The sequence below is a fragment of the Pinus tabuliformis genome, chromosome 2_1 (assembly GCF_031772625.1).
Source record: "Pinus tabuliformis cultivar Carrire ecotype Pingquan chromosome 2_1, CPIR1, whole genome shotgun sequence".
Classification (NCBI taxonomy): Eukaryota; Viridiplantae; Streptophyta; class Pinopsida; order Pinales; family Pinaceae; genus Pinus; species Pinus tabuliformis.
In genome coordinates, this window is record NC_142299.1 from 440,159,165 (window position 1) to 440,447,522 (window position 288,358).

Here is a 288,358-nt window from a genome sequence, read left to right on the forward strand (position 1 = left end):
AGATTAGAGTAGTTAGAAGTAGTGCAGATAGTATTTAATACATAGAGGTTAGCTATTTTATTTTGTTGATTTAATTGAAGTCTTCCTCCCGAAAGCAATCTATCAATGCATTTAACAATTTACGAGGTCCCTTAAAACCCATTGGAACTAGCCATTCCAAACGAAAGTAGGTCTAATTGGGGCTTGCAATCGTGTTAGTTCCCGTTGTTGGTATAGCGAACATTCGCCATGTCAATAGGAATGTTACAATTAAGCTACTTGCCAAAATTTCCAAAGTTCTAACCTACTCCACCACTCTTAACAAATATTCATTAATCATATAAAAAAATTCTATATTAAAATTCCATTGACCATCCATATGGTCCAAGACTCTTATCCTTCTTAAAAGACTGTAAAATAATAATCAACTCCTCCTTAGTCATAAGATTGTATAATTTCTCATCAAGTCCTCATTTATCATTCTCAAGAAATAGGAAATGACTTTCAAAATCTTAGCCAAATCCACCCTTTGAAGTTCCTATTACACGCTTTCAAATGTTGAACCCTTAATTTCGACAAACCTTTAAAAACTCTTAATTAGTGCCCCTAGTCTTGTAGCTAGCATATAGTGTCTTAGATGATTTGGAAAGGAATGAAAAAACTTCGCATTATTATCCCCTAACTTAATCTAGGAAACATGGCTCTTAATTTTCCAATTTGTCTCTTTGTCCAACAATAGTTTTCTCTTATGTGCCTCAAGTTTCTTTAATATAGGTGCCTAATTTTCTTCAGGAGGACCATCACCAAGTCTAGTTACCACCTCCTCCACTTCTCTTTCAAATTCAACTAGCTTAATATCATTAGACTTATTCCTCTCCCTTGCTTGAGATGCTACTACCTTATCACTTTTGAGAGTCATCAAAAATTGTTCTTCGATGGAAATATTCTAAGAAGGATCAAACACCTTCCAATTTTCTTTGAAAAAACAAGTAAATACCTCTTATTTTAGGCACCTTAGGTAAGGACTTTTATGCCTGGATTTGTCCAAGTTAAGCTCTAGGAAAATGGGGAAATGATCCAGGCATGTGTTCATATCAACCCATGTTCTATACCATGAACTTGTTGGAAGACCAAATTATGTATGATAAATCTATCAAACTTTTAAGCATCCCTATGGGCTTGTTATTACTTCAGTGGGATTGAGTTTGAGAGAAGCTCCATCAATTAGTCCACCACATTCCAGATAATTACCAAAATATTTTGCAAGACAATCAACCCTTGTTCAACAATAGTAGAGCAAGCAGAGGTGATAATGGATTGGTAAGGGTAGAAGAAGCAATAGGAAAGGCAATGGACCCCATTCTCCCTAGACTTCCCTTATACTTAGTGAAACTCAAATTTACCCTGGAATTAGGTTTTCATATTTCAAGCAATGGAATTTTAGAATCTTATTGCAGTATTGTTTCCTTTCTCCACACGACCCATAAACATTGGTCACTGAAAAAGTCAGCCCCAAACTTTTGCTACACAATTTTGTACACAAATCCAATGAGAAAAAAAAGAGTTCATTAGTTAAATCTTATGATTCCAAGCATTTCTCAGACCTCCTAACTACGTGTCATACTTAACCACTAAAAATCCAAATTAGAAAGGATATTCCTTGACATAGGTATCAAAAGACCCCGCCTTAAATAGTTTCTTATGTCAATAGAGTGTTGAGACGATTGAACTCCACCAATCTCTTTATAACAATTTTTTTTTTTTTTTTTTTAATATTGGTCTCACAGTCTAAGAATATTCAAAGAGAGGAGCTTCATGGTGGACTCAGACATGGAGTTTGCCTTGTTCTAAGGCCCTAATAATATTTTTTTTCTTCCTTGATTTATCTTTCACTTATTTAAGAGTAGATTCCTACCTATAGAATACATACCTAAGTCCTTCAGTGAGTCAAACCCTAGGCACCCAACATTATCTACGTTGAACGAAAAAGGAACTATGTAACATTGAAGCTGATAGTGTCCTCCCCCTTTGGAGTTTGAGGATGAAGAATATGTCAATGGCATCACTTTAAACAAATGATTAATGAAGAAGGAATATGAATTCCATGACAGATCCAATGAAGCCACCAATAATGGGAAAGGTAGGAGATTGCAAAGGAGATGAAGATGTTGATTTTTGGGTAGCTGTAGTCCGTTTTCCCCATCTACAAGTTGGCCCATGAAAAGGAGGGAAAATTAAATTTTAATAGTTGAATTTAAATGGTCAGGTCAACACCAAAGTACAGGTTAGCCTAGCACAAGGAGACATGCCCCTTGGGCACCACTATATCACTATAAATACAAACTTGGGCTCCCTCATTTGGACATAAAAATTCAAACCACCACACAATTTGATCTTCTATTCACATGTGCAAAGGAGAGAGAGAGAGAGAATAAGAAGACCAAATTTTTACCAACTTTGTTTTTCCTTCTTGACTGCAACTATGTGCAGTTTGACCAAAATACTTTTGGTCTGTTTGACAGAAATACTTCTGGGAAGTTTGACCCAATTTTGGGAAAAGTTGACTAAGGTTATGGGTAGTTGTAGGAGGTTGAATTTTGGCCATGTTGAATACTGGTTGAGTATGTTCAAATTTGAGTCAAAACAAATGAATTTGGGCTTTTATCCAACCATATTGGGCACTACAATCCGAGTAAAAACAGCTTGATTTATGCACCAATGTGAACGGAGGAAGGAATTTCAAGGACGTTGGTAGTGATGGGAGTGTGTCATCCGCATACGCTCCACAGTCAAAATCACGTGTGATCAGTGAGGTGAGTCGACATCGTCGTTATTTGCCGAAAAGGAAGCTACTCGCCTCTTCGATTCTTGTGTAGATTATCCCCAACCTGCTGTGCTGTGGATAACTACCAGTACTAGGTCAAACCAAAATTTGCAAAATCAAACAATCATATGCGCATGCAATTAATTTATTTAAATATGATGTGAATTTAAATAGAAAATTAAATTGTTGCAGCAAATTGATATCTTAATCTTGCATTTCAATTTCAAAGTTCAACTCTCTAACCTTGGTTTAAATATTTTGCTAGTTATAAAAGCCAAGGCCGGAGTAGTGGCTTGAATCTCAATCTGAATCTGAAACTAAGTGCTGTTGAATTGGTTGCGCGTTTTTTATTTATTATTATCTAATTGCTTGCTGCAGGTTTTAGTATGGCCAGAAAATGAAATCAATTGCAATCGAGAGACACTTTCATCTACAAATGATTTGCAAATTAACAATAAACCCGAAATTTTGTAGCTGAAACATTTTGGGGAGGAATTGGGTATGGAAAAAAATTGGAATGGGAAAGCAGAAATATGTAATGTGGAGAAGTAGAAAAGCACAATGAATGTAAAGAAAAACCGTTTTTATTCACGCAGTTATCAAAATAGGGTCCCGAAGAACCACGATTTACTCTTAGACCGTTAGGAATTTAAGCAACTATTTCTGGGTTATATAATTCATTCTATTGTGGAAAAAACCCATGTCTTCGTTTGTCCAGATTTTCCCTAGTTGGATCACAAACCGCTTTTCAAAACTGACGTTTTTAAGGGGTTGCGTTTTGAAGATGATCTTTTTCTCATTCACAAAATTCTTTATTGTCGCATTGCAGATTAGTTCTCCAGCAAGAGTAGTTTTATTTGAACAAAATCAATAGACTTTCTGATCTTCCTGATCGCACGAAGCGCAGGAAGAGAGCATACTTATCGATTGATTTGTTTTTATTCATGCAGGGGGGGGTGTTTTTGAAAAGACAAAATTTAAAACTAGCTAAACACTAAACCATCAGAAAACTCAAACTTAAACTTCTTTGTGAAGATCCTGCTGTCACCAGGTCTCACAAGTTATTTTGTCTAAAGAAAAATAATAGTATTAAACTAAGTTTCTAATGCCTAATCCCTTAGCACCATCCCCGACAACGGCGCCAAAATGTTGGGCAATTTATTGGGCTTAAATTGCTGCATTAAATTATCAACCAGGGAAACTCGTAAGCTTGTGATGATGCTAGCACAATATATGCAGGAGTAGGCAACTAACTCTATGTCTAACTAAATTATTTAAGATTCAATACAATATGTAAGGGAAGAGGCTCCTAACTAAGGAGGTCCTGGTTGTCCTTCCCTACAGTATCATAAAGAAATCATTGATTACATGAAACTAAAAACTTGAAATGAAGACAAGAGAATGAACTTAATTATTGTTCGGATTCAGGTAGAGAGAGAGACTAACTTAGTCTCTTGATTGTCCTCTCATGTACTAATCCAAACTAAACTAAGATTCATTCATAAGCATGAGAAATGAAATGAATTGAAACATAAAAGCACAAAAGAATGAATTTCAATTATCATATAAATCAATGGAGAGAGAGCCTAAATTAGACTCGTGGTTATCTCCTCATATGATACTTGAAACATAAAAACAAAAGAATGAATTTCAATTATCATGCAAATCAAATGGAGAGAGAGTCTAACTTAGACCCTTGGTCATCCTCCCATATGTTGATAAGATTCTAATTTAAAACTCATCCATCAATCATAAACAAATCCTCAAACATCAAACATCTAAGCAATTAAATGAAATAATATCTAATATGAAATAACATGTTTCTCTCATCCTTTTAGAGTGAGCTCAATTCTCTTAAGAACAAGACAAATTATTCCATATACTACATTAAGGAAACTTATATCTAAAAACTACATAATGGAAATGTATGAAAAATGAAGCTTTATTCTATGCCATCATGTTACACTAAAAAATGTCACCTTGACTACTTACAGTTAGTATGGCTCAAATCAACAGTCATGCTACCCTCTTAGGCAAGTCTCATGCCTCTGTTATCCATCTCAAACTCAAAGAAGAGAGAAAGTCTTGTAAAAACTATGTTTATCTCTGGGGTCGCAGGTTCTCTCTAGCCTTACCTGCGGGGACGCTGACCATGTTCACAAAATCTGCGTCCATGGACGCTCTGTATGTTAAGGGACAGGTGCGTCCCTCTGTAAAAGGCAAAATGCGCGAGTTTTATCTTGAAAAAGTTACTTGTGGTTACTTCTAGAACATTCTAGAGGTCGGTTTGATGAAATGGATGCGCCTCCAGTTGGTTCATGTATCTCTATTAAGGGGGAACTTATCCCATCAATAAGGGAGCTATCCCACCCATAGAGGGGGATGATCCCATTGATAGTGGACCTGAATAACCTCTTTACAGCACTATAAATAAAGGCATTGAGCCAGAAGGAGAGGAGGTTGGAGCTATACATTTTCTTTGGGTAAATGCTGCAGGATTTAGGTCTTCCATTAGAGCCTTTGTGAGGAGAGATTGTCTTCACTTGATTCTACTTGGGAGAGGGTGAGCTTTGTCAAAGTAGAGGAAAACCCTTGATGGACCCTGGGAGGAACTTGCACAACACCAAGGCCAGGTTGTAAGAGTTTCTTTGTTTCGTTATTAATACAAACTGGTTTATTTTTCTCAATAGCTTGTGTTAATGAGTTATTTCATGTGTTCCTTGGTCTGCATGTTGAATATATGTTTTATTATATGAAATGCAAGTGCTTGGTAATTGTTTGATTGTTTGTGGTTGCAGGAATTGACTTGAAGGAGGAGCTCATCCGGATCGTCAAGAACGGACTTCAACAACAGCGTTTTGGAATAAGGTAAGCCTAAACACTTGTAGTTTTCATGTTGTAAAAGGTGTATTTAGAGAAAGATCACTCCATTTTGTCTTGTTTGTCATTAGAATGTCTTAGACTTCTAGGAAGGTCAGTCGTGTCCGCACCCTTGACAAATTCCATGTGACAAATTGGCGACTCCGCTGGGGAATCCATTAATGTGAAAGTCTTTTCCTTTGTGTGAACTTTGCTCTGAGAAAATCATTTTTATTTTCTGGTTTTTGACTGTGAGAATTAGTATTTGGGTGGCTTAGCTTTAGATTTAGTTAGATTTGGTTTTTCTTAACTTTTCCAGAAGGACGCACCCTCTGAGTACTGCACAGTGCGTCTTTGGACGCGCTGTTGCCGTTTGCACAGAGCGGGCCCGCGCCTGTTCTAACGGGTTGCCTGCGTCTTCCTGTAAAAATTTAGGAAAACTCCATTTTTGCTTTAATTGCTTTTAGATTTTGGTTTTTCTTAGTGTTTTCTGCCCAGATCCTTTAGTACCCTGTCAAAAATTTTCACCTGAACTTGTTTCATTAGCATTCCTGCTTTTAGCTTTCATCAATTGGGTGTTTTGAGTCTCTTTTTTGAGAAATTCTTAATTTGATTTCCTTTGGTCATTACTTGGAGGTTTCTCTCAGTCTTTTCACAATTTTGCATCTTTTTGCTTTTGTTTTTGCAAAAAAAAAAATTTCCCCCTCATTCGCCGGGGGGGGCTAAATTGTGTATGAGTGTTAATCGCCTTTGAGTGTTTTTATGTTTTGATCTTTGGAACCCTCACCCAATTTTCTCGACTTGCACTTGATTGGTTCTTAGATTACATTAGAATCATCTTGTGTTTGAGAATTCTCTTGCATAGATCACATTTGCATAATTAGAATTCTCCTTTTCAGAATATGAATGAAAAATGTGCATAGATTACATTTGCATACTTTTCATGTGAATTGTGCATAGATTACAATTGCATAGTTTACATTCTGAAAAATCAATCGTAGATTTAGATCAGCTTTCTTTGATTTGAATTTACACAAAAATAAAAATAAAAAAATGGTTTGGAATTGATTTGCATTAGTTTTTCTTGATAAAATTATTGCATCAATTTTTTGCATTGTTGGAAGTGAATGGAAACTCTCTCCTTACTTTAGTTAGGATTCATCGAATTGAAAGGATTGCATTATCATATTCGATTGCATTCAGTTGAGTCGGGTCATAACACCATTGGTTTCATCTACATTTACCCATTTGAGTAATAACAGCCTTAATAACACAACGCTTAATTAAAATTCATCTAGTAATTTTTACATTTCTAGGGCTCTGAAACACCAACATAGCTCAGGCTAGGGTCTTGGAGTAGGTGAGTACTTAACTCTCCAAGACTACAAAACCGAACAAATAGTTTATCTTGAGTAGAATAAATCCAATTGTTTCAATTGCACTCTGGGAAAGCTCCTCTTAAAGGAGAAGCACGAGCTCGTGTCCGAACCAGTGAGGGGATCATTCCCCCCTCGTTGGGAACGACGCCAGACAGTACGTATTACAAACGGTAAACCTCGGATTAACCATTGTCGAGGAGCCAGGGGTCACTTATCGGTAAACCTTGGATTGTTGTCAAGGAGCCGGTAAGGGGATTGAGCTTGCTACTCTGCCCTTGCGTGCTGTCGGAGTTTAGACTGTTCCCCCAGGTGTATTTGTTACTGTTGGTGACCTTAGTGACCATAATCTTTAGGGTTCTACCGAGGTGACGGTGGAGGGAAGGTCCCACTGTACCTGGAGCAGACGTCGGTTATACTCACTTGGATTTTCCGGGGGGTTCACTTCACTTCGAGACGGTTAAAGTGGAGGAACTTGTGCCAGTCTATTCATTAAGCAGGTTGCCGGGGTAACTGTTCCACCCGCCATTTCTGTACTGAATTCTGCGAGGTTGGGCTTCATCACCAACTAGTGTTTTCGGTCCGGAGAGCTTACTGTTTGTGTGTGGTTTGACTCCTAGATTTGATAGCGCGTGTTAATTTGTTTGTTTTTACTTTTAGAGACCATAGGTGTGAATTGTGAATTTTAGTTGTTAAGTGTGAATTGTAAATTGTTAATTTTAGTTTTAAATTGTTAATAAAATTCACTGAAGTTGAATATAATGGCAAATGTTCCGGAATTTATCAACCTAGGAACCCCTCCTAATGAGAATCCTAGTACTTTTCCTTACTTTGGAAATGTTGGTCCTCCTTATATGGCTACTTTGTCATTACCTGGATTTACAATAGGTTTACCGATATGGTTATTTTCAACTTCGTTGGCCCAAAATACTCCAATTGTTCCATCTCAACCGGATGCTTCACCTCAACAGAGTTCACCATCTCAACATCACCAACCTTCTGTTGACCCTTTACCTTCTTCGCCTAATTTTTCTTCCTCCATTTCTTCCTCTTCGCCTGGTAAAAGCCTTGATGCTAGTAACCAGGAGGCTAAGAAGAAGAAGAAAGGGAAGAAGAAGAAGAAGAAGAAGAAGAAGAAGAAGCAAGATAAGAAAGAAGTCAACCAACCAACCATGGCTGTAAGTGTTAGTTGTGTTGAGGAAAACTCCGACATGCATCGTAAACCCAAATACCCTTGCAGGCTTTGTAAGGGTGACCACTTCCTTGTCAATTGTCATGGCATTCCAAAGGTCTTGGAAGTATGGTCAGAAAAATCCCATCAACTTTCCGTTGATCCATCAACCAGTGATAGTCAGGTTTCTGGGAAAAAGGGTAAAGTTAGGTTTCCTTGTAAGTTATGCAAAGGGAGTCATCAAACTCACATTTGCCCTCACATGGATGAAGCCTCAACATTGTTGGAAAAACTTACTGTTCCACAGCAAGAATTTCCAACTGGTTACCGTAAACTTTCTCCCAACCTACCGTCAACTGACGGAGTGATTGATTTAAATTCAAGTACAGTCGATCACACTCTCCCATTGGAGAGTGAAACTCATGTCACTCAGGTTGATCAAGTGGTCGATTCAATTTCACATTCGGTCGATCACACTTTCCCTTTCGAGAGTCAATTTCATACCGCTCAGGTTCTTCTTGTTACATCAGATTCTTCTATGCCGGGGGGCATTTCACCTGTCTCTACAGAACCCCCTCCAAGTACTGAGGTCTTTTCCTTTGATTGGAATAGACTGACAGAACCTCGTCTTCCTTCCTCCATCCCTTTCCAAATCATTGTCAAGGCTGGTGGTAGGGACATACATCGTACTCAGGTAGATGAAGGTGCTTCTGTTAGTATTTTATCCTCAGCTGTTTGGAAAGCTTTGGGTTCCCCTCAGCTTGCGCCTATTACGCAGAATTTGAAAGATTTTAACAGAACAATTAGTGAACCTTTAGGGATCCTTCCTAAGTTTTCTATTACCTTGGAAGGTAAAACTGTTTGTGTTGATCTTATGGTAGTTCGAGGTCCCTTGGATTTCAATTTACTCCTTGGGCGAGACTATGTTTATGCAATGAAAGCGGTCGTATCGACACTCTTTCGCGTGATGTCTTTCCCTCACAATGGCAGTATTGTGACTGTAGACCAGCTTTCGTTCCCTAGTCTTTTTTCAACTACCAATAATATGACACCCCTAAATGTTCCTGATTCTAAAGTGGTATCTACCCTGCCACGGGTTAATTATGTGGCAACCGGTCCCATGATTTCAGTTACCGATGTAAGTGAGCCTCTCACTGTTTGCTCATCTTCCTTTGATTTAGCTCCGGTAATTGACATGGAAAACTCTATGGGATTACTTGAACACGATGTTCTTATCCCTTTTGAGTCCCTTGACATGTGTTCCTTCCCAAGAAGTATTCTTCCTTCGGATGAAGACCTCTTGGAAGCCATGATCAAGGTGTGTCCATTGACATGTCTTTCCTCCAGTTGGAAACCATGATCAATGTTACGAGGAGAGTTTTTCCTGTATCAACCTCGTTAAAAAATGAAATAGGCTGTTACGAGGATAGTTTGTTCCTCTCTCAACCTCGTTAAAAAATGAAACTGGATGGTACGAGGAAAGTTCCTGTTACTGAGTCAACCTCATTAAAAAATGAATCAGGTAGATAGTAGGTTATATAGGAAAGTAGATTTAGCGAGGAAAGTTCCTTTTACTGTGTCAACCTCGTTAAAAAATGAATCAGTCTGTCTGAGGAAAGTTCCTTTTACTGTGTCAACCTCGTTAAAAAATGAATCAGTGAGTACGAGGATAGTTTTTTCTTGTATCAACCTCGTTAAAAAATGAAACAGGCTGTCATGAGGACAGTTCTTTTACTGAGTCAACCTCATTAAAAAATGAATCAGCTAGTTTTTAGGTCATATAGATAGTTAGAAATTAGGATGTAATGAGGAAAGTTCCTTTTACTGTGTCGACCTCGTTAAAAAATGAATCAGTGAGTACGAGGATAGTTTTTTCCTGTATCAACCTCGTTAAAAAATGAAATAGGCTAGCATGAGGACAGTTCTTTTACTGAGTCAACCTCATTAAAAAATGAATCAGCTAGATTTTAGGATATGTAGGTAGATTGTAGAAAGTAGGGTTTGAGGACAGTTCCTGTTACTGAGTCAACCTCATTAAAAAATGAATCAGGTTTGAGGACAGTTCCTGTTACTGAGTCAACCTCATTAAAAAAATGAATCAGGTTTCAGGATAGTTCCTGTTACTGAGTCAACCTCGTTAAAAAATGAATCAGGTATGAGGATAGTTCTTTTCTTGTGTCAACCTCTTTAAAAATGAAACAACTCCCTTTTCAAGTTAAATATTGAAAGTAAACCTTCATTTCATCCAGCCGGTTGAATGCAATGAAGCCTGGGGGGCATGTACCTCGCTTTGCATCATTATGCTGGGGGCATGCGAACTTTTTGAGCATAGTTCCTTGTCTTGTGTCAAGCTCGTTAAAAAATGAAACAAGGGTAGGTTAAGTAGGTAGATTGTAGAGAGTAGTCATGAGCATAGTTCTTTGTCTTGTGTCAAGCTCGTTAAAAAATGAAACAAGGATTTTAGAGCATAGTTCCTTGTCTTGTGTCAAGCTCATTAAAAAATGAATCAAGGTTTTTAGAGCACAGTTCCTTGTCTTGTGTCAAGCTCGTTAAAAAATGAATCAAGGTTTTTTAGAGTATAGTTTTTTGTTAGGTAGATCGTAGAGAGTAGTTATGAGCATGGTTCTTTGTCTTGTGTCAAGCTCGTTAAAAAATGAAACAACTCCCTTTTCAAGTCTTTACAAGATCTTGAAAGTAAAGCTCCATTCCATCCAGCTGGTTGAATGAAATGAAGCTTGGGGGGCATGTACCTCGTTTTGCATCATTATGCTGGGGGCATGCGAACTTATAACAAGCATAGTTTTTTGTTTCAAGCTTGCGTAAACATGAAACCGAATCCGAGCATAGTTCTTTTCCTGTGTCAAGCTCGTTAAAAAATGAAACAAATCCTCCTCTACTTAAGTTGAGAGATTGACGAGATCTTATAAATGTTAAGTTTTTAGGTTAGTTATTTCAGTTTTTGCATACTTTTCTTATAGTTTTAGGTCGAGTCTTTCAAATGATCTCGTACTTGAACCTTCATTTCATCCAACCAATTGAATGAAATGAAGCTGGGGGGCATGCACTCTAGCAGTTATGCTTAGGGGGCATCAAGCACAGTTTTCTCTCTGTTTCAAGCTTGTGAAAAAATGAAACTACTTTGAAGCATAGTTTTTATCTGTTTCAAGCTTTTGTAAAAATGAAACCTATCTCGAGTCAATTTCAGTTATTTTCAAGACTCGTTAAACTCATGAAAATCCCGAGATTATTTTGCTATCTTTCATTCTCGTAAAACAAACGAAAATGCCGAGTTCTTTCCGTCTTTTCCTGCTCGTAAATTAAATTGAAAGTCGGCCATATGAGTACATTTTTATCATTTTTTCGAACTCATTAAAATTTATGAAAAAGTGAAAACCATGAGTACATTTTTATCCCTTTTTCGAACTCATTAAAACTTATGAAAAAGTGAAACCTCAGAGTCATCTTTTAAGCCCTTTTCTGACTCCTAAAACATGAAAAGATTGCCGAGCGTTTCTTTTACACTCGTTAAAATGGAATTAAGAGACGGTCCCCTTATAGCTCTTTTCTGACCGCAAAATCAGGAAAAGATTGCCGGGTTTTTGTCGTTTCAAACTCGATAAGGAAATAAAACGACGTGTCCTTGATCGCTTTTTACTTTTCAGGTCAACGGCACTATTATGAAAGTACTCCTTGGTCGCAAGATCAAGCGGTTCCCCCAGGTATTATTTTATACTTTTTCGGGCTTGAGGGACACAAATATACGAAAAAGTTCAACGTGGAGTCTCCTTTAGTTTTTTCAGACTCTCTAAAATTGAAAAACGCCGAGTTTCTCCTATACTGGGCTCGTTAAACATTTTACAGTAGAGGACCTGTTCAATTACAAACAGGAACGAACCACTCCTTCCTAGGGTTCGAATTTAAACTAGGTTGGACTCGTCCGAAGGATGAGCTTATAATCAAGCATATGTTATCCTCCTCAAGCTTGTTAAAAATAAAGAGGTACTTGCCAGAAATGGTGGGGGAAAAGAGAGAAGAATGAACCTGTTTGTTACCTTTTGTCTCAGAAGAAACTTTATTACTGCTCTTGAACACGACATTTTTCATTCACCTGGGTTGGGAAATCTTTTACCTCACAGTTGACCAAACCACTTTGAAAGTCTTTAACCGGGTTCCGGGGATAGTTTTTTCTTGTATAGCATTTACCCAAAGAAAATGTATAGCTCCAACCTCCCGTTTAGAACCTTGTGAGGAGAGATTGTCTTTGCTTGATTCTACTTGGAAGTGGGTGAGCTTTGTCAAAGTAGAGGAAAACCCTTGATGGACCCTGGGAGGAACTTGCACAACACCAAGGCCAGGTTGTAAGAGTTTCTTTGTTTCGTTATTAATACAAACTGGTTTATTTTTCTCAATAGCTTGTGTTAATGAGTTATTTCATGTGTTCCTTGGTCTGCATGTTGAATATATGTTTTATTATATGAGATGCAAGTGCTTGGTAATTGTTTGATTGTTTGTGGTTGCAGGAATTGACTTGAAGGAGGAGCTCATCCGGATCGTCAAGAACGGACTTCAACAACAGCGTTTTGGAATAAGGTAAGCCTAAACACTTGTAGTTTTCATGTTGTAAAAGGTGTATTTAGAGAAAGATTACTCCATTTTGTCTTGTTTGTCATTAGAATGTCTTAGACTTCTAGGAAGGTCAGTCGTGTCCGCACCCTTGACAGATTCCGTGTGACAAATTGGCGACTCCGCTGGGGAATCCATTAATGTGAAAGTCTTTTCCTTTGTGTGAACTTTGCTCTGAGAAAATCATTTTTATTTTCTGGTTTTTGACTGTGAGAATTAGTATTTGGGTGGCTTAGCTTTAGATTTAGTTAGATTTGGTTTTTCTTAACTTTTCCAGAAGGACGCACCCTCTGAGTACTGCACAGTGCGTCTTTGGACGCGCTGTTGCCGTTTGCACAGAGCGGGCCCGTGCCTGTTCTAACGGGTTGTCTGCGTCTTCCTGTAAAAATTTAGGAAAACTCCATTTTTGCTTTAATTGCTTTTAGATTTTGGTTTTTCTTAGTGTTTTCTGCCCAGATCCTTTAGTACCCTGTCAAAAATTTTCACCTGAACTTGTTTCATTAGCATTCCTGCTTTTAGCTTTCATCAATTGGGTGTTTTGAGTCTCTTTTTTGAGAAATTCTTAATTTGATTTCCTTTGGTCATTACTTGGAGGTTTCTCTCAGTCTTTTCACAATTTTGCATGTTTTTGCTTCTGTTTTGGGGATTACAAAGTGTGTGCGAGGATAGTTTTTTCTTGTATCAACCTCGTTAAAAAATGAAACAAGGAGAACGAGGAAAGTTCCTTTTACTGTGTCAACCTCGTTAAAAAATGAATCAGTTCGTGAGGATAGTTTCTTCTAGTCTCAACCTCATTAACAAATGAAACTGGAAGTCATGAGCATAGTTTCTTGTCTTGTGTCAAGCTCATTAAAAAATGAAACAAGGAGTTACGAGGAAAGTTCCTTTTACTGTGTCAACCTCGTTAAAAAATGAATCAGTTAGTTTGAGGATAGTTCCTTGTCTTGTGTCAACCTCATTAAAACAATGAAACAAGGATAGGTTATATAGGAAAGTAAGATTAGAGAGGAAAGTTCCTTTTACTGTGTCAACCTCGTTAAAAAATGAATCAGTGAATCGAGGAAAGTTCCTTTTACTGTGTCGACCTCGTTAAAAAATGAATCAGTGTGTTCGAGGAAAGTTCCTTTTACTGTGTCAACCTCGTTAAAAAATGAATCAGTGTGTACGAGGATAGTTTTTTCCTGTATCAACCTCGTTAAAAAATGAATCAGTAGTGCGAGGATAGTTTGTTCCCGTCTCAACCTCGTTAAAAAATGAAACTGGATGTAGTGAGGAAAGTTCCTTTTACTGTGTCAACCTCGTTAAAAAATGAATCAGTATGTCACGAGGATAGTTTTTTCCCTGTATCAACCTCGTTAAAAAATGAAATAGGCTAGCATGAGGACAGTTCTTTTACTGAGTCAACCTCATTAAAAAATGAATCAGCTAGATTTTAGGATATGTAGGTAGATTGTAGAAAGTAGTTATGAGCATAGTTCCTCGTCTTGTGTCAAGCTCACTAAACAATGAAACAACTCCCACGAGTCTTTCCAAGATTTTGAAAGTAAAGCTTCATTCCATCCACCTCATTGAATGCAATGAAGCTTGGGGGGCATGTACCTTGATTTGCATCATTATGCTAGGGGCATGTGAACTTATAACAAGCATAGTTTTTCGTTTCAAGCTTGCATAAACATGAAACTGAATCCGAGCATAGTTCTTTTCCTGTGTCAAGCTCGTTAAAAAATGAAACAAATCCTCCTCTAATTAAGTCGAGAGTTTGACTAGACCTCATAGATGTTAGGTTGTACGTTTAGGTTAGTTATTTCAGTTTTTGCATAATTTTCTTACAGTTTTAGGTCGAGTCTTTCAAATGATCTCGTTCTTGAACCTTCATTTCATCCACCTTAGTTGAATGAAATGAAGCTGGGGGGCATGCGCTCTAACAGTTATGCTTAGGGGGCATCAAGCACAGTTTTATCTCTGTTTCAAGCTTGTGTAAAAATGAAACTAATTTGAAGCATAGTTTTTATCTGTTTCAAGCTTTTGTAAAAATGAAACCTATCTCGAGTCAATTTCAGTTATTTTCAAGACTCGTTAAACTCATGAAAATCCCGAGATTATTTTGCTATTTTTCATTCTCGTAAAACAAATGAAAATGCCGAGTTCTTTCCGTCTTTTCCTGCTCGTAAATTAAATTGAAAGTCGGCCATATGAGTACATTTTTATCATTTTTTCGAACTCGTTAAAACTTACGAAAAAGTGAAAACCATGAGTACATTTTTATCCCTTTTTCGAACTCGTTAAAACTTACGAAAAAGTGAAACCTCAGAGTCATCTTTTAAGCCCTTTTCTGACTCCTAAAACATGAAAAGATTGCCGAGCGTTTCTTTTACACTCGTTAAAACGGAATTAAAAGACGGTCCCCTTATAGCTCTTTTCTGACCGTAAAATCAGGAAAAGATTGCCGGGTTTTTGTCGTTTCAAACTCGATACGGAAATAAAACGACGTGTCCTTGATCGCTTTTTACTTTTCAGGTCAGTGGCACTAATCATGAAAGTACTCCTTGGTCGCAAGATCAAGCGGTTCCCCCAGGTATTATTTTATACTTTTTCGGGCTTGAGGGACACAAATATACGAAAAAGTTCAACGTGGAGTCTCCTTTAGTTTTTTCAGACTCTCTAAAATTGAAAAACGCCGAGTTTCTCCTATACTGGGCTCGTTAAACTTTTACAGTAGAGGACCTGTTCAATTACAAACAGGAACGAACCACTCCTTCCTAGGGTTCGAATTTAAACTAGGTTGGACTCGTCCGAAGGATGAGCTTATAATCAAGCATATGTTATCCTCCTCAAGCTTGTTAAAAATAAAGAGGTACTTGCCAGAAATGGTGGGGGAAAAAAGAGAAGAATGAACCTATTTGTCACCTTTTGTCTCAGAAGAAACTTTATTACCGCTCTTGAACACGACACTTTTCATTCACCTGGGTTGGGAAATCTTTTACCTCACAGTTGACCAAATCACTTTGAAAGTCTTTAACCGGGTTCCAGGGGTTAACTTTGAGTTATTCGTCACCAAGCCATCTGTTGTGTCGTTATGTGTTCAAGAGGTCTGCAAGCAAAACTTTCATCTGCAAAATACTTGTCATCCATTTGACCATCCCTGAGTCAGTCCTTACAGCAACATTTCTTCAACTTGAACAATGATTTCGTGTTGCGGGCTTGCCTGCAACGGGTCGCTTTCTATCGACATCGACACATTATCTAGAAAGATGACTTAGGAATCGACAGTACCTTGAAGTCTGCATGCATCAATGGCAGGTTTCTCGCCCTTGACGTCAGTTTACATCATTGACTTTCGATCAAAGGATTCCGTGAAGTGTTTGACATCAAAACATCTATTCACATTTCACGGGTTGTGCTTGGTACTTTGAGAACCATTGAAATTACTGGTGGTCTCTCTCACGCTTGTTAACAGTTTACATCATCGACTGGTAATCAAGTGGTTTCTAACATGTTCGACATCGAATCATTTAATCACATGGCTAGAATCGTACCAATTCGGGAAGTAGAAGTGAAGACCCTGGATCTAGTTTCTACCATCCAGGCTGCGAGGAGTTTTGTATTCATTATCTATGTAGACTAATCATAAACAGATGGCTGCGTCCATACTGTCTACAAAAGTCTATAAAAATGATGTACTGCAAGATCATTCCTGTATCAGAATAGTTAGCCCATTAGTTAAAGTTTTGAATCTGAGTATAGGAATGCCTACCTCAGTGATGATATAATCTTATCCATGTATTTTGTGTTGAAAATTGCAGGTTCCAACCAGGCCATCCACAAGGCAATCCTTGAAATGATAAAGCGCTTCACCCTTCCTAGAATTACAAAACCCTATTCTATTCCAGGCTTCGCACTTTAGGGGGCAATCTGTTACACTAAAAAATGTCACCTTGAATACTTACAGTTAGTATGGCTCAAATCAACAGTCATGCTACCCTCTTAGGCAAGTCTTATGCCTCTGTTATCCATCTCAAACTCAAAGAAGAGAGAAAGTCTTGTAAAAACTATGTTTATCTCTGGGGTCGCAGGTTCTCTCTAGCCTTACCTGCGGGGACGCTGACCTTGTTCACAAAATATGCGTCCATGGACGCTCTGTATGTTAAGGGACAGGTGCGTCCCTCTGTAAAAGGCAAAATGCGCGAGTTTTATCTTGAAAAAGTTACTTGTGGTTACTTCTAGAACATTCTAGAGGTCGGTTTGATGAAATGGATGCGCCTCCAGTTGGTTCATGTATCTCTATTAAGGGGGAACTTATCCCATCAATAAGGGAGCTATCCCACCCATAGAGGGGGATGATCCCATTGATAGTGGACCTGAATAACCTCTTTACAACACTATAAATAAAGGCATTGAGCCAGAAGGAGAGGAGGTTGAAAGCTATAGATTTCTTTGGGTAAATGCTGCAGGATTTAGGACTCCCATTTAGAACCTTGTGAGGAGAGATTGTCTTTGCTTGATTCTACTTGGAAGTGGGTGAGCTTTGTCAAAGTAGAGGAAAACCCTTGATGGACCCTGGGAGGAACTTGCACAACACCAAGGCCAGGTTGTAAGAGTTTCTTTGTTTCGTTATTAATACAAACTGGTTTATTTTTCTCAATAGCTTGTGTTAATGAGTTATTTCATGTGTTCCTTGGTCTGCATGTTGGATATATGTTTTATTATATGAAATGCAAGTGCTTGGTAATTGTTTGATTGTTTGTGGTTGCAGGAATTGACTTGAAGGAGGAGCTCATCCGGATCGTCAAGAACGGACTTCAACAACAGCGTTTTGGAATAAGGTAAGCCTAAACACTTGTAGTTTTCATGTTGTAAAAGGTGTATTTAGAGAAAGATTACTCCATTTTGTCTTGTTTGTCATTAGAGTATAGTTTTTTGTTAGGTAGATCGTAGAGAGTAGTTATGAGCATGGTTCTTTGTCTTGTGTCAAGCTCGTTAAAAAATGAAACAACTCCCTTTTCAAGTCTTTACAAGATCTTGAAAGTAAAGCTCCATTCCATCCAGCTGGTTGAATGAAATGAAGCTTGGGGGGCATGTACCTCGTTTTGCATCATTATGCTGGGGGCATGCGAACTTATAACAAGCATAGTTTTTTGTTTCAAGCTTGCGTAAACATGAAACCGAATCCGAGCATAGTTCTTTTCCTGTGTCAAGCTCGTTAAAAAATGAAACAAATCCTCCTCTACTTAAGTTGAGAGATTGACGAGATCTTATAAATGTTAAGTTTTTAGGTTAGTTATTTCAGTTTTTGCATACTTTTCTTATAGTTTTAGGTCGAGTCTTTCAAATGATCTCGTACTTGAACCTTCATTTCATCCAACCAATTGAATGAAATGAAGCTGGGGGGCATGCGCTCTAGCAGTTATGCTTAGGGGGCATCAAGCACAGTTTTCTCTCTGTTTCAAGCTTGTGAAAAAATGAAACTACTTTGAAGCATAGTTTTTATCTGTTTCAAGCTTTTGTAAAAATGAAACCTATCTCGAGTCAATTTCAGTTATTTTCAAGACTCGTTAAACTCATGAAAATCCCGAGATTATTTTGCTATCTTTCATTCTCGTAAAACAAACGAAAATGCCGAGTTCTTTCCGTCTTTTCCTGCTCGTAAATTAAATTGAAAGTCGGCCATATGAGTACATTTTTATCATTTTTTCGAACTCATTAAAATTTATGAAAAAGTGAAAACCATGAGTACATTTTTATCCCTTTTTCGAACTCATTAAAACTTATGAAAAAGTGAAACCTCAGAGTCATCTTTTAAGCCCTTTTCTGACTCCTAAAACATGAAAAGATTGCCGAGCGTTTCTTTTACACTCGTTAAAATGGAATTAAGAGACGGTCCCCTTATAGCTCTTTTCTGACCGCAAAATCAGGAAAAGATTGCCGGGTTTTTGTCGTTTCAAACTCGATAAGGAAATAAAACGACGTGTCCTTGATCGCTTTTTACTTTTCAGGTCAACGGCACTATTATGAAAGTACTCCTTGGTCGCAAGATCAAGCGGTTCCCCCAGGTATTATTTTATACTTTTTCGGGCTTGAGGGACACAAATATACGAAAAAGTTCAACGTGGAGTCTCCTTTAGTTTTTTCAGACTCTCTAAAATTGAAAAACGCCGAGTTTCTCCTATACTGGGCTCGTTAAACATTTTACAGTAGAGGACCTGTTCAATTACAAACAGGAACGAACCACTCCTTCCTAGGGTTCGAATTTAAACTAGGTTGGACTCGTCCGAAGGATGAGCTTATAATCAAGCATATGTTATCCTCCTCAAGCTTGTTAAAAATAAAGAGGTACTTGCCAGAAATGGTGGGGGAAAAGAGAGAAGAATGAACCTGTTTGTTACCTTTTGTCTCAGAAGAAACTTTATTACCGCTCTTGAACACGACACTTTTCATTCACCTGGGTTGGGAAATCTTTTACCTCACAGTTGACCAAACCACTTTGAAAGTCTTTAACCGGGTTCCGGGGATTAACTTTGAGTTATTCGTCACCAAGCCATCTGTTGTGTCGTTATGTGTTCAAGAGGTCTGCAAGAAAAACTTTCATCTGCAAAATACTTGTCATCCATTTGACCATCCCTGAGTCAGTCCTTACAGCAACATTTCTTCAACTTGAACAATGATTTCGTGTTGTGGGCTTGCCTGCAACGGGTCGCTTTCTATCGACATCGACACATTATCTAGAAAGATGACTTAGGAATCGACAGTACCTTGAAGTCTGCATGCATCAATGGCAGGTTTCTCGCCTTTGACGTCAGTTTACATCATTGACTTTCGATCAAAGGATTCCGTGAAGTGTTCGACATCAAAACATCTATTCACATTTCACGGGTTGTGCTTGGTACTTTGAGGACCATTGACATTACTGGTGGTTTCTCTCACGCTTGTTAACAGTTTACATCATCGACTGGTAATCAAGTGGTTTCTAACATGTTCGACATCAAATCATTTAATCACATGGCTAGAATCGTACCAATTCGGGAAGTAGAAGTGAAGACCCTGGATCTAGTTTCTACCATCCAGGCTGCGAGGAGTTTTGTATTCATTATCTATGTAGACTAATCATAAACCGATGGCTGCGTCCATACTGTGTCTACAAAAGTCTATAAAAATGATGTACTGCAAGATCATTCCTGTATCAGAGTAGTTAGTCCATTAGTTAAAGTTTTGAATCTGAGTATGGGAATGCCTACCTCAGTGATGATATAATCTTATACATGTATTTTGTGTTGAAAATTGCAGGTTCCAACCAGGCCATCCACAAGACAATCCTTGAAATGATAAAGCGCTTCACCCTTCCTAGAATTACAAAACCCTATTCTATTCCAGGCTTCGCACTTTAGGGGGCAATTTGTTACACTAAAAAATGTCACCTTGACTACTTACAGTTAGTATGGCTCAAATCAACAGTCATGCTACCCTCTTAGGCAAGTCTCATGCCTCTGTTATCCATCTCAAACTCAAAGAAGAGAGAAAGTCTTGTAAAAACTATGTTTATCTCTGGGGTCGCAGGTTCTCTCTAGCCTTACCTGCGGGGACGTTGACCATGTTCACAAAATCTGCGTCCATGGACGCTCTGTATGTTAAGGGACAGGTGCGTCCCTCTGTAAAAGGCAAAATGCGCGAGTTTTATCTTGAAAAAGTTACTTGTGGTTACTTCTAGAACATTCTAGAGGTCGGTTTGATGAAATGGATGCGCCTCCAGTTGGTTCATGTATCTCTATTAAGGGGGAACTTATCCCATCAATAAGGGAGCTATCCCACCCATAGAGGGGGATGATCCCATTGATAGTGGACCTGAATAACCTCTTTACAGCACTATAAATAAAGGCATTGAGCCAGAAGGAGAGGAGGTTGGAGCTATACATTTTCTTTGGGTAAATGCTGCAGGATTTAGGTCTTCCATTAGAGCCTTTGTGAGGAGAGATTGTCTTCACTTGATTCTACTTGGGAGAGGGTGAGCTTTGTCAAAGTAGAGGAAAACCCTTGATGGACCCTGGGAGGAACTTGCACAACACCAAGGCCAGGTTGTAAGAGTTTCTTTGTTTCGTTATTAATACAAACTGGTTTATTTTTCTCAATAGCTTGTGTTAATGAGTTATTTCATGTGTTCCTTGGTCTGCATGTTGAATATATGTTTTATTATATGAAATGCAAGTGCTTGGTAATTGTTTGATTGTTTGTGGTTGCAGGAATTGACTTGAAGGAGGAGCTCATCCGGATCGTCAAGAACGGACTTCAACAACAGCGTTTTGGAATAAGGTAAGCCTAAACACTTGTAGTTTTCATGTTGTAAAAGGTGTATTTAGAGAAAGATCACTCCATTTTGTCTTGTTTGTCATTAGAATGTCTTACACTTCTAGGAAGGTCAGTCGTGTCCGCACCCTTGACAAATTCCATGTGACACATCATAAGTTGGATACAATGCTCCAAGAGTCCTCCCTTTGGAATGGAGGAGGTACTCCTATTTATACAATGAGAGGAGATAACAAACTCATAATGATGATCCATTAATCTCTCTTTTAGTTCCATACATTTCTCAACCATCTAGACACATAACCCTATCCTCCATGATTTCCTCCATGAGGTCCATGATCTTCTCCATGATCTTTTCCATGAGGTTTATCTTATCAAATTCGAATTTGATCATTCAAGGCCACATAAAGATGTCTTGGAAGCTTCCTTGCAACCTACACATGTCACCAAAACAACCCACTTTCCATATATAAAGTAGAATATATTATTTTCTAATATTTAATCAAGAATTTCTCTCAAAAATGCTTAAAAATAAACAATATTTGGAAAATATAAATGAGACCCATTAATGGTGAATAGTAGGGAAAATGGAGTGACAAGGTGATGAATAGTGAGCGAAATAATGGAAGCATAGGTGAAAAATGTATGGTAATGAGTGCCATTTTTGGAGCCCAACACCCAACATTCTCCCACTTGTTGTTTTATTTTCCACACAAAAAGTCACATGAGAGCTTAGTCATTGGTCCAACCCTACAATGCCCATTGTTTCTCTACACAGAAAAAATCTCAGTGCTCACAAAATTTGTCAATGCATCTGAAACATTCTTCAAAGTGTCCACCTTTACCAACAACACCTTTTTGTCCTCAATCATATCCCTCACAAAGTGATATTGAACATCAATGTGCTTTGTCTTTGAATGATAAGTAGGATTCTTTTCCAAGAAAACACTTTGGTCGTCACAGTCTATCCTTATATCTCGTTATACCAAACCCATACTTAAACACAATCTCTGCAACCAAATTAATTCCTTGCTTGCATGAGTGGCTGCCATGTATTCAACCTCTGTAGTTGAAAGAGCCACTATAGAATACCTCTTACTCATACAATTGACTACTCCTCCAAATAGGTTAAGCACATTCCCACTTATAGATCTTCTTTGATCCAGATCTCCAGCCTAGTCTGCATCAACAAAGCCACGGATGTCCAAAACTATGTATAATCTTAGTCTTCCTTGGTAGCACAAACCATAACCACTAGTTCCACGCAAATACCTGAAGACCCACTTCATTGTTGTCCAATGCTCCTTCCCTGGTTTTGATATAAACCTGCTCAATACTCCCACTGCATGTGTAATGTCTGGTCTAGTACAAACCATTGCATACATCAGGCTACCGACTGCACTTGCATATGGAATATGGGACATGTCCTCTTCCTCTTCTTGAGTCTTGGGACATTGTTCAACATATAAATTTACACCTACAGGAATAGGAACCTTCACCGATTTACTATCCTGCATATTAAACCTATGCAATATTGTTTCAACATACTTCATCTAGTTTAACCAGAGCTTCCTTTTTGCTCGATCTTGTTTAATTTCCATGCCCAAAATATAGTTTGCAACACCAAGATACTTCATGTCGAATTTGGAGGACAATTGGGTCTTCAAACCCTAGACAATTTCTTTGTCATTTTTGAATCCGCAACATATCATCCACATACACACAAAATAAATAACATGGTCGCCAATTAATTTAAAATACACACAGTGATCCGATTTGCCTCTGATGAAGCCAAGTACCCATATATATGTATCAAATTTATGATACCATATCCTTGGTGACTGTTTTAACCCATAAATAGACTTTTTTAACCTACATACCAATTCTTTCTTACCCTTCACCACAAAGCCTTCAGGTTGCTTCATGTAGATCTCTTCTTCCAGATCCTTGTGAAGAAATGTTGTCTTCACATCCATCTATTCTACCTCAAGATCAAAAGAAGAAACAACATATAAAATTAATATAGAAGATAAATTGGCAATAGGAGAAAAAATATCACCAAAATCAATTCCCGACACCTGGGAAAAACCTTTCGCTACCAATCGAGCTTTGTATTTCTCCACCTTGCCTTCTGCATTCATCTTCTTCTTAAACACCCATTTGTTGCCAATGGGTTTCCTTCCAACCGACAACTCGACCAAATCCCAAGCCTAATTTTTGTCCAGATATGCCATTTCATTAACCATGGCCTCCTTCACGAGTTTTCCATCCTATAAATCCACTGCCTCCCTGATAGTTATGGGATCATCATTAGTATTGCATAAAGTAAAATTTAAACAAAAATAAGATGGACTATACCTTTATGGCTGCCTTCTTTCTTGAACTGTTCTTCTCAACACTGGAGTTTGTGGCTCTTCCTCTTCTAATTCTTGTTCTATTGTAGAGCTTGATTCTTCCTCCTTTAGCTCAAACTATATCTTTTCATGTTCCTTTGGTAGGAATTCATGTTTAATAACATCTTTCACCTCTCTAAACACCACATCTTGGTTGTACACAACCGTCCTTATTTATGGGTTCCAAAGCTTATAACCTTTTAAACCATCCTTATGCCCAATAAAGATGCACCTTTCAAATTTACTATCCAACTTTGCTCTTTTCTCCTTTGGAACATGTACATATGCATCACAGCCAAATACCCTCAGATGTGAAAGGGATGGTTTCTTACTAGTCCATACGTCATGTGGATTCTTATCCTCCAACGCTGATGAAGGTGAACTATTAACCAGGTAACATGCAGTCTCCACCGCCTCTACCCAGAATTCTTGTCCTAATCCGACACCATTGAGCATGTTCATTCTTTCTGCAACTCCATTTTGCTGAGGTGTGTCTGGAGTAGTATGTTGTCATGTTATACCACACTTATTACATAACTCTTCAAATTCCTTCTTGCAGAATTCTCCACCATTATCTGTCCTCGACACCTTGATCTTCTTCTCTATTTGATTTTCCACTAGAGCCTTAAATTATTTAAACCTGTCAAAGACTTCAAATTTTATTTATGAGTAAATATATCCATGTATTCCTTGAGAAGTCATCTATAATTGAGACATAGTACACAGACTTACATAATGATGGAACCGATATAGGTGTAAAAACATCATTGTGCACAAGCTCTAATATCCCTTTTTTCCTCTTAGCGCTAGAGGGGAAACTCACCTGATTCTGCTTCCCATATAAACAATGTTCAAATAAATCGAAATCAAGAGAGAAATTAGGCATACCTTCTACCATACCATTACCATGCAGTATTCAAAGGCCCTTCTCTCCAATATGTCAAAGCTTTTGATTCCATAGCATGGTCTTTTCTCCAGAGACCAATAGGTTTTCTGCTCCACTTTTAGGAACCACATAATTGTTGCACCCATTAATAATAATGCTACCCAGAATCTTGTACAGAGTTCTAATCCGAACTCCCCACATCAATACTAGTGCTCCCCAAACCATCTTGTATATATGTTTCTTGAACATTGTTTTTTCACCTGCATCATCCATCTTGCTTGCAAAAATTAGATTTCTAGCCAATGTAGGAATATGCAGAACACCAGGGAGTGTTCTAATCCTTCCACCTTGCAACTACAGCTTTAATTTTCCACATCCGATGATTCTAGCCTTCCTGTCATCCCCTAAGAAGACATCACCACCATCATATTTCTCATACTCACATAACCACTCCCTATGGCCCGTAGTGAAGTGAAAGGATGCACTTGAGTCAATCAACCATTCCTCATGATCTACATGTGTACTTGAAGAAGAAGACAAGTACACATGCCCACCTTCATCTCAGGTGGTTTTTGCCTCTGTATAAGGAGCATCATTAGATCCCTTTCCTTTCTCAGGAGCTTTATATCTATAGTCCTTTTTATAGTGCCCTTCCTTTCCGCATTTCCAGCACACCTTTACAGGTTTTCTTGGAGATTTAGATCTCCCTCTAGATTTAGATCTCCCTACCATCCTCATACATACAAGGAATCTCCATAATGACTCTCCATATTTTTCCGTCTCATCTCCTTCAAAAATGAGGATGAGACTATTTCATCAAACTTCAAGGTAGTTATATTGCTACATATTGCAACAACCAGACTATCCCACAAATTTGGTAGATAACACAACAAATTGATGCACTTATCTTCATCTAAATTTTTAATATCAATAGATAACAAGTATCTTGCCACAATATTAAAATCATTCAAATGCTCTATGATCGAGTCTCCATCCTTCATCCTCAGGTTATACAGTTTTTTTTTTTTTTCTTTTTTTCTTTTTTTCTGTAGAAATGGTTTGTTCACCAAAGACTTAAATTGGTACAAAACCCCTAACTTATCCCACAAATCATTCATCGTAGCTTCCCATGATATATTCAACAATATTGAATCTGAGAGACATAATCATATTATTCTCTTTTCCTTCCGATTTAACTTCGCCAAATCTTCTACTGACATTCTTGTCAGTGTTGTGTCTATATCTATAACAATCCAATGATCTCGATCCACCAGCAGATCCTCCATCTTGATATTCCAATACTCAAAACTCTGACCATTAAATTTCTTGATCTCTATCTTTCCATTGCTTGCCATCTCCTTTCATCACAAGAATCTATGCCACAAATCTCTTACTGAACAAGATCTACCACAGGCCCGAGCAAAACCCCTTAGCAACAAAGGCATCCCCTTGAAACCGAATCAACTCTGATACCAAATGTAGGTTTTTAACCCTATACAAAAATTACCTGCAAATAAATTCTTAAAATAGAAAATAAATAATGGCACGAACATAAAACATAAAACAAATATACACAGAGATTTTTCCCTGGATCCCAAAACTAGGACTACCAGATTTATTTTTTTCATTGTTTCCTTTCAATGTTACAATACATATATATATACATGTCGAAGCATCATAAACCCCAATCCATTAACCCTATATTAGAACATAACTGTAGTTCCCTTAACTGTATCTACAAAATACCATGGGCAGAAAACCATCATGCCCAAAACCATGTGCAAAACCCATGCACAAAACCATGACTAGTCATGGAAAGACTATAACACACACCCAACATTGGATTTGGAGAAAGAAGGAAAAGGAAAGAAGGAAAGCGCAAGGGAACCAGTGGATCAACGGCTACAACTGGATTTCTTTGCAGGTATCAAGTTGCGTATATGATTTCCTTGCTAGTTTTGGAATGCATGCTACATGCATGCATATTTTTTGTATTTGTTATCATTGGCATGGAGATTTGCCTAGATTGACAGAGGTTTTAACCTTACCTTGTCATTTCCTAGATAAACATGGTGTTGTGGGTTTTTCCACATTTTTTTTTGGTGGTAAAGTTCCTTATGGTTGTGGGTTGAGTTACTAGATCATGGAGTCACTGGTTGGAACAAATGCTCGAGAAACCTTGAAACAACTTTGATTGAGTTACTAGTCCTGGAGCCTTGGTTGGACAAATGCTCTGGAGCCCTTGGTGGGATGAGATACTAGTCCTAGAGCCTTGGTTGGAAAAATGCTCTGGAGCCCTTGGTGGGATGAGATACTAGTCCTAGAGCCTTGTTGGAAAAATGCTCTAGAGCCCTTGGTGGGTTGAGTTACTAGTCCTGGAGCCTTGGCTGGAAAACCGCTCTAGAGCCTTGGAAGGTTGTGGGTTGAGTTATTAGTTCCTAGAGCCGCGGTTGGGACAAATTATCTAGATCCCTAGATAGCTTGGGCAGAAACCGATCTAGTTTGTGTTAGCAATGTCTAACCGTGAGGTGGAATCATTGGTTTAGGGTTGAGGTGGTTTGGCCTCTTGAAGACTTGGTTTGGTTTTGTTTGGTTTATTCCATGAGATCCCGCATTCATGCTTGGAATATGGCGCGAGGAAGATTAGCTGAAAGAAAGATTTGGTTCAGCCCAATCTATGGTCAGGTGGCACGTGGAAGTCCTTGATTTGGTTAGCATTTTCATATGTTAATATGAGGTGTTTTCTATTATGATTTATGAGCATATGTATTTATTATTTTGGTGATATATCATTGAGTTGCCATGGTTTATATGTTGGTTATATGATGTATATTATCTATGGATCTTAACATATTTGATGAATATATGAATGGTTGATGAATGCGTGGAATAATAAGTGTTGTTGCAGCTATGTGGAGAGGGCATATGACCTTCTTGGGGATTCTCAGGCAAATCTCATATTATTATGATTGAATATGCATTCATGATATGTAGCTTACATGTTCGCCATATGTTTGATGAAATGATTGTCATGGTTAGGCTTGGTTAGGTCAAGTACTTCATCAAGTTTTTGTATGAGTGGATTTGTCTTGATGTCATTTATCATTCTAGAAAGTCTCATTGAGTTTGGGCAATGGTCTGGAGGTTGACCTAGAATTTAGGCTGAGAATCTGGGACCGCACCCTCTTAACTAGAAAAGTTAGGTTGCAACTGCATGGACGCAGGCTTGTACATACGGTTGGAGGCTCCCAACTACATGGATGCCTTGTTGTGGGAGAAATTAACATCCCAGGGCAAGGAAAAGGCGGTACAACTTAGGTTTTGGCCACCTGGGGTGGTTACTCAGCCTCTGAGTGACCTGTAGCCCCTGTAGAATGTTATGAGATTTCAGTTTGTCTTCCATGGTCAGCCCCACTTCCTTAATGGAACCTAGGAGGTCGAGTCATGTCATAGTAGCTCCTCTCATGTTTACCCGAGCAGGATGGTGAAAATATGTAAATGTGAGAGGGGTGGTTACACTCCATGTCTATAGCAAGATAATTTGCACATGAAATTTTTTTTGGACTTGTAAAGGGTGGCTATGAAATTTGAAGGTCTAAGGGTTTATGAAACCTTAGAATGAGACCTAGAGTATTGAATGCCAATGAAGTACTTGGTTCATGTTTCTGTTAGCATCAAAATATCTTAGCTTGTAGTTGAGATTTTGGTATGGCTACATAACTCAAGGATGCAACTCATATAATTCATGCAAGGAAGGAAAAGAAAGCTACATGCATCAGTAGCTTATGATGAAGACAAGGATGAGCATTTATAACTTAAAGATATTGCAAATGGATTTCAATGATTTTCGCGAGAAGGCAAGGATCAAGAGGGAGTTGAAAGTTCCCTACAATCATTAGATCAAAATATAAGTACTTCACATCTTTCCTCCTTGATTATTATTACCTTATTATTGGTTAGCCTCTTGTCTTTGTAACTTTTTTTGCTTGATTATAATCGTTTCTTCCATGGCCTCCTAATGAGGCTTGTAGGTACATCGTGAAGGTTTCTAAGGTTTTGGAAGCAGATTGAAGCACTGTTTGAATGAAGCAAAGTTTGTGAGAAGAGGATTATCTCAGGATCAAGCATAAAATCATCAAGAGTGATTTGCGTTCAAGAGGGAGAAATTGTAATAACATCTATAACCATGACAGATGTCCAAAAAAGCTTCTAGTTCTGTGGCAATAGGTGTTGAACCTCCAATTTGTCCTCTTTTTGATAGTTTATCTTCCTTTTTTTCACTTATTTTGTCACATATTTCCATTTCATTTCATCTTCTCCATGGATTAAGAGTCATCTAGGTCATACAATTACATTGAAAAGGTAAATTTCCATCATCAACTCAAATCTATACATTTTTCTTTGTGAAATTGTTTTAACTATACAATAGCTACTGAAATGTACATTTTCTGTAGCTAACATAATATTCCATAGCTAGATCCAAAGTTCTATAGGTTCACATGTGCTAGAAATCAATGAAATCATATGGGAAACTACCAAATGTTGTCAATATAGAGGCCCACCTATTGGTTACAGATGGAAGTTCACAGGTTGGGCGTATCTCGTTGGTCAAACCTATGGTCAATGTGGCTATGGCACACATGTAATACACAAAATATCAAGTGACTGGTTCTACAATCAAGCAAGCGAGGATTATCAGTAAGTGAGCGAGTTATGAATGCACAATTGAAGTTGATGATGTGTCAAGAAGTGTCTTCGCATGATTCGCTCCTTCGGTGGCAAATCATGAGAATAAAAACTCATATTTAAATTTAGAGACTTAGATGTTGATTTCAAATATAGTTTCTAGGCAACAACTTCTCAAGTTGTTTAATTTTGAAACATTATAAAAACACTTCTTTGTAAGTGAAACATAGTTCAAAGATTATTATTATTTTTGAAGTTTATTGTTGTGAAGACTCTGTTTACACGTTGCGAATAATATAAACTTTGTTCATGGCATTCTCGTAATTGTTGTTGGTGATTTTATTCTTGTGATTCAAGCTTTCAATACCTTGCACTCCTCAGGAGGGCCCCCTGAAGACGTGTGAGAACAATGTAGATGTTTTTCATTCTTTCCATTTAATTTCTTTATGCTCTGTGTTTAGATTAAAAATATGTTTAATTTAGATGCTCTGTTCTTAGTTAGAATTTATCTTGCCTTTTACTCATTTTCCTTTGCTTTTCTACAAGTCAAGCGCTTGGTAAAATATCAAAAACAACAAAAAATATTTACTTTTATTTTATTTTCTAGTTTATTCTCAAATTTATGTTTGATAATTAAGATATGGTTCTCGTATGCACACACTAGTAATCTCTTAGGCTTTCAATTCATGCTCCTGCTTTCCATTTTCGTATAAATTTCATCACTCCCGTGTTGAAACTAACAACAAGAAATGTTAAAAATAGAATCCAGAAATTCCAATTTAATTTGCCCTTGAATTAAATTGTGAATTAAAATTATAATTCTTTTCTCATAGAAACTTGTAATAGTTAACTAAGTTAATTTGACTTATTTAACTTAGGAATTTCAAGTTGGAAGTCATGTATATGTTCTCCCTATGTGTTAGGGGTCCAGGATGAGTTTAATTATGAGTTGTAATTTGATAACTCAGGTTATTGAGTTATGGCCAGTTAAATTAGTTCTAACTATTTGTGGAACTAATAGATGATTAGCAGTTAGTTGGTGCACTAGTGCATCCACAAGTGTTACTTCAGTTAACTAAAGATTCCCTCATCAGAAACTCATGCATGTCAGTTCAGAGAAAGACCCAGTTGAGACTAGAGTGCAAGGACAATGTACTATCAGTTGTATGATTTATGGAGTTGCAAATATCATGCATGCAATAAGAGAAGGACCTAATTTTGGATTGCGTAGTTATGGGTGAGGAGTTTCCCTTTAAATACAAGCTAATTCTCTTAGGAATTATGCAAAGAATTAGAAGCTTGGAGGCTTGGAAATTTGGCTAAGTATTGGCCAAAGGAAGTCATCAGGCGAAGGATAGGAAATACTTGTGTAGGTTAAGCTCAAGGTTGAGCAGAGCATATTGTATTCACCCAAATTCTTTGACCAAGGGCACAAGGAATTAGGGACTTAGAGAGCAGCAGAAGAGGCTAGAGATTGGCTTGAGCTTGCTTATGAGCAGGGAGATTGATCATATTGAGTGTTGGGATTGTTCTTGTGAGAACAAGCATTGCATTATCATCTATGATTTCTGATTTTATGCAATACAGATAGCGGGGTTTTGAGTAGTGGCTTTCCCCATATACATCTTGTGTTATGTGCCATTGATTTATCTTCTTCTTGTTCATATTGTTTTCATCGATCTATTGGCTTCTGCTAGTTGAAAGTATAAATAGATTCTTGTCTTGTACCTTAGTACATTGCACGAGCTTGTGAATATACATGATTTTCTACATCCTGCACTCTAGAATAATTTTTGTTTCACAAGTATGATAATCTAGATTTACTTTCAAAGCCTCGTACGTTAGACTTGTCTTTAATTCGTAGATTAAGATTGTTTTTTTTCAATAGATTAATATTGTCTTTAAATTCAATAGATTAGATTTGGTTTCAAGCACAATAGATTAAAATTAATTTCAAGATTCATAGATTAAGAATAGATTTATTTTCAAAGTCTTGTAGATTATAATTTTCCTTTATGTTTAATAACATAGAATTAAAAAAAACTTCCATAGTTCAAAATTATAATATTTTGCTTTGAATTCCTTTGTATTTCAAGTCTTGCATTTGATGTTTTCTTAGATAGGATATTTGAGAAAGAACATGTGTGTGTGCTCAACAATATATTTTCATAAATAATTTTTATTTTCAAATTGCAATTTATTTCCGTAGAATAGTTTTCTTAAAAAGTTGATAACCTACCATATATAGTGCAAGTATACTTCGCAAGTTCGTGAACCCTAGATTGATAATTTAATGCAAGTAATTTAACCAACAATTAAATTAAACAACAATAGGCCAACAAGTTTGAAGGATGCCATGGTGGAGGGAATTGGGCCAAGACCTAAAGGAAAGCGAGTATTGACTTCCAAGTGGATCTACAAGATCAAGCATGTGATAGATGGTAGCTTAGAGAAGTACAAAGCGAGATTTGTGGCAAGAGAGTTCTCCCAGAAACCAGGAGAGGACTGTGAAAAGACATTTTCCCCAGTTTCTAAGTACACTTCAATTGGAATTATTATTTATATTGTTATGGATTGGAGGATACATCAAATGGGTGTGAAAATTTCCTTTCGTGGTGGAGTATTTGAGGAAGAAGAATTGTACATAAAGATACCTCAGGGATTTGAGGTAGATCAAAGGGAATCTCATGTTTTCAGACTGAATAAGACTTTATACAGACTCAAGTAGGCACCTCAAACATGGTATTATTGGATTGATGGATACCCAATGAGTCTTGGTTTCACCAGTGTAATGTTGATCCCAACCTTTACTATAAGGTTTATATTGTGATTATATGAATTTTTTCTAATGGGAATAAAAGGAATGACTTGACAAAGGAAGCAATGGTGGTAGAGGGAGCTACCAAGATTTCTACAACAAGATTTGTTTCAGTGTAAGAGGGAACACCTACTTAGGGTGACCGAAAAGTAGTTGTGGTGATGGATCCAGTGAAGGAAGTCAATTAGTTTATGGTTGAGCCAAGGCATGCGGCACAACATTTGTTAAGGTACCAATACGGTACAGTTGGATATGGATGGAGATATGTCTAAAATGATGAAGTACAACTATAGGAATATACAAATTCAAATTGAGCAGAGAGTGTCGAAGAAAGAAAGAGCACATTAGGATGTTGATTTAGTTTGGGTTATGCTATGATATCCTAGATGAGTAAGAAGCAGACATTTGTAGCACTTAACACTATAGAGGATGAGTATATTGCAACTACTTTGGTGAGTTGTGAAATAGTGTGGCTTCAAAATCTGCTCGTAGGATTGTTTGACTTAGTGTTGGAAACAACCATGATGACAGGTAGAATCACATTGAGATCAAGTACCGAGACATGGTACATAAGGAATTAGTGAGGCTCTAGTACATTTCTATAGACAAGAAAGTTGCTGACATTCTCACAAAGCTTTTGTCCCAAATGAAGTTTACTTACTTCATGGAAGAGCTTGGAGTGGTTGAGAATGCTTCCCTCGGTTAGAGGAAGTGTTGGTGTTGTACAATCAAGGGCAAATATTCTCCATGGTTCAAGGGTATTGACCACAAGCCATGTAATGTGGTTAGGGTGATTGGCCAACGAGTGTCAAGGCCCAAAATTATCCCCCATGTTGAAGAATGTAACTAGGTTTGGTCTTCATAATTGTATTTGAGTCATAATGAAATATATTTATCAAAAAAAAGAAAAAGGGATTATTATTATTATTATGACTTATTAAATCATGGGTTTCATGCTTGGGTCATCATGTTTTAGGTTAAAGTCCCCATTGAGGTCTTCTATGTTTTGTGTTGAGTCATTAGAGTCATTGTCCATTAAAAGAGACCCTTATTGGGCTTTTGAATCATGTAAAAATATTTATTATTGAGTAAAATAAGCTATTTGTCACCTCCACACCAAGTTGGCCTCAAGGAGACCAAGTCGGCCTCAAATAGGGTAATTCGACCTCACCAGAAGCCTATATATTGAGAAGTTCGATTCATTTGAAGGACACACTCTCACTCACTAGTTCGATATCCAAGAGAAGGAGAAGAAAAAAGTGCGAAGTTACAGAAGAAGGAGAAGAATTGTTGGAAGGTCAAATTTCTCGAACATCTCTCTCACATGTGTGGATTTGTTGGGTTAGTTCTGGAAGATCAAAATTTTTGTTGGGTCGAAGATTTTGCTGGGCTAACTGTTGGGTTAAAGATTTTTCTAGGCTACTACTGGGTCAAAGTTCTATTGCTGCTAGGTCGAAGTTATTATTGAAAGGGTTATCATATAAAAAAGGAAGAAAGGGTTGACTTTGTGTGGTGGAAGTTTGTGTCTAGGTCAAGACTCTTGGATTATCTCGTGAAACTATTAAGGAAGAGTTGTTGACTGGGTTTTCTCCTAAATAGGGGTTTTTCCCTAGCTATCCACCTACATCTGGTGTCTGTGATATTTGTGTTATTGTTTTGGTAATTGCTTGAAGAACTAAAGATAAAAGAAGAACATAAGATTATCACAAGTAATTATCAACATACACAAAAATTTTTTGCCTTTCTGATTTTCTAACACCCGAGTTAGAAGGTTTTGACAATATTATCACTGGTTACTTGGCTAGTGGGTAGAGTGAGTGCCCCATAGCATCGAGCAAGTGTTTTACCATTCAAGTATCATGTGACAACATTAAGGAATGGTAAATTGGGTCAGGTTTCACCATTTGTCAAGGATAATGGCCTGGTTCCAAGCGATGACTTGGATAGTTGGTGACCTAGGACTAGTCTTGTGTTAACTCTGGTTAAGGGGTACCTGACCATATCGCCAAAGGGTATTTGTCTAGTGGGTGAATAGATCCTTTGCAAAGGATATTTGACTAGTGGGTAACTATATCATTTTCATGATGTTGATATAAGATAACAATGTAAAATTTGAAACGGGAACTATAAACTCAAAACGGGAAATCTGGCCAAAAAAGGCCAAAAAACATCAAAAACAGTGTTAAAAACGAAAAGTGTGTATACTATAACGATGGTATTTTCTTTTAGGGACAATTTTGAACATGTTTTAGAAATGGAAGTGAAAACAAAATTTTTGTGCAAAATATACCTTGAAAACGAAAAAGTGATTATACTGGAACGATGATTTTTTTTTTAGGGTCAATCTTCAAAATTTAAAAAAAATGCTAGTAAAATGATCCAACAACATAAAAATGACTCATAACTTTTCATTAAACACCATATGGAAATAAAAAATTTTATTTCAAGATACGATGCATACATCAGTTAGATAAACTGTCTTAAACAATTATTCAAAATCAGTCATATTTTCTTGCACACCATCAGAATTCACATCTTCAGATGAGTGACTGGATGTTGACGAAGATGTTCCATATTCTTCTCTTTCATCAACTAGTGCCCCATCTGAGTCCACATGCATGCCCATCATTTCAGGTTTCAAAATTCTTCTTGATCTACGACTGGTTTCAGCAGACTTCCATCTCAACACTGTTCCTTCTGGTAACAACCTTTTTAGAATCTCTATCATCTTGAAGCGAAGAGTTCCTCTCTTTGTCAAATTGAAGTCATAAACAAGTATGTCAACATCCTCCAATTTCAATATTTCTTTGCGGCGACGATGTATATTCGTACCCTGTCCTTTTCTCTTTCTGCCATTTTTTTTGTCAACTACCGTGTGTGGCTTATACACACCATTGAATGGGTGTGTATTTGTGGCATACCAATGTACTTCAACACTTGTAACATCCTCGTTTTCTGTAAAGACCTTTATAACTTTAGCAACCCAGAATGGATAGCCATTGGGATCTCCATCTGCTAGCACTGCGATTATGCAACCCTCCTTAATATCCTGTACTGAACCCCTGTAAAGGTCTTCCATGGCTTCACGTTGTGCGCGAGATCTTCTAGAACCAATATACATCTCTCTTTCCTCTGCTTGTGAAGAATTAATAATACCTTGAGATTGTTGTTGTTCAACAATGCTTATTTCCTCATGTGCATTCGACACATTTTGTGGCCAAACAAATGGATTTTTTAAAGGTATATCTTCATTTGTTCTTGTTGAAATGATATCACTTTGATTATTGAAAAATGACTCCCACCAAACTGAATCAGCAATGTCAAAGTACTCATATGTATATCTAATACATTTTTTAGTTTCTTCTAGGCAATTAGAATAATTTATATCTCTATTTTGTTTGCGTGCATTATGAACTTCACCAACTGATTGTAATAACAATATTTTTTATGCAAATATTGGATGATCTGGAATGAACTTCAAAAATTGCAAACCTGATGACGGTGCCCATTCTGCAGTGGTTGAATACTTCTTGCCGCATATTAGTGTTTTCCCATCAATTTTTTTGATACGAAGTTGATGTTGGAAGCTAATGTCATTAAGTTGTTCAATGCATTTCCCCTCACCATATGATCCCATAATAAACCTTCGCATGTCAATAGTTTATTCCAACACATCAAAAGTAGGCTCTGGCATGTATGATTTCTTAATACATTCAATTAATGATGGCAAGCTCCCAGCTTCCTTCCTCCTCAATGTGACTGAAAAACAACTGAACATCTGATCAATATGGTCATGAGTGTGCCCAACAAGAAGGAAACCAGCCTTTACCTTCTGAAAATTTCTCAATTCAACAAGCATGTTTAGATATCCAAAAAAAACCTGATTTTTGTTTTCACGGCAAGTGTTGTCCAATTGTAGATACAAAACTTCAAGAAGATTACGAGACCAATGAGAAATCACATCATGAATTATGGTTATGGTCATATTTGCATAATTATGAATATTTGGAGCTGTGAAGTACACCTTTGTCAACATTTTCCCATTGAAGACCGTACAATCGACCAAGTGATACTCAATAAAATTTTCCTCATATAAATTTTTGGGTGTGCGAACAAAATGTGGTAAAAGTGTTTTCTTCTGGTCCATACCATCAATTATCAAACCCAAATATTTATTTGGATTATCATAACACTTCTTTCGATGCTTGTACAAATTTTTCCTTTCATTTGTTTGTTGTTCGCGATGCTCCTGAAGTTCTTTGACAATTGAATCTACACAACATAAAAGAAAGCCATTAAGAAATATGTTTTCATACTTGATGAATATACAATTTAAAAAGTTAAAGTTATGAATGCCTACCTCTTTCTGACCCTTCACATTTTTCCCTTTTTGATTTAAGAGAAGCACATGTACTACAAATCCCCATCCTTGTCTTCTTAGGAATACAGACATTGTTGAATTCTTTCTTCCATACCTTCACAAAATATTGATATGTAATAAACCGGCCATGTCCCTCAGCACCTTCTGCATATTCTTTGTATAAGTTGTAGATTTCGCATCTTGAAAAATTATCTGGAATATGTATTGTCTCTCCATTTGGCATACACTCTCCATGCTTTGAAAATAAATCTTTCATCCATGACATTGCAATATTTGATAACGACCCAAACTGTCTTTTATGACGTACTTTAGAATAAAATGTCGGATCCTTTTCCAAATTTTCTTGAATTCTTGAGAGACGAAAATTCCCAATCGAATGAAACATTTTGAAAGCTTTTCTACAGATAAATAAAGTCTTAATATGATAATCATAACCTGACAATGTAGATTGCATGCACCCAACTAAATGTGAATTTTGCATGCTTTTATTCATTGACAAATATCTCTTCCTACTCTCTAATGCAAATTTGAAATCCATATGTTTCAAGCTATCTTTTTGGAAACATTCACTTGAAATGAGTGTGCTGATAAAACTTCTTCTCGTCAGATATTCTAATCTACACCTTGTAGAGCTAGAACATCTTGCATTGATACGAAAAGGTCTGCTCCTACTCCTCGATACAATATTTCTTGGCAACATCTCCATCATTGGATCATCATTTGTACAAGGATTTTCATCATCATTAAGAGGAATGTTATCCACACTATGATCAACTGTGCTTTTCAAATACTTACGTAGAGGATATTCTTCATCTTCCCCTTCTTCAGTGCTACTGTCATAGTCCATAGAATTCAGACTCAATGGAAAATTTGACTCAATGTTTATTGGATATTTTTCCTCATGTGCATTTTTAGTGTTGCTCTCATAGTCCATAGAATTAGGACTAAGTGTATCATCCTGTCCTTCATCACTGCTACCTTTATACTCATTAGAATTAGGACTAAGTGCATCATCCTGCCCTTCATCATTGTTTCTCTCATAGTCCTTAGAATTAGGACTAAGTGGACACCGTGACACTCCATTCTTTTTAAATTCATCATCCCGCTCTTCATCACTGCTGCTGTCATAGTCCTTAGAATTAGGACTAACTGGACATTGTGGCACTCCATACTTTTGAAATTCATCATCCCGCTATTCATCAAAGCTACTCTCATAGTCCTTAGAATTAGGACTAACTGGACACCGTGGCACTCCATAATTTTGAAATTCATCATCCCGCTCTTCATCAAAGCTGCTCTCATAGTCCTTAGAATTAGGACTATCTGGACACCGTGACACTCCATACTTTTGAAATTCATCATCATGCACTTCATCGCTGCTGCTCTCATAGTCCTTAGAATTATGACTAAGTGGACACTTTGACACTCCATTCTTTTCAAATTTGTTATCACGCTCTTCAACACTGTTGCTCTCATAGTCCTTAGAATTAGGACTAAGTGGACACCGTGAAGCTACATTCTTTTGAACTTCACCATCATGCTCTTCATCACTGCTGCTTTCATAGTCCATAGAATTAGGACTAAGTTTACACCGTGAGACTCCATTCTTTTGAAATTTGTCATCAAGCTCATCATCACTACTGCTTTCATAGTCCTTCGAATTCGGACTAAGTGGAATCTGTGACTCTTTATTTATTTGAAATTCTCCATCCCCTCTTTCATCAGTGCTGCTCTTATAGTCCTTAGAATCAGGACTAAGTGGAAGAATTGACTTTCTATTCATAGTGGAAGAATTCCCACTATATTCATCCATATGAATAGAGTTGTTATGCGATGAAGATGTTGATGCTGTATAAATCGAAACTTTACTATTAGGACAATCCATCCCTTTCAAATAGAAGATGTTGAATGATACAAATGGAGAGTCTCCTAGAGGTATTATATAGCTTAGAGAATGAAATTTTCCCTCCAAAATTCCCCCCCCCCCCCCCAAAAAAAAAAATTCGCGAAAAATATTTCCCTCCAAAAATTTTCCTCCTAAAAGTTTGTGAGATTTATTTCACTTCATTATTTTATTCTGCAATTTAATGAAAAATGTAAACTAATTTTTTTTTTATGAAATAAATCATTAAAGTTAAAATTGTAAACTACAACTTCTACCTAAATTATTTTAATAGTCAAAGTATATAATATTTACTAAATAATTGAATGTTTTTTAAAAATTTTATAATACATTCTGAAACAAATTAATCCCACATTCACCCCGCTGTAAAACAATTCCATACTATTCGCTTTATCATATTTTCATTAATCACCATAAAAAAATTAACATGTTAAAATTTATTAAAACTAATTAATCCCGCATTCATAGTACGGTAAAACATCTCCGTAATTTCACCTATATATTCCATTATCACTATTAATCACATTACATCAAGATTTTCTAAGGTTCGTTGAGAGACTTTGAGTGAATTTGTGGAGCAACTACATTGGTATCAACAACATATTCAACGAAGAATTCTCACAATTGACAGGTCAGTTAAATTTTTTTCCTTGAAAATTCTCATATTAAATTAGTTCAACGAAGTAAATTTTTTTCTTCTTCTAAACTTAATATTTTTTATCAACCAAATTAACCAATATTTCCGCCGTGAGCATGGTGGGCCTGCGGAACCCCCATTCTGTAATCTGCCGACCACCCTTCTGGCCCCCTCCGCAAACTCAACCACCCCTTCCCCCCACGTCCTCCCCCCTATGCCACGCCTACCCCCCTAAACACCCATCTCACTACATCACTCTACTTCCCCCCTCAACCCTCATCCCACTCCACCCCGCTAACTCTCCCCCTGCCCCTCAACCCCTGTCCCACCGTACCCCTTACCCCGCACGGCCCCCTCACCCCTACCCGGCCCCACTACCCTTCGCCGCCCCACACTAAACTCTACCCCTGACCCAACTCCTGCCATGTCCTCCAGCCCCCTCGTTCCCCCCTGTAGTGGCCAATCTAGGGTGCTAGATTAGACTATATTTATTATCAACCAGGGTCAGTAAACTTCGAGGCATGCGTCTATAGTCTATATACATAAAGGATCCCTAACTAAGTGTTTATTGTGATGGGTCACAGTACTTCTTTACAGAAGGTTAAAATATGTTTCCTCTCACCTTAACACTCAGATCATCTAACTTGTCTAACTGTCCTAAGGATGTAGCGTATCACTAGACTAAGGTTTTGATCCCCTTACAAGGATGCTATGCACAAAAACTCTGTCTAGTTAACACGTGAGCATTCATGACGAATTAAAAGCACACTGAAATCAAAAGCACACTAAAATTTAAATGCATGGAAAGTAGAGTCTATGGAGATGCTTCAAAATACAACGATGGATCAAATCTCTTACAAGATATGGTTCAATGATCTTAACGATGAAATCTTCAAGCTATCACCATAAATACCATTTGTGAGAATTCCAAATCAAATCGACAAAATCATAAGCATGGAAAGAACATTAAACACTATGCGTTCTATTTAAATTCAAAAACTACTAAGGAAATGAAAATGACAGTATACCAGCTCCACGCAGGGCCCATCCGCATTTCAATGGTACTCTGAAGTAAACTCAAGCGATGAGAATATTAACGCGTAAACAATTCTGGAGTAAAGCCGTGACTATATTCAAGTGTTGTAGATTGCAATTACATGCCAAAGTTCTGTTCTCAAACGATATACAGAGATAGTAATCGTAACTGTAATGTTAACAAAATAATACACAGTCTTATCTGCCTGTCCCTATCGGGATCGAATGTACATTCATTGAGAAGTTGTTTCCGCTTTTACAAAGGAATGGTTTTTGATCATTTCTAAACTAAACCGATTTCCAAAAAGAAACAAAACAAAACCGGTTTTGGAAAACTGTGGATTTTACTTCCTTTGTAACCAAAACGCTGAGGTTTGACCAGTGTGGACCGCGTAACTAGGAGCTTTTGAATTGCTGTAGAATCGATTTTTCACCATGCTTGTACATTCCAGTTTTCGTCCCTATCCATTGCTTTGGCTTGCTTATCATGCCACGTGTCAGATGATAAACCATTTAAAGGATGTTGTGACTTCATGTAAACTTTTTATTGAAAATTTCTAATTTCTAACATAAAAACTCATAAATTAACTTTAATGCAAACTAACAACTATAATGCTATTAATTAATCAATTTCAAGGAATATAAGGGATCTATGGAGGAGAAAGGTAGACAAATGGTGATGTTTTTAGAAGGAAAAGATGGTAGTGGAATGGTACCAACATCTCCCCCAAGCTTAATGAATTAGCATGTCCTCATGCTAATCCTGATGTGCTGCCTCTAAACTCTGTCCCTGCCTGCACCTCTACTGCTTTCAATAATGCATCTATGTTCTTCTTAGCTTGGGCATCTTTCTGAATGTGGAGCTCATGCTTTAAACTCTTGTATTTCTCCTTGAGGGCTTTCTTTTGGTTATACCCTTTGGTTGCCCACTTGCAAATGTCAGTTTGTTCAGCCTCAAGTTCCTTGATTTTCTCCCTCAACTTCTCATTTTTCTGTTGAGTCTCTTTACTCTGTGCTCTTAGCATTTCATTCTCTTTCTTGATGAATTTTTCCAGCATGTTGGCCTCCATCAATTCTTCTTTTAACTTTTCAATTTGCTTTTCCAACCTCCTTTGTTTCTTAATTGCGGGTGGTGACTCTTTTTCTTGCCTATTGTTTCTCTCAACCTCCATATCGGTTTCTGGTCCAGGTTGTGAGTGAGAACTGCTCTCAATGTCCATCGATGCAGGTGCATTCGATTATGGTTGGTCTTCTTGTGGCTGGGTCTTTTGTGCTCTCCTGGATCTTCTTGTATAGGTAGTAAAATTTTTATCTTGCTCCGTTTTCTAGGCATCCTCTTGTCTCATTTTTCTCGTCCTCACACTACTAATGGGTGGAGGTACATTGCTTGATTTGCGCACAGGAATCCCTTCATCAATGTCATGCATAAATCATGAGTGCTCTTGATGTTCTTGCTCATCCTCTTCATCTTTGATTTGGTTGGCATCCAAGAATTCCTTCCACGTTTTTCCCCTTCTCTGTAATTCAAATTCGATGAGGATTTTAATTAACCCAAAATGACATAAGATTTTGTCTTCATTACCCTTTCTCTTTTGGATAGTTTTTGACATCTTGGTCAAGCTCTGCAAGAGGAAATATGGTAAACTAATGGTGCACTGCCCTTTTAAATGTAACAATATTTTGATATGGTATAAAAATACTATGCTGTAGCGACCCTCACACGTAATTTTTTTTTGGATGATATACACCATTTCGTCACATGGATGCATCAGCCAGCTCCTAGGGACAAGTAAAAGTGGTTTTGTCCTGGTCCTCTAAGGCTATCCTGATCTGGTTGTAGCCACTGAAACCATCAAGAAAAGAGAATGATGATTTCCCAGCTAGTGTGTCTAGCACTTGGTCAATAAATGGTAGTGGGAAATAATCTTTGAGCGTTGCTTTGTTTAATTGTCGGTAATCAACACAAATCCACCACTTACCATTTTTCTTGGGCACTACTACCAATGGGGATACCCACTAACTGTCAAAGATAGGATAGATAAAATTGACTTTCAACAGTTTTTGTAACTCCTCTCTAACAATATCCTGAAGCATGGGGTTCATTCATCTTTGCGGTTGCCTCACTGGTTTGATATTACTATCGATATAAATATGGTGAGTGCATGTTTCAGGGTGAATCCTGTGCATATCGGTGTAGTCCCAAGCAAATGCTTTCTGGTATTTTCTCAATAATTGAGTCAATTTCTCTTCCCGAGATGAGTCTAGGTGAGTGCCAATATTCAAAGTTTTTCCTGGACTAATCTCTATGGTCTTACTCTGTGTGTTTGTGATAGATTGAATGGGAAAAATGTTGTGAAATGTTGTTTGCAAAGATTGAATGGTGCATGTTTCCTGAAAATTTTGTGCTAAAAGTTCATCTGCAGCATGATATTGGTCATTTCTCAAATTTTCGGAAACATCAGGCTGAGAAAGGAACAACTCTACCAAATCATCATTATTATGTTCTTGAAAATCATAGATTTGGTTGATGCTAAAAACAGATTGAACTTCTTCTTTGTCATTGTATTTATCGTCAAGCCATAAATTGTGTGCTACTGCTGGTGATTGTGCTGATGGGTAAAGAGTGAGTTGTTTTCTTTTAGTTCCTCGTGAAATGATCATATTACCCGATCGACATCCTATGAATGCATCAGCAGTTGCTAACCATGGTCTACCAAGAATGATAGGGTGTCCTCCTAAATTGGATTTGGGTTGAAGAACTAAAAATTCTACTAGATACTCCCAAGAGTCCAGCGAAACAATTATGTCCTCCAAAATCCCTTCAGGAATCACTTTAGACCTATCAGTGAGTTCTAGAACAATTGTTGTGTGTTGCAAATTTGTGAGCTGGAGTGTTTTCATGGTTTCAAGAGTCATGACATTTATTGTGGCCCCAAGATCAATTAAGGTGTTTGGAATATGTATGTTGTTAATTATTGTAGTGACTCTGTGAATACCAGGATAAACATACTTTTCCATTGAGATGGTGTTTGTCATAAGGCCATCTAAGTGTCCAATAACATGAATGGTCTGTGGATCAACTCTTTTCCTAGTGGGCTTCTTAAGGCACAGTTCTTTGATGGCTTTAATATATATGGGAATGTCTTTTATGGCTTGTAGTAGTGGAATTTTTATATAGACATTCTTTAGCTCATCTAAAACATCAAACTGTGGTATAGACATTGGAAGTTTTGTTTGGACCAATCGATCTGGAAAAGGTGGTGGATGCAATGATTGTATATGTTTATTTTTGGTGTCATCGTTTTGTTTTCTTTGATTTGAAGTTTCATTTTCATTTTCTTCATTTTATTCTTGTTTATCAGCTGTTGGAGATTCTTTGTGAAGTACCTTACCAGACCTCAAATTGATATTTTGCAAGGGTAATGTGGGATATGAGGTTCCCTCATCTACATTGTAGGCTGGTCTCTCTGCCCTGTTATTTGGATTTGATACAAGTTGAGCAGGGATTTGAGTAGGGCTGGGAGGTTGTGAGTTAGATGGAAGTTGTAATTGTGGTGGATTTATTGGTGGAGGAGCAGGCAATGCTTGTTGAGTGGGTTGAGGTTGATGTGGGTAAACAACTTGCTGCTGAGGATATTGCTGATATGATTGAGGATATGGCGAGTATGGCTGATGATATTGTTGATATGGCTGCGAATATGGTTGGTATGGTTGAGGATATGAATGATATTGTTGAGAGTATTGCTGAGATGGTCTCCATTGTTGTTGTGGGTAATTTTGGTGCTGCCATGGCATGGGTACATTCCATGAATTCTGAGCATACATCTGATCATGTACAGGAAATTGCAAATTCTGGTTTGGGAACATACCTTGAGGTGCTGGTTTTGGCTGCCATGGTCTCTTTGCGCCCATGTAATACACATTTTCCATATCTGCATTAGCTACCACATTACAATTCTGCAAAAACTCGACTTTAGAGCAATGAAATATATCATGATTTTCAGTACAAAAGGCACAAACTTGAATGTTTTCTAATGGGTAGTCTTTTAAGGCATGTTTCTTCCGACATTTTGGGCAAAAGATAGCCATCATCTGATCTTCCTCTTCTTGTCTCTTCTTAGCTTTTAGAGTGTCAATTTGGGTTCCTAAGGTACTTAACAGATCTATTTTGAATTCCTCTAACATGTTCCCTATTTCAGCCCTTGTGACACTTGCTGAAGCAGATTTTTTGGCTTTGGATGATATGGTTCTTTTTCCAATTTTGGCTTTGCTCCTAGAATACTTTTCACATAACTCAGCAATTTCCTCAAAAGGTAAAGTAGAAATATCACCTTTGCCCATCAAATTAAGATCATCTAAGTATTCCTCTCGAATTCCTTTCAAGAATATTGTTCGAATCAAATCAAGGGGCATGGTTCGGTGTTTTGATTTTTGTAAATTGTAAACAAACCGCTCTAAGTACTCCTCTAAATTTTCATCTTCTTGTTGGTTCATCCTAAAGATATCATATTTGGAATCTTTCGATCTACAATAAGGCTGGTATCTCTTTAGGAATATTCTTCTCATGCCATCCCAATCAGTTAATGCATGTTCACCAAGCCCCATGAACCATATTAATGCTGATGCTTTTAATGTTGTTGGGAAGAGTCTAAGCCTATGGGCATCATCTGTGTAACCATATGTTCGACATACAATGTCAAACTCGAACAAGAATGAATCTGGGTCTTCTGAAGCCATGCCATAAACGTTTGGTAGCACAGATGGAGGTATGTTTTTCATTTTTATTTCATTATCTTCTTGTGGTTCTTGAATAGGAAATTTAAAGGTTGACTATTCCTCGTCTCTTCGACCTTGATTTGGTACTGATCCATCTCCTTCCTCAGCCATTTTGATAGGTTCCTCTGTTGATTTAATTTCTTGTTCAGTGTCACTTGTTTCAAAGAGAAGATTAAAGAAAGATTGTATGAGTTACTGTGTTGCTTTCTCCTTTTATAGAGGATTCAGGAAAATGTTTCTTCTGTGATTTGTGTGCTAATAGAATTTGCCTCTCGATGAGTGTGAATCTTTGCCCTGATTTCTGTTTATCCTCTAATTCTTGTATGGTGAATTCCTCAGCTGGTGTTGTGTGTTCAACGTTTCCTAAAGGGTCTGCTCCTGATGGTAGGTTAGTTTTTGGATGGGGGGTTTTTATGAATCTACCTTTATTATCTCTAGATCTAGGCATAAGTAAACATGACTTCTAAATCTATGTTTTTGCTTGTTTTTGTTTATTATTATTATTTTTTATTATTATCGAAATCCTCTAACTACGCCTCCCTGGCAACGGCGCCAAAATGTAGTGGCCAATCTAGGGTGCTAGATTAGACTATATTTATTATCAATCAGGGTCAGTAAACTTCGAGGCATGCGTCTACAGTCTATAGACATAAAGGATCCCTAACTAAGTGTTTATTGTGATGGGTCACAATACTTCTTTACAGGAGGTTAAGATATGTTTCCTCTCACCTTAACACTCAGATCATCTAACTTTTCTAACTGTCCTGAGGATACAATGTATCACTAGACTGAGGTTTTGATCCCCTTACAAGGATGCTATGCACAAAAACTCTATCTAGTTAACACTTGAGCATTCACGACGAATTAAAAGCACACTGAAATCAAAAGCACACTAAAATTTAAATGCATGGAAAATGGAGTCTATGGAGATGCTTCAAAATACAACGATGGATCAAATCTCTTACAAGATATGGTTCAATGATCTTAAAGATGAAATCTTCAAGCTATCACCATAAATACCATTTGTGAGAGTTCCAAATCAAATCGACAAAATCATAAGCATGGAAAGAAAATTAAATACTATGCGTTCTATTTAAATTGAAAAACTACTAAGGAAATGAAAATGACAGTATACCAGCTCCACGCAGGGCCCGTCCGCGTTTCAATGGTACACTGAAGTAAACTCAAGCGATGAGAATATTAACGCGTAAACAATTCTGGAGTAAAGTCGTGACTATATTCAAGTGCTGTAGATTGCAATTACATGCCAAAGTTCTATTCTCAAACGATATACAGAGATAGTAATCATAACTGTAATGTTAACAAAAAAATACACAATCTTATTTGCCTGTCCCTATCGGGATCGAATGTACATTCATTGAGCAGTTGTTTCCGCTTTTACAAAGGAATGATTTTTGATCATTTCTAATCTAAACCGATTTCCAAAAAGAAACAAAACGAAACCGGTTTTGGGAAATTGTGGCTTTTACTGCCTTTGTAACCAAAACGTTGAGGTTTGACCAGCGTGGATCGCGTAACTAGGAGCTTTTGATTTGTTGTAGAATCGATTTTTCACCATGCTTGTACATTCCAGTTTTCATCCCTATCCATTGCTTTGGCTTGCCTGTCATGCCACGTGTCATATGATAAACCATTTACAGGATGTTGTGACTTCCTGTAACCTTTTTATTGAAAATTCCTAATTTCTAACATAAAAACTCATAAATTAACTTTAATGCAAACTAACAACTATAATGCTATTAATTAATCAATTTCAAGGAATATAAGGGATCTATGGAGGAAAAAGGTAGACAAATGATGATGTTTTTAGAAGGAAAAGATGGTAATGGAATGGTACCAACACCCCCTCCACTTACCACTCTACCCCCCTCACCCCCCTCCCCTTACCCCTCTACCCTCCCCTTACCCCACCCCTTACTGCCCCCTACCCCACCCTTACGCCACCCCTTACCGCCCCCCTTCGGCCCCCTCCCCTTACCCCTCTACCCCCCCCTTACCTGAACTATTACCCCCCCTAACCCCCCCACCTCGGCCCCCTCCCCTTACCCCTACCCGCCCCCACCCCCTCCATCTGCCCCACGCCCTCCCTCCGCCTTCGACCTCCCCCGCCCGCCCCTCCTCCCTCCGCCCTCGACCTCCCTCCGCCCGCCCCTCCTCCCTCCGCCCTCACCCCCTCCCTCCGCCCTCGGCCTCCCCTGCCCACTTCCCCCCTTCTCCCGCCCTCCCTCCGCCCACGGCCTCCCCCGCCCGCCCCTCCTCCCTCCATGATCAGCCTCTGCCACGCGCTCTCCCCTTCTCCCGCCCTCGACCTCCCCCGCCTGCCCCTCCGCCCTTAGCCTCTACCACCCGCACCCCCTCCCTCCCCGTCCCCCAACCCCTCCCTCTGCCCTCGGCCTCCCCCGCCCACTCCTCCCGCTCCCTCGCCCTCCCTCCGCCCTTGGCCTCCCCCATCCACCCCTCCTCCCTCTGCCCTTCCTCCCTCTGCCCTCGGCCTCCCCCGCCCACTCCTCCCGCTCCCCCACCCTCCCTCCGCCCTCGGCTTCCCCCATTCGCCCCTCCTCCCTCCACCCTCGACCTCCCCCACCCGCCCCCTCTCCCTCCCCCTCCCCCACCCCCACCCCCGCCTCCCGCCTTCCACCCCCTCGACCGGCCGCGCCAAGCCGGCGGGCTGCCGGGGTGGCGAGGGGAGGGGCGCGGCCGGCCGAGGGTGCGGAGGGCGGGAGGCTAGGGTGGGGGAGGGGGAAGGGAGGCAGGGCAGATGGGGGAGGAGGAGGGAGGAGGGGCGGGCGGGCGAGGGAGGTCGAGGGCGGAGGGGCAGGCGGGTGAGGGAGGCCGAGGGCGGAGGGAGGTGGGGCCGAGGGGGAGGGGGAGAGCGAGGGAGGCCGAGGGCAGAGGGAGGTGGGGCTGAGTGGGAGGGGGATGAAGGAGGGGTGGGTGAGGGAGAGGGGTGCGACTGAGGGGGGATAGGGAGGAAGGAGGGTGGGTGGGGGTAAGGTGAGGGCGCAGGTAGGGGTAAGGGGGGCGCCTGGGTAGGGGCTCGGGGGGGGGGGGTAAGGGGGAGGGGTCCGGGTAAGGGTTAGGGGGCGGAGGGGTAGGGATAAGGGTGGTAGGTAACGAGGGGGTGCGGGTAGGGAAGGGTGGCGCCTGGGTAGGGGTAAGGGTGAGGGGTTAAGGGGGTCGCCCAGGTAACAGTAAGGGTGAGGGGTTGAGGGGGGCACCTGGGTAGCGGTAATGGTGGGGGGTTAAAGGGTGCGGGTAGGGTAAGGAGACGACACGGGTAGGGGTAAGGGGGGAGCCCAAGTAGGGGCTCGGGTAGGGCTCGGGTGGGGGGTTAAGGGGGGAGTGCGGGTAGGGGTAAGAGTGGGGGATTAAGGGGGGAGCCCTGATAGGGGTAGGATGGGGGCGTAAGAGTGGGGGGCAACGCCAGGTAAGGGTGAGGGGGGGTCAGTTAAGGGGGGAGCCTGAGTAGGGGTGGGAGGTAAGGGGATGACCCGGGTAGGGGTAAGGGGGAGGGGTCTAAGGGGAGGGTAAGAGGGGGACCTGGGTAGGGGTAAGGGTTGGGGGCTGAGGAGGGAGGAGGGGGGGAAGGTCGGGTAGGGGGAAGGGAGGGGGTCAGATGGGGGTGCCGAGGGGGGTAAGGGGGAGGGGAAGGGGGTGGAGTGGGAGGGTAGGGGGAAAGGGGTGCGGTGCGGGTAAGGGTCGGGTAGGGGGGTAGAGGGGCGAAGTGGAGGGGCCAAGGGGGTTGGGAGAAGAGGTGGGTGGGGGTGCCGAGGGGTTGAGGGGTGAGGGGAGGGTAGGGCAGGGAGATGGGAGGGAGGGCCGAGGGAGAGGGGGGTAGGTTAGGGGGGTAAGAGGGAGGGTCGAGGGAGAGGGGGTAGGGCCAGGGGGGTTGAGTGGGTAGGGGGGTTTGGAGGGAGGGCCGAGAGAGGGGGGGGGTTAGGTAGGCTGGCGTGGCCGTCCGATTGCGGGGTGGGGTGGCTCTGTTGGGGGGAAGAGGGGGTAGGTTGTAGGGGGTTGGGGGATGGCAAGGGGGTGGAGTGGCGTTGGGGGTTGGGGGCCAGGGGGTAGAGGGTGGTGGGGGGGAAGTGGTTTGGGGGAGGGGTGGCGTGGGGGTAGGGGCGAGGGTTGGAAGGGGGTTAAGGGTGGGGTTGGATGGCCATCCGATTGTAGGGTGGGTGGCGTAGCGTGGCATGGGTCGGTTGAGGGGGAAGAGGGGTAGGGGGCGTGGGGGGTAGGGAGTGGGGAATCGCCCGCCATTCCGCGGATGGACGGGGTGGTGTGAATGGGCTTCTGCTATTTCTTAGTGTTAATATTTTTTTAATTTCAATTATCTAATTATACAAATTAAAAATTTATGATATATTTTTGTTGTGGATTTAAGTTAATATGTTTTCGTTATTTACTTATTTATGTGTTTCTATAAACACTTCACAATCCAATGTTGTCACTCTCTTCCCACCGGGGGTAAAACCCTTGCTTTCCCAACGTCAAGCAAGCAATAAATTTCAATTTACTTATTGGGTGGGGGGGCGTTGTTCGAGCCCCTACCGGTCCTCTCCCAGTGGTCGAGCAACTAAAGTTTCAATTTACTTAGGCAACTGGATCCACTCGGGAAACTAATAGAGAAACTGATATTGAAATTGGTAGGAAAATGGAATCAAAGAAGATTTCTGTGAATATGTCTGGACCAAAGACACTTAAAGGTGCATCTTCAAAAAACATTGGTGAACGAACTCCACCTGAGCTCATGGCTACAAATCTTTCAAGTGCCTCAAATGATAAGAAGATGATTTCAGACTGGAAGAATTCAAAAGAGATGAAATTCCCATCAAGAATCTGGTATGTGAAAGAAAAAGAAAGCCAAAATGTGAACATATATCTATATCTTGATATACCGAATGAAAATGGAATTTTTGAGCTGATGGGAAGAGTCATAGATATGTGTTCGGTACTGGACACTAAAGTTGTTTACATACTTACAAAAGCTCCCAAGTCACATGAAAGGGTTAAATATCGACTAACATATTCATTGTATGACACGAGAGAGGTATCTACAAAGTTGTGTAAACAAATCGTAAATGAGATGAAACAAAACATCGTAAGTATTGTTATTTATATTTGTATTTTGCTTTCTTGAAAGTGTCTCGCTATATTTTTTTAATTTTGTTTTTATTGACATATGATATTTTGTTTGGCAGAATTTTGTTGAAAGTTGTTCAATTAGGTTGGGAGGCATTCATTTCATAGAGCATGATATCATGAAAGTTGTCAGCAATTTTTACTCAGTGTTAGAAGAAGATATGGAAAACAAGCAAAATGTAGTAATTGATGATGCTACAAAACTACATCCAAAGGATCAGAAAAAAAGGCCTCTAGCGGATAAATCTAGCAAGGGTAGACAAGTTACTTTTGAGGGCGATGAAGTTGAAACTGACAGTGAAGCATATGTTGTCGTTACTGAAGATGACATTGGAACTGAGAAGAGTCGTAAAAGACCAAAAGTAACAATGCCCAAGAATAAATCTGTTGAGAATGTTATGACGAAGAAAAGTAAAGTTGAAGATTTTGAAGTAGTCATTACCAGCAGTCAAGAACCTAGTGAAACTTCCAAAAAAGCAGAGAAATCATTACACGAGGAGATGATTTAGAGGATGGCATTATCAAAACAAAACAAAATGCCATTCGACATAATTTGACAAAGAAAAACTTAATTGATGGTGGTCGTACATTTCAGGTTAATATCAGACAAACCTATAAGGCAAGTGAAGGACAATGTCAATATCAAGTCAGAAAGCCACACCATCTGCATGTTCACAACTTGAAGACATTTATGAGGTATAATCCATATGCTCATGTGGTTAATTATGTGCTTCTTGTTGATCCAGTTCAAGTTCCCAACAAAGAAGCATTTGATAAGTCAAAATGTTTTGAATACAATTATTATGTGCTTAGGGGGAACCATTTTGTAGAAGCTCAAAGAAAATTGATGGAGGAATATCCCAATAACCCACGTTTTGAAACAATGAAATTTATCATTTATGTTGGTTTATCGGATATAGAAGCAAAGTTAGTGGCATGGGATCATAATTCAGATAATGAATATAGGATGTCTATGACTTTCATCCAAAGGGTTAGATTTATTCATAGTGAATTTCAAGAAAAATGTGGTGGGGATAGGATTAATGTTACTGCAGATTTTCGAAAAGAATGTTGTATGGAAATAGGCTATCAAATTGAAGAGAAACCCAATTCAAAAGGTGGAAAACACAACCTTCCTAGTGATATATTCAGAGGTGTTGATAACATTTTCCAATTGGCATTTAGAACTGGAGATCTTTGGAAGTTGATTGATGAGATTTTTAGCATGTGGGAAAACATTGGCATTAAAAACCAGAAGGTCAAAAAGTTTAAGCCATTGATATGTGGCGGCAGTAAATCAGGTCCTGAATTGAAGCAGCTTCTAGAAGATATGACTATCACACCTTGGAGAGCAATGCAAGGAGTGAAAGATGAAAAAATTGTCAAAACAATATTATCTCGTGTGAAGTCAGTGGAATTATCATTGGAGGAAATGTTTGAGGAATTTCAGAAGTAAGTTTGTTGAATTATTTTTATTTATTTCTAGATTATAATTTTATTTTAAATAAAACATGTTGTTCTTGGTAGTATTTGTTATACATATCATTATATTGACTTTTTGTTGCTTTATCTATGCAGTCACAAAGTTTACATGAAAATTTAAGAACAAATGGTTAGATTGTTGAATGAAGATAGTTGGGATGATGTTGTACGCAACTATCCAGATTCAAGTTCTACATCAACATTAAAAGCTTTTTATCTTGCATTTAAAAAGGTATCTTGATTTACACATTCATTTTTATTCATCTGTGTACTATTTTTAATTTATAACTTACACATATATTTGTTTATTTTATAAAAGATGAAGAAGGATGATAATGGAGCGCCAACTAGCTTCAGAACCTTTATTGAAAAAATAAATACCGAAATACTGAGGAAGCAACGTGCTAAGAATGTTGAACTTGATCCAACTCTTACACATTTCATTTGGAATGGGCTAGAAACTGTTCAATATCAAGTAATACAAGGCGACTATGAAGACATTGCTAAACTCATACCTAAAAGGGAGTATGCCCTAGTTATTGCAGATATTCCCCATGGTTTCAATATTCCAAATATTGACTATGATAGTGACCCTTATACTTATCAAGCTCTTAGTAAAGTGGTTGCGGGATTTGTAGAAGTCACATCATCACCATTATGGAGATTTGTGACATTTCATTCAGACACACAATTGGCAATGATATTGTCAAGCTTCAAAGGGAAAACAAATTCAAGGATGCAACTTACATGGTAAGACGTTTAAAATGTATATTTGATTAATGTTGAAAAATTCATTTATGTACAAGTTGATTGAACTTTTACTATTTCATGTTACAGGCAAAAGTCAAATCTTCTTAATCGTGACGATCAAGTATTTATAAATGATTGTGAGTTCATTCATATTGATAGTTGGGCAAAAGATGATAGCTATATGTCTATGATTTTTAATCGGGTGGACGGAAAGAGTCATAGCCAAATACTGACTTATGATGCTGTTGTGAGAAAACTAACATATGAAGACAAAGAAGCAAAAGGAGAGATAGTTAACATTTATCAAAAACCACAATTATTGATTAACTATCTTATAGACATATGTTCAAATGAAGGAGATTGGGTTTTGGATTTATTTTTTGGGTCAGGTAAGTTTTATTATATAAAATTGAATTTCAATATGTTATTTTTTTAATTAATATGTCATTGTACTAATTTACTTCATTATTTCTTTTGTGCTTGATAATTAGGTACAACACTAGCATGCTGCCTTCAAAAAGGAAGAAATTGCATTGCAATTGAAAAAGATCCATTACAATGCAATTTCATTCAGTAAAGAATTAATGTTCTTCAATTTCTTCCAGATGCAATGCAAGAAATTGGGTTGAAGAAAGGGGACTTTAGTGAATCACGTGTGGCAAAAAAGGCAAAGGAACCTCAACCACCATTACATGGGATGTTTGGAAAGACATACATTGGGAGATTCGCAAACATCAAAGATCCATTAGAAGACGAAAATGAGCAAAAGGAAGCAGAAAATATTGTGGAAGAAGACAATGATGAAACTCTAGAGGACGAAGAGTTTGGATTACGTGACATTGTTGATTAAATTTAAGTTATGCTTGGAAATCAAGCTCATTTTTTTGTAACTTTTAAGTAGTTATACTTGCAATGTTTTGACTTTGACATTTTATGAGAAGAATATACACTCAATTAAGGTTGTTATGCGTTCAATATTTGTAATATGTGATTTTCGCATTAATTTTTAAGTTAAGCATTATTTTTTGAAAAAAAAAAGTGATTATTATTATTTTTTTGACATGAAATTCATAAAAAAAACTATTATTTAACTATTTTTAGTTAAAATTTTCGTATAAAAATTGTGATTTTCGCATGTCAATTGTAGCAAAAAATGATCAAAACGTGTAGTTTTTTAATTATATTTATGTTAAAAATGGTTATTTTTATGTCCATTGTTAAAAAATATTGTTTTTTAGAAACAATTATTTCTTGTGGATTGAAAAATTAATTAACGATGTATAAATATGTAGAATATCGAAAATTCAAAATATCGAACTTCTTATTTAAATATGCGAAACAATAAAAACCTCACTACAAAAAAATAAAATAAAATAAAAACAAGAAAATATGAAGAAAAAGACCACTTCAAAAATTATTAAATTTACAAAATAATTATTTACATTTCATACATTAGAAAATAAAAATAAAAAACCTTTTAAAAAAAGGGCCTGGTGTAGAATTACCACGTTTTTAAATCAGCATAAAAAACACTACCATTATAAAACGCAATGTACATAAAAAAAATTATAGTGCCAAAAACTAAGCTTTAAAAAACACGTGTGTTCTGCATAACCCATTTTCAAAATCGGGTCACTTTTTTGCTATCTCTACAAAACGGGTAACAATATGGGTTCCTGTTTCAAAGTTTACATTGTTAGATGCTTTCCACATGGTTATGGAATAGAACATGAAGTGGATGGATACATTAACATAGCAGGCTCATTCAATCATTTATTTTAATGGAGGAATTATTCAACAAAGAGGACTTCTAAGGAATTCAAGGTGAATACCTATGTAACTAAGAGGGAGTGTTGATTTTTGGGTAGTTACGGTTGGTATTCCCTAGCTACAAGTTGACCCATGAAAAGGAGGGAAAATTAAAAATCTTAATATTTGAATTCAAATCATGTTAGTCCTAAAGTATAGGTCGGTTCAGTACAAGGAAACTTGGTCTCCCTCATTTGGAAACATAAATGTGTGGATAATCACACAATATGATCTTCTAGAGAGAGAGAGAGAGGGAAAGAGAGAGAGAGAGAGAGAGAGTCACACAATGATCTTCTAAAGAGAGAGAGAGAGAGAGAATCACACAATATGATCTTCTAGAGAGAGAGAGAGAGAATCACACAATACGATCTTCTATTGAGAGAGAGAGAATCACACAATATGAACTTCTATTGAGAGTGAGAGAGAATCACACAGTGATCTTCTAAAGAGAGAGAGAGAGAGAGAGAGAGAGAATCACACAATATGATCTTCTAGAGAGAGAGAGAGAGAGAGAGAGAGAATCACACAATATGATCTTCTATTAAGAGAGAGAGAGAGAGAGAAAGAGAGAGATAATCACACAATATGATCTTCGAGAGAGAGAGAATCACACAATATGATCTTCTATTAAGAGAGAGAGAGATTTGGGTAGTTACGGTTGGTATCCCATAGCTATAAGTTGAACCATGAAAAGGAGGGAAAATTAAATTTTTAATATTTGAATTCAAAAGGTTAGGTCAGTCCTAAAGTATAGGTCGGCCTAGAACAAGGAAATGTGCCCCTTGGGCACCACTACACCATTATAAATACAAACTTCGTCTCCCTCATTTGGAAATAGAAATTTGGATAATCACACAATCCGATCTTCTATACGAAGAGAGAGAGAGAGAATACCGAAGTTTTAACAATGCATAGAGAGAGAGAGAGAGAGAATATTGAAGTTTTAACAATGCACAAAGAGAGAGAGAGAGAGGACCAAAGTTTGAACAGTGTAGAGAGAGAGAGAGAGAGAGAGAGAGAGAGAGAAGACCGAAGTTTGAACAACTTAGAGAGAGAGAGAGAGAGAAGACCAAAGTTTGAACACTGTAGCGAGAGAGAGAGAGAGGAAGAATACTGAAGTTTGAACAATGCTTGACCAAATTTGACTGAAATACTTCTGCTTAGTTAGACGGAATTTTGGGCAAAGTTGACTAAGGTTTTGGGAAATTGTAGGAGGCTAAACTTTATCTCGTTGACTAAGTTTGACCAAAATTATGGTCAGGAGCAGGAAGGTTGAATTTCATCTTGTTTGACGAGGTTTCACCTATATTGATTATGTGGTCTATTTGACCAAGTTTGACTAGAAAAATCACTTACTTTGTTGAATTGAAAACTTCTCCTGGGAAAAGATTGTTGGGTTTTTCGCGAGGTCATGTTTTCCCAAGGTAAATTTGTGTCTCTTTTTGTGCTTGGCTATCTCTTTATGATCCTATTGTCATTAATGCATCAATGTTGAGTTTTTTCTATGTATAATTACTTAGATGTATGTGACATAAGTTAACTTGTTTAAGAAATCACTAGAAAGTAATTATCAGATTAGAAGATCACATTTCTCAATATATTCAACAAAATAAAGTTGGGATCACCGTTATCTAACCATATGTGTATAGCTAAGAACCATCCCAAGTAATTTAAATAAGTAAGCAAGTGCGAGAAGTACTAAACTTACCCAATGTGTGATCCTTCAGTCATTTTGATGCACAAATATTCACAATATTTGGTCATAAATAACTGAGGGACAAGCATCCACCTCTCATTAATTGTCCTCTCCACTTGAGACTTGGAAATGTCTAGTCCCCAAGCCTTCGATGAGTGGGATTGAAATGTATTCAATCACAATGTGCCTGCGTGTTGAAGAGGTAACCTTCACCTAACATCCTTTTATCTACATACCTTTGGATACTTAATCAATGGAACTATATGTAAAAAAAAAAGAGGTATTTAACCTATAGGAGAAAAAACCCTAAAATCCCCAACCAAGCTCATGACATTGTGTACACTAAAGTGGAATGTTTTGGTAATCTGGAACCTGACTATGTCTCTTCCCATCCTTAATCAAATTCATGGATTTAAAGAAACCCTTTCTCATATCTATCTCTACTAAAACCCTCACTACAAGGTCTGATATTGACATCAAGAATTTCTCATCCACCAAGAATATATTCCCTATCACATCTTCAATAACTCTAATTGCTAGCTTGGATGAAAGTTCCATTGGTATATTAGAAAATTTAACTGACACTGGTGTACTCTTATAGAAATAATTCTTTCAAACAAGTAACAAAATCCATGGTTTCCAAGAGAGAATAATAGCATCCAAGAAATATGATTCCTTTAGTACAATATTTGTATCCTCAACATATCGAAAAATGAAGCCTAACTAACGTCTAGATAAACCAAGGTACATTAGTCCATATCCAGGAGATGGGAACCAATGCTCCATCACCCACTTCTGAAGATGCTCCATGCCTATCCTTATGCCCATAAAATTCCCAATAATTTTACTTTATATATCAGGAACTTGTTATATGTGAACACCATCGCCCACTATCAAAGAAGCCCCACTTGTGTGGCTCTTCGCAACCTTTTCTTTCCTCTTATTAATTCCCCCCTCACGATTCGACAAAGAACCTCCTTATTGAAGTGCATGGTTAAGTATATCATTGATAAATCCCACCCTTCCCAACTTTGGGACTAGATCACAAACCTTTAAATCAAACTGATAAATCACTCCCTAATCTTTTGCACATGTACTAAAAGCCCCTGATTGCACGAGCTTTAGAGAAGGCAAGTGTTAATGTATCTATCCTAGGGGTGGCATGAGGAAGAGGGTTGTTATATGGCCTCGAGGAAGACAAAGTATTGAAGTTTTCATGAGGTTTAGGAGATATTATGAACAACCAAGTTTAAGCTCATAGTCTTTACCAATGTCTTCAATTGCTAAAGAAAATCAACTAGCTTTACTCATTATTTTGGGATACTCTCTACCAATTATTCAAAATTTGGTGAAAGGTTCCTTTTGAGGGATAAAACTATAGAAAACCTTAGAAAAGGATTAGAAAGGCAACAAAGGGGATCCCTACAATCACTTCCATGTCCTTAGAGACCACAAGAAAGAGGTAGACTTGTGTGCTAACATAGGGTGTAATTTGTGGTTGGGAGAATTGTTATAGCACCATTTACCACTCTTGGTAGATTTGATGCCCTGATTATGGCCTAGGGTAACCCTTCCTTTCTAGACTTGGTCCAAATTCTAAAAAATAGTGTTTTAATTCCCATACGCTATTTTACCCTGTATAAAAAGCGTGTACACGCGGGTCTATCTATACCCAACCCGCATATATGTGTTAAAACACTAAAAACTATATAATATCCTTAAATTCGAGCTGAGTTTACGGGTTTTACCTGTTACTCACCTACTATAGCACGTGGCCCAACTGTTTCCCAACTAAAAAAACTAATTTGGAGAAGTATAAATAAACCTACATGGGAAGGCCTAAAGGGGAGAGAGATGAGATATTGATATTATAGTTGATTACATCCCTAAGCAAGTTTGAATAAATCCCTGTGCCTCCTGCTCTCCCAAGTTATAGGAAACCTTTGTTTCCTTCTTTGAGGTGTCCATCATCTTTGTATGACATCGTGGTGTACCTTTACGGAGGAGGACTGTGAGGCCTAGGCAGGACGAATCCGAAGGATGGTTCTGCTTGGAGCTGGAGGAAGACTCAACTTGTATTTTTTCACATTCCATTTAGCTTACATCAATAAATAAATGTTGTTTTGTTCTTGATATTTATTGTGTTTATGAATTAATCTATGTTATGATTTACATATGAAATCTTATGTTAATGCTCATTTGCTTACATGCTTATATCATTTAACACCTATATCATGAACATGCTTTCTATTACTGTTTTTGTATATGCTTTGCTTGGATAAGTTGTAGGTTCTAAAGGCATTGGAAGGAGCAGAGGGTTTGGACCTTGCGAGATCAACCTCAAACGTAGGACCTTCGGGTAATACCTCTTCTTCCTACTTCAGTAGTTTAATCATTTAGACTGTTTGTCTGCGTGTTTCTTTATGCTATATGCCCTTCGATCTGTTGGGGTTTTCAACCCAAGACCCTAGGGTGTTTCCACCTGCAACAAAATTGGTGACTCCACTAGGGAAAACATTCTTGTTTTTCCTAGTTTGGGTTGTTTTTTCTTGATCAGGGTTTGTTTTCTTGATTTCTTGTTTTTACAGTGTCAGTGACTTATTGGATTCCCAGGTGTCAAGTCTGATCTTTTGGATCAGGCCTTGATTTTTTATTTTTTCTTAATTGAGCTTTTTATACACGTTTTTTAGGGATATAGAAGCGTATACATGCTTGTTTCCTCAAATATACTTGCGTATACGTGAGTTTCCTGTGTTTGAAATGCATGTACATGCCTCTGTGCCTTTACACAGTCGTGTATACCTAATTTTGAATTAATTTTTCAAAATCTTTTGCCCAGTTAAGTCTGTTGCCTGGTGACTTTTGCTATTTTCTGGTCATTCACTGTCATTAAAGCTCTGCTTTCTTGCAAGTTTTCAATTTTGAATCTTCTTCTCGGTGAAAAACCTAGTTGACCTAGGATTTCTTTTTGAGTAAGGTTTCAGTTTGCATTTTGGGTTCAAGGCTTTTGTCAGAAGTTCTTGGTTGTTCTAGCTTTCCAGAACAAGAAATTGGTTTTAGTTTCATTTATAACCCAACTTTCAGATTGCTTTGCTTTGCTTTCCTTTTTGGTTGACCTATTTTGTTTTTCATGGTTTTTGAGTGTCTCTTTGGCAATCTTGAGAGTCTTTCTTGACATTTTGTTGGTTTGCTGAAGTCTTTTATACTGCTATTCAGATCAATTAATGCAAGTTTGTAGTCCTTTCTTGTTTCAAGTTTCATTTTATTAATGAGTTGCATAACTTGCGAAGTTTAGGGACTCTTTATGCTTGTTTCTTGATCTTTGAAGTTTAGTAGTCTTTTGTTACCTCAAAAAATTATTTGGGTTTTTAAAATAAAAAGACAAAAAAACATAGATTTTTCCATTCTTTTTCTTTTCAACATCTTGTTTTTGGTTTCTTTTGTTTTGTTTTTGAGCAATTGTGAACTTTTTCATTTGGTTTTGCTTGGTTTTGAGGGAAGTTTGTCTTTGGATTTGTGCCCTCTTTGTAGTCAAGTTGAACTATTGATCTTGTGCAGGAACGCATTTTCTTCTTTTATGAGCATCCATGCACCATCATTATAGTTTTCATTGCAGGAATTTTAGTATTTTTGTTAGATTTTGAGTGTGTGGAGTGTGTTTTTTGGAAAAAGGAAAAAATTGCTTGTACAAGTTTATTAGTAGAACTTTATAGAAATCCATTTTCATCAAAGAAAAATAGTTTCATTTGCATATATCTAAGTTTCTAGTGATTTATTTTGCATCAAAACATCATAAGTTTCACTCTCATTTTACCCATGACTTAAAGAACAACATCTTAAAATCAAGTGCTTAAATAAAAAGGAATACACCTTTTTTAATTTGTCATTAATTTACACCAACTAGTTCTTTAGGGCCTTGTAATGGGTGAGTTGAGAGTTAACTCTCCAAGGCCACTCAAACTATCAAGCATAGATGTTGAATAATGAGTGAAATCCACTGTCGTTAGAAAGACCGGGAAAGTTCCGTGACTGGGAGTCAAGCACGAGGGAGAGTGAAGGCAAGGAAGAGATACCCCCTCTCCTACTTGTTGGATCCTGCCCCGAGACTGTTCCACCCGGATTTTGATACGAATTGGTTCCCATAGTTGTTATTTGTAGGGATCACATAGGTGGCTACGGAGTGGAATCCCATGACACCTGAGGCAGATGTTGCATCACATTCATTAGTACTTCTGGTGGGTACCCTTGTGAAGCTTGGGTGCTTGAACCGACAAAGGCTTTTGCCTGGAGGTCAACGTAACTGTTTCTGTTACATTTTCTGGTAGGTTTGGGCCGTTATTATCCCAAGCTATCTTCAAAAGGTCCCTTCACTTTCTTGTATTTTGGTGTCTGGTCCACTTCACCCGGAGCAGAAATACTTGGAAGTTGCTTGATTGGTTGCATCTTTAGGGACTTTATAGTCGAGTGCTCTTTGCTCTTTGTATTTAGTTGGCTTCAGGTGGATTTATCTTGTCACTTTTGGACCTTATATTATGAGTGATTGACTTACCACTTCACTGATCTTGAAAGGCTTTTGATATTTCTTTTTCAAATTTGTGGAGTTGCCTCCTTAAGGGAAAAGATTTTGATTGTGCATCTCTCTTCCTTCAAAAGTAATTTGTACATTCTTGCAAGGGAAGGATCTGCGAATAAGTTAGGTATGGGAAATATTCCTATGGAGACCAACCAAGGTACCCTTCCAAAAGGGGATCCTTGTGCTTTTCCTTTCTTTAGAAACGTTGGTAGCCCCTTGATGGCCACTTTGAATATTCTTGGATTGAATGTTGCACTACTAGTTTGGATGTGGTCCAGTTCGAATATTCCAGATGTTCTTGAAGCTTCTCAGATGAATGATTTATTTCAAGTGTATCAAATGGGCGTTAATTGTTCATCTTCTTCAAAAGAGAAGTATAGATTCCTCTTTCTCCTCCCTCTTATATTAAGAGATCTAAAAAGAAGAGAAAGAGGAATACGAAGAAGAAGAATAGTTCTATCCATGAATCATCATCAACCTCTGCTAGTCATGTTGGAGATGAGCTTTCAGCACTGCAAGTCATACTAGAAATGAATCATCATCAACCTCTACTAGTAATGTTGGAGATCAAATTTCATCCACTGCAAGTCACACTGGGGGCATAAGTCTAGTCATACTAGCAATGAATCATCATCAACCTCTGCTAGTCATGTTGGAGATGAGATTTCAGTCGCTGCAAGTCACGCTGGGGGCATAAGTCTAGTCACTGCAAGTGATACTAGAAATGGGTCACCTGCCTCTGTGAGTCATATTTCTTTTGACTCACCTGCTTCTGTGAGTAGGGCTGGGGGCACAAGTCCTATCTCTCTTGGGAAAGAGTCACTAACCTCTGTGAGTCATGTTAGGTACATTCCATCAACCACGTCTAGTCATGTTGGCAGAATGAATGTTGATCAGAAACCTAAGAGTAGAAGTTTTAAACGTAAGTCCCCTTATAAGATATGTAAGGGAGACCATCTTACTCATTTGTGACCTGATATTCCATAGGTAAAAAGGATATGGTATGAGTTTGAAGGTTATTCTACTCCTGAATCTGTTGTGGTTTCTCAACAGTCTCATCAATCATTGGTTGATAAAGTGGTCAAGATAGTGCAATATCTAGCTGATTACTCTCCTCTTTTGGGGGGTGAGGTTCCTAACAATAAAGTCTTCTTGATTTCTAGTACAAAGTATTCTAGTATTTGGGGCATTTCGGTTTCTTTAAATGTACCCCCTCCAAGTTCTAGGAGTGTCTCCTTTGATTGGGATAACCTTGTCGAGCCTCGTCTTCCTTCTGCTGCACCTTTCCAAATAAAGGTTAGAGTTAATTCCACAAACGTCTATCAATGTATGGTGGATGAAGGATCCTCTGCAAGTATTATATGTTCCTTGACTTGGAAAGCTTTGGGTTCTCCAAAGTTGTTGACATCTGATAATTAGTTGTTAACCTATATAGAAGACCTGGTGAATCTATGGGTGTTCTTCCTTAATTTCCTATTACTTTAGGTGGGAAGATTGGTTTTATCGATATGATGGTGGTTGACGCCCTTTAGACTTTAATATCCTACTTGGGTGTGATTTTGTTTATGCTATGAATGTTGTGGTGTCTTCACTCTTTCGAGTGATGTGTTTTCCTCATAACAAAAATATTGTCACTATTGATTAGCTTGCATCTGATAATAACCACCCTAATTCGAATTTACTAAAGAATACCCCTTAGTTTGTTCCAAGTGTCCAAGTAGAATCTACCCAGCCACAGGTGAACTATGTGGCATTGAATCCTCAATGTTCAATTATTTCTAAGAAGGATCATTTGAACTATTATTTTCCTTCTCGGGACTTGGTCCCGGCAGTTGACCGAGTGATTTCGCATATGGGGGCATGGGACCCCTTAATTCCCTCTTTTGATTCTTCTAGTTCTCATGATTTCTTGGAGTTTGATTTGCCTTCACAGGAGGAACTTTTTGAAGCCATGAGTTTTAGCTACCAAAGGAGTCCTTAGCTTGAGCCCTGCAAGGGGTTTGTCCAGAAGAGCTCTTATGCATAGGCCGCAAGGCTGCATGGTTCCCTATACCATATTGTACATATGAGGTATGCATTTTCAAGTTTTGTATTCTATAACACAAGATTTTATCTGAAGTTTATAAATGGGATATATTAAATTCTTGTCTAGTGTTCCTATTTATGTCTATAGAACTTGGAAGAATTCCCCTTTCGAAATTTTTATGGTTGATCGACTCTAACAGGTATTGGTTCTCAAAACTGGCATAGAGGACTAGGCTTTTCACCTACATTATGCATTTATCAGTTTCCTTTCCCATTTTGGCCTTAGGATCGACCCCACCAAGATATGACGCAAAACCTTCTCATTGCTTAGAAGTGTCATAACTTGTGCAGTAGAGCCTACCTTATCATGGGCGCCCTATATAGTACCTTGTTGTCACTCGGAACCCATGCTGAACTTTTGTTCTTAGGCTCGGGAGTCCTCTTTAGTCCCGCCATGAGTTTTGCGATGAAGCTTCATTCTCTTACTTCTTCGTTATTTTTTTGGCTTTATACCCTAGAGGCTCCTTTGTGTTGAGTTGTACTACTACATTGCATGTTGACCATTTGTACCTTTTGGCCTTAAGCCGACTTCACTTGGACTCATGTTTAAGCCACCTTTTGACCAAGTCTTTTGTGAAATCAACCTTGCAATCACCTAGCCTCTGCAACTTGACACCTTTTCACCCACGGAAAGAACATTCCTTTGAGTGTCATTGACCAGTTTCGTCACCTTGCATTGAGCATAGGAATGTTCCCCTCCCAGGAACTAGTGCATCTGTATTTGGACACTCATTCTTTCCACTGTACTATAGGAATTCATTTTCAGGCTTTCTAAATATGAAAAAGACAAAAAAAAAAAAAAATATTCCAAGAAGAGCGGGAATGGAACATAATTTCCATAATTTATGGCAGTGAGAGTCAGTTGTGTTGCCCTTGAACAAAGAACTAATAATAAGTCTTTCCTCCATTGGGATGGGCTTTAGTTTGACTTAGGAGATCCTTAACCTTGTTATTGAGTCAGTACTCCTCTGACTGGTTATCTCTTCCAATCATATGGAGAGTTTGTTTATGCCTCCTGCATGACAAGCTTATATAAAGTCATCATATGCTACCATGTAGTCACATTTGAGTCGTGTTGTTGTTCAAGGGAAGTAAACCTGAATCAACCTTTCTGCAGTGTCTCTTGACCTATTTTTAGCCGGCAATCCCTGGTTTCCAAAGTCATGTTCATTATCAGATTAGCTATTTGGTCCTTTGCTCGTGCTGGTTTGAGAAGGTCTCCACTAACTTCTTGCTAGCAGGTCTTTCTCTTATCGACTACGACAAATTTCTCTGAGAGCAAATCGAGAGATGCACCCTGGACCTATTTTCATTATTGATAGGTCACCTTGTGCTTAGCATCGATCAGTATCATGGGTCTTTGATTGAGTGGTTTCCCTTGTGTTCAACATCAGATTTCATTATCACACATTGGGATTCGTGTAGTACCTTGGTTTCCATTTGACTCTATTGGTGGATTCCTTGCCTTTGTGTCAGCTTTCATTATTGGTTAGTTCATAGGGTTTCTATCGTGTGCTAACTACATCTTGTGTACGCTGGAAATGTGCTTCGGTTTGGTTACTACATCTTTCTTCTTCTGATTCCTTCCACATTATTGGCCTATGGGTTACACTCGTGCTAGATTGATGAAGGATGCCTTAATGCCTTCCTTCCAGCGGATATTTTCCCATCAACTTCAACTCATTGCTTTGGGAACAAGGTCTAGAGTCCATTTGGTAGTGTTAGCGCTTGAAATTTCACCTCAGGCTGAGAAAGGTAAACCTCAAGGCTACATCAAACCATTTAGCCTCGTAGCTAGCCCTACGGGGCAGGAGAAGGCTCTCTCCGGTCAATCTCGGCAGATCTTCAATGGGATGAGATGACCAACAAGGTAACACTGATATTAGGCTAGTAAACTGATTAAAAAGGTTGATTTGGGGTTTTTTGGGTTTTTGGTGGCAATTTGAGGAATTGCAATTTTGGGTGCGGGGATTGGACACAGTTTCTGCAGGGGGTTCCTTGGGGCGAGGTAGGAAACAGTATTGATGCCTTAAATCGAGATGGATGATCAGGAAGGAAAGATGAGGAGCTAAAGAGAGCAAAAAATGACTTTGAATTCCCTTTAGACAGTAGAAAACATTGAAATTAAACAAATTTAAAAGCAGAGCATGGCTAGCATGAATTCATACTTTAACACTTCATTTGTTTAATGTACAGCAGTAAAGAAAGGAAATGAATCACATAACAAAGCTTACAAGAACATTGAGAAAACACACCATCAACACATGAGTCCACAAGAATCCCAAAGAGGACTGCAAAACCCTGGTCTTCCTTAGCCAAAAATTGCAGAGATACAGTGAAATAATACAATGATAGCTTCTCCCTCAAGAGTCCAACCATGAAAATGAGCAAGAAAGTACATAATACATATGATCTAACCTCTTTCCCTGCCTCTATGGGTCGAGCTCACTATCCTAGGAGCTGTTTCAACCACTTCTAAACTAGGCAGTCAAAACAACTTGCCTCTATAAACTTGGAAACCAATTCATACATCACATATTTACCCATTACATGAATGAATCTTCTAGAAGTGTTAAACAAGAGTAAAAGTGTCTTATAGTTACAAAAATTACATCCAAGATAATCATATTCAACCCCAAAAAGTCAAACTGAGTCAAAACTGTGCTTTTCCGAGCTGTACAGTGAAATCTGGCAAAGTTTGCCTGACGGGTCGCGCCCCTTTGGAGCCCTGTTTGAGGCACTTTCAGGTGTCAGAATTGGGTGCAGGATAGCTCGTTGGAAAGGTCTGTGAGTCTAATTTCTAACCCAACTGGAATTTTTGAATTTTGAGGTCATTTTCCCTATCAAAAATTAATTCTCCCAAGACTGATTTCTGCAACTCAAAAAAGGGGCAGAAAGTCAAATTTTGCATGTATTTTGACCTTCTGGAGGCCCAAAACTCCATAAAAACTCAAGTCCATCCATAGGCATAAGTAACTTTGCATGGAAAATCTAGAAATTCTGATTTTTTGCAAAAAGGAGCTGCCATGACAAAGTGTCTCACCAGGGGTGAGACCCGTTGAAGAGCCAAAACCTGTAAATTGCCAAAAATTGCCAAAATTACCCAAAATTTTCAGAATTTTTTGGGATTTGAGCTGTGGCTAGGCTAATGAGTGCCATGATCCTTGAGTGAAGCCTCAGCCAAGATACGGAGGGGATTTGGCTTCTTTCTCCGTTTTTGAACCTCGGTCAACCTCCTTTGAAACACTTTCATTTTGGCTTTGCATACATGCACCCTTGCCCAATAATGATTTTTCATATTCCTCAACAGCTTTTTCTCTTGGTTGGCCTTAGCCAATAGCCTCTCTAAGTATGCATTCACCTGGATGAGCATAGACTCTCGGTCAGCAGGCAATGGATCACCAGGTCTTCTTCGGTTCAAGACTCGATCACTACGAATCCTCCATAGCTCATCAAGTACTTTCTCCTCCTCCAGCTGTTTGTTGCGCTGCTCCAGGTAAGTGATGGTCCATTGGGCACCCTCAATTCTCTTCTGCAAAGCATCATTTTCAGCTCTGAGATGTTGAATGATCTCCTTTGCCTCTCGGCTAGGAGAACTGGCCTCAAGATCAATGACCTCGGTGTTTGGGACTCCTGATGGACCCTCATGGATCATGTGCTGTTTGCCCCTCTGTGCTGCCTGTGCTGATGAAGAAAGCGAGGCCCTTTCCACCTGATGTGGAGATAACACTCGCTGAGCTGATGATGAAGGCGAGACCCCTTCCACCTGCTGTGGAGATAGTACTCGCCTGGCTGCTGCAAATAAGGCCCTTGGGCCTTTCTGATAGGTGAACAGAGGTGTGGAGCTGACATGTCGAGTGACCGGAATATCAAGCTGCTGAGATGGTCCTCCCTCCTCCTGAATGACCTCAGGATGTGGCTGAGGTGGTGCTGTGAAAAACTCACGAGAGATGAACTCCTCCCATGAGATGCCCTGCTGAGTCAACTGATGTAAAACTATGAGCTGAATCAAACCATAATGACATAGGCTCCTGTACTGCTGGGTCGGGGTCTTCCTCTGCAACATGGGCACCATCTTCTGAATGTTCTGAAAGAAGAAAACCTGGATGTTCATCATCCTCACTCGGGTGAAGTGCATCAAAAGGCGAATGTGATATGAGTACACCTGTGAAAATCTACCCTCACAGGTAAAATAGTGCATAATAAGCCTCATGATGGGAGCATACTCGCTCTGGAGAAATATGAATGGAAAAACACCCGCCAAATGTCTCATGAATGGTGGCCGGACATAGGGCTCAAAGTGAACATTATCTAGCAACTTGCGCTTAGGCCACACCTCACCGACATTCGGTATCCCTGTAGCATTTGAGATCACCTCGGGTGTCAATGTAAAATCTACCCCTGCTAGATTGACATGTCCATCATGCAAATGTAAAACAAAGAGGCGGGCCAACTCTCTGTGATGTTGAATCCGAGAGATCCTCTCACAAAACTGATAACAAGACATGTACTAAAAACAAGTAACTGCCATAGGACAGGCCTGTAATTCTGCCAAAGAGGTGGGCTCCTCTCGCTTATGATGTCCACCCTTACCCCCCTTACGAGGCCTCCTCTGTACCTCAACCTCTGTAGATGATGAATGGTCATCACTTTGCTCATAAGTTTCGGTTTCTGACATGGTTTAGGAGCAAAGTGGACAAGCTGAACTGTTGTCTCTGCCTGCAAAAAGTGCTGAACTCTATGCTGTTTCAAGGGGAAAAAGACATGAGGGAAATGTTAGGGGAGGGATCTTTTAACAAGGAATGGGAATATATAAATATAACAGGGAATTTTTAAGGGAAATGTTGCAAATCATTATGCATATAGGAATATATATTTATAATTGGGAAATCATTTGCAAATATCATTGCATATGGGAAAAAACATGTATGAAAGTAAACATGGGAATGTGCATACATGTATTAATAGGGGAAATAGGGAAACCATGCAAAAAACATGCTGACATATTTACCAACATTTTTTTTGTTATTTACACATGCATATGGTGGAGGAGAACTAGGGTTTTGAATTTTGTTTTTTTTTTTATGCTTTGGGAGAGGGGTAGGGTTTTCATTTTTAGTGATTAGGGATGGGGAAAGATTTGCATTTCATTTGTAAAATAATATGGGAAAAGAGATGAACATATAAGTGTGAGTGAAAGGGAAAGGAGGGAAACAAACCAAAGGGAAAAATAGCTTGAAACAACACAAACCCTAGCACAGTTTGCTCATTAACATTGCAGCCATATAATGTCCTTTCACTTGCATGATTTGAGGTTAAAATACAAGCATGAGGGCTTACATTCATCACCAACCACAAAAATGATGTGTAAAGAGCCTACCTCGAACAAATTTGATGACTTGGAGGAAGATTGGGTAATTTGTTTGAAGTTTGCAGCAAGACAGTTCAATGGGTCGCGCACCACGCCCAACGGGTTGAGCCCCTCTGACGGGTCGTGCCCGTTGTTTTTCTGAACTGTGGGAGGCCCTCTGACGGGTCGCGCGCACCTGGCTCGACGGGTCGCGCCCCTCTCTGCTGCCTGAAATCGCTCTGCCTTTGCTCCTTTCTCTCAATCACTCTCTCAAACCTCTCTTGCAAGCGTTAGGATGCACAATGAGAGTGAAAGGAGGGAATTTGGGCTTTTATAAGCTTCATTTGAAAAAATTTCATTCACAAACCCACTTTCTAATGTTTTCTTTTTGACACTTTATAACACTGATTTTTGGTTTCTTTTATCCTGAATTTGACTCATTGAGTGCTTTGACTTGATTCTTTTTGCAGGTAGATCATTTGAGGGATCTTGGCAAGGGGACCATGGTTGCATTTTGTCCGCTGAAGGCTTTTGAAATTTCATCACTTATTTACAAAAACTGAGAAAATGACCTTGGCTTTAAAAAACAGAGTTTTTAAATCCAAGGTGAAAGTTCACTGTACAAGATAAAAATATCGAAGAAACATGTTTACAATCCTCCCTCTGGCTTGCTGAGTACTCATGGATTTTCAAAGACATGACCTTGCAGAGATAAATGACCAAAACCCTAGACCTAGGACTTTGACCTCAAGACAAATCAAGACAAGCTTGAAAAACTTAATGACTGATATGACCTGATCCAACAAATCCAAGAGGGGTATAAATAGACCAGCTCCTCCATCAAGGTTATGGCATGCCTAACGGGATGCAAAATTTGACACTGATGAGACACCTACTAATGCAAATGCAAAAGGCTTTGATCGTTGATGGAGGGCTTTCAAGACCGACACTAACAGGTAGTATCTTAGGGTTTGCAGTCATCAGTGGCAGACTCCTTCGCTATCGATAGTGGGAAAACATCATTATCTATTGATTGATAGATTCTTCCAAGTGTTTGACTTCAACTCATTTATTCGCACTTGTTAGATTGTATTGGGTACCTTGGCTCTATTCATCATTATCGGTGAGTAGTATCGTGTTTGTTAATGGTATACATCAATGACCTGTAATCAAATGATTTCTCACATGGTCGACTTCAGATCATTTATTCCCATTGTGTAGAAATCTATCACGGTGGTCGGTGAAGACCTCGTGTTTGCATCAACATTTCTTGGTTCACTTGTCAATTGCTCCTATTTATGCTAATTGACACCATACACCTTATATGTTTCACTTTATTACAGCAACATCCTATATGTTGGCACCCGAGTTGCGTGTAGTACCATTTGTTCCATTATTTGACTTGGTACTTTTTGGATCAACTTTATGACTTCAGTGGTCAGCTTTCTACTTCAACGTCATTGATCAGTTCTTTATATGTGATATTGAGACATCTACTTCTATGGATATGATCAGATGATCCAATATGTATTTTTAGTTCCTTTATACTTGTATACATATTGGATCTGTTTTTGTACTTGAGATGCAGACATGCTTTATTATCTCTAAGCATGGGTATGCCCACCTCAGACAACAACTTTCTTTATGATCTCTTTCACTAGCTTGGCAAGTTGAATTCTGGTGAACTCCTCTCAGGTCTTGGCAGGATTCCTTCTATACACTTAATACATTTCGACCATCACGTACCCCTTCTGACTCCATACATTAGGGGGCATCTGTTATAGCACCATTTACCACTCTTGGTATATTTGATGCTTTGGTTATGGCCTAGGGCAACCCTTCCTTTCCAAACTTGGTCCAAATTCTAAAAAATAGTGTTTTAATTCATATACGCTATTTTTCCCTATATAAAAAGCTTGTACACATTGGTCAATCTATACCCAACCCGCGTATATGTGTTAAAACACTAAAAATATATATAATCTCCTTAAATTTGGGTGAAGTTTATGGATTTTACCTCTTACTTACCTACTATAGCCCATGGCCCAACTCTTTCCTATCTTAAAAAACTAATTTGGAGAAGTATAAATAAACATCCATGGGAAGGTCTAAAGGGGAGAGAGATGAGATATTGATATTATAGTTGATTACATCCCTGATCAAGTCTGAAGAAATCCCTGTGCCTCCTGCACTCCCAAGTTATAGGAAACCTTTGTTTCCTTCTTTGAGGTGTCCATCATCTTTGTATGACATCCTAGTGTACCTTTACGAAGGAGGACTGTTGAGGCCTGGGCAGGACGGATCTGGAGGACGGTTCCACTTGGAGCTAGAGGAAGACTCAAGTTGTAGTTTTTCACATTTCATTTAGCTTACATCAATAAATAAATGTTGCTCTGTTCTTGATATTTATTATGTTTATGCATTAATCTATGTCATGATTTACATATGAAATCTTATGTTAATGCTCATTTTCTCACATGCTTATATGATTTAACACCTATATCATGAACATGCTTTCTATTACTGCTGTTGTATATGCTTTGCTTGGATAAGTTGCAGGTTCTAAAGGCATTGGAAGGAGCAGAGGGTTTTGACCCTACGGGATCGACCTCAAACGTAGGACCTCCAAGTAATACCTCTTATTCCTAGTTTAGTAGTTTAAACATTTAGACTGCTTGTATGTGTGTTTCTTTATGTTGTATGCCCTCCGCTTTGTTGGGTTTTTCAACCCAAGACCCTAGGGTGTTTCCACCCGCAACAAATGGGATCCCTATTATTTGGGAGACTCTCTGCCAATTATTTAGCATTTAGTGAAAGGCTCATTTTGAGGGATAAAACTATAGAAAACCTTAGAAAAGGATTAGAAAAGCAACAAAGGGGATCCTTACAATCACTTACTTTCATGTCCTTAGAGACCACAAGAAAGAGGTAGACTTTTGTGCTAACATAGGGTGTAATTTGTGGTTGGGAGAACTAAAAATTAATGGATATATCAGCCCGTCTAACATTCCTGAGTTTGGATGAGAGGGAATGGTAATTTTATAATAAAAAAACTTCAAGTGAAATGATTAAAAAAAAGGATTTTGGTAATAAAATCTTGGAGGACGTATGGATGATTGTGGCCTTGCCATGGAGGATTAAGCATGTAAGTAAATTGAATAATAAATTCCAAATCAAGTCACAAATTATGGTGCATAGGAAGGTCATACTTCACAGACATCACATTATAATGTTCCATACATTTAGGAACATGCTTCCGTGGGATGGAATAATGTGGGAAGGTGGATTCATAATTAAGTATAAAATAGAACGATTTTGTACTGAGTTGTGGATTTTTATAATGGGATGGATTGAGCCATTCCCATAGCCATCCATTCTTGAGCATTGGTGTTTTGGGTATTTTATGTTGAGGATGAGGCATGAATGACAGATTTTAGTCTTAATTTAAAAAAAAAATCCTCTGCAAGAGTTGCTTTTTGGAGGCAAGGAGGGTAGTTTCCATACGATTTGGGGATGTATCAAAGTAACTAACATGGGATTGGCATATCATCATTGTTCAACTTTCCATAGCTTGGTGAGGGCATTAATCAGGTCATTGTGGTGAATGGAATTTTGATGTCTAGTCTAATTCAATGGTCCTCCGTGGGCCCTATATGAGAAATTGTCATTTTCTTTGTGGGTACCATGATAGTTTCAAGGTGATTTGTCATTATGGGGTTGATATAAGGGGGTGTAAACAAAAAGATCTATTTTCCCAACTAGCAAAGAGGATGGACTCCTTGCAGTTGGATGTCCTTTCTCTACAATTGAAATATAATGAACATGTAACCGGATACTTCACATGTAATGGAGTAGATGTAGAAGGTGGAAGTGAAATCCGAGAAGCAGGAAGACGAAGTGGATGCACTTAAAAGGCAAATTAAGGAGCTCAAAGCACATGTTAACAATTTGACAATTAGCTTGAATGACATAACAAATTCAAATAATCAAGTGAAATGTCCATACTTGAATGAACTCGCTCGGGATATGAACAAGTTCATTATTATGAAAAAATATATCATTAATCAATAGTATTATGATATGTTTATTTTTTGGTGAGGCATTTTTTTAAGGTATATACCTAAAAAAACCCCTCTTTTTGTTGCTCAATATAGTGTCCCTTGGGAAAATATTGTAGCTTTGTTGGATAAGAGGGAACAAGATAATATTTTGATGATATTTCCATGTACTAGTTAAGTATTTGCTACAGTACAGGCACAGACTTGAATATATACAAATTATCATTATGGTTAAAAAATACCTCTTCATTGACTTCCAAATGTTTTATAAAACCCAAAAACCTCTTAAGAGTGCCTTTTGGATCATGATAGGATCTAGTTCTACTAATCTCACCTAATTAGGCTAAAATAACTTTACCTCGTCCCTAAACTTGAACTCCCTGCAATTTCAACTCATCATAATAGGATATTCGAAGTAAGCAGGAAATATTTAAAGATTGTGCAAAAATAACATTATCCAACAACATATCATCGTATAGTCCACCAACTCGATATTAGCCTCCATGATTTTGTTTGAATCTCTTCAAGACCCTGAATACTAGCTCTAAAGCCTTATGAATCCTCTTTGAAACCGTAGTCGCAAACTTCATTCCGAACCCCTATCCCTCACATGTAAAAAATAGGAAATAATATTGGTCATTGTGTGTGTGTGTGCAGTGAGGGATTGTTTATTGTATTTAGTCATTTTTTTATATGTATTACAATTGTATAATACACGAATCTTTTGTTTTTACTATAATTTTTTATTGCCTTGACAAGTGCATAAGTACAAACAAAATCCTACAAACTATAAATATAAGTTGATTAACTAACTAACTAACTATATATATATATGTATATATTTATATGTATATATATATATATATATATATATATATATATATATATATATATATATATATATATATATATATATATATATATATATATATATATAAGATCGATTATCTTATATTCATTCAAGAAAGGATGGTGGTATGCCTTGATACAATACTTCTTGTTGATAAGGAGAGGATTCCAAAGCTAGATCATCTATACTTATAGTTCCTACTTATACATAATCTAAACTATATCCTATTACATTGCTCACATAAACTCTTATAAATTGTTCCAGAAGATAAATACATTTACATTTCATTAGATGTCTATTGATATACAAAACCAACAAGGTAAGACAATCGATTTATATGAGAAGAGCACTCATTGGTTCCTGTTGAGATGAGCAAAAAATCATCCATGTTCTTGGTTGATAAATATCTCTTCCTTATGGTTGGGAGATTTGTTATGGATATTGGAACTAGAGTTGTATGCAATCTTCTTCTCCACCATTTCACACAAGGAGGATAATGCATGTTCAAAATGTGATCAACAATTGCTGATCTTGTTGAGCGGTTCTTTAATTGTTGTTGACTGATAGTATATAAATATAATTTATGAGGAGCATCTACCATTCCATTTATCCTACAATTGTTTGACCTGGTCCAATTCATTTCTAAGAGTTTTGTAGTGAGGGCATTCAGGAGGTGATGCCATGGAGAAAGGGAGGGATGAGGATAAGGGAAGGAGAGAAGAGAAGCGATGTGGGGAGGGGGGGGGAGGATGAGAGGGATAGCACTGAAAGGGACACAAGATATGACGAGTAGTAGGGAGGAGAATACACAATGGAAAATGGAGGGGAAGATCGATTTATAATTATGAATTTGGGGATAAGAAGATCGAGTCACTAGCTCGTGAACTCTAGAGAATATTCAGCGAGAAGATGCTAAGAGAAAAAGGATCATACGAAGGGGATACATAAAGATATGTTGTTGTGCATAATAGAGACCACTCTATCCTTCGAGGACACTCATTTGATCAGGAGCAGAGATTCTTCTAATAGCTTGAAGGGATTGTTTTAGATAGGCTTAGGCTATAGTCGTGATGAGTCTTTAGATGCATGATATTTTATGAGATATTCTTGATATTGACTTCACGGTTGACCCGGACTTCACCTTGAGATACACAACATGCATTGTTAGCTAATGTATTAGCTTTATTGTTATTTTCTCTCAAGGCATGAAAGTATGATACGTTACCCAAATTTTTTATATGATGTTAGATACGGATGATGATTTGCTCCAGGTTAGCATTGGTAGGTTTGGAGTTCTTTTCCATGTGTTTAATGAGGATAAAGAAATCCCAAATTACTATTGGGTTCTTGAGATTGCAATCACGAAGAAGTTGAGCTCCTAGAACAAAATCATAGGCCTCAACCTTGTTTGTTTCACTTCCCAAGCCCCATTAATAAGTGATTGATTTCTTGCCCTTGTGGTCCATAATTAAACTCCCTGCTCTCGCACGAGAAAGGTTAAATTTAGATGCCCCATCAAAGAACATACATGGATGATTAAGTTCTTTAAGCCAAGCACTTAATTCTTATCCTTTTAGTCTGACCTTCTAGTTGAATGTTGTAATTCGACTTCTTACTGAGGAATGTGTGTTGGGGGAGAGTCTATCCAGTACGAAGTTGAACCATAGTCGTTCATTAGGTTGCAGAAGATAACTGTTGATTTTGCAGTTTCCTTTAATGTGAATAGCTTCTATGGATAGAATCCAAACCTTAACCATAATTTTCCTATTGTCTGGTTTTTTGTTCTGAAATACATACTTGCTTCTGGCGAGCCATAGTTTCCAGCAGAGGAATGATGGGAGACTAGACCAAATCATTTAATTAGATTCTTGTTTTTGAAGGAATTGGAATAAATGGATTTACATTTACCAAAGAACTCTGAAATATCAATATCTACATTTACTTGGGTATGGAGATGGTTCACTAATGCTTGCCAACAACCTTTTAAAAATTCACATGATAAGAAGAGATGTTGGATTGTTTCCTCATTTCTCAAGTAGAATGGGCAGATTGAGGGCCCTTGGGTGCCTCTCATTTTCAAATTTTCTGATGTGAGAATTTTTCCTTTAAGTAACGTCCATGTAAAAAGCTTGATTTTAGGTAGGCTTTCATTTTTCCAGACAATTTTCCATAGAGGTCAGATAGACTGTTGTTCCTGGTCTCCCTGAAGTTTTTCATATCCACTTTTTACTAAATAATCCTTTCCAATAGGATTCCACACGAAACTATAAATTTTTTTATAGTGGATTGGAGCTTTTCCTGTGAGATATTGAAGAATAAGGAGCCATTGAGGATTCAAATCTGGGTGAATTGTCGGTTTTTTCCAACCCTTCCATGAATTTTTATACTGATTCCAATACGAAATTTGGTCAATATTTGTTATGACTTTTCTAAGGAACTCGTTCTTAAGGAGATGAAGATCTGGAAAAGAAGAGAGACTAGGCTTACCCATTATATTTTCTTCCCACATATTAATATATTTCCCTCCCTCAGGATTCTAGACATATTGGCTTGGATGAAAGGTAATTCTTTTTTACAAATCTTCCAAATTTGAGAGCCAGGTCTACTAGGGATCTAAGTTTGGATGAGTTGGAAACAAGGGGCGCTTATGTATTTCTGCTCTAAGACCTTTTTCCACCATGATTATTCCACGGATATTAATAACCATATAATTTTTGCTCTGAACGCTAAATTAATTACGCTCGGCTGTCTTATGGTGATCCCCCCCCTATCATAAGGCATAATCACCTTTTTCCAACTTATCAAGCTATTTTTTTTTTGGTCTTACCTCCCTGCCATAGAAACTTCCAAATTATTAACTCAATTTTCTTTTGTATTGATGCTAGAGCCTGCACTATTTTGAATTGGTATAAAGTCAGGGCTAGCAATACTGATTTGATTAAATTTACCCTGCCTGCCAAATTGAGACATTGCATTCCCCTTTTTTCGAATTTTTCCTTCATTTTGTCTATCACCTGTATCCAGCCTTTGATTTCATTGGGTTTTCAGATATTGGCATGCCCGGATATTTGAAAAAAGATCAGTCCAATTTAAAGGGGATGCCAAAAATTTGAGAAATTCGTTGGAGAGTTGTGATTGGTGTATTCCAACCATCTATGTTGCTTTTCAAATTATTGAGAAGGCCGCCAAAGGCTTCCAAAAATTGATCTAAAACAGTTTTGAATATTCTAGTGGCAATATAAGGGGCTCCTCTAATAAATAATGTGTCATTGGCAAACTAAGAGTGATTCATGCTTTTAATTCTTCTATTGAATTGAATTCATGTAAGAAGTCCACTTTTCCTTTCTTTCCCTTGCTTCCTGCTGAGGATTTTAGCCATTATAATGAATAGGAAAGGTGATATTGGGTAGCCTTGTCTAAGACCCCTAATTCTTTGAAAAAATTGACGAGGTCTTCCATTGATTAAGGGAGAAATCTAGGGCTTATGGATGCAAGCTCTAATGAGGTCAATGAAGTTTTTGTCAGAACCCAATTTGTCTATAACAACAAAAAGAAAGGAGTGCCTAAGTTTATCAATTGCATTTTCCATATCTAACTTTAGGATGAATCCTTGATCTTCTTGGGAAATGCTCGAATGAATGGATTCTTGGACTAAGATAATGGTGTCTACAATTTGTTGATTAGGAAAAAACCCCCCTTGATTTTCAGAGATTATATGAGGAAGGAGTCTTTTAAGACAATTTTCAAGAGTCTTGGTTACGATTTTGTAGGAAGCATTGCTTAAAGAAATTGGCCTGAAGCGATTAAAGGACGTAGGCCTAGTATATTTTGGTATAAGATTAAAAAAGGTGGAAATTGTATTACCTCCAATTTTGTGCTTGAATTGAACCCATCAAATCATCTTGAGCATATATTTCTTGATGAGGTCCCAGAATGAACGGTAAAAGGCAATGGTGAATCTGTCTAGTCCTGGTTCTTTATCAGGATGCAGGCTCCCTATTGTTTTTTTCAATTCCTCTTCCTCCATTCGTTTGAGTAAGGTTTCATTTTCCTCTGGGACCATTTTTGGTGTGGCTCTCAAAATATAATTGAAATTATTTGAATTCAGATCTGTTGTTAGCAATCTTTTGAAATGTTGATGTGTCTCTTCCTTGATCTCTACTTGCCCTTCAATTATTTCATTTCCTTCTCTATTAATCACTTCTATCCAGTTCTTTATTCCTCTCACTTTAATTTGATTATGGAAAAAAATTGTGTTCTTGTCAACCATAAACTCATTTGTTTAATCCTCAATTTTTTTTTTGGTATAGTTACCAATCTATTTCTTTCTCCTTGATTTGTATCTCTCTGGTGTCTTCTTCATTCTCAATTTTAACCTAAGCTTGATCCAATTATCTTTGCAACTCAAATTTTCTATGTAATGGCTCCTTGAAGCATGCTTTAGCCCACCCTTTGAGAGTTATTCTGACCAACATTAGTTTGGACTCCCATATGTATCTAGCAGAGCCATTAATTCTCATTTTCCAAGCGGACTACACCAATTGTCTCCCCTCTTATATTTCTACCCATTGAGGATTGAAATGAAATGGAAGAGGTCTGAAATTGACACTCTCCTCGAATGTTAACGAAATTGGATTGTGATCAGATGTTGCAGATGGAATAATTTTTGAAGTCATTGATGTTTTTCCTGTTGTGAGGCTTACATGGATTACAAAATGATCTAATCTTTCCTTAATGTTGTAAGGGCATGTCCTTCTATTGCTCCACATGAATTCGTTGTTCTTTAGAAGAATTTCTAGTAGATTCTGCTCCTCTATTATGGATTCTAGTTTATCTCTGCTTGGATCTGGGAGGAGGCGCCCCCACACTTTTCTCCTGCATTCATTACCAAGTTAAAATATCCTCTAATAATAACATTTTGGTTGTCTTTTGATGCTAACTGATCCGCTAGAGATTGCCAACAAATCTCTTTATCTCTATAGTGCATAGGAGCGTAAACATTGTTTATTGTTGTGGATTTCTGTAATTTTGTTTGAATAATTTGTTTTGATCTAATGGTGATTTTTTTAAGCTCCTTTGAGCTCCATAGTTGTATGGAAGTCCTTTACCCAGATCAACTTCCACACAAATTTGAGTGTATGCATGAAAGTTTTCTCTTGGTTCGCTTCTATCTATATACTTGTCGAATGCGTTGTCAATTGCTTTGACAAGGTCATATCCCCAGTAATGTAGAGGGAGATGAGGAAGACGCACCCACACTAGAACTACACTGGGAATGTTAAGTTCTAGATCGAAGTCTGACGTCCATCTATTTAAATATAAACCCCTTGAATCCATAAAGTATGGACCATTTATGAAGAGCATATCTCAATCTTCCTTGGATTTGAAGTAGCATGTGAAGAATCCCCTTCCACAAAATCCAATGGAGATCTGAGGTTTTTGTAGCCCAATTTTGCTCAACCCATTTTCTAAACAGTTTTTGGAGAAGGCCAGAGGCCAATGAATTGACCCACTAGGCCTCACTTTTCCAAAGAGAGAGTGACTTTACGAGGGATTGAAGGGGGGAGCTCGATTTCTAGGATTGCGTCCAGTTTCTTGAAAATTTTGTAGATGGAAGGGCACTCCTAGGGAGGCCCAAGAGAGCTAATCAGGCTCTTGAAAGCCTGAGCAGTGGGATTGCAGGGATTGGGATGATAGGGAGGATAAACTCCCTCCGAATTTTCCTTTGGAGGGGCCATTATGAAGATTAATCAGAGGGAGGCTTCAACGCATGTAGCAGTGCAACACAACCTCAGAGAACTGGGAGAAGTTGATTAACTATATTAAGCCACGAAATTATGTAAAGTTTAGTTTTTTGTTTTTTGTTTTGTTTTTTTTTTTTTTTTGAAAATTGAAAATGGTTATGTTTGTCTTATAAAAATTTTGTTGATGAATTGTATAAGATGTGAATACATATAATGAAATTATTCAACAAAATAGTCTTAAGTATGTCCAAAACTTGAATTTGACATTTTGAGGCTACATAACTCTCCTTCAAAATGTATTCTTGAAAACCATTGCAAGTATAAATTCTCAAAAAGAATCCTAACAACAAACAAACTTTAAAAGGCTTTCAAACCATGGGGCCAAGTCATCCATAAACCTTTATTTTAAAAATCCTCAGCTTCCAACTCATCATCCTTGAATTTGTGAAGCAAGAAGGAAATATCCAAATATTGTACAAAAATAAGATCCTCCAACAATATATCATCCATATAGTCCACCAACTGGACATTGACCTTCGTAATTTGTTCCTAGTCTTCCCGTCACACATGAAACTAGCCTCCACACCCTAAGGCGTCCTCGCCAAAACCCTAGCCACATACTTTATTTCAGACCTGTGACACACACACATACACATATTGAGAGAGAGAGAGAGTATTGTTCATTATTTAATTTTTATTTTTAGTTGTATCGTAATTCTAAAATAAATAGGTCTTTTGTTGCTACTACAATTTTTGTTACCTCATCCTTCTAGGCAACAAATTATATGGTGCATAAGTACAAACAAAAATCTACAAAATATTAAAAATAAGTTGATTGACTATGTTAAGATCCTTGAACCCAATCTTAAGGTTTAACCTCATAATTTCATGGCTTAAGTTACCAAATGTGTGTGTGCTTTAAAATGGAAATGGTTATATTTGTGTTTAAAAAATGTCATAGGTGTTTTATATAGCATGTGAATACATATAATGAAATTATCCAACAAAATTAAATCAAGTATGTCCAAAACTCAAGTTTAATAATGTGAGACTACATAACTTCCCTTCAAAAAAGTATTTATGAAAATCATTACAAGTATACACCCACATAAAGAATCCTATCAACAAATAGACTTAAAAAGGCTTACAACAACATTTTACAGGGCCAAGTTGCCCATGAGCCTTGTCCCATAGTATTTCATTAGTTACGTAATTTTGGTTTGCATTCTCCATCTTTGTATCCTCTAGCTTTGTTGAATAGTTTCATCCTCTTTGTCCTTTGTGGTTCAATGGATAACTTGGCAATTGAGTGGCCATGGAGTTAGTGCTAATTGATCCAACGACTATTTTTTTTAGAGTTACAAATTCAACCTTGCTCCATAAATGTTGCCTCCCACTTCATAAATATTGGAATCGCCTCGAAATTCCCTATTCAAATAGCCCAAATATGCTATGTTATCTATATTTGGAGCTTTATGTATTATGCGTCTCTTTTCCCTTGATAGGTGCCATATACCTCTGTATGCATAACTAATCAAATTACAAACATGAATATGCATACATCTTTGTTTTGAAATGTTATTTCATATCCTGTGAGAGAAATTGTCCACATTATTGTATAAGGAAAAGACTTGTAGCTCTAACAAACCTATCCTTATACCATTTAGAACAACATTCATGTAATGAATCCCTTTCCATTTACCTCAACCATCCAATAATTTCAAAGCCTCCTCTTGTATTTCTTTTTGAATGAGAAACAAACAAACAAATGATTGACCAACTTATCTTATTTTTTACATAAGATGCTCCATCCTAAACCTTACAAGACACTTTTCATTCAATGCTTTATTGGAAAAAACTAACCATTTGAACTGGTTTTATCTTGAGTATGCATGTATGCTTATGTAATGCTTTCCACCACAACAAATTCCCTTCACCTTCACCATATTTCATCAAATCATAACCTAATTTTGCATTATATGCCCCCATAGTTTGTTTTTGTCCACATAGTTCCATTTACTTTTCTATTTAATCTAATAACACAATACTTTATATTTAGATATATATTATTTCCATTCCTTTGCTAACTCTACTCCAATACCCCAAAACCCTTTTAAATTCTAACCTTGATTCCACAATGAGTAATTTTACTATCAACTGCCTCTATTGGGCTTTTAACATCCTTATCTGTTGTACATTTTTATTCTGTTGAAACCTATAGTTTCCAATGCTCAACATCGAAAGGTATCCTTTTTTTTTTTAAATGACTACTGGAATTACAATCGAGAAATATCGTACTCACATGAAATAGGATCAATTCCATCCACTACCATTATAACCACTAGGTTCACTACACCTACCCCTAACATGGACACAAGTTACTCAAGGTTTGAATTGAGGGCCTCGTAATCTCAACAATAACATGCCTTGTCAAGTTATCTACACCCTCGAGGCTCAAAGGTGTTCTCCTATTATGATCCCATCACATCTACCAACTTTCTACGCCAACCATATTTTTATCAAAATAAATTCCTTGACTACAACCTTCCATATTGCCATTACAAATATATGCTCTTTATGTTCCTTCTAATCCAGTCCTTGATTGCAATGGGGGCTATGTAATTTTCAATCATAACTTTCTATTGTGACCCTTTAGTCTTCAAAATCCTCCATAAGTTATTTTCTTCTAGAGCATGTCTAGATAAATAGATATTTTTTAAGCCTCGCCCTCCCTAGTCTCGAGGTTTCCCATTTCACTAGATGAAGTCCATTTTTTCCCCTTTTGTTTTTCGAAGGAATTTTTTTTTTTATTCAATTTATTTCGAGAATGCTTGTTGGAATGTAAGCTATATCATGCCAATACAATAGGATTCCCTAAAATATCAATTCAATTAATGCTATTTTTCCTCCCTTGGATAACCATATACAACACCAATTGGTCACCTTGCTTCCAATTCTTTCTTAAATCTATTTCCTCTCTTTGACCTTACAATCAATAATTTTAATATTAAAGCTAGTATATTTTAAAGCTCTCTCAATACAATGAAGAAAAAAATTGTAAAATGCTAGAGTACACGTCATCCCCTTTTCATTTGATCTACAAACAACAAAACATTATTTACAAACATTAAATGAGAAAAATTCAAGTAACTCAGTCCTCTTATGCCTCTCAAAACCTCTTCTCTTCTTCTTTCTCTTACAATCCCATTTAATCCCACTGCAATAGGTAAAAATAGATGGAGATATGAGACAACATTACCTAAGTCTCCTTTGTGGAAAGAAGAGAGCCTTGGAGGCCAACCTATTTATCAACACTACAAAGGAAGTTCAAGATACATATCCCGTTATCCAAATCACAGTCATAACCTTTCATATCAAACTAAATCCATACCATTTTGAGATATAACCAACTTATCTTGACAATGGCTTTTGCCAGGTCTAAGGTGATTGCCTTTGCTTTGATATTAGTGAAGACCACCTCGTGCTATCCCACTTACATCATGAATTAGACAATTAAAGGGAAGGTTAAACTATTCACATGATATATAATTAGATATTGTTCATTTTAATTTACTACGCATGATCTTTGCTATTACCTTATGAATTGAATTGCACAAAGATATTGGTTTGTAACCATCTAAATCCATTGGCTCCTTTTTCTTTGCTATATTCTTTATTATGAATGGAAAGTGCTTATTTATTACATGAGAAGGTTTTCTAGCATCATTAGCCAAACAACCTTTTCTCTCTAAGTCTTCTTTTAGAGTTTTTTCCTTTTGTGGCCTTGTTGTCGCTATGACAACAACCCTCCAATTTTTTTTCCTAAGTGAATTTTGGAGCCTACATTAACTATCATTTCAATCCCCCTAGTGTCGTCAAGTTGTTTGATTTGTTATTTGTGTGTTTTTATCCTAGCGTCACATCCTCCTAATTCAAAGTTTCTTAAGCATCATCACTTAACCATTAGAAGTGATTGAGTTAGTTAGTCCATGGTTGGGTGAACTCATCACTTATCTTGACTTATAAACTTTCCTGGTCGTAATGTGCACACTTGAAAAACACTCAAAAGCATAGAAAAAGCAAAAAAAAGAAAGAAAATCACTTATAAAAACAAAAGCGCACCCCAAGTTGATGAAGCATGCGCTCAACATAAGCACACTCCTTCGAGATGAAGAAGTGTGCCCTCCTTGAGTGCACTCCTTCATGCTGATAAAGTGTGCCCCGCTTTGAGCGCACTTCTTCGTGTCGAAGACATGCACTCTTCTTGGTGCATGCATGAGCCCTCTTGTTGCATGTGGGTGCACTCCTATAAAATAGGAGCCCACTTAACTTCTCTTAACTAACCCTTTCATGTGACAACAAGTGGAAATCATGCATGAATCAGTTTTGCATGTAAACTTCTTTAAATCAACCTAGTTAATCATTCATTTACATAATCATTCTCATATGAGTTGGGCACATAGTTGTGGATCAAGAAACTCTTCATCAACCAGTGCTACAAGTAAGTTTTGCATGTCGAATCTTTTCATGATTTCAGTGTCGTTCTTGATTTTCTTGTTGTCATTTCTTCATTTTTTTAGTTTGTTTGCTCGCCTTTATGTTCAATCTTCATCCTATAAGTGTTAATCTGTTGTCGCATGAAAAAACTCTTCACATTCTTCAACCTTTCATATTCCACCGTGAATGCGACAACATCTATATAACCTTGCATATCTTTATTCTTCTCAATTTAGCATCAAATATTTCCGTTAAAACTTGTTTTTGAGCTTCCAATAGGTAAAGCACACTTCTAGAACTCGAAACCTGATCAACCTTGAAAATTGCGCCCAAAATGACAAAGTTTTACTTTTGAGCGCACTTCTTCACCATGAAGAATTGCGCCCTCCCTTTAGCACACCACAAATATTCGAAGCATATTCCTTCATCCCTTCAGAGTGCACCAATGCACCCACCGTTCCTTTGAGTGCATGAGCACATTTTGAAGGCCTAAAGGTTGGTCAACCCATTCCTTCGTCTCTTTGGAGTGCGACAGTGCGCCCTCTTTCTCCCCTTGAGCACATGAACACAATATGAAGGTCTAAAGGCCCAAAAATTCAGCCATTTGACCCTTCGAAGTGCGCCAATGCGCCCTTGATAGTTTTATTCACTTGCTTGAGTGCATGAGCGCACTACAAAGCCCTGAGTGACCCCTTACATTCCTTCGAGATTTGAAAGTGTGCCCTCCTAGTTTGCATGCTTATTTTCTCATGCATGCAAGTGGTTTTATGTTGTCGTTCATTGATTTTCATGTCCAATTACATGTGATGCCTCTTTGTACATGATTTACAAGTATTGTTGGATAGATAGGTTGATTTAAACTGGTGTTCGTGCTGCAAGTATTGTCACCATTTTGTCATTTGTTGGAGCCATGCCTCCCCGTAAACTGGCCTCCAAAGAAGTCGCATAAGTAAGCACTGAGGAACCTATTGAAGTTACCAAGCCAACCATTCTAATATATGCATATACATAGTGCTTTATTGATAAGACTACAAAGGTCACATGGAGAAAGATATACAACAAATTCATGCAGGATAAGTTTGCTAAGAACTTAGAAGATGTGCATGCATACATCAATATCAAGAGGTCCAAAATACACAGGGTTGCATGCATATTTCTTGTCATCCCTTGTGCATAAGTGATTGAGTCGATCATTACACACATGGATGACTCTTATCTTGTGCTTCATAGTGAGAGTGGCGGTCATCTTGCCACTTATTATGGATAAGAAATGCAAACGTACTACAAGATTATTAGACCCACAAAATATGAAAATAATGACTTCTACATCAAATGGGCTAACCTTGACACAAGTGACATTATCAGATCTTGGTGTCAAGAACCTGCTAAGTTTTACCATCGCCCATCTGCAGTCTATCCAACAGAGATCATCAGAGATGGATATCAATATCTGATAGCCATGTTGATGAGCCCCAATTTTTGGTATAATTTGGGCTCATTTGGCCTACTGGTTTTGCTCAAACTATTCACTTTTTACTGCTTATGCATGCATTTCTTATTTTATTCGTGTTGTTTGTAGGAAGAAGGGTAGACATTTTATCTACGTGACTAATGCATTATGATTTCAGGTTTTTGCATTAAAAGGGAGAAAAGACCACGTGAAAAGGAGACAAGGAGACAATGAGGTGGCACTGCTGGTTTTTAGGAGAGGATGTCCACAGTCTTGGGACCCTCCTCGTGATCCCCACCATAGCTCCGAGCTCCAATCCATCTCCCCACCGAGCTTAGAAGCAGCCAGCTGTTCTACAGGAACATCAGTTATAACTGTTCTACACGAACATCAATTATGACTGTCCTACAGGATCAGCAGTTTAAACTTCAGTTGGACAGCCGAGCTCCTAAAATCAAGGACACCTGTTGGATGATCATTTTTGCATAAGTATGGAGGCCGTAGCCTTTGATAGGTTGTTGAAACTTTCGCATTACTATTGTAATTTTGGAGCACAGCTCGGTGTAGTTCTTTTTGTAAGCCAAGTTTGGCATGACATCAGATTATGAATAAAGAAGGCAGATTTTGATCTAGTTCTGAGTTTTCTCAAGGAGCTATAGCTCTCAGGTTAGGGCCCAACCTGAGAGCAATAGATCTCCTCAGTGTTGTAATGTGTTTGCATTTTGTTCCAGCACTTTGAGTTTGTTTATTTTCACATGCAGTTCGAATTCACAGTTTGGTAATTTAGTCATTTTCATGAGCATAGATAGGACTAGTTTATGGTGATTTGCTTTCAGTTGCTTAAGTTTGATAGGAGGATAGATATAATCTCTTGGAGCTCTAGCAAAAAAGGTTGAGAAAGTCTCCACTGCCATCTCTGTTTGGAGATTGGAGTGTAGCCTATACCAGCCACAAAAATACGCAGTTCTTCACTTTATACATGCTGCAACATAGTCTCGTTTATGATAGATCTTTCCATGCACTTCACTCTTGCACCATACACCTTCATCACCGCTTCATGCACATTCCTCTACACGCTTTATCTTGTTGTTCATTGAGTTCAGGTAGCTTAGGTTAATGAATTTTCATCTTGGTGACAGTCATAATCCATTTGTTTCATTTACACTTCTTTTCATCATTTTATTACCTCCTTCTTCGTCTTGATCACGCATACAACCACATCCTCGACCTCTGCTCTGCTCTGTTATCTCCCAAACTCCTCCACTCCTCACGTAACTTCATTCTTTAGACATTTCGTTGTTATAACTCTCCATCCATCAACCCACTTCATACACTCGTTCTCCATCCTACTTCTCCACTCCTGAGCCATCACCAGCCTTATTCCTACCATACACATCTCCCCCTACCATTCCATCACTCCACCATCACTTCAAACACCCACGGTAGGTCATCCTGTAGCAATTTGTAGACTTCCTGTAGAAACCCCTGCGTTTCCTGTAGAATCCCCTGCAGACATCCTGTAGGAGGCCACTCACTCGGTTGTTGAGCCTCTGAACGTGAGGAACCTCTGTGGACTGATGCTAAGGATCTCTGGGAACCTCTCCTAGCCTCCCCAACCTTTCCCAAGCTTTCCTTCCTTCCGCATCACATCTGCACAACCAAACCCTAATAAGCACAAAATCACAATCACTCCATCCACTTAAAGAAAAAATACAAAAACATGTCTTTTAAGATGCAAGTAGATTAGATTCATGCATTTTCACTTATTAGAAGTAATGGCATCATTGGTAGAAGTTTCCTTCACATCCTTTGCATCATAGAGGTTAGACTAGTTAAATTAGGGTTTCCTAGGGTTTCCATGTTTCGATTTGCTTTCAGTTCATTTTTGCCAAGTAGATTAGTCTTCTTTGAGCTAGCTTTCGTCCATCATTTAACAAGCTTCTTCTAAGAGCCTATAGAAGTTGGCTTGAGCCCTAGCGGACTTGTGCCAGCTGACCAAGTGACAGCTGCGACAAGAGCTAGTACTTGTGCATACAGCACCGTCGCTTCCAAGTTTGTACGAACTACCGGGTTGATAAAATCAAGAGACAGGAAGCCCCAGGAGTTGTAGCATTATTTCTACAATACTGGAGCTCACCACATGTGCTGTGGAGTGCACGGGCACAAGAATGTTGAGGTGTTTGAGGAAAATTGGATATATATGCTCCATATTGTGGTATCCCATGGTAAAGCTTTCAATTGGGCAGATATATTGTCATTTGATTTGGAGTGTCACACGGGGCAGGCGAAAGCATCTTTGAGGGTGAACTAGGCACCATAATTTTATATGTTTGCATTTCTTCTAGATGGAATCTGTGCACAGTATGCGTTCCTAGGAATGTATTGGAACTGGACACCTAAGAACAAGTTCCTAGTTTACTTTCATTGCAGAGTGTTATCAAAATCAATATTTAGAGGCACATATGACAAATTTCCCGAGCACTTCTTTGCATTTATCTTTCATATGATATTCAAGATCGATCCTCCCTGCATGACTGATCAAGTGAAGGAGTCACTACAGGATATCGCGGATTGGTTTGAAACACCCGAGGGGACATACATCAAATGTTTTGGTTTTCATATATCCCCTCATCTCATGCCACAATATGTGACCAATAAGGTGGTTATGCAGGAAGTGGAAAATCAGTTGGACAAGGGATTGTCAAGAATTCTTCACATGAGGAAGAAAGCCCCTTGTCCCACCTTCCCGTTGAGGATCAGATTATATGAGTTGAAGAGCCATAAGGCAGAAACAAAAAATATATAAGAGTTGGATCGCCTACACTTCGCCACTAAGTATTTTCATGGATATGATATTCCAAGGAGAATATGCAGGCAACATTATGAAAGGATGGGTCACAATACGAGGTATTCTTCGATATCTAAAGTAGAAGATGAGAAGATAAAGAATTGGCACAATGCAAACATGAAGGCACATCCAAGGATGGAAACCAGTTCACCCTAATATCCACCAGCTCAAGACTTGCAAGCATATAAGGAAGAACATATAACTCCTCGAGTAAGGAAAGTAGCTCCCTAGAAGAGGATCAAATATGATTGAATAGGCAAAAGCAACAAAAATTAAAAAGTTGATCCTTTGAACATAGGAGCTATTCAAACAGAACCCGAGAGGAGAGAAGAATAAGAAGAATAGGAAAAGAGGCAGCATGATGAGTTGCTTCAAAAGAAACAAGAAGAAGAATAAGAGAGGAGAAGAATATAAGAATAATAACGGAGGCAGTCCTAAGAGGAAGAAGCAGCACATAGATTGGAATAAGAACATTTGACTCAAGATATAGAAGAGGAAGAGTTGGAGGAAGAAGATACCATTCAGCCCATGGATAATGAGCCAAGTACTCTAGAGGAAACTCCCTTCACAGTTGTCATCTTCCATTTGGAGAGATGTGGATCACACCTCCATTGGAAAACAAATTCATGGATGTATGCAGTGTAATGCTCAATCAGCTTAAGTAGAGGATCATGCAACAGATGCATAGATACTTTCCGAATTATCCACAAAATCTAGTCTCAGTTGCTACAAAGAAGGTGATAACTGGCAACACTAGAAGGAATACTATGGAAGTCATGGCGACAAATGTTGCATTCGCTACAACGAAAAAATATAATTTTGAGTACTTGTAAAATGACAATGTCAGGCTAAGAAGAGAACTTGTTGTGTTGAAGCAACAGGGAGAACATCTTGGGGCGAAGAATCAACGGTTTTCATCACAAAGTTTCAACACCACAAATTGGTAGTCAGTCATGCAGGAAGAACTAGGGCCAATGTAGGACACCATGGCACGAATATATGACGAGGTGATATTTATACAACATGTGGCGGCTCCTCTCGTTAGCATTCAGAAGAAAGTGCAAGAAGTGGTAAAACTCCTAAAAGTAGCAAACAGAACAGTCGACCAAATTCAAGAGTGGGCTGCCAAATATCTAGATGTTCCACAACATTTGGAAAGGAAGGACAAGATTGTCACAAAGATGGAAAAATTTTAGTTGAGACTCCGTCTGAAAAACTATTCACATCTTGGAGCATATTCGGTTAGTACTATTCCTACATATAATCGATTGCATAATGGTTTTGAGCCGTTAACACAGAAGCACAAGATGCCCACAATAGTATCACTTGAACAAATCAGAGGCAAAGAAATCATCTTCTAGGAGATCAGCAAATACATTGAAAAGGTCAAGTAGGCAACAGAGCATGAAGGCTTAGAGGTTACTAAAGACGTTATTCTACAATACACCTTTGCACCAGTCAAATACCATATGAAATTGTCATGGCTCTGGAATAATGTATAGTCAAGATCCAAGACCATACTGATTAAGGCATTAGAGGTGAAGATGCAGCATATAGGAGACTTGCTAGTTCGGGTCAAAAGCATCTCAACAAATTTTAAGGCATGGAACACTTACATTACAATTGAGCTCCATGAGGAAGCAAATGATTTATCCATTTGATGAGCATTTGTCCCATTATCAGTTTTCTCTTATTAGGCCATCATCTCATGTGTAATTTGTCTCATGTAATAAATGATATGTAATGAAGCCCAAAGGACACATTTGGAATGTAATAAGTCATAAATAGAATATGAATAATCATATAATTCAAAGAGTCATCTTATTTTTTATAAATAAATCCTCATAACACAAGCTAGGGGCTTGGATTCTTGGAGTCTTGCCTTGGCTTCTCTTGTATCACATAAGAGATAGATCATTCTTTGGAGAAGAAAGTTCTAGCTTCATGTTCCACTATTGATATATTGTTTCATTCATGTAATAATTTCTTTGGGACCTTTCACTCTTAATCAGAAGCTCGATGAGCCAACACTTCTTCATACATGTATCGTAGACATAGTTGGGCTATTTTGGTTACGTTTATGGTATATGTTGCTTTAATTACATATTAAGTGAATGAACTAATTCATTGCTTAGTTATGGTTGTTATTGAATGAGTGTTGTTATTTCTTTAATGATTGTTGTTTATTATGTGGACTAATCTAAAGGTATTCAACAAGTATTTTTCTTCCTTCATGGGTCCCCTTTTAGGATAGTATTATGACTTTTCTAATGGTGGCTCGTTTTCCCTGCCAACCATGGGTGTTCCCTCGTGCACCTCACATCAGGCGTCTCACAAAGCTCACATACTTGCTACCCTAAAGAGGTGTTTTGTTCTCTTGTGTGTAATCATAACTAAGGCATATCTGTGAAACCTTTCCAATGGTGCTTGGAGCGTATGACCGAATGGGACTTCTACGCCAAACAATGTGAGGTATAATTGGGGCTTCACATCAGGGAGATCCCCTTACAATGTTGGCGGCATCCAGCACTGTCAACAAGCCTTTATTTATATATGTAAACCCATTTATTAGAATATTCTACACGTAGACCCTCAATAACTTGTAAACTCGTCCCTAAGCTCTTAACTACATCCTCTTCAAGGGCTAAACCATAATAATTTTATGTTATGACTAGTAGGTTAGGACATTCCTTTATTTTTCATTTATCCAAAGGAACCCCATTTTCATCAAGGTATTGATGGGAATTTCCTATTCCTTCAAAGACTTTCCCCTCACTAGACTTCATCAAATTAACTCCCCCACCCTTATCTTGACCCAAAAAATATAGTGAGATAAGATAGAGATAGTGGTCACATGGAAATATGCCAACGACCCAAAAATCCTAAAGTGACCAACATTTAGCCTCTTATCGGAATAATCCTCCTTTGGTGTCTTCATCTCAAGTAACCAATGTGGGCTACGGTTCTGAACATAAACCGATGTGTTGCATGCCTCAAACCACAAGTGTAGTGGTAGGCCTTGATCATGCAACATCACCCTCACTGCCCCTACTATGCTTATGTTCTTCCTCTCAGTGATCCGAATTGGATCCATGAATAATTATCAGAGAATCATGATTGTATCAGATCGGGACAAGAACTTCGAATCAAGAGCACAGAGTGATCAGAAAAACCTCTGAACAGTGGCAGTTGGAAACCAGCATGGAACGACAAGGACCTCGATCAAAGCACGCTGACCGAGGCCCATGGAGATTGCGCAGGAGGCGAAATTGGCACCTGGGAAGCCCGAATTAGGAAAAGGAATTTGTTTCTGATGCAAGCAAAACCCCTCGATAAGGAAAGCCCCGAAGCACTCGGTCACATGGAAGCTGGGAAAATTGTGGGGAAAATGCTAAAGGCCAAAGGCGGGACCCACGCTCCAAAACCGACGGTATTTATCGGGGGCACCCTTAGGCAGTAAGCAGATTTGGAGAAAAACGAGCGATTCCACTCACAGCCCGACGCGTGGCAAGCGGAGGAGAGAGAAAACCATCGCTCATCGCGCGCTAACCGTCGAGCAAGTCAACTGCGTGAAATGATCAAATGGCGTCAGATCTGTAGGCTCCAGATCTAACGGCTGAGAACGTGCTTGATGAAAGAACCATATTTGACAGGGGATTAAGCCGTGATCTATAAGGATTTGAGGTCCGATTTGACTGCTGAGGTGGTGGATGAGTCATTTCCCGACGTAACCAAAGAACCGAATCGATGGGGATGAGCTGGCGCAGTTCGCAAAAGGACAAGTGGCCACCCCCTATGAGCCGATGACCATGACGCAAAGACAGGGAATTCTAAGTGAACAACAACAGGCTATCCGACGGAGGTGGAAGGGGAATCGAACAATCATGAGATCGACTAGCTTTAAAGCCATGAACAGACAGAGCAGGAGACACCGAAGACAGAGAAGAAAGAGAAAATAAGGAAACAAAGACACATAGAGCAAAAGCAAATAAGACAGTGAAGCAAAGAGCATAAAGACAGAGAGTCGAACTGACCTGCAGCATAAGGCAACATCGAGCAATCCCTGAGAGGATCTGTCAGGAACTGAGCACCACATTAGGCTCCTTCCATTGTAGACCAGAGAGGTCAAGAGCTGGCAAGGAAAAGAGTTTATGCACTTTAGTGGCTTGGGGAATCCAAGAACCACCTTGCCAAGCAATTCTGTTTCAGGAGAATCAAATTGAGCTCCTCATTGTAATTCTCTGCTTTAAAGTCACAATCAAAGAATATCACCATTGAAAGCTGGACCGGAGACGTAGCCCTAGAAAATAGGGTGAACTCCTTATTAATTGTTGTGTTCTTGTATTTGCTTATTGTGTTTCTCTGTTATTTTCCATTTCAAGTGTCTGTGTGTTTTTCAATTTGAACGATCTGTTGCCAAAAATAACATGGACACACACCAGCACATGAGTCTGTAATACATTCAATTAATAATTCTTTAACTGAGATCACTCATAGGGTTATTTCCAAATCAAGTGGTATCAGAGCTTTAGGCTGTAAGGTTAGACAAGCTTGTGTTGGTTTAGCTGTGAATGCTCACTAGATCAAAGCTCAAATTAGGAGAAGGAGAGTTGGTTGAAACTAATCCTGAAATTGGGAGAGTCTATCCTCGGAAGACAATGTCAGAGGAAGGTTCTGTGGGGCTAGACCCTCAATTCATAGAATGTTTCCTAGCCATAAAGTCCATGGTAGAAGAAATGTTTAGGGACTTTAGAAAACACAAAGATGAAGATTTATCAGGCTCTAAACAAGACAAAGGAGAAGATGAGTCTCACTACCATGACCACTCCAAAGGAAAAGGGAAAGAGGAAAGCTTTCTCACACCTCCTAACAACCCTAAAAACAAAAAGAAAGCATCTTTGATCAAGCTAGATGTTAAATTTGATCTACCTATATATGATGGAGAGTTAAACACAAAAAAGTTTGACAATTGGATTAGACAAATTGATGTGTATTGCAGAGTACAGAACATCGACTCAGACAAGAGAAAGATTCAATTGGCAAGCCTATGCCTAGGAGGCACTGCCTTGGTTTGGTGGGAAGGCAGAACCCAAGCTGATATGAAAAGAAATGGTAAGACCATCTCTGTCTGGAGTGAATTTGTTTCTGCAATCAAAAAGAAATTCTATCCATTGGCCTACATGCAACAAGCCATGATGAGTTGGCAGACTCTTCGATAGTTGAAAGGGAAAAATGTGCAAGGGTACACTCAAGAATTTAGAAAGAGAGCATTGATTCTAGGAATCTCATTAGACTCACCAGAGACTTTGTTGAAGTGCATTGGTGGTCTACACAGCTACATGAGGCACACCATCCTCATGTTTAATCCCACTAGTATAGATGAGGTATCTGTACAAGCTACTCATCTAGAAGCTAGAGGAAAGAATGGAAATCCAGAAGTTGGGGGACCATCCCAACCCACTGCAAGCAAGAGCAAGGAGAAAATAAAGCAGAAGGGGAAGGCAAGGAAGGCTAACACTACACAGAAAAGCAAAGCTTCATGCACTCACTGTAAAAAGGATGGGCATGATGATGAGCATTGTTGGATTCTGCATCAAGAGCTGAGACCTAAGAAGTTTGAGGGCAAGAAGAAGAAGACTGTTGCAGCTATTCAAAAAGATTTGGGGTCAGACTCGAGAGATGAAACAACCATTGCAGCCACGTGTATAAAAGGTAAGAATTCTGAAGCATCTACTAGTAATTCTGCTCAATCTATTACTGATGAAGAAAATGAGAGAAAAAGACATGAGTTTTTCCATATTCGAGTTATTTCCAAACATCAAAAGATTGATACTTTGTTTGATAGTGGCTCACAAGTAAATTTGATTTCTTAAGCAATTGTAAAGAAATTGGGATTAGCAACTACACCTCACAAGAAATCATACCCATTAGGATGGTTGAATGATAAAGCACAACTACAAGTGACTAGACAGTGCAAACTCAAGTTTTCTTTTGGGTCAGCATTTGTAGATGAGGTTGAGTTAGACATAGTTCCTTTGGATATATGTGGAATTGTTTTAGGAAGTCCTTACTTGTATGATAGGAAAGCTATTCTCTATAGATCTGAGAACAAGTATCTACTTCTGAAAAATGGAATCGAATACTTTGTAAGAGCTCATAAGCTCAAGAATAATTATACTCTCATAAACTCAGGGCAGATGAAAAGAATGATAAATTCATGCAAACAATTCTTACTGATGGTTGTAAAGGAAAAGAAACCTGATAAAACCAATGTATTTGAGAGTTGTAATGCTAAACAGCAAGTTGATATAGAAAAGGTTGTTTCAGAGTATGATATCTTGTTTCAAGAACCTAAAGGTCTGCCACCCAAAAAGGAAATAGTACATGATATTATTTTGCAGCAAGATGCTCCATTGCCTAACATTGGAATGTACAGGTTGTCTGCTTTATAGAATGTTGAAATCAAGAAGCAGGTGTAGGATTTGCTCGAGAAATGGTTCATCAGACCTAGCACATCACCATGTGGGTCACCAATTGTTTTGGTGAGAAAGAAGGATGGCTCGTGGAGAATGTGCATTGATTACCGAGCACTCAATAAGATAACAATCAAAAATCATTATCCCCTTCCTCGCATAGATGATCTTTTAGATCAATTGAAGGAAGTTGTTTATTTCACCAAGCTAGACTTGCACAGTGGATACCATCAGGTTAGAGTTACAGAACAAGATGCATGGAAGACTGCTTTCAAAACGAAGCAGGGATTGTATGAGAGGCTAGTTATGCCTTTTGGCTTAACTAATGCTCCTGCTACTTTCATGAGATTAATGAATGATGTACTCAGACCTTTTCTTGATGGTTTTGTTATTGTGTATCTGGATGACATTTTGATTTTTAGTAAAATGTGGGAAGAACACTTGAAGCATGTTAAGTAGACATTAGATGTTTTGAAAAGAGAAAAACTTCATGTTAAACTCTCAAAATGTGAATTTGGCAAAACATCTCTAAATTATTTGGGTCATATAGTAGGGGGTGGTGAATTGAAAATAGATCCCTCTAAGGTGGCAGTCATTGTGAACTGGCCTAAACCCAAGTCTGCTACAGAAGTGAGAAGCTTCTTAGGGGTAGCACAGTATTGGAGGAAGTTCATTTCTAACTTTTCCTCAATCGCAACTCCCTTACATGCTTTAACAGGATTGAACAAGGTGTTTCAGTGGGGAGGCAAACATCAGAAAGCCTTCAACACCTTGAAAGAAAAGATTAGTACAACACCTATACTAGCACTGCCTGATCTTCAAAGACCATTTGAGATCCAAACAGATTCCAGTGACTATGCCATGGGAACAGTGTTGACACAACATGGTAAACCCATATGTTATCATTATGAGACCTTTAATCCTGCAGTAGTTAACTATCCTACTTACGATAAAGAATTGTATGCATTAGTTCCGAGTGTGAAAAAGTGGAAATATTACTTAATGGGAAAAGAGACAGTAATACATACTGATCATCAACCACTTCAATATCTACACTCCCAAACTAAGTTGCAGCAATCAAGACACTACAGATGGATGGGTTTTCTACAACAGTTTCATTTAGTCATCAGATATAAAAAGGGCATACATAACAAAGTTGCAGACATGTTATCTAGACCCATTATAAATGCATCTACTATACTTAAGCATAATTATGTGCTACATGAAAGCTACATTGAACAATATGCTCAAGATATAGACTTTAAAGATGTATATGCAACTTTGAGTCAAGGTAAACGAGTAGAAGAATTGGATTATCATGTAAGGGACCGTCTCTTATACCATTGTGGGAAACTCTGCATTCCACAAATTGAGAGAATAAAGATAATTAGAGAAGCACACACTTCTCTGATATCAGGTCACTTTGGGGTAAGTAAAACAGTTGCACAAGTACAAAGATTTTGTTATTGGCCAAAAATGAACGAGATAGTTTCTAGATATGTAAGAGGGTGTACTATGTGTGCTAAAAGCAAGCCCAGCAATAGAAAACTAGGCTTTTACACTCCATTACCAGTTCCTTCTCACCCTTGGGAAAGTGTTTCCATGGATTTTGTTGGAGGACTACCTAAATCTAGGAAAGGTCATGATTATCTATATGTTGTTGTGGATAGGTTCAGTAAAATTTGTATTTTGATACCTTGTAATAAACAGATTACAGCCGAACAAACTACAAAACTGTTCTTTGAACATGTATGGGTTCATTTTGGATTACCCACTTCCATTGTATCTGATTGAGACACCAAATTTGTGGGGAAGTTTTGGTCAAGTCTGTGGGAACTGATGGACACCAAATTAAAGAAGAGCACAACTTTTCATCCACAAACTAATGGCCAGATAGAAGTAGTTAATAGGACAGTGATCCAGTTACTCAGAGGATATTGCAGCAAACATCCTAAGCTTTGGGATGAACATTTGTGTTATGTGCAACATGCTTACAACAGAGCAAAACAATCTTCTACATAGAGATCTCCTTTTGAGATATGTTTTGGTTTCACACCAAGGTCTCCTTTGGATTTTGTCTTTGGTAAAGATACCACAGTTGAGGGACACATTACTGGGGACAGGGCAACTAGGTTCATTGAACAAATCCAGGAGATCCACCAGGCAGTACAGGAATAGGTGGAAAAGAGCCAAGACAAATACAAGGCAAGGCATGACAAGCATCGGATGGAGCATAGTTTCCAAGTTGGTGACCAAGTCTGGTTGTATATCAGCAAGGACAGGATGCAAGGTGAAGATAAGAAGCTAAAGCCTATCAGGTATGGACCTTTCAAGATACTTGAGAAGATTGGTGAGAATGCTTTTCGCCTTGGTCTACCAACTTACATGCATATCTACTCAGTCGTAAATGAAAATTGCTTGAGATTGTTTGAACCTTCTCTAATTGATGATATCGAAGAGCAGAGTCAATTCCCTTCTATTGATGACCTGCTACCTGAATATCTTAATGAATTGTAGGAAGACACAGTTTTAGACAGGAAGGTGAGGGTGACACGCAGGGGAGATGTTCAGTACCTCATAATTGGGCTCAAAGGTTCAAAGCCGAGCAATGCAAAGTGGATAGAGATTAGACAAGTGAGACAATTGTATCCTCACTTAGTCGATGCTTAAAAACCAACTTTTGGTCGTCCAAAATATTTTTCAGTGGGGAGTCCATGATCCGAATTAGATCCATGAAGAATTATCATAGAATCATGATTGTATCAGATCAGGACAAGAACTTCGAATTAAGAGCACAGAACGATCAGAAAAACCTCTGAACAGTGGAAGTTGGCAGCCAGCATGGAACAACAAGGACCTCGGTCAAAGCGCGCTGACCGAGGCCCATGGAGACTGCGCAGGAGGCGAAACTATCACCTGGGAAGCCCAAATCAGGAAAAGGAGGTTGTTTCTTATGTGCGATTAGCACTCGCTGGGAAAAACCCCTCGAGAAGGAAAGCCCCGAAGCGCTCGGTCGCATGGAAGCTGGGAAAACCGTGGGGAAAATGCTAAAGGCTAAAGGCGGGACCCGCACTCCAAAACCGGCGGTATTTATCGGGGGCACCCTTGGGCGGTAAGCGGATTTGGAGAAAAACGAGTGATTCCACTCAGCGCCCGACGCATGGCAAGTGGAGGAGAGAGAAAACCACTGCTCATGGCGCGCTAATAGTCGAGCAAGTCAACTGCGCGAAATGAGTGAATGATATCGAATCTGGAGGCTCCAGATCTAACGGCTGAGAATGCGCCCGATGAAAGAACCAGATTAAACAGGGGATTAAGTCGCAATCTATAAGGATTTGAGGTCTGATTTGACCACTGAGGTGGCGGATGAGTCATTTCCCTGCATAACCAAAGAACCGAACCGACGGGGACGATCTGGCGCAGTTCGCGAAAGGACAAGTGGCCATTCCCTGTGAGCCGATGACCATGATGCAGAGACAGGGAATTCCAAGTGAATAGCAGTAAGCGATCTGACGGAGGTGGAAGGGGAATCGAACAGTCATGACATTAGCTAGATTTAAAGCCATGAACAGACAAAGCAGGAGACACCGAAGACGGAGAAGAAAGAGAAAAGAAGGAAACAAAGACACAGAGAGAAAAAGCGAAGAAGAAAGTGAAGCAAAGAGAAAAAATACAGAGAGCCGAGCTGACCTGCAGCATAAGGTAGCATCGAGCAATCCCTGAGAGGATCAGTCGGGAACTAAACACCACATTGGGTTCCTTCCATTGTAGACCAGAGAGTTCAAGAGCTGGCAAGGAAAAGAGTATGTGCACTCTAGTGGCTTGGGAAATCCAAGAACCACCCTTCCAAGCAATTTTGTTTCAAGAGACTCAGATTGAGCTCCTCATTGTAATTCTCTACTTTAAAGACATAATAAAAGAAGGCCACCACTGAAAACTGGACCAGAGACATAGCCCTGGAGAATAGGGTGAACTCCTTATTAATTCTTGTGTTCTTGTATTTGCTTACTGTGTTTCTCTGTTGTTTTCCATTTCAAGTGTCTGTGTATTTGGCAATTTGGTCGATCTGTTGCCTAAAATAACATGGACACACACCAGCACATGAGTCTGTAATACCTTCAATTAATAATTCTTTAACTGAGATCACTCATAGGGTGATTTCCAGATCACTCAGCCACCCCATTTTGTTGAGGTTTATGGGATGTTGTCAACTCTCATTTAATCCCTTTCGCTGCACATAAGTTCTTAAACTCATTTGAGACATACTCACCACTATTATCACTCCATATAGATTTAACCTTCTTTCCCAAATATTTCTCCACCAATGCTTTAAACTCACAAAACTTTGTGAAAGTTTTATCGTTTTTTTTGCATGAAAAATATCCAACATTTACGAGAATAGTCATCAACAAATATAACATAATACTTGTGTTTGGTCGTGGATGTTATCGAGAATGGTCCACACACATTTGAATGGACTTGCTCTAGAATAGCCTCTACTCCACTGTCTCTATCGTGAAAGGAAAATTTGGTGTATTTTCCCAAAGTACCCCCCTTGCATGTATCAACTTGCTCAAGCGTACCTTTGGGAAGACCGGTAGAGTTCTGTTCCAATATCTTCAAAGCCCCATGATGCAAGTGGCCCAATCACTTGTGCCACAACTCGCGAACGTCTCAGCTCTGAATCCTTTCTTCTTTTGTGCTCAAAGCAACACACTCCTCTACCTCCAGCTTATAGAGATTATTCACCCAAATCGCTATCTTCTTTACTTGACCCGTGGTTATGTGTCAAAGGAACACCTTTCCTTTCTAGAAGATCACATCATAGCCTCTATCCTTAAGCATCATAATGGATACCAAGTTCTTCTTCAGACACATAAATAACATTCTTCAAGGTGATTGGAGCCTCATGCTCCCTCTAAAAATTAATCATGCCCAATCTATTAACACTATACTTCCCGTCGTCACCCATCTCGATATGCATCTAGAGACCTTTCTCCTCCAGGTCACTGAATAACTCTTTGTCGCCAATCATGTGGAATGAAGCTCCACTATCTAACTACCGTAAACTTCCCATCATTGATGACACCATGTATGAAATGAGGGAAAAGTCCAATTCGAATTGAGAGGCCAAAGCCTCACCCACTACTCCTCCTAAGGACTTCTTCTTGGATTTCTTGAGCGGACAATTTGTAGCAAAATGGCCCATCTCATGACAATGAAAGCACTTAATTGTCATCATGTCTTTCTTCTTACCTCCATGATAAGAATTTGATTTGGAATGGGAAGCTTTTCGTTTCCCCTTCATCACCTTAATCACTAAGTCACAATTCTCTTCATCGCCAGCCTTTGATGAAGAGCCATCCACGGTGTTCCTCTTTATCTCCTCTTGCATCAAATCTAGCCATAAGCGTTCCTAATCTGGCAGCTTCTCTCGACCATTGACAAAGTCCTGATAACTATGCCAACTCTTTGAGAGTCCTAGAAGAGCAAGACTCACCATATCATCCTCGGAAACTGTGATTCCAACACTTCCAAGTTCATCACGACATTGAGAGAACTTGATCATGTATTTTGGAATAGTCTCACCTTTCTCCATTTTGATTTTTTGAAATTTGTCCTTCAGTGCTAATTTCCTTTGGTCACTGTTGTTCTTATACAAGTTCGAAAATTCTTTCCACATAGCATGCAGAGTTTCCTTGCCATGGAGACTCGATACAATGTGGTCTAGAACTCCCTAAAGGATTATCCACCTCACCTTCACCACACACTTCTTCCATTCGACCAAATTATGTGCATCTGATGTTGTTGGCTTAGGAATTTATTGATCAACGAATTCCTTCAAGTCGTTATCCTCTGGCACATCCTCCATTATGTCCCTCTAGGCTATAAAATTCGAGTTTCCTTCCAAGGCATACTCGAGCTGCAAACTGTAGAACACCATCTGTCAATCTTGAAGTATGTATTGCAAATTCGAATTTCACCTGTAAACCAAAACTCAAAACTTTGAAATCTCCTCTAGTATATTGTCTTTAGCTCCGATACCATGTAGAAAATCTTTTAGATTCACAAGCTCATGCAATGTACTAAAGCACGGGACAAGAATCTACTTCTACTTTCAACTAGCAAAAGCCAATAGATTGATGAAAACAATATGAATAAGAAGAAGATAAATCAATGGCACATAACACAAGATGTATTTGGGGAAAGCCACTACTCAAAGCCTCGTTATCTGTATTCCATATATAAAAAATATGAGTGAAGATACAAAGCTTTCTCACTAGAACAATTCCACACAAGTATGCTCAACTCTCTCAGCTCAAAAGCTAGCTCTTGGCTAACACTTAGCCAATTATGCAGCTCTCTAAGCCCCTAATATCTTGCCTAATTCCTAGGATGAATAGCCTGTATTTAAAGGGAATTCATGCTTCCAAAACTTCGCAATCCAAACATAGGATCAATCTTTGATGCATGCATGATATTTACACTCCAGTAAATAAAATCATTGATAGTACATTGTCCGTGCACTCTAGTCTCAACTGGGTTTTTCTCTGAACTAATATGCATGAGTTTCTCATGACAGAATATTTAGTTAACTAGAGTAGCACTAGTGGATGCATTAGTGCACCAACTGACTGTTAGTCCTCTATTAGTTCCAAAAACAATTTAGAACTAATTTAACTGAACTTAACTCAGTAAACTGAGTGATCTAATTTCAAACTCAATTTAAACTCATATTGGACCCCTAAAACTTAGGGAGAACATATACATGACTACATAAATACTTCCAACTCAAAATTCCTAATCTAATTAAGTTAATTAAACTTAATTAACTATTTACAAATTGCTATGAGAATATAATTTGATTTTAATTCTCAGTTTAATTCAAGGACAAATTAAACTGGAATTTCTTGTTGCCATTTCTCAACATTCCCTCTCAACAAGAAAGAGATTATCAGCTACCACGATCCTATCTTTGTGAAACTCAAATTTACATATTGACAATGCCTTTTTCAAAATGTCAGCATCTTTCTCCTCTGTGGGAATGTACTCTAACAACATAATTCGCCTCAATACAAAATCTCTGAGATGATGATATCGGATATCAGTATGCTTAGAACGATCATGAAAAACTATATTTTTAGAGAGTTTGATACAACTCTAATTATCGCAGTAAATCATAATTGGATCCATCCGTTGACCAAACAAACCAACCAGGATCTTCCGCATCCAGATGGCTCCACTTGTTGCCTGACTCGCAGCCATGTACTCTGCCTCTGCCGAACTGAGTGCAACAGATCTCTATTACTTGTTGTACCAAGAAACTCTTGCTGACCCAATATTGAAGTTCCCTCCTGATGTGCTCTTCCTGGTGGATGGACTCCCTGCCCAATCTGCATCAGTGAAGCCTTGAAAATTTACTCCCTCTATCCTTCTGTACCATAATCCATACTGAGAAGTATCCAAGAGGTATCTCAACACATGATTTTTCGCCTTCCAATACATCTTGGTAGGCTTAACCATTGCTTGACTAAGTTGGTTAACTGCAAAGCACATATCCGATCATGTGTTCACCAAGTACATGAATGAACCCACAAGTTGCCTGTAAGCAGTAGCCCTGACTACTTCTCCCGAAATAGCATCCTCCTTCCTCCAATTACCTTCTAGAGGAGTCTCCATGGGTTTGTTGCTCTCCATGTGGAATCTTCTTAGTATCTCGTTGGCATACTTTCCTTGAAACACAAACAACTCCCCATCTCTTTGCCATACCCCCATGCCAAGAAATTAATGCACGATCCCCATGCCTTTCATCTCAAACTCTCTTGCAAGGTCCTCCTTGCAAGATTTGTTCAACTGATCATGACCTGTCATTATGAGATCATCAACATAGAGTACAATGTGTTGGGTGTGGAGCCTGATTATCTTCTCTATTCAAAGGTTTTCAGCCAGATGTATACCCCAGGAAGACTGTACACCCCTCCACGCGGGGGGGACTTGTCCCCCCCCCCCCCCCCCCCGCGGGGACCGAGGGGGCTAATCCCCCCCCCCGCTTGGGGGTCCGGGGGAAGCGCCCCCGAAGCTAAAAATAGATGTAAAACTGCCTTGTAAAAGTCTAGTAATTTCTAGTCAATCTAGGCCATTCATTAGGCGGATGATCTGAAGGTAGAAGTTATGTTTAATTTATGGTTTTTTACCCTAGAAGGTGGTTCACTATATATGAGGGAATTGTATTGCGTCTATATTATATCTATATTCTGAGTGAGGAAGAGAGAGGAGATTGAGAGCGAAGAGGGTGTTACAACGAATCTGTTGTAGGTTGTATCTCTATATTTTGTTGGATAATATAATAAAAGAAGGATTGGTTGTTTCTTTGTGGACGTAGCCCAAACTGGGTGAACGACGTATATCTGTGTCTCTCTTGTTTTATGCATTTTCTGTGTTTATATTTCTGCAATATTTTATGTGTTCCATTGCTCCATAATATATAATTTTCTAACACAATGATCAATAGTTTACCTTCCACCACTATGTGGTACAGGTTGGCATTTGCTTCACTCTTCGTGAAGCCCAACCTGGTGAAGTAGCTATTTATACTAGTGTACCAAGTACGGGGTGCTTGCTTCAGCCCATACAACGCTCTCTTGATCTGGCACATGGTAAAAGGTTTCAAAACCTTCAGGTTGCTTTATGTACACCTCTTCCTCAATCATGCCATTATGGAAGATTGTCTTCACATCTATTTGATGTATCTTCCAACCCATTTGTGCTGATAGTGCCAATATAGATCTGATCGATGAGTACCTTGCAACAGGAGCAAAGGTCTCATCATAGTCAATCCCCTCTACCCGTGAAAAGCCATGGGCCACAAATCTAGCCTCATGCTTCTCCACACTACCATATGTAGATTTCTTTACTTTGTAAAGCCAACGGGAGCTCACCAATGACTTGTCCTCCGGTCTCGGGTACCACATCCCGAAAACTCTTGCGGACTATGGAGTCATCCTCCTCCACCATGGCATCAACCCAAACTGGCTGCTACATTGCTTCCTTAAAGGAAGCTAGCTCTGTCACAACGCATTCGCCCATAATAACCATGTATCCAGTGTACCTCTCAGGTGACCTCTTCTCCCTGCACTGAGAATTAGGTGCTCCCACATTCTCCCGTGCATCATCCAATAATTTGTCAGCCTCTCTAGTGCGCTTTCTTCCCTCTCTGGAAGACTTTGCCTCAGTGGATGTCTCCACTCCCGGATCCTCTGCATGTGGCTTCTCCACATCAATCTGAGGCTCCTCAACCTTAGGAGCTAAAATTTCCTCATCCGCATGTAGCTCAAGCTCCCTCTCAAGGAAAAATTGCATGGCCTTCTCCTCATCGAAGCTGACATCCCTCCAAACCAATGTCATCCTGTTGGTCGGCAATTACACCCGATAGTTGTGAGGTGTATCAGTGTACCCCACAAATATCCCCAACTATGCTATTGTCTCAAGCTTATTCCATGCATCTTTAGTCACATGGCAATATATCAATGACCCAAAAATCCTAAAGTGACCAACATCTGGCCTCTTACTGGAATAAGCCTCCTCTAGTGTCTTCATCTGAGGTATCCGTTGTGGGCTACGGTTTTGAACATAAACTGTTGTGTTGCATGCCTCAGCCCACAAGTGTGGTGGTAAGCCTTGATCATGCAACATTGCCCTCACTACCGCTACTATGCTTCTATTCTTCCTCTCAGCCACCCCATTTTGCTGAGGGTTATGGGGTGTTGTCAACTCGCATTTAATCCCTTCCACTGCACATAAGTTCTTAAACTCATTTGAGACAAACTCACCACCGTTATCACTCTGTAGAGCTTTAGCCTTCTTGCACAACTCTTTCTCCACCAATGCTTTAAACTCACAAAACTTTTTGAAAGTTTGATCATTTTTCTACATGAAAAATATCCAGCATTTACGAGAATAGTCATCAACAAATATAAATATAATACTTGTTGTTAGGGTCCTATAATAATAGGATTCATAATTTTGAATTGGATATGGTTAGTCTTGTAATATTGTACATACTTTTTCTTTTTGCAAAATGTTTTCCATATTAAAAATTAAAAAATGTAAAGAGGGTATGTCCTAAAAGAATAATCAAAGGACAAAAACAAATAAAAAAGATCAAAAAAGTGAAAATATGAACCCCAAAAAGAAATAAAAATAGATCATGAAAGTGTGCAAATTTAAATGCCACTGCCATTGCTTTACTTCGTAAAATAAGATTTTGTACAGCCTGTCAGAAATGCCACAATCCATGATGGTCAAATAGCTTAATCTTGACTCATTCATGTTTTAAATTTCATGTTAATAGATAGAGAATGAAGATCTAGCCAAATTGTTTAACCTTGGCAGATCAGTAGTTAGGTAGAGAATAAAAATGAGCTCATCAATTTAATCTGAGCCATTGGAAGTTATAAGGTTAGAATTAGATAGTTTTCTTGTCAAAAGAAAAGGAAATAAAGGGTCAGCAAGCTCAAATGCACCCAATGAAATGAAGAAAAAATGTTAGGATAAATAAAGGGTAGGTAGAAGAAAGGTTGCAAATGCACAAGGTTGCTGAGTCAAAAGCACATTTATCATGCTTAATCCTATGTTTCATGTGCAAGAGGAAATGTGAGAAAGAAAGGATATTCACAAGCTTGTTTAACTAATTTCCCCTCATTTCACTATACCCCCACATGCTTATTTGCTAATTTCCCCATTATCCATTCATCACTTATAAATACCATTTTCCCCTCATTTTGACCTTTACCCCTTGGTTTCACACATTTCCCTAGAAATTACCCTTCAAAAATCATCCCCCCTTCCCAAAACCCCTTTCCCTAGTGTGAAACCCATTCCCCATTACAAATATCACTTCCCCCCTTATTAATTTCTCTTTTCCCTTGGAAAACCCACAAAAACCCCCTTATCTTAAGTTTTTATGCCCCCGCATTATATTATTAATGACCCCGCTTCATATTTTCCCTGATACCCTTATTAACCCACCAACCCTGGTGCAGTTAAAAAACCCCGCCACAGAACCCATGGTCCCACCTTATTTACCCGCTACTCATACTAAAAAAACCCCGACATTATGCGCCAATTAATTACAATTATCTGTAATTAAATCCTGGGCCCCGCCAAATCACTTTCTCGATTCCATCCGTGCAAATCAAATGCACGATAACCCTCCAATATCCTGCCCCCAGATCCGACAGTGTACAGCCATATCATGCGGATTCATTATCCAACTGATAACAGCCCAAGAGCATGTGAGATTTGTGGTTTTTCTTGGGCACTATTCTGCTATGTGGCGACACCAAGCTAGATTGTGTGCTCGCAAAAAATACCACCCTCCCTCCAAAAGCGGTGTGATGGCCCCAGAAAACCACCTCCCCGCCTAAACCGAAAACTGCCCATTGTTCATTTATAATTTCCACACCAAAATGTGACCGTTACCCATTAAAAGGTCGAAAAAAACCCCAATTGGCTCTTTTCTTGCATTTTCACTGTAAATCGCTGCTAAGCCATTTGCGACACCCTGAACCTCTGTGACCAATTTGACCACCCTCTGCCACCTGAAGACGCTCCGGATACCCAATTGAAGCAACCAGTTGATAGTTGAAAGCCACAGTACCTTCTGCATTCTCCACTAAACCCAGTCTGCACGCCAAACCATCAATTTCCAGGTATTCTTGGAAAAACTAGAACGGCCCTGTGAATTTGAAAACGCACAATTAAAATTGAACAGTTAATTAATTGAAATTAATTAAGAAACTTGCCTGAATTGAAGAGAAACTTATTTGTATACCCCAAACCCTTCTTTTACAGACTGTAACTACCCTCCCACTCTACCAGAGCTTCTAAACCTCACTCCTGAAACCACTACAAGCCTAATTCAAATCTGTAAACCCAATTATGGCTTCCCAAACCTCTCTGGATGTGAGACCTCTGCAAACCCCTCACCTGGACATTGACCACCTTGCATTAGCAGACAAAGACTTCCAAATAAAGGATATTGCTTCCCCTGCCTACCTTCTAAATCTCCACTGCTAGAGTAAGGAAAAATTCTTGAACCAGAATGATGACATTCACCTTTGGGAGTCTAATTTTCCCAAGTATTTGTTTCCAAAAGTACACCCATTCCTAGAAATCATCCACTTATGTCATGCTTGCTACATTCCTAGCCAAAGAGCCATTTTCACCCCTGACCAACAAGTTTTGTTTACCATCACTACAAAATCCATTAACCAAATGTTGAAAGTCCAGCCAAGCCCAACTGAGACCCCACTTTCTATTGGAGGCTTGCTGGACCTCTATACCAAGTTAGACCTTCCCAGAATAGCCCAAATTTTCCAAACTTTCATCATATAGGAGTGTCATACTCCTACAGAAAGTCCTCCATATGTTGCCACCATTTTTTCTGAGAGAGGCAGACAAATCATAACCATGCTCTCCTGCATTCTAGGATACACTACAGATGAACATGTGGATGAGGTTGTCCTTGCTTTCCTTTCCATATTTAGCCCAGGCAAGCCTCCTGCTGTAATTTACAACTATGCTCAATTCATAGCAGATAGGATGCATGAACAATTCATTAGACTACCTACTGAGAGAGTCTTCAAGTACTCATCTATATTGTTCCACATGTTTTTATACTATCAGTCAGACAAATTCCCTGTCAACATTCAGAAATTGGACACCAAAGGCAATCCAAGATCAGTCATATATTGGACACCCTTGATCCAAAATTACTCCACTGTATTCACTTACAAGGACTTCATTGATTCATTTGTCCATCCAGTTATGAATATGCTAACCAATAGCCCTCAGCCCAGAATCAGTCAAGAGATCAAAAGAGCTTTATAGTTGGAAAATAACAGTAAAGTGGGAGATTGGTATCTGTACCAGAACCACATAGAAATAAGAATATATGGATGCCAACTTGCCCCTTACAAACTGCCCAAATACCTCCCCATGAGGATATTTGCACTAGAATACTTTAGGCAGATTATAAATTCTAATGAAGTAAATTTCCTAGCAGCTAGGAAGAAAACCCAATTCAAAATGAAAAATCAATTGGGCCCCTTCATTTGTAATACCAGAGAAGCTGGACCAGAGGCAGATAATATTTTGCAACAAATGAAATTCAAGAACAGCTTTATATGGTAGTATGACCCTCATGGAGTCATAAATAAGCTAAGGCTCAAGGTCAAATTGGGACCTTTCATCCATCATCCCAGACCAGACATTGAGAGGTTTGCCAACCAATTAGAATGGTTGGAAAACACTCTAATAGACATGGACAATACTGTAGTTGATGTAGAGAATACATTGATTGATGTAGAGAAACATATTGATACAAGTTCCTTCCTGCAGGTTCCAGAATTAGGAGAACTAATGAATAGTCCTCCTATTTTATGAACTCCGGAAAATGAAGATAGAAATGCAAAGAGAACCAGGGAAGAAGGTTATAGTTCAACTATGGAAACCAAAGGTGAACAATTTGAGATCAGTTACAAGAAGAGGCCCAAGCTTAATCCTGTAACTGAATAGGAAGACACCATTGACTCAGTGGAAATCACTGACACTAACACAGTGATGGAAAGGAGCAAAGTAACAACAGCTTCAGGAGAAACACACCAGCCCTCAACATCAAACACTCAACTTATTGATAGACAAATCAGTGTTGAGGTTTCTTCATTCACGAGGCCTGTGGATAAAGAAAAGGATATCAAAGATATATATAAGGAAATTAATTTGAGGAATGAGAACTTGAAGGCTGAGACTCATGCCCAATACATAAAACAGAACTTGCAAATCAAAACAGGTTGATGTCAACCTTTTGCATAAAAACAGAAAAAATGCAGATGTCATTCATGCAACCTACATTCCAGCAGCCAAAAACTTCAGCAAAGTATAGGAAAATAGATTTCGAGGTTTTGGCCAAGGATGTTCATCCCATTGATCAAATTGAGTTCGACAAGCAGGCATGTGAGATGATCTATTCCACCTTGATAGGTAAAGCTTTTGCTGCACATAAGTTGCAAATTTCATTAGATAATATTACAACACAATACAAATTGGAAAAGGCCCCCTCAAAGGCCAAGGAAAACAGGATCAAGTCACTGGAGGACTTGGTAATTGAGCTAGGACATGATCCCAATGATATCAAGGTTGTTGATAAGTTAATAAAGAAAAATAATGAGGACATTGTTGCTCTAAAACAAAACTCAAATTGCCTCATTCAGAGCACCTACAGAAAAAAGAGGTCATTGAGAGCCAAATTCATCAAGAGGAGATGATGGACCTTGTTTTACAACTTAATGATCAACTGAAGGAAATGGAGAAGGAGTTAGACAACTTGATACAGTTAAAACAAGCTAGTCTTGAGACTGCCACTGCCACTATTATCCCAACAGTCACTACTGCAGTACCATCCACCTTGGCAGCTTCATTGGCTCCTATAGCTCCACTAGCTACAGCACTACTAGTTGCCACAGCATCTACATCAACAACAGGGTCAACAACAACAGCAGCTCAGCCAGGTGATGAGGCAAGTAAGTTGGTCAAGGCAATGGAAGACATGTCCATTCAGACCACAAAGATGAACAAGCTTAAGGAAAAGATAACCAGTCTAGAGAATGACAATAAGCTTGCCCAGATTATGCACAAAGAAGAAGTACAAAAGGCAACTAGAATGAATGAAAGGATAAAGAGCTTAGAGAAAGAGCTGACATTAAAGGAGCCACTTGGCCAAGCTAAGGAACAATTATGGGCCAATATCATTGACTCTGTCAATGATATTTGGCCATCCATTCAAGTAATTTTTGAACAAAGTGACTTAGTGAAAGAAGCTACAGAAGCCATTCAGAGGGTTAAGGTTGAACTGGGAGACATGCCAGAAGAAGCCACTAGAATCATCCATTTCCTAAACTCCAAAAACAAATATGAATTGCAGGAATTGGACATAGCTGACAGGACAGGTACAATATTGGAAGTTAAGAAGGTGCTCACCAAGAGAAATTTGATGATGAACCTTGAGGATAAGTGCCAAACCATGCAGCTGGCTATAGACAAGTTCATGGTGAAGTTTGATGTTTTGAGGCAGAAAGGTCTGCCCAATCCCTTGGTAATAAATGATAAATTAATGCCACAGGAGGATTATAACAGGAGAATAAGACAGGTAGCAAGGGATCGGGTAAATACTTCCTCTATGAAGGGGATGCCTACTGGAAAGGTCCTATATCAGACCTTTGAGAACTTTTTTTACCTCCAGCATGAGGTAAAACACTTTTTTGTAAATAAACCCACTTTTACCAAGTACACAGAGGCAGATGAAATCTACAGGAAGATGGTAAATATCCAATTACCAGATGCAGACACGTGGGAGAAATTGAATGACTTACTGTAAAAATACACAGTCAAAATGTAAAAATATACAGTAAGGGTGAAAATAGCACAATAAAAGGATAATGATAGATCAACCAGATAAAAGTAGATTAGCCAGGTAAAAGAGTATCAGTTGAAAGGTCAGAGTGAAAATAACATCCAGTGTCAAGGCAAACAGCAAGGCAGAGAATAAAAAACAAAATATCAGAGCATAAAGACAACACAACCAAATAAACAGGGACAACATACAGCAGTTGAACATCTATCTCTATCTTCTTGCATGAAGATATTTCTTTCTCCTAGATTAATTCCCAAGACAGTTTGGGATATTTTGTAAATTATTTTTGTATAAATACTTCATAATTCGAAGTATTGGGTGTGGATTGCTATACATTTGTAGAGTTGTATTGATCATAAACCTAAGGGTTATTGTACCAATTTTTTCAAGTCAGCAGACTGGACTGAGTAATAAAGAGATTGCATTACAGGATTCATGTGTTGAGCTATTACAGTGAAGTATTTTCTTTGTCAAATTTGTTATTTTCTTATGTATCTCACAAACTTAAATGTTATCTAAAGTGAATGAATTAACTGGAAATTTATTTCAGAATTTGTTTAAGTACACTTTGTCTTGAACAGTTAATCATTTTTATGTTTTCTTCTGATATCCAGATCTGAGAATCCTTAATTTCTCTCCCATCCCGGTTGACCTCTTTCACTTCATTCAAAATCCGGTCTAAGGAACCCTTAATTGCTCCTTGGATCCGATTGAAAACCACTTCACCATCCAGCCTTGAGATCTGAAGTAACTCAGCTACCTTGCCCTATAGACACTATTTTTAGAACTTGATCCAATCTTGTTTGCTTGACATTTGACCCCATAGCCCAATGGTAAAAGACATCCCTCTATCCATATACGCAAGTGATCCCACCACCAAATCCAAATCAAAGCCCAAGTATAATCATAACTAGCCTAAAATCAATTAAGATTTAAATCATAAAGAGAGAGCCCTCTCTAAGCATTAGGAAGGCTATATCCTAATCTCCAAAGTTGGTTTGTGGTTACCTCTAATCATTTCTTTCTTAACAACTCTAGAGAAATATTGGAGTGATAACACCTTTGTTTGGTCGTGGATTCTATCAAGAATGGTCCACACAAATCTGAATGGAGTTGCTCTAGAATAGCCTCTGCTCGACTATCTCTATCGTGAAAGGAAGACTTGGTGTATTTTCCCAAAGTACACCCCTTGCATGTATCAACTTGCTCATGCACACTTTTGGGTAGACTGGTAGTGATCTGCGGCAATATCTTCAAAGCCCCATGATGAAAGTGGCCCAATCACCTATGCCACTACTCACCAACGTCTCTGCTCCGCACCCTTTCTGCTTTTTTGCTCAAAGCAGCACACTCCTCTACCTCTGTCTTATAGATATTCTTCACTTGAATCTGTATCTTCTTTACTTGACCCATGGCTATGTTTCGAAGGAACACCTTTCCTTTCGAGAAGATCACATCATAGCCTCTATCCTCAAGCATGGAAATGGATACCAAGTTCTTCTTCAGCCCAGGTGCATACATACCATTCTTCAAGGTGAGTGGAGCCCCATTCTCCCTCTGAAAAGTAATCGTGCCCAATCCAGTAACACTATACTTCTCGTCGTCACCCATCTCGATATGCATCTGGAGATCTTTCTCCTCCAGGTCACTGAATAACTCTTTGTCGCCAGTCATGTGGAATGAAGCTCCACTATCTAAGTACCATACACTTCCCATCATTGATGACACCATGCATGCAATGAGGGAAAAGTCCAATTCGAATTGAGAAGCCAAAGCCTCACTCGCCACTCCTCCTGAGGACTTCTTCTTGAGTGGAAAATTTGTATCAAAATGGCCCAGCTCATGGCAATGAAAGCACTTAACTTTCCGCATATCTTTCTTCTTACCTCCATGATAAGAATCTGATTTGGAATGGGAAGCCTTCCCTTTCCCCTTCTTACCTTAATCGCTAAGGCATAGTTCTCTTTATCATCAATCTTTGATGAAGAGGCATCCTTGGTGTTCCTCCTGATCTCCTCCTACATCAAATATGACCACAGTCATTCCCAATCCACCGGCTTCTCGCTACCATTGACAGAGTCCTGATAACTATGCCAACTCTTTGGGAGTCCCAGAAGAGAAAGACTCACCATATCATCCTTGGAAACTGTGATTCCAACTCTTCCAAGTTCATCGCAACATTGACTGAACTTGATCAAGTATTTTGGAAAAGTCTCACCTTTCCCCATTTTTATTTTTCAAAATTTGTCCTTCAGTGCCAATTTCATTTGGTCATTGTTGGTATGATACAATTTTGGAAATTCTTTCTGCATAGCATACAAATTTTCCTTGCCATGGAGACTCGAGACAATGTGGTATCGAACTCCCTTAAGGATTATCTCCCTCGCCTTCACCACACACTTCTTCCATTCGACCAAATTCTATGCATTTGATGTTTTTGGCTTAGGAATTTGTTGATCAATGAATTCCTTCAAGCCGTTATCCTCTAGCACATCCTCCATTATGTCCCTCTAGGCTATAAAATTCGAGTTGCCTTCCAAGGGATACTCAAGCCGCAAACCGTAGAACACCATCTGTCGATCCTAAAGTATGTATTGAAAATTTGAATTTCACCTATAACCCAAAACCCAAAACTTCGAAATATCCTCTACTATATTGTCTTCTGCTTTGATACCAATCATGTAGATTCACAAGCTCGTGCAATGTACTAAAGCATAGGATAAGAATCTACTTCTAGTTTCAACGAGCGGAAGCTAATAGATCGATGAAAACAATATGAACAAGAAGAAGATAAATCAATGGCACATAACACAAGATGTACCTGGGGAAAGCCAGTGCTAAAAACCCCGCTATCTGTATTGATATATCAGAAATATGAGTGAAGATACAAATCTTGTTCTCACTAGAACAATTCCGCACAACTATGCTCAACTCTCTTAGTTCACAAGCTAGCTCTTGGCCAACACTTATACAATTCTGCAGCTCTTCGAGCCCCTAATCTCTTGTGTAATTCCTAGGATGAATAGCCTATATTTAAAGAGAATTCATGCTTCCAAAACTGAGTAATCCAAACATAGGATCAATCTTTGATGCATGCATGACATTTACACTTTAGTAAATAATAGTATTGATAATACATTGTCCTTGCACTCTAGTCAACTGGGTTTTTCTCTAAACTGGCATGCATGATTTTCTCATGAGGGAATCTTCCGTTAACTGGAGTAGCACTAGTGGATGCATTAGTGCACCAACTGACTGTTAGTCCTCTATTAGTTCCAAAAATAATTTAGAACTAATTTAATTGTACTTAACTCAATAAACTGAGTGATCTAATTTCCAACTCAATTTAAACTCACACTAGATCCCTAAAACTTAGGGAGAACATATACATGACTACATAAATACTTCCAACTCGAAATTCCTAAGCTAATTAAACTTAATTAACTATTTACAAGTTGCTATGAGAATATAATTCGATTTTTAATTCTCAGTTTAATTCAAGGACAAATTAAACTAGAATTTCTTTTATCATTTCTCAACAAAGTCATCATATGCCACATCATTATTGTGGATTATGTAATTACCTATTCAAAATTTATTGTAAAGTGGAAGTCCAAAGGACACATTCAAAATATGTAGAGTCGTGTAAAGTTGAAAATTCATAGGAATTTGAACAATCATGAGGGTAGTTAAAGAGTCACAAGGAAGCTGAAGTGTTAGCTCTTGGTTATATATACACCCTCATTGTATGAGCAAATGACTTTCACCTTGGCTCCTCCCGCAAGGCATTAGAGAGATTAGCTAGCTCTTTTGAGGAGCAAGGAATGGCTCCAATGCTCCACTGTTGGAACTAATGATGTTCATTGTATACACGTGTCTTTGAATTTTTCCTTAATAACAAAAGCCTTCATGGCCAACATGTTATTCATGCATGGATTATGAATATTTGTGAGACTATTTTGCATATGTTTATATTTCATGTTTGCTTTCATCTCTGCTAAAGTATTTGAACTATTTCAATTATTTTAGTACTTATCATATTGAGAATGTGTTGTAATGGTTGTCAATATTGTCCCATCCTTGTGGAATATTCCATGTTATATTGGACAAATCTTTCTCATTCATTGGTTGTAAGGACCATCACATCTTTTGTGGACTATTCCGGAGGATGTCAAACGGATCCTTCTTGTTTACGTGAGTTTCTACTTGGGTTGTACTATTACCTCCCTCTTAGAGGCTCACTTTACTCTTTTCCTCCACAGTAGAATAACTTTGACACACTTACGATTGGACACTCACCAGGCACACTCACTTGCTTTCAGAAGGCACACACACATTCCTCTCTCTTACTGACAGTTAAAGCCAAGGATAATCTATAAGAATATATGGAAACCAGGCCGATACTTCAGATGGGGCTCCTATTCCAAACAGTGTGAGGTCTAATAGAGGTTCCAAATCAGGGAGACCCCTTGGTTAACGAATTTCTAGCACCATCAACAATGGTGCTAGAAGGAGGGACAGATGACAAGTTGTTCCCATATTATCTCAAATGGTTCATCCTAAAATCTTACTCCTGGGGTGTTTCTCTAATTTATCCATTTATCATTTTTCAATCCTAAATGATCATATCTATCACTTGTCTTAGTTAAATTTTGATGGTGAGGATGGAACATCTATAACCGCGCACATTTATGATTTTCTTAAATTTTGTGAATCTTGTGAAATCGATGATGAAGAGTTTGCTTGTGTGATTTTCGTCCTCACCCTTGAAGGTAGTGTTAATCAATGGTGTCATACCCTACCACCCGCATCCATCCATTCTTTCCATCATTTCCTCAAGGAGCTTTATCAAGCCTTTGATAGGTATGATTACCAAAATGTTTATTAAAGAATTAATCAATTAAGAATGAAGCCTAATGAATCAGTTGAAGGTTTCTCTAAACGATTCCTTCACATATGTTATGAATTTCATGAAGAAGATGTGGATTGGGATTTCTTTAAACAAAAGTTTCAGCATTTGGTTCATGTCTCTTTGCATGGTGAACCTTAACCCCCTGATGTTTCTACCTCTCCATCTCTTATGAATCATGAGACACCTCTAATTTAAGAGGAGGAATTTACTGGTACTTTTGTTCTTTGTTCTCCTCCTTTTCAAGTTACGATGAGGGTGTCTCTGTGTGATGATAATAAAGTTGGGAAATCTTCAAATCAAATTCCTAATCCATCTTCTCATTCTTCTTCTGCTTGTCATGACTCAGATTCAATGGAGGAAATCCCATAATGGCCAATAAGCCCCATGGTGAAGACTACCTCCATTATGCAAGATGATGTTATTATTCATAACTCTAGTCTCGAATTTGATCTGGATTTTTGTTATCCTCTATCATCTACATGCCATGACTCTTTGTATCGTGACCCGCCTGATCAACCTGCTCCACTAGCTAGTTTTTCACACTCTCTCAATTTTCAAGTTGTTGGTTCAAATTGCAATCAGGTACAAGGAAGTCATTTTACACACTTAAGGGAACAAGAAGGTGAATATGCTTTCAATATTTCTTCTATTTTTCGAAGTCCTCCATGTATGATGCACTTCCATTCTTGGATGATTTTCAATATGTTAATCTCGGTAGTGAATCAAATGCAATCAATTATTTCATTCAATCTATAGCCTTGGGAACCAATCATTGTGATGATGATGACTTTGTTGATGTATGTGATCATAAATGCCCAGGTGCATATTTTTATCTTTTAGTTTCTCATGAATATGTTACTTTAGATCTAGAATTTTATTTGGTCAAATAAGATGTGCTTATCGAAACCTCCTTTTCATCTCACTAACCCTTGTGCTCTATAGTTGGCAATGATTTTACTCGCAGCGGAGATACTCCACGCTCTTCAAGTCCTTCATCTGATGAGTTAATATCTCAATTGGCACAATGTGATGATATTATCCATGATGAAAATGAAAACAATCAGATCATTGAGTACTCTTCCCATCCCTCATCATCTCTTCTCTTGCGTAAAGACAACTCTTCAAATCAGCTTGCTCACGAAATTTCCCTGATTCATTCATCTTCAAATTTGCGATCAGAATAATCTTTCGACTTGAGTAATCTAGTTGATGAAGATGAACAATCCGGTAAAATCAGTGACAAAGATGGTTGCCATCCGATGAGTAGTGGCCTTATTGAAACTAGTGGTAGCAGTTATCCTCAAACCATGCATGATCTAGTTCAATCTTCAAAATGCGATTTTACAATCCTAGAAAGTTCTGAGACCTGCTAGAGAGTCAAGGCACTTCAACTTCCATTGATGGTTAGGTCAGGATCTCACGACTCTCCCCGAACTAACTTAGATATGGTTTCTCTCCCACGATCCTTCTCTTTGCATGGCTTAACTCGATGTAAATCTATTTCTGAAATATGTTTGGTATTTCAGATGTAATCTTTCGAAATTTAGAGATTTGGTTTCTAATCGAATTACAAAATATTCTTTAGTTGATTCATCTTCATGCAAATTTCTTGCATCAAACTTGGTTTTGGAATGTGTATCTCTCATAGAGTCGTGGAATTGAAAATATGATCATTTAAAATACTATCTTTGGCTAAAGGAATCTTGCCTATCATATTCATTTCTTAGTGATAAGCTCTTGGTTTTCCTTGTGAATGTTGTATTGCAAATATTTACCTTCATCGCACTTGAAATCGTCTTGAGTGATAATGAATGCACGAGTTATCATGCAAATCAAATCCTTTTCTTCTCATTATGTCCAGACTGGTCTCATGTGTTTGTTGTGCTAGAATCCCTTTTAAATTCTTTCGATGATTACGATGCTTGTACAGTTCATCACCAGTTCTAGGAAAATGATTTGTCACATTCGCCTTGCGAGGAAGTTGGTTCGATTATTCAGAGCATTCGTAGAGTTGTTCAAATTGGTTTATCTTTTTTAATTACAAACTGGGAATCTGTTGCTTTAACCAACCCATTTGATCATGATTATGTCTCTCATGATTGTCATTCAACTTACTATTTTCCCATCAGCGCATCCAATGAAAGTTTTTCTACATTTATTGATCTTTATGATACTAGTTGAGCAGTTGAGGCGCTTCAGCCTTCGTTGTTGGTTATGTCAGGTCCTCACTATCTTGACATGATTGTTGAATACGATCATATCTATATTCCGTCACTAGATTCTCATCGTAATCCCCTGCCTCACGTTGAAAATTCATCTTTTCAAATATTTCGAGGTTTTCAAGAGGATTATCATGAATTTTATGATCCAATAATTGAATGGTTGGAACAATATTATCTGGAAAGGTCCATCTCAAATAACAAGTTTCGATATTTCCTCACACTTGCTAAGGATTTTGGTGCAGATGGAGACACATTCGTGGGAAGATGGTTCTCATAAAAAAGGTAAGGATGTGAACTGGTTAGAAGTAGTGGCTATGGCCTATCTTTCTGTTGACAGGCAAGACCTTCACTTTTTGTGCAAGCTATTCAAGTTCTTATATTTTCTATTGCACATTGTTTTACATATGTTGTAATTGATCGCATCTTTGTGATTGCAGGTCGGAAACAATTGCGGTGGCTACATTGGAAATTCCATTATACGTGAACCCGGACTTCTAGCAAGTTAGGTTAGGAGTAGGTCTACTCACATTTTAGTTTACTTTCATATCCATCATCCATCTATTTCCTGTAGGTTGTTTTTTGTTTTTTGGTTTTTGTTTCACATCATGCTTTGGTTTATCCATTTTTTGTCTTGTCTTTTGGTTTTGTTTCCTTGTTGTGTATTTTCTTTCCTTTCGTTTTATGAGATTGTGCATGAATATGATTTGTTGGCTCAAAGGGAATGTGGGAAAATAGAAAAGGACTTTGTAATACTACAACATTTAGATAACTCTATCCCCTTCTTCCTTGTCTTGGTTACATTTGTTTGGTAAATGATGTTCTGACAGAAAATACGATCCTTGCGTTAAGAATTCCTTGTGTCGAACCATGACCTCCATGCATATTCTAGAAACCTCATCGCTGCACTCGAGTTTTTTATGTTTCGATTTTTTCAAGATAATCCAATCAAGTAAAGAGGGACAAGAGGAAAATCTAAATGAACAAACTAATATCAAGGTCTTATATATGTTTCTCTGAAGGGAAAATTTCTCCTACTCTCAATAAGTCGGTATCCCTCTTTCTTCCATGAAATAAATAAGTTTTGATGCATAATCCTATATAAATAGATAAATAAAGGCGAAACAAGAGAAAGGCTTCTTACACAGAGAGGTGAAGCAAGCAACTCCGTCGGGGTATTGTCCAAGCTCGCTGGCAGCGGAGCAATGTTGTGTTCCTGAAGTGGCTTTTCCAGGGTACTATCCGGGCCTATTGGAAGCGGAGCAACACAACGATGAAAAATTATACTCTGAAAACATAAAGCTCACGAACTTCATTACCCTATCATGATTCGAAACATTATGTAGTTATTGATCTTATGTTTTTGTTCAACCGAGTAAAAGAATGAAGGGGATTATGTTTATGCATGGGGTAAGTAGGGAAGCCATGGTAATATAAACGATGAATCAATACTTCCTAAAGGACTAGACCTTGCATGAAATAATTCAAAATGGCAGAGAAATTGAAGTTCTACTAGTGTGTGACCAAGTGTCATCGTTGTGACAAACACACTCCAAAAATTTGCATATAGTTGGATTTTGGAGCCTACGGTAGATCTTGCAATCGGTCGTTCTATAGTCACTTCTTGTTTAGCTGATGCTTTTGAGCTCCCTTCTTGGATCGAAGGTGTTGAACCCACTTGCTCACACATGCCCAATCTGTAACAAGTGCATGACTGCATTCTTTTACACAAGCTTGAAAAATCATAGCAAGGTCCATCAAGACTATGCCTATGTGATGTCCAATCTATGTCGACAGCCAGTGCCCACTGAGAATGACAATTTCTTGCATTCTAGATGTGTCTTTTCTTCCATTTCGATGAGTTTTGAAAAATATCTCTTCCGTGCACTGTTTTTTCTGCGAGTGTCATTTTCATGTTTTTGGTTGTCGCTTTCGTCTTATTTCACTTTAATTAGTGTCATTTTCATATTTTCTTTGCTCCGGCATGTGTTACTTTCATTGTCGTTCGCATATCGTAAGAGTCGTTTTCACTTTAGCAATTGTCGTCTCTTCGCATCTTAAGTGTCGTACAATGTACATAAGCTTGTTTTGGTGGTTTCAAGAGGTTATATTTTTGCAAATGAGTTGATCTTACCATGAAGACATCTGTCGCACTCATTTCAAAAGTTTTAAGCATTGTCGCACAAGTGTCATCACGGTCATTGCAAAGTGTACCTTTAGTTTCACACTTGTCATAAAATCATCACAAAGTTGTCACATTTAGGGAAATATGTTTTAAACATGTTCCAAATTAGCTATGTTGTTTTGTCGTCAAAGTGTTTCAAGTGTGTGATCACATTCAAGTCATATCATTGTTCACATTAGTCTCTTCGGTCCCACACTTAACCAATTTTCTGAAATTCCCAGCAACCCAGCCTCACTTGGCCTTCCTCAACTGCGCACATATCAACCATATGTCAAATGAATCCTTCTTGTTTGCGTGTGTCTATAGTTGGATGTACTATTAACTCCCTCTTAGAGGCTCACTTTACTCTTTTCCTCTGAAGTCGAAGAGCTTTGACACACTTACAACCGAACACTCACTAGGCACACTTACTTGCTTTTCAAAGGCACACACGTGTTCCTCTCTCTTGCTTACAGCTAGAGCCAAGGAAAATCTATAAGAATACATGAAAACCAGGTCGATACTCCTTATGGGGCTCCTATTCCAAACAGTGTGAACTCTAATTGGAACTTCACATCGGGGAGACCCCTTGGTTGATATACTTCCAACACTGTCAACAATGGCACTAGAAGGAGGGCTAGATGACAAGATGTGTCCATTGAGTATGTTTTTAACCTCTTACCTCAATTGGCTCATCCTCAAATATTACTCCATGGGTGTTTCTCTAATTTATCCATTTATCAATTTCCAATCGTCAATGGGCCTCTCTATCACTTATCTCAATTAAATTTTGGTGGTGACAATGGAATATCCATAACCGTGCACATTTATGATTCTCTTAAATTTTGTGAATCTTACGAAATCGATGATGAAGAATTACTTTCGTGATTTTATTCCTTAACCTTGAAGGTCGTGTTAATCAATGGTGCCATACCTTACCACCCGCCTCCATCCATTCTTTCCATCATTTCCTCAAGCTGCTTTATCAAGCCTTTGATAGGTATGATTACAAAAATGTTTATAAAACAATTAATCAATTAAGAATTAATCTTGATGAACTATTTGAGGATTTGTCTAATTGATTCCTTCACCTTTGTTATGAATTTCCTGAAGAAGATTCGGATTGGGATTTCTTTAAACAAAAGTTTCAGTGTTTGGTTTCTGTCTCTTTATACGGTGAACCTGAACCCCCTGATGTTTCTACATCCCCAACTCTTGTGAATCATGAGACACCTCTAATTTTAGAGGAGGAATTTACTGATCTTTTTTTTCTTTTTCCTCCTCCTTTTCTAGCTCCGATGAGGATGTCTTCGTGCGATGATAATAAAGTTAGTAAATCTACAAATCAAATTCCTAATCCATCTTCTCATTCTTCTTATGCTTGTCATGACACAGATTTAATGGATGAAATCCCAAAATGGCTCATAAAGCCCATGGTGAAGACTAACTCTTGTTGAAGGAAAGGTAGCTAGGTTCGGTCTTCATAAACGTATTTTTTATATTTGTACTTATTCAAGAAAAGAAATATTATTTTTTTATAATACATGCCAATGAGTTGCTTGCTCATTGAAATAGGTCTAACACTAATTAAAGTTCTATAGGTGAGTCAAACAGTCAAAATAAAAGGTTGAAGACCTTAAGGGCATGTTACACCTTGTATGAATATGTATTAGGGTCATAATAAATTCTCCAAGCAAAGTCACGAGAATCCTCCAAGCAACGACATCCTAAAAGGAAGAAATTTGACACATAAAAGTTAAGTCAACCTCAAGTCATCTAGTCGGCCTCAAGTCAGCCTAAAAGAAGGAGTGAACTCCTATATATAAGATTCATTTCACCCTCCAAGAAAAGGAATCTATCTTTGAAATCATCGCATAAAAGAAGGAAGGAAAAAGGTGATGAAGTGACAAGAAAGGGAGCCTCTAGTGCAGCGAAGTAGGGGAAATCAAGACCGAATATTAGAAGATTGTTCTTAGGATCAAATAAAGCCACACGTGTGAAGGAAGGAGGCCTCTCTACGGCCCTAACAACAACAGAACATCAATTCAAGTCTTATCATTGTTTGGTCTATAACTTAAGGTATACAAGCCCTCCCTCTAAAAGCGAAGGAGAAACCCTCACAAACGAAGGAAGAAAAGATAAAGTCGAGGAAGAAGAGGACTATTTTTAGGGCTAGAAACAGTCACACATGAAAAAAGAAGAGGATGAATCTGCATTTGGTAAACAGTCCATGACACATCATTGTTTGGGTGAAAATTTCAATCCTACAAGGACTCCCAAACCTAGTAAATGATCAGAAAATGATCATCGATGACTTTTGTTTAAAATATTCAAAAATGAAAGTCATTGGATGCTTCTGGAAATAGTCTCATTACGTATATTTCTTCATTTTGAATCCAACACAATTTGAATGGGCTAAAATGGACTCCGGACGAAGGAGATATTGTAAAATGAAAATTGCCCAATGTCCTTAGAAAAAGAGGCAATTTCATTAACCTTCAAACTATATTGAAAAATGTTGATTTTTGGTATAGGCCCACAGGCCAATCCACAGTTTCCACGTGGCAGGCCGGAATTGGGCCATGTGGCCTATTCGGATTAGTCAAAGAGGAAATATCGCATCGGAGAAAGCCAAATGGTGAGTTATCGGAGCAGCCTTTGAAATAGTGCGATTGTGATGGTGCGATCAAACGTCAGCCATTGGATCAGGTGTGCAGATCAACGATCAGGATCTAATCGGAGATCACCGATGGGAAAAGTTAAGGACCATGGAACTAGCGATATGCCAACCGCCGATATGCCGACTTGCCGATGGGTCGATTGCGATGAAAGCTTTTTAGTTGTCGGATCGGAAAAGGAATGGACGGTCGAGATGCGATCGGTGATCGCTAATCGAGGGATCTTAAGGGATGCGGACCATGGAAGCAGCGACCACCGATACTCTGATACGCTGATATGCGATAGCACCGATCGGAGCGATCGGGGGAAAGCAAAGCCAAAAGAGAGCATTGGGTCGTTAGACCAAGCGATTGCGATATGCGATAAAGGCACAGACCCGAAAGGCTTATGGACACGATTTAATTTCGTTAGAGATCTGAATTTGCGTTCAAACATCAGATTTCTTTATATTTCTCGTGTATTGACTAATTCATGTTCTGTTCGAGGTTTAGCCTTACACAATGCGACATGCGACATGCGATAAGGAAACAGACCCGAAATATTATAGATGTGGGTTGATAATCTTTAAGATCTGGCTTAGTCTGTTTAGTCGAGTTTTCAATGTATTTTCGCATTTTTCTATGTAGTGCCATACATTTATGTGTATTATTAAAATATGCTCTATTTCGGGATTTAGTTCCAGAGAAAGGCCAAACGGTCGGGATTGCCCGTGCCCGCTGTTCCTTTCATTTGTAAATTGTTTCTATTGTGAGAGTAGTCTGTTTCCACACAAAAAGGGAACTGTAACCAGAGGTAAAGGGTTCTCAGCTTCTCGGAGGATTCTCAGATTCTTAGAGGCAGCGTGAGAGGGATTCTTAGTAAAGGCCATTGAGAGGGATTCTCAACAGAGGCTCGAGAGGATAGCCACCAGAGGTTGGAGAGGCAGAGCCATAGTGCTTAACAGAGTGAAGTCACTAGAGGTTGGAGAGGCAGAGGCAGAGTGCTTAACAGATAGAAGTCACCAGAGGTTGGAGGCAACACGTAAATGCTGCAGTGAAGTATCAAACAGCAAAGATAATGAAGGATCAAGTTGTTGCTATTTTCTATTGTGCAGAAGGCACAAGAAGGAATTCCAGAGACATTGCAAAATTCCAAGGGAGTCAGAGAAGCCAGAAGCTCAAAGCATTGACTGAAAGAATTAGTCCAGAGAAGCCTAGATCTGTCTGTAGCTAAAGGACAGCCAGGGGTAAGATGGCATTCTAATCCCATTGGTTTAGTTGTAAACCACTGGAGTTGAGTGTGGAACTTGTAAAAGAATTCAAGCCATAATCCCAAAGAGCCTAATCGAGTTGATTAGAGCTCAAGGAGACGTAGCCCAAGATATCAGGGTGAACTCCATATTATATTGTTGTCTTTTGTGATTTCTTATTGCTGCATTGCATTTACTGTTATATGTTTAAATATCAGTTTAAGCAAATGGACTCAAGCACTTGAATAGTTAAAGGCAAACAAAACATACACCTATTTCAAGTTCTTTTAATTCCGCAAATTGACAATCATAAGCATAGATATTGGGAATATATATGCTTTGGAGTGGGAGAGGTTCTTGTAAGTTGACAAGAAGCCTTTTAGTGCCCCATTTCAGATCAAGTGGTATCAGAGCAAGATGCTTGTTTAACTTGAAAGGTGTTCAAACAGTAGAAAGAATTATGTTGTTTGATTGTTTGTAAACTTACTGTTGTGTGAATTTGCAGAAGTGAAAACTATTGATAGCTAAGTCTAGAAGAGGAAAAGAAGGAAAAAGAGTTGAAGGCATTTTCCTTATCCCAAAGGACCTCAAGACAACCCTTGAAGCACAAGAGGTTTTTTGCAAAAGGTTGCTTGAATAAGAGCTTGACTCTGAAGTCATTTAATTCAGAATCTATTGAATTGTATTGAAGTTCTATTTTGAATTTTGTTGAAGTTCTTTTGTTCATTTTGATAATGACAACTTCTACAAGTGAGTCCTCAAAATCTTCCTCTTTCACAAGATTCTTTGATGAAGACTTGAAGAGAGATTTTTCCACCATGATGGATATGGTGAGAGAAATGAGCACTACACTTCGAGAGCAGTTGAATTCCATGAAGGAAGAGAAGCAGTTGCTTTCTAACAAATTGCAGGAAGTGGAGAGACAAATTCATATTGCAAATATGGATCTAGAAAAGATGCATGGGTTGGAGACACAGCTCCTTGTTGCCAAAGAGGCCTTAGTCAAATATCAGCTTGAAGAAGAGGTAAACAATTCTAGTTTTTCCTCAAATTCCTCTGAGAATGCTTATGTTGGTTCTTTTGAAAAACATACCAGAGGCATAGGATCTAAGTTAATGTCCAAAATGGGCTTTGAAGGAAAAGGATTAGGCAAAAATCACAGGGTATTGTTGAGCCAATAATGGTTGAGGAAAGGCCTAAGTATTTGGGTCTTGGCTATGGACAATCTTATGGATAAAGTTCCAAAGCTACCATGAAGGCAATTGAAGCAGTTCCTAGAGGGAGTTTCATGTCAGGTCTTCTACCTCAAGAATGTAAAGATTGTATTCATGGGGAATGCAATAGCTTGAAACATCATTTGCAGGAGGAAGGTGTTCATAAGCATACACTTGAACCAAAGAGTTGTGGAAACTCTAAAGGCATTGAAGAGATGGATGGTGTTCCAAAGGGAGCCACTTCTTCATTCGATTCACCTCCTCATGAAGGTAACAAAGGTGAAAAAGAAAGGTATAAATCTGATTTTAATCATATTTCTTTCGATTATGTAAAGCATGGTAAATTTCCATATAAGCATGGGAAAAGAATTACATGTTCCTTTTGTGGTTTGGATAACCATAATGTTTCTAGATGTTGGAAGAGAATGGCCACATACAGGAAAATTTTGAAGGAAAAGAAGTAAGAAGCCAAAGTTCCACTGGACAAGGAAAATCATGCTGTCAAGAAGATGTACATGTGTTGCACTTACTGCCATAAGCAAGGACATATTGTTGAAAAGTGTTGGACTCTGAATCCAACAATGCTTCCATGAAATTTGAAGAAGGTGGAAAGAAAGAATGGCAAGAATGGAAAGGAAGTTTCCATAATTGATGTGTTTCAAGATGATTCACATGCTGATGTGCAGACAAAGGAAGAACCTTTGAAATGGATTGGTAAGAAATGGTTAGAATTCTTATCCAATTGAAAAGAAATGCATCATATCTATATTTCTTTGCTAATGAAATGCAAGTTGCAGGGTTTTACCAAGAAGATGAATGGCAAAGTTGAGTATGTAAACTCACTTTATTGTAGCTAAATCATTTTCATTTCATCTTTGAAAGTACAGTGTACTTAAGAGAATGTTGAAGGATGAAGTACATGCATAAGCATGATATGCATGAACACAGGGATGTTGACAATTTCCTGGTATTTGAACATGTATGTGTGATTAACTTGAAGGGTTGATTACTTTGTTTTTAAACATGCATGTAATGTTGACTTGGAAAAAGTTGATTTGGTCTCCAAGATTGTAAAAGGGAGATAAGGATGAAGTGTTTCATCTTTGTAAAAGAATTCTTAAGTTCTTTTTCTATATGTCTGACTTGAAGGGTCAATTTCTTGTAGAGACATGTTTTATTGGCTTGTTACCAGATGTAAAGACATGGAGGTAATTCACAAGATGTGAAATCTGTTTCTTTGTTGAAGCAAGAGTTTAGGCCATCCAGTTGTTGTCTGTAATTCTGTTGTTCTTGACAAGATGTCAATAGAACATATTTGTAACAGGTACAAATGTAAATCTTTGTGAAAAATGCAATTTCACATTTGTTGAGCCACATTGGATCAATGATCAAGGCAGAAAGGTTCAAGCTACCTACTGTAACCTTCTCAGCAGGAGTTCTGCATGAAGTCAAGAAGGAAGACAGTTCTTAACTAGAGAACAAGCACATCCAGGAAGGAAAGTGTTGACTATCTTCAAGTTTTGGTTCAAAAGCACTAGCTATGCAAGGCAAGTGTATGGAGGCTGAAAGAAGAGGGTGTTGTTACTCTCATCTACTGTACAGATCAATATATCAGTCTTTTGGGGTCCAAAAGATTCCCAATGGGGAGGAGTGATCAGAAAATGATCATCGATGACTTTTGTTTAAAATCTTCAAAAATGAAAGTCATTAGATGCTTCTGGAAATAGTCTCATTGCGTAGATTTCTTCATTTTGAATCCAACGCAATTTTAACGGGCTAAAATGGACTCCGGACGAAGGAGATATTGTAAAATGAAAATTGCCCAATGTCCTTAGAAAAGGAGGCAATTTCATTAACCTTCAAACTATATTGAAAAATGTTGATTTTTGGTATAGGCCCACGGGCCAATCCATAGTTGCCACGTGGCAGGCCGGAATTGGGCCACGTGGCCTATTCGGATTAGTCAAAGAGGAAATATCGCATCGGAGAAAGCCAAACAGTGAGTTATCAAAGCCGACCTTTGAAATAGTGCGATTGCAATGGTGCGATCAAACGTCAGTCGTTGGATTGGGTGTGCAAATCAATGGTCAAGTGTTAATTTTTGGTATGTTCTATGCTAGAGCAATTTATTTAAATTTTTTCAGTTAGCAATCACATCAGAATTACGATAAACTGCAGATAGAACATAAATATAATATGCAGAAGACAAGCCAAGACAGGAGGACACAAGATATGGCGCAAGCCAGGGACAAACCCCACAATGCGTGGGGAAACCCTTGATCAATTCTTCTTTTATTTTCTTCAAAGTTCAGCAGAGAAAGAGAGAGAGAGAGATAGTACATTTACAACATAAGTCAACACTTTGACTTATCTAGATCTAGCATCAGATCATTTCGTATAACGATGAGATCAATTGAAGACATTTTTCTTCAACTGATTCTCAAGATGATGGCTTCTATCCATTTTATTCATTTGTGGCACCTTACCGTGTAGCATGTATCATCATGTTTCTCATGATCTCATCACTATGCTGCCCATACGTCATGTTGTACTTCAAGTCACTACTGCATGTCACAGAGATCCATGTAACAATCTCTAATCCTCTTTTTCATCGCTGCTGAGATCCTCCTTATTTCAGCACCATTGGAGCCATTATTACGAAGATCTTCATATCAACGTGTTCCACTCATTGTGATATCTATGATGTCATTGATGCACTTAGACAGTTATTATTGAAGTCGTCATTATGTGGACTGTTGCAATATATCTTTGTCATCACTGTATATTTGTTGAGACAGTGAGTCTCATTACTGCTTTATTATGCAACCCTTGTCACTGTTATACATCCTCAAAGACCAAGACATCAATCCTCTTTCTTGAGCACTGCTGAGATCATCATCTTGCTGCTCCTCTAACATCATTGCATCACCAAGAACTTCATTGTTGTCGCAATATCATTTAGTGTATCATTGTTACGCCATGGTTGCCCTTAGGATCTCTGCACCATAAAGACCACGACAACACTTCATTGTACTGCTTCTTTCATTATACTTAAACTGTAATAATCATGTTACTACTTCTTGTGATCCTTGTCATTGTGACTGCTTCTGAGATCATATTCATGTCGAGATCACTAGATCCGAATACAATGGAGACTATTGATATGGTATATATCCTTTTTTAGGGATGCCGAGAATCAATGTCATCACTGAAACATACTTCATTAATCTGGTTATCCTGAGACAGTAATATATATGAAATGGAGATAATATTCAACATGACCTTCGTTGATCCGAGAGAGTAGATCCATCACTGCTCCCTTTGAGTATACCGAGACTGCAGCTCTTGATTTGATTGTCACTGCTTAGATTGCAGTAGACACAGTCATCATTGAAATTCTCTTCAACGAGATTATATGCCGAGACTGAGATAGTATCTTCAGGATCACTGTGATCTCTATTAGGCCGTGAATATGATTAGCCCAGACTTTATGCCAAAACTGCATCCTCATCTGAGATCTTCTCTGGTCCATCTATCCGAGATTTGCACCTGCAATTTGAGAATGTATTTAGCCCAGAACTTACCTCATTGTTGCGTCCTCATTGAAGTCATTACTACTCCATACAGCCGAGATCATAACTGTATAGCGTATATATGTATCCCAAGTTCACGTAGAATGGCAGAGAGGAATGCGAAGTTCTGTTGCGTGAACAGGTCTCGTTGACTACGTTTTATTGACCCATTGATTGCGTTTATATTTCTTCATAAGCCTGCTGCTTACTGTGGCTAGGGCATCACTGCATCTAGGGTATCACCTATGGCTAGGTATCTACAGTTGGGGCAACGTAAAGTAGCGAGGGCATTACTTGAGTGACCAGCGTATCATTCATGATGTCTCTCACCTTCACCAAAAACCCAGACGTGGAGAGGAGGAGACTACTCAAGAATGTGTTGTACTAATGACTCCAAATCCTCTCTTATTTATACTAAAGGCAGATGATTGAATAGACATGACGTTTTGGCTTCTAGAGCCTACATAAGAGTTGGTCGACTTGATAATAATTATATAAACAAAATAAATTCATATCTCCATAAATACTTATCGGAATCGGATGATCTTTGGATCAATCCTAAACCTCTCGACGAGAGGGATCCAATAAAAATATCAGCTGCCATAAATAAGCTGACCCATATGGAGTTTTGCCCTAGTTTCCAATTTAACACTCCCTCTCAACTAGGGGGAACTCCATATGCTGATCCATATGTCCGATTGTATTATCTCTGCCATCAGTGCCCTGCACTGCTCTGCCCATCTTTGCCTAGCTCTGCTGGCTCTGCTCTACTCTACTCATCTCTGCTGGCTTTGCTTAGCTCTGCTCAGCTTTGCTGGCTCTTCTAGCTCTGCTCTGCTCAACTCTGTTGGCTCTGCTAGCTCTGCTCTGCTTTGCTCAGCTCTGCTGGCTCTGCTCAATTCTGCTAGCTCTGCTCTGCTGAACTATGAAGAAGAAGAATTGATCGAGAATGTCTCATACCATTCTCCACTAACCCGAAGTCAGACTCAGAGTACGTACCACTGGTTCCAGACCAGTCTCAACTAACCCAAAGTCAGCGTCATAGAAGGTACCACTCCTATCACTGTGTTGGCATTATGGCTAAAGTGTTGTCCTTGATGGCAACCCATTCAGGTGATAGATCACAGTACTTCAAGTCAGCAGCAGAGATTGATGATCAGCTATCAAATATTGAAGAAAATAAGGGGTACGCAGGTACACCTTACATAAGGTGCGTACACGCAGGTCAGTGTTACATAAAGTGCGTACATACCCGCAGTTATCCCGTTCAAGAGGTGCGTACCCCCATTGCACACATTTCAAGGCAAAGAAATTCACATGTGGGGTTTTCTTATGTTTTACTCTTGGTATTTAGCCGACGGTATTGGGTTATTATGGTGTCGGCTCGTGGTATTGATCCATGTTTTAAGGAAGAGCTTTCCTATATAAAGCAAAGGAGATCATTTGGCTTGAGCATGTTTTGGGTTGAATATCTTACGAGGGCTAGATCTGGTCTAGATCTAAATAAGGCGAATCTATTCATGGACTGAGATCTCTTCGGCGCATGTTCAGATCTGTAGATCTGACTGTCTAGGTTATTTCTGAAGTCTTGAAATCATCTATGCCCGAAGGTACGCAGGTACAGTGAAAGAAAAGTGCGTACGTACGCAGGAACGAAGCGTTTCAGGTGCGCCAGTACGCAGGCACAGAAGGGTTGCAGGTGCGAAGGTACGCAGGCACAGAAGGGTTGAAGGTGCGGAGGTACGCAGGCACAGAAGGGCTGCAGGTGCGTGCATACGCAGGCACAGAAGGGTTGAAGGTGCTGAGGTACGCAGGCACAGAAGGGCTGCAGGTGCGTACATACGCAGGCACAGAAGGGTTGCAGGTGCGGAGGTCCGCAGGCAGTTCAATGGACTCAGAGCGAGGTACGCAGGCTAGCAGTTGAGCAGGGTGCGTACATAAGCAGGCTAGTAGTTGAGCAGGGTGCGTACTGTAAGCAGGCAAGCAGTTGAGCAGGGTGAGTACAGTAAGCAGGCCAGCAGTTGAGTAGGGTGCTTACGTAAGCAGGCGAGCAGTTGAGCAGGGTGCTTACTTCTCTTAAGATCTTTGTTTATCATTGTTGTGTTCTGGGTTTGGTCCTATTATTGTTGATCTGGTTACTACAGTTGATTGGGTGATTCTCTTATACTTGATGATCATTTGATGCTTATGGATCCAGTTTGAAAATTTATGAAAAGTGGTCCTTGTAAGAAAAGAAGTAGGGGGTTGTAGCTCCCTTCCAGGAGAGACTGGAAAACGAGAGAGAGAGTTGTAGCTCTTTGCAAGTTGCAGCCTGCGTACTGGTAAAGGACTGCACCAGTACAAAACCATTGTAAAAGGAGTTTCTAATTTGAAAGAAGATAGAGACATATTGCAGCAGGTGGTTTTCACCCACATTGGGTTTCCACCTTACATCTTGTGTTCTTTGGTGTGACTATCTGTTTTCTTTTGTTCATGCTCATTATTTTATGGTACTGACATGCAAAAATAATTCAAAGAACAAATAAAGAAGATTTATTAAAAGAATTAGATAATACTGATTCACCCCCCCCTCTCAGTATTATTTCCAACACACTGGTCCCAGACCAGTATCGCAGTCTTAGAGAGTGTACCACTAGTCCCAGACCAGTATCGCAGTCTTAGAGAGTGTACCACTGGTCCCAGACCAGTCTCAACCAACCCGAAGTCAGCGTCATAGTATGTACCACTCTCACTGGTCCCAGACCAGTACTGCACTGACTCGAAGTTAGTCTCGGAGTATGTACCACTGGTCCCAGACCAGCCTCAGCCGACCCGAAGTCAGCATCATAGCATGTACAACTCCTACCACTGGTCCCAGACCAGTATCATTGATCCCAGATCAATGGAGGACATCCTAGCATAGGGGGTACGGTAGATACAACGATGCGTCCATCAGTACTACTATGGTCCCTAACTTCATTTCCCAGCTCATTGATCAGATGAGAGGTACTTCCCATGAGTCCCAGACTACATGGGTAGGATGCCTTGACAGGAGAACTTAATCAATCCTGTCCTCACAAGAGAACACATCAATCCTGCTACAATCGCCATGGAGAACACATCAATCCAGGCTGCCATGGAGAACACATCAATCCAGGCCTCACAAGATAACACATCAATCCAGGCCTCACAGGAGAACACATCAATCCTGCTACAATCGCCATGGAGAACACATCAATCCAGGCCTCACAGGAGAACACATCAATCTTGCTACAATCGCCATGGAGAACACATCAATCCAGGCCTCACAGGAGAACTAATCATCCTGCTACACAAGAAAGCGAATCATCTTGTCCCACAAGAGAGCGAATCATCTTGTTCCAGTGCACACCACCAGGGGAGGGTGAGTCACCCTGTGGTCGTATGTTTCTCCAGTAGATTCTGTAAGCTCCACAGAGCTCCCAGAGCTCAATGTATACAACATGCAGGACCCTTTTACAAAGGTCTCTTGATGACTCCAAGTCATTCGGGAAAATCACAAATTTGATCTCTCCCCCGAGGTTTTAGCGACCTGTATATCATCTCAGTGCGATGGAGCCTCCTTGCTCATCGACTTTCCATATCCCAGATAAGGCAGTATCTGATGTCTGTCCGCTGGAGCAATTGTCGAATACAGGATTCCTCAATAATCGAAAACAGCTAAGAAATTCCGCAACCATGCAGCTTCATACAAGATCAGACTCGTAGCCATGTATTCGGTCTTGGCGGTGCTTATAGTGACCGACTTCTGCTTCCTGCGTCGAAGCATAATCCAAAGAGAACCAACACTGAAAAGTGCTCTAGTGATCCTCCACATTGCCTACCCACTCATCATTCGAATAATCATGTGGTTTCATATTTTCAGTAGTGTATCTCAATCCATGAGAGATTGTGCCCATGAAGATATCTCAAAAGATTCTTGGTACCAATCCAATGACGCTCAACCAAATATGAGCTCACCATGCTAACTGCAACACATATGTTCGAACGGAGGTTCTCCAAGAACAGCAATGCGAATGAGTTTATGAAACTCAAAGGCATTTCCCAAATCTGGTCCGACATCATTACCATATAACTTCTGAAAGTTAAGATCCTTGAGGCAGTCACAAGCTTGCAGCTTATCTTCCCACATTCTGAATCCAACTCCCTCTGTCTCCTATAAATGAGAGGGTTTGCACCTGTCAGACATAGGTGCTGGTATGAGAGGTTTATCATCCACAACCTTCGAGTAATGGTTTGGATCGGTTTCACTCAGCTGCATTAGACAGCTATCAATCCTCTCATACTATGCCCGAGGTGTTTTTCTTCAAGCCATAGAGGGCTTTCTTCCACCTGTATACATGAAATTCCTTGATCATGATTCTCAAACTCCTCGGGTTGTTCCAAACCTGTGAACCTGTTGCATGAGGGGAATGGTCCCCTTATAATATTTTCCTTCGGTAAATTTCAGACATGTACCTTCATGCTTATTTTTGAATTCAGGCATCCTAGTCACCATCTGTCTCACAGACCTCCGGTGCTGAGTCAATGGACATGGTCCCCAGTGGACTTCCTGCAACTTGATACAACCCTGAACTCAAAAACATCTTTAAAAGATCTATTTTCAAACACATACCTTTCCATCGATAAGTGCCACCCTGTAACCTTTGACTTCCATTTCCGAGATGGACATCAGGTTCAACCAGGTACATAAAAGAGATTTTGGGGTTCCTTGCTTTCGTGGAAGAGTCGACCATTTCCTTGATGACTTGCATTACCAGTCATTCTTTTGATCATAGAAGATGTCCCAGGAATGATTGTTATCTTCATCAAGAGATGTGTCTCTGCCATTCGGACACTCCTTCGCATAACGGCCGAACTTATTTCAACAAGGCTTCTGCCCTTCCTTGCACCCTTAGATCCGAACTTCCCAATGAAGTGATCTTAAGATGGACCGTCAGAATCTTCCGCTGTGCCATTCTGATAATATTCTCTGCTTTGACTTCACCCTAGGTGAATTATGAGGAATCCATTGATCCTTTTGTCTTGTCCCAACTGTCTTCGGTGATTGCTCTTTCACTCTTGCTTGGGCATTGTCTTCACCTCAGCTTTGATACCATGTTAATTTTTGGTATGTTCTATGCTAGAGCAATTTATTTAAATTTTCACAGTTAGCAATCACATCAGCATTACGATAAATTGCAGATAGAACATAAATATAATATGCAGAAGAAAAGCCAAGACAAGAGGACACAAGATATGGCGCAAGCTAGGGACAAACCCCACAATGCGTGGGGAAACCCTTGATCAATTCTTCTTTAATTTTCTTCAAAGTTCAGCAGAGAAAGAGAGAGAGAGAGATAGTACATTTACAGCATAATTCAACACTTTGACTTATCTAGATCTAGCATTAGATCATTTCGTATAACGATGAGATTAGTTGAAGACATTTTGCTTCAACTGATTCTCAAGATGATGGCTTCTATCCATTTCATTCATTTGTTGCACCTTACCGTGTAGCATGTATCATCATGCTGCTCATGATCTCATCACTATGCTGCCCATACATCATGTTGTACTTCAAGTCACTACTGCATGTCACAAAGATCCATGTAACAGATCTCTAATCCTCTTTTTCATCGCTGCTGAGATCCTCCTTATTTCAGCACCATTGGAGCCATTATTACGAAGATCTTCATATCAACGTGTTCCACTCATTGTGATATCTATGATGTCATTGATGCACTTAGACAGTTATTATTGAAGTCATCATTATGTGGACTGTTGCAATATATCTTTGTCATCACTGTATATTTGTTGAGACAATGGGTCTCATTACTGCTTTATTATGCAACCCTTGTCACTGTTATACATCCTCAAAGACCAAGACATCAATCCTCTTTCTTGAGCACTGTTGAGATCATCATCTTGCTACTCCTCTAACATCATTGCATCACCAAGAACTTCATTGTTGTCACAATATCATTTAGTGTATCATTGTTACACCATGGTTGCCCTTAGGATCTCTGCACCATAAATACCACGACAACACTTCACTGTACTTCTTCTTTCATTATACTTAAACTATAATAATCATGTTACTACTTCTTGTGATCCTTGTCATTGTGACTGCTTCTGAGATCATATTCATGTCGATATCACTAGATCCGAATACAATGGAGACTATTGATATGGTATATCTCCTTTTTCAGGGATGCCGAGAATCAATGTCATCACTGAAACATACTTCATTAATCTGGTTATGCTGAGACAGTAATATATATGAAATAGAGATAATATTCAACATGACCTTCGTTGATCCGAGAGAGTAGATCCATCACTGCTCCCTTTGAGTATACCGAGACTGCAGCTCTTGATTTGATTGTCACTACTTAGATTGCAGTAGACACAGTCATCATTGAAATTATCTTCAACGAGACTATATGCCAAGACTGAGACAGTATCTTCAAGATCACTGTGATCTCTATTAGGCCGTGAATATGATTAACCCAGACTTTATGCTAAAACTGCATCCTCATCTGAGATCTTCTCTGGTCCATCTATCCGAGATTTGCACCTGCAATTTGAGAATGTATTTAGCCCAGAACTTGCCTCACTACTGCATCCTCATCGAAGTTATTACTGCTCCATACAGCCGAGATCATAACTGTATAGCGTATATATGTATCCCAAGTTCACGTAGAATGGCAGAGAGGAATGCGAAGTTCTGTTGCGTGAACAGGTCTCGTTGACTAAGTTTTATTGACCCATTGACTGCGTTTATATTTCTTCATAAGCCTGTTGCTTACTGCGGCTAGGGTGTCACTACATCTAGGGTATCACCTGTGGCTAGGTATCTACAGCTGGGGCAACGTACAGCAGCGAGGGCATTACTTGAGTGACCAGCGTATCATTCATGATGTCTCTCACCTTCACCAAAAACCCAGACGTGGAGAGGAGGAGACTACTCAAGAATGTGTTGTACTAATGACTCCAAATCCTCTCTTATTTATACTAAAGGTGGATGATTGAATAGACATGACGTTTGGGCTTCTAGAGCCTACATAAGAGCTGGTCGGCTTGATAATAATTATATAAACAAAATAATTCATATCTCCATAAATACTTATCAGAATCGGATGATCTTTGGATCAATTCTACTCCTCTCGACGAGAGGGATCCAATAAAAATATCAGCTGCCATAAATAAGCTGACCCATATGGATTTTTTCCCTAGTTTCCAATTTAACATCAAGATCTTATCGGCGATCACTGATTGGGAAAAGTTAAGGACCATGGAACCAGCGATATGCCGACTGCCAATATGTCGACTTGCCAATGGGCTGATTGCGATGAAAGCTTTTTAGTCATCGAATCGGAAAAGGAATGGACGGCCGAGATGCGATCGGTGATCACTAACCGAGGGAGCTTAAGGGTTGCAGACCATGGAAGCAGCGACCATTGATACTCCGATATGCCAATATGCGATAGTGTCGATCATATATTAGGGGAAAGAAACGCAAAAAGAGAGCATTGGGCCATTAGACCAAGCGATTGCAATATGCGATAAAGGCGCGGACCTGAAAGGTTTATGGACGCGATTTAATTCCATTAGAGATCCGGCTTGGCGTTCAAACAGCGGATTTCTTTGTATTTCCCGTGTATTGGCTGATTCATGTTCTGTTCGGGGTTTAGCCTTATGCAATGTGACATGCGACATGCGATAAGGAAACGGACCCGAAATATTATAGATGCGGGTTGATAATATTTGAGATCCGGCTTAGTCTGTTCAGTCGGGTTTTCAATGTATTTCCACGTTTTTCTATGTATTGCCATACATTGTTGTGTATTGTTAAAATATGCTCTATTTCAGGATTTAGTTCCAGAGAAAGGTCGGATGGTCGGGATTGCCCGCGCCCATCGTTCCTTTCATTTGTAAACTGTTTCTATTGTGAGAACAGTCTGTTTCCACACAAAAAGGGAACTGTAACCAGACAGGTTATAAAAGCACAAATGACACAGAAGTAAAGGGTTCTCAGGTTCTCGGAGGATTCTCAGATTCTTAGAGGCAGTGTGAGAGGGATTCTCAGCAAAGGCCATTGAGAGGGATTCTCAGCAGAGGCTCGAGAGGATAGCCACCAGAGGTTGGAGAGGCAGAGCCAAAGTGCTTAACAGAGCGAAGTCACCAGAGGTTGGAGGCAGCACCTAAATGCTTCAGTGAAGTATCAGAAAGTAAAGAGAACGAAGGATCAAGCTGTTGCAGAAGAAGGAATTCCAAAGACATTGCAAAATTCTAAGGGAGTCAGGGAAGCCAGAAGCTCAAGAAGCTTAGAGCACTGATTGAAAGAATTAGTCCAGAGAAACCTAGATTTGTCTGCAGCTAAAGGACAGCCAGGGGTAAGATGGCATTCTAAGACCATTGGTTCAGTTGTAAACCATTGGAGTTGAGTGTGGAACTTGTAAAATAATTCAAGCCATAATCCCAAAGAGCCTAATCAAGTTTATTAGAGCTCAAGGAGACGTAGCCCAAGATATCAGGGTGAACTCCATATTATATTGTTGTCTTTTTTGATTGCTTATTGTTTCATTGCATTTACTGTTATATGTTTAAATATCAGTTTAAGAAAATGGACTCATGCACTTGAACAGTTAAAGGCAAACAAAACATACACCTATTTCAAGTTCTTTTAATTCCGCAAATTGACAATCATAATCATAGATCTTGGGAATATATAAGCCTTGGAGTAGGATAGGTTCTTGTAAGTTGACAAGAAGCCTTTTAGTGCCCTATTTTAGATCAATAAAGGAACCTACCTCTCTAACAAAGGTGGAAGAACCCTAATGCACTAACAGTACCTTCCACACATAAGAAAACTAGGGCAGCAGAACAACAGTACAAAGAAGGAGGACAAAGTGTCGGAGAACAAAGTGCAGAAAGGAGGAGAGGACTTGACTTGTGCTTGGATGATCTTCTTGTTAGGGGTCTAGGCTTTGGCATTGATCAGTAGAATCTTCAATAAGAGAAATTCACTAAAGGGTTTTCCTCTAAAGAGAACAGAGGTTTTGGCCCTAGCAGAGAGCCAATATCTTGCGTTCTTGTTTTTATGTTTTAGTAGCAGTCTGATGAAGTACACACATAATCACTAATAATAAGAAGAAGAAGAAGAATCTAACAAGAAAAGTAAAAAGACTCCACAAATTGTTATCAAGCAACGAAGAATCACACTACACTACCTTGCCCTAGAATTTTCAACATGGTATCAAAGCTAAGGTGACACATCAAGGAAAGGGAAACTCAAGAACACTCCTCAAGGAGAATCATCTACAAGGTTGAAGCATCAAGACTAGAAGCCTCAATCACTTCAAGGTCAAGAAGGGTCTACAATCCATCATTCATCAAGGATGTCTACAAAGCTAGAAGAAGAGCCTTACATAAATACACCTACAAAGACAAGCAGATTAAAGCAAAACCTACTTCAAGCTACAAGTCTTCAAGCAAATCTCATCATCAAACAAGTCCACTTGGAGAAGGAAACTTGAAGAACATCAAGATCCAGGGAAGACAATTCATCAAGTGTTCAAGGAGGAAGCAAATTCATTACATCTCAAAATATATCAAGTAAGTACATGTCCCCTTCTGAATATACCAATAACTTTCTTGCATGGAGGAAGAGGATTGGCCTTCTTCTCAAGGAGAATGAACTCCTAGAACACATCAAAGGGAATGTTGATATTCCTTCTAAGGAACAAACTCATGCCTTAGCCAAGTATAATAAGGATGAGATAAGAGCTCAAAGGATTCTAATATAATATAACAAAGACCCTCATTCCTTATGTATCCAAGTTTGAGACATCGAAAGAAATTTATGATAAGAGAGTAGAGCTATTCTCGGTCTCAACCACAGGAGAAGTAATATCTATGGAGAATTAATTGTACAAGATGAAGATAACAAATGAAGGAATAGCTCCCTACTTCATGAAAATCTTTGAAATGAGTGATCAACTTCAAGAGATTGGGGAAGTCATGTCTGATAGAAATATGACAATTGTTGTACTCAATGCACTACCTAAAGAGTGGGAAAACTTCACATCAATGATATATGCCAAGAAGGAATCAACCGCTCTCAGTGAAATGTGGTCTCTATGCAAGAAAAAGGAAACCAAACTTAAGGGAAAAGAAGATGTGGGATCAAAGGATAAATCATTTGCTACCATGTCCAAAAGAAAGGGTAAATTTGGCAAGTTTGGTCCATGAAGAAAAAAAAACAAAGACATGTCCAAAATCCAATGTTTTGGATGCCAAGAATATGGACACTACAAAAGGAATTCTCCTAAGCTTAAGAAGGAAAACAACAACAAAAGGAACAGGCAAGAAGATCGCATAACTCAAGAGATGAAAGAGGGAGGAAAGAAGAAAAAGAAGGAAGATCCTCCGAATCTCTATTATAACTAGGTCAAACTCTTTACTTCTAAAATTATTTCAAAGTTTTGAGTAGTATAGGAGCATGTAGAAATAGAATAATAATGCATGGCTAGAGCCATCCTCTAGAATCTAGAAGCATGATAGAGTTCTAGATACTCATGAAGATGTAGCATTGATAATAAGAATAAATCATGCATGAGTGGAAATATCTTCTAGAATATAGGAGCATGGAAGCTATAGCTCAAGATATTCATATAGAAGAGGCATACCTAGTATAGGACCTAATCCACTATGAAAGGGAAATTGATCATAACTAAGAATCTTAGAGTCCCTCCATCATCAAATGAAAAGAAACATTTGCAAGGCAAGGATCTTTAAGATCCTATGATGGAATATTCAAAAGAAGGTTCATGGAACAAAGTAGATGTCTCATTGGGAATCCTGTCCATGGGATTCAAGAAAAGGATGATATGCAAGCAAACTAAGATGAAGCAAGAAGAGCCACACCAAGGTCAAAAAAATGAAGCTAAGATGATAAAAGGAGAATCAAGATAAGGTATGTATGCATCAAAGTTTAAGTAATTTTATCATTTGTATATTATTGAGTCATGGGTATAGTTATATAACATGATCAAGCATGAAAGAATCTCTTCCACCAAGAACATGCTCGAAGGCATGTACCACATGCAATTAAGGTCAACAAAAGAATATTCTCACATAAGGAGCATAAGATTGCTGACTAAGAAGCAAGAAGAAATGCTGACAATTCCAGAAAGCAAGCAATTAAGGAATGCTCTCACAAGAAGCATTAGATGGTTCACCTATCTATCTGAGAGGAAACAAATGAAGAAAGAGATCAAGCATGTGAAGAACACCATGATGACCGAGAATCACTATCTGGAAAAATGCCTTGAAGATATTTCACGAAAGAAGGCAGGACAACCCTGATAATGGAAGAAAGGACCCTTGACACCTATGAAGGCCTTCAAGATATAAAAGGTGCAAATAACTGATTCTGCTCTACAGAGATGTCATGATAAAGAACCCATCCAACAAAAGAAGTAATGTTGAAACAATATCAGGATAAAGTCATTATGGGCTACTAGGTCAAAGCATGTAAAAAAACAAGTACAACGAAGAATCCATGAGAATAATATTGCGAAGCATGGACAAGATGACAAAGGAGTATCCAAGATGACAAAAAAACCTGATGAATGACAAGAAAGCCACTTTCCTCGAAGGAAGCAAGATATGACAAACTAGGAAGTAAAGTGATCAATGGATGGATCCATACCTAGAAGAAGCCCAAACAAAGACTTCATGACATGAAAGAAAGGAAGGAGATCAAGTAGATGAAGGACCCCTGAAGAAGAAGTTGTTGATGAAGGAAAGAATCCCTAGTTAAGAGGGAGATCTGACAAGTCCCTGATCAAGAGGGAGTTTTGGATCACCCCTGATTACAAAGGAGTGACAATTGTGTTTTCCATTTCATGGGTCATGCACTAGACCAAGACTAACAGTCGTAAGTCTAGATGAAGGCCATGAATGGAAATGTAGACATAAGATAGACACAACATTCTTGTCTTCACTTTGGAAGAAAGAATGGGATGATTGGGTAATCATCTGGCATTTGATACTCTTTGAGGATGTGTAGGGAACCCATGACAAGAGTAGGCAAGAGGACCAATATTCTTTGAGGGTTGGGAACCCAAGATAAGAATAGTCCTAGAAGGCCATACTCGGAGAACACCCCAGTGGGTATGTACCTTGAGAAATAATGATGAAGGTGTCTATAAATCATTGGTCTCACCAGCATTATAGCTCATGGTCTCGTAAAGAGATGGAGCTATTAGTCAAGGCCTTGAACTATGAAAATGTTGATGAATATGATGTTATAACAGATGGATTACAAATCCAGTTTCTCTTATGTGAATTCTTCAATATTGATAATAGCCAAACATCTTGTAATGTTGTATGAGTACCTCCCTAATTAAGAGGGAGTGTTGAAGGAAAGGTAACTAGGTTCGGTCTTCATAAATGTATTTTTGATATTTGTACTTATTCAAGAAAGGAAATATTATTTTTTATAATATATTTCAATGAGTTTCTTGCTCATTGAAATAGGTATATCACTAGTTAAAGTGCTATAGGTGAGTCAAACAGTCAAAAGAAAAGGTTGAAGACCTTAAGGGCATGTTACACCTTGTATGAATATGTATTAGGGTCATTATAAGTCCTCCAACAAAATTCACAAACCTCCTACAAGAAACAACATCCTAAAAGGAAGAACTCTGAAGCATAAAAGTCAAGTCAGCCTCAAGTCATCTAGTCGGCCTAAAAGAAGGAGTAAACTCCTATATATAAGAGTCATTTCACCTCCAAGAAAAGGAATTCATCTCTAAAATCAACACAAAAAAGAACAAAGGAAAAAGGTGATGAAGTGACAATAAAGGGAGCCTCTAGTGCAGCGAAGAAGGGGAAGTCAAGACCGAAGTTTAGAAGATTGTTCTTAGGATCAAATACAACCACAAGTGCGAAGGAAGGAGGCCTCTATGTGGCCCTAAAAGCAGCAGAACTTCAGTTCAAGTATTATCATTGTTTGGGCTAGAATTTAAGGTCTACAAGGCCTCCCTCTAAAAGCGAAGGAGAGACCCTCACAGACAAAGGAAGAAAAGATAAAGCCGAGGAAGAAGAGGATTGTTTCTAGGGCAAGAAACAGTCACACGTGTGAAAAGAAGAGGACAAATCTGTAGTTGGTAAACAGTCCATGAAACATCATTGTTTGGGTGAAAAATTCAAGCCTACAAGGACTCCCAAGCCTAGTAAAGGAGCCTATATCTCTAACAAAGATGGAAAGACCCTAATCCACTAAGGGTACCTTCCACACATAAGAAAACAAGGGCAGCAGAAGAGTAGTACAAAGAAGGAGGACGAAGTGTCGGAGAACAAAGTGTAGAAAGGAGGAGAGGACTTGACTTTTGCTTGGAGGATATTCTTGTTAGGGGTCTAGGGTTTGACATTGATCAATAGGAGCTTCAATAAGAGAAATTTACTAAAGGGTTTTCCTCTCAAGAGAACAAAGGTTTTGGCCTTGGCAGAGAGCCAATATCTTATGTCCTTGTTTTATGTTTTGGTATCCATTTGATGAAGTACACACATAAACACTAATAAGAACAAGAAGAAAAATAAGCTAACAAGAAAAGTAGAAAGACTCCACAAATTGTTATCAAGTAACGAGAATCACACTACACTATATTGCCCTAGATTCTTCAACAACTCCTCCATTCCGCAAGATGATGTTATTATTTATAACTCTAGTCTCAATGTGATATGGATTTTTGTTATCCATCATCTACATGACATGACTCTTTGTATCACGACCCGCCCGAACAACTTGATCCACCAGCTAGTTTTTCACACTCTCTCAATTTTCGAGTTGTTGGTTCAAATTGCGATCAGATAAAAGGAATTCATTTTACACATGTAGGGGAGCAGGAAGGTGAAAAAGCTTTCAATATTTCTTCTCTTTCCCGAAATCCTCCATGTGAAGATGATGTCATTCCATTCTTGGATGATTTTCAATCTACTAATATCAGTAGTGAATCAAATGCAATCAATTCTTTCAATCAACTTTTAGCCTTGGGCAACAATCATTGTGATGATGATGACTTTATTGATGTATGTGATCACGAATGCACAAGTGCATCATCTGATCTTTTTTTTTTCTCAAAAATTACTTTTCATCTCACTATCCCTTGTGCTCTACCGTTGGCGATGAATCTACTTGTGACAGAGATACTCCATGCTCTTCACATCCTTCATTTGATGAGTTAATATCTCAATTGGAACAAGGTGGTGATATTATCCATGAAGCAAATGAAAACAATTAAATCATTGAGTACTCTTCCCATCCCTCATCATCTCTTCTCTTGCATGAACAAAACTCTTCAAATCAACTTGCTCACAATATTTCCCTAATTCATTCATCTTCAAATTTGTGATTAGAAGAATCTTTTGACTTGAGTATTCTAGTTGTTGAAGTTCAACAATCCAGTAAAATTAGTGACAGAGATGGTTTCCATCTCGTGAATAGTGGCCTTATTGAAACCAGCAGTAGCAGTTATCCTCAAACCATGCACGATCTTGTTCATGTTGAAAAGTGTGCAACAAGAAATGCTAAATTTAGAAAGTGCTAAAGTAGACCTGCTAAAAATAACATGTCTAAAAATAGCAGTTTGGCTAGTGAGGTTATTGGCCACATTGAGTGAGAGGTGAAACTGCTAAAAATAGAAAGTTCTAAAAATAGCATTTCTGGGTCCCTTCCTATTTATAGCAGTCCCTAGTCTATCTATAGGAAGTAAAATTAATTTTGGTCTTAACAGCAGTTGGAAATATTAATTAATTAATTCAGTTGAGTTAATTAGTTAAGGAAATTCGAATTTGAAGTCTTTGTGAGCATGCACATGAGTTGTCCCACTGATTGAGGAATTTATCCTTAATTTCCTCCACTGATTGAGGGAATAAGTATGACTTCTATAATGAGGAATCAATTCACTTAGTTCTAACTAGTCAAGTCCAGTTAGATTATTTTAACAAGTTGTTAAAATAATAAAATATAGTTTGTTGATGCTTGCATGCATGTGACAACTATTATTTTAGATAACTGGGGATTCACTCATGGATAATTGTTGCATGTCAGTTCCGTCAGAGACCCAGTTGAGATCAGATGAGGGACAATGTACTATCAGATGCTTGGATATTTCTAGTAATTATTCCTTGCATGGAGAAGGATCTATTATAGGAGATTAGAGGACTTGTGGCCTATATATTGAGGCCTAGGTAGTCCATGATTTTCATCTTCTAATTGAAGATCATCAGGATCTTCTGATTACAGAGAGAGCAGGATAGCTATTGAGCTGATTCTTTTTGAAGAGGATTTCCACTTGATTGATAATACAGTGTTGGGGTTTTATGCTGGTGCTTTCCTCAGTGATATATTCTGTGTTATATGTGTTTGATTTCTCCATATTAGTTATATGTGTTCTTATTGATGTTGTTCATGGTTGATTAAGCTTCCGCTAAATTGTTTGTAGAAGTAGATCAAGTATTTTGCTTTAGTACATTGCATTACCAGGTGATCTACAGGTGAAAAATTTCTACATGGTATTAGAGCTAGCTTATTTGTAGAAAAAGTTCTACATGGTATCAGAGCTAGCTGATTTGTAGAAAAAATTCTACCAAATTCTACATGGTATCAGAGCACAGGTGATCAAGGAGAGAACAATATACTGAGAGGAGATTTCAAAGTTTTGAGTTTTGGGCCGAGAATTTGCAGAGCATATATGAAAATTTCTGTACAAAATTTTCAGAAACAAATAGCAGATTTGGATTCCTTGTGGAAAAATACCCAAAATCAAAAAAAAAAATCCGTTGAATCGGAGTTCAGATGAGGGAGATATCGCTGATTTAAAATCAACTCATTTTCCAGGAAATTTCGTGATGGCGGGAAAGTGGAAATAGATTGGTGTGCTAGCCAAGAACCTGTATGCACTTGAGGTACAAGATGCATGCAAAGCCTTGAGGATCAAGGCAAAGGTTAGATACTTGGTGGTTGAGAGGGAGAGTAAATTACCTCTCAACATGCAGAGCCAGAAGAAGTCTCAGACAATTGTGGAGGAGCTACGATTGGTGCAGCGGCTTCAGGAGGTTATGGAACAGCCACAACAGGGGAAGCTGAGTGGAGATTGAGTAGAGACATCTACTCATGCAGAGACCTCCAGTAGGGGGAAACTTCAGGCCAGGTGGCAGAGGGATGGCATGCAGCCATACCTCCAAGTAGGAGGTGGGGTGATGTGGATTGATCGTCCCAAGGAGGAGGAGCGGGATCCTTGAGGTACCCAACCTCTTGGATGAGACCTTGCTACGGGACCCCCGATGTGGAGTAGCTAGAACTAACTGATTGGGTAGAGACAGATGTGGATGGAGCGGCAGAGAGAGCAACGGTGCAGGGAATCCCAGGACAACGCATAGCTAGCAGGCTGCAGCAATGCGAGAGGCACAAGTGTTTTGCATAGTGCTAGGTGGCACATAGAGGTGTGCAATGGTGCAAGATGCATGGAGATGTTGCAGTAGCACAGATTTCAGAGAGGGAGCACTTGTCAGTAGCAGGTAGAGCTTCAGCATAAGAGTATGTTCCTAGCCCAACAAAGTGGTCAGTTGGGAGTGTTTTTGTTCCAAGTGTTGTTGGAGCAAGTGGATCGGGTAGATGTGTTGCATGCAGAACATTCCAGAGTTACACGATTGGGTTCGAGAGGAAGCCTTTTTTGTTGAGAGGGTGTGTTGAAAAGTGTGCAACAAGAAATACTAAATTTAGAATGTGCTAAAAATAGACCTACTAAAAATAACATGTCTAAAAATAGCAGTTTAGCCAGTGAGGTCATTGGCCACATTGGGTGAGAGGTGAAACTCCTAAAAAATAGAAATTTCTAAAAATAGCATTTTTGGTCCCTTCCTATTTATAACAGTCCCTAGTCTATCTATAGGAAGTAATATTGATTTTGGTCTTAACAGCAGTTGGAAATATTAATTAATTAATTCAGTTGATTTAATTAGTTAAGGAAATTCGAATTTGAAATCTTTGTGAGCATGCACATGAGTTGTCCCACTGATTGAGGAATTTATCCTTAATTTCCTCCACTGATTGAGGGAATAAGTATGAGTTCTATAGTGAGAGAATCAATTGAATTAGTTCTAACTAGTCAAGTCCAATTAGATTATTTTAACAAGTTGTTAAAATAATAAAATATAGTTTGTTGATGCTTGCATGCATGTGACAACTATTATTTTAGATAACTAAGGATTCACTCATGGATAACTGTTGCATGTCAATTCTGTCAGAGACCCAGTTGAGATCAGATGAGGGACAGTGTACTATCATATTCTTGGATATTTCTAGTAAGTATTCCTTGCATGGAGAAGGATCTACTATAGGAGATTGGAGGACTTGTGGCCTATATATTGAGGCCTATGTAGTCCATGATTTTCATCTTCTAATTGAAGATCATCAGGATCTTCTGATTACAGAGAGAGCAGGATAGCTATTGAGCTGATTCTTTTTATATGTTGAAGAGGATTTCCACTTGATTGATAATACAGTGTTGGGGTTTTATGCTGGTGCTTTCCCCAGTGATATATTATGTGTTATGTGTGTTTGATTTCTCCATATTAGTTATATGTGTTCTTATTGATGTTGCTCATGGTTGATTAAGCTTCTGCTAAATTGTTTGTAGAATTAGATCAAGTGTTTTGCTTTAGTACATTGCATTACCAAGTGATCTACAGGTGGGAAATTTCTACATGGTATTAGAGCTAGCTGATTTGTAGAAAAAGTTCTACATGGTATCAGAGCTAGCTGATTTGTAGAAAAAATTCTACGAAATTCTACAGTTCTATCCTCAAAATGCAATTTAATAATCCTGGAAAGTTCTGGGACCTGCCAGAGAGTCGAGGCAGTTCAACTTTCGTTAATGGTTATTTCAAGATCTCACGAATCTGGTAAGCCATCCCCGAAATAAGTCAAATTTGGTTTCTCTTGCTCAATCCTTCTCTTTTCATGGTTTCACTCGATGTAAATATCTTTCTAAAATATGTTTGGTATTTCGGATGTAACCTTTTGAACTTTCGAGATTTGGTTTCTGATCGAATTACATAATCTTCTTTAGTTGATTCATCTTCATGCAAATTTACTACATCAAACTCGGGTTTGGAATCTGTATCTCTCATAGAGTCATGGAATTGTGAATATGATCATTTCAAATATTACCTTTGGCCAAAGGAATCTTTCCTATCATATTCAATTCTTAGTAATAAGCTATTGGTTTTCCTTGTGAATGTTATATTGCAAATATTTACCTTCATTACACCTGAAATCCTCTTGAGTGATAATGAATGCACGAGTTATCGCGCGAATCAAATCCTTTTCCGCTCACTATGTCCTTAATGCTCTCATGTGTTTGTTGTACTAGCATTTGTTTTAAATTCTTTTGATGATTACTATGTTTGTACAGTTCATCGCATGTTCAATGAAAATGATTTGTCACATTCACCTTGCGAGGAAGTTGGTTTGATTATTCAGAGCATCCGTAGAGTTGTTCAAATTGATTTATCTTTGTTAATTACAAACTGGGAATCTGATGCTTTAACCAACCCATATGATCATGATTATGTCCCTGATGACTATCAATCAACTTACTATTTTTCCATGAGCACATCCAATGATAGTTGTTATACATCCTTTGATATTTATGATACTAGTTCAGCAGTTGAGACACTTCAACCTTCATTTTTAGTTATGTCAGGTCCTCACTTTCTTGACATGATTGTTGGATATGATCAGATCTACTTTCCCTCACAAGATTCTCATCGTAATCCCATGCCTCTAGTTGAAAATTCATCTTTTCAAAGATTTCAGGGTTTTCAAGAGGATTATCACGAATTTTACCATCCAATCATTGAATGGTTGGAATAATATTACCTGGAAAGCTTCGTCGTAAATAACAAGTTTCGATATTTCCTCGCGCTTGCTAAGGATTTCGGTGCAAATGGAGACACATTCAAGGGAAGCATCAAAGGTTTTTTGAATGATGGTTCTCATAAAAAAGGTAAGGATATAAACTGGTTAGAAGTGGTGGTTATGTCCTATCTTTCTCATGACATACAATACCTTCAATTTTTGTGCAAGTTATTCAAGTTCTTATCTTTTCTATTGCACATTGTTTTATATTTCTTGTAATTGATCACATCTTGGTGATTGCAGGTCGGAAACAATTACAGTGGCTACATTGGAAATTCCATTATACGTGAACCTAGCCTTATAGTTGGTTAGGTTAGGAGTAGGTATACTCACATTTTTTTTTACCTACACATCCATCCTCCATCTGTTTCTTGTAGGTTGTCTTGTGTTTTCTGGTTTTGGTTTCACAGCATGTTTTGATTTAGCCATCTTATGTCTTATCTTCTAGTTTTGTTTCCTTGTTGTGTATTGCCTTTCCTTTAATTTTGTGAGACCGTGCATGGAGATGACTTGTTGGGTCAAAGGGAATGTGGCAAAATAGAAAAGGAATTTGTAACACTGCAACATTTGGATAACTCTCTGTCCTTCTTCCTTGTCTTGTTACATTTGTTTTTTCAATGATGTTCTGACAGAAAATACGATCCTTGCATTAAGAATTCCTTATGTTGAACCATGACTCAAGGCTCAAGCCTCATCCCTGAGCTCTGAAACTGCACACTTATGCAATCACACAACCTCTTTTGTCCTCCATAACTATGCAATAGGTTGATCCAGTGCCCATCCTCTCAACCTGTCACACTTAGCTCCCAGATTGCGCAATTTCCTTCCTCAATCCAACCTGAATTGTGCATTACACAATCTCAAGGCTCAAGCTTTACCCCTGATTGCCTAAGTTGCACAATTGTGCAGTTACTGAACCTCTTTCCCAGCCTTTGACCTAGTTTCGGCTTAGTCAATGGATCAATATGTACCATCTTAGACTAGGGTTTGATAGGACTAAAGTCATCTTGTCATGAGTGGATTGCAGATGCAGGTACTTTATCATGTTATGGAAAGATGATGAAGAATGAGATGGAGGAGGAGGACATTCTAGAAGACCCATATGGAATTGAAAAAATAATATGATCATTAGGCGAGAAGACTAAGGAACACTAGACTATAACAAAAGATGAGGATCAAGATCGCTTAGAATACTCCACATATTCAAGTCATAAGGACAAGGAAGAAGAAGAACATGTACTAACTTTTCAAGAAGACACAAAGAAAGAAGCAACAAGAAGGACAACTTCACACTGTCACATCATCATGCAGTCTGTGTCATCAATGTCATGTCATGTCCTGTCACAAGTCATCATATGCCACATCATTATTGTGGATTATGTAATTACCTATTCAAAATATATTGTAAAGTGGAAGTCCAAAGGACACATTTAGAATATGAAGAGTCATGTAAAGTCAAAAATTCATAGGAATTCAAACAATCATGAGGGTAGTCAAAGAGTCACAAGGAAGGTGAAGCATCACCTCTTGGTTATATATACACCCTCATTGTATGAGCAAAGGACTTTCACCTTGGCTCCTCCCGCAAGGCATTAAAGAGATAAGCTAGTTCTTTTGAGGAGCAAGGAGTGGCTCCAATGCTCCACTATTGGAGCTAGTGATGTTCATTGTATACATGTGTCTTGGAAATTTTACTTAATAACAAAAGCCTTCATGGCCAACATGTTCTTCATGCATGGATTATGAATATTTGTGAGACTATTATGTAGATGTTTGTATTTCATGTTTTCTTTCATCTGTGCTAAAGTAGTTGAACTATTTCGGTTATTTTAGTACTTATCATATTGAGAATGTGTTGTAATGGTTGTTATTTTTGTCCCATCCTTATGGACTATTCTGCATAATATTAGACATATCTTTCTCATTCATTATTTGTAATGACCATCACATCTTTTTCGGACTATCTAACGGATGTCATATGAATCCTTCTTATTTGCGTGTATCTCTACTTGGCTGGTACTATTAACTCCCTCTTAGAGGATCACTTTACTCTTTTCCTCCATGTTAGAAGAACTTTGACACACTTACGGCTGAACACTCACCAGGCACACTTATTTGCTTTTCAAAGGCACACACATGTTCCTCTCTCTTGTTGACATTTAGAGCCAAGGCAAATCTATAATAATACATGGAAACCGAGTCAATACTCTGTATGGGGATCCTATTCCAAATGGTGTGAGGTCTAATTGGGAGTTCACATCGGGGAGACCCCTTGGTTGACAGATTTCCAACACCGTCAACAATGGCCCTAGAAGGAGGGTTAGATGGCAAGTTGTGCCTGTTGAGTATGTTTTTAACCACTTATCTCAAATGGATCATCCCCAAAACTTACTCCCTAGGTGTTTCTCTAATTTATATGTTTATCAGTTTTCAATCTCTGATGGGCCTCTCTATCACTTGTCTCAGATAAAGATTGATGGTGAGGATGGAACATCCATAACTGCACATATTTATGATTTTCTTAAATTTTGTGAATCTTACGAAATCGTTGATGAAGGGTTTGCTTGTGTGATTTTCTTCCTTAACCTTGAAGGTCATGTTAATCAATGGTGCCATACCTTACCACCCCCCTCCATCCATTATTTCAATCATTTCCTCAAGGATCTTTATCAAGCCTTTGATAGGTATGATTACTGAAATGTTTATAAAAGAATCAATCAATTCAAAATGAAGCCTGATGAACGAATTAAGGATTTGTCTAATCGATTCCATCACCTTTGTTATGAATTTCCTAAAGAAGATGTCCAACTCTAATGAGGTTGTCTCCATGCAATGATAATAAGGTTGGGAAATCTGCAAATCAAATTCCTAATCCATATTCTTGTTCTTCTTATGCTTGTCATGCCACAGATTGAATGGAGGAAATCCCAAAATGGCTCATAAATCCCACGGTGAAGACTAACTCCTCCATTCTGCGAGATGATGTTATTATTCATAACTCTATTCTCGAATCTTATCTAGATTTACGTTATCCTATATCATATACATGTCATGACTCTTTGTACTGTGACCCGCCCGATCAACCTGCTCCACAAGCTAGTTTTTAACAATATTTCAATTTTCGAGGAGTTGGTTCAAATTGTGATCATATACAAGGAAGACACATTACACAGGTAGGGGAATAGGAAGGTGAAGATGCTTTCAATATTTCTTCTATTTTCCAAAATCCTCCATGTGAAGATGATGTGCTTCCATTCTTGGATGATTTTCAACATGCTAACCTCGGTAGTGAATCAAATGCAATCAATTCTTTCAATCAATCCATAGCCTTGGGAAACAATATTGCGATGATGATGAATTTGTTGATGTATGTGATCATGAATGCATAGGTGCATCATCCGATCTTTCATTTTCACATGAAATCATTACTTTAGATACAATATCTGATTCGATCAAAGAAGATGTACTTATCAAAACTTCATTTTCATATCACTATCCCTTATGCACTTCAAGTCCTTCATCTTATGAGTTAATCTCTCAATTGGTACAAGGTTGTGATATTATCCATGATGCAAATGAAAACAACCAAATCATTGAGGACTCTTCCCACCCCCCATCATCTCTTCTCTTACAAGAAGACAACTTTTCAAATCAGCTTGTTCACGAAATTTTCCTGATTCGTTCATCTTCGATTTTGCAATCAGAAGAATTTTTTGACTTGAGTAATCTGGTAGTTGAAGTTGAAAAATCAAGTAAAATCAGTGATAGAGATTATTTCCATCCACTGAGAAGTGGCCTTATTGAAACTAGTGGTAGCATTTATCCTAAAACCATGCACACTCTAGTTCAATGTTCAAAATGCAATTTTACAATCCTGGAAGGTTCTGCGACCTGCCAGATAGTCGAGGCACTTCAACTTCTATTTACGATTATGTTAGGATCTCACGACTCTGGTAAGCCCCACCGAACTAAGTCATATTTGGTTTATCTCGCACAATCCTTCTCTTTGCATGGTTTTGCTTGATGTAAATCTCTTTTTGAAAGATATTTGGTATTTCAGATGTAATATTTCAAACTTTCAAAGATTTGGTTTCTGATCGAATTCAAGAATCTTCTTCGGTTGATTCATCTTCATGAAAATTTATCACATCAAACTCGGGTTTGGAATGTGTATCTCTCATAGAGTCATTGAATTGAGAATATGATCATTTCAAAGACTATCTTTGGCTGAAGGAATCTTGCCTATCATATTCATTCTTAGTAATAAGCTCCTAGTTTTCCTTGCAAATGTTGTATTGCAAATCTCTCCCTTCATCGCATCTGAAATCCTCTTGAATGATAATGAATGGACGAGTTATCTTGCAAATCAAATCCTTTTCCGCTCACTATGTCCTAATTGGTCTCATGTGTTTGTTGTATTGGCATCCTTTTTAAATTATTTTGATGATTATGATGCTTATACAGTTCATCCCCAGTTCCAGGAAAATGATTCGTCACATTCGCATGGTGAGGAAGTTGGTTCGATTATTCGTAGCATCTACAGAGTTATTCAAATTGATTTATCTTTGTTAATTACAAACTGGGAATTTGATGCTTTAACCAACCTATCTGAGAAGGATTTTGTCTCTGATGATTGTCATTCAACTTACTATTTTCCCATTAGCACATCCAATGATAGTTGTTCTACATCCTTCGATATTTATGATGTTGGTCGAGCAGTTGAGGCACTTTAGACTTCATTGATGTCAAGTCCTCACTGTCTTCACATGATTACTGAATATGATTAGATATATTTTCCCTCACAAGATTCTCATTGTAATCTCGTGCCTCTAGTTTAAATTTCATCTTTTCAAATATTTCAGGGTTTTCAAGAGGATTATCATGAATTTTATGATCCAATCATTGAATGGTTGGAATAGTCTTACTTAGCAAGCTCTGTCTCAAATAACAAGTTTCAATCTTTCCTCGTACTTGCTAAGGATTTCGATGAAGATGGAGACACATTCGTGGGATGCATTATAGGTTTGTTGAATGATGCTTCTCATAAAAAAGTAAAGGATATAAACTGGTTAGAAGTGGTGGTTATGGCCTGTCTTTCTGTTGACATGCAAGACATTCAATTTTTTGTGCAATTTATTCAAGTTCATATATTTTCTATTGCACATTGGTTTATATTTATTGTAATCGATCACATCTTTGTGATTACACGTCGAGAACAATTACAGTGAATACATTGGAAATTCCATTATAAATAATCCTGACCTTCTAGCTAGTTAGATTAGGAGTAGGTTTACACACATTTTAGTTTACCTACACATCCATTGTCAATATGTTTCCTGTAGGTTGTCTTGTGTTTTTTGGTTTTGGTTTCACATCATGTTTTGCTTTAGCCATTTTATGTCTTGTCTTATAGTTTTGTTTCCCTGTTGTGTATTGTCTTTCTTTTCATTTTGTGAGACCGTGCATGAAGATGCTCTGTTGGCTCAAAGGGAATGTCACAAAATAGAAAAGAACTTTGTAACACTGTAACATTTGGCTAACTCTCTGTCCTTATTCCTTGTCTTGGTTACATTTGTTTGGTGAATGATTTTCTGACGGAAAATACAATCCTTGCGTTAAGAAATCCTAGTCTCAAACCATGACCTCCATGTCTATTCTGGAAACCTTGTGCTTGCACTTGGGTTTTTTTATGTTTCGGCGTTTTCGGACTAATTCAATCAAGTAGAGAAGGAAAAGGGGGGAATCTAAATGAGCAAACCAATATTAGAGGTCTTATATATGCTTCTATGAAGGGACAACCTCTCCTACTCTCAATAAGTTGGGATACCTCTTCCACCCATGAAACAAATAAGTGTTGATGCACAGTCCTATATAAATATATAAATAAAGGTGAATGAAGAGAAAGGCTTCCTGTGCAAAGAGGTGAAGCAAGCAACTTCGTTGGGGTACTGTCTAGGCTTAATGGTAGCAATGTTTGTGTTCCTGAAGTGACCCCACCAGGGTATTATCTAGGCCTACTGGCAGCAGAGCAACACCATAGATGAAAAACTATACTCTAAAAATCTAAAGCTCGCAAACTTCATTACCCTATCCTGATCTGAAATATTGTGTGATATTTGATCTTATGTTCTTGTTTAACCGAGTAAAGGAATGAAGGCGACTATGTTTATGTGCAGGGTAATTGGGGAAGCCATGGTAATCTTAATGATTAATAAATACTTCCTAAAGGACTAGACCCTGCATGAAATAATTGACCAAGGCAGAGAAACTGAAGTTCTACCAATGTGTCACCAAGTGTTGTCGCTGCAACAAACACCCTCCAAAATTTTGCATACACTTGGTATTTGGATCCTACTGTAGATCTGGTTGTTGAGTCATGAAATGGGTATGTAATTACTATTAATCTCATCATTTTGTTCCTTTATTCTTATCTTTTCTATATCCTAATGTGTTAATATATTAAAGAATTATGGTAAGAAATGAAGTAATTATCTACAATTACAACTTAGCTAATTATTACCCTTCTTTATGTAGGAAAACGACAAAAAGGACAAATGTTGTTCCCTAACGAAGGAACAGCAAAAATCAACAAGCCAAGGAAGGAACGCAGTGATTACGGTCAAGGCTAAAGACGAATCATGAGAATCAACGCGAGAAAGGAAAGGATGTTTGAAGTTGGAAATCGGTTGTGAATCCCTCAGGATCGGGATCGCATTTACCATTTATCTTTTACCCTTTCTGATTATAAAAGAGGACGATTGTAAAAAGAAAAGGAGGAACCTCTGTTATTATGGAAATTGTAATTTTAGTTACAGACTCTTGCTGTTGAAAAGAACACGAATATATTGTAATGCTCCTTCAGTTTGATGATTAATATATAAGTGAAGTTGTTGTTCCCTTGCGTTAACTGAAGTAATTTAGCAGTGTTCGTTGGCGGCTAAGGGCCCGGCCTTTGGTGGATTCAACTACTTTATTTGTGTCATACATTTCCAATTCTCGCAAGTGTGATGGTTTGATAGTATTCTTGCTTTCTATGATTTTATCTCCTTCACTGTTTATTGTTTTCCAGTGTTGACAGAATATCTTTGCTTTATATGACTTACAGTATTGTCGTTGATTCAGTTCACTTTCATTTCGGATTGAGTTACTTAGATAAATATTCCGCTTGATTTAATCAACTGTAAAGAGTATTAACAATCGTTGTTGGACTCTTAGAATGATATCATTGTTGTTTAAATTATTTACTGAAGAGTGAGTTTGATTTAGATTAAATCAGTCTAGAAGAGATGAGTTATTACTACTGTACTCTCAGCTGATGCCATTTCTAGTTGAATTTCTTGAGTAAGAACTGATTATGATTTCAGTAGAAGATTGAGTCTTGAAGTTCAGTTGTTATATTCCCTTTAATTATTGTTGTTGGAATTTATTAGATGCATCCGTTTACTCTTGTATTTAAAGATCTATACCACAATTTAGGAAACATTAGTCTCTGAATTAAATAGCAACAACATATTTTGTACACTCTTGAAATAAGAGGACTTGCCCAGATTGATAATTAATGTGAGGACAATTAGGAGTTTTAAAAGGAACCTATTATCGCCCAACATTTTGGCGTCGTTTCCAGGGAGAGTGTAGCCATTTATAAAGAGTGATGTACATTTGATAACTATTGTTGAGGAAGAATTGGGTATTGAAAATGGAAGGTAAGAACCTACGTAACAAGCAAGTAAAGTGCTTGCTCCTCCGCCCGCTTTTTAGCACAATTACAGAAAACTAAAGTAGGTATTTGATGCTTGTCTGTTGAGAGAGAACTGGGTATTAAAAACAGAAGGTAAGAACCTACGTACGGAGCACGTAAAATGCCTGCTCCCCCGCCCGCTTTCTAGCAAAACTGTTAGGAACTTAGGGTAGAGATAAAACATTTGAATTGTTTGCATGAATGACTAAGAAGAAAAAACCCGAAAACAATCAAATTCCACTATCCAAACCCGAAAAATCTAAGGGACCGGTGACCCTTGGACGATCAACTTTCATAGACAACATCTTAAAGAAATATTAATCTCAGCCATCAGTAGGTACCCGAAACATTGCTTCTAGACAACCTATTGTCTCCCTTTAGACCACAGGCTCACCATCTGTAGCCTACACTGAGGTCCACAGCAAAATGGTAGGAACTGAGCAGAGTTTTCAAGAAATTGAAAATTTGAGCCCAATTTCCTCACAAGAAGGGAATTCTTGTAATATTCATAAAGGAGGATGAGAAACAGGGGAAACAGAGGAGCCAAGATCCCCTCAAGTAGTAATTTGAGCAAGGAACACTCAGTATCCCAGATTTAGGGAGTGCTGCTAAGATCATTTCCAACCCTTCTAGACATCCTAGGGATAACTCTCCAGCTCCAAAAATCCCGGAAGGGTACTGACATATATTTGATCATATGGCCAACAATCCACAAGCACCCCAAACCTCCACATTGCAGTATCCCATCGTTGACACAGCTGTCAACGCACCCATGAAAGTTATTCCTTTACAAAATATTCCCACCTTTCATGGACTCACATCAGAGGATCCAGATACATTTCTATTTGAATTTGATGTATTATGTCGGGGTTATGATTACACCACTGACCCCCAGAAGCTAAAGTTGTTTCCCTCCACGTTAAAAGAAGTAGCCTTGCGTTGGTTTATGGGGCTAGGTGGGGGAACCATAAATGATTGGGATCAAATGAAAAATGCTTTCATTAAAAAATAGCAGGACTATTGCAGATTTAGGGAACTGAAAGACGAAATATTCCAAATGGTAGCAAGACCCAGTGAAACATTGGAAGAGTATGTGGAACGCTTCCAATATAACCTCCAAAGGTCTCCCTATGCAAATCTGCATTTGCCTGATAATGTGCTAAAAACTAAATTTATTAAAGGGATGAAAGGACAATGGATAGAGACATTAAATATTATGGGTAAAGGTGATATATATCAATAAGACTATGCTAATATTATTAAATTGTGTATCAGGTGCTCAAGAGGCAGTACAAGATTGAAACCGGCAGAACGCGACATGACCACCAGGGACAACAAAATCTCTGGTGGGAGCATTACTCATGCAGAAATCAGAAACCTACTGGGGGATTTCAAAACAGATATCTTGGGAACTTTGACGATGCAATTCGACATCATGCAAGCCAAGCAAAACCAGGCTGAAGCGAAACAAAAAATTGGTGCTATTTTGTCCTAGATGCAGGAAAAAGCATAGTCATAAAGAATGCCCACTGGATATGGTACAAACCTGTGCCATATGTACCAAAGATCATGCCACAGAAAGTTTCCCATCACTCCCAGGGTGAAAAGAAGTTTATAAGGAGGTAGAAGAAGAAACAGAACCAGTCTACCTGCTAAATCAGCGTCGCCAATGGCAACCACGACAAACAAGTACGCCTACTGACCCATCTTCTTTCTTTCAGCCCTCACAATATAATTCTCAATAATACAAAAGAGCTACGTGGCATAACCAACTACATTTTCCTAATTGGTCACAGCAACCATTCTCTATGCCACCTTGGTCGAATCAATCAAACCAAAACAATAGTTGGCCAAATTCCCCTTACTTCCCACCATTTTGGCAAAACAATATATATCCACCCCAATGGCCACCCTCCACTTCACAAAACCAGAACTGGCAGTCAAGCTGGCAAAGACCTACAAACCAGCCAGCAGGAACAATCCCCCTACCTCAACCTACACTGCCAGCACCCTACACATTGCAACAGAACCCTCGTACCAACCTATGACCACAGCTCCCAGCCCAGCCCAACCCGAACCCCAACAATAAATCGATCCAATCTGTGAAAATTATTAAAGGACCGAAGCCAGAAACTGAGTTGAGGGAGTGTAATGAGCTTAAATTAAGGTCTGGACGAATAATAGAGTCAGAGAGGGATAAAAATATACAAATTGAAGATCTATTACCTGTAGAACAAGCACTACAACTGGAGAATATGGTTAAACAAAAAACTCATGATCAAACTATCACCTCTTCTCAACATTTCCCAGAGAGATTAATTATACCCTGCTCAATCGAATATCCCGATTTTGATCTTCTGGGAGAACTAAAAAAATTGTGTGTAAAAATACCTCTCCTCTAGGCTATTCAGGACATTCCAATTTATGCAAAAACTATTAAGGAATTGTGTACGTAAAAGCTGAAGATGAAAATAAAAACAACCCCAACTTTCCATTTAGTCGGTACTTTTTCTGATTTATTATCAGGCAGAGAAACACCGGTAAAATCTGAGGACCCAGGAAACCCTATAGTCATGGTACAAATAAATGGATGCTCCTTCCCTAATGCATTAGTTGACCTAGGAGCAGCAATCAATATTCTCACAACAACAACCTGTCAAAAGCTTGGCCTTACATCCTTGGACCCAACCACGACCTTGTTGGAATTGGCTGACCGACCGGTAGTCAAACCAGAAGGCACATTATAGGATGTAATGGTGTTTGTAGATTATTGGGAATACACAGCAGATTTTTTGATCATTGATCCTAGAAACCGGCTAGACGGACATCCCCTAATTCTAGGAAGACCTTGGCTAGCAACTGCATATTCTTACATATGTTGTCGAACAGGCAGCATGACTATAGCAAGAGGAAGTAATGTGAAGAATTTAGCCCTATATCCTCCAGCTCAGCCAAGTTTAACAATAGTAAAAACTAGAAAACAACTTGTATCATATCTAACTGAAAACATTAGATAACCACTAACTATAGAATATGCTCTCGAATTCAAGGATAAAAAAAAAGATGACATCATTAACACTTACATTAACCAACCAGATGTCATATCCCATCCAAAATGTCACATGATCGAAGCAGCCCTGGATAACAAAATTGAAGAAGATCCCTTAAAAGATATTAACAACCAGTCAATACCAACAACTTCTATTTATAATAGCAAAACCATAGAAATTGAGCCAGAGAAAACCTTAAATGTCAACAAAAACCTGACTGATGACCAGGAACAGAAGCTTGTTCAACTTCTGAGAAAATATAAAGAGGCTTTCGCATGGGATTACCCAGACATGAAAGGGATTGATCCCCAATTATGCATGCACCACATCTATACAGAGAAAGATGTGAGGCCCATTCGACAACCTCAACAGAGGTTAAACCCTCAACTTAAAGATATTGTTAAAGATGAACTACAAAAACTGTTAGACGTAAATTTCATCTATCCTATATCTAATAGAAAATGAGTCTCTCCATCAGTAGTGGTGCCTAAAAAGAATGGAAATTGGCATATATGTATTGACTATAGAGAGCTTAATAAAGCAACCCAAAAAGACCATTTCCCTCTTCCGTTCATCGACCAGGTCTTCGACACATTGGCAGGAAAAAAATTATTTTCTTTCCTAGACGGCTTCAGCGGCTATAATGAAATTTAAATTGCCCCTGAATACCAGGATAAGACTACCTTTACGTGCCCTTGGAGGACATTTGCTTACAGGGTCTTACCTTTTGGACTGTGCAATGCACCTGCCACATTCCAGAGGGCCATACTCAGCATTTTTTCAAACCTGATAAACGAAGGACTCGAAGTGTACATGGATGACTTTACACCCTATGGAGACGACTTCGAGCCGGCATTACAAACGCTAGAGAAAGTTTTGCAAAGATGCATTGCTACCAGGCTCTATTTAAGCCATGAAAAATGCCACATGATGATGACCGAGGGCCTCATCCTGGGTCACTACATCTCAGCAGCTGGAATTCAGGTAGATCTAGCAAAAATTCAGATAATTCTCTTAATACCTACCCCATCCACACAAACTGAGGTACGTAGTTTCTTGGGATTTTTTGGATATTATAGGAGATTTATAAAGAATTTCTCTCAAATTGCTGCACCATTATATGCATTAACAGGAAATATCGATTTCATGTGGACTGACAAATGTGACACTGCTTTTGAAGATTTAAAACGGCTTGTATCAACAGCCCCAGTATTACGGGGCCCAAACTGGGATTTGTCATTCCAGATTTCATCCGACGCTTCAGATACGGCCACTAGAGCAGTTCTCGTCCAGGAGGAAGATAAGAAACCTTATGCGATATATTACATCAGCAAGAATCTATCTCCAGCTGAGTTGAATTACACTACGACCGAAAAGGAATTTTTCGCTGTAATCTATGCTATTAATAAATTCAGACATTATATAATAAGATATCCAGTGGTTTTGTATATTGATCACTCTGCTATTAAATACCTAGCTAATAAACCTGTTACAAATGGAAGAGTGACAAGATGGTTGATCCTTTTGCAAGAATTCGACATAACAATCAAAGATCGACTAGGAAAAGAAAATCCAGTAGCAGACTTCCTTTCACGTATGCCAAAGACAAACGAATCGGCAGCAGTAGAAGACTATTTCCCTAATGAACACTTATTCGTTGTCACCATGAAAACACCATGGTACACGGATGTCGCAAACTACCAAGCAGTGGGAAAATTACCCAAGCACATGATGCCCAGTGAAAGAAAACAAATAGTACAGTGTAGCACTCGGTTCTCCTGGATCTGAGGATATTTATTTCATACAGGGGCCAATATGCACATTCGAAGATGTGTCAGGGAAGACGAAGTCTTCGACATCCTAAAAGCTTGCCACGATGGGCCTTGCGGTGGAAATTTTGCAGACCGCAGGACTAGTCACAAATTCTTACAAACGAGCTATTATTGGCCCACCATTTCTAAAGATGCCAAGAAGTTTATCCAGGCATGCGATAGTTGCCAAAGAATGGAATGCCCTGGGCAATCTGATGAGATGCCCCTGCATCCACAGTTAGTCATTAAACATTTTGAACGATGGGCATTAGATTTCATTGTTCCAATAATCCCATAATCTAATCAAAAGACATATATACTAGTCGCAACAGAATATGTGACTAAATGGGTGGAGGCAGAAGCATTACCAAGGGAAACTGAGGACTCAGTAATCCACTTTCTTTTCCAAATTTTCGTGCGGTATGGCTTGCATAGGGAAATAATGATGGATGGAGGGCCACAATTTGTAGGCCATAAGATTGCTACGACATTAAACTATCATCATATCATGCATAGAATCACAACTCCATACCACCCGCAGGCAAATGGCCAGGTAGAAAGTACCAATAAAGTAATCGAGGCAATACTCACAAAGACAGTTGCATCACATAGACGTGATTGGGCTACCCGATTGCCAGAATCCCTATGGGCATACCGCACGACATGGAGAAATACCATGGGATATTCCCCATATCAGCTAGTGTTTGGAAAAGAACCTATCTTCCCAATCGAATTTGAAATTCAGACATTGAGGATAGCTCAGGAAGTAGGCTTGGACTTAAATGAAGCACAGATTAATAGGCTACATCAAATCAATGAATTGGATGAAATCCACCTATCAGATCTTCAGCATACTGCACTGATCCAACAACAAAGAGCGAAATGGCATGATGCCCTCATCAAAAAGAAGATATTCCACGAAGGTGATTGGGCACTTCTGTATGATTCTAGGTTCCAGGATTTCCCGGGAAAACTCCAGACTAGATGGTTAGGCCCCTATGAGATACAAGAGGTGCATGATAATGGCACCCTCACATTAGCCACCATTGATGGGTCTGGCTACTCTTTTAAAGCGAATGGACATCGAGTACGCCTCTATCACAAACCGCTTACCAGGGAGTCCTTTTGCCAACAATTGCGGGAAGATTCCACTATACAAATTCTTGCTGAGGAGGGCAACCCGTCCATAGCATCGGTCCAGTGAAGAATTTATTTGTTTTTTGTACATAAATTTTCCTTTCTGTTTGATTGAATTTGCTTGTACAATAAATTGTATATAAGTTTGTTTTTTCTATTTTTCTCTCCAGTCTAAGGAACAACAATGTTCGTGTGGATTCTCTTCTTGTTGTTCCCTCTAAGGAACAATAATTTTGCATGCAATATTTTACTTTTTTTTCTTCTTGTTGTTCCCTCTAAGGAATAACCGTTGTTCCCTCTAAGGAACAGCAATTTCGTGTGCAATATTTTACTTTTTTTTTCTTCTTGTTGTTCCCTTTAAGGAACAGTTGCTGCTCCCTCTAAGGAACAGTCGTTGTTCCCTCTAAAGAACAGCAATTTCGTGTGCAAATTTTTTCTTGTTGTTCCCTCTAAGGAACAGCAATTTGGCATCCAATTTTTTTTCTTTTTTCTTGTTGTTCCCTCTAAGGAACAACCTTTGTTCACTCTAAGGAACATCAATTTTGTGTGAAATTTTTCTTGTTGTTCCCTCTAAGGAACAGTCGTTGTTCCCTCTAAGGAACAACAATTTCCTGTGCAGTTTTTTTCTTTTTCTTTTTGTTCCTTCTAAGGAACAGTTGTTGTTCCCTCTAAGGAATAGCCGGTGTTCACTCTAAAGAATAGCAATTTCGTGTGAAATTTTTCTTGATGTCCCCTCTAAGGAACGCAATTTTGGTGTGCATTTTATTCATTGTTCCCTACAGGGAACAGTAAATTTTTTGGCATGTATTTCCCTTATTGTTCCCTACAAGGAACAGTTATTGTTCCCACTAAGGAATAGCAATTTTCGTATGTATTTTATTGGTTGTTCCCTACAGGTAACAATTGTTGTTCCCTCTAAGGAACAACACCTTTTTGCATGTATTTCCTTGTTGTTCCCTATAAGGAACAACATTTTTTGTGTGAGGTTTTCTTTTGCGGGTTCCTTTAGGAAATAGCACTTTGTGAATATTTGTTTGAGAACACCCTTTCTTTCTTTTGCTCTCTTTTTATGATCCTCTACAGAGCACAAGTGTACAAATATATATGTAAGGATACACATCTGAAGTTTACTGGAATAAGTAAATATATTGAATATTATCATATTTAACAAGATTGCTTTGTATTGATCGAAAAAGAAAGAACACAACCATCTATATCACTTCACTGTCCTCATTTCCATTATAAAACGAATTGATTGATTATTTGTACCATGTTGGTTCTCCCTTGCCCCTATAATTCTCTTTTTTCATTATCATCAAATAAGGTTAAGGGCACACTTTTTTTTCTATTGATATGTTCAGACTTCTTCCACCATCCCTACTCCTTAGGAGTGTTGAGCCACCCTCTATATATAAATAGGAAGTTCTATTAAAAAAAAAAAAATAGAAACATATACATATGTTTACTAACAATTCTATGATTGTTACAGATGGAGGATAGGTGGTCTCATCACAAGCCAGCCTACCATGATCATAAGGAAGCAGCGAAGTGGAATTCTCACTATGGCCACCACACCAAGGATATGATCCAATGGATGCATCAAGAAATAAAGTCCTTGGAATAGGAGGTCTCATTACGAGCCTACCTTCCCACCTTTCGCTCCTTCCCAGTGAATGGCAATGTGTTCATCTGGTTACCATGCCAGCACATTGGTCTCTACTCTGATATCATAATGCACTTCCCCAATTATACATAGAGGACCATGGTTCCAAAGGGTTAGAAAGCAACTCTATCGAGGCTATAGACGCTTGCAGGCAACAGAATCTCTGCTGATGGTATTGAAGTCATATTTTCAACATCAATATTTATTATAATTCCCTTTTCTTATTTTTTATCTTTACTACAAAGAGATTATGTTCCTAATTTATTTTGAACCTTTATACATGCGATATTTTTTAAAAATCAATCATAATAGCTTTAAGTGGAATGATGACAGTAAAGTATTTTTCCTGCATCAGTTATCCTTTTTCCTTTTCGAATCACCTCACGACATCTCCTCAATTATTGATAATTCTCATTATATGCATTGATTTTAGCACTGTGATATCTTTTGGGATCCTTTCATTAATATGCGTACCTTGCCACTTTCATCACCCCTATACTTCACTACCAGCACATTATCCCTTCACTCATTCGGTCGAATGCGACCTATTATTTAAAAGGGGGGTGAGGAGCAACCTCCAGTGTACTTATGCATGTGTGTCAGCTCTTTATTTGATTTTGTAGGGCAATACGACATTCCATGATCACAGAGCATGTGGTATAATAGCAAGTCCTAGATAATGGTATTTATTCTTGAAAAGTATCATCTGATATAACCATTATAACAACTTGTTGTTCCATCACTCAGCTCTGGCTATTGTTGTGCTATCTCTGCTACACTAACTATTTGTAGAATTCAGGCAGTATGGGAGGAAGAACAGTGCACAGGGAGTCACTAATACTAGTTGTTTCTGATGCAGCTAGAGAAATTTTAGCCCGAGCTAGGTGGATAGCATACTTCATGCGATTTTAGCCACCCAACAAAGAAATTTCCATTGAATTCCTACGAAATTTATAGAATGGACAATCCATGGTAAGGGGCAGACAAATCACAGTATCTGACATTGTGATAGCAGAAGTATCCGGATTGCCAGCCGAAGGACCTGTATGGGCTAATAAACGATTGAAGTTGCATGATGCCATCGAAGCCTTTAAGGATGAAGGAGAGGAGCTGATTAAAAAAGGCAAAGGCGTTCAGCCATCTTCGCTTGGAGAACCATTGGGATAATTAGCAAGGATCGTCCAGAATTACATCACATGCGACAGGTGCAAAGACGTGGTAAGGCCGCGTCAACTTAAACTCTTAGTGGTTCTGAAAAAAATGCTCTGTAAATTTGCATTATTGAACTTTTTACTCCATGACACCGTTGAAAGGCTAAGACGATCCCGACATATAGAGACTGTAGTAAGCCACCACTGTTTGATTAGGCTGATAGTTAGCTACAACCTTGCCCAGCAGCAATCAAGCTGGGAGGAACTAATATTTGCTCTCGAAGGAGGTTTGGCTCTGCCTGCACCTAATCCTGTTTCAAAAAGGAAGAGGACTACCCTTTCAGTGAACATTCCACAAAGGCGCAGGCATTCCACCAAGCTAAGGACAAACTTAGGAGCGGCCGAAAATCCCCAGGGTAGTATCAGCCTGCCCATAGAACTATCCTGTCCAAGAAGTGAGCAATATCTACAAACAGAAGGCCAGGATAACCCTAAATCAGACCATGAGGAAGAAACAGGGCATTCTAGAGATGAGGAAAGAAATGAATCAGGACTCCCCTCAACATCAAATACAAGTCCCCCAGGAGATTTATTACACGATATCGAATTGGCCTAGATCCTAGCCAATATGAATGATTTCATACAGCCTAAAAGCCCACTTAATTTTAATTTGGGAGCAACTCAATCTATGGAGAACTCTGACCATGATAAAATTCTATTATAAAATACAAGTCGCGAATCAGAAACAGGCACAGAGGCCATTCAAGAATAGGTGATCCAACTTGGTGACATGCCTCTAGGAGAACCTAGCCAGGTAGGCCTAAACACGGAGAATACAGGCCAAACAGAAGGAGTAGAAATAAACTAGGAAGACGACTACCAATCTGGGGACACGGTTCTTGTAGAACAGAGTCAGGATGAGCAACCGGGTTCGTTACGAGTAGAGACTATTAACAGAATAGTTGCTCCCCTGAAAAAGTACAGAGAAAAAATTAAAAAGCTTAGGAAGGAACAGTAGAGGCTTCAGAAAACGGTTCTAGAAAAAACGCCGGAGATAGTAAACGCGCCAGTTCAAACTAAATTATACAAAAGAAGAGCTACAGGGACTCAAACAGAGCCCATACTCACTCAACATGTTAAGGAACAACATGCAATTCTTGCAGAAGTAGCTACCCAAACGGAGGTTTGGACCTCCCATAATAAAGAAACATAGACAATAGGCATTCCTTCTCATAGCAGAAGTACTCAGACAACCATTCAAGCCAAAGATATCATGACGAGCAATGACCCCAGTATATTGAATCTTCAAGAAGATTTAGCACAGGCTTGGCTTGCCGTAGAATGGCTTGAACAAGAAACTGTCTCCCAGAAAAAATACCAAGAATTACAAAGGCAGCTTTGGGACATGAATACATCGGAAAGTGAGACCTTTGACAAATATCGAAAAGCAGAAGAGAAAACTGAGAAAATGAAGCTCAGATTAGAGAAGGTCATGAGTCAAACGGACACTATTTGCTCATTATACACTGATGTTTTGGCATGCAGATCACCTGCCAATAATTATGCCTTATTTTTGTTAGAACGATATTTGCTATTAAAAATTAAAGCCGTGAGAGCTGGAAAACCCATCGAATTAAAAACAATTGAGGATTTTATAAATTGTTGCAAACAGCATGGGGTAAAAGTTCAAAGGTTTCTTTGTGAATTTTACTTACACAATTTTATATTAGAGGAAGAGGTGGAAAATAACCCCAACCCTTTTGTGGGGGATGTTCAATTCCAAGCCTTTATCTCATTTGCTATCAATCAACTGAAGTGGTTCAAGGCTCATAATGCGTTCCAAAGACAAGAGCATGGGCTGGATCTTTGGGTTAGAAGTGAACCCAAGCACCCTTTACAAATGTTGGCCAATCACAAGAGTCTAATGACAAGGGAAGGAGTGATCAAAATTTTGGGGCCTATTCAGAAAGAGATTGTACAGAAGGGAGTAGAATACTTCCTCTCCATTCAGGAAAGCTCCTTGGTTGCAGCCAAGCTCAGGTGGACAGTCTCCACTAGTAATGTACAGAATAGAGAGCCATTTAATTATAAAAATTTTAAGCTAGTTGCAGACCGTTTTGTCACATATAGCAATCTCATTTTGAGAGAAGGTCCTTATTGGCTAGGATATCGGTTCTGTAGCCCTATCATTTGGTATCCTGCTAAAGGTTATCGGGCTATATACGAATTTCCTGAAGGACAGACAGGGCCCACCTTTGAGCTCTTGGCCAAGAACCATGGTTTTATACCACTTTAAGACATTTCTTATCCAGCTTATTCTTTAACTGCTTTGCATACAAATTACTTGCTTTTCATGAGGACATGAAACAGGGTAAGCAGGGGAGTATGTTGAGTCATGAATTGGGTATGTAATTACTATTACTCTCATCATTCTTTTCCTTTATTCTTATATTTTCTATATCCTAATGTGTTAATATATTAAAGAATTATGGTAAGAAATGAAGGAATTATCTACAGTTACGACTTAGCTAATTATTACCCTTCTTTATGCAGGAAAAAAGCAAAAAGGACAAATGTTGTTCCCTAACGAAGGAACAGCAAAAATCAACAAGCCAAGGAAGGAATGTGGCAGTTACGGTCAAGGCTAAAGATGAATCAGGAGAATCGGTGCAAGAAAGGAAAGGATGTCTGAAGTTGGAAATCAATTGTGAATCCCTCAGGAGAATCAGTGCAAGAAAGGAAAGGATGTCTGAAGTTGGAAATCGGTTGTGATTCCCTCAGGATCGGGAGATCCCGAGGGATCGCATTTACCATTTATCTTTTACCCTTTCTGATTATAAAAGGAAACGATTGTAAAAAGAAAAGGAGGAATATTTAAAATTGTAATTTTAGTTACAGACTCGTTGAAAAGAACACGAATATATTATAATGCTCCTTCAGTTTGATGATTAATATATAGGTGAAGTTGTTGTTCCCTCGCATTAACTGAAGTAATTTAGCAGTGTTCGCTACCGGCTAAGGGCCCGCCTTTGGTGGATTCAACTGCTTTCTTTGTGTCATAAATTTCCAATTCTCGCAAGTGTGATAGTTTGATAGTATTCTTGCTTTCTGTGATTTTATCTCCTTCACTGTTTATTGTTTTCCAGTGTTGACAGAATATCTTTGCTTTATATGACTTACAGTATTGTCGTTGATTCAGTTCACTTTCATTTCGGATTGAGTTACTTAGATAAATATTTCGCTTGATTTAATCAACTGTAAAGAGTATTAACTATTGTTGTTGGACTCTCAGATTGATATCATTGTTGTTTAGATTATTTACTGAAGAGTGAGTTTGATTTAGATTAAATCAGTTCAGAAGAGACGAGTTATTGCTACTGTACTCTCAGTTGATGCCATTGCTAGTTGAATTGCTTGAGTAAGAATTGATTATGATTTCGGTAGAATATTGAGTCTTGAAGTTCAGTTGTTATATTCCCTTTAATGATTTTTGTTGGAATTTATTAGATGCATCTGTTTACTCTTGTATTTAAAGATATATACTGCAATTTAGGAAACATTATTATCTGAATTAAATAGCAGCGACATACTGTGTACACTCCTAAAATAATAGGACTTGCCCAGATTGATAATTAATGTGAGGATAATTAGGAGTTTTAAAAGGCACCTATTATCGCCACTTGCAATCAATCATTTTGTAGTCACTTCTTGGTCACTTGACGCTTTTGAACTCCCTTCTAGTATTGAAAGTGTCGAAGTCACTTGCTCACACATGCCTAGTCCGTAACAAGCGCATAAGTGCATTCTTTTATGCAAGCTTGAACAAGCATAGCATGGTCCATCAAGACTATGCCTATGTGATGTCCAATCCATGTCGATAGTTAATGCACATTGAAAATGATTATTTCTCACATTGTAGTTGTGTTTGTACTTCCATATCGGTGGGTTTTACAAATTGTTGCTTTCGTGCACCTCTGTTTTCTTGAGTGTCATTTTCATGTTTTGGGTTGTCGCTTTCACTTGCTTTCACTTTAATTAGTGCCATTTTGATGTACTCTTTTCTTTGGCATGTGTTACTTTCACTGTCATTCACATATCACAAGAGTCGATCACACTTTAGCAATTTTCATCTCTTTGCATGTTAAGTGTCGCACAATGTACATAAGCTTGTTTTGGTGGTCTCAATAGGTTATCTTTGTGAAAATGAGCTGATACATATGTCACACTCATTTCCATAGTTTTAAGCATTGTCGCACAAGTGTCGTCGCAGTCGTCACAAAGTGTACCTTTAGTGTCGCATTGGTCGTAAAGTCGTTGTAAATTTCTCTCATCAAGGGAAATATGTTGTTAACGTGTTCTAGATGATCTATGTTTTTATGTCGTCAAAGTGTTTCAAGTGTGTGAATATATTCAAGTCATATCACTATTCACATCAGTCTCTTCGATCCCACACTTAGATAATTTTCATAAATTCCGAGCAACATAGTCTCACCTGGCCTTCCTCAACTGTGCACTGTGTAATTCCAAACCTCAAGCTGCACCCTTGTCCCTTGACACTGCACAATGCACAGTTCCTACTTCTCAAGACTGTGCACTACGTTGTTCCAGTGCTTAAGCCCAACCTTTGGTTCCCAGAATTTTGCAATCCAACCCTCCAGCCTAGCCCCAACTAGGCACTACACAATATCTGAGCCCTTGAACTACACATCTGCACAATCACCATACATGATTTTCCTCCCAAAACTGCGCAGTTGGCTAAAATAGTGCAAAATCCCTTCAGCATGGCTCACTAAATCGCAAAACGGTGCAATTTTTCTCTCTTGCCTAGCCAGTACTGCACATTTCCAAGACTCCAGGCTCAAGCCTCAACCCTAAGCTCTTCAACTGTGCAATCACTTAGGATCTTCTTTCCTCCAGAACTGTGCAATATTATGATCCATGGCCCATTCCCTCAGCCTATCACACTGACCTCCCAGATTTCTATTTTCTTCCCCAGTCCAATATAAATTGCGCATTGCACAGTCTCAAGGCTCAAGCTTCACCCTTGACTACCTAAGTTGTGGAATTTCGTAGTTTCTGAGCCTCTTTCCCAACCTATCACCAAGTTTCAGCTCAGTCAGTGGATCAATATGCACCATCTTAGACTAGGGGTTTGTATGAATGATGTATTCTTCTCATGAGTGGATTGCAGATGCACATACTCTATCATGTTATGGCAAGATGATGAAGAAGGAGATGGAGAAGGAGGACATGCTAGAAGACACATATGGAGCTAAAAATATAAGATGATCATCAGGCGAGAAGTCGAAGGAACATTAAACTATAACAGAAGATCAATATCAAGATCACATGTAAGACTCCTCATCTTCAAGTCATAATCAGGAGGAATAAGAAGAATATGTACTATCTTTTGAAGAAGACACAAATAAATAAGCAACAATAAGGATAGTTTGGCACTGTCACATCATCATGCAGTCCATGTCATCAGTGCCATGTCATGTCCTATCAGAAATCATCATATGCCACATCATTATTGTGGATTATGTAATTACCTATTCAAAATTTATTCTAAAGTGGAAGTCCAAAGGACACATTCAAAATATGAAGAGTCATGTGAAGTCAAAAATTCATTAGAAGTCAAAGAGTGATGAGGGTAGTAAAAGAGTCACCTCTTGGTTATATATACACCTTCATTGTATGAGCAAAGGAATTTCACCTTGGCTCCTCCCGCAAGGCATTAGAGGGATAAGCTAGTTCTTTTGAGGAGCGAGGAGTGGCCCCAATGCTCCAATATTGGAAATAATGATGTTCATTGTATACATGTGTCTTGGAATTTCTACTTAATAAAATAAGCTTTCATGGATAGCACATTCTTGATGTGTGGATTATGAATATTGTTTAGACTATTATGTAGATGTTTGTATTTCATGCTTGCTTTCATATGTGATAAAGTAGTTGAACTATTTCGATTATTTTAATACTTATCATATTGAGAATGTGTTATAATGGTTGTTATTGTTGTCCCATCCTTGTGGACTATTCTGCAGGATATTAGACAGATCTTTCTCATTCATTGGTTGTAATCACCATCGCATCTTTTATGGACTATTCAGCTAGATGTCAGAGGGGTACTTCTCATTTGTGTCTGTCTCTACTTGGGTGGTACTATTACCTCCCTCTTAGAGGCTCACTTTACTCTTTTTCTTCGCAATAGAAGAACTTTGACACACTTACGACCGAACACTCACCAGGCACACTTACTTGCTTTTCGAAGGCACATATGCGTTACTCTATATTTCTGACAATTAGATCTAAGGAAAGTCTATAAGAATACATGGAAACCGGGTTGATACTCCGAATGGAGCTCCTATTCCAAATGGTGTGAAGTCTAGTTGGGACTTCACATCAGGGAGACTCGTTGATTGATTTCTAGCACCATCAACAATGGCGCTAGAAGGAGGGATAGGTGAAAAGTTGTGCCCATTGATTCTGTTTTGAACCTCTTATCTCAAATGGCTAATCCTAAAATCTTACTCCCGCGGTGTTTCTCTAATTTATCCATTTATCAATTTTCAATCCATGATGATCCTCTCTATCACTTGTCTCAGTTCAAGTTTGATGTTGAGGATGGAACATCCATAACTGTGCACATTTATGATTTTCTTAAATTTTGTGAATCTTATGAAATCGATGATGAAGAGTTTTCTTGTGTGATTTTCTTCCTCATCCTTGAAGGTCATGTTAATTAATGGTGTAATGCCTTATCACCCACTTCCATCCATTCTTTCCATCATTTCCAAGCCTTTGATAGGTATGATTACCAAAATGTTTATAAAATAATCAATTAGTTAAGAATGAGCATGATGAATCAATTGAGGATTTCTCTAATCGATTCCTTGTTATGAATTTCCTAAAGAAGATGTAGATTGGGATTTCTTTAAACAAATATTTTAGCATTTGGTTCAAGTATATTTGCATGGTGAACTTGAACCCCCTGATGTTTCTACCTCCCCAACTCTTGTGAATCATGATACACCTTTAATTTGAGAGGAGGAATTAAATGATCCTTTTGTTCTTTGTCCTCCTCCTTTTCCAGTTCCAATGAGGGTGTCTCTGTGTGATGACAATAAAGTTTGAAAATCTTCAAATCAAATTACTAATCCATCTTATCATTCTTCTTCTGCTTTTCAAGACTCATATTCAATGGAGGAAATCCCAGAATGGCTCATAAAGCCCATGGTGAATACTAACTCCTCCATTCCACAAGATGATGTTATTATTCTGTTGACGGTGCTGGACCCGCCAACATTCAGGGGATCACCCTGGTATGAAGTCCCAGCTAGACCTCTGTTACAGGGAAAAGTTTCTACACATAACTGCTTATCCCACTAAGGTGTGGTAGCTACCTTAGAAACAAACAAAGTAAAGCTATTTTCATTTTTCCTTTATGAAATATAGATGAGAGAAGAACAAAGAAGACCAACCTCTGTCTTGCGCTAATCTCCTAGTGCGATTCCTCTCTCTCTTGATAGTCTTTCACTACTTGCTCCCTTGTACGCCCAGCTTCACAGAGTACCTGTAAGATCACAATAGCATAGCACTATACAAGAACATGGATCTATAATCATAAACAATCTAGGATCAGATGTAAATTGACCATACAAATGCATAAAACATAAATGACACAAGAGTATGGAGGAAAACTTGAATAGCTTTTATTGATAAACAAGAAAGAGCCAAGGGAGTTACAACCAGTTGTTCTGACCTAGCATCATCCTCTCAGCAAGGAAGCCCCTCTTCACCTCATACAAAGCTTAGATCACCCAACAATCTGATGTTGTCTCAAGAAACCAACAGCAATTCCTTACAATATGCAAAATTCCAGCCCCTGGATCTCTGGGATGAGGGATCCATATATAGATATCTGTAAGGGAGATGAGTCAGCTTGTGATTTGATTAGTGTCTTCCCTCTGATAGTTCTTGCTTCCACTTGGAGATTGATGATCTCTTACTCATCCTTGGTCGAATTCAGAGAGGCAAGTGTCACAGGAGAAGTTTCTGGAAGTTTCCATGCCTCTCCACCTCGCGGAATGACACTTCCATTTGTCACTTCTCACCCATCGCACCCCATAGAAGGGCTTTTTGAAATGCAACACACCCACACAGTGTATTTAGGTGAGATGCAACGCACTTTTCCTATGGAGCAGCTGAAATGATCCTTTTTTGAGCAGTTTTTCATGGACAACACTTTTAGGGACTTAGGAGCACTTGGTTTATGGACATTTCATGCTTGGGGTTGTAGTGTCGAAAAATTTCTATAACAGTTGCCCCCTAAAGCATGAGGTCGGTAATATTTTGATGTCGGGTGAAATGCTTTATTATGAGGATCTGAAGTTCTTCCAAGCTGGGAGGAGACCTATAATAAGATACAATACAATACATTATCTTCATAATATTTTCATGATCTAGCTGAGGCGGGCATTCCCATGCTCAGCTTTATAAATTCATTTTCATGTACATAGGACAGAAAATCGTCTGAGTGTAGACTGATGATTCTGGTAGAGTCATCATCCCTTTGATTGGATGATTATCTGTGTAGCAATGATGTACATTTGATGTCTTTATTTCCCTGAATATATATCGTAGCCCGGATGGATGAAACTAGATCTGGGGTCTTCAATCTCGTTCGATCTTCACTCGAAGTACAAGTCTATCCACGTGAGAGATGTTCTGGAGTTGAACATGGAAAGACATCGCCTGATTACCAGCCAATGATGTAAGTTGTTAACATGCGTGAGAGGAATCACTGATAATGATAATGACCCTCAAGGTACTGCAGTATAATTCACGTGGTGTGAATAAAGGACTTGGCGTCGAACACCACGCAAAATCTTTCGATCGAATGTCATTGATGTAAACCTGTCGCCCGAAGTGAGAAACTTGCCATTGAGACATGCAAGCTTCAAAGTACTGAATGGGGTGTTCCTAGATCAGCTTCTTGGATAATGAGCTGATGTCGACAAGAAGTGATCTGTCACAGGAGGGCCTTAATGAATCCCACATCAATGACACGGAACGGAGCAAATTATTTTAATGGAGGTGAAAACAATCTGATGACATAAGGTTCAGGGTGGCGGTCATGAAAGAATGGAGTGTAAATGTATTGTAGCGGATGAGACACAGGTAAATTCTCTGAATGACTTCTTTTGAACATATCGGTGACACTGACGTGATGGACTGGTAGCATTAACCCCAAATGTGGATGGTGTGATGGGACCATGGTGATGTGACTGGTGAATGAAGCAACCCAACCCGACTTGGATGCGGAGTGAAAGTGTCACGTTCAAGAGTGACTTGCTACCAACAAAGTTTCTTCAAGTTTTCTTCCCAATTTTTCCCCAGTCATTGCTGACCAGTACCTCTTTATTTTTGTCAAGATTGAGGAGGATAACATATGCTTGTTCTATAATTTTCCCTTCGGGTAAACCCATCACTATGTTTTAACGAGCCTAGCGATAGTGAAACTCGTTCTTGTCTGCTATGGACAAGTTTGTCGCTATTGAGTTTTAACGATTTTAACGACAAAGATAACTCGGTCCTTTTCAATTTTAGAGAGTCTGAAAAGGAACGTAAAGGAAACTCCAAAATTCCTTTTTCGTCATCTAATCCCTTAAGTCTGAAAAAGTATAAAACAATACAGAAGGGATGAATTTTCGATACTTTTAACGAGCCGAACAAAACAAGCGCTCGATCTTTTTGTGTAATAATCCCTCAGGTCCAAAAAGATTAAAATCTAGAGGGATAGCACTTCCGGTCCCTTTAACGAGCTGGAGAGGCCAATGGCTCGGCAATATTTTCATATTTTACGAGTTAGTTGAAAAGAGCTTAAAGGAGACTCGTCTTTTGAGGAACGAGTGATAAAATTGGGTAGCAACTGATTCCAGGTAAGGTTTGGAATTTTTCAATCACGGCAGTGTTACAAGGATGGCTAGTGAGATCACTCTTTGCAGCTATTCCTAAAAAGAGGTAAACAATCAAATGGAGGTGAATGATCGGCGAATACAGAGTGGAGGTGATGATGAGAACACGACCAAGGCTTTTAAAGGTTGAAGTACTACATTCACGATGGTTATTTACCGGGAAATAGTTCATTTTTTAATGAGCTTAAACGTGGGGGGAAACATTTGCTCATGGCTTATGTTATTTTTTAATGAGCTTGAACTATGCACTCAAACTGCTCGATTAATCCAGTCGTATAATAAGAATGTCTCATATATGAAAACTGAAATTTTTAGAGTTTTGCCCCACATCCTTTCTTTATGCAAGTTAGGAAACGATCAATCCAAAAAACAGATAAATGATCGCTCTTTGCTTGCACGCCAAAAGGTTTGCATGCCACCAGGTATAAAATAAAGCTTCAAGGTCACCCTTTGTTCTACCGACAAAACATTTGTTTTATCAGGAAAGGTATACCTCTTTCAAGTTACCAAATATTCTTTTGTTCACAGCGCAAACAAAGCACTTCCTCGGCGATGTCTACCGAAATAGACAAAGGTGAGACAATCCACTCACATAACTTTGACAAGAGAATCTTATTCCATTCTAACTCCCTCTTCCAATCACAGATGAGAGTACAGTCCAGTCATATATCTCTCGCAGAAACCTACCCTATACCCGAAGTTTTCCTGCCGAAGTAGACCAAGGTGCATGCCCCCTGGGTTTCAGTCATGTCTCCCGAATCACTCGCGTTCATCAGGTGGACGGACTGGAGATTGATGAGACATTCCTTATGTGAAAAGACCATTTAGGGACGGTATATGACTATTTGCTATGCGTGATCCGGGAAATGAAAGCTGGTCTACGAGCTTGACCACTCTTCCTTCGTGTGGAAAACACATTACTCTAAAGAGTGATGAGACAATGGCTCCCATGCAATAAATATAGTCTCGTCCAAGGAGTAGATTATAATCCAGGGGTCCTTGAACTACCATTACGTTCATGTGAACGGTTTTCCCTCTCAATGTTATGGGCACATTGGGAAGGATCCCTAACGGTCGACTGGTTCCTTTGTCAAAGCCTGTTAGATTTCTCATCTCAAGCAAAAGTGATGGCAAACCAAGCGCTTTCCAAGCAGTCGAGGAAAGGATACTCACAGAAGCCCCTTCATCTATGATGGTACCAGCCATAACCATTCTATATATTTGAGTAATAATTCGGAATGGTACACTAGCCGGTAAACGGGGTCTGCCTAGTTGATTCCAGTTGAAGGAGACAACTAGGTTGCTTGGAGGTGGGACCGAATAGACGGCGGGTACGAATTTGACGAACTTCCTTCCTGCGGTAAAGGAATGGGTAAATTTCCCCCATGTTCATCGGATTCTGTGCTTACGAAAATAATTTGGATGGTGTCATCCTTATTCTCTTCTGTGACTGTATCATCTGAAGATGGAACCTCTGAAGGCAAGACCGGGTCAACTGCCACCTCGACCTTTTGAATTTCGTCTGGTATGGGTTCAGATGGTTTGTCTTCAATGATAGATGCTTCAGCTGACCACCTAGGTGGGTCAGCCGGATTTTCAACTAGTGACGGACTCGGTAAGTGTTTTTTATATCCAGGAGGAAGTCGTAACGGTGAAACCGGACGATCTTCCAAAACTATTTTAGCCTCATCTAAGAAGGTATAACGGTGGATGGCATGATCGCCTTCGCAGAGTTTACAAGGAAATCTATATTTTCCTTTTTGTCCTAGGGCTTCACTTTCACTAGTCGACGGTGTGTTTTCAACATGATCATCAGAGGTTGACGACATCGGGTTGTGCAAACGAGGAGACCAGTCCCTTAAGATCTGAGGGATGCAAGGACAATCTCTATGATAGTGGTCTCCTTTGCAAATTACGCATGGCGATTTAGGCCTGGTCGGTGCAGTGTGTGGATTTTCGTTAGACGACGCTTGGTTGCCCCCTTTCGCTTTTGGCTCCTTCTTCTTCTTCTCTTTCTTCTTCTTTTCCTTCTTCTTCTCAGGTACTTAATTTTTGGCTTTACCAACCCTATCAAGCGAAGAAGAAGGAGGAGAGGAAGAATTGGAGGAAGTAGAAGGTTGGTGGGTAACTCTAGATTCATCTAGTTATTGACTCGATTGTTCAGGAATTGCGGTGCTCTGAACGACAGAGGTTGAGAAGAGCCATACGGGCAAGTCGATTGTTAATCCTGGAAGCGACAATGTGGCCATATGGGGCGCACCAACATCTCCCCAAGAGGAGAAGGGACTAGGATTTCCTCCAAGGGGAATTCCTTGGTTGGTGGGTTCCATTTTCTCAACCTAAGATCAACGTAGGAAAGGGTGATGATTATTCCATTTAAAATAAATTTTAGATGCTTTGACACAACTTGTTTTTTAAATTTTTAAGAGTCGAGAAAAACAAAAGATGACTCTAGTCACCTTCGATTTTTAATGAGCCTGAAGTGACAAGTGCTCAGATGGACCTTTTCCATTAAGGAGTCTGAAAAGGAACGAAATGGACTGCTCTGGAAATCTAAGTAGAGGGATTACCAAACCAATCACAAAACTGCATAATACTTCTTACGGTACGGAAGCCAATCTTCCCGAATGTTGTGTTCAGTGCATTGTGATCGATGGGGCGGTAGACACGGCTTCCTATGGATAAAGGATTAAGCCTATTGTGGTCTTCCAAAATATACTCGACGGTACGTGGGAGCACAAGTCCGTACTGGCACTTATCGTCTCAAAGTGGAGGAACCACCCAACCATCAGTGAGAACAACAGTTACCAGGCTTTACGACGCCGGAATACGTCTCTAGCCTAGACTTCTAGATGTTGTGAGTTAGGTTCCAAAGCGTTGTTAGATTCATTGAATTTATTTTATAGTTGATCTTGCTTAAGAAATTTGCCTTTCAGGTTCACCACGAGATGTAGATGTATAATTCCTAAAATGCAATCTAAGATGATAAACAGTCTTTTATCTTCTTTGTGCAATGAAAATCCTAGCTACTAAGGAAAGAGAGACAGTATTCTTTTACAAAGAGCAAAGAGCACACACTAAATGCACAGTCCTAAATCAAACCAATCAAACAGTCTAAATGCAAATGCACATGCATGTATTTGTTTTCGGCTTTCTTAGTATGTGAATGGTAAAAAGAAAGCTAATGCACAAATCTGAATTACTTTTCAAGTGACAATTACTAACAAGTTTCTTTTCGAAATCAGAAATGGAGACAATCACAACACTTTACAATTTGGAAATGAATACTTGCTTTCGACACTAGAAAAATTACCATAAGCACTGTCAAGAGCTATTGCTGCTAGAAGGAAGGTCATTGCTACAAGCTCTAGTCATTGCCAATCAGAGCCGCCATAAGGTCATTCCAGTCAGAGCCCACAAGCAACAGTAAGAAACACTCATAGCCGATCAGAGCTGCCATCAGACCCAGGAGACCTAGCCAGGAAAACTAACCGGGAGAACTAATCTTAGCAGTCATAACTCCTCGAAGGAAACACAGCCCCCGACCCTTCTCCCTATACATAGATGCAACGATGCAACCTCGACCCTTTCAATTTACACAACCGTGGCCCTACACCTCCAACCTCGACCCTCCAACTAGACCCTTGAACCCACAGAGAAAAATTCAGACCAAATACAATAGTAACAGGGTAATCGAATATCTACAGCAACTGAACTCTTTCCTATGACTGAAAACGACTCTTGCGACACTTTCAAATCAAAGGACGACAGTACAATTATGTTACTTTTTGTAAAGGAGAACTGAAAATGACTCAACAAACACACAAAAACATTTACAGTTCTTTTGTACAACAGAGGCAGAATAACAGCAAGGAAAAGGGGTTTCAAATAGAGATATACTAATTACAAGCAGCAAAATTCATGAATAGAACTGGAAAGAATGAATCACAGAAACCAAAACTGAACAATGCCTAGTCTGATCAGCGCACCTGTAACACAGGGAATTTGAAATGCAGCGCACCTACTACACTCGGGAAGTGCGCTGAATTTCAGATTCACAGAACAGTACCTGCGCTGGACCAGAGACGAGACTTTGCTTGGGTTCCGGGTCACAGTTTGCAGTTCAGTTCATGGGTTTTGGCCGAGCAAATGGTAATCAGTAATGCAACAATCAGGGGTAGATCTAAGGAGGTTCTAAGAGCTACCACGAGGGCAATCAGAGAGTTTTTGAATCAGTTGTTTAAGTCATAAATAAATCCCGGAGATTGACTGAAGCGGCTGGCTCGACTTCAGGCTCCGTCTGTAAGTTTATAAAATAAACAACAAGGAAGATAAATAAACAAACTAATTCGTCCCCAGTGGAGTCGCCATTTTGTTACAGGGAAAAGTGTCTACACAGAACTGCTTATCCCACTAAGGTGTGGTAGCTACCTTAGAAACAAACAAAGTAAAGCTACTTTCGTTTTTCCTTTATGAAATATAGATGAGAGAAGAACAAAGAAGACCAATCTCTGTCTTGCGCTAATCTCCTAGTGTGATTCCTCTCTCTCTTGATAGTCTTTCGCTACTTGCTCCCTTGTACGCCCAGCTTCACAGAGTACCTGTAAGATCACAGTAGCATAGCACTATACAAGAACATGGATCTATAATCATAAACAATCTAGGATCAGATGTAAATTGACCATACAAATGCATAAAACATAAATGACACAAGAGTATGGAGGAAAATTTGAATAGCTTTTATTGATAAACAAGAAAGAGCCAAGGGAGTTACAACCAGTTGTTCTGACCCAGCATCATCCTCTTAGCAAGGAAGCCCCTCTTCACCTCATACAAAGCTTAGATCACCCAACAATATGATGTTGTCTCAAGAAACCAATAGCAATTCCTTACAATATGCAAAATTCCAGCCCCTGGATCTCTGGGATGAGGGATCCACATATAGATATCTGTAAGGGAGATGAGTCAGCTTGTGATTTGATTAGTGTCTTCCCTTTGATAGTTCTTGCTTCCACTTGGAGATTGATGATCTCTTACTCATCCTTGGTCGAATTCAGAGAGGCAAGTGTCACAGGAGAAGTTTCTGGAAGTTTCCATGCCTCTCCACCTCGCGGACTAACACTGCCATTTGTCACTTCTCGCCCATCACACCCCATAGAAGGGATTTTTGAAATGAAACGCACCCACACAGTGTATTTAGGTGAGATGCAACGCACTTTGCCTATGGAGCAGCTGAAATGATCCTGTTTTGACCAGTTTTGAGCAGTTTTTCATGGAGAACTTCTGGGAGAAGCTGTAATCAGTTGACCTTGTTCCTTCAGGGGTTCGAACAACACTTTTAGGGACTTAGGAGCCTTTGGTTTATGGACATTTCATGCTTGGGGTTGTAGTGCCCAAAAATGTCTATAAAAACCTCACATTATTTGGTGTAAGAGTCCCATCTGGTATGATGGCCCGGTTGCCATTATCTTAAAGATTTGCCTCAACTCTTACTTGTCAGCACAGGAGAGTGGTTTGCTTTGTCTTCGAGAATTGAGGTTCGCGTGCCTGGTGAGTGTAAGTGTTACTTGTTTCAATGGTTCTTTCACTGTATAGGGAGAGAGGGTGATAGTGAGCCCCAAGTCTATTGGGAGAAGTCCCAACTTTTCTAGGAACACACAACATAACACGACATGCACAGCATCTGGCAGAACAGTCCACATGGATGCGGAAGTCACAACACACAAGGGAATATAACACATATAACACTCAGCAAATTAGTTTGCATGAGTGCAACGATTGTTATAGTAAGTTTTATGTGAAAAGTCTGTATGTTGTCCATGAGAGTAGTCTACACAGGCTAGACAAAGTTAAAAGCATATACAACACATTTCCAACATATGTGTATTACAATAAGTGAATTAGTTCAAGTGTTAAACACAGGTTCAAGCAACATGCATTACAAGAGTTAAATATTTCTCTTACAACAGATACAATACATGTGTGAAAATGTGTTGGCCTGTTAGCAGGCTTTTGAATTAAGCGAAAGTTCCAAGACACGTCGTTACACCATACATCACTAAACCTGTGTGAGGGGCGTTGGAGCCACTCCTTACTTCTCAAAGAAAATATAACAAACTCCCTTGGATATGTGAGAGGAGTTGAGGTGAAAAATTACTTTGCATGTACAAATGAGGGGGTATTTATAGCCAAGGGTGAAACTAACCCTTGTGGCTATTCGACTAACCTCATGATTGTTTGACTTCCATGACTTTTCGAATTTACATGACTCTTTTCTCAACAAATGGGTCTCTTGGATTCCACGTTACATTACATTGATAGACAGTATGGCCCACAGTAGAGATGTGGATGACATGACTCATGAGATGACTCGACATGATAGCGCTGGTACATTCGTGTTGTTGTTGGTGTGCATGTCGAGTTGCAGTGCTACTAGGTGATGGATTTCCTCATGGTGTGGCACAGCTTCACCTCTGCATGGAAAAGTGCGCACAGTCTTCGATGGTCGTTGGTTCGCTTGATGTTTCTTTTTCACGTTGCTCCTTGTTTGTATGTTGAAAGGCTTGGCAGGTTCGTCCATTCGCGAAAGGTGCATGTTCGTTCGTTCATCCATCCGTGAGCACATCTTGCATGTTTGCTCATCCGTTCGTCCATGAACAAATATTTGCATGATCATTCGTTCTCGAGAACATCCCTTTGCATGCATCATTTGTTCCTCCGTCGATGAACTTGTCCTTTTGCATGTACCCCCCTTCGTTCATCGTGTTCGTTTTCGCGCCATGTTTGTTTGTGTACATGTTCCTACAGTCACTCATGACGAGACGACATCAAATCCAAAAACCTCATAGTCTACCATGATACATGACCATCTTGGATGTAGGTGACTGGGAGAGGCAACAAGGTTGTGAGGCGGGATGGAGGCTTCGGGAATTGCTAATGAAAATTCGTAAGAGTCACTGGGTGATGGATATGGGAAATCTGGATGAACAGTGACTATCCGTGAGGTCTGGCCCAGCTGGAGGACAAGACTGCGTAGTTTTTTAGGGGAACAGTCTAGGTTGTAGGAAGGCTAGGCAGGCAAAATCTGCGCAGTTTTCAGAACAAGCGGGCAGTGGGGCTTGGCAGCAAAAACTCTACAATTTTTTGGAGGAACAGGTCAAGCTGCGGGGAGGCTTGGCAGACTGAAATTGCACAATTTCTTAGAGGAACTGATTGGGATCCTTGCAGCCAAAACTGTGCAATTCCTAGAGGGAACTGGCAGCTAGCTGTTGGGTCACAGGTAGCAGAAATTGCGCAATTCCTTAGGGGAACTGGCAGTCATTTGTTGGGAGTTTGGCAGCAAAAACTGCACAATTCCTGGAGGGAACTGGAAGTCTGCTACTGGGAGCTGGTGGCGAGAGAAATTGCACTGATGCTGGTATGTCAGCCTATTGATCATCTCTGCACAATTTCTAAATTGAGCGGACTGTTGGGAAGTAGAGGGCCTGCTCATGAAAACTGCGCAATTTTCTGGATGAGCAGTTAGTCAACTGTCAGGAGGGATAGCTGGAAAAATTGCACAATCTCCTTACAGAGATATGGACGATCACTTTGTTTCTGTCCGACCTATCTGCGTAATTTTCTTAGTCAGTAGAGTGGGAAATTCTTGCAGCCTCTGCACAAATTTTCAGGGGAGTCAATCCTAGGGTGGTTGTCAAGTGAAACTCTCCGGTTGACCAACATGGAGACTGATTGATTTTCTTACGGGCAACGCATATTGAAATGACTTGCTTGGTGCTCCTGCACTATTCTCGGTGACAGTCGATCGAGTCGATGGCAAGGTGATGGTCCGACTGTCAGAGGGGAGTCCAGTCGTCAGAACTTTAGCAAAATGACTAAGTGTGTGAACAAGTAAAAGATGCATATGTGATCTTGCAAGACACACTTGCCTAACTCGACGACGAGATGACTCAAACCATCGAGACACATGTACAACATGACTGACCGACGGAGTAGGCGAAAAGCACGACACTTGTGATTAATCGTTGGTCAGTCGTGATGACACTTGCGTGACAGTGAATGTGACTTTGTGTGTGAGTGCGACATAAGTTTTCATGGCGAACACAACAAGTACACATGAAGCAAAGACTTTGAGCATAACCAGAACATGGTCACAAGCATGACCTTGACATCAACATGCAAGACTTGGTGAAATGGACAAGCAAGGAAAATGCGAAGACTCACACGAGCTCACAGAGTGAACCAAAATGTGTGAAGTCATCAAGTCAAACTCTCAAGGGAAGCTTCGAAATTGGGTGCAGGCCAAAATTTTGGAGGGTGGTTGTAGCCGCTACAATAGTTGGCGACACATTAGTAAAATTCCAACTTGTCTGTTTGGTTTATTGACAGCACAGGCCTTGGTCTTTCAGTGGTATTGAATCATTGTGTGGGTTACTTTGGCATCCCCATTTACCCCATGGACATACATGGTTCACCTTTTTCCAACTCAATCAAACACAATCAAAATTTCATCTTGATCAGAGTGTTTCGAATTTATGATGGGTAGTTTAGCTCGCGAGTTGAAGATTTTCCGAGTATAAGTTTTCATCTATGGTGTTGCTCTGCTATGAGAAAGCCTGGACAGTATCCCGACAAAGTCACGCAGGAACACACACATTGCTCCACTTCCGACGAGCCTGGTCAGTACCCCAGTGGAGTTGCATGCTTCACCTCTCTGTGCAGGAAGCCTTTCTCTTCTTTCGCCTTTGTATTTTTTTCAAGAGGATTGTGCATAGGCACTTATTTATTTTTTGGGGCGGAAGAGGGATCCCGACTTATTGAGAGCAGAAGAGGTTGTTCCTTTACAGAAGCATGTAATACCTCTGACATAGGTTTACTCGTTTAGATTTTCCCCTTCTCCGTTTCTACTAGTTGGATGAGCTTGAACACATAGAGCAGAAGGCTGAGTGTAGGCATGAGGCTTCCCAGTGTGGACACAAGCTCGTGGTTTGACCAAAACTTCCCTTGCATACGACTTATATTTTCCTTCAAGAATTCATCGGTCGAAGGTTGTAACCAAGCATAGAGAAGACGAACACAAGATTGCCCAAGTGTTGCAGTGTTTCAAGTCTATTCCTATTTCAGCCACATACTCTATTCAAAACCCAGAACGTAGTAGTTGGCGGCATTTATTTTTGGAAACAAAAATAGTAATATATCAAGCAAACAAAATGAATGTGAACAAAAATAGCAAGCTGAACAAACAAAGTGAAAACAAAGATAGTAAGCAAAGCAAACAAGATGAAAACAACAAGCAGCAAGCAGACTATGTACATGGAAGGAGGCATGGCCCGACCTATTGGAAGTAACGCGTGAGATCTTGGCCGTTGATAGGAAGGTTGTCAACCCTTCCATCGAGTGATTTCAGACAACATATGTGTGTGCCAAGTTTCTCATGGACCAGTATAAGTCCACCGGATTCCGCTACTGGAACTTATTGGTATTCCATAAGACCTTTAAGTGAAGACAACACCACTGCTTTAGATACGATGTGAAACATAGGCTCGGATGATGGCATGGGGTAGTTGTTTTTATTTCGAGAGTGGTTAAGTTCCTGAAATCAATGCATCTGTGGATTTCCCTAGATTTCTTACGTGCGGAATTTAAATTAGAAACCCAATTATGATAACGAACTTTGCAATTAATCCAATCATCCAAAATCTTGGTCAATTTTTTATGTATAAGGAGTTCAAACAACATATGTGTTTTACCTAACCTTTGTTACAATGGCTTGGCTCCTCCTTTACCTAGAATCTCGTGTTGGATTGCTCGCATGTAGTGTGTACTTAGGTAATCATCCACCAATGTAGACAATTCCCGGTAATGTTTAATCAAGCAGTCAAAGACTTGTCGTTGTTGCGGTGTGTAGTTTGTACCGAGACCGGCTTTCTTCAGATTGTGATTGGTTCCCAGGTTGCTCTGTTCGTTTGTAGTGGTGGACCTGTGGGCTCTGTTGTTTCTTGGACCTTGACAATGTTCTGCAAATCATAGAGCTTGTTGAGGGAAATCACACCCTTGGGGGTGGGGTTGCCTTTCTTGCTCTCAGATCTAGTTTTCAGGGGCTATTGGTGCTTACCTTCATCATTTGTTATCTCCCTGAAAGCATCAACATTTTCTGCGGGGTGTAGTATCACTTTGAGTGCGACCACGTTGAGGTTGATGGTCCTTTGTAAGCTCAACACGAGTGCTTCATACTCAGCAACGTTGTTTGTGCACTCGAACTTCAAGCAACTTGAAATCATGGATTTTTTGTTATTTTGGGTGACTGAGATACACCCATCCCTTGAGCCATCATGTGCCTTTGATTTGTCAAAATCCATGGCCCACAGCTTGTCTATACATGGATTGTTTGGCATGTTAGTACTGTTGTTGCTACCGTTGCTACTGCTACTGCTACTGTTGGTACAATGCACTACACATGTTTCATTACCATCGATTGGGCAAGGAAGGAGTCCCAACTGCGTGTCTGGTGGGGTTGGATCTGGTCGTGCAGGATAACACCCCAATGTTGTTTCTAGGAGGTAGTTGCCAAACATGAATTTTGTGAAGGCCAACGATTCATTCTCACCGTTAAGGGGGTAACATTGTGCTTCATATACCTCTCGAACAATACTCGGATTTGGTTTCATTTTCCCTTGTATGAAAGCCACATGTGTGATCAATCTGTAGCAAAATATACATCCAACTTGTTAGACCAGTCTCTGCTGAGTAGTAGACTGTATTCTTCCGGTATGTCCACAACAACTATGTTGATGCATTGGTGGACTCGACTGTCTTTAGATAATCAGATGATCACGTCTCACAGTTCATTAATGGCTCGTACCGATGTTCGATCAAGTTGGAGGATTCATGCAGACGTTTCACTCCATTATGCATTGATCTGCTTTGCAATAGAGAGTGGCATGACGTTGGTGGTCGCACCATAACCAATCAAGCAGTTGTGAACATTGTAGTTAAATATTAAAGGATAGCAGGAATGGAGGGCAACCCAAGTTTGATTCTTCCATCTGGAGCGTGTTGAGCACAGTAAAAAGCAATCTGGGAGGTGTGCTTTCTCCCTTGCTGGTAGAGGCTGCGTTGTCTGTTTTTGTCTGTCCCAAAGCGCGCAACAGGATGTCTAGCTAACTCTAGATCTTAGCTAACTTGAAAAAACTGATGTTCACCCTATTTTTCTTCATGTCATCAACAATGTTGTAGTCCAAAGGTGCTAGATTCACCAAGGTGTCTGGGGTAGAACGAATGTTTGTGTGGTCCGACGGAGTGTTCTGCAGCTTGCTGCTCATGGATGTATTCTTGTCCACCGTTGTCTTCCCGGACTTGTTTTGTGTTTTCTGCTTTGGGGTGGCTAGTGCATCAACCTTCCTCATTAGTAGTCTCAATTTTTTGTGTGCTTCCCCAAGTGTAAGGGGACCCCTTTATTCCTAATATTGTAATGATCATTTTGATTCTGGAATTGTTTCTTGGTGTTCGTCTTCGGCATTGCTCGCGAGCAATGATATGCATTCACCACATGCTCAGAACTTGATGGTTCATCAGGTGCAACCTCTTCATCGTCATTTGTGTCTTCCGGCTGCTCCTGATATCATTTTTTGCATCGAGTGTATGACTGCATACAATGTTTGCGACTCGCTTCTAGTCCGAATAAGAGTTCTCGGGGTGATGTTCTTTGTGGAATGAACAGAACTTGGGATCTGCACACTTTTCGACTTGGAACACAGATTTCTGCACATTTTTTGGAGCGAACCAGTTGCTGCCTGATGAGCTACTTGCCTACCTCTGCCTGGGTGGATCGCTGCTTGCAGATGTGTCTGTTTTCCATTGTTTGAGCTCGGATACTTCTGTAGTCAAGTTCTTGACGAGGCGAGTGAGGGTTTCAATATTAGTTGCTTCCTTGTCTCTACCCTTGCTCACCATCTCTTGGGACTTCCTGCTTGCATATTTGGATTCCTTTGTTGGTTCGTCATCCTTGATGACTCCAATTGGGTTCAGGTCTTTTTCAATAGCCATAACTTCTTCACATGTTTCCAAGAGTGTTGGTTTCGCAGCTCATTTGACGAACTACGCAATGTTTTTCAGCAGTGCGGACATGTATTCATTAACAATGATGGAGTCATGAGGTTTAGTGTCCACTACAAACTTTTTTAATATGCGTGTAAACCTCTAATTGAAGTATTTACTTTTTCTTTTCCCTCCATCTTCAGGCTTCCCAATTCTTTGAGTAGCATGGCTGGGGTCTTGTCATCAGCAAACTTTTCAAGGAACATGCATTTGAATGCACCCCAGTTCTGTATAGAGTTCGGTGGAAGGTTGTGATACCATGCAGTTGCGTGACCATCCAAGGTACATGGAAACAATCTACATGCTACATCATCATACCGTACCTCAAGGGTCTGCAACTGCAGGTAGAAGTTGTCCAAGTGATCTTCTGCCTTCATTGTGTTGTCAGGGTTAAACTTGATGTTCATTCTCTCCGCTCGCTTTGGCATCTTGTGCAGAATAGCTGGGAGAGCCAATGGTCCTTGAGTCATCCATTCCAGATTTGGGTCAGCCATCTCTTCTTCTTCTTCGTCCTCCTCCTCTCTTTCATAATCTGATGGTTTTGACTCTGAGTCCATTGGTTTGTCTTCACCTTCGCCTCCTGCGCTACCTTCCCCTCTGCCTCCTATACTAGAGTCTGATCTTAAGACCACAAGAGTGTCTTGTTTTCCTTGCCGAAAGACCGGAGGTTCCTCACTATCTTCAATAGCTTCTACCAGACCTTCAAGTGTGGCAAGGACTGCTTCTTCCATCGATGATACAACAACTCCTGTAGGAGTGGATTTCAGCTTTCTTCATGCATATGGAAGATGTTGTATGCCTGGGATCAGTCCGACTGCTTTCGCGAACTAGTAAGTGATGGGACGGACAGAGCAAAGTTGATGATACAGAATCTCGTGTTTAATCTTGGGATGTGAGGAGTAACCAACTGCAGATTCACATGTAGGTGAGAGGGAGTGTGAGTTGCAGCATTGACCATATGGTTGATGAATTAGTGTGAGAGGATGTTCAGCCATATACAACTAGTTTCCCTCCTAGCGCCAGAAATGTTGACGGTGTTGGACCCGCCAACATTAAGGGGATCACCCCGGCATGAATTCCCAACTAGACCTCGCACCGTATGGTGTGGAAGTCCCATCCAGTATGATGGCCTGGTTTCCATTATCTTAAAGATTTGCCTCAACTCTTGCTTGTCAGCACAGAAGAGGGGTCTGCTTTGTCTTCGAGAAGTGAGGTTCACGTGCCTGGTGAGTGTAAGTGCTACTTATGTCAATGGTTCTTTCATTGTAGAGGGAGAGAGGGTGAGAGTGAGCCCCAAGTAGGTTGGGAGCATTCCCAACTCTGCTAGGAAAACACAACACAACATGACATGCACAGCTTTCGGCGGAACAGTCCACACGAATGCGGTAGTCACAACACACAAGGGAAGATAACATGTATAACACTCAGTGGATTAGTCCGCATGAGTGCAACGGTTGTTATAGCAAGTTTTATGTGAAAGGCATGTCTGATGTCCATGAGAGTAGTCTACACGGGTGAGACAACATTAACAACATATACAACACATTTCCATTAACATATGTGTATTACAACAAGTGAATTAGTTCAAGTGTTAAACACAGGTTCAAGCAACATGCATTACAAGTGTTAAATATTAGTCTTATAAAAGATACAATACATGTGTGAGAACATGTCGGCATGTTAGCAAGCTTCTGAATTAAGCGAAAGTTTGAAGACACATCATTACAACATACATCACTAACCCTGTGTGAGGGGCGTTGGAGCCATTGCTTACTCTTCAAAGAAAAGATAACAGACTCTCTTGGCTATGTGGGAGGAGTTGAGGTGAAAAAGTAATTTGTATGTACAAATTAGGGGGTATTTATAGCCAAGGGTGAAACTAACCCTTGTGGTTGTTCAACTACCCTCATGACTGTTTGCCTTCCATGACTTTTCAAATTTACATCTCTTTGCTCAACAAGTGGGTCTCTTGGACTTCCATGTCACATTACATTGATAGACAGTATGGCCCACAATAGAGATGTGGACGACATGACTCGATATGACATGACTCATGACATGACATGTGTTTGTTGTGTTGGCATCCCTTTTAACTTATTTCGATGATTATGATGCTTGTACAGTTCATCACCAATTCCAATAAAATGATTCGTCACATTCACTCTGTGAGGAAGTTGGTTCGATTATTCGTAGCATCCACAGACCTGTTGAAATTGATTTATATCTGTTAATTACAAACTGGGAATTTGATGCTTTAACCAACCCACCTGATCATGATTTTGCCTTTGATGACTATCATGAAACTTACTATTTTCCCATTAGCACATCCAATGACAGGTGTTCTACATCCTTTGATCTTTATGAAAATGGTCATGCAGTTGAGGCACTTCAGCCTTCGTTGTTGGTTATGTCAAGTCCTCACTGTCTTGACATGATTGTTGAATATGATCAGATATATTTTCTCTCAGAAGATTCTCATCGTAATCCTGTGTCTCTAGTTGAAATTCATCTTTTCAAAGATTTCGGGGTTTTCAAGAGGATTATCATGAATTTTACTATCCAATTGTTGAATGGTTAGAACACCCTTACCTGGCAAGCTCCGTCTAAAATAAAAAGTTTTAGTATTTCCTCGCACTTGCTAAGGAGTTCAGTGCAAATGGAGACACATTCACGGGAAGCTTCAAAGGTTTGTTGAATGATGGTTCTCATAAAAAAAGGTAAGTATATAAATTGTTTAAAAGCAGTGGCTATGGCCTATCTTTCTGCTGACAAGCAAGACCTTCAATTTTTTGTTCAATATATTCAAGTTCTTATCTTTTCTATTGCACATTGTTTTATATATTGTTGTAATTGATCGCATCTTTGTGATTGCAGGTCGGGAACAATTATGGTGGCTACATTGAAAATTCCATTATACATGACCTTGATCTTCTAGTTGGTTATGTTAGGAGTAGGTATACTCGCATTTTATTTCACCTACACGTCCATCCTGCATTTGTTTCCTATAGGTTGTCTTGTGTTTTCTGGTTTTGGTTTCACATCATGTTTTTCTTTAGCCATTTTATGTCTTGTATTTTGGTTTTGTTTCCTTGTTGTGTATTGTCTTTCCTTTCATTTTGTGAGATTGTACATGAATATGCTCTGATGGCTCAAAGGGAATGTGGGGAAATAGAACAGGCCTTTGTAACATTGTAACATTTGGCTAACTCTTTGTTCTTCTTCTTTGTCTTGGTTACATTTTTTTTTGTCAATGATGTTCTGATGGAAAAAATGATCCTTGCGTTAAGAAAGCCTTGTGTTGAACAATGACCTCCATGTCTATTCTGGAAAACTCATGCCTACACTCAGGTTTTTTTATGTTTCAATGTTTCCAGGCTAATCCAATCAAGTAGAGAAGGACAAGGGAAAAAAATAAATGAGAAAACCAATATTAGAGGTCTTATATATGCTTCTCTGAAGGAAAAACCTCTCCTACTCTCAATAAGTCATGATCCCTCTTGCAGAAATCTCCATTTTGCAGTTGAAACAACAAATATGGGCACTGATGGGATACCCTGTTCAGATCCAACATTTGTTCAGTGGTAGGTGGTCCCTTCAGGACAACAAAACCCTGAGAAACTATGACATCACCCCAAAAACAACCATTGCTTTAAACCTTAGGCTGAGAGGAGGTGCTCTGCCCCAGGGTCCAAGCTTCTCAGGAGGAGACAAGGGGAAAAAGACGGCAGCTCAGCATCAGGCCAAGGGAGGCTCCTCCTACAAAAACATCTTACAGGGTAACAGAGATCCAGGGCCCCCTCCAGATCAAGGTGGATATACACCTAGGCCATACATAGTAGATCAGCTAGGGAAAACCCCAGCCCTAAACTTTGATTCTACAGGACTTGAAGATTTCATCAAGTCATATGAAACACAGGCCCTAATCTGCCGATTTAACAGTTTTTGGCCAAAGCCAATGGATCTATTTCATTGGATCTTCACTAATTGGACCATGGAATGTGATATACATCTATGCTCCAAGGGTTTTTTCATTGTAAAATTTGCATCCACGGAAGTCAGAGATATAATCATCAGTACAGGGCCTTGGTTTTGGGGAACTTTGGGTCTTTTTATGACCCCATGGTTTCTAGATTTTGATCCAAACAAAATGATTGTCTCCAAAATGCCGGTCTGGGTTTGCCTATATAACCTTCCTCTTCACTTTTGGAGTGAACGAGTTTTGGAAGGAATTGGGAACAATATAGGGAAATACATCAAAACATATCTAGAAAGGACTGATGAGAGGATCTACACTTTTGCGCGCATTTGTGTGGAAGTAGATCTAAGTAAAGGATTTCCGGAGAGCACAAGGTTGATATACAAGCAACAAAACTAGTTGCAAGGACTAGACTACGAAAACACTACTTTCAGATGCAGGAACTGTAGGATGACAGGACACTTGCAAATCACATGCCCAGAAGCCAAAAAAGCAAACAACAAAAAGAAGCATAAAGGGAAGTAGAGGAAAGGGTGGCAATTCCCCCCTCCTAATTCAGAGGACGAGGAATCAGAAGCAGAGGAGGAAGTTACGCCCACAGAGAATACTGAGCATACCCAAGGAAAGGAGACTCAAAAGGAAAACACATCAGCCAACAAGGTTTCACAACTCCATTCAAATCAGGCAGATAAGACAGGCGAGGATCTGAGTATGGGAGGGATCAAACGACATCACCCCTCAGACACTTCAGACTCAGACAAGGATACAGCTCCACAGGAAGCAGAAACACAGTTAGTCCTAGCTTCGATCGAGGCCACCCAAGGAGAGTGGCGCAAGGTTGAAAAGAAGAAGGGGAGAAAAACATGAGGTGTGAGTCCTCTACTCACCCCCGGCAACCAGTTTTTTCTGTCCCTTCCTCTTCTCTTTTTTTTTTCTTTTCTCTCATTCTTTCTAAATGCACGGTAGCCTAGCTACACTGCATTGTGTGCGAAAGCACAAGAGCCCAATGGGCAACTTCTGGAAATGCTTCAATGCATATGCTTTGTGTAACTTTTCATTTTTTAAATAAAAGGTTACGGCTTTTTCCTGTGGAAAAAAAAGTCGGGATCCCTCTTTCACCACTGAAATAAATAAGTGTCGATGCACAGTCCTATATAAATAGATAAATAAAGGTGAAAGAAGAGAGGATTCCTACGGAGAGAGGTGAAGCAAGAAACTACGTCAGGGTACTGTCCAACCTCACTGGTAACGGAGAAATGTTTGTGTTCCTGAAGTGACTCTGTCGGGCTACTATCCAGGCCTGCTAGCAACGGAGCAACACCAGAGATGAAAACCTATACTATGAAAATCTAAAGCTCATGAACTGCAATAAATCCCCTCCAAATTTTGCATACACTCTAAATTTGGAGCCTACGGTAGATCTTGTGATCGGTCATTCTATAGTCACTTCTTGGTCAGCTGATGCTTTTGAGCTCCCTTTCAATTGATCACACATGCCCAATATGTAACAAGTGCATGACCACATTCTTTTATGCAACGTTGAAAAATCATAGAATAGTCCACCAAGACTATGCGTGTGTGAATTCAAATCCATGTCGACAATAAATGTGCATTGAAAATGACAATTTCTCGCATTCTAGCTACCTTTGTACTTCCATTTCGGCGAGGTTTGAAAATTTTCACTTCCGTGCACCTTTGTTTTCGTGAGTGTAATTTTCATGTTTTTGGTAGTTGCTTTCGCTTGATTTCAATTTAATTAGTGTCTTTTTCATGTTGTATTTTCTCTTGCATGTGTTACTTTCATTGACGTTCGCATATCGCAAGAGTCATTTTCATTTTTATCAATTGTCGTCTCTTCGCATGTTAAGTGTCGCTAAATGTAAATCATTTTGATTTGGTGGTTTCAAGAGGTTATATTTGTGAAAATGAGTTGATCTTACCATGAAGACATTTGTCACACTCATTTCCAAAGTTTTTAGCACTGTCACACAAGTCACATTGCAATCGTGAGGAAAATATGTTGTTAACATGTTCCAAATGATCTAAGTTTTTCTGTAATCAAAGTGTTTCAAGTGTGTGATCATATTCAAGTCATATCACAGTTCACATAAGTCTCTTCGATCCCACAATTAACAAATTTTCGGAAATTCCCAACAACCTAGCCTCACCTATCCTTCCTCAATTATGCACTACGTAGTTCCTGCCCTCAAGCTGCATCATATTCCCTTGACATTGCGCAATGTGGAGTTCTTGTTTCCCAGGACTGTGCACTGTGAAATTCCAGTGCTCAAGCCCGAACTTGGCTCCCAGAATTGCATATTCCATCCCTCCAACCTAGCCCCAACTGTGCACTACAAAATATTTGAGCTCAAGCTCAAACGCTGAGCTCTTGAACTACGCAATTTCATAATCTCCAAGCGTACTTTGCCTCCCAGAACTGCACAGTTGGCTAAAACATTGAAAAGTCCCTTCAACCTGGCTCTGCAACTCCCAAAACAATGCAATTTCTCTCTCCTGGCCTATCAGTATTGCGCATTGCACAGACTCAAGGCTAAAACCTCAGCCCTGAGCTCTTAAACTGCATAATTTCACAATCATCTGGGCTCTTATGTCCTCTATAACTGCACAATAGGTTGATCAAGTGCCAATCCCTTGAGCCTGTCACATTGAGCTCCCAGATTGTGCAATTTTCTTTCTCAGCCCAACCTCATGAACTTCGCATTGTGCAGTCTCAAGGCTCAAGCTTCACCCCTCACTACCTGAGTACTGAGCCTCTTTCCCCACCTATCGCCCGGTTATGGATCAGTCAGTGGATCAATATGCACCATATTAGACTAGGGTTTTATAGGATTGATTTCGTCTTGTCACGAGCATATTGCAGATGTAGGTACTCTATCATGATATGGAAATATAATGAAGAAAGAGATGGAGAAGGAAGACATGCTAGAAGACACATATGGAGCTAAAAATATAATATGATCATCAAGTGAGAAGATGAAGGAACACTGAACTATAACAGAAGATGAAGATCACATGGAAGACTCCTCATCTTCAAGTCATAAGGAGGAGGAAGAAGAAGAATGTGTACTATCTTTTCAGGAAGACACAAATAAAGAAGCAACAATAAGGACGGCTTGGCACTGCCACATCATCATGCAGTCCATGTCATCATAGTCATGTCATGTCCTGTCATAAATCATCATATGCCACATCATTATTGTGGATTATGTAATTACCTATTCAAAATGCAATGTAAAGTGGAAATCCAAAGGACACATTCAGAATATGAAGAGTCATGTAAAGTTAATCATTCATAGGAAGTCAAACAGTCATGAGGGTAGTCAAAGAATCACAAGGAAGGTGAAGCATCACCTCTTGGTTATATATACATCCTCATTGTATGAGCAAAGGACTTTCACCTTGGGTCCTCTTGCAAGGGATTAGAGAGATAAGCTAATTCTTTTGAGGAGCAAGGAGTGACTCCAATGCTCCACTATTGGAGCTAGTGATGTTCATTGTATACATGTGTCTTGTAACTTTTACTTAATAACAAAAGCCTTCATGGCTAGTCCATTCTTCATGCATGGATTATGAATATTTTTAAGACTATTTTGCGGATGTTTGTATTTCTTGTTTGCTTTCATCTATGCTAAAGTAGTTGAACTCTTTTGGTTATTTTGGTACTTATCATATCTATAATGTGTTGTAATGGTTGTGATTGTTTCCCCATCCTTGTGGACTATTCTGCATGATATTAGACAGATCTTTCTCATTCATTGGTTGTAATGGCCATCACATATTTTGTTGACTTTTCCATTTGATTTCAGACAGATCCTTCTTGTTTGTCTCTACTTGGGTGGTACTATTACCTCCCTCTTAGAGGCTCAATTTACTCTTTTCATTCATAGTAGAAGACCTTTGACACACTTACGACTGAACACTCACTAGGTACACTTACTTTCTTTTCGAAGGTACACACACGTTCCTCTCTCTTGCTGATAGTTAGAGCCAAGGAAAATCTATAAGAATACATGGAAACCAAGTTGATACTCCAAATAGGGCTCCTATTCCAAATGGTGTGAGGTCTAATTGCGACTTCATGTCGAGGAGACCCCTTGGTTGACTAATTTGTAGCACCATCAACAATGGCACTAGAAGGAGGGCCAGATGGCAAGTTATGCCCATTGAGTTTATTTTGAACCTCTTATCACAAATGGATCATCCTCAAATCTTACTCGCGGGGTGTTTCTCTAATGTATCCATTTATCAATTATGAATCCCCAGTGAGCCTTTCTATCACTTGTCTCAGTTAAAGTTTGATGGTGAGGATGGAACATCCATAACTACGCACATTTATGATTTTCTTAACTTTTGTGAATCTTATGAAATCGATGATGAAGAGTTTGCTTGTGTGATTTTATTTCTCACCCTTGAAGGTCATGTTAATTAATGGTGCCATACCTTACCAGCCGCCTCCATCCATTCTTTCCATCATTTCCTCAAGGATCTTGATCAAGCCTTTGATAGGTATGATTACCAAAATGTTTATAAAATAATCAATCAGTTAAGAATGAAGCATGATGAATCAGTTGAGGATTTATCTAATTGATTCCTTTACCTTTGTTATGAATTTCCTGAAGAATATGAGGATTGGGATTTCTTTAAACAAAAGTTTCAGCATTTGGTTCATGTCTCTTTGCACAACGAACCTGAACCCCCTGATGTTTCTACCTCCCCAACTCTTGCAAATCACGAGACACCTCTAATTTCAGAGGAGGAATTTATTGCTCCTTTTTTTCTTTGTCCTCCTCCTTTTCCAGATCCAATGATGGTGTCTTTGTGCGATGATAATAAAGTTGGAAAATCTATAAATAAAATTCCTAATCCATCTTCTCATTCTTCTTTTGTTCGTCGTGACTTAGATCCAAAGAAGGAAATCTCAGAATGTCTCATAAATCCCATGGTGAAGATTAACTCCTCCATTCTGCAAGATGATGTTATTATTCGTAACTCTAGTATCGAATCTAATCTGGATTTCTGTTATCCTCTAACATCTACATGCCATTACTCTTTGTAGCATGACCCACCTGATCAACCTGCTCCACCAGCTAGTTTTTGACACTATCTAAATTTTCAAGTTGTTGGTTCAAATTGCGATCATATACAAGGCAGTCACATTACACGGGTATGGGAACATGAAGGTGAAGATGCTTTCAATATTTCTTCTTTTTTCCAAAATGCTCCATGTGAATATGATGTGCTTCCATTCTTAGATGATTTTCAATCTGCTAATCTCGGTAGTGAATCAAATGCAATAAATTCTTTCGATGAATCTGTAGCCTTGGCAATAATCATTGTGACGATGATGACTTTGTTGATGTATGTGATTACGAATGCCTAGGTGCATCATCTGATATTTCAGTTTCTCATGAAGACGTTACTTTAGATTCAAAATCCAATTCGGTCAAAGAAGATGTGCTTATGGAAACTTCCTTTTCATCTCACTATCCCTTGTGCTCTACTATTGGAGATGAATCTACTCGCGATAGATATACTCCATTATCTTCAAGTCCTTCTTCCGATGAGCTGATCTCTCAATCAACACAAGGCGGTGAGATTATCCATGATGAAAATTAAAACAAACAAATCATTGAGTACTCTTCCCATATCTCATCATCTCCTCTTGCATGAAGACAACTCTTCAAATAAACTTGCTTACAAAATTTCCCTGATTCATTCATCTTCAAATTTGCAATCAGAAGAATCTTTTGACTTGAGTAATCAGGTTGTTGAAGTTGAAAATTCTAGTAAAATCGGTGACAGAGATGGTTTTCATCTGGTGAGTAGTGGCCTTATTGAAACGAGTGGTAGCAACAATCCTCATACCATGTATGATCTGGATCAATCTTCAAAATGTGATTTTACAATCCCGGAAGGTTCCCAGACCTGCCAGAAAGTCGAGGAACTTCAACTTCCGTTAATGGTTATGTCAGGATCTCGTGACTCTGGTAAGCCCCCCGAACTAAGTTAGATCTAGTTTCTCTCACACAATCCTTCTCTTTGCAAGGTTTTGACTCAATGTAAATCTCTTTTTGAAAGATGTTTGGAATTTTAGAAGTAACCTTTTGAACTTTCGAGATTTTATTTCTGATCAAATTCAAGAATCTTCTTCAGTTGATTAATCTCATGCAAATTTCTCGCATCAAACTCAGGTTTAGAATGTGTATCTCTCATAGATTCATGGATTTTCGAATATGCTCATTTCAAATACTATCTTTGGCCTAAGGAATCTCTCCCATCATATTCATTTCTTAGTAATAAGCTCCTAGTTTTCCTTGCGAATGTTGTATTGCAAATATTTCCCTTCATTACACCTTAAATTCTCTTGAGTGATAATGAATGCATGAGTTATCGCGAGAATCAAATCCTTTTCTGCTCACTATGTCCTAATTGGTCTCATGGGTTTGTTGTGCTGACATCCATTTTAAATTATTTCTATGATTATGATGCTTGTATATTTCATCACCAGTTCCAGGAAAATGGTTCGTCACATTTTCCCTACGAGGAAGTTGGTTCGATTATTTGGAGCAGCGACAGAGTTGTTCAAATTGATTTATATACAAACTAAGAATTTCATGTTTTAACCAACCCATATGATCATGATTTTGCCTTTGATGACTGTCATCAACTTATTATTTTCCCACCAACACATCCAATGAAAGTTGTTCTACATCCTTTGATCTTTATGATATTGGTCGAGCAGTTGAGGCGACATAGCCTTCCCTGTTGGTTATGTCAAGTGCTCACTAGCTTGACATGATTGTTGAATATGATCAAATCTATTTTCCCTCACAATATTCTCATCATAATCCCGTGCCTCTAGTTGAAAATTCATCTTTTCAAATATTTTGGGTTTTTCAAGAGGATTATCATGAATTTTACGATCCAATCGTTGAATGCTTGGAACAATCTTACTTGGCAGGCTCCGTCTCAAATAATAAGTTTTGATCTTTCCTCGCGCTTGCTAAGGATTTCGGTGTAGATGGAGACAGATTCGCGGGAAGCTTGAGAGGTTTGTTGAATGATGGTTCTCATAAAAAAGGTAAGGATATAAACTGGTTAGAAGCAGTGGCAATGGCCTATCTTTCTGTTGACATGCAAGACCTTCAATTTTTTGTGCAAGATAGTCAGGTTCTTATATTTTCTATTGCACATTGTTTTGGTTCATGTCTCTTTGCACGGTGAACCTGAACCCCTTGAGTTTCTACCTCCCTAACTCTTGCGAACCATGAGAGACCTCTAATTTTAGAGGAGGAATTTACTGCTCCTTTTGTTCTTTGTCCTCCTCCTTTTCCTGTTCTGATGAGGGTGTCTCCATGTGATGATAATAAAGTTTGGAAATCTGAAAATCAAATTCCTAATACATCTTATCATTCTTCTTCTACCTATCATGACTCAGATTCAATGGAGGAAATCCCGCAATGGCTCATAAATCCCATGGTGAAGACTAACTCCTCCATTCTGCAAGATGATATTATTATTCATAACTCTAGTGTTGAATCTGATTTGGATTTTTTTTATCCTCTATCATCTACATGTCATGACTCTTTGTACCGTGACCCACCCAATCAACCTGCTCCACCAACTAGTTTTTCACACTCTCTCAATTTTCAAGTTGCTGGTTCAAATTGCGATCAGCAAGGTAATCACATTACATAGGTAGGGAAATAGTAAGGTGAAGATGCTTTCAATATTTCTTCTCTTTTCCAAAATCCTTCAAGTGAAGATGATGTGCTTCCGTTATTGGATGATTTTCAATCCACTAATCTCGGTAGTGAATCAAATGCAAGCAATTATTTCAGTCAATATGTAGCCTTGGGAAACAATCATTGCGATGATGATGACTTTGTTGATGTATGCGATCACGAATGCTGAGTTGCATCATCTGATCTTTCAATTTCTCATGAAGACATTACTTTAGATCGAGAATCTGATTCAATCAAAGAAGATGTGCTTATTGAAACTTCATTTTCATCTCACTATCCCTTATGCTCTACCATTGGTGGTGAATCTACTCACGACGAAGATACTCCATGCTCTGCAAGCCCTTCATTCAATGATTGAATCTCTCAATTGGCACAAGGTGGTGAGGTTATCCATGATGAAAAAGAAAACAATAAAATCATTGAGTACTCTTACCATCCCTCGTCATATCTTATCTTGCATGAAGATAACTCTTCAAATCGACTTGCTCACGAAATTTCCCTAATTCATTCATCTTCAAATTTGTGATCAAAAGAATCTTTCGACTTTAGTAATCTAGTTGTTGAAATTAAAAAAATTAGTAAAATCAATGACAGATATGGCTGTCATTCGGTGAGCAGTGGCCTTATTGAAACCAGTGGTAGAAGCTATCCTCAAACCATGCATGATCTGGTTCAATCTTCAAAATGCGATTTTACAATCTTGGAAAGTTTTGGGAGCTACCAAAGAGTTGAGGCACTTCAACTTTCGTTAATGGTTATGTTAGGATCTCATGACTCTGGTAAGCCCCCCAAACTAAGTCAGATTTGGTTTCTCTCGCAAAATCCTTCTCTTTGCATCGTTTCGCTCAATTTAAATCTCTTTCTGAAAGATGTTTGGTATTTCGGATGTAATCTTTCGAACTTTAGAGATTTGTTTTCTTATTGGATTCAAGAATCTTCTTCAGTTGATTCATATTCATGAAAAAATTTCACATCAAACTCAGGTTTGGAATGTGTATCTCTCATAAAGTCATGGAATTGTGAATATGATCATTTCAAAGACTATCTTTGGCTGAAGGAATGTTGTATATCATAATCATTTCTTAGTAATAATCTCATAGTTTTCCTTGCGAATGTTGTATTGTAAATCTTTCCCTTCATCGCACCTGAAATCCTCTTGAGTGATAATAAATGCACGTGAATCAAATCCTTTTCCAGTCACTATGTCCTAACTGGTCTAATGTGTTTGTTGTGCTGGCATCCCTTTTAAATTATTTCCATGATTACGATGCTTGTACAATTCATCACTTTTCCAAAAAAATGATTCGTAACATTCGCCTTGTGAGGAAGTTGGTTTGATTATTCGAAGCATCCACAAAGCTTTTTCAAATTGATTTATCTTTGTTAATTACAAACTGGGAAACTGATGCTTTAACCAACCCATCTAATCATGATTATTTCTTTGATGATTATCATTCAACTTGTTGTTTTCCCATGAACACACCAATGACAATTGTTCTACATCCTTTGATCTTTATGATATTGGTCGAGCAGTTGAGGCACTTCAGCCTTCATTGTTGGTTATGTCAGGTCCTCACTGTCTTGACATGATTGTTGAATATGATCAGATCTATTTTCCCTCACAATATTCTCATTTTGATCTTGTGCCTCTAGTTGAAAATTTATCTTTTCAAATATTTTGGGGTTTTCAAGACGATTATCATTAATTTTACTATCTAATAGTTGAATGGTTGGAACAATTTTACCTAGAAAGCTCTGTCTCAAATAATAAGTTTCGATCTTTCCTCGCACTTGCTAAGGAGTTTGGTGCATATGGAGACACATTCGTGGGAAGCTTCAGAGGTTTTTTAAATGATGGTTCTCATAAAAAAGGTGAGTATATAAACTAGTTAGAAGCGGTGGCAATGGCCTATCTTTCTGCTGACAGGCAAGAACTTCAATTTTTTATGCAATCTATTCAAGTTCTTATCTTTTCGATTGCACCTTATTTTATATATTGTTGTAATCGATCGCATATTTGTGATTGCAGGTCGGGAACAATTACGGTGGCTACATTAGAAATTCCATTATATGTGACCCCAACCTTCTTGTTGGTTAGGTTAGGAGTAGGTCTACTCGCATTTTAGTTTACCTGCACATCCATCCTGCATTTGTTTCCTATAGGTTGTCTTATGTTTTCTAGTTTTGGTTTCACATCATGTTTTTATTTAGCCATTTTTTGTCTTGTCTTCTGGTTTTCTTTCCTTGTTGTGTATTGTCTTTCCTTTTGTTTTGTGAGACCATACATGAAGATGCTTTGTTGGCTCAAAGGGAATGTGGAAAAATAGAAAAGGACTTTGTAACACTGCAACATTTGGATAACTTTTTGTCCTTCTTCCTTGTCTTGTTCACATTTGTTTGGTTAATTATGTTCCGATGGAAAATAGGATATTTGCATTAAAAGCCTTGTCTATTCTAGAAATCTCACGCCTACACTCGATTTTTATGTTTAGGTGTTTTTCAGGTTAATCCAATCAAGTAGAGAGGGACAAGGGGAAAATCTAAACAAGAAAATTAATACCAGACGTTGTATATATGTTTCTCTGAAGGGATAACCTCTCCTGCTCTAAATAAGTCAGGATCCCTCTTTTGCCCATGAAATAAATAAGTTTCAATGCATAATCCTATATAAATAAATAAATAAAGGTGAAATAAGAGAAAGGCTTCCTGCACAGAGAGGTGAAGCAAGAAACTCCGCCGGGGTACTGTCCAGGTTCGCTCGAAGCAGAGAAATTTTTGTGTTCCTGAAGTTACTCTATTAAGCTATTATCCAAGCCTACTCACAGCGAAGCAACACCAGAGATGAAAAATTATGCTTTGAAAATCTAAAGGTTGCGAACTTCCTTACCCTATCCTGATTTGAAACATTGTGTGATTGTTGATCTTATGTTTTTGTTTAACTGTGTAAAGGAATTATGGGGACTATGTTTATGCACGGGGTAAGTGGGGAAGCCATGGTAATCTCAACAATGAATAAATACTTCCTAAAGGACCAGACCTTGCATGAAATAATTGATCAAGGCTGAGAAACTCTAGTTATACCAATGTGTCGAATGATGTTGTCACTACGACAAAAACCCTCCAAAATTTTGCATACACTTTGGAGCCTATGGTAGATCTTTTGATTGGTTGTTCGATAGTCAATTCTTGGCTAGTTGATAATTTTGAGCTCCTCTTGGATCGGAAGTGTCGAAGTCACTTGTTCACACATGCCCAGTTCATAACAAGTGCATGAGCGCATTCCTTTTGCAATCTTGAACAAGCATAACACAATACATTAATATTATGTATGTGCAATGTCCAATCCATGTCAATAGTCAGTGCGCACTGAGAACGACAGTTTTTCACATTCTAGTTGCGTTTGTACTTCCATTTCGATGAGTTTTTCAAATTATCGCTTCTGCACACCTTTGTTTTAGCGAGTGTCAATTTCATGTTTTCGGTTGTCGCTTTCACTTTCTTTCACTTTAATTAGTGTCATTTTCATGTTTTCTTTGCTCTTCCATGTGTTAGTTTCACTGTCGTTTGCATATCGCAAGAGTCGTTCACACTTTAGCAATTTTCGTCTCTTTGCATGTTAAGTGTCGCACAATGTACATAAGCCTGTTTTGGTGGTTTAAAGAGGTTATCTTTATGCAAATGAGTCGATATTACTATGAAGACATATGTCTCAATCATTTCCAAAGTTTTAAGCAATGTCGCACAAATGTCGTCACGGTCGTCGCAAAGTCTACCTTTAGTGTCGCACTTGTCGTAAATGCATCGCAAAGTTGTCGCATTGAGGGAGATACATTGTTACCATGTTTCATATGATCTATGCTATTGTGTCATCAAAATGTTTCAAGTGTGTGATCACAATCAAGTCATATCACTGTTCACATCAGTTTCTTCAGTCCCACACTTAGCCAAATTTTGGCAATTCCCAACAACCTAGCCTCATCAGGCCTTCCTTAATTGCGCATTATGTAGTTCCAACCCTCGGGTTGCATCCTTGTCCCTTGAAACTGTTGAATGCACAGTTCCTGATTCAAAAGACTATGCACTGCATAGTTCCAGTGCTCAAGCTCGACCTTTGGCTCCCATAATTGCTCAATCCAACCCTCCAGCCTGGACCCAACTACACACTACACAATATCTAAGCCCAATCTCAAAAAATGAGCTCTTGAACTATGAAAATGCATAATCACCAAACCTACTTTTCCTCTGAGAACTTCACATTGGCTAAAACAATGAAAAATCCCTTCAGCCTCGCTCACTGACTCCCAAATCTGTGCAATTTCTCTCTCCTTCCCAGTCAGTACAGTGCATTGCGCAGACTCGAGGCTTAAGCCTCAACCCTGAGCTCTTAAACTATACAATCACCCGAGCTCTTATATCCTCCAAAACTACGCAATAGGCAAATCCAACACCCATCCCCTTAGCCTGTCACACTGAGCTCCCAAATTGCACAATTTTCTTCCTCGGTCCAACTTGAACTGCGCATTACGCAATCTCAAGGCTCAAGCTTCACCCCTAATTGCCTAAGCCTGAGCCTCTTTCCTAGCCTATAACCCAGTTCTGGCTCAGTCATTGGATCTATATGCTCCATCTTAGACTAGGGGTTTATAGGACTGATGTCGTCTTGTCATGAGTGGATCACAGATGCAAGTACTCTATAATGTTTTGGCAAGATGATGATGAAGGAGATGGAGAAGGAGGACATACTAGAAGACACATATGGAATTGAAAAGATAAGATGATCATCAAGTGAGAAGACGAAGGAACATCAGACTATAACAAAAGATGAAGATTAAGATCACATGGAAGACTCCTCATCTTCAAGTCATAAGGAGGAGGAAGAAGAACATGTACTCTCTTTTCAAAAAGACACAAAAAAAGAGGCAACAAGAAGGACAATTTGGCACTGTCACATCATCATGTAATCCATGTCATTAGTGTCATGTCATGTCCTGTCACAGGTCATCATATGCCACATCATTATTGTAGATTATGTAATTACCTATTCAAAATGTATTGTAAATTGGAAATCCAAAGGACACATTCAGAATATGAAGAGACATTTAAAGTCGAAAAGTCATAAGAAGTCAAACAGTCATGAGGGTAGTCAAAGAGTCACAAGGAAGGCGAAGCATCACGTCTTGGTTATATATGCACCCTCATTGTATGAGCAAAGGAGTTTCACCTCTGCTCCTCTCACAAGGCATTAGAGAGATAAGTTAGTTCTTTTGAGAAGCAAGGAGTGGCTCCAATGCTCCACTATTGGAACTAGTGATGTTCATTGTATACATGTGTCTTGGAACTTTTACTTAATAACAAAAGCCTTCATGGCCAACACGTTCTTCATGCATGGATTATGAATATTTGTGAGACTATTTTGCAGATGTTTGTATTTCATGTTTGCTTTCATCTGTGCTAAAGTAGTTGAACTATTTCGGTTAATTTATTACTTATCATATTAAGAATGTAATGTAATGGTTGTTATTGTTGTCCCATCCTTATGGACTATTCCGCATGACATTAAACAGATCTTTCTCATTCATTGGTTGTAATGACCATCGCATCTTTTATGGACTATTCCGCTAGATGTCAGACTGATTCTTCTTGTTTGCGTGTGTCTCTACTTGGGTGGTACTATTACCTCCCTCTTAGAGGCTCACTTGACTATTTTCCTCCGTAGTAGAAGAATTTTGACACACTTACGACCGAACACTCATCAAGCAACCTTACTTGGTTTTCGAAGGCATACATGTGTTCCTCTCTCTTGTTGATAATTAGAGCCAAGGAAAATCTATGAGAATACATGGCAACTGGGTTGATACTCTGTATGGGGCTCCTATTCCAAACAGTGCGAGGTCTAATTGGGAATTCACATCGGGGAGACCCCTTGCTTGACGAATTTCCAGCACCATCAACAAAACTCGATTCCTACATCCTCCGGGCCTACAACCAACCTAACTTTCTCTCCTTTCACTTTTACCTTCCTGCAACTTAGATACTTCCTCTTATCCTCAATCTCCATTCAACCTTGTCCAAAGTTTTCATTACCTCTAGATTGTTCCTATGGGCTAATTTTCCAATAATATTTTCCCAAAAGGATGAAAACCATGGATCCTTGAAGCTACAACCTATTCCAACTATCTCTATCTCCCAAAACAACTACTCTTAGCTGAGAATAATGTATTTTTCCTTTATCTTTCCAACTTGAATATCTTGGATTTGGTTACTTATGTTTGGTTCTTCATGCACATTATTATTGTCCTTTTCCACAAATTTCCTGACAACATTTTGAATCATGCCCTCATTATTTTAAATGTCTCTTATTTGGATAAACTTTTGCATGGTCTACCCTAGGTCTATAATTTCTCCCTTCCTCATGTCTTTACTAATTTCCTTTGATATATTCCCACTCATAGTGAACTAGTTCTTCCCCCATATCTTCTATCCTCAAAACCCTTGAAAATAATATACAAATCTCTAGAATAAAGAGAAAGAATTGACGCCTATTATAGGCTCTGTCACAATAAAACTTGTACAGAATATCATGGTGATCTTCATTTGCTAACCTCAAACCTTCTCAAAACATGATATGTTGACAAATTTAGCTACGTAAACATCAAGATTACTAATCTATAAGATCTCACTAGCTATAATATTCTTTGTTACATGAGTGCCACCATTGCTTGATTTAGTTGATGAAGTAAGCAAAAAGGGAAAGGTATAATTGATAGTCATGTGAACATGTCTTGGTCTACTTCCACATGACTACTCTCCTCAAGTTCAAATGGATGTCTTATATTGAGTTTAAAAAGTCTTTTATGTTGAATGACAATGTTGAAAATGCAATAACAAAATCCTAATTTAATTTTTTCCTTAAATTAAATTTGGAATAAAATTGTAATTCCACATCTCATGACAACTTGTATTGGTTAACAAAGTTAATTTGACTTAGTTGGCTCAGTTAATTCGAGTTGAGGGTCTAACTTGAGTCATGTAGAGTATATCCTACGTTATAGGAGCCCTGGTTGAGTTTATTTTGAGTTGTAATTAATTATTTCCATTTAGCGGATTTAAAGTCAACTAAACTAGTTCCAACTGTTGGAAGAACTAGTGGCAGGTCTAGCAGTGTGGTGTTGCCTGTAGTGTAGTGTGGCGCTACCTACAGTGATCAACCAATAAACTGACGATTCACTAATTTGAGATTGGATTTCAAGGACAGTGTACTATTAGTTATATAATCATCTGAATTGTACATGTGGTGCATGAAGTCAGAGGAAGTCCTATGAGGATTTCATAATTCCAATTGATGAATTTCCCTAATTAATAGGGGGTTATTCCCAAGGAAGCAACACAAGGAAATAGGAACTTGGGAAAGCATAAAATTGGTTAAGTATTGGCCTAGGCTTATCTAGGAAGCAGTGAGACAGATAGAGATAGTGTAGAAGTTGCTCGGGCTTGAGCAAAGCATTGTAATCTTCTCATATTTTCTAACTAATGTAATATACATATAACAGGGGTTTTTAGCTATGGCTTTGTCGTGGCGGAAAAAGTCGTTTGTGCGGGCAAAACTGACCTCCCTAGGAGTCTAAACTCTCTAGTGACAAACAAGACAAAATGGAGTGATCTTTCTCTAAATATACCTTTTATAAAATGAAAACTACAAGTGTTTAGGCTTACCTTATTCCAAAACACTATTGTTGAAGTCCGTCCTTGCCGATCCGGATGAGCTCCTCCTTCACATCAATTCCTGCAACCACAAACAATCAAACCATTACCAAGCACTTGCATTTCATACAATAAAACATATATTCAACATGTAGACCAAGGAACACATGAAATAACTCATTAACACAAGCTATTGAGAAAAATAAACCAGTTTGTATTAATAACGAAACAAAGAAACTCTTACAACCTGGCCTTGGTGTTGTGCAAGTTCCTCCTAGGGTCCATCAAGGGTTTTCCTCTACTTTGACAAAGCTCACCTACTTCCAAGTAGAATCAAGTAAAGACAATCTCTCCTTACAAGGCTCTAAATGGGAGACCTAAATCCTGCAACATTTACCCAAAGAAAATGTATAGCTCCAACCTCCCCTCCCTCTGGCTCAATGTCTTTATTTATAGTGCTGTAAAGAGGTTATTCAGGTCCACCATCAATGGGATAATCCCCCTCTTTGGGTGGGATAGCTCCCTTATTGATGGGATAAGTTCCCTCTTAATAGAGATACATGAACCAACTGGAGGCGCATCCATTTCATCAAACCGACCTCTAGAAGGTTCTAGAAGTAACCACAAGTAACTTTTTCAAGATAAAACTCGCGCATTTTGCCTTTTACAGAAGGACGCACCTGTCCCTTAACATACAGAGCGTCCATGGACGCAGCTTTTGTGAACATGGTCAGCGTCCCCGCAGGTAAGGCTAGAGAGAACCTGCGACCCCAGAGATAAACATAGTTTTTACAAGACTTTCTCTCTACTTTGAGTTTGAGATGGATAACAGAGGCATAAGACTTGCCTAAAAGGGGTGAAACCTGTTGAATTTTTCACTGAAGTTCGATATGCCCATAGCGCCGAAAATAACATGTTATGCCAATTCGTTTGATGGATACCAATGATCCGTCGAATCATGATGACTAGAACTTTGTTGATTGACTCAACCAAACCGTTGGCTTGCGGATAATAAGGAGTAGAGCTATCGTGGCGCAAACCAAGCTCGTTTGTAAGCTCAGTCATCATGACGTTTCGAAAATGGCTCCCATGGTCAGTAATGATTGCTTGTGGGACACCAAACCTAGTTATGATATGATTGAATACGAAAACTGCAGCTGTCTTGCCGCTTGCGTCGAATGTAGGCATCGCCTCGGCCCATTTAGTAAAATAATCAACCGCGAGGATGATATACGCATGCCCCCCAGCCGAGTGAGGGTTACAAGTAATAAAGTCAATACCCCATTTGGCGAATGGACCAGCGGCAATTATAGGGTGGAGAGGAGCAGGTGGAGCGCGCATCTTTCGATCAAACACTTGACAGTTGTGGCATTTTCTGACGGCAAGGATACAATCTTTAAACATAGATGGCCAGAAATAGCCAGCGCGCAACACCTTCTGAGCTGTGGCATACCCAGACATATGACCGCCACATGCTCCAGAGTGACAATCATTCAAAACTCTTTCAGCCTCTTCGTGAGTTAAACAACGTCGAAAAACTAAGTCTGCCCCCCGGCGATAAAGTGTATCTCCAATAATTCTATATTGTTGGGATTGAAACCGAATTTTTCGACGGTCTTCCTTGGAAGCTTCAGGCCGAAAGGTTTGGGTTTGGAGATAGATGATTATATCTCCATACCACGGATCTAAAGTGCTAATAAGAAACAAAGATTCGTCCGCAATGGACTCTTCTGCCACAGTCTCTGTGTCAGCACTCGGGAAATCACACATTAATTCCGCAAAAACTAAAGATTTCTTAGACTTGGACTTCTCGAACTCCAAGTCGAACTCTTGCAGGATGACAATCCATTTAGAGTACTTGCCCCCTAGCAGTTGTTTTGTCAAAATATAAATCATAGGGTTGCAATCCGAAATAACTGTAGTTTTGCGGAGAAGAATGTAATGACGAAAACGCTAGACAGCTTGAACGGCTGCCAGGGCCAATTTCTCCACATGCGAATATTTTAACTCAGTGGGATTTAAGGTTCTACTAAGATAATATATCACATGCTCTGCTCTGAATTCATCTTCTTGAACTAACACCATTCCAATGGTGGAATGCGAAGCTGCGAGGTATAAAAAGTAGTCCTGGTTGTAGTTGGGAGGATGCAATAACGGTGCATGGGTCAACGCGTGTTTTAATGCATCAAAAGATTGTTGGGAAATCTCGTCCCAAAAGAATTGTGCGTTCTGTTTCAACAACCGTGTAAAACCTTTAGTGACCTCGGGGTAGTTTGGGATGAATCGGCGTAAAAAGTTCGCTTTCCCTTGCAAACTTTGGAGTTGGCGCAAACTCGAAGGAGGAGGCAATTTGATGATAGCCTCGACTTTCGAGGGATCGACGCGAATGCCGGCTTTTGAAACAACAAATCCCAGCAATCGACCTGATTCTATACAGAAAACACACTTGTGGGGATTCAACCGAATTCGATAATGCCGACACCTCATAAAGATTGCTCGTAGATGGACAAGGTGATCAGCTCGATGTAAAGAATGAGCAGGCAAATCATCGAGATAGGGTTGCACAATGTGCTTGATGTCATGAAATGCATAAGACATCGCCCGTTGAAAAGTAGCGCCGGCATTCTTAAGCCCAAAAGGTAATTTGCAATAAGCAAATGTCCCCCATGGACAAATGAATGCCGTTTTTGGTTGGTCGGCAGGTAGAATATTGATTTGATTATAGCCTGAGAAACCATCCATGAAGGAAAACATCTCACTTCCGGCACAATCATCAATAATTTGATCGATATAAGGCGTAGGATAGTTGTCTTTTGGACAAGCTCGATTGATATCCCTATAGTCGATACAGATTCTTATTGTTCCTTGTTTTTTATTGACGGGAACAATATTCGATACCCAATCCGTTAACGGGATCGGATAAATGAAACCTGCTTTCAACAGCTTTTCGACTTCTGCTTTAATCGCAGCCGCTTTTCGAGGGTGAATCTGACGCAACCGTTGCCGAATGGGTTTAGCATCCGGGTAGGTTTTGATTTCATGAACAACAATGGCAGGATCGATTCCTGGCATTTCCTCGTAAGACCAGGCAAACACGTCGCGGAATTCTTGGAATAGGGCCTTGTAAGTTTGGATTTCTTCTTCAGTACATGCGGCACCTATATGAATGTTCTCCTCGATTCCGGGCTTCACTGATATATCAATGGCAATAGTACGAGAAATATTCCCTAAATTCAACTCTGAATCAGATTGTTTCGTTGGATCCTGAGCGTCTTTGACATATTCAGCGGTAAAGATAGATGAAAAATCATTTTCAAATGCATCGCCCTTAGGTAAAAACGAAGATCTGTGATGGAGATCTTCCCATGGTAGATCATCTACACTTAGGATTTCGCGAAGTCGTTCGTCAGATGACATGTCTTCAGGAAACGTTATCCGTTCTAAGGGTGAGGTGAAAAGTGACTCTTCACTGACCACATTCATTTGGTCGGTTTCGGTTGAATGAAAATCGGTAAAAGACATAAGAGCTTCATAAGCAATTTCATACGGACTCAACGGCATAACATCACCGAACGAATCTAGCTCAGAGTCAGATGGAACATACCAAGGATCATCATAAATAATGTTTTCTGACGTGATCATATGAATCGTTGCAAATGAAGGATCTACGCTGAGTGGAGGGAGAGGAAAAGTTCCCAGTAAACCGAAATCCTTAACTAAACCTACACCAATGTCCCTATAAGGGATTGTCGTCTTACCAACATGTTGGATAGTCTCTGAAGAGGTTGGGTCGGATGAAAAGTATGTCAGTTGATCAATAGTCACGATCTTACCGTTATGTGGAAATTTAATGACTCTGAAGACCGATGAAACGACCGCTGTCATAGCATATGACCAACTTCGACCCAAAAGAAGGTTGTAGTCTAGAGGGGCATCAACCACTTCCACATCCAGACTAACGGTTTTACCTTCGACCCCTATAGGCAATTCTTGTAGAATACCAAACGGACGGAACCCACGGCCATCAAAGGCCTTAAGGATGGTGGGGGATTGGTTCAACGAAGGAGAACCAAGCGATCTCCAACATTGAATCGACATAATACACGTAGAAGCTCCCTCATCAATCACAGTCCGATGAATAGGCCTGTTTTTTACTATCACTGGGATTTGGAAAGCCATTTGATGGGGGAGACGTGGCGTACTATTTTCTAGATCAAAGATCATTAGGTTCGGGTCCTGAACATCGACAGCTCCGATAGCCGACAAAAGCAATTTTCGTTGCGCTGAACATGATTGCAGCACTTCGAGTGCCGACATTGCTGAAGGTGAAACAGCTAAGTCCTCAACAATGTTGTAATTCTGGGCTGCTCTCGCATGTGGATTGAAAGCAGACCTTCGAAGTACACCCTTGGCGGGCGGCTTAATCACTAAGTCTGGGTTAGGTTTTTCGATCTGTAGTGGATCGGAACCAGGAGCTGAGGTTGATGGGTTAGAGTGAGAAGATTCTGCTTCCTTGCCATCAACAGGAGCCTTACTACCATAATCTTGCGATCGAGTCGCAATCCTGACATGAGACATCATCAAAATGGGTTCTTCACTGGCATTCGAAGAAGAACCTATCATTTTATTCTCCTGCTCTGGAAATGGATTTTTTAACACAGCAGGAGTGGGAGAACCTTTGACTATTTTCACTACCTCGGCCCGATGAGGGCAGTCTCTCGTAAAATGATCTTCTTCACAAATGAGACAAGGATATCGAGGTTTGCGCTTTTCGTCATTGGTTTCCGACTTTTCCGTTTTCTCCTTTGGAGCCTTGTCTGCTTTGGCCTTCTTTTTTCCTTTCTTCTTTCCACCGTTTTTTGGTTTGGCCGTAGATGACTCTACGGCGTGAATGTCGGCGGTGAGTTCAGGAGAAGACTCTCCTGTCGGAGAATCAGGCAAAGTGATAATTGGAGTAGTTGAAGCCTTGGAAGACTTCTTCTTGCTCTTCGTAGTCACGATACCAATCATACCATCAGCGGCATGAGATCCCGAAGGAGCAGCAGCGATTTGGTTTGACTTTGGAAGATCCGGAATTTTCTCGTGTAACGTACCCGACTGAGTGTAAACTAAGTCAAGGTATTGTGCCTGAGCAATGACTTGCTCCTCAGTAACTACTCCGGCCTTAGCTACATCTTCAGTAATTCTTGGTAATAATGATTTGACAAACCATTCAGCTAAGATTTGGTCCGGGATAAAAACTTTCACTAATCTCCTTCGACGTCTCCACTCATGAATGTGATCAGAAATGTACGTGGATGTCGATTGTTTTAGCGAAGTTAATAATTCTGTACCGTTATCATATCTGACTGGTAACTGAAAATGAGTTAAGAATGAGGTAGCTAACTGGCTAAAGTTGTAAAAAGAGGCCCGTGGTAACTCAATGTACCACTTAGCCGCGAGACCAATGAGTGTACGCTGGAAAAGACGTAAGCGGATGGAATCATCTGAGATGGAATTTGAAGCACACCAGAGGTGGTAAGTCATCACATGATTGGACGGATCCTCTCCAGACTTACCTTCGAACTTGGGTATATCGCTGGGCAACTTATTTGGCATTGGCGGCCAGAACTGAAGATATTGAATTGGATCGTTCGTTAGGCGCGTCAAGTCGGGTAAATCTAAAGTCGCAATAAACGGTAACTGCCGGTTAGGATCTCTAAAACTCTGAGTCACAATACCAGCCCCAGGAGGAGGATATCCAGGATAACTAGGAACAGGAGTCGCATTTGGGATATTATATCCTCCTGGAAAACCAGGATTAACCGGACCGTACTGGGGTTGCTGAGGTTGTTGATAAGTGTACCCAGGATACGGTTGATACTGGTAAACCGGTTGTTGGGCAGCTTGCCCAGGTTGATACTGTCCCTGGTACGGAGGTTGAACAAATTGAGGTTGAGTAGTAACAACCGTACTTGTACCAGGTTGGCCTACAGGCATCTGGACTGTGGTTTGAACCGTAGATCCAGACAACGGTACAGATGTCTGAGGAGTGGTTACAGGGACAGTAGAAACCGGAGCTGCCGATACTCCAGAAGTAAGTATGGTAGATGTAGCGGTAGTTGCTGCAGCCGTGTGAGGTGGAGTACCAGGTGCAATTGGCGGCTGAGTAACTACTGAAGTTACAGGGGTCTGAACACTTGACTGGACAGGTTGCGGTTGCTGGGGTGGACCAGGAACTACAGGTTGTCCTGCTTGAGGTACCGACTGTATACTTGGTTGCGACATCTGTTGACCCTGTGACGGATCCCATGTTAACATTCCAGGGTACTGACCCGTAACAGGTTGAGGATACTGAGATCCATAGCCGTATTGAGGATAGGGTTGATAATTGTAAGGTGCAGTCCCATATGATTGCCCTTGAGGTGGTTGATAACTTTGACCAGGGTATTGACCCGTAGGTTGATAACCTTGAGGTAAATACGAGTACTGGGGTTGACCTTGACCTTGAGGTTGGTATCCTTGAGGTTGATACCCTTGGGGTTGATACCCTTGGGGTTGCCATCCTTGAGGTTGCCATCCTTGAGGTTGATATTGATACTGAGGTTGACTTTGGGGTACATATTGAGGCTGGGGTTGACCTTGAGGTATGTATTGCCCCATAGGAGCGTACTGACCTTGAGGTTGCCCCCCAGACACGAATGAAGTACCTTGAGGTTGCCCCCCAGGCATTAACGAAGGTTGCCCCCCAGGCGGTAATTGGCCACCTTGAGGTTGGGTAACGGGAACTGAACCTGACATCATATAAACATCACCTATACTCAATGGTACATTACCACTGTTTCCAACTAATAACCCATGATCAATGGGTTGAGGAGATGCTCCCGCAAAGGTACCAGAAAGTGATTGATACCCAGTAGGAACAGAAGGACCGCCATGTAAAAATGATTCAGGACTTTGCGTAAACACAGATGACTGACCAGACATATTTACAGGAGTATGAATTCCTCTAGGTGGAAAAGGAGTACGAGGTGTAGAAAAACCTACTGAGTTGTCTAAAAAATTGGTTAATGCAAGGTACCAAGATTCACTTCTAGGAGGACTGTAAAAGATGGATTCACGCTCCCTTAGATCAAGGGTAATTTGATCTTCAGGATTAAAGACGCCTATTTCTTCCTCTGGAACAAGTTCTTCTATAGCAACTAAACCAACAGGAAGATTTTCGGTGATAATTCTTTCTATTCTTGGTGAATCAGGAACACTAGGAGTTGGAGTAACAGGTTCGGAAATTTCAGGTTCTTCGCCTGTTTCACTGGCAGATGAAAAACTACCAGCAAGCTCGGAAACTGTAACAGCTTCGGGATTGTAACCTGTTTCTAAACTTTGGTAATCTGGATGGACTACCAAGGAAGATTCTCCTTCTTCAGGTGATCCTACTCTACTGTCACTAGGAGGAGTTACAAGGACCTTTAACCCTTCGTACTGACCCGGAATGTCTTCAGAAGATTCACCCCGCGATTGACGGAGTTTTCTTAACAAATCTAGTCCGGTGACAATCTCAGGAGACTGGCCCCCAATTCGACGGGACCGTCTCGGTAATTCCGCCACAATTAATGATTTTTAACTACAACACACGAAAACAAAGTAAAAATTTCAAATCAAACCACCTAAAGTCTTCTAAAGAAGCAAACAAATTTGAAGCACACGCCTAAAGAATCTAGAGCATCAAACCACACACAAACAGTATCTTCCGGACCAAAAGCGCTAGTTGGTGATTAGGTCCAACCTCGCAGGATTCAGTACAGAAATGGCGGGTGGAACAGTTACGCCGACAACCTGCTTAATGAATAGACTGGACCAAGTTCCTCCACTTTAACCGTCTCGAAGTGAAGCGAACCCCCCAGAAAATCCAAGTGAGTATAGCCGACGTCTGCTCCAGGTACAGTGGGACCTTCCCTCCACCGTCACCTTGGGTAGAATCCTAGATATTATGGCCACTAAGGTTACCAATCACAACAATTACACCTGGGGGAACAGTCTAAACTCCGACAGCACACAAGGGCAGAGTAACAAGCTCAATCCCCTTACCGGCTCCTTGACAGTAATCCAAGGTTTACCGATAAGTGACCCCTGGCTCCTCGACAATGGTTAATCCGAGGTTTACCGTTTGTAATACGTACTGTCTGGCGTCGTTCCCAACGAGGGAGGAATGATCCCCTCACTGGTTCGGACACGAGCTCGTGCTTCTCCTTTAAGAGGAGCTTTCCCAGAATGTAACTGAAACAATTGGATTTGATCTACTCAAGATAAACTATCTGTTTGGTTTTGTAGTCTTGGAGAGTTAAGTACTCACCTACTCCAAGACCCTAGCCTAAGCTATGTTGGTGTTTCAGAGCCCTAGAAAATAAAAGTTACTAGTTCAATTTTACTTTAAGCGTTACTTTTAAGGTTGTTTCTTAAGTCAAAAGGTGATGGAAGTGAAACCAGTGGTGTGTTGACTCGACTCGAAACCACTACAAAATGCACTTAGGATGATTTACCCACTACTTTGCTTTTTCGATGAATTGTTTTAACTAAAAAGTTGAGAGAATGCAATCTTTATAAAAGCAACTTCTTAATTGAAGACAATCAAAGAAACAATTCGTTTTTCTTTTCCAAGCATAAAAACATAACCTCTCTTTACATGCACGAAAAAACTCTTTTCTTCTTTCAAAAACAAAAAGCTACTTGAAACAAGACTTTTTAAAGAAGATGTTTTTGTATTTTTCTTTTAATAAAGCAAATAAATCTAATATAACCAAAAATCAATCTTAACGACTATTAAAATCTACGAAAATCCACTCATAAGCAAACTAAAGGCAAATTTATTCTAAGCAATTTTAACGAGGCCAAAACTAACAATGATTATTCTAAGGTGTTTTACTTGATCACAATCAAATCAAGGACTAGCTTATTGCAGAACCAAAAACTAGCCAAAACAAAACTCTAATCTTTTTGTTCTTTTTGTAAAATGGAAATCAATACTTTAGAAACAAGTAATTCGAAATTTGACCCAAAACAACTTAAATGGCAAGCTGCTCACACAAGGAGACTTTATGACAGGCCCGACTTCTAAGAAGGTTGACTAACCAGAGAGATCTAAGGCTGGACAACTTTCTACTATCAAAGTCACTACAGAACCTATCCAAAAATCAAACCCTAGGTCTAAACTTCGTTGAAATCCACTAAAACACTCAAAGCTCACAAAACAAGTTCAGGTGAAAATTTTTGACAGGGTACTAAAGGATCTGGGCAGAAAACACTAAGAAAAATCAAAATCTAAAAGCAATTTAAAGCAAAAATGGAATTTTCTTAAATTTTACAGGAAGACGCAGGCCACCCGTTATCACAGGTGCGGGCCCGCTCTGTGCAAACGGCAACAGCGCGTCCAAAGACGCACTGTGCAGTACTCAGAGGGTGCGTCCTTCTGGAAAAATGAAGAAAAACCAAATCTAACTAAATCTAAAGCTAAGCCACCCAAATACTAATTCTCACAGTCAAAAACCAGAAAATAAAAATGATTTTCTCAGAGCAAAGTTCACACAAAGGAAAAGACTCTCTCATTAATGGATTCCCCAGCGGAGTCGCCAATTTGTCGTGGCGGAAAAAGTCGTTTGTGCGGACACAACTGACCTCCCTAGGAGTCTAAACTCTCTAGCGACAAACAAGACAAAATGGAGTGATATTTCTCTAAATATACCTTTTACAATATGAAAACTACAAGTGTTTAGGCTTACCTTATTCCAAAACGATGTTGTTGAAGTCCGTCATTGCCGATCCGGATGAGCTCCTCCTTCACATCAATTCCTGCAACCACAAACAATCAAACCATTACCAAGCACTTACATTTCATACAATAAAACATATATTCAACATGTAGACCAAGGAACACATGAAATAACTCATTAACACAAGCTATTGAGAAAAATAAACCAGTTTGTATTAATAACGAAACAAAGAAACTCTTACAACCTGGCCTTGGTGTTGTGCAAGTTCCTCCCAGGGTCCATCAAGGGTTTTCCTCTACTTTGACAAAGCTCACCTACTTCCAAGTAGAATCAAGTAAAGACAATCTCTCCTTACAAGGCTCTAAATGGGAGACCTAAATCCTGCAGCATTTACCCAAAGAAAATGTATAGCTCCAACCTCCCCTCCCTCTGGCTCAATGTCTTTATTTATAGTGTTGTAAAGAGGTTATTCAGGTCCACCATCAATGGGATAATCCCCCTCTTTGGGTGGGATAGCTCCCTTATTGATGGGATAAGTTCCCTCTTAATAGAGATACATGAACCAACTGGAGGTGCATCCATTTCATCAAACCGACCTCTAGAAGGTTCTAGAAGTAACCACAAGTAACTTTTTCAAGATAAAACTCGCACATTTTGCCTTTTACAGAAGGGCGCACCTGTCCCTTAACATACAGAGCGTCCATGGACGCAGCTTTTGTGAACATGGTCAGCGTCCCCGCAGGTAAGGCTAGAGAGAACCTGCGACCCCAGAGATAAACATAGTTTTTACAAGACTTTCTCTCTTCTTTGAGTTTGAGATGGATAACAGAGGCATAAGACTTGCCTAAAAGGGTAGCATGACTGTTGATTTGAGCCATACTAACTGTAAGTAGTCAAGGTGACATTTTTTAGTGTAACAGGCTTTCACTAGGAAATCATTATGTAATGTGTTGATTGAATTCTTTCTCTTTAATGCTTCATGGTTTTGCAATGGTTTAATTATTTTCGTTGATGAGTGGAGTAGATTTGAGTATATTGTTTTAACATATTACAATTAGCAGTTTGAATCTACAAGGAACTTCTACAGTATCAAAGCAGAAATCACTCTAGAAGATGAGAATACAAGTTTGTCTTTTGCAGGTGAAAACAAATTTGCAGTATCATACTTCAGAGCCAACATGATGTTGTTTTACGAATTGAGACTCAAATATTCCCTTGAGGGTAGTTTTAACTATACTTCTTGGAAGGACAGGATGGAGGAAGTGTTGGAAGACAATGGGCTTAAGAAATTCAGAGACAAAAATATTCCTAAGCCTCCATTAGTCGATGCTCAAGATTCGGAAGAGTGGAGAAAAAGTGTTTCAAAGGCAAGAAGGATTATCCTATAAGGAGTTCGGGATCATATTGTCTCGAACCTCCATGATAAGGAGACTCCATATGCAATGTGGAAGGCCTTCATAAACCTATTTCAAAACAGTAGTAACCACAGGAAGTTGGCACTGAAGGACAAGCTCAGAAAAATCAAGATGGAGAATGGCGACACAATACCAAAGTACTTGACCAAGTTCACCCAATGTTGGGATGAGCTTGTAAGTGTCAATGTTACAGTTGTTGAAGACAATCTGGTTAGCCTGGCACTTCTAGGCCTTCCCAAGAGCTCGCACAACTACAAGGACTCAGTGAATGGGAGGGATAAGCTACCAAAGTGGGAGAATTTGTAGTCTGACTTGGTGCAAGAAGGGATTCGGTGGAACAACAGAGATGGATCCTCACCCAAGCATGATGATGAGGATAACTGTGCCTTAGATGGAAAGGCAAAGAAAGGGAAAGGGAATTCATCCCATTCCAAATCATATTTCACTCAGGGCAGCAAGAAGAAGGACACGTCGAAGATTAAATATTTTCACTGCCATGATCTGGGACACTATGCGAGTGTACGCACAAGAAGGTCAGAATGAATCCCTCAGGAGGAGCGACAAGTGAAGCTCTTGCTTCACAATTCAAGCTAGATTTCACCCACATCGCTTGCATGGTTACATTAATGATGGGTAGTATGTGGTATCTGGATAGTGGAGTTTCACTCCATACGACCAGCGACAAAGAATTCTTGAGTGACTTGGAGGAGAAGGACCTCCAAATGCACATCAAAATGGGAGATGATGGAAGGTATAGCGCTACTGACATCAGTACTGTTACTTTTCATAGGGAGTTTAGTTCTCCTCTCACATTAAAAGATTTCATGTATGTTCCTGTTAGGATATTCCGACACATAGGATATAGTTAAGTTCAACTTGGTCTAGTATAGAGTTAGGTTAGAGTTAGGTAAAGTGTGTTTCTTTACCGTTGTACATTTTGTAACTTACAATCTGACGGTCACGATATGTAGTGATCCGACGGTTCACTCTCACCTCGGTATTACCGACACTTGATCCGTGGCTTGACACCCGATTGGTCCATGAGTTCTATTTAAAGCGCATGGAGGGTCATTGCTCGGGTAATCCGTGCATGAGAGAATCTTATGTAAATTTTCATTCTTTGATTAATAAATTGCCTGTAGTACCCACGTTGGGACAGGCCATGGACTGTTTCCCTTCTTGCACTCTGAGGGTTTTAGCCACGTCAAAAATACTGGTGTATTGATTTGAGATCTGGTTGTGAGCGGTGTCCTTTTGGTATTCTTTTTGTGGAACTTACCTTGTAAATTCCTACATGGTATCAGAGCTATTTGAGGGCCGCGTCCGTTGGTGATCCAAATCTGAAGCTGGTAGAACTGCATGCGGCTGTCGTTTCCTAGATCTGTTGTTTCTGACTGCTTTCGGGCTGAGAGGACTGCTCTGTTGCGTTCGGAGCATCTGTTCCAGTGAGGAACCCCTTTCGTTTCACACGAAAAGGTTTCCGGTAGCCCTAGCTGCGTCATTTTTCAGATCGGGAGGTATATAGTGTTTCTTTTGCAGTTTACTGTTATTTTCTCTCTGCTTATTTCGGTCTCAGTTTATTTAGCCTTTTTTTTAACCGGATCTATACCTTTCATTTCTGCGTATGCTCTTTGCCCTGCGACTCTGTGCGATCTGGGCAAATCAGAAACAGAAAGGAAGGATTTTTCTCATGCGTATGCTCTTTTCCCTGCACCTTAGTGTGATCTCAGAAAATCAGAAACATTGAGAAAAATATTTAGTTTTTCGGCTAAAGCTAACTATGAGATTTTTTTTTTAAATTTCTAGTTTTTTGGCTAAAGCTAACTTCGAGCCGCAAAGTTCGCTTTTCTTTGCATATTCGTGTTGGGTTTGTGTTTTGTGTTTTGTAGGGAAAAAGAGCTTTCTCAAGGCAAGCACGCAAACCAAGGCCCCCCCCTCTCTCTCTCTCTCTCTCTCTCAAATTTTTTGTATAGATCAATTGGTTCAAAGCTATTTTAAGAGAGTAGAGGTCTTGGGTTCAAGTCTCCATTTTGTGGGGGTGGATTTTTTCATTCCCGCACATTCGCGCACTTTGCCGGCAACGTCAACAATTTTTTTTTAAAAAGCCATAACTTCTTCATCCGGAAGCCTTTTTCAGAGCCGTTTTTTTTAAAACCGCCTATTTTTTCGAGATCTATCCGTTGGAACACTTACTTTCAGCATCTTCAGCTTTAGTTTTTTTTTTAAATGGAAAGTCCATGCCAAGTCATTCTTGACAGCACTAACTACTTCCAATGGGTAGAATACATGGAAGATTTACTTAGAAGTAAAGGTCTCTTCAGAATAGCCACAACCAAGAGAAGAAACCAAAAGATGAAGACAAGGCGGCAAAATGGGAAAATAGACAAGATCAAGCACGTGGTTTGATAGGGATGTCTATTTCTCCCGATCTTAGATTCCACATTGCAGGACTTGAGACTCCTCATGAAGCATTAGAAAAACTTGCTAAAGTTTTTGGGATTAAAAATGAAATTAGAGCCCATCAACTTGAAAATGAGCTGCTTACTTTGGATCCTAATAATTTTTCTTGCATTGAAGATTTCTTGTCCAAATTCAAGACCCTTAGATATCTCTTGGAAGGTGTTAAAGTTAAGAAAGAAGATGGTAACCTTATTTATTCCATCCTTACTAAGTTGGGACCAGCCTACTCTGTATTTGTTTCCACTTTCCATTCTACAAGGGAAGCTTTCATTTGTCAAGGACAAGACTACAAGGCCCCTTCCTTTGACTCCTTTTGTGATTCCTTAATAAGAGAACAAGAAAAACTCTTACACCTTGGTCTTCTTAATCTTGGAAACTCTTCCACGAAAGCGTTAGCCGCCCAGCAGCAACCAAATTCAAAGAATCCTAAGAAGTCATATCCTCAAAAGAATGGTCCTAACCCATCTCAGCCTCAAAATGAAAGATCATTTCAGCAAAATGATAAGACCAATAAAAACAAATGGAAGAAGACTGATAGACATTGTAACTTTTGTAATCGAGATGGCCACTTAGAATCTAAATGCTTTAAGAAGATGGAAGCCTTGGAAGCCGCAATGAAGAAACATAACATCCATGTGGAGCCTACTTCAACTTCAACTTCCGGAATGGCACTTTCTGCATCTCATTGTCAATCATCTCAGTCTGGTTATGCATTAAATGTATCTTCTTCTTCTTCTCATTCTCATGAGTGGCTCATTGATTCTGGAGCCTCTTGTCACATGGCCAAAAACCAAGCCATGTTTTCTTCTTTAAATGATTGTAACACCAAAAATATATATATTGGTGATGATAGATCTCTTAATGTTGTAGGGACTGGAACTGTTCATCTAGACAATGGTCAGTTTAATGATGTATTATGTGTTCCAACCTTATCCTGCAACCTTCTATCTGTCTATCAGATAACTCATTCAGGTGAAGGTAAAATTGTTGAATTTTCACCTCATGATGTTGTAATCAAGGATCTAAAAGATCCTAAACAGATTCTAGCTACTGGTCTTGCTGATGATTCCAAAAGGTTGTATAAGTTTCACAACTTTGGGTCATCCAATCTTCCCTCAGTATTTGTTGCTCATAATGATGAAGTGAGCAAACTTTGGCATGAGCGATTTGGTCACTTAAACTATCGCTCCCTTCAGCATCTATGTAAAGAAAATATGGTGACAGGTCTTCCTATGGTATCTTGCAGAGATGGTGTTTGTTCCGGATGTGTACTCGGAAAACATCATCGGGACAGTTTTGACAAACGTGCCTCTTGGCACGCCTCAGCCCCTTTACAGCTTGTGCACAGTGATTTATGTGGTCCTCTTCCTGTTGCTTCATTCTCTGGCTGCAAGTACTTCTTAACTTTCATTGATGATTTCTCCAGACGCACTTGGGTATACTTCTTAAAACTCAAGAGCGAAGTATTTAACACTTTTTTGGCCTTCAAAGCCTTTGTTGAAAAACAATCTGGACATCAAATTCTTAAGCTAAGAACTGATAATGGTGGAGAATATGTTAAAAACACATTCATCAACTTTTGCACCGAAAATGGAATTCAAATGCAACATACTGTTCCATACACTCCACAACAAAATGGTGTAGCTGAAAGGAAAAATCGCACCTTAAAGGAAATGGCTAATTGTATGCTGCAATCTAAAGGACTCAGTCTTAGTTTTTGGGCCGAAGCAATTAATTGTGCAAATTATATAATCAATCGCACTCCTACTAAGGTTCTAGAGAATATCACTCCAGAAGAAGCTTGGAGTTCCATTAAACCAGATGTAAGTCACTTTCGTGTGTTTGGAAGTGAAGCATGGGCCCATATTCCAGATGAAAAGCATAAAGCTTTAGAACCTAAGAGTGAGAAATGTACTTTTGTTGGATATTCTGAAGATGTAAAAGGTTATAGACTTATTCCATTTAAGTCCAAAAATGTTATCATTAGAAGAGATGTAAAATTTGATGAAAATAAATCGGCCTGCGAGCCTAGTCCGGCGGATGTGCCACCTCTTCCTATCTCTTCTACTTTTGAAAACATTTCTTCTTCAGATGATGAAAGCGAGGATGATAATCCTCCCCCACCTTCTCAGGATCCTCAACTTCCAAGATGGGTCCGTGCTACTCGGGATGCAGCAGGTGATCTTGCCGGTGATCCTACAGATCAGCGACGTACACGTTCTCAGTTTGAAAGAGCCTCTTCTTTACTGGCTCAAGCTCCAGTAAATCATGATCCTGACACTTTTGCAGAAGCTTCAGGCCATCCACATTGGGAAGCAGCTATGAATGAAGAATATCATTCATTGATGACAAATGATACATGGGATCTTGTTCCTCTACCAAAGGGACGCAAACTTGTTAGATGTAAATGGGTTTACAGAACCAAGTATGGACCAGATGGGAAAGTTGATAAACATAAAGCTCGTCTCGTTGCTAAGGGCTTTTCACAGGTTGAAGGCATTGACTACACTGAAACCTTCTCCCCTGTTGCCAAAATGAACTCTATCCGCCTTGTTCTTTCCCTTGCTGCCTCTTTAAAATGGGAAGTCCATCAGATGGATGTTAAATCTGCCTTCTTGCATGGGGACTTGCAGGAAGAAATCTATATGGAACAACCCATTGGCTTCATACAAACAGACTCCAGCCTTGTTTGTCGACTTAAGAAATCCCTTTATGGCCTCAAGCAAGCTCCTCGGGCTTGGTATGCCAAAATGGATAGCTTTCTTTTAGAATCTGGCTTTTCTAGGTGTCATTCTGACAATACTGTCTACACCAAGAAAGTGGGAAACTCTCTTATCATCCTTGTTCTTTATGTTGATGATCTTATTCTTACTGGTAGTGATCCCAACCTTATAAACCATGTGAAGTCCAGCCTTAAAAAGAAATTTGAAATGACAGACTTAGGACACTTACACTATTTTCTCGGTCTTCAAGTCTTGCAATCCCAAGAGGGTATTTTCCTTTCCCAGTCCAAGTATGCTTGTGATATTCTTCGTCATTTTCACATGGAAGACTGTAAGCCAGCCCCTTCTCCCTTTCAGTCTGGAGTCAAACTTTCAGTCTCTTGTACTTCTCCTGAAGTTGATGCTACCTTATACCGTCAACTTGTCGGAAAACTCTTGTATTTAACCCATACTCGTCCTGATCTTTCCTTTGTTGTTGGCCTTGTTGCTCGTTTTATGCAAAACCCCCGTGAAAGTCATTGGAAAGCAGCTAAAAGAATACTTCGTTATGTTCGAGGTACAGTACAGTTTGGGATTCATTACAGTGCCAAAGCAGCTCCTCTGTTAGTTGGTTTCACTGATTCTGATTGGGCTGGTGACCCTGATGATCGGAAGTCTACTGCCGGTTATGTCTTCACTCTTGGTTCAGGACCTATTACATGGGCTTGTAAGAAACAGGCTGCCATTTCTCTTTCGTCAGCAGAAGCAGAGTATCGTGGTGCCGTGGAAGCTAGTAAGGAAGCCTTGTGGCTTCGTCAGATCCTATCAGAGTTTGGCTTTGAGCAGCAGCATCCAACCACACTTTGGTGTGATAATCAAAGTGCCATTCAGCTATGCAAAGATCCAGTCCAGCATCAGCGCAGCAAACACATTGAACTACACATGCACTTCATCAGAAAGCTCATTCATGACCATGTTCTTGAAGTGCAATATTGTCCAACAGATGATCAGGTTGCAGACATCTTCACAAAGGCTCTCACAGAGGCGAAGTTCACTAAACTTCGATATATGCTTGGAGTTCAGGAAGTTGTCACTAAGGGGGGATAGGCTCTAGTGCCTCCTTCCTTCTCCTATTGTGTCATATTTGTAAATCCTTCAATCCTATCCCAAGTTGTTCTTAAGGGGGGATGTTAGGATATTCCGACACATAGGATATAGTTAAGTTCAACTTGGTCTAGTATAGAGTTAGGTTAGAGTTAGGTAAAGTGTGTTTCTTTACCGTTGTACATTTTGTAACTTACAATCCGACGGTCACGATATGTAGTGATCCGACGGTTCACTCTCACCTCGGTATTACCGACACTTGATCCGTGGCTTGACACCCGATTGGTCCATGAGTTCTATTTAAAGCGCATGGAGGGTCATTGTTCGGGTAATCCGTGCATGAGAGAAGCTTATGTAAATTTTCATTCTTTGATTAATAAATTGCCTGTAGTACCCACGTTGGGACAGGCCGTGGACTGTTTCCCTCCTTGCACTCTGAGGGTTTTAACCACGTCAAAAATACTGGTGTATTGATTTGAGATCTGGTTGTGAGCGGTGTCCTTTTGGTATTCTTTCTGTGGAACTTACCCTGTAAATTCCTACAGTTCCGAGTCTGAAGAAGAATTTGGTTTCAGTTTCTATGTTGGAGGACCATTGCTACGATGTGATATTTAGAAAAGGAAAGGTTTTCCTTCATTATATAGCCTCTAGACAAGTTAAGTAGATCGAGGTTCGAGTGAAGAACCTATACAAATTAGATGTAGAAGACTATGTTGCTTTGAGCATAAAAGCAGAGAAGGTGTAGAGCTGGGACATTAGTGAGTTGTTGCATAGAAGATTTGGTCACTTGCAACACAAAGCTTTGAAGATCGTGCAACAAATTTCTACAGGACTTCCTAAGGGTACAATAGAGTAGAGAGAGACATGCAAAGGGTATTCAATGGGGAAGTACATCAAAGCTACCTTTCATGATAAGGGCAGTCGAGCGCAAGCAATTCTTGAAATAGTTCACTTAGACATGTGTGCACCATTCTCTACAACCTCCACGACCAAGCAAAGGTATTATGTAATATTTGTAGATGATTTTTCTCCTAAGTGCTGGATTTTATTCATGCAGAAGAAAGGTTAGACGTTCGCTAAATTTTGTGAATTTAAAGAACTTGTTCAGAAAGACACTGGTAGGTAAGTTAAAGCTCTCAAAAGAAATAACAATGGATAATATGTGTCAAATGAATTCAAGAAGTTATGTGCATAAGAAGGCATTCGACGAGAGTTATTATCACCCCATAACCCACAACAGAATGGAGTGGCTAAAAGGAAGAACAAAAGTATTGTAGGAGCTGCACGGGAAATGTTACATGATCAGGGCCTACCATTGCTCTTGTGGGTTGAAGCATGCAACAGAGTTGTATATGTGCAGAAAAAGAGTCTTCATTGGATTCTCAGGATGAGTACACTAGAAGAAGATTTTTTAAGTAAGAAACCAGATGTGGCACACTTCAGGATCTTTGGTTCATCAGTCTATTGTTATGTTACTAAGGATGCAAGGAAAAGGTTGTAGGTTTTAACCTCGTACAGAAATTGCCTGCATGTGCAATCTAAAAACAGAAAATAAACAATGGCGAGAGCATAACACATAAAACAAATATACATAGAGATTTCCCCTAGATCCCAAAACCAGGACTACTAGATTGATTTTTCATTATTCTCCTTTCAACGTTACAATACATATTTATACATGCCAAAGCATCCATAAACCCCAATCCATTAACCATGTATTTGATCCGGATTTAAACAGGAACGCAACCAATTACAAAGATAACCATATACACAAAGATGCAACGGAAATAATACTTCATTTCATTCATGGAAAATACTGAAATGTGCTTACAACTAGAAATGGAAATAAACCAGCGACGACGATGGTAGCTTATCTCTGAGAAGAGATGCAGTGGCTACATGCCTCTGAACTGTGTTACAATGAGGCTTGAAGGCCTATTTATTTTTGAGAAACAATGGAAAACCCTCAACATTCCAAAACCTAACCCTAGGAGATGAAACGCCAAACTGTGGGCCCCGTTTGGGTAAATTGGTACATCAACTTCCTGGGGTCGTAACTTTGGCATACGATCTACGTTTGACGCGTACAATAGCTCGTTAGAAAGATCTATCCGAGAACTACCACTTTGGGAAGGGAAACATCGGTCCATGGACCCATGTTGCCCCCAGATTTCCCAAAAAAAGTCGTTTAGGGCCTCAAAACGGCTCTAGAAGTTCAAGACCCGAAAAAACTGCTAAAAATAGTAAGTTGTGCTACAATTAAGGAAAATGAAAATGCTGAGAGAAACAATGGTGGGGGTCCAGGTGGACTTGGTAGGTGGCCACCAATATCCACCTGGATCATTCCTCCCCCCTTAGGAAGTAATGGTCCCCATTGCGTTGAGTTCCTCCATGAGATGAGGAAACTTTTGCTGAACTTGTTCCCTGGTGAGCCACTTGCCCTGCTGAAGGAGTTGGCCTGCTTTGACAACTCGATATAGTTGGATATTCTATTGGCGAGTGTTCTTGATCTGTGTGTCCATGATCCGATCAGTTGTAGTTTGTTCCATGCAATCTGGATTTAATTCTGTGGGTTTGAGTTGTTCTGCAATGTCAGATGTGTCTAGCAATGGTGGAAAGTATGGCCGAAGGCAGTCCACATTGAACACTGGGTGCAGGCCAAGGAATGGGGGAATGCTAAGCTCAAATGCATTGTCTCCCATAGCCTTAGTAATGGTGTAGGGACCATATCGGAGTGGTCTCAATTTCTGATAGGCTCCAGTAAGGCGTTCCTTTTGCAAATGCAACCAGACTTTGTCACCCGCCTGAAACTTGTGTGGCACCCGATGTTGATCATGTCGTTGCTTGTACTTGGCATTTGATTTCTCAAGAATGTCATGGACCTGCTGGCGAATATGTTGGATGCGCTCAATGAAGCTGGTGGCCTTATCTGTTTCGGACTGGACATGAGCTGAATTTATGTGAGTAGCTGCAAGTGGCATGGCCACATCAATGGGGCATAGTGGCTGGAATCCCAAACCCACCTGAAAAGGGCTATGGCCAATGGAGCTGTGAAGAGCTCCGTTGTAGCTGTGTTGAACGTAGGGGAGGCTTTCGTCCCATGTGCGTGGATGCTTTGAGTTATACATGTGCAGAATGTGCACAATCATCCTATTGACAACCTCTGTCTGACCATCAATTTGAGGATGGAAGGCTGTGGACTTCGTGAGTTTGGTGTCCAGCATTGACCAGAGACTGGACCAAAATGTGCTGAGAAACTGACTATCCCGATCTGAGATGATAGACTGTGGGATCCCAAAGTGCACCCACACTCGTTCAAAGAAGAGTTTAGCAGTGGCTTCTGCTGTGATATTCTTCTTGCAGGCTGCCATAATGGCCATCTTTGAGAACCTGTCGACGACCACAAAAACACAGTCATTTCCATGCTTAGTGGAAGGAAGGCCTGACATGTAATCCATGGAGATGGATTCCCAAGGTCAACTAGGGGTAGGCAACGTGGTATAGAGGCCGTGCTTCTTAATGGTCCGTTTGGCAATGGCACAGCAAGTACATGATCTGATGTACTTCCCAACATCCTGTCGAAGATTCGGCCAATAGAAATAACTTGCAGTACTGCCATGCCACTGTTTTCTCGACCTCGAAATGCCCAGCAGCCCGACTGTAGTGTGCTTCCCAAATCATCTTGGCACGCTCGCTTGAAGGAACACAAAGGTGACCCAGGTGGCATAACAGGGCATCCTGGAGGTGAAAATCTGGAACATGCCGACCCTCCAAGAGTGTCTGGTATGTGTGGCCGAATTCTAGGTCGCTTTTGTAGAGAAGTGGCCAATCAAAAGTCTCGTGCCCACAAGAGTTGAGCACGGTGATTAATGCCATGATCGGTGGTCGACTGAGGCAATCTGCAACATTATTGGTGCTACCCTTCTTATACTTGATATTCAAGTGGAACTGTTGCAGGTATGTAGACCACTTTTGATGGCAATCATTCTGCAATTTCCCTTGGGTCTGTATGAACTGCAGGGGTCGGTGGTCTGTGTGGATGACCGTTTCCTTCCCCAAAATGTAATGCTTCCATTATCGGCAAGCCTGTACAATGGAATACATCTCTTTATTATAAGTGGGGTACTTCCGAACTGTGTCTGAAAGTGTTTCACTGTGATATGCCACTGGATGTCCATGTTGAGTAAGGACTGCCCCAAGATCATAGTCAGAGGCATCTGTCTCGACCTTAAATGGTTGTTGCAAATCTGGTAACGCGAGCACTGGTGTCGTGCAGAGGCGATCCTTGAACTCCATGAATGCCTTCTTTTGAGATTCAGACCAAAAGAATTTTGCTTTCGCCCCTCCCTTGGTGACTTGACTCAAGGGCCAAGTAATATGAGAAAACCCCAACACGAACCTGCGGTAGAAGTTGGCAAGACCTAGAAAGCTGCGGAGCTCTGTTAGAGTGGTTGGAGATGGCCAATCCCAAATGACTTGGATCTTGGCTGGATCGACATGCACCCCCTATTCATCAATGATGTATCCCAGCTACTGAACCTGGGTCATCCCAAAAGTGCATTTCTCCAAATTGGCACATAGCTTGTGTTGCCGCAGTGTTTGGAGAACCTGTCGGATGTGGTGGAGGTGCTCTTCCCAACTCTGGCTGAAGATCAGAATGTCATCCAAGTATACTACTACAAAGGAGTTGGTGAATGGCCGCAAGATGTCATCCATTAGCCTCATGAAGGTTGCAGGAGCATTCGTGAATCTGAAAGGCATAACCAACCATTCGAAAAGGCCCTCCTTGGATTTGAAGGCAATCTTCCAGACATCAGAGGGGTTCGATTGGTACCTGGTGATATCCTGACTTCAGATCGATCTTGCTGAAATATTTCGCCCCCTTTAGTTGGTCCAGGAGGTCATCAATCCGCAGGATCGGGTACCTATTATGGACAGTGATCTGGTTCAGCGCCCGATAGTCAATACAAAGTCTCCACGTCCCATCCTTCTTCTATACCAACACGATCGGGCTCCCACAAGGTGATGAACTCGAACGGATGTGACCTTTCTGCAGGAGCTCCTGAATCTGCCTCTTGATTTCATTTTTCTCTAGAACAGAGCGCCGATAAATTGGTCCATTGGGTAGAGACGCACCTAGGGTCAGATCGATGGAGTGCTTGACCTGACAGTGCAGAGGAACCCCTGCAGGGGAGGTGAAGATGTCCTCGTACTCCTCCACAACCTTGTCCATCTGTAGTTGTCGTGCAAAGGTACCCCATTTGGAGGCCGCGACCACCGTCTTCTTCTTTCCTTGAGGGCGTATCATCAGGAAAACAAATTTCCTGGTTTTGGAAATGATCTTACTGCATTGTTTTGCAGTAATCAAAGAGATGGCGGTAGGTGGTGCTACCTCTGGTATCCTGTACAACTTATTTACCAATGTAATAATAACAGCACGGGGCCTTGATTCATACATAGCATGTCGCTTCCACAAGTATGGTTGTCCTAATAATACATCACAAACTTCAAGGGGAGCAATGTCACACAATACCTCATCCATGAAGGGCTTGATGTTGTATGGAAGGCGACACTGCTGCCTCACACGAAGATCTCGTCCTTGGTGAAGCCACCCAATGGTGTATGGTTGTGGATGTGCTGTGGTCGGTAAGCCCAACCGCTTCACGACCTCTACCGAAATGAGGTTCTTTTGACTCCCGCTATCAACAATGAACTGTATCGGGGAGCCCTTTACCCACATCTGGGAGTGGAAGAGACGCTCCTCCTCCTCTGGATCTTCGGGTTCATTTTTCTGGATCTTGGCGGTAGCAACAGTTGCGTTGGGATCCCCATCAATGATCTGCTTCCCTTTTTCATTCCCCTTATCGGGTTCTGACTCAGAGTCAGAACATGCATCTGATTCTGAAACCTTTAGCTCAGGTACCAGTGACTGCTTGGCCCGACACTCACTTGTGTTGTGAGTGGAGCTCTTATGGAACTCACACCATTTTCCAGTGTCCTTTTTCGGCTTCACGGCGCTGTTCTTTGCTTGCGGCTTCGGCGGGTTGTCTTGGGCTGTCCCACCTTGGATTTGTCCTTTGTTCTGTGGTTTAGGGGCACCTTTCCCCTGCTTTGGATTCGCAGATCCAAAGTCTCGCTTCTTTTTTTTAAACTTCTACTCGACCTTGACGACATATCGGTATGATGCGCCAAGCGAGGAGATGTTCACGAATTGTATTTCTTCCTGGATGTACTTGTGCAGGCAGCCACGGTATTTGAGTATCAAAAGTTGCTCCGAATCCTTGATACCCAACTTTGTGCGAAGGGTATGGAAAAGAATGGTGAACTCCGGCACGTCTTGGTCCCTTCCCTGCTGCAGCGTGGTCCACTTTATGTATTCATCCTCATAGCTTCCAACAGGGTAGTACTGCTCCTTGATGGCATCCCGGAATGAATTCCAAGTGGGTGCGGCTGAAAATAGTGAGCCAGTATTTTCATCCTTCTGCTCGCAGTAGGTTTCCCACCAATCCTTGACGTGGGTGGCTGCTTTGAGAAGAGCGAAAACAATCTTTTCCCGACTCGAAAATTCATGAATAGAAAAATAAGCCTCTAGCAGATTTAACCATTTATCTACGGCATCTGCGTCTATCTGACCCTCGAATATGGGGATTTCAAAATTAACTTGTACCTTAAAGGGCGTGGCGTTTCCAGAGTAGCTGCTGGAAGCCGATGCGTCGCTTCTGGGTAGCCGCTGAAGGATCTGGGCAAAGTTGTCCATCATCGTGTTCCGTTGTCGCTCGAGGGCTTCTTCGAGCAAGATTTTGATGGGATCTCCTGCCCCCTCGTCTTTCTTCTCATCTGCCATGGGAGGTCGTCGGGATTTGCGAGGCTGGTCTTGCAAAGGTTCGACCAGTTCAAGCCCTAACTCCTTATATCCCGACCTTGTTGGGGACATGCAAAGAAAAACAGAGAAAAAGCATACCACTCTGATACCACTGATCCGAATTTAAACAGGAACGCAAAAAATTGTAGAGATAACCATATACACAAAGATGCAGCGGAAATAATACTTCATTTCATTAATGGAAAATACTGAAATATGCTTACAACTAGAAATGGAAATAAACCAGCGAGGGCGATGGTAGCTTATCTCTGAGAAGAGATGTGGCGGCTACATGCCTCTGAACTGTGTTACAATGAGGCTCGAAGGCCTATTTATTGTTGAGAAACAATGGAAAACCCTTAACATTCCAAAACCTAACCCTAGGAGATGAAATGCCAAACTGTGGGCCCCGTTTGGGTAAATTGGTACATCAACTTCATGAGGTCGTAACTTTGGCATATGATCTCCGTTTGACGCGTACAATAGCTCGTTAGAAAGATCTATCTGAGCACTACCACTTTGGGAAGGGCAACATCAATCCATGGACCCATGTTGCCGCCAGATTTCCCAAAAAACGTCGTTTAGGGCCTCAAAATGGCTCCAGAAGTTCAGGACCCGAAAAACTGCTAAAAATAGTAAGTTGTGCTACAATTAAGGAAAATGAAAATGCTGAGAGAAACAATGGTGGGGGTCCAGGTGGACTTGGCAGGTGACCACCAATATCCACCTGGATCAGTATTATAACATAACCGTAGTTCCCTTGATCGGATCTACAAAATACCATGGACTGAAAACCATCGCACCCAAAACCATGTGTGAAAACCATAGGTAGGTCCACCCACCTAATATAGGGTCCAAAAAAAAAACCTAATATAGGGTCCAAAAAAAAAAATCCCCAAGTCGCCGCCTCAGACCCCGTAGAGGGGGGCTACTGCCCCCTGCCACCCCCCCTCTGACCCCCCGGTTACACTACTAGGGCTAATCGTGGAAAGAATATAACGCAACCCAACATTCTCCCACTTATTGTTTTATTTACAGGGGGCCACAAGAGAGCTTAGTCATTGATCTAGCCCTGCAACGCCCATTGTTTCTCTATACCAAGAGAACTTCTCCAAGCTCACATATTTTGTCAATGCATCTACAGTATTCTTCCAAGTGTCCACCTTTACCATCAACACCTTTTTGTCTTCTACCATATCCCTCACAAAGTGATACTGAACATCAATGTGCTTTGTCTTTGAATGATAAGAAGGGTTCTTTTCCAAGAAAAATGCACTTTGGCTTTCATAGTCTATCCTTATAGCTCGTTGTACTAACCCCATAATTGAACACAATCTCTGCAATGAAATTGCTTCCTTGCTTGCATGAGTGGTTGTCATGTATTTTGCCTCCGTAGTTGACATTTCCACTACAGATTGTCTCTTACTCATCCAACTGACTGCACCTCCAAATATGTTAAACACATACCCACTTGTAGATCTTCTCCGATCCAGATCCAGATCTCTAGCCTAGTTTGCATCAAAAAAGCCAAAGATTTCCAAAACTCTGTCCAATCCTGGTCTTCCTTGGTAGCACAAACCATAATCACTAGTACCACACAAATACCTGAAAACCCACTTCACTGCTCTCCAATTCTCCTTCCCTGGTTTTGACATAAACCTGCTCAATACTCCCACTTCATGTGCAATGTCTGGTCTAGTATAGACCATCGCATACATCAGGCTACCAACTGCACTTGCATATGGAACACGGGACATATCCTCTTCCTCTTCTTGTGTCTTAGGACACTGTTCAGTAGATAACTTTACACCTACGGGAATAGGAACCTTCATCGGTTTACTATCCTGCATATTAAACCTATGCAGTATTGTCTCAACATACTTCCTTTGGTTTAACCAGAGCTTCCTCTTTGCCCGATCTCATTTAATTTCCATGCCCAAAATATATTTTGTAGCACCAAGATCTTTCATGTCGAATTTTGGAGGACAATTGGGTCTTCAAATCCTGGATAATTTCTTTGTCATTTCTGACCAGCAACATATCATCCACATACAAGACCAAATAAATAACACGGTCACCAATTAATTTAAAATACACACAGTGATCTGCTTTGCTTCTGGTCAAGCCAAGTCCCCGTATAAATGTATCAAATTTCTGACACCATGTCCTTGGTGATTGTTTTAACCCATAGAGAGACTTTTTTAACTTGCATACCAGTTCTTTCTTACCCTTCACCGCAAAGCCTTCATGTAGATCTCTTCTTCTATATCCTCGTGAAGAAATGTTGTCTTCACATCCATCTATTCTACCTCAAAATCAAAAGCAGCAGTAACAAATAAAAGTAATCTAATAGAAGCTACCTTGGCAAAAGGAGAAAAAATATCACCAAAATCAATTCCTGGCAACTAGGAATAACCTTTTGCTTCCAACCGAGCTTTGTATTTCTCAACCTGTCCTTCTGCATTCATCTTCTTCTTGAACACCCATTTTCTGCCAATGGGTTTCCTTCCAACCGGCAACTCCACCAGAACCCAAGCCTCATTTTTGTGCGAAGATGCCATTTCATCAACCATGGTCTCTTCCCAGAGTTTTCCATCCTCTGAATCCACTACTTCCTTCACAGTTCTGGGATCATCATCAGTAATAGATAAAGAAAAATTTGAATAGAAAGTAGATGGACTATACCTTTCTGGTTGTCTTCTTTCTTGAACTGATATTCTCACAACCGGAGTTTGTGGCTCTTCCTCTTTTGATTCCTCTTCTGTTGTAGAGTCTGATTCTTCCTCCTTTAGCTCAAACTCTATCTTCTTGAGTTCCTTTGGTAGTACTTCATGTTTAATAACATCTTTCACCTCTCTAAACACCACATCTCAGTTGTACACAACCTTCCTTGTTACTAGGTTCCAAAGCTTATAACCTTTTAAACCATCCTTATTCCCAATAAAGATGCAATTTTCAGATTTACTACCCAACTTTGTTCTTTTCTCCTTTGGAACATGTACATATGCATCACACCCAAATACCCTCAGATGTGAAAGATAAGGTTTCTTACCAATCCATACCTCTTGTGGACTCTTATCCTCCAACGTTGATGAAGGTGATCTGTTGACCTGGTAACATGCAACCTCCACTACCTCTGCCCATAATTCCTGTCCTAACCCGGCACCACTGAGCATGCTTCTTGCCCTTTCCATCAACGTCTTATTCATTCTTTCTGCAACTCCATTTTGCTCAAGTGTGTACGGAGTAGTCTTATGTCGTGCTATACCACCCTTCTTACAGAACTCTTCAAATTCCTTCTTGCAAAGCTCTCCACCGTTATCTGTCCTCAACACCTTTATCTTCTTTTCTGTCTAGTTTTCCACCAAAGCCTTAAATTCTTTAAACCTGTCAAAGACTTCAAATTTCTTCTTGAGGAAATATATCCATCTATTGCTTGAGAAGTCATCTATAAATGACTTACCCAGTGATCGAACCAACACAGGTCCAAACACATCCCTGTGCACAAGCTCTAATATCTGGTTTGCCCTCTTACCACCAGAGGGGAAACTCACCCGATTCTGCTTCCCATATACACAATTTTCACATAAATCAAAATACAAAGAGCTATTATACATACCTTCTACCATACCTTTACCATGAAGTATTCGAAGGCCCTTCTCTCCAATATGTCCAAGCCTTTGATGGCATAGCATGGCCTTTTCTTCAGAGACCACTAGATTTTCTGCTCCACTTTCAGGAACCACAAAATTGTTGCACCCATCAATAACAGTGTTGCCTTGCAGCTTGTCAAGAGTTCCAATTCGAACTCCCTGCGTCAGTATGAGTGTTCCTCGAACCATCTTGTAGGTATCTTTCTCGAACACTGTTTTTACACCTGCATCATCCAACTTGCTTACAAAAATTAGATTTCTGGCTAATGCAGGAATATGCAGAACAACCAGAAGTGTTCTAATCCCTCCACATTGAAACTTCAACTTGATTTTTCCACGACCAATCATTCTAGCCTTCCTGTCATCCCCTAAGAAGACATCACCACCATCATATTTCTCATACTCGCAGAACCACTCTCTATGGGGAATGAAGTGAAATGATGCACCTGAGTCAATCAACCATGCCTCATGATCTACATGTGTACTTGAAGAAGAAGCCAAGTACACATCCCCACCTTCATTGAGGTGGTTTTCGCCTCTGCAAAACGAGTATCATCATATCCCTTTCCTTTCTGAGGAGTTTTAGATTTACAATCCCTTTTGTAGTGCCCTTCTTTTCTGCATTTCCAGCACACCTTTATAGGTTTTCTTGGAGATTTAGATCTCCCTCTAGATTTAGATCTCCCACTCGAGGACTTATTTTTGTCTATGTTTTGGGATTGTCCTTGTACAGACAAGGCATCACCATTCTAGCTCTCCATATTTTTTCATCTCATCTCCTTCGTTAGCAAGGATGAGACTATTTCATCAAATTGTAAGGCAGTTGCATTGCTACCTATTGCAACAACCAGACTATCCCACGAATCTAGTAGATGACACAACAAACTGATGCACTTATCTTCATCTAAAATTTTAATATCAATAGATAATAATTGGCTTACCACAATATTAAATGCATTCAGATGCTCTGTCACCGAGTGTCCATCTTTCATCCTCAGGTTATGCATATTTTTCCGTAGGAACAGTTTATTCACCAAAGAGTTAGATTAGTACAAAGTCCCTAACTTGTCCCATAAAGCCTTCGTCATAGCTTCCCCTGATACATTCAAAAATACTGAATCCGAGACACACAATCGTATTGAGGTTTTTGCCTTCCGATCCAACTATTTCCAGTCTTCATCGGACATTGTAGTTGGTTTAGTACTTGGATCTACTGTGATCCACTGATCTTTATCCACCAACAGATCCTCCATCTTGAGTTTGATCTCTATCTTTCCACTGCTTGCCATCTTCTTTCACCATAAGAACTGATTCCGCAAATCTCCTACTGAACAGGGTCTACCACACGCCCGAGCAAAACCCCTCAGTAGCAAAGGCTTCCCCTTGAAGCCAAAAAAACTCTAATACCAAATGTAGGTTTTAACCCCATACAGAAATTACCTATATACGAATTCTAAAAACATAAAATAAACAATGGCGAGAGCATAACACATAAAACAAATATACACAAAGATTTTCCCCTAGATCCCAAAACCAGGACTACTAGATTGATTTTTCATTATTTTCCTTTCAATTTTACAATACATATTTATACATGCTGAAGCATCCATAAACCCAATCCATTAACTCTGGATTAGAACATAACCGTAGTTCCCTTGACCGGATCTACAAAATACCATGGACCGAAAACCATGTGTGAAAACCATGCACAAAACCATAGGTAGGTCCGCCCACCTAATATAACCCTCCTGTGCCCCCTCGTCGTGCCCGACGCAACGAAGGGGGGGCTCCACCTCTCCACCTCCACCCCCCCCCCCCCCCTCCTCCTCGCCCAAACCCCTTAGTTTCACTTCTAGGGATAGTCATGGAAAGAATATAACACAACCCAACAAAAGCTAGAACCAACAACTAAGTTGGGCATATTTGTGGGGTACACTGATACACCTCACAATTATCGATTATACCTACTATTTCACAGGATGATAGTTGTTTGTAGATATGTGAAGTTCGATGAAGAGAAGGCCATGAGATGTTCCCTTGAGAGGGAGATTTAGTTACAAGCAGATGAGGAGATTTTAGCTCCAAAGGAGGAAACTCAGGATGATGTGGAGCAGCCACATGCAGAGGAGAAGAGAGTGGAAGAACCCGCTCATGCAGATACTTCAATAGATGGAAGGAAGCACACTAGAGAGGATGATAGGTTGATGCATGATGCTAGAGAGAATGTGGGAGCATCCACATCACAGTGCAGGTAGAGGAGGTCACCAGATTGGTACACTAGCTTCATGGCTTTGATGAGTGAGAGTGTAGAGATTGAGCCATCCTCATTCGAGGAAGCAGTGCAAAAACCAGTATGGGTTGATGCCATGGTTAAGGACTATGACTCCAATATGAGAAACAATATTTGGGAATTGGTCTCAAGACCAACAGACAAGTCAGTGGTGAGTTCCATATGGCTTTACAAGTTAAAACAAGCAGCAGATGGGAGGGTGGAGAAACACGAGGCCAAATGGTTCTCTCAGGTGGAGGGAAATGATTACGAGGATACCTTTACTCCAGTAGCAAGGCACTCTTCAATCAGATCTATTCTAGCACTTTCAATGTAGATGGGATAGAAGATACATTAGATGGATGTGAAGATAACATTTCTTAATGGTGTGATTGAGGAATAGGTGTACATTAAGCAACCTGAAGGATTTAAGATCTTCAATAGAGAGTTGCATGTGTGTAGACTCAAGCGAGAGTTGTATGGTTTGAAACAAGCACCCTATGCTTGGTCCACTCGCATTGACAGTTATTTCACCAGGTTGGGCTTCACCAAAAGTGAAGCAGATGCGAACCTTTACCATATTGTGAATGAGGTAAATTGTTGATTATAGTATTATATGTTGATGATTTAATTCTAATAGGTGATGAGAAGCTGGTAAAATCTTGCAAAGAGGATCTTGTAAGAGAATTCGAGATGAAGGACCTGGGGCTCATGCATTATTTCCTTGGTATGGAAGTATGGCAAGGAGATGAGGAATTATTTCTCTAAGGGAAAGTATGTCAATGAGATATTGAAGAAGTTCCACATGGAGAGAAGCAAACCCATGGAGACTCCTCTAACAGGGAATTGGAGGAAGGAAAATGCTACTTCAGGTGAAGTAGTGGAGGCTACTATTTACAGGCAGCTTGTGGGTTCACTTATGTATTTGGTGAACATACGACCATAAATATGTTTTGTAGTTAACTAGCTTAGTCAAGTAATGGTTAAGCCAACCAAACTCTATTGGAAGGAAGCTAAACATGTGTTGATATACCTCAAAGGCACCACTTCGTTTGGTATTTGGTACAAATGGACAGAGGGAGTCAAGATGCAAGACTTCACAGATGCAGATTGGGTAGGGAGTCCATTCGACAGGAAGAGCACATGAGGGGGAATATTCAGTATTGTGTCAGCAATAGTTTCCTGGTACAGCAGGAAGCGGAGATCAGTTGCACTCAGTTCAGCAAAAGTAGAGTACATGGCTGCTAGTCAAGCAACTTGTGAGGCTATCTGGATGAGGAAGATCCTTGTTGGGTTATTTGGTCAGAATATGGATCCTACAATGATTTACTATGACATTCAAAGTTGTATCAAAATCTCTCATAATCCATTTTTTCATGATTGGTCCAAGATATTGGCATCCAGCATCACCATCTACAAGATTGTGTGCAGAGGAGAATCATATTGCTGGAGTATATTCCTACAAAGGAACAGGATGCAAATATTTTGACAAATGCATTGTCAAGATGAAAATTTGAGTTTCATAGAGGAAGGATCGGCGTAGCAAATAATCCCTTTCTTGTTGAGAGGGAGTGTTGAAAATGCAACAAAAAAAATCCTAATTTAATTGTGTGCTTGAATTAAATTGGGAATAAAATTATAATTCCAAATCTCATGAAAATTTAGATTAGTTAACTAAGTTAATTTGAATTAGTTGGCCTAATTCGAGTTGAGGGTCTAACTTGAGTTAAAGTCAGTTAAACTAGTTCCAACTGTTGGAGGAACTAGTGGGAGGATTTAGTAGTGTGGTGTTGTCTGTATTGTAGTGTGGTGCTTCCTATAGTGATTAACCAGTAAATTGATGACTTACTCATAAATAACTCATGCATGTCATATATGAGAGTTACCCAGTTGAGATTGGAGTTCATGGATAATGTACTATTAGTTGTATAATCATCCAAATTGTACAAGTGGTGCATGCACTTAGAGGAAGGTCTATGAGGATTACACAATTCCAATTGAGGAATTTCCTAATTAATAGGGGTATAATTCCCAAGGAAACAATGCAAGGAAATAGGGACTTGGGCAAGTAGAAAATTGGTTAAGTATTCTCCTGGGATTGTCTAGGAAGCAGTGAGACAGATAGAGATAGTGCAAAAGGGGTCTAATTCCTAAGGAAACAATGCAAGGAAATAGGGACTTGGGCAAGTAGAAAATTGGTTAAGTATTGTCCTGGGATTGTCTAGGAAGCAGTGAGACAGATAGAGATAGTGCAGAAGGTTGCTCGGGCTTGAGCAAAGCATTGCAATCGTCTCATATTTTATGACTAATGCAATAAACATATAGCAGGGGTTTTTAGCTGTTGCTTTCCCCAAGAAATCATTGTGTAACGTGTTGATTGAATTATTTCTCCTGTATGCTTCGTGATTTCGCGATCGTTTAATTATTTCCACTGATGAGTAGAGTAGATTCAAGTCTATTGTTTTAGCATATTTCCATTAGTAGTTTGAATCTACAAGGAATTTCTACATACAATTCTCTTATTTCAAATAAAAAGTATGCATAAAGTGAGGTGGGACTGTTGTAGAAATTTTATATTTTATGTTCAAAACTACAAAAATGATTCAACGCACATGGAAACAACCTTGAAGCTTTTAACCAAGGATATTTACAAGCAATGAATGAGATAGTCTACAAACAATTTATTCAAAGATGGAGTTAATTTCCAACTTACTTAGTGGCCATGGCTTCGAGGTATATTTATTCAAGATTGTCCATGCATTGGAAGGTCGCTAACACAATATTAAGACATACAAGAAGAAAAATTGACATGAGACCAAAAGTAATACACACATGAAGTTTTATCTCAAAAGGTGCGTCGATATTAATTGAGAAATTTCACATGAAGAGAGAAATCCAACCTCATGCTACATTGTTAAATTTGTAATCAAAATCTAAGTAGTTGCTTTCTCATATACAAAGGAAAAATTACAAAGCAGTGGCAATTTCCCTTTGTGAAGCAATGTGGATGTAGAGGGAGCTAGAAAGCTTGCATTGTTGGCAAGACCCTCCCACCACACTAGATTATGTTAACCAAAGTATGTTAAAATGGTCAATGATCTCACTTTTCATAAGCATGTCTAGGTGGTCTTTCACCACATTAGAGCAATAGAGAATAAGGAGGGAGATGAAGTTAGATATCTCTCCACGAAGAAGCAAACAACACACATACTTGTCAGTTTATTGGGAAACAATAAGTTTAAGAAGCACGACACAACTCTTGGAGTCATGTTCAATGACTAACCATAAAGGAGGGGTGTCAGAGTGGCTAATAATCATAGTTTATGGTGGATTATCTTCACCATACATAAGATTTGTCATCTAGGTTATTTGTTTAGTGGCCAATGTTGGTGAATCTGTATATTGTATCATGGTAGCATATATTGTTTTTTTTTTAAGGAAAAAATGTATTGAAAATGAATTAAGATGCATCTCCTATAAATATTCAATATTTTGATCTTGTGAATCATTTGCACATTGTATCCATCATATATTTGTAATCCATTCTTTCAAGTTTACTTTAAGGAATAAAGGAAGATGTAACAACCCCGAGTTAAAAGTTATGGTAATAAAGTTAATAAATGCAAAATAAGACCAAGGTCATGGGACACATATTCCAAGCTTAATGTTGGGAAAAACATTATAGTGGGTGTCACTTTCAGTTTATTATGGCTAAAGGAAATTAGCAAAGGCAGTGGAAAAGGCTTTGAAAAGGAAAAAAGGCATTATTGGCATTTATTTTATGAAAATAAAGGAAAATAGGATAAAAGGGAGGTGAAAGGTCACACGTTGCATGTGAGGAGGAAATTGAAGGAAAATAGAGAAAAAATGAAGAAATTAGAGGCGTCAATAGTAAAAATACATCAGAGCATCAATTTGAAGCCTTTTGTCAATTGAGTTTTAGAATCAGTTTCAGAGAGGAGAAGGAAAGGAAGCAAGAAAAGGAAGGACAATGGAAGTGAAGGAAAGCAAGGATCAAGCAAGGAAGAGTTGGATCAAGGAACTTACGTGGGAATACTTGCAGGTAATAGGTTGCATGTATGATTTCCTAGCTGGTTTTGGCATACATGATATATGCATGTGTGTATTTGTTTCATGTGCTGTAAGTGGCATGGGTTTTGTCGAGTTTTTATAATGGTTTCAACCTTTGCTTTCCATTTCTAGATAGCCATGGTGTGATGGGATTTATTCTTGGTTGAGATTTGGATTTCCAGAAGGTTTTGGATCCGGGTGGGGTGGTCTTAGGAAATCCCAAGGGTTGGGGGTGGAGATGCTTTTCTTCGAGAAGCCCTCAATAGGTGGGTGGAGACAAGAAAATTCCTCAAAGGGATGGTGAAGGAATACTGAAGAATCCAAGCTCGGTTTGGTTTTGTGATCTCGGGACCGAATTAGGTGAGAACACGGTAGTGTGAGGGTGGGTGTGGTTTAAAATCTAGATTCCCTTGGTTTTTTATGGATTTTTTTATCCCATGAGATCCCACATTCATGCTTGGAATATGGCATATGAGTGATTGGCTGAAAGAAAGATTTGGTTCAGCCCAATCTATGGTCAGGTGGCATGTGGAAGTCCCTGTCTTGGTTAGATTTTGCATATGTCAATAAGAGATAAGTTCCTCTTGCATTTCATGAGTAATTATACTTGTTATTATGTGGCTTTAATGGTTATTCTATCATTGTTATTTATCTAGTTATATGTTGGTTATAAGAATGGTTTTATCGCAGATTCAAGTTATGGCTTTTATCATGTTTTGGTTGGTAAATGAATGGTTAATGAATGCATGACCTAATAGATGTTATTGAAGCTATTGTGAGAGGGAATTTGTCCTTCTTGGTAAACCCCAGATAAGTTTCACATATCTATGTTCATATATGCATTCATGACCTATAGATTTCATACTCACCATGTGTTTGATAGAATGACTATCATGGTTAGATCGGGCTAGGTCAAGTATTTGTTTAAGTTTTGTTTTAAAATCTTCTTTGTGTGTGTCATTCATCATTATGGAAAGTCTCATCAAGTTCTGGACAATGGTATGGTGACTAGCCTTGAAAAAGGTGGTTTAGATCATGCGTTCGCTGACACAAAACAAGGAAAAAAAGACTACAATCGCTCCCTTGCAAGCTCATGCATACGACTAGAGGGTTACAATTGAATTCAAACAGTGTTATGTCAGCATCCGGGGGTCCAGATCGATGAAAAGCATGTTAACTCGAGGTTTGGGAACCTGGAAGGGTGGTTTAGCTCTTAGGGGTCCTATAGCACCTAAGGGAAGTTAGTAAGGTCTTATATTGTCAACTCCATTTCCTTAAGGTTATCTAAGAGGTTGAGGCATGTCATAGTAGCCCTCAGCTCATGTTTACCCCGGGCAAGCCGATGAAAGTGGGTAGATATGAGAGGTGGCATTAAAGAAGAGGTGCATGGTCTTGCCATAAGAAGGACTTACACTAACTCCTATCCTCATAACATGCTTTCGAACATTAGCCCATAAATGAAACACATGCCCTAGTTTCTCTAGTTCAAAAACCCTTGGATGAATATGATAATGAACTCCTCCCAACCACTAGTTCTAACCCATCTATTGAATGTCTCTAGTTGGTAGGTGGAAATTCCTTTAATTGATCCTTGGAGAGGTATGAACAATGTAAACTTTGAAACAGGAACTACAAACTCAAAATGGAAACTCTAGCAAAAAAACCCCGAAAAAAACATCAAAAACAGTGCTAAAAACGAAAAGTGTGTATACTGGAACGATGATTTTTTTTTAAAGGGTCAATTTTGAACATGTTTTAAAAATGGCTGTGAAAACGAAATTTTCGTGCAAAAAACAGCTTGAAAACAAAAAAGTGATGATACTGGAATGATGATTTTTTTTTAGGGTCAATCTTCAACATTTTAAAAAAATGCTAATAAAACCGATTTTTTATGTGCCAAACAAAGTTGTTTATGAGGGAAAAACACACCAATGTTTTGGTAGAATAACATTTTTCTTTCCTAAGTATAAATTTAACATGTTCTCAACCATAAAATGCTAGATACAAAAGAAATTGAAATTTTTTCAACTATAAAATTAAAAAACCATGACATTATGAACAAACTACACCACTAAATGAATTCAAAAGGCATTATTTGTATATTGAATGAAACATTCTCGGAATCGCCCAACACCACCGGGGGGCAGGTGAGCCGCCGCGGTGGCGCGGGGTGGTGCTGCGGCGCCAACCCCGCGCCACTGCGGCGGCCCACTTGCCCCCTTGGGCTGGCTCGGACATTCTCGAAATTGCCCAGCCACCACCCGGGGGGCGAGTGGGCCGCCAGGGTGGTGCGAGGTGGGCGCTCAGCGTGGCGCAGGGTGTTGCTGTGGCGCCCACCCTGCGCCACCGCGGTGGCCCGCCTGCCCCTCGGGGGTGGCTGGGCGATTCCGAGGGGCAGGCGGGCCACCGGGGTGGGCGCCGCAGCAACACCCCGCGCCACCCTAATAACCCACCCGCTTCCCGGTGGTGGCTGGGCGATTCTCGGAATCGCCCAGCCACCGAGCAGGCCACCGGGGTGGCGCGGTGTGGTGCTGCGGTGACCACCGGGGGTTGGGCGGGCTGCGGGTTGGCGCGGGGTGGTGTTGCGGCGACCCCCAGGGTGCAGGCGGGCCGCCGCAGTGGCACGGGGTGGTGCTGCAGTGCCCACCCCGTGCCACTGCGGTGACCCACCCGCCCCCCCGGGGATGGCTGGGCGATTCTGGGAATCGTCACCGCGGCAACCTGCCCCCCCCCCCCCCCCCCCTCCCCTGCCCCGTGGGTGGCTAGGCGATTCCGAGAATGACCCAGCCACCACCAGGGGGTGGGCGAGCTGCCAGGGTGGTGCTGCGACGCCCACCCCATGCCACTATGGCGGCCTGCCTGCCCCTCGAGGGTAGCTGGGCGATTCTCGGAATCGCCCAGCCACCACCAGGGGGCGGGTGGGCCCCCACGCCACTGCGGCGGCCCGCCCGCCCCACCAGGGTGGTTGGGGGATTTCGAGAATCGCCCAGCCACCCCGGGGGGGCAAGTAGGCTACCGAGGGTGGTGCGGGGTGGGCGCCGCAATCTCCCAACCACCCCCGGGGGGCGGGTGAGCGGGCCGCTGGGGTGGTGCGGGGTGGGCGACGCAATCGCCCTGCCACACCCAAGGGGCGGGCGGGCTGCCGGGGTGGCGCGGGCCCGCCCCCTGGTGTAAGGACCTGTAGTCCTTAACACACACTCCAGCATGAAGTGCGATCGCGAAACAACAAAGTGCGAGCTGAGACCTACAACGTGGAGGTGTTATGTTATAATGCGATGCATAGGAGGGGAGAGCGATGGTTTATATATCCGTGGGAGAGTGGAGAAGCACCCATGGGCTGACCAAAAAACGTAGCAAGGCCGACTTGACTCGTGGGCATTTGGAACGAAGGCCGACTCATGTTTAGGAGTGTTTGCGATGGAGTTTGAGGGCGTGGGCAGGTCGGCTGGGCAGCCACGACCTTGCCTTGCCACTCGTATAAACAAGTGCACAATGGTGCTCATTTGGACATCGCATCATCGCTCAACAAACTCGCTCATGAAGAAGAAGGTGCAGATCTGGTGTGTGGAGCAGCAAGACATAAAGGCGCAGAACTTGGATGATGCGCCCGTTCTTGGGCGAGGCCGCACAGAGATAGCACCGTCTCTTGGTTTGAGGTGAGGGTGCAGGTAGAGGTCGCCCGCCGGTTGGAGAAGGGCGTGCATGGGTGTGGCGCCCGGTTGTGCGAAGGAGTGCCCGACGGTGAAACGAAGGCGTGGGCGCCCGATTTGTGCGACGACTTGGCACGGGTTCTTGGGTGACTCGGGTGAGCACCCGCCCATCGTGCAAGTGTGCACAGTGTGACTTGGTGAAGTGTTGAGATTGTGAATGGAGGTGTGACTCGTGCGGAGGCGCCCGTGTGTGGCGACTTGGTTATGACGAGGCGCGCCCAAGTTGGGAAAACAACACGCTCGTGCGACGAGGTGAACGAAGGGTTGGTGAGTCGTGCGGCGACAGTGTGGAGGCACCGACGAGCTGTGCAACCGAGTTTGTCGAAGTTGAAAAGTGGCTAAGTGTAAATTTGGGGTTTCCCAAGATTTAACTTGTACTTGTAAAAGAAGATTATATATATTGATTCGGGCAGACTCATATTACAGGGAGTTGCCCCTCCCTTTACACTGTTGTGCATTTCTCTTGTATAATGTTGTTTATGTGAATGTTATGGGCTTTCACTTGTATAAATGATAAAAATAATACTTAGTAACAAGAAATAAAACTAAGTATGGAATGTTAGGCATAGTCTACAATCGTAAGTATTGGTGAAAAGAAAACGATTGGTAGTGCCGCACCTCGCTATAAGTGGTTGAAAGACTACCGCAGGTGTAGGGGCGTGACAGGTGGTATCAAAGTTGGTCCAAGTTTTGTGGGAAACTTGGTGAACTGAATCAAGGAGTTGATTCTACGAAGACCGAAGACTTGGTGGGAAGTTCAAGTTTTGCAGGTGATAGGTGGAACATCAGGGTGATTCAGGTGAATGGTGAAACAGGTTTAGCAGAGGTGAAGCATCGTGCTTGGACCAAGCTGAACGACAAGGTATGGCAAGTTTGGAAGAATGCAAAGGGAAGCTCTTTCTTACCTTATACAGGTTGAAGCGGATGAAAGAAGAGAATCCCCGGATTTGAAAGGAGCTTGAAGTCTTGGAAAAGAATGTTGAAGACGAACTTCTTCAGCTTGGTTGGATAATGGAGCAGGATGAAGTTGCAGATTGTGCTAACAAGGAAGAGGAAGCCGTGATGATTGAGGATGTTGCAGATGTGAAAACGATGGAGGATGAACTTGAGGTTGATCAAGTTGGACCAGGATCGTGCAGTTTGCATACATGGATGGATGAGGATACTCCCATGGAGGAGCCTCATGATGATGATGTAAGTATTATTGATACTTGTGTTTCAGTTGAGCATTTGGTATATGGACCGTATGCAGGGAAGAGAAAAATCAATTTGTCGATGCTAGGGAGGATCTTACCATGGATGACTATGATGAAACCTTGTATGGAGAAGCAAGGATTGTTGAATGTTGCAGGCCTTGTTGGGGTTGTTTGTGACCTTATGGTAGAAGGTCCAAAGGCCCGTGACAAGGGAGGAACACGATGATCGTTGCGAAGGATTGGGTCATGCTTTAGCCACATGAAGAATTGGCTAAGTGCCCAACATGACTCATGGACAGATTGAAGGGCACACACTTGGGTATGATGGTACTTGCGTGGACTTCTCATGGCCGAGACCAAGAGATAGTCTTGGTGGAACCTTCAGTGGGGGAGCTATGATGGAAGGGACTCGTGATGATGATGATATGGTTGGGTGACTGAGTTCACTAGACTGAAGATTGCAGACTTGGGTGAGGATGACCGATTGTTGTGATGAGTCTACTTGGTTGGACTACATGGGAAACTTAGTCATGGACATCAGGTTGGAGACATGGAGCATGGAAGTCTTATGCAGGGACATTGTGCAGGAGCACTTGTAGAGGTGTCACTTAGGGGCATTCAATGAGGAGTGCCAAGGCAGGGATGTTGTGCAGGTGGATTTGCTGGTGTGACATGGAGATGTTTTACTTATGAGCCGATAAAGAGGTTGTGCAGTCTTGTACAACAAGGCCATGGACTTGGATGGAGTTATGACGATGATGATGCCTTGGTGGCAACACTTGGGCATGGGTTGAGCCGAGACTTAACCACTTTTGGCACATGGATAGATGAGATAGGTGTATACTTTTTTCTATGGCAGACTTGAGGGATGGCACATTGCAGATATGATGGAGGTTGCTTCATGGACCTGGATGTGGCACATCGAGAGTCAGGTTTGATGAGATGGTCTCTTCATATTGAGGAGATACGCAGATAAATGATGATGTTGGGGTAGATGTGGCTGATTTTATACAGCACATTAGTACCAGACATCATGGAGAGCATGTTGCAGATGAGATGAGGACTACTTCAAGGACCTGAGCATGGCTTACACTTATATGGAGATGGATTCTTGATTGAGTTGAGGACGTGATGGGATGTTCTGAGAAACAAATGATGATGGCATGAGGATGTGCATTCTCATGGTTTGAGCGTGATAGTTGGACTGATCACCCGACTAGTTTAGTCATGGGGGCCGGCATGTACAGAGATGTGTTAGCATTATGTTGGAGTATCATGGCAGCAGTTCACACAAGGACGACACATGATGAGGTCGACACGAGAGGTTGTAGGAAGCATGTAGCTTGAGATGGAGGGACCAACCTTCCACGATGGGGAGCAGCATGTGGAGATTGCAACGAGATGGTTGATGATCATGGATTGAGATGATTTCCGAAGTATGACATACCGATGGGGTGTATACCTTGGTATGGTGATCTTGGTGACATATGGTTGCTGGGACGAGACATGATGGAGACGGTGGTTCTACATATGTTGCAAGATGGTTTCAGTATGTGGAGGAGTTGACATCATGGATGAGACAGATATCGTTGATCTTGGTGGATGGCTACTAGGATGGTATGTTGTCGAGGACGACAACGACTTCAGGTGGAGGAGGATGTAAGGACCTGGAGTCCTTGACACACGCTCCGGCATGAAGTGCGATGGCGAAACAACAAAGTGCGAGCTCAGACCTACAATGCGGAGGTGTTATGTTATAATGCGATGTGTAGGAGGGGAGAGCGATGGTTTATATATGCGTGGGAGCGTGGAGGAGCACCCACGGGCCGACCAACAAACGTAGTGAGGCCGAATTGACTCGTGGGCATTTGGAACGAAGGCCGACTCATGTTTAGGAGTGTTTGCGATGGAGTTTGAGGCTATGGGCAAGTCGGCTAGGCAGCCATGACCTTGCCTTGCCACTCGTATAAACAAGTGCGCAGTGGAGCTCATTTGGACATCGCATCATCGCTCAACAAACTCGCTCATGGAGAAGAAGGTGCAGAACTAGTGCGTGGAGCAGCAAGAGGTAAAGGCGCAGAACTTGGGTGATGCGCCCGTTCTTGGGTGAGGCCACACGGAGATAGCACCGTCTCTTGGTTTTGGGTGAGGGCGCGGGTAGAGGTCGCCCACCGGTTGGAGAAGGGCGTGCACGGGTGTGGCGCCCTGTTGTGCAAAGGAGCACCCAATGTTGAAACGAAGGTGTGGGCGCCCGATTTGTGCGACGACTTGGCACAGGTTCTTGAGTGACTCGAGTGAGCGCCTGCCCGTCGTGCAAGTGTGCACAGTGTGACTTGGTGAAGTGTTGAGATTGTGAACGGAGGTGTGACTTGTGCAGAGGCGCCCGTGTGTTGGCAACTTGGTTACGACGAGGCGCGCCCAAGTTGGGCAAACAACACGATCGTCCGATGAGGTGAACGAAGGATTGGTGAGTAGCGCTGAGACCGTGTGGAGGCACCGACGAGCTGGGCAACCGAGTTTGCCGAAGTTGAAAAGTGGCTAAGTGTAATTTTTGGGTTTCCCAAGATTTAACTTGTACTTGTAAAAGAAGATTATATATATTGATTCGGGCATACTCATATTGTAGGGAGTTGTCCCTCCCTTTATACTGTTGTGCATTTCTCTTGTATAATGTTGTTTATGTGAATGTTATGGGCTTTCACTTGTATAAAGGATAAAAATAATACTTGGTAACAAGAAATAAAACTAAGTATGAAATGTTAGGCGTAGTCTACAATCGTAAGTATTGGTGAAAAGAAAACGATTGGTAGTGTCGCACCTCGCTATAAGCGGTTGAAAGACTACCGCAGGTGTAGAGCCGTGACACCCGGGGTGGCGCGGGGTGGGCACCGCAGCACCACCAAGGAATCGCCCAGCCACCCCTAGTGTCACGCCCCTACACCTGCGGTAGTCTTTCAACCGCTTATAGCGAGGTGCGGCACCACCGAACACTTTCTTTTCACCAATAGTTATGTTCATGGACTATGCCTTAACATTTGATACTTAGTTTATTTTTCTTTACCAAGTATTTAGATTCTGCCCGATTTCAATATATTTCCAATTTTCATAAATTTACAAGTATACCTTGGAAACCCCAAGTTTCATACTTAGACAAATTTCAGACTTTGTGTCTTTGCCAACGAGCTACCCACCTCGTGCACACCTTGCACGGTGGTCACCTCCACAATCCACACTTAGCCAAATTCCAACTCATCCAACCGTCGGGCAAGCACCTTCGTGCAGCCTCCACCCGAACTCGTTCACCGCGGGCAGGCGCCTTTGTGCAGCCTCACCCGAAATCGTTCGACCGCGGGCGGGCACCTTCGCGCGACCTCACCCGAACTCGTTCAACCACAGGCAGGCGTCTTCGTGCGTCCCTCCACCCAAGTTCATTCTATCGTGGGCAGCCGCGCCTTTGTGCGGTCCTCCACCCGAGTTTATCCAACCGGGCAGGCATGCCTTCGTGCGGCCCTCCACCTGAGTTTATCCAACCGGGCAGGCGCGCCTTCGTGCGACCCTCCCCAAACTTCTTCACCACGGCAGGCACACCTTCATGCGGCTTGCCTACCGAACTCGTTCGACCGTCAGGCGGGCGCCTTCGTGCAACCCTCCACCCGAGTCACCAGTTCACCAAGACTCGTGCAGTTTTCGTGAATGTCTACCCGACGGGCAGGTGCATCCAACCTACGGTTCCTGCGCTTCTACGCCTGCTCCTCCACACTTTGACCTGAACCTCGCACCTTCTCCTTTGATGCTCAAGCTTGTCTCATGAATGATCGAATTGCTTGTTCGATTGATTGTCCTTCTCCCCAACTCGCACCAACTATGTATATAGTGGGTGGGTGAGTCGTGCCACCACGCCGACTCGTTCATTATGCCCGGTCGACTTGCTGTTCGGTTGTAAAACTCGTCCAACATGTGGGTTGGCCCGCCCAACACACGGAACCGCCTCCTCTTGTTCACCCATCTTACAACTTCACCTTGGTCAGCCCGTGGGTAGCCTGCCCACGCGTATAAACTCGCAACTAAAACTTCCTCCATGTGCATTTCACATCGCATGCCTTCGTTTGGCCTCAGCTAGTCTATCTTTGCACGGGATGTTTGTCCCACCCGTCGCACGGACCGCAGGTCCTTACACCCAGGGTGGCGCAGGGTGGGCACCACAGCACCACCTCGCGCCACCCCGGCGGCCCGCCTGCACCCTAAGGGTGGCTGGGCGATTCTCGGTGGGCGGCAGGCGGGCCGCCGCAGTGGCTTGGGGTGGGCGCCCAGCCACCCCCAGGGGGCGGGTGGGCCGCCGTGGTGGCGCGGGGTGGGCACCACAGCACCACATTGGGAGATTCGCAGACATCAAAGATCCATTAGAAGATGAAAATGAGCAAAAGGAAGCAGAAAATATTGTAGAAGAAGACAATGATGAAACTCTAGAGGACGAAGAGTTTGGATTATGTGACATTGTTGATTAAATTTAAGTTATGCTTGGAAATCAAGCTCATTTTTTGTAACTATTACTTAATTATTCTTGTAATGTTTTGACTTTGACATTTTATGAGAAGAATAAGCACTCAATTAAGGTTGTTATGCATTCATTATTTGTATTATGTGATTTTCGCATTAATTCTTATGTTAATCATTATTATTTTTTTAAAACAGTGATTTTTTTTTTTTTGACATGAAATTCATATTAAAAAAAAAAAAAAACTATTATTTAACCATTTTTGGTTAAAATTTTCCTATAAAAATTGTGATTTTGACATGTCATCTCTAACAAAAAATTATCAAAACGTGTAGTTTTTTAGTTATATTTATGTTAAAAATTGTTAATTTTTATGTTAATTGTTAAAAAATATTGTTTTTTAGAAACAATTATTTCATGTGGATTGAAAAATTAATTAACGCTATATAAATATGTAGAATATCGAAAATTCAAAATATCGACCTTTTTCTTTAAATATGCAAAACAATAAAAACCTCACTACAAAAAATTAAAATTAAAATAAAAACAAGAAAATATGAAGAAAAAGACCACCTCAAAAATTATTAAATTTACAAAATAATTATTTACATTTCATACATTAGAAAATAAAAAAAATAAAAAGCCTTTTAAAAAAAGGGTCTGGTGTAGAATTACCACTTTTTTAAATCAGCATAAAAAACACTACCATTCTAAAACGCAATGTACATAAAAAAAATTATAGTGCCAAAAACTATGCTCTAAAAAAAACATGTGTGTTCTGCATCACCCCTTTTCCCAATCGGGTCACTTTTTTGCTATCTCTACAAAACAGGTAACAGTATGAGTTCCCGTTTCAAAGTTTACAATGTTTATGACATCCAATTTTGCATTGACATGATACAAACATCCAATTCAAGAAAAGGTGTAGAAATTTAAACCTTAAAACTCTCTCATAGAATATTAAATTCTTCACTAATTAGTCAAGGAGCAATCTACTTAAGCATATATTAAATATTAAAAGCACTCATATTAACACAAGAAAATAACAATAATATTTAATATAAAGTTATAATATAGATAAATGTTAAATTGACATATGAGACCCCCTTGTTCGTGGGACAAGGGATGCCCTTCATGCAATGATTTAACTATTTAATATATGGAGGTATGCATACCTTAATTTCCCTTCGATTCAAAATTGTGACATTTATAGAGGAATCCTTTTAAAACAAATCGCACATGTGAAAATACAAACTTGATTTGTATATGTATCAATGTTACTCTAAGAGTTGCATGGAATGCTTGATTTTGCATGGAAGCAAGGGAAATCATAAAGGGTTTATCACAATAGACATGCATGGTCGATCGCAATTATCATAGGTATGTTAGTTTGGTTTTTCCAATCACAACTTGCACACATTGTTACTATTGTTAAAGGTATGTCATGTTGGTTTACTTCAACATCATGCACATTTGGTTGTGTTTATTAAAGGCATGTTAGTGCAATGACAAAACCAATGGTTTGTCAAGTTGGTCAACTTAGTGAGTTGTGTGTCATGTCAATCATCTTAGTGAACAACATGTCATGTCAATTAGATTAGTCAGTGAAATGAACATTCCATTTTCATTGCCAATAATGTGTTAGGTTGGTTATTAACATGTATTTTTTATCAACGCTATATTAGAGATTAACTTTATCAACATGTATATTTAACTACAATTATGGGAGGTATGTTACGTTGGTCAACCCCATCAACAACATTTATGTTCAATTACGAATGTTAGAGGCATGCCATATTGGTCACCCAATTATCAACATATACATATTGGTTATCACTACTAGAAGTGTGTTACGTTGGTCAATTTGATCAACTGCATGTATGGTTTGTTACAAGTATTAAAGTCTCATTTGATTGTTCAGTGTCATAAATAGTTTGTAATTCTTGTTGCCATTGTTGAAGGCATGTTTTATTGGTTAACTTAGTTAGCATCATATACATTCAATATGATTGTTAGAGGCATCCAAGGCTACTCAACCCATTTAAAGTAGTGCATAAAATTTATGGGGGCTTTCTTATTTCTTAGTGGGTGAAAATAGTGTGTTATTCTTCCTCCACAAGTGTTCAATACTACCATGTGACATTTTCACCCCTCATGGGCCAAATTGCCTTCTTAAGGGGTTTATTTATTGAAGATAGGGTTAGGTCCAAATCTTAAGTTACTTTACTAGAATATATACCACTTAGCTGAAATTGTTGAGTTAAAGGGGTGATTTCATAGCTTTTGAGATGCTTCTACCACATTGCAATATTTAAAATCAAATAATTTCCACTTACATGTTCATCAAAAAAATGTCAATCCAAAAAAAAAAGGTATGTCAAAGCAAGTTTAATAGCCAAATGCTCACTGACCCACACCACCAACCTTCCTAAATTAATCTCCTTGCTTGTGTTTGTTGGAGTTAAACCTCACCCCCCCATTACAAAACATTAACTCCACCATTACATACACATGCATATTTCTAAAAACCATGGAAAACTTAACCATTCCCATGCCTTACAAAATAATTTCAAAAAATTGTTGCATTTGCACCACAACATATACATATTTGTAATTAATATTTCCTAAATTGATATGTGCTTATCTTAATTGCAATCTACTACCACCTTGACTACCCCTCAACCCTATGGAGATCCTTGTGTTGATGTCACAACCCTCTCCATGTTGTATAGATTCCCCTAAATTGATCTTATGACACCCTCCATTAAAATCAATACTTGCACTTACATTTATTCATTAACTTTATAACTTGTTGATAGTGCTGGAAATTTGTCAACCAAGGGGCTCTCCCCAGTGTGAAGTCCCAATTAGGCCTCACACCGTTTTGTGTAGAAGACCGATCCGGAATATCTGCCATGTTGCCATATATCTCAAAGATATGCCTTGGCTATAATTGTCAACAGGGGAGAGGGATGGAATGGTGTCTTCGAAAAGCAAGGGAGGTGTGTCTGGTGAGTGTGCAGTTGCGAATGTGCCCAGGTTCTTCTACTACAAAGGGGGGATAACAGTGAGCCTCTAAGTGAGAGTTAATAGTACCACCTAGGAAGAGACACATGAACCAGAAGGATCCGTCTAACATCCAATAGGAATAGTCAACAACAAGTACAATGGTAGTTACAACCAACGAACAAGGAAAGATCTGTCAAGTATCCCACAGAATACTCCACAAGGATGGGACACCAATAAGGACCATTACATCACATTCTCAATAAGATAAGCACTAAAATAACCGAAATAGTTCAACTATCTTAGTACATGTGAAAGCAAACATGAAATACAAACGTCCACAAAATAGTCTTACAAACATTCATAGTCCATGCATGAAGAACGTGTTGGCCATAAAGGCTTTTGTTATTAAGCAAAAGTTCCAAAACACATGTTTACAGTGTACATCACTAGCCCCAATAGTGGGACATTGGAGCCATTACTTGCTCCTCAAAGAACTAACTAATCTTTCTTTAATGCCTTGTGGGAGGAGCCAAGGTGAAAATTCCTTTACTCATACAATGAGGGAGTATATATAACCAAGGGGTGATGCTTCCCCTCCTTGTGACTCTTTGAATACCCTCATGAATGTTAGACTTCCTATGACTTTTCAGTTTACATGACTATCCATATTGCATATGTGTCCATTGGACTTCCATTTTACAATGAATACAATATACATGGTCCACAATGATGATGTGGCATATGAAAACTCATGACAAGAGATGACATGGAACTGGTGATATGAACTGGTTGAGTGATATGGCAATATCAAGTCGTTGTTGATGTTGTGAATGATGTATCCTTGATAATACTTTTGTCTTCCACCTCCTCATGGCTTGGTGACAGGATTCTTCAATGATCTCAAGTCTTGGGTTGTGGTCACAAGTTGGTGTCTCTTTTCTTTTCCTTGATAAATAAACTTGCATTCTCAACTACAAGAATGTCCTTTGCATGTATTCCTCCTTCATCTCCTTCTTCATCATCCTGCCAGGTTCCTGTATCTACAATTCACTCATGATGAGACGACATCAGCCTGAAAACCTCCTAGCCTAAGATGGTGCATTCTGGTTCGAGAACTGAGCCGGAACTGAGTTACAAGTTGGGAAGGGAGGTTCAATGAATACACATTGCATAGTCCCAGTAGCTAGGGATGAGGCTTGAAACCTGGAAATGTGTAATACGCAGTTCAGGCTAGGTTGAGGGACAATCTATACACATCTTTAACAGATAGTGAGTCAGGCTGAGGGGAATGACCCTTGGAAGAAGCTTCTGCGTAGTTCTGGAGGTGAAGGGAGGTTGGTATTATGCGGGATTGTGCAACTCAAGAGCACAAGGAGGCATCTTGATGCTTGTGTTTGCGCAATGCGCAGTTTAGGCCAGGATATCTGAGAAGATTGTGCAATTCTAGAGGGGAAGGTTGGGTCTTAGGCTTAAGAGTTGCACAATGCAGCAGTCCTGGGGGATAGGAACTATGCATTGCATAGATCCAAGGGTCAAGGTCACACCCTACTGACTAGAACTACATAATGCGCAGTCCAGGTAGGCTGGGTGAAGCCAAGTTGAAGGGTCGGGGAGCTTCCTCGGAAAAGTCTAAGTGATGGACCAGTGAGACTAACAGGTGAAGTGATGAAGTTTCTATTGTGTCCTAACACTTAGAATAATTGACGACTCAACCATGACACATGAACAACACTTTCACTTGTGTGTGCCCGCTTCATGACCAGTTAAGACAAGTGCGACTCCTAAGATAAACTTTATGACGACCATGACAACACTTGTGCGATAATGCTAAAAACTTTGTGAATGAGTGCGACAAGTGTCAATATGGTTAAGAAAACTCATGAACACAAAGATGGGTCCTTGAAACCACAAGAATGAGCTTATGCATAAAGTGCGATAGCCAGCATGCGAAAAGACGACATCTTGCCTATCTTGCGAAAGGGAGAAAAACACTTAGAGAAAACACATGGAATGAATTTCAGTGTTTGCGACCATACATGTCATTGAAGACATAATGATATGACAGTGATAAGATGTCCTTCATGCTACATTAAGAGGTGCATTTCAACTTCATGAAAGATGTGCTTTGTTCTTCGTACCTACCCTCCAAAGGGTTGTGAATCAGATGGAGTCTTCATGCGGTCCTGATCTCTGATCTTCTATCATACCCCAGGGTTCCTTGGTCTTCTTATCTAATGATTATCTTTTCTCCTCAACTCCTTAAGTGTCATCTAGCATGTCCTCCTTCTTCATCATCTTGCCATAGCATGGTAGAATTCATGTATTTGCAATCCACTCATGACAAGACGACATTAGTCTTCTAAATCCCTAGTCTAAGATGTTGCGTGATAATCCATTGACTGAGGCGGAACCTATAGTAGGTAAAGGGGGAAGGCTCAATGATTGGGTTGGACTGAGGGGTAAGATTGCGTAGTTTTGGGGCTGGATGAGTTGAGCTGAGAGATAGGCACTGATTTAGCCAACTGCGCAGTCCTGGAGGACAAATGAGGCTGAGTGATTGTGTAACTGCGCAGTTCTGACTGGGTTGGGAGAAGGATTGTGCAGTTCTGGGAGACAGGGCTTGGGCTTAAGCACTGAGGTTGTAAAATGCATAGTTATGGGGGCTAGAGACTAAGAATTGCACAGTTCCAAGGAACAAGATTGTTTCTTGAGGGTTGAGACTATAGACTGCGCAATTTAGGAAGGTTGGATGAGGCTAGGTTGCTAGGAATCCTCCGGAATTTGGCTAAGTGTGGGATCAATGGAACCGATGTGAACGGTGATAGAACTTGACTGTGACCACACACTTGGACACTTAATGACACAACATAGATCATCCAGAACATATGAAAACATACTTCCCTTAATACAACAACCGTTGTGGCAACTTATAACAAGTGTGGCATCGAAGATAGACTTTGTGATGATAATGACGACACTTGTGTAATAGTGCATGAAACTTTGGAAATAAGTGTGAAACATGTCTATATGATGAGAACAAATCATTTTCACAATGATTTCCCTTTGAAGCAAACCAAAAACTCCCTTTGCAAGGTAAGCAGTAATTCCCATGCCTAAAGATGACACTTGCTATATAAAGATAAAAGTGTGAACAACACTTGAGATCTAAGAAGTGAGCTTGAAATCATCAGCTGACCAATAAGCGACTGATCACAGGATCCATAGTAGGCTCCAAAATTTGAGTGTAGGCTAAAATTTTGGAGGGTGTTGCAACTGCTACAACACTTGGCGACACAATGGTAGAATCAAGCTTCTTTGTTTTGGTTACTCTTTCGTGTAGGGCCTTAGTTCTTCGAGGAGTATTAATTCATCGTGTAGATCACTTTGACCTTTTCCACTCACCCCATGACTAGACATGGTCCCTTCTGTACCTCATCAGTTAAACACAACATGCGGCTTGGCAATATCATAGTGTTTCAAGTTGGGAAAGGTAGTGTATATTGTGGATTTGTGTAGATTGGGAGGTACTCCAAGCCCTAGGGTTTATGGTTTGGAGGACAAACCACAACAAGATTCACTTGTGGGATTGAAATCCAAGGTTGGGTTTTTGCACCCATCGATATTTGGGCCAAAACCGTGAAGAATTTGAGCATGATAAACTTTAAGGTGATATAGCTTGGTGTGCTGATTCCAACGCTCTAAATATCACTCAAATTCGGAGCTCTAGAAATGAAGTTATGAATTTTTGAAGTTGTCATTAATTTTTGGACAAGACAAGTCATGCAGGCTTGAGGAATTCATCAAATAGACATGAATCTTTATCAAATTCGTGGATCTCTCTTTATGTGTATATATAGAGGTGGAGTGGAGGACTTATTTCCTCATCCATTTGTGCAATGCATGCCTTGGGAGAACAACTCGATGGAGAGGTATATTTCTAAGTTAGGCAACAACAAAGGAGGCTAGTCTAATGTGGAATTCAGAGGTCTGTTTATAAGTTGAACAGGGATCTGAAGTGCTAGAAAGGAAGTCGAGTATGCTTATTACTAGGTCGAGGCCTTAAGGGTTGGACACGGGCTTGTTTAAAGGCTAATGAATGGGCTATTGGAGTGTTGAAGGTTATTTTAAGCAGCAGGAGTGTCGTGTGGTAGGCCGCGGGCCATACCATTGCAACAAGGCTAGCGTGGGCAGATTTGACGGTTGGTTTTAGCCCTTACCTTCAGCGTCGAGGAGGAACGTCTCTCCTTGCCTAGGCAACAATTTTTGGAGGGATTTTCAAGAACTGTTGAGAGGATTTTAGGGCTGTAGAAGTGTGCCCAAGTTCCCTAACTAGAATAGTCAATAACAAAAAAGTGACAAGTAGATTTGGAGCAGCGTTAGAGGTGCGTTGGGTCAAGGAAGTGACCAGTTTGGATCAGAGTATTGCAGCATGTGGAAGCCATGTACTGAAGTTGACTTGGGTGGCGAGAATACTTCAATTAAAAACATATTTCGCAGTGAAGGATTGGGTGTCATTGGTTTGGTGGAGGGTAGCGTGTTGATAACCCAAAGTAGCCCTAGACGAGCTATCTTAAAGTGACGAAGAGGAGTTGAAGGTTGGGTGAAGTTTGGTGCTGAAGTTTGTTGCCTTGATGGAATAAGTTGGCTGCTAGCCTGACAGTTTGGAGCTCAGGAATTATCCCTACCTAGAGAGCAGATTGGATCAGCCCGTGTACATGCTATAGAAGTGACTTGCAATAGTGTCAGGTGGCAGCCCTCCTGGAGTCTCAATGTGTTGACCTTTGAAGGACTAAGGGGCAGCTAATGAGCAGTACGGGAGCAAAGGATCGGAAGGACAAGATATGAGATAGAAGATGCAACAAAGTTTGTCATTATATCTTGTATACCATAGACTGTTGTATTATTCAGATTTGGTTTAATATAATGAAGATTAGGTTGTACATTATTGTACAATTTTGTTAAATTTTGTGTATACTTGTGTACATGTGATTTATTACTTTAGATTTTTCCACTATGAAAAGTAGTTCTTGTTGAGATTCTTGGTTTGGTAGTGTCATACGTTTTAAGATTCTAACCTAGACCAAGGATTGTGGAAAATCAACATGGTATAGAAGCATGTTTGAGCTACTTTGAAAGTCATTGAATTAGAGTTGTGCACAATGAAGTACAACTTAAGAGGGAGTTGGTCACATTGTATGTGACAATGTTTAATTTGCATGTTGGTATCCCATATGAGGACAGGTTGGAGGGGTTGTCCAACTATAGTCCATGGAAGGAAAGGATCAAGTTGGTCTTGCAGGTCAACAGGATCTGGGAGTTCACCGAGAGAGCCATCTAGAAGCCAACTGACCTGAAGGAGCTAGAAGTATACGAGGTTTGCATATGAGCGCGAGATTGATCATCCTAAATGGTGTGAAGGATGCCTTAATACCTCATTTGTCCAAGAAGAACATCACACATGAGATGTGGATGGCTCTTCAAAATTTGTTCCAAAGTAAGAATGAGAACTGGGTATTGCTATTGGAGGATAAGTTGAAGTCCACCAAGATGATAAAGGGTGAAGGATTGACTTCGTATCTAATAATATTGTCTCAGCTCAAATATGAGCCTGCTACCGTCGGTGTGACTATTTCAAATGGCAATATCATGAGGATTTCCTTGAAAGGGTTTACTGAGGAATGGAAACCCTTAATCAAAGGAATCATTGCTAGAAATAAGTTTCTAGACTGGAATAGGTTGTGGGACGACTTCATTAAGGAAGAGTTGAGAGATGAGGATCTTCTTCCAAAGAAGAAGACTATCGATGATGATGTGTGACTTGCACCACAAATGAAGGGTAAGTAGAAGAAGGACTTAAGTAAATTCAAGTGTTTCAAGTGTGGCGATATGGGTCATTTTTCGTCGAGATGTCTAATGAAGACGAAGGGAGATGACGAGAAGAAGAAAGGAAAGCAGGTTTTTGGTGTTGCCACTTCTACTGAGATGGACGATCTCACCGGGAGATTAGAGGAGGAGGACTTTTCCATGATCTCTAATTTCTTGCCGGGTACTATCGATGAGGATGGATGGTACGTGGACAGTGGTGCGACGAAACATATGACGGGGTCACATGAGGTTTTTGAGACTCTAGCTGAATGGGACTCGAAGTTGCACATGGTGTTAGGCGACAAGAGTCTGTTGGAAATCCGAGGATCGATTCTTGTGCCATCCAAGATGGACACAGGACGTGTGATGTAGGTCCAAGATGTATTGTTTGTACAAGGACTTAGATATAGCATGATCTTCGTCTCAATGATCAACAGGAAGGGGTTTGAGATCTTTTTCCAAGATAGGAAGGCAAGACTCAAGCCGAGAGGCTCTAAGTCAGATGGGATTTTACTAAGAGTTAGAGAGCATGGTCTATATAGGTTAACCGGAAAGCCTATGGATCATGAGAAGTAGGTGGAGTATGTATAGGTTCTAGAGAAACCAGAGCAGGTGCAGGTGTAGGCTTCATAGGAGAAGGTACATGTTCCTAAGAAGAAGGTACACTTTCCAAAGAAGGTCCAAGTTCTAGAAACTCATAGGGAGTCAAGTTCGAGAGGGAATTTGCAGGTTCATAGGCAGACTTTGCAGCCCAAAAAGAGTGTGTGGTCAGTGGGAAGCAAGGGTGCTCGTACAACTACCAAGAAGGAATCATGGAGAAATTGGAAAGCAATATAGGATAAGAAGAAAAATCAGGGTGCTTCCAGCAGTGACAGTGACACTTCTGAGAGAGGCATAGTTCACAGAATAGGGATTGTTGTGATTGTGAGTGCCAGGAGTTGGGAAAGTGTTGCGAGCAGTGATGATGTTGACGAGTTACTTCCTAGTCTTGGAAGTACCTCCCTCGCTAAGAGGGAGTGTTGATTGGTTTGGAGGAAAAATCACCAAAAGGGTCACTTGTGGGCTTGGAACCCAAGGTTGGGGTTTCGCACCCATCAAGATTTGGGCCAAAACCATGAAGAATTTGAGCACGATAAAATTGAGGTGATAGATCTTGGCGTGTCGATTCCAACGCTCCAAAGATCACTCAAATAATAGCTCTAGAAATGAATTTTTGAAGTTGTCATTAATATTTGGACAAGACAAGTCATGTAGGCTTGAGGAATTCGTCCAAGAGAAATGACTCTTCATCAAATTCGCGGAACCCTCTTTATGAATATATATAGAGGTGGAGTGGAGGACTTATTTCCTCATTCATTTGTGCAATGCATTCCTTGAGAGAACAACTCGGTCGAGAGGGATATTTATGAATTAGGTCGCAGCAAAGGAGGCTAGTATAACATGGATTTCAAAGGTCTATTTCTAGGTTGAAAAGGGGTTCGAAGTGCTAGAAAGGGAGTCAAGTATGCTTGTTGCTAGGCATAGTCCTTAAGGGCTGAACTGTGGCTTGTTTGAAGGCTAATGAATGGGTTGCTGGAGTGTCTGAAGGGTGTCGTGAGCAATAAGAGTGTTGTTTGGTAGGTCACAAGCCATACCACTATAGTAAGGCTAGCGTGGGAAAATTTGAGGGTTAGTTTTAGCCCTTACCTTCAGCGTGGAGGAAGAGCATGTCTCCTTGCTGTTAGGTTCCTATACCAATAGGTGTCATTTTTCATGATTGACTGGGAAGTGCCAAATATGTTCATCCTTTCCATGCTGCAAAGGTTCCATATTTCAAAAGAGACAGAGAAAATTAAAAAATTTAAAGAGGGTATGCTTTAAAAGAATGATCAGAAGGCAAGAAAATGAATTGGTCAGAAAAAATAATAGAAATGAACCCCAAAGAAAGACCAGGAAAGTGGCCAGTCAAAATGCCACTGTTACCTTATTTGCAAGTCCACAATGTGCAAGTATTTTTGTTTTCACACTTGATGGATGGCCCAACAGTGCAATCTGGACCATGCCATGTTTAAATTGTTGTTGTAGAATAGAGAAAAAGTGTCTGTCCAAACAGCTTAAGCTTGGCAGATGAGTAGCTAGGTAGAGAAATGAAGGAGCCCAACTGCTTAATTTAGGCCTTTGGAAGAGATAAGGGTACATTTAGATAGGAGGGCAGTCAAAAGAAAAGAAGATAATCAGGGTCTGCAAGCCTAAGTGCACCCATTCAAAAGGATGAAAAAATGTTACGTGTATTAGGCAGGGTAGGTAGTTAAGGTTGCAGAAGCAAGGTTTTGATCACCTTATGTATTGTCAATCAGAGCTCCTCTCATCAATGACAGAAGTGGCAAAGCAGTTGCTTTGATGGCAAAACTTTGGAAGAATGTCTATTTCCCCTTCTATTCCCCCATAAATCACTCACTAACATCCCCTTGAGGACCTTGGGATCTGCCCAACCAGTCCTGTTATCACTTCATTTTTGTAAAATACTAAGTCAAGCTCTAACTTTCTTCAATGAAACGAAGCCACATTTCTTGTGTAAAAATCCTTTCTCCACATTCCATTCACTTCTTATGTCTAAGTTTCAGTCCATAAACTTAACCTCTACCCTACTCTTTCACCTCGCAAACTCATATTAACTTCTAATTCTATTTATATAGCTCCCTAACCTATGTTCCTATCCCTATTGCTACAAAAAGCTATATAAAATTCCAAAACATAGTAAGTATTCCCACCCCTTGGCACTATAGCCACATAATATAAGTCTTGGGAAATAATAGTCCATTTGGGACTACTATTAGCCCTTCTGAGTCCAAACCTGGGGTTAATTTAAACATTCGGTCAAATTAAACCCCCCCCCCTTCTCTCACACATAAACCTTATAGCAATATCCTCCGCGCATACATGTTATTTGGGATTAATTTGATATTCGGTCAAATTAATAACCACCGGCGCATAAACCATATAAAACCCATATAACCCACAAACTCGAAGTTTTTGAACCCCCTCCGCATAAATAAATCAATATAATATAGCGGGCCCCCGTACATTATCATACCCACAGCTCACAGTTCCGTCCACCGTCGGATCGGGCCCTCCGCATCCGACGGCTCTCACTGATTTCGAGGCTCCCCTGACGCATGGGAGTTAGCGTCCGATCGCACGGCAGTTTTACCGTCGTACAAAGGACGTGTGTCCGCCTTTTATTGCATCGGGAGGGATCTGACACATACCGCCCCCGTACAGGAGGCACTCCAATAAAACTGCAAATCGCCTTCTGTCATGTGCCACGTCGTCTCATTGGTGTCATTGCCACATCACCCTGCCGTACTGCCATGTCATCCGCCACCTGTCCTCCGCTGATGTCACTGCCACGTCACCTTGCCGTACCCGGGACCCGCCGATGACGTCATGCTGACGTCATCACAGAAAAGGTGCAAAGGGCGAGAATCGCGTCAAAGAATGCCTGAATCAAGAAACAGAGGAAGTTTTCAATGCACGATTAGCGCCTAACGCTAATCACGCATTGCTAAAAAAAATTACTCAAAAAGGAGAGCTTCCTATTGCTCGGCTACCTGCAAAACCCAAAAATTCGCAAGAGGCAACGCTGGAAACAGAGAACTAAAGAAAAGACAGCAGGCAGAGGGAGTCAAGATATGACTACGGCAATTTTATAAAAAGGCCAAGTATGCATACCGAAAGCAGGATAACAAAGTCGTGACTCAGCAAAGCACCAGGGCAGCAGGCCCAAAAAACGCAAATTAAAAGCACAGCCTCAGCCGACTCAGTTGATCCCAAAAGTCTAAATTCTCTGACAGAACAGATAGCTAATACCCTAAATATCTACTGCATCATTTACTCTTTCATCTACTATTCCTCAAGAGTTGGTAAAGAAGTTATGAGTTATTAACTCATCAGCTAGATATTTTGTAATTCATTTTTTGTATATATACCTCCCCACAGAACATATTTGGGGTTGGTCGTTGGTGATTTTCTCTATAAGACACTGCTTTGTATATTTTCCGACTTTATAATAAATGGTCGGCGAAGTTCATGGTCTCTGCACTGTCTGGATGTGGAAGTAATCAACTGTGTTATGCTACAGAATTCCTTTGTCGTTTAACGGAACAATAAGTTTTCCTAAACCATGTTTTGTCTTTTCTTTGTTTACAAAATTCACGTATATGTTTCATAATCTTAGAAACAGAGAAGAAGAATAGCTCAGGACTTGTTTAAATACACCCTCTGCTCAATCCCTGTCTCTAATTATGTTTTCTTCAGAATTGGTCATAAATATGAATTCTCAATTGCTCATGTTTGCACTAATTCTCTCATTATGAATGTTGTTTAGGAATTCTTAATTGCTCCTAGATAATATTCTCACACTTTCCCTCTATCAGCATAGTGAAATATCCTTGACTGCCTTTCATTCCTTGATTTCATGCCATCATATCTCAAATTTCAAGGATTGTTCCATAGATGCCTGTCTGGCTCTGTAGCATCACATTTTTCCATGAAGCACTTTCAACAGTACACCACCATTGACTCCATTGCCCAATAGTTTAGACTGTTCTGAGATTGCATACCAGTTCTGATTGAAATCATCACCCAACCAAATTCAAAACAAAAACTTGTACATCATAACTAGCCTAAAACATAATAAAAACAAAGTTAAATCAAAAAGAGAGAGCCCTCTCTGGTTGCAGGTAGGCTAGGACCTGTAGCTAAAAGATTGGTTAGTGGTTACCTCGGTCGTATTCCCTTTGAGGAGCTTAGGGAACAACCTGAGTGATAACACTTGCCTAGGCCGTAGTTTTTGGGGTGTTTTTAAAGGACTATTGAGAGGAGTTTAGGGCTATAAAAGTGTGCCTAAGTGCCCTAACCAGAACATTCAAGAACAACAAAATGACAAGCATATTTGGAGCAGCGTTAGAGGTGTGTTGGATCAAGGAAGTGATCGGTTTGGATCAGAGTATTGCAGCCTATTGAAGCCATGTATTGGAGTTGACTTTGGTGGTGATAATACTTCACTTACGAGAATATTTCATAGTGAAGGAATGGGCATCATTGGTCTTGTGGAGGGCAGCATGTTGATAGCCCAAAGTAGCCCTAGACGAGCTATCTTGAAGGGACGAAGAGGAGCTAAAGGTTGGGTGAAGTTCGGTGTCGAAGTGCATTGCCTTGATAGACTAAGGTGACTGCTAGCTTGACAGTTTGGAGCTCGAGAATTAGGCCTACCAAGGGAGCAGATTGGATCAGCCCATGTACATGCTACAGAAGTGACTTGCAGCAATGTTAGGTGGCAACCCTCCTGGAGTCTTGATGTGTTTTCCTTTGAAGGACAAAGGGGCAGCTAGTGAGCAGTATGGGAGAGAAGGACCGCTAGGATAAGATACAACATATAATTTGTCGCGAAGTTTGTCATTGTATCTTATATACCATAGAGTGTTATATTATTCATATTTGGTTTAATATAACAAAGATTGGGTTGTACATTATTATACAATTTTGTTAAAAATTGTGTATAGTTGTGTACATGTGATTCATTGCTTTAGATTTTCCCATTGTGCAAAGTAGTTCCTATTGAGATTCTTGGTTTGGTAGTGTGAGATATTTTAAGATTCTAACCTAGACCCAAGATTATGGAAATTCAACATGGTACCAGAGCATGTCTGAGCTACTTTGAAAGTCAATGAATCAGAGTTGTGCACAACGAAGTACAACTTAAGATGGAGTTAGTCACATTATAGGTGATAATGTCGAAATTTCAGGCCGATATCTGATATGAGGACAGGTTGGAGGGATTGTCCAACTATAGTCCATAGAAGGAAAGCATCAAGTTGGTCTTATAGGTCAATAGGGTCTGGGAGTTTGTCGAGAAAGACATCAAGAAGCAAACAAACCTGAAGGAGCTGGAAGTGTACAAAGATTTGGATACAAGCGCGAGATTGATCATCTTAGATGGTGTGAACGATGCCCTAATACCTCATTTTTCCGGGAATAACACCACACGTGAGATGTGGATGGTTCTTCAGAATTTGTTACAAAATAAGAACAAGAACCAGATATTGTTATTGGAGGATAAGTTGAAGTCCATCAATATGATAAATGGTGAAGGCATGACTTCGTATCTTGAAAGATTGTCTCAAGTCAAAGATGAGCTTCCTACCATTTGTGTGACTATTTCAGATGGAGATATGGTGAGGATTTCCTTGAAAGGGTTCATTGAGGAATCGAAGCCCTTCATCAAAGGAATCGTTTCCAGACAGAAGTTGCCAGACTGGAATAGGTTGTGGGACGACTTCATTCAGGAAGAGTTGTGAGATTAGGATCATCATCCAAAGAAGAAGACTTTCAATAGTGATGTGGCACTTGAAACACGAATGAAGGGAAGCAAAAGAAGGACTTGAGTAATGTCAAGTGTTTCAACTATGGTGAGATGGGTCATTTTTCGTCGAGATGTCTGATGAAGAAGAAGGGAGATGACAAGAAGAAGAAAGAAAAGCAAGTCGTCGGTGTTGCCACTTTTGCTGAGATAAACAATCTCATAAGGAGATTAGAGGAGGACTTTGCCATGATCTCTCATTTCCCATAGGGTATTGTCAATGAGTATGGATGGTAAGTGGAAAATGGTGCGACAAAACATATGACAGGGTCATAGGAGGTTTTTGAGACTCTTGCTAAATGGGACTCGAAGTTGCACATGGTGTTGGACGACAAGAGTCAGTTGGAGATTCGAGGATCGGGTGTTGTGCCATTTAGGATGAAGACATGATGTGTGATGCGGGTCCAGGATGTATTGTTTGTACCAGGACTCAAATATAGCGTGATCTCTATCTTGATGATCGAGAGGAATGGGTTTGAGATCTTGTTCCATGATGGGAAGGCAGGACGCAAGCCCAAAAGGCTCTGAGTCCAATGGAATTGTACTCAGAGTTAGAGAGAATGGTCTATATAGGCTGACGGGAAAGCCTATGGATCATGAGAAGAAGGTGCAGGTGCAAGCTTCAAAGGAGTAGGTACATGTTCCCGAGAAGAAGATACCCTTTCTAGAGAAGGTCCACGTTCCAGAGACTTAAAGGGATTCGATTTCAAGAGGGAGTTTGCAGGTTCAGGTGGAGACTTTGCAGCCTAAGAAGAGTGCTTGGTTAGTGGGGAGAAATGGTTCTCCTATGGGATAAGAAAACGAAGCAAGGTGCGTCTAACAGTGACAATGACACTTCCGAGAGAGGCGTACTTCAAAGAACAAGGATTACTGCGATTGTGAGCGCCAAAATTTGGGCAACTATTGTGAGCGGTGATGATGATGACGAGCTACTTCTTAATATTGGTAGTACCTCCCTTGCTAAGAGGGAGTGTTGACTTGTGTAGCTTGGGAGGTACGCCAATCCCTAGGGTTTAGGGTTTGGAGGACAAAGTGCCACAAGGGTTTCTTATGGGAGTGAAACCCAGGGTTAGGGTTTTACACCCATAAGGATTTGGGCTAAAACCATGAAGAAGTTGAGCATGATAAAATTTGAGGTGATATATCTTGATGTATCAATTCCAACACGACAAAGATCACTCAAATCGAATCTCTAGAAATGAAGTTATGGATTTTTTAAGTTGACATTAATATTTGGACAAGACAAGTCATCTAGGCTTGAGAAATTTTTCCAAGAGACATGACTCTTTGTCAAATTCGTGGAGCCCTCTTTATGTGTATATAGAGAGGTGGAGTGGAGGACTTATTTCCTCATCCATTTGTGCAACACATGCCTTGAGATAAAATCTCGTTCGAGTGGGATATTTATGAATTAGGCCACAGCAAAGGAGGCTAGTCTAGCATGGATTTCAAAGGTCTATTTATAGGTTGAAAAGGGGTTTGAAGTGCTAGAAAGGAAACCGAGTATGCTTGCTGCTAGGTCGAGGCCTTAAGGGTTGAATGTTGGCTTGTTTGAAGGCTAACGAATGGGTTGTTGGAGTGTTTGAAGGGTGTCGTGAGCAATATGAGTGTTGTGTGGTAGGCCGCAGGCCATACCACTATAACAAGGCTAGTGTGGGAAGATTTGAGGGTTGGTTTTAGCCCTTACCTTCAGCGTGGAGGAGGAGCGTCTCTCCTTGCCTATGCCACAATTTTTTAGGGTTGTTCAAGGACTATTGAGAGGAGTTAGGGTTGCAATAGTGTGCCCAAGTGCCCTAACCAGAATAGTCAAGAACAACAAAGTGACAAGCATATTTGGAGTAGTGTTAGAGGTGCATCGGGTCAAGGAAGTAATCAGTTTGGATCAGAGTACTGTAGCCTGTGGAAGCCATGTATTAGAGTTGACATGGGTGGCGAGAATACTTTAATTAGGAGCATATTTTACAGTGAAGGATTGGGCATCATTGGTCTAGTGAGGGCAACATGTTGATAGCCCAAAGTAGCCCTAGATGAGCTTTCTTAAAGTGACGAAGAGGAGTTGAAGGTTGGGTGAAGTTTGGTGCGAAAGTGCAATGCCTTGATGGACTAAGGTGATTGCTAGCCTGGCAGTTTGGAGCTTGAGAATTAGGCCTGCCCAAAGAGTGGATTGGATCAACCCGTGTACATGCTACATAAGTGACTTGCAAAAGTGTTAGGTGGCATCCCTCCTGGAGTCTCGATGTGTTGTCCTTCGAAGGACTAAGGGGCATCTAGTGAGCATTACGGGAGTGAAGGACCGGCAAGAAAAGATACGACATAGAAGTTGCAGTTAAGTTTGTCATTGTATCTTGTATAGACTGTTGTATTATTCATATTTTGTTTAATATAACGAATATTGGGTTGTACATTATTGTACAATTTTGTTAAAAAAATGTGTATACTTGTGTACATGTGACTTACTGCTTTAAATTTTTCCACTGTGCAAAGTAGTTCTTATTGAGATTCTTGGTTTAGTAGCGTCAGAGATTTTAAGATTCTAACTTAGACCCAAGATCGTGAAAATTCGACATAACTCGTGAGCTTAATATTTTCAGAGTATAAGTTTTCATATTTGGTGTTGCTTTGCTTCCAGCAAGAGTGGACAGTGCCCTGGCGGAGTTGCTTGCTTCAAGGAAGCCTTTCTCTTCTTTTGCCTTTATCTATATATTTTTAAAAGAGGATTGTGCATTGGCATTTATTCATTTTGGGCAGGAGAGGGATCCTGACTTATTGAGAGCAAGAGATGTTGTTCCTTTAGAGAAGAGTATAAAGACCTCTGATTTAGGTTTGCTAGTTTATATTTTCCCTTTCTCCTTCTCTACTAGTTGGATAAGCATGAAGAAAAGAAATAAGAACCAACTGTAGGTATAGGGTTTCTTGGATATGAACAGGTTCGTAGTTGGAACAAAACTCTCCTTACGGATGAATCGTATTTTATGTCAGAACTTCATCGACCAAAAGAAAAACCCAACACAAAGAATAATAGCTAGAGGTTCATCCCAATGTTGCAATGTCACATGACTCTTTATACTTTAGCCACACACATGCTAAGAATCCAAATAGGTCCATGCACAACACTTATTCGCATGATGAAAAAGAAAAGGGAAACTCAACAAAAAGAAAACAAGACAAGAAGAAAGAAAATGCACAAAAAGGAAACAAAACCAGGAGACAAGAGAACAAAACAGCTAAAGCAAACAAGATGTAGAACTAGAATAAGGAAACAAGGACAAACTACAAGGAGCAAGTGCAGAATGAGTGGAAGAAAGGGAAAACTAGGATGCAATTAATCATACTCTTAACGTAACAACTAGAAGGTCGAGGTCACGTGTAATGAAATTTCTAATGAAGTCAGCGTAGTTGTTCCTGACCTGCATCCACGAAGATATGAACAATTAAAATGGATACGAAGTAATGTGCAACATAAAAGATGAGATCTATAATAACCTGCATAGAATTTCAAAGGTCTTGCCTGTGGACGGAAAGATGTGTCACAACCACAACTTTCATCTAATTCACATTCTTACCTTTCCAATGAATACCATATTTCAACAAATATTGGAAGCTCCTAGTTGATGTGTCCCCATCTACACTGAACTCTTTAGCACACGCGAGGGAAGATTGAAACTTGTTGTTTATGACAAAACTTTCTAGGAAAGATTGCTCCAACCATTCAGCGATTGGATCATACAATTCGTGACAACCTTCTTGAAATCTTTGAAAATATGAGTTTTCAATTAGAAGCATGGGATTGTGATGAGAATCTTGTATGGGAAAATAGATTTGATCATTTTCAACAGTCACGTCGAGACAGTGAGGACCCGACATAACTATCAATGAAGGCTGAAGTGTTTCAACTACTCAACGCAAATCTAAACAGTGAAATATTGAATGATAAAGGTCAAGAGATGTAAAACCACTGTCCTTGGATGTGCTGATGGGAAAATGATAACATGAATGGCATTCATCAAGGATAGAGGAATGATCAAATTAGGTGATTGAAGCATCATATTCCCAGTTTGCGATCAACAAAGATAAATCAATTTGAAGAGTTTCACGAATGTTTTGAATAATAGAATCATCTTCTTTGCGTGATGAATATGGCAGTCCATTTCTTCGTAACTGGTAACATACTGCACTAACATCATAATCATCGAGAGAAGTGGGAAGAGATGCTAGTACAGTAGGCACATGACACCTGTCAGGATGGAATGAAGAGAAATGAGATTGATTCACACAATAACTCATGCATACATTCACTCAAGAGGGTTTCAGGTGCAATGAAGAAAAAGAATCGTGATATGATATTAACAAGGAAAGCCATGAGCTTCTCATCATGAAATACATATGATAGGTATGATCCCTTTGGCTAGGAGTGATCAACTTCCACGAGAGGTACACATTCCAAACCTAAGTTTGCTGCAAGAGACTTGCATGAAGATGAGTGAACTGGAAAAGGTTCTTGAGTATGGTCAGAAGTAAAATCTCGAGAGTTTGAAAGATTACATTCAAAATACCAAACATCTTCGAGAAAGAGATTTGCTCTGAATGAAACCATGAGAAAAGAAGGACTGTGTGAGAGAAACCAGATCTGACTTAGTTCGGGGGGTTTACCAGAGTTGCGAGATCTTGACATAACCATCAACGGAAGTTGAAGTGCCTCAACTCCCTGGTGGGTCCCGGAACTTCCCAATATTGTAGAATCACATTTTGAAGCTTGAACCAAATCATGCATGGTTTGAGGATAGTTGTTGTTATTGGTTTCAATAAATCCATTGCTCGTCGGGTAGCAGACATCTCTAACACTGATTTTACCGGATTTTCCAACTTCAACAACCAGATTACTCAAGTCGCAAGATTCTTCTCATCACAAATTTAGAGATAAATGAATCGGTGATATCTCATGAGAAAGATGATTTGAAGAGTTTTCTTCATACATGAGAAGATATGGTGAGGGTTGGGAAGGGTACTCTATGATTTGACTATTTCCAATTTCATCATGGGCAACCTCACTGCCTTGTGTCCTTCAAGGGGATAACTCATCGGATGAAGAAACTGAAGAGCATGGAGTATTTTTGTTAAAAGTAGATGCATTACAAACGACAAGACACACAGGATAATGAGGTGAAGAGGAAGTTTCGATAAACACATCTTCTTTAACATAAACATATTTTGGATCAAAGGTAAGAATATTAGATGATGCACTTAGGCATTCATTACTGTGTACACCAACAAAATTATCTTCATTATAATGATTGATGCCCAAGGCTAAAAATGATCGAAAGAATTGATTACATTTGATTCACTACCAATATTGGCAGACTGACAATCATCCAAGAATGGAAGCGCGTCACTTTGACATGAAGGATCTTGAGAAACATACGAAATATTGAAAACACCTTCACCTTCCTGCTCCTCTACCTATGTAGAGTGACTACCTTGTACCTTTATTGCAATTTGAACCAACAATACGCAAATCAAGAGAGTGTGGAAACTAGTTGGAGGAACAGATTGCTTAAGCGGGTCATGGTACAAAGAGTCAGGATATGTAGATGATAGAGGATAACAGAAATCCATATTAGCTTTAAGACTAGAGTTGTGAACGGTGACATCATCTTGCGAAATGGAGGAGTAAGTCTTCACTGTAGGCTTCATGAGCCATTCTGGAATTTCCTCCATTGAATTTGAATCATGAAAAGTGGAAGAAGAATGAGAATATGGACTGGAGATTTAATTTTCAGATTTCCCAGTTTTACAACCACCGCAAGGAGGCACCCGCATCGAGACTGGAAAGGGAGGAGGACAAAGAACAAAAGGGGAAGTAAACTCCTCCTCTAAAATTTGAGGTGTCTCATGATTCACAAGAGTTGGGGGAATAGGATAATCAAGGGGTTTGGGTTCATCATGTAACGAGATAAGAACCAAATTCTCAAACTCTTGTCGCAAGAAATCCCAATTCATATGCTTTTTAGGAATCTCATAAAAAAGGTGAAGGAATAAATCAGAAAATCCTCAACTGATTCATTTGGCTTTATTATTAAGAGATTGATTCTTCCACAAACATTTTGGTAGTCATACTTATCGAAGTCTTTATGAAGCTCCTTGGCACACTGGTTGAGTAGTCTAGTCATGACATCTTTGTAATATATTTCATTAACAAGACAAAAAGCAAACAACTTGAAACAAATGTTCACGAAAAGTTGATTTACCCTCACCATCAAACTTCAATTGGGATAGGTTATGAATAACTTCTACAGGGATGGTGCAGTTAAGCTCTTTAGAAAAACATCCTGTGATTATGATTTGGGAAAGGTCCATTTTGAATAAGAGATTCAAGCCAGACTCAACAGGCACAACCTATCATCTGGCCCTTCTTCTAGTGCCATTTTGTTGACAGTGTTGGAAATTCATCAACCATAGGGGTTCTCCCTGGTGTGAAGTCCCAATTAGACCTCACACCTTTTGGTGTGGGAGCCCCATCTATAATATCGGCCTGGTTGCCATATCTCTCAAAGATATTCCTTGGCTCTAACTATCAGCATAGGAGAGGGATGGAATGGTGTATTCGAAAATCAATGGAGGAGACCCTGGTGAGTGTGTAGTTGCGACTATGTCAAGGTTCTTCTACTAAAAAGGTGGGGGATAAAAGTGAGCCTCTATGTCAGAGGTAATAGTACCACCTATGAAGAGACACACATGAACCAGAAGGATCCTTCTAACATCCAGCGGAAGAGTCCACAACGAGTGTGACGATCGTTACAACCAACAAACAAGGAAAGATTTGTCTAGTATACCGCAGAATAGTCCACAAGGATGGGACAACAATAACAACCATTACATCACATTCTCGATAAGATAAGCACTAAAATAACCGAAATAGTTCAACTATCTTATTACATGTGAAAGCAAACATGAAATACAAACGTCCACATAATAGTCTTACAAACATTCATAGTCCATGCATGAAGAACGTGTTGACCCTAAAGGCTTCTATTATTAAGCAAAAGTTTCAAGACACATGTTTATAATGTACATTACTAGCCCCAATAGTAGGGCATTGGAGCCACTCCTTGCTCCTCAAAGAACTAGTTTATCTCTCTCTAATGCCTTGTGGGAGGAGCCAAGGTGAAAATTCCTTTGCTCATATAATGAGGGAGTATATATAACCAAGGGGTGGTGCTTCCCCTCCTTGTGAATCTGGCTACCCTCGTGACTGTTTGACTTCCAGTGAATTTTGAGTTTACATGGCTCTCCATATTACATATGTGTCCTTGGACTTCCACTTTATAATGAATACAATATACATGGTCCACAATGATAATGTGGCATATGACAACTCACGACAAGAGATGACATGGCACTGTTGATATGAACTGGTTGAGTGATATGACAATGTCAAGCCACTATTGCTGTTGTGAATGATGTCTTCTCGAGAATACTCTTGTCTCCCACCTCCTCGTGGCTTGGTGACATGATTATTCAATGATCTCAATTCTTGGGTTGTGATTGCGAGTTGGTGTCCCTTTGTTTTGCCTTGATAGATTAGCTTTCATGCTCAACTACAAGAATGCCCTTTATGTGTCTTCCTCCTTCATCTTCTTCTTCATCATCCCACTAGGTTCATGTATCTACAATTCACTCATGACGAGACGACATTAGCCCAAAAACCTCCTAGCTTAAGATGGTGCATTCGGGTCCGGGGACTCAGCCAGAGCTGCGTTACAAGTTGGGAAGGGAGGTTCAATGACTACGCATTATGCATTCCCAACACCCAAGGCTGAGGCTTGAGGCCTAGAACTGCACAATGCGCAGTTCAAGCTGGGTTGAGGGACAGTCTTTGCAGATTTTTTAGAGATATTGAGTCAAGTTTATAGGAAAGATCCCTGGGAGAAGCTTCTGCAAATTTTTGGAGGTGAAGGGAGGTTGGTCTTCTACGGTATTGTGCAGTTTAGGAGCACATGGAGGCAACTTGATTATTGTGCTTACATAATGCACAATTTATGCCAGGATTTATGAGAAGATTGCACAATTATGGAGGGTAATGTTGGGTCTTGGGCTTAGGAATTGCACGATGCAGCAGTCTTGGGGGACAGGAACTACGCATTGTGTAGATCCAAGGGTTAAGGCCACATTCTACTGACTAGAACGCGCAATTCATATTCCAAGCAGGTTGGGTGAAGCCAAGTTGAAGGGCTGGGGAGCTTCTTCGAAAAAGGATAAGTGTTGACCAATGAGATTGACAGGTGAAGTGATGAAGCTTCTATTGTTTCCTAACACTTAGAATACTTGACAACTCAACAACATTGATCACCCATGACACATGAACAACACTTTCACTTGTGTGTGCCCACTTCATGACCAGTTATGACAAGTGCGACACCTAAGATAGACTTTATGATGACCATGACAACACTTGTGTGACAATGCTCAAAACTTTGTGAATGAGTGCGACAAGTGTTTATATGGTTAGGAAAACTCATAAACACAAAGATGGGCCCTCGAAACCACCATAATGAGCTTATGCATAAAGTGCTACAACCAGCATGTGAAAAGACAACATCTTACTTATCTTGCGAAAGGGAGCAAAACATTTAGAGAAAACACATGGAATCGCTTTCAGTGTTTGCGGTCATACATGTCATTGAAGACATAATGAAATGACAGTGATAAGTTTCCTTTCATACTATAATAAGAGGTGCATTTCAACTTCATGAAAGATGTGCTTTTTTCTTCATACATGTTGTGGATCAGATGGAGTCTTCATGCGGTCATGATCTATGATCTTCTATGATACCCCAAGATTCATTGGTATACTTATCTGATGATTATATTTTCTCCTCAACTCCTTAAGTGCCATCTAGCATGTCCTCCTTCTTCATCATATTTCCATAGCATAGTAAAATTCCTGTATCTACAATCCACTCATGAAAAGACAACATCAGTCTGATAAACCCCTAGTCTAATATGTTGTGTGATAATCCATTAACCGAGGTAGAACCGGTAGTAGGTAAAAGGGGAAGGCTTAGTGACTGGGGTAGACTAAGGGATAAGATTGTGCAGTTTTGGGGCTAAGTGAGTTGAGTTGAGAGATTAGGCACTGGTTCAACCAACTGTGCAATTCTCGAGGACAGATGAGGCTGAGTGATTGTGTAACTGCGCAGTTCTGTCTGGGTTGGGAGAAGGATTGCACAGTTCTGGGAGTCAAGGCTTGGGCTTGAGCACTGAGGTTGTGAAATGCGTAGTTCTGGGGGTAGAGACTAAGAATTGTGCAGTTCCAAGGAACAATATTGTTGCTTGAGGGCTAAGACTGCGGAGTGCACAGTTTAGGAAGGCTGGATGAGGCTAGGTTGCTAGGAATCCTCCAGAATTTGGCTAAGTGTGGGATCAGTGGAACCAATGTGAACGGTGATATAACTTGACGGTGACCACACTTTGTGACACAATGTAGATCATCTAGAACATATGAAAACATACTTCCCTTAATGCAACAACCTTTGTGGCAACTTACAACAAGTGCGACACCGAAGATAGACTTTGTGATGATAATGACGACACTTGTGTAATAGTGCGTGAAACTTTGGAAATAAGTGTGAAACATGTTTATATGATGAGAACAACTAATTTTCACAAAGATTTCCCCTTGAAGCAAACCATAACTTCTCTTTGCATGGTAAGCAATATTTCCCATGCTCGGAGATGACACTTGTTATATAAAGATAAAAGTGTGAACGACACTTGAGATCCAAGAAGGGAGCTTGAAATCATCAACTGACCAATAAGTGACTAAGGAATGACCGATCACAGGATCCATAGTAGGCTCCAAAATTTGAGTGTAGGCCAAAATTTTGGAGGGTGTTGTAGCCGCTACAACTTAACTCAACAACGATTAAAACTAGAACAATATTATAATTAGAAATAATATATAAACGAGATATCTACACATCTAAAACTAATCTTATATCTTTAAACAAACATTGCCATAAATACTCCATAACTGAACTCTATATAAATGAGATATCTACACATCTAAACCAATAATATATATTTAAACACACACCATTATAGATTCTTCAAGGTTAATTGCTCCCTTGAGAACCCTTTCCCTGCCAATGGGGACCAACGAGGACTCAAGAGGCTCTAGTGACCCTAAGTGCAAGGAAGTCCTAGCAGCAAAAGGCAAATACTTCCAAACCTTGGCAAGAACCCTTCCTACTCTCTCAAATTCTGCGAGAAAGAAAAAAAAATGTAGTAGGAAGGAAAAATTTCCATTTGAATTACTATGATATCCTATAAATTCATGTTTTCCATGACACATGATTCACCAATATCCCCAATCCTATCCATCACATCATCATAACAATAAGTTCTTGGAAACTCACCTTCCCATCAACGACTAACAAATCAATGGTTATAAAGAATGGATCTAGTCTTCTATCATTATTTCTGCCTAAGACATTGAAGCCCTGAACCTATTTCATTATTCCACCATTTTTTTCATTTTGTTATTAATGATTCTTTCTCATCACTCATCTTCCACAATATCATGTAACTAGTGACACAAGAGCAAAATTTGAAGGCATTTACTTCTTCAACACTCAGTCATGGCATTTGTAGTAAGATATGAGCTCATCGAGATTGAATTTATGAAGGCTTATCCAAAAATGTAGAAGGAGATTTAAAAAAGTTGGGAGGTTTAATATTTTAGAAAAGTTTCAAGGATGTGATATATAAGTAACTAGAGCATTCACCAAAGCCTTTAATGGAGCCAATTCCAAGACTAGAGATGTGAAAACTCAAAGTGATAGAGTGTTTCTTGGCATAAGTAACAAAATTACCTAGAGCTGATGAAAATTGGTTCAAGAATTGGAAGATAAAAGGGGACACATGGAATTTTTTTCTCCTAAACCTTGAGATAGTTGCAAATTGGTGAAAGGGCATACTTGCACCTGCATTAAAGAAAAAATAGAGAGACGTTTTGTTCATTCTTTGGAAAAAAAATCATGTTCGAGGGTAGGTATGGATTGGTACTCTTTTAGCATGTTTGTCTCTTAATGCATTTATGGAAAGGTCATGAAATAATCTACCATATTATCTCCTAACAATTTTAAAAATATGGATTTTAACATTCAACATAACTTGAGGAACATAGATAGTAGTTTACATCATTTTGGACCGATAAGAATTTTGATTTAGGCTGAATTACATTAACGAGGGGATAATTGGGACACATTTCTTGTCCAAAATTTCTTCAAAGAAGCTCCCGAGACTTCTCAAGAAACAGGGGTTCAAAGAAAAATAAGAAATGAACTAGGACAACGGTTTCAAAGATGAAATTCTAGACCCCAAGCATGTAGTTCCCGAGTCTCTAAACCCTAAGCTTGAAGTTCATAATTCAATGGTTTCCAAAAAGAAGAAAGGAAATAAAAAGGATGTAAGCCTGAAAAGATAGAAGTATATAATTTGGAGAAGAAAAGTGTGAAGAGGGAAAAGAAAATAAAACCCTTATAGAGAAACCCCAACACAGTAAAATTCCAAAGACCAAAAAAGAGAAAACTATAATGGAGAAGATTTCAGAATCCATGGATGAACCACAAAGAACCACTCACAGTATGGCTAAAATATTGGAGGAGCAAGGTAACAAAGAAGCAATTGAAGTTGGTAAGTCTGATGGAGAAAGTAACAACCCACCAATAAATTACTCTTCAAAAAATAGGAAGAGACTAAAAGTCTTTGAATGAGTGTTATCTATAGCCCCACGACCAGAAATAGTAGTCCAAAAATTGATGAAGCACAATAGAAGGTTAATGAGTATATTAATGCTATTGAGAAAGATACACAGTTTAATGAGGTACGATCCCCTTTCTATAGTCCATCACCATCTCTTACTCATAATCCATCATTTGATTTCCATGAGGATAAATATACAATACATAAGATGAAAGAATAAATCAAACAGTTAGAAGTTCTAGAAAAACAGATTAAAAGTGAAAGTCAAGTTTTGAAAACCCAAAATGAGAAAATGTTGAAAATAATGCAATCTTGGTATGGTAAGAATCTGAATTTGAAGAAAGCCAATAGGAAACTTCCAGAAAAAATCAAGAATTTCAAATCCCATGATTTTGTTGAGAAAGTCAACATGCTCTATTTCAATGAGAAAGTAGAAAGCTTCAAGGGGTAACTTGGATATCCTAATCCAAGCAACAAATACCAAAACTAGTAGGACATACAAAATCCTCATCATGGGGGAATGTCGAAACCTAAAAATGGACTCATTTTGTGGGAACGTTATCATTAGTTTTGTCTATTTTGTTCCTAGAAGCCCTATAGTTATCATTCCATATTGCAATTGAATTACTTTGACAGGGAATCATGCCTAAGCTACAAAGGTTACAAATTGGAGAAATATAAGGCAACTTGTCCATTTTTCTATTGTTTTGTATATTTCTCTATAAATCCAATTTAAAATCTTGTAGCCACATAAACTAACACATTCTACAATTGGTCCTTAATTCTATAACCAAATCATAGGTTCACATGGTTGCAAACATGTTTCAACAAAAGTGCAAGTTGGAATACGTGGCAAAATAAAATATTAAGCTTCTCCACCTGTTAAAATCAACCCAACACCTCCCATGTCAGCAAAAGGCTGAGGTTAACACTATAGTCAAAGTGGTGCCTAAATCTTTGAAGCGACGGTAGAGCATACAAAATGGAATAGACTATTGGCGCCATTCATGGATCGAATCCAAGGAGATCCCAAGATTTCATGAGAGAAATTCATGCATACAACCATGAATTTCTCACATGTCCTTGACAACTCCATCTATAAAGATTCACAGAATCTCATATTGATATGTTGTTTCAAAAGAATGCATTAAAACTCTCAACAAATTTTGTCTTAAAACTTTATAAATAGTCATAGTTCCAACGATGTGGACAAACAGGGACTTGATTAAAAAAAATTGGTATTAATATAAATTTTATTCTATGGTTTATAAATTCTCATGTGGTGTGTTATTATTCTGCAATTGATTTCATGACTGTAGTTGTAGTAGCTTAAGTCTTTTGGTTTACTCAACATGTGAAACCAAGCCAGGAAGGGCCCCCTGTGTTAGGGAAGCATGTTTGTTATGAAACCAGCTCACAAAAACATAGAAAAGATAGATCAACACCTTAGAAATAAGCCTCTTCAAGGGGGAAACCTCCTTTATATTACACAAATGAACAATTCTTTGATGATACAAATGACAAGACCTCCTTTCTATATATAGGAGTCTAAGGGGTCATAATATAATCAGAGCCGACATAACAATAGTAATGTAAGGGCACAATAATAAAAATAGTGGGCTTCTATGGGGCACAATAATAACAATATGGGGATTACATGGGCACAACAATATAATAAGTGGGTTGTACTAATAACAATAAGGGGTTACAGTAGTAGTATAGGGACCTAATATGCCCCTCTCCTTAAAAAAGTGTTGTCCTCAATGCTTGAGTAGTTCTTGATGCTTCTGTATAAATTTTTTGTCCTCCCATGTGGAATATGCAGCTGGTAAGTTCTTCCACTTGATGAGATACTCTGAAATTGATCGATTTCGTAGCTATCGGGTTCTTGTTTTTGTGACTGCTCCAGTGATCCAGGTGGATATTGGTGGCCACCTGCCAAGTCCACCTGGACCCCCACCATTGTTTCTCTCAGCATTTTCAGTTTCCTTAATTGTAGCACAACTTACTATTTTTAGCAGTTTTTCGGGTCCTAAACTTCTGGAGCCGTTTTGAGGCCCTAAACGACGTTTTTTGGGAAATCTAGGGGCAACATGGGTCCATGGATTGATGTTGCCCTTCCCAAACTGGTAGTGCTCGGATAGATCTTTCTAACGAGCTATTGTACGCGTCAAACGAAGATCGTATGCCAAAGTTACGACCCCGGGAAGTTGATGTACCAATTTACCCAAACGGGGCCCACAATTTGGCGTTTCATCTCCTAGGGTTAGGTTTTGGAATGTGAAGGGTTTTCCATTGTTTCTCAACAATAAATAGGTCTTCGAGCCTCATTGTAACACAGTTCAGAGGCATGTAGCCACCACATCTCTTCTCAAAGATAAGCTACCGTCGCCCTAGCTAGTTTATTGGCATTTCAAGCATATTTCAGTATTTTCCATTAATGAAATGAAGTATTATTTCCGCTGCATCTTTGTGTATATGGTTATCTCTGTAATTTGTTGTGTTCCTATTTAAATCTGGATCAGTGGTATCAGAGCGGTCTGCTTTTTCTCTGTTTTTCTTTGCATGTCCCCAACAAGGTCGGGATATAAGGAGTTAGGGCTTGAACTGGTTGAACCTTTGCAAGACCAGCCTCGCAAATCCCGACGGCCCCCCATGGCGGATGAGAAGAAAGATGAGGGGGCAGTAGATCCCATCAAAATCTTGCTTGAAGAAGCCCTCAAGCGACAACGGAACGCGATGATGGACAACTTTGCCCAGATCCTTCAGCGGCTACCCAGAAGCGACACATCGGCTTCTAGCAGCTACTCTGGAAACGCCACGCCCTTTAAGGTACAAGTTAATTTTGAAATCCCCATATTCGAGGGTCAGATAGACGCAGATGCCGTAGATAAATGGTTAAATCTGCTAGAGGGTTATTTTTCTGTTCATGAATTTTCGAGTCGGGAAAAGATTGTTTTCGCTCTTCTCAAAGTAGCCCCCCACGTCAAGGACTGGTGGGAAACCTACTGCGAGTAGAAGGATGAAAGTACTGGCTCACTATTTTCAGCCGCACCCACCTGGAATTCATTTTGGGATGCTATCAAGGAGCAGTACTGCCCTGTCGGGAGCTATGAGGATGAATACATAAAGTGGACCACGCTGCGGCAGGGAAGGGACCAAGACGTGCCGGAGTTCACCAATCTTTTCCATACCCTTCGCACAAAGTTGGGTATCAAGGATTCGGAGCAACATTTGATACTCAAATACCGTGGCTGCCTGCACAAGTACATCCAGGAAGAAATACAATTCCTGAACATCTCCTCGCTCGGCGCAACATACCGATATGCCGTAAAGGTCGAACAGAAGTTTAAACAAAAGAAGCGATACTTTGGGTTTGCGAATCCAAAGCAGGGGAAAGGTGCCCCTAAACCACAGAACAAAGGACAAAGCCAAGGCGGGATAGCCCAAGACAACCCGTCGAAGCTGCAAGCAAAGAACAGCGCCGCGAAGCCGAAAAAGGACACTGGAAAATGGTGTGAGTTCCATAAGAGCTCCACTCACAACACAAGTGAGTGTCGGGCCAAGCAGTGACTGGTGGCTGAGCTAAAGGTTTCAGAATCAGATGCATGTTCCGACTCTGAGTCAGAACCCGATAAGGGGAATGAAAAAGGGAAGCAGATCATTGATGCGGATCCCAATGCCATTGTTTCTACCGCCAAGATCCAGAAAAATGAACTCGAAGATACAGAGGAGGAGGAGCGTCTCTTCCACTCCCAGATGTGCGTAAAGGGCTCCCCGATACAGTTCATTGTTGATAGCGGGAGTCAAAAGAACCTCATTTCGGCAGGGGTCGTGAAGCGGTTGGGCTTACCGATCACAACACATCCACAACCATACACCATTGGGTGGCTTCACCAAGGACGAGATCTTCGCGTGAGCCAGCAGTGTCGCCTTCCATACAACATCAAGCCCTTCACGGATGAGGTATTGTGTGACATTGCTCCCCTTGAAGTTTGTGATGTATTATTAGGACAACCATACTTGTGGAAGCGACATGCTGTGTATGAATCAAGGCCCCGTGCTGTTATTATTACATTGGGAAATAAGTTGTACAGGATACCAGAGGTAGCACCACCTACTGCTATCTCTTTGATTACTGCAAAACAATGCAGTAAGATCATTTCCAAAACCAGGAAATTTGTTTTCCTGATGATACGCCCTCAAGGAAAGAAGAAGACAGTGGCTGCGGCCTCCAGACGGGGTCCCTCTACACGACAACTACAGATGGACAAGGTTGTGGAGGAGTACGAGGACATCTTCACCTCCCCTGCAGGGGTTCCTCTGCACTGTTAGGTCAAGCACTCCATCGATCTGACCCCAGGTGCGCCGCTACCCAATGGACCAATTTATCGGCGCTCCGTTCTGGAGAACAATGAAATCAAGAGGCAGATTCAGGAGCTCCTGCAGAAAGGTCACATTCATCCAAGTTCATCGCCTTGTGGGAGCCCGATCGTGTTGGTACAGAAGAAGGATGGGACGTGGAGACTCTGTATTGACTATCGGGCACTGAACAAGATCATTGTCCATAATATGTACCTGATCCCACGTATTGATGACCTCCTGGACCAACTAAAGGGGGCGAAATATTTCAGCAAGATCGATCTGAAGTCAGGATATCACCAGGTACCAATCGAACCCTCTGATGTGTGGAAGACTGCCTTCAAATCCAAGGAGGGCCTTTTCGAATGGTTAGTTATGCCTTTCGGATTGACGAATGCTCCTGCAACCTTCATGAGGCTAATGGATGACATCTTGCGGCCATTCACCAACTCCATTGTAGTAGTATACTTGGATGACATTCTGATCTTCAGCCAGAGTTGGGAAGAGCACCTCCACCACATCCGACAGGTTCTCCAAACACTGCGGCAACACAAGTTATGTGCCAATTTGGAGAAATGCACTTTTGGGATGACCCAGGTTAAGTATCTGGGATACATCATTGATGAACAGGGGGTGCATGTCGATCTAGCCAAGATCCAAGTCATTCGGGATTGGCCATCTCCAACCACTCTAACAGAGCTCCGCATCTTTCTAGGTCTTGCCAACTTCTACCGCAGGTTCGTGTTGGGGTTTTCTCATATTACTTGGCCCTTGAGTCAAGTCACCAAGGGAGGGGCGAAAGCAAAATTCTTTTGGTCTGAATCTCAACAGAAGGCATTCATGGAGTTGAAGGATCGCCTCTGCACGGCACCAGTGCTCGCGCTACCAGATTTACAACAACCATTTGAGGTCGAGACAGATGCCTCTGACTATGCTATTGAGGCAGTCCTTACTCAACATGGACATCCAGTGGCATATCACAGTGAAACACTTCAGACACAGTCCGGAAGTACCCCACTTATGATAAAGAGATGTATTCCATTGTACAGGCCTGCCGACAATGGAAGCATTACATTTTGGGGAAGGAAACGGTTACCCACACAGACCACCGACCCCTGCAGTTCATACAGACCCAAGGGAAATTGCAGAATGATTGCCATCAGAAGTGGTCTACATACCTGCAACAGTTCCACTTGAATATCAAGTATAAGAAGGGCAGCACCAATAATGTTGCAGATTGCCTCAGTCGACCACCGATCATGGCGTTAACCACCATACTCAACTCTTGTGGGCACGAGACTTCTGATTGGCCACTTCTCTACAAAAGTGACCCAAAATTCGGCCACACATACCAGACACTCTTGGAGGGTCGGCATGTTCCAGATTTTCACCTCCAGGATGCCCTGTTATGCCACCTGGGTCACCTTTGTGTTCCTTCAAGCGAGCGTGCCAAGATGATTTGGGAAGCACACTACAGTCGGGCTGCTGGGCATTTCGGGGTCGAGAAAACAGTGGTAGTACTGCAAAATTATTTCTATTGGCCGAATCTTTGACAGGATGTTGGGAAGTACATCAGATCATGTACTGCCTGTGCCATTGCCAAACCGACCATTAAGAAGCACGGCCTCTATACCCCGTTTCCTACCCCTAGTCGACCTTGGGAATCCATCTCCATGGATTACATGTGAGGCCTTCTTTCTACTAAGCATGGAAATGACTATGTTTTTGTGGTCGTCGACAGGTTCTCGAAGATGGCCATTATGGTGGCCTGCAAGAAGAATATCACAGCAGAAGCCACTGCTAAACTCTTCTTTGAACGAGTGTGGGTGCACTTTGGGATCCCACAGTCTATCATCTTAGATCGGGGCAGTCGGTTTCTCAGCACATTTTGGTCCAGTCTCTGGTCAATGCTGGACACCAAACTCACGAAGTCCACAGCCTTCCATCCTCAAACTGATGGCCAGACAGAGGTTGTCAATAGGATGATTGTGCACATTTTGCGCATGTATAACTCAAAGAATCCACGCACATGGGACGAGAGCCTCCCCTATGTTCAGCACAGCTACAACCGAGCTCTTCACAGCTCCACTGGCCATAGCCCTTTTCAGGTGGGTTTGGGATTCCAGCCACTATGCCCCATTGATGTGGCCATGCCACTTGCAGCTACTCACATAAATTCAGCTCATGTCCAGTCCGAAACAGATAAGCCCACCAGCTTCATTGAGCGCATCCAACATATTCGCCAGCAGGTCCATGACATTCTTGAGAAATCAAATGCCAAGTACAAGCAGCGACATGATCAACATCGGGTGCCACACAAGTTTCAGGTGGGCGACAAAGTCTGGTTGCATTTGCAAAAGGAACGCCTTACTGGAACCTATCGGAAATTGAGACCACTATGATATGGTCCTGTTGTGCCCTACAACAACCCCCCATTTCATAACATTTTTATCACAAACAATTTACATATGAAATGGGTCCCTTTTAAAATTTTTAATTGGCATTAATAAACTTGTTCAGATAAGGTATGATAATCAAATGAATTTGTGCATAAAACCCTTGTTGAACAAATAATAAGCAATTTTTGGTTAAGTCCGAAAAAGCAATCGCAAGGTCGGTTGCCATCTTGGTTCTTCCCGATGCGATATCGCTATCGGCCATCGGCAATAGCCAATGCACACACAGAAAAGCACATGCCTTTTCCCCGATGCGACGCGATATCGGTGATCAACTATCGGTGCTATTTCTTGTGAAAAATGTTTTAAAGCTCCTCCCCAATGCGATATCGCTATCGGCAGTCGGCAAAATCCTTCGCATTTTCATAAGACGTTCATATCTTTTTCCCGATGCGATATCGCTATCGGCATTCGGTAAATCAATTGATATACGTTTAGGGATTATGTTCGCACGCTAATACAATGTCGCAATCGGCGTTCGCTAAAGATCTTTCCCAAATGATAATGTCACTCACACTCCCGATGCGATGCGATGACGCTTAATGATGACCTTAGTTTCCAAAAGGTGATTATTTCAAAGCATTAAAGTTATATTTAAATCCGATTTGACAAAAGCACAGATTTCAAAATGCCGTTAAGTAAAGGGATAAGGTAATGCATGCGTATTTAAAGCTTTGCCCCTTCGAATTAACGAGCAATTGCGATTAGACCTTTGAAAAAATCTATTGCACGCTTTAAGGGGTCATTCGGTTTAATAACTTAAGTAATGGTCATTTATGGAGCTGCAGGCTGTAAAATCACCATCATTACATCTACGGTGCCTTCTCAAATCATTAGATCCGCAGCCTCTTTTAGAAATAATCTCACCACGCTTCAAATAATATATCTATCTCGTTATGGATTGTCATTGTTATTTCTTTGTTACGATTTCTCTTGCATTTGTGTAGAATTCAACTGTCGAGAGAAGTCTGAATATGATGGGAAAGAAGTTCAAGAAGGTGGCAGGTTCTACTGCGACACCTGTCTCAGGCCAAGCTGCTACAGTTTCAAGGAAAGGTTTAATCTCAGATACTACATGCACTGGTCTTCCTGGTACTACATGGCAAGGGACATACAATTTGCTAGAAGCAGAACAACCAGAAACGACAGTAACGGAGGCAAGTGTGGATGAACTAAGAAAGTCTGAGGCAACTCTTAAAGATTTGGCTGACTCCTTTCTGCACAGAATAGCAGCCAGGGAACAAGTCTTGCCTTATACTGATGTGGTACGTTGGGCAATTGAAGAAATTACTCTCACTAATAGAACCTTCCATACTAAGGATGGAAGGATTTTCGGTTCCTTCAAGCCTGACGACTTGAGACGGATGTATCATTTGCCCAATCCCGAGCAAGTCTATAACAGAGCATTTGTGGAGAAATTCGCCAGAGAGAATGAATCACCATCCGAACCTCTCCGAGATTGGAGGCAAAATCCAGCAAAACACAAGCAGGATATGTCGGGTAAGTACTCCAATGCTTCTTTGGCTTCACCTTACTGCTATGCTGGAATTATGATGTGTAGATTGTGGGGATTTCATGATTCTGCAAATATCCATGTTGATATGGTTCCCTTAATGGAAGCGGCCGTCAATAGTATAATCATGGATTGGTCCACTATTCTGTCTGATAAGTTGGTCATAGCTATTCGTGAGTTTAGGGCCAAAACCAGAGTTACCGAGAGAAAAATCCCACCCTTCTATTACTCTGCCTACATTATGGATACCCTTTGTTTTAATTCTGAGTTTCCTGTCCTTGGTTGGAGATGGACAACCCATGGCCCAACACCTATTCATTTGTATCGTCGGAAATTGTGGAAACCCTCTCACAAAGACCATTTGTATCAAATTTGCAATGGTTTTATGGTTCCCGTTCACTATTCTATTTTTGACAGACCTATCCCTAGAATTTCTTATGAAGCCTCTTTTGACCTACCAGCCGTAGCCCATTGGTTCGGCGAAGAATATTTTTCCTATATCAGAGTTTTTGGAAGCAAGGCTAGGCCACATGTTCTCCCCTTGTACATGCCAGATAAACTGTTAGCCCGAGAAATCTCCTATCAGATCATGTCCGAGGGTGTCACACAGACTCTCAAAGAGGAGAAGAAGAGAGGATGGCCATCTTTTCCTTTAAGAATTGGAGTTTATACGCTGCTAAATTATAAGCATGCAGAAAAGGAAGCAGCAAAACTCCAAATGGTATCTCTAGCTTCTATTCCAAACAGACTCTATGACCCGAAAAATATTGCTTTCATTGCCTTGGAACAAGCTAAGCTGACAAAGGTTGTTCATCAAGAAGACCAGTTTGACGACCTGTTCATGGGTGCCGATTCAATAAGCCAAGTCAAACAACTTGCTGCAATGAGATATGAAGATGTGGAATTGACTGAATTTAATAAACTTAGAAAGCAAAGGTTGCAAACTTTGCCTCTAGATTTATTATCCACAACCCCAACTTCATCCTCAAGCGAGCCTGAGCAGCTGGAAATAAATTCACCTCCCATTACAACTAGAGAACAGGAGGAAAGGCAAAACAAGCTGCAGGCAGAAAGGCATAGAAGAGAACAAATAGAAAGGCAGCAAAAAGCACAAATTGAACAAGAGCAAAGAAGGCAAAGGGAGCTAGAAGAACAGAGGAAAAGAGAAGAAGAAGAAAAAGCAAAGAAAGAACTGGAAGATAGGCAGAAAAAGGAATTGGAGGAACAGCAACGAAGAGCACAAGAGAAGCAACAGCGGGAGGCGTTCGAGGAGCAGCAGAGGATTGAAAAGGAGAAAGAACAGAGTAAACAAATCTCTGTTGATACTGAATTGATTAAAGAATGGAACCAATTCGATTCCATTATAAGTGGTAAGGAAGCCTCCAAAGACTCAGATGCCTCAAAGACTCCCGATACTACTTTTCCTCCGGTTCTTGAAGGAACCAGCGGCCCACCCATGGTACAGAATGTTGAAGAAATTACTCAAAACCCATCTGATCAAATTGATCTCCAGGTAGAGGAAATTCCTCCCCTAGACATTTTCTACAGCCCTAAGCATAGAGCCGTTGTAAGGCGCTCAAGGAAGAGGCGAAGGATTGATCAACCTTCTGTTTCAACTGAGCAAACAGTCACGGGCAATGTCGTCTGGAAGGGAGAATTAGATCCCTCTGAAGATTTGACAAAGCTGTCGCAATTTGCGGGAGCTTATTCAGCGGCAACCATTGACAAAGCATCCGAAGTGAGTCTTCTTTTGAAGGCTAAAGAGCATGAGGTATACGCATTGCAAGCAGAAGTGATAGAGGCAAGGAATAAGGCAGCACAGGCAGAAGAACAATTGCTGGCCCAACAACAAGAGAATCATTTGTTAACCCAGCAAATTGAAAAACTGAGGATAGACCAAAGTGACATTCAAAAAGCACAAGAATTGTCAGAAGCATTATCCCAGTTGGAGGCATCGAATGAGCTGTTGATGAAATCTAAAGAGGAGCAAATAATTCAGCTGTCAGCACAGCTTGAAAGTATCAAAGGTGCCAAGAGTATTGATGATTTCAGAGCAGAGGCAACTCTAATAAACGGCGCATTGATATCTCAGACCAGACTCTTGTGCCAACAACTAGTTGAAGCTGAGATACTTTGTGACACATCTACAGCAGTATGTGAACAAATCGAGAAAGCCAGGAGTAACTTGGATCAGGCCGAAGACGATATAACAGAGTATATTGAATGGCAAGACACTCCAGAAGGGCGAGCGGCAAATTTGTCCCGAATCTGTGTAACATACAAAGACATACTTTTCATGGAGTGGAACACACAGGTAATGAAGGCAGAAAGGGCAGCATCCAGATGCAAAACAATTGCCAGAAACATGATCAATCTAGTCAATGATACATTGTACCTGGCAAACATGATTTCACAATGCACACCTGGAAACATAACAACCGCAAACATGCTGGAGCACAGGAATTATCCTGAGCTGGAGACACAAGGGCGGTTAATTGCTGGAGTGAATACCTTGACCGCCGACGCATACTGGCTTTTCCTGATTAAACCACATTCTCAAAGGTCGGCCCTTAACTGCCTAACAGATGCTCTCCGATACCTGATTGCCGATTTCCAAGATGCCACATACGATGCACAGCTGACTTCACGCCTCAATACTCCACCAGAAGTAGAGCCAATGCTGGCGATATGTCAGCGAAAGAGTAAAGGCAAAGAGACCTCTGACTGAAGCATCGCCGCCGACTGCCGAATCACCCAAATGCAAAATGATATTTGTTAATGCCGATTTGTTAGTTTTCAGTTTTAGATATTTAAATATTTAGATTAGCATAGTATTTATAGACCCTTTCATTGTTTTGGAAAGGGTCGTAAAATTTTGTAAAAGACTTAAAGGCTGAAGTTTGCACTATTGTGCTTCAGTCTATATTCTTTTTGAAAACTCGACCACTGGTTCTTAATTTTACTTGGAATGCTGTTTTAAGTAAATTGTGCACTATTGTCGTTTGCTTGGAATGCTTTCTGGTTGGAAGGAAGGACCGCGACATAGCGATTAATATATTGGATTGATCAAACAGCTTGCATGGTACTATTATCTGTATCTGTTCTCTTTTCTGTTATATGAATTGCTGTGTTATTACTTTGCTATTATTGATTACATGTATGCGATATAACAGCAAATCTGCATTTCATATCACTATTGAATGTTTTGTGATTTGTTATCTCTTTTACTCATGTATGTAACAATGATATAAATGACTGAGTGCAGTAATTCGCTATTATCGCTCTGCATAACTATTTATGCAGAGCAATCTTAAATGGTTTAAACATTTATGCTTACTGTTAGTGACATCTATATGCCTGCCATTAAGCATAGGTTATCAAACGCTGCATTATCTGAATTGATAAGTCCCGGGATTAGCTTATAGTTATTATATTTCTTTTATAGTTTAGTTATTTGTTTATTATCACTTCATATCGTAAATCATTCATCCATCCCGTTTACTTATAATCTTTGGGAAACTGGTCCCATTATCCCTAGTCGGAGCCACTATTCCAAACGGAAAAGGAGCTGCACTAAGTTCCGGACCGGGTGGTTTCCCCGATGTTGTTGCAACGAATTTCGGGGCATCAACAGGTCCTTACACCATTAGTAAGGCTATGGGAGACAATGGATTTGAGCTCAGCATTCCCCCATTCCTTGGCCTGCACCCAGTGTTCAATGTGGACCGCCTTCGGCCATACTTTTCACCATTGTTAGACACATCCGACATTGGAGAATAGCTCAAACCCACAGAATTAAATCCATATTGCATGGAACAAGCTGCAACTGATCAGATCATGGACACACAGATCAAGAACACTCGCCAACAAAATATCCAACTGTATCGAGTTGTCAAAGCAGGCCAACTCCTTCAGCAGGGCAAGTGGCTCACCAGGGAACAAGTTCAGCAAAATTTTCCTCATCTCATGGAGGAACTCAACGCAATGGGGACCATTGCTTCCTAAGGGGGGAGGAATGATCCAGGTGGATATTGGTGGCCACCTGCCAAGTCCACCTGGACCCCCACCATTGTTTATCTCAGCATTTTCAGTTTCCTTAATTGTAGCACAACTTACTATTTTTAGCAGTTTTTTCGGGTCCTGAACTTCTGGAGCCATTTTGAGGCCCTAAACGACGTTTTTTGGGAAATCTGGGGCAACATGGGTCCATGGACCTATGTTTCCCTTCCCATATTGGTAGTGCTCGGATAGATCTTTCTAACGAGCTATTGTACGCGTCAAACGGAGATCGTATGCCAAAGTTACGACCCCGGGAAGTTGATGTACCAATTTACCCAAACGGGGCCCATAGTTTGGCGTTTCATCTCCTAGGGTTAGGTTTTGGAATGTGAAGGGTTTTCCATTGTTTCTCAACAATAAATAGGCCTTTGAGCCTCATTGTAACACAGTTCAGAGGCATGTAGCCACCACATCTCTTCTCAGAGATAAGCTACCATCGCCCTAGCTGGTTTATTTGCATTTATGGTTGTAAGCATATTTCAGTATTTTCCATTAATGAAATGAAGTATTATTTCCGCTGCATCTTTGTGTATATGGTTATCTCTGTAATTTGTTGCGTTCCTATTTAAATCCGGATCATCCAGGCTCCAATACGATTTTTCCTTCCTCGTCAAGTTTTGACAATATTGTTTGCACTGGGATCTTTTGCAACCTTTGAATGAGTGACCACACTTCTTCGTCCTTCTTCCATTCATCCCTTGATTCGTTTATCCAATCTGGTTGGATAATAGAAATAGCACAAAACAATGCTTCCACATCCTCATCCTCATCCTTTCTTGAGAGTGCATCTGCAACAACATTTTGCTTCCCTTTTTTGTAAATGATTTCAAAGTCATAACCCAACATATTTGTGACCCATTTTTTCTATTCTTCTAAAGAGAATATTTGTTCTAAAAAGTATTTAAGACTATCATGATCCATTTTTACCTTGAAGTGTCTTCCCATTAAGTAAGGTCGACATTTCTTAAGTGTGTGTAGTATTGCGAACATTTCCTTCTCATAAATAGCTTGCTTGAGATGTAGCTGTAAAAATACTCAATCGTCTACATCAAAACTTATTTCACTGCGATGTTGATCTGCCTGTTGTTTCATTCGATTCTGCACCAAAGTGGCGTTATCCTTTAAAATTTGGAGAACTTGTTGTTGATGCTCGATGTGATCTTTCACTTCTTGAATCTTTTTCTTCTTGATATGTCCTTCTATCTTGAGAGTTTGAGGAGTGGTAATTTCTTCCAATGCATTACAAGATATGGTCAGATTC